The sequence below is a fragment of the Mus musculus genome, chromosome 5 (assembly GCF_000001635.26).
Source record: "Mus musculus strain C57BL/6J chromosome 5, GRCm38.p6 C57BL/6J".
Classification (NCBI taxonomy): Eukaryota; Metazoa; Chordata; class Mammalia; order Rodentia; family Muridae; genus Mus; species Mus musculus.
The window spans coordinates 113,588,979-113,832,771 of NC_000071.6; the positions used below are offsets into that span (position 1 = coordinate 113,588,979).

The window sequence follows — 243,793 nt, forward strand, 5'->3', positions numbered from 1 at the left end:
CGACAGGGCCAGCCCCAACTGGGGACTCCTCAGAGTCCCCACTAAGAATGGCTTTCCATTCCCATTATGCCGCTGCTCTTTCTCGAAGACGCTTAGACACCAAAGGATTTCTGACTCAAGTCACTGATCACGTTTTAGGAAGCATGCATCCAGGATCCCCGTCTCCCCCACCTTGGATCCCTCTGGCTTCCCCTCCAGCCCTTCACCGTTCCCATTACATAAACGCAAAAGCCATAGTCACAGCCCCTTGCTCTTTTGACCGGAGCAGCCCCTCCCCCACCTCCACCCCCGCAGCCTGGGGGGTGGGGGGGCGGGGCAAATGAACACTCCTTCCCACCTAGCCAAGGAACCCTGGAGAAGATTCGTGAAAAGAGAGATATATTTTTTTAAGAGGAATATGACCAAGACATTCTGCCCCTTGGACACTGGCCACACAAAAAAGGACTGGCTTCCCTTCCCAACGCCCTCATCTGGAGGGTTTGGACCACCCCAGGGCTCAGCCAAGGGGGCTCTGAATGTATTTTGTATGGTGTTTCCCCCGCCCCAGACTAATTTCTAGTTTTCTTTTCACTGGGCAGTAGAGGGCCTAGCCTCCCCTCCTGCTTGGAGGTCTAAGCTCTCTGAGAGACTCTGGGTCCAAAACATGGGCCAGTTCTTTGCAAGTGGCCTCCTCTGGTCACGAACTTTCTGTTCGAAGATTCCTCAGGTCAACACTATCATTAAAAGAGAGTTTTGTTGCTAACTGGCTGCCCAGTTGTGTATGGCATGTTCACACATGGAGTGTTTCCTCGGGGGGCGGGGGGGAGTGTGTGTGTATGTGTGAATGAGAGAGGAGAGGGAAGGCCTAAGGTGTGAACTTCTCTGGGTTTATCATGCACAGATGTGGAGCAGAGTGTCTGTGGGAGAGAGATGCCCAGGGACCCCGCAGTTCCCCATCTCCATCAACAAACCTCCTCCTGGCTTCTGTCACCAACTAGACTGGGCCTTCTGTGGAGAAGGCTGTGACCAGAGACTTCCCCAGTCAGTGGAAGGAGGAGCTTTTAATGTTGTCTTGTGGGCAGTGAGGGAGTGGGGCTGCTGAGATGGGTGGAGAGAAAGCAGAGAGGGGCTTCTCCCCACCCAGAGTCCTGGGCCACCAATGCTGGAAGAGCAGGAAGAAAGACTTCAGTGACAGTCCCTGGGGGGAGGGAAAGCTGTTCACTGAGGCCATGCTGGGTGACTGAGCTCATCTGGGCCGGGGCCAACTAAGGTGTCAGTGTTAAACCAAGTCTGACCTGTCAGAGCCACCCCCCCCCCTCCATCCTAGACCGTTGAACTTGGGCTGACCAATCTTAGATCCTTGCTTTGAACCTAAGACCCATCTATGTCTCTGAGGCTACCTTCACCCACCTGTTCCCACTGAAGGAAGCCATGTGACATCAAGCTGGCCTAGATTCTTGTCTCAGGACCATAAGGCATCTGCCTCCCACTCCTTTCTAATGTCACAAGTCCATAGCCAGGGGTGAGGCTGGGCTGTAAGCGCCTGTCACGACAACCGATGCCTGCCCTTCCTGTGGCCATCTGGAATCAAGTCTTTATATTTCAGACTTGGGAGGAATGAAAGTAGCTTTTTTTTTTTTTTAACTCACACATACTTCCTGAGCATGAATTACCACCAGTCCACCACAGGCCCTGTGTGCCCTGTTTCAGAGACTTAAAAAAAGGACTTAAGAACTCTCCATCTCAGGCTGGAGAGATGGCTTAACGGTTAAAAGCACTGACTGCTCTTCCGAAGGTCCTGAGTTCAAATTCCAGCAACCCACATGGTGGCTCACAACCATCTGTAATGGGATCTGATGCCCTCTTCTGGTGTGTCTGAAGACAGCTACAGTGTACTTACATATAATAATAAATAAATCTTTGGGCCGGAGCAAGCAGGGCTGGAGTGAGCAGAGGTTCTGAATTCAATTCCCAGCAAGCACATGATGGCTCACAACACAGCTACAGTGTACTCAACATACATGAAATAAATAAATAAACCTTTACAAAGAAAAAAAAGGAAAGGAAAGGAAGCAGCATGAGAGAATCCTGACTGCTAAAATTATTAAAAAGAAGAACTCTACATCTCTGCGGGGTTCACAGAAAGCATTTGGGGGAGGGGAGCGAGGCCCCTGGTGGCCCCTATGAATGGCAGAGACTGCTGAGCCCCAACATGGACATTGATTCCAGGGCTAAGACTCTCACTGGGGAAAGCAGTGTGGACAGGAGCAGGGAACTGGGGGTCATCCAGGCTGGATCCTGCTGTCTTCCCACAGTGACTCCCAGACTCAAGTAGAATACAGCTGATTATGGGAATCAATTCCAGGTTTGTTTCCCTAGGCGCCCTGGAGGCGGCTGCATCCAGTGTGGGAGGGGAGAGGAGAGGCAGGGGGGATGCAGGCAGCTCCTCCTAGGACTAGTCTCCTTGCCACTCTGTTTTCTTTCTCCTCATCCCTCCTCCTTTTTGCCTTAAAGCCCCGATTTCCCTCTTTGAGGTCTGACTTCCTCCAGCTGTCTTATTGTCCCTTTCCATTCTGCCTGCCCCTGACTGTCCCCTCTGTCTTTCTCCATCATCCTCACAGTCCTCCTCTCCATCCTCCTCACTGTCCTCCTCACTGTCCTCGACATCCTCCTCACCATCCTCCTCCTCCTCAGTTCTCCTCTCCATCCTCCTCAACATCCTCCTCGCCATCCTCACCGTCCTCCTCGCCATCCTCCTCATTGTCCTCCTCACTGCCCTCCCATTCTCAGTCTCCCCACTAATGCTGCACGTGTCTCCCCCACCTCTACCCCTTGATCTTAGAGCTCTCTACTTCTCTCCTCTTCCCTTCCTCCCTCTCTCCCACCCTCATCTCCTCATCCTGCAGAGTGGGGGGTGGCTCTGTGGGATCCAGGCCTAGTGAGACAAATGTACCCAGCCTGGTAACCAAGGAAGTGGTTTCCTTAGCAACAGAATCTGCAGAACCAGGGCTGCGCTGTCCTGTCCTCAGCTCTGCTGTTATGGTAATAGGCTTGAGGGAGGGAGGAAGTGAGAGAGGGAAAGAAAGGAAATGAATATCAGACAGCACCTGACTCAGTAGTCTGACGGCTGGAGGAGAGAATGCCTCTTACTCAGTATGACGCTGCTGGGGTCCCTCCTCATGGGGGGAGGGAACAACACGCCAGCATCAGCTCACTGTCGAAATATTCAAAATTTGCAGCACAGAAGCAGGAGAGATGGCCCAGTGGTTTAGAGCACCGGCTGCTCTTCCAGAGGTCCTGAGTTCAATTCCCAGCAACCACATGGTGGCTCACAACCATCTGTCATCGGATCTGATGCCCTCTTCTGGTGTGTCTGAAGACAGCTACAGTGTACTCATATACATAAAATAAATAGATATTCTTCTTCTTTAATTTTTTAGTCGAGGCACAGAGGGAGTGAGGACAGAGAGAGGCCAAGCAGAGGGTGCTGGGGTAAGCACGCAGAGGACCAGACCCCACGCTGAAGTAGAGACAAGACAAAAAAGGCCAGCAGGGCCTGGAGCTCCCGGCTTCAGCAGTTCCCACCCCAGGGAATCCTGTGACTAAGATCCCAGCGAGATTTCCCTACTGAGAACACAGTGTCAAGAGAGCCCTATCCCCTTGGAGTTCTGCTTGGCAGAGATGGAGGAAGAAGGGCATAGAGAAAGCTACAGACATCTCTAATTCCATTCTCTGTTCTGAACTGCCGAGGAGAGACGTGGAGGTGGGACCCACCCAGGACATGGTGGGAGGCCTGAGAGGCTTAAAGATGTTAACTAACTCACACTGGGACACAGACACTGGTGACAGTGCCCGGGGTTGAAACCAGAAACCATCAGAGCCCGTTTGGAAGGTAGAAGAAGCAGAGGGTGTACTGGGAGAGAAGGGGAGGAAAGGAGACAGACAGACAGACAGCCTTAAATCATTGCCCTGGCATTGTTTTATACCCTGACTGCATGAGAGTAAATGACTGTCTCCAAGGGGGAAAAAAAAATCTGTCCAGGTACATTCATTCCCTCCCAGAGACACAGATGGGATGTAAGAGGTATGGGGATTTAGGGGCAGAGAGCTGTTCATGGTGACACGGAAACATGTCCCACCTCTTTCCAGAAAGCACTGATTGACACAGGGCGGTGAGGTGCCCTCGGCGACATGTCTGTTCATTTGTCTACAGTTCACTATCCCCTTTAGATTTACAGCCTGCAGTCTGCCAATGTTCAGGAGAGAGACGTCTGGAAAGGAGGGCACACCTCAGAACACGAAGGAGAAGGGATGGGGTGTTTCTGCACCACCCCATCTTGCCTCTCTGCACAATAGTGGCTAAATTCCAGCAGCCCCCCCCCCCCCCCCCCGCAGGCAGCCCTGTTGCTGATTGGAAAGTGCAGGCCTTGAGGGAGGCAGCTCCTTGATGCAAATGAGTTTGTGGTGCTCCCTGCATTAGCTCCCAGACTACCAGAATGGCATAGCAGAGTGCTCACTGGTGACCTTCATGAGTACCAAAGGAAAGGGCTCAGGGAGGAGACTTGGTGAGACCTGGGGTGGGCACTCAGCCCCTTTGTATGGCTGCCACGCTTCCTGAACTCGACACGATTGCTGACCTAAGATATTCTGAAGCCAGTTTTCCAAAAGATTGGGCCCAAGGTCCCAAAGCCTCCTGGTGGAAGGACCACAGTGTGTGTGTGTGTGTGTGTGTGTGTGTGTGTGTGTGTGTGTGTGTGTGTGTGTGTATACATGTGTGCGTAGGCAGGTGATCCTGTGAGCTTGCCAGTATCATGCAGGAAATAACACATTGATGTTCAGACCACTGACACACTGTCCCGAGGGCACTGACAGCTATGGCCACCACCCAGGCCTTTAACCGTCTCTCTCAAACTCACATGGCATCCAGCACATAGTAGGTGCCATGATTCTCTGTAGTAGTCATGTCCCAATAAAAGTCCTAAGAGGCACCACAGTCAGTGGCCAGAGTAGGCCTGAGTTAGCCCTTGGCAGCATGAGATCTGTGACCCAGGAACAGAGATATCTTGCTCTCACCCCCATCTGAGCTCCTGTGGTAGTGTGAATAGGCTTGGCCCAGGGAGTGGCACTCTTAGGAGTTTGTGGCCCTGTTGGAGTGGGTGTGGCCCTGTTGGAGTGGGTGTGTCACTGTGGGCATGGGCTTTAAGACCCTCCTCCTAGTTGCCTGGAAGTGATTCTTCTCCTAGCAACCCTCAGATGAAGATGTAAAACTCTCAGCTCCTCCTGCACCATGCCTGCCTGGATGCTGCCATGCTCCCACCTTGATGATAATGGACTGAACCTCTGAACCTGTAAGCCAGCCCCAATTAAATGTTGTCCTTCTAAGAGTTGCCTTGGTCATGATGTTTGTTCACAGCAGTAAAACTCTAAGACAGTTATGATGTCTCTTCACAGCAATAGAGCAGTGACTAAGACATCTCGTTTAAGAACTTTCTTATGTAATCGCACACTGGATGGTAGGCGTGGGGCAGATGTGACATCGGGATGAATAAGGGAGGTGTGGGTCTGACAAGACTCTTGGGAGGATGCTGAACACAATCGTCCACCAAGGAGGAGAACAAGAGATGAGGAAGGACACACAGAGCTCACGCCTGGGCTTCCTCTAGGTTTAGATTGTGAAACAGCCACTCAAAGCAGTGCTTTCCAGATTCACACAATGGAACCCCAACTTCCCACATGGAGGTGTTTAGTAACATCTGGAGGCGTTGTTGGGTTTTTTCCACAGCTGGGGGGCTGTTGCTGGCTTTTTAATGGGTAGAGTCAAGGTTCCTAACCTCCCCTCCCCCCCCACACACAAAGCATACACAACACATGGCTGAAGTGACCAGGAGACAAGTCACTGAGTGTAGTGGGCTCAGGGGTGGCCACGCAGATGTCTTCTAGCTCTTAAGCTGCAAGGATAACTTACAGGTTCCCATGACAACTGCCAGGCAAAGAAAGACCTTATATTCTGTGTAGCTCACTCAAAGCTCACCACTGGCTTTCTGCAGGTTTTTCCTCTGCTGGAACTACCCGCACCCCCCCCCCCCCCACATACACACACAGCCCATGAAGAAGAATGTGCTGAAGAGGAAGGTGTGGGCTGAGACCTTTTCCTGATGATAAATGAGGGCAGTGGACTAACTCTGGGTGGGGCATTAAAAAAAAAAAAAAAAAAGGGACAAAGACCAAAAAACTGCAAACACCAAACTAGTATATGTGGGAGAGACTAGGAAGGGATGTGTTAAGCCAAAGACAGTTGGGAAACAGGCTGTCTATGTGTAGTTTTCCAATATACTGAGGCTCAGTGGTTAGGGCACCCCATTCCATCCCTGGTACCACATAATCTAGTGTGTGGTGGTGTATACCTGTAATCCCAGCCTTCAGGAGGTGGAGGCAGGAGGATTAGCAGTTAAGGCCATCCTGGACTGTTGTGACTTCAAGGCTAGCCTGAGCTACAGGAGACCCCGTCTCAACAAACCAAAAATGAATAAATCAACTTGACTCTCCCTGTGGAAAAAACAGTGGGATTCTGTCTTCAGTGTTGACGGTGACCTTTATTACAGAGCTCCCCACCCTGGGGTGCACCCAGGAACTGTTTAAGCAAGCAGAGGGAGGGGAGGTGCCTCTAATATCTAGTGGGTTGAGGCCAAGGCAGTATACCTAGGGGTGCCCCATGACAGACGATGGTCTCACCCAAAGGGCACCGGTGTCAAAATACTGACAGAGCCTGGGGTGACCTGGGAAGGGGAGCAGCTCAGAGCTCGGTCAGAAAAACGGTCAGAACACATCTAGCAGGAATTTTAGTCATTTTAATTGACCTGGGCTAGCAGCTGTACCTCTGAATCTCGGTGTCAACACAGAATTTAAGACTTGGATTTGATGCCTTAGCGAGTACTGCGTAGGACCAGGGTGGGGTGGAGGAGCAGGTGTTACCTGAGCTATCAAACGCCCATGTTTACCACCGGCTACCTGGAGGGTTAGAAGATGTGCTGGCGCCGAGCAAGCTCCCTTTGCCCAATGCACCCTTCCAACACTGGCTCCCCAGCCCCGACTTGGTTACTTTTTTCTGTTGCTACGATAGAACCCCAAGCCCAGGAGAGCACAGGTGAGTTTATTTGGGCTTAAGTTTCCAGAGGGGGGATAGTCCATTGCTGTAGGGAATCATGGCAGCCGGAGGCAGGAAGCTAAGAGCTCACATCCTCACCCACAGCCGTGCAACCGGGAGAGTGCACTGGAAACGACATAAGGCACAGTCTTAGTCTTAGTTATGTGTTCGAAACGCTGTGACCAAAAGCAACCAGGGAAGGAAAGGGTTAATTCAGCTTACACTTCTGTATCCCTGCTCTTCGCAGCTACAGGAACCCAAGCAGGACAGGAACCTGGAAGCAGGAACTGACGCAGAGGCGGCGGAGGGGTGCCGCTTACTGGCCTGCAACCCATGGCTTACCCAGCTTGCTTTCTCAGAGAACCTAGGACCACCTGGCCACGGATGGCTCCACCCACAATGGGCTGGCCCCACCCACAATGGGTGGGACTCTCCCCATCAATCTCTAATTGGGTAAAGGCCTGACGGCTGTTTCTTATGGAAACATTTTCTCAATTAAGATTCTGTGCTCCTATCTTGTCTATATTTGTGTCAAGTTGACAAAAAAAAAAAGCACACCCCTCCCGACCCCTGCCCGCGTGACCACCTCCTCCAGCAAGATTGCACCACTTAAGACTCCCCAAAGAGCACCACAAACTGGGGAACCTAGGCCGCAAAGGCCTGAGATTAAGGAGAACGTTTCTCATCTAGGCCACATCTGCTGCCCTGTGAGAACTCAGCCTGCATCTTTCCAGATGTCCACCCATCATCCTTAACTCTTTTGGCCTGTGCTCTCTCATCAGGAGCACCGTTTTAGAAACACCACAGCTAATTGGGGCCCCGCCGGCTCTTAGAGCTCAGTAGGTCTCTTGTAAATCCAGAATGTTGAACTACGTGAGCCCCTGAGGATTCGGTGTATTTACAAAGAAGGGGTCATTCGTAGGCCTGGAGTCACAGAAGCCAAACCAGCCATACAGGAAAGGACAAAGGCTCAGAGAGGTGCAGAGCCTGCCACACCTATTTCCCCTAAACCAACAGCTGCCATCCCCTTTCTCAGCTACAAGAACTGAGGCTGGAGAAACCTGACCCAGGGAAACCCACACCCACTTCCTGACCTCCCTAGACTGCCCTGGAGGGACGGCCTGCCCATCCTTTGCCTACCCCAGGGCTGTGGAAAATGTTTAATTAATAAACACGCCTTTAATGCAAGTTGATGTTGAAGAGCGACATTTAAATGCTAATTATTGTTATCAGGGGCTGTTTTCTGCCTAATTAAATGCATGGATTCTGTAATTATTAGCTAATTCCCAAAGAGAAGCCAGGCCCTCAGGTGTTACAACTTCTCCTCAGCCACTGACCTGATTCTAACATCCTGGGCAAGCCTAATAGTCTAAGCTTGAAAGGGGGTGAACTGGGGTCCTGGGGAAAGAAAATGGGCTCTGTTGTCACTTTGTGCCCATGTTTTTCAGTCACAGGGGGCTAGAAGGATGGCTCAGTGGTTAGGAGCACTTCCTGCTCTTGCAGAGGACCCAAACTGAGTTGCCAGCATCCACCTGGTGGCTCACAGCCATCTGCAATTCAGTCTCAGGGGATGCGATGCCCTCTTCTGACCTATGGTGCAGGCACACGGGGTGCACATAAATGAAATGGGCCTCCTACCTGTGCACTTGCATAGCCTGGTGTGGGTCATGGCTCTCCCTTCCTTTACAAAAAGAAATTGCACTGTTCAGTTGCTTTCATTTGGTTCCCCGCCATGTGAGGGTCTGTGTGTGTAGAGTGTATATATACATGTGTGTGTGGGGGGGGGGGTATGTGTGTGTGGTATGTGTGTCTGTGTGAGTCTGTGTGTATGTGTATGGTATGTGTGTCTGTGTGAGTCTGTGTGTATGTATATGGTGTGTGTATGGTATGATGTGGGGTGTGTGTGTATGTGTGGAATATGTGTATATATGTATGTGTGTGTGTGTGGTGTGGTGTGTGTGTGTGTATGTGTGGTATGTGTGTCTATATGTGAGTTTAAAGTGTGGATGCATGGTGTGTGCTGTGGTGTGTATGTTGTGTGTATATGCTATGGAGTGTGTGCTGTGGTGTGTGTGTGTGTGTGTGGTGTGTATGGTTTGTGTGTGCTGTGTGTTTGGTGTGTGGTATGTGTGTGCTGTGGGGTGTGTGTGCTTTGGTGTGTGTGGTGTGTGTGTGTGTGCTGTGGGGGTGTGCTTTAGTGGTGTGTGTGTGTGCACTATGATGTGTGTGGTATGACATGGTATGTGTGTAGACTCTGTTGTTCACAGGTAGTTGTAAAGCACCAGACATGAGTGCTGGGAACTGAACTCAGGTCCTCTGCAAGAGCAGTTAGTGTTCTAAGAGACAGGTCCTTGTTTCTCTCAGGGATGAGCTGGGTGTTCTTCATCTATACCCAGGGCAAGTGCTCTATTGGTGGTAACACACTTTGTCCTCAGGAGCCACCCTGTCCACTGCCTTTGACGTCACTGTAATGCAGTGACGTTCACTGTGATGGTTTTACTGTGTTAGGTTGTGTCTTGGTTTTGTCTGTCAGACATCTCTGTCCTTGTAAACCCAGACACAGAAGCCTCCTCCCCAGTATCACTGCTGTTCAAGTCCTCCTGCAAATGCTGGTATAAGATTAGTCCCTAAGCCGGACGTGGTGGCACATGCCTTTCAACCCAGCACTTGGGAGGCAGAGGCAGGCAGATTTCTGAGTTCGAGGCCAGCCTGGTCTACAAAGTGAGTTCCAGGACAGCCAGGGCTACACAGAGAAATCCTGTCTCAAAAAACAAACAAACAACAACAAAAAAAAAACCCCCCAAAAAAAAAGAAAGGAAGGAAGGAAGGAAGGAAGAAAGAAAAAAAGAAAGAAAGAAAGAAAGAAAGAAAGAAAGAAAGAAAGAAAGAAAGAAAGAAAGAAAGAAAGAGGCAACTCTTCTAAGGGCAACATTTAATTGGGGCTGCCTTACAGGTTCAGAGGTTTTCAGTCCATTACCATCAAGGCTGAAACATGGGAGCATCCAGGGAGGCACAGTGCAGAAATAGCTGAGAGTTCTACATCTTCATCTGAAGGCAGACAGGAGAAGATTGTCTTCCAAGCAGCTAGGACAAGGGCCTTAAAGTCTAAGCTCACAGTGATTTACTTCCTCCAACAAGGCCGCACCCCCTCCAACAAGGCCACACCTCCTCCAACAAGGCCACACCTCCAAATAGTGCCACTCCCTGGGCCAAGCATCTTCAAACCACCACAGCAAGCAATGGATCCTTTCTGTCGACCATTAAAAATGAGCCAGAGTTTGCAGGATGTGGCATAGTGGTTAAGAGCACTCCTGCTTACTGCTGAGGACCTGGGTTTGTTTCCCACCATCCACGAGTTGGCTCACAACCATCTCTAACTCCAATTCCAGTGGATCTGATGCTTTCTTCTGGCCACTGCAGACATTGCATGTGCATGGTATATGTTCTAGGCAAAGTATTCAAAGTATTCAAAGTATTCATATACTCATACATTTAAAGTGCTCTTCTCAGGGAAGAGCAGGCAAAGAAATTACTCATGCTTTGCAGACAAATCTGTCCCAGCTGCCCCGCTGAGCTGTGCAGAAGAGAAGCAGCTGATGGGGTTATCTGCACACCCATCAAACCTCATTTACCTAAGCAGCCAATGGCTCCATAGCAAGTGTTTGCAAACCTCTGGACCACTTCAACATCTCCAACCAGAGGCAGTTGACAGAAGTCACTTAAGGCTTGTTATTTGAGGGCTGGAGAGATGGCTCAGCGGTTAAGAGCACTGACTGCTCTTCCAGAGGTCCCGAGTTCAATTCCCAGCAACTACATGGTGGCTCACAACCATCTGTAATGGGATCTGATGCCCATCTTCTGGTACTCACATATATAAATAAATACATCTTTTTTTTTTTAAAGAAGGCTCATGATTTGAGGGGATGCCATCCATCATGATGAGCAAGGTGCAGTGACAGATGGCTCTGTGTATCAGGAGTGTGCATCTGGTCATCACCTCCTCACACAGGGCAGAAAGCTGGGCCAGGCTATAAACTTCAAGTCATATTCCATCAGCCTGCCCCTGGTGACCCATATTCTCCTGCTACGCTCCATCTGAAGGTTCTATGACATCACCAAACAGTGCCTCTGATCACCAAGAGTTCTGAGCCTGGTTTGGACCAGTTTGACCTCCATAGACCAACGGGTGTGACTGCTTGGCCATAGGGAGTAGCACTATCAGGAGGTGTGGCCTTCTTGGAGTAGGTGTGGCCTTGTTGGTGTGAGTGTGGCCCTGTTGGAGTAGGTGTGGCCTTATTGGTGTGGGCATGGCCCTATTGGAGTAGGTGTGGCCTTGATGGTGTGAGTGTGGCCTTGTTGGAGGAGGTGTGGCCTTGTTGGAGTAGGTGTGGTCTTGTTGGAGGAAGCATGTCACTATGGGGTTGGGGGGGGGGGCGGGCTTTGAGGTCTCCTATGCTCAAGCTGTGTCCAGAGTAGCACAATCTCCTTCTGCTGCCTTCGGATAAAATGTAGAACTCTCAGCTCCTCCAGCACCACGACTGCCTGCATGCCTTCGTGCTTCTTGCTGTGATGATAATGGACTGAGCCTCTGAAACCCTAAGCCAGCCCCAATTAAATGTTTGCCTTATAAGAGTTGCCTTGATCTCTTTGTCTCTTCATAGCAAGAGAAACGCTTACTAACACAGGAGCCATTACACATTCAAATAATAGCTCCATCCTCCCATGTCATGGTCTAGCAACCTGAGGCCTGGGGAGGAAGAGACTGACAGCTGCCATGCCAAGCAGCAGACATGTGTTAGATGGGATGGGGACAGAAATAATCCCCAGTGCTATCTGGTATAATTGTTTCATGAAAACCACAGGCAAAGCATTTAAATTCCCCCAACTATAACGCTTAAATTACAATAATCATAACCATGTGCTCGTGGGAATTTAAAATGGGAAGGCATTGTGCTCAGGGCTGTAAGCTGCTGTTTCTTTGGCCCCAGAACTAGGCTGGTTGTCTCCATCGGCCCGACCCTACATCACCACAGGCAGTAAGCATTGTAGGAGACATTAAGTATGAGTCTTTTCTATCAAATGCCATAAAACCTGTGTTTATGATGAGGAATATTCAAATCTTTTTTACCTTCCCCCACCTTGTAAGACTTTATGCGGATATTCCAATCCCCACCAGCAAAATCTTTGTTTACATACTGGCTCCATGCTCAGATCACAGCGTCTGACCTCTCCCCTCCGTTTTATGTGCACAGATTCTAAAACCAGTCAATTGGGAAGAACTGAGGTTGGGCCTCTGCCAATGGGTAAAGGCACACACAGCATTCACCTGCCTTAGAATAAGAACCAAGTGTGCATCCTGTCCGGTGTGCTCACTCCCACTTGGATGAGCCACAGCTTCCTCACATCCAGTATGGACCTCTCAAACCCTGCCTTCAGGGGAGGCAGCCACTGTGCATGAACGACAAAGCTTGCTTTAATTAATTTGGCCATGATGATTTGGGTCTGTGGGTCTTTCTCCTCTCATCAACTTTGAGAACCCATCTCCGTTCCTTCACGCTGGAGGATGGGCTGTTGACCCCATGTATGAGAGTGTAAGTCACATCTGTTGGGCTCAGCCCCTTCGCTCCAGCTAATGTTTGCCATCCACCCTCCCGCCACTGTCCTAAGGCCATGGCTACCTATCAAATGGAGAGCAATTTGCCAGTAGGTATTGGTGTGTTTATAAAAAGATTAAAAGAGGAGGGGATATGTTCTATGGAGATGTAGTCAGGCATGGGGTAAGGGGTTGTCTCAGCAGAACCACGCTGAGGCATCCCTTCCCTCTGAGAGACCAGCCACAGGCGGTATAGTACAGAATAGAGTTTATTTAGGGGCATGGGCAGGGTAGTTAAGAGGGTAGTAGAGACAGAGAACGGCACAGAGAGATAGATAGAGAGAGAGAGAGAGAGAAGAGAGTAGAAAGTAGAGGCTGGTCATAACCATGAACACATGGAGAGAGGGGGAAGGGAATAGGGAAGGGAAGAGCAAGAGAGAAGCAAGAGATCAAGTGAGCAAGAGAGAGAGGAGGGGGCAAGCAGCCCCTTTTATAGTGGGTCAGACCTACCTGGCTATTGCCAGGTAACTGTGGGATGGAGCTTAGAATGCTAACAGGTGTTCCCACACTATAGGATGGAAGTCGAGGTCACCTCCCACCTCCGACTACCAGGGAGGACACTGCAGCCCAGGGGTTAGATCAAGATTTTTGACAACAGGAAGGAGGCGGGGCCAGGACATAGACCTTTAGTCTGAGCCCAAAGCCATTGGTCGAGCCATTTATCAAGTGGCACAAAACGGAGCAACTGGGAAAAGGAGTTGTTGTAGGGAAAGTGCGAGCTCAGATACTTCCAAGACTCTGAGGGAACAGCCTGTAAATTGCTCCTTGGGAAGCTGGCGATTGGTGCGGAAGCCTGTGGGGTGCTCGCAGAAAGGCTGAAATTCCCATGAGCCCCTTTTTTCTGCTGCTCCTCGGTGGTTTAAAGTCCACAATCCGTGCCTCCCCTTAATTCAATTAAAATGGACTTGTTTGTGCTTGTTTGTGTTCTTTATTTTTGTCTGTTAAAAAAATGCAAATTACCCAGAGGTCTCTACAGCTCCGGAACCAAAAGGCAACAGCAATCCTGTTCTGATAAGTCTAATTAAAGGCAACTACTGGAAGCTGGCTCTGGTGGAGTGTAACAGATCCAGGCTAGAGAGGGCAGGCAGGGCTCCGAGGACAAGGGGAACATGAAGAGGACACCAAAGGGAACCAGCCTGCCATGGGCCCTCCAAGGGGCCTCTGGCAGAGTAAGATTTTGTTCTGCTTGGGTTTTGTTCTTGTGACATGGCTTCACGTAGCCCAGGCTGGCTCACTATGTAGCCAAGGATGACCCTAAACTCCTCATCCTCCTGCAGCCATTTCCGAAATTCTAGGATTGCAGGCGTGTCTGAATGGCTACACCCTATTTGTTTGGGCGAGGCGTGGAACCCAGGGCTTTGTGCATGCCAGGCAAGCACTCTGCCTTCCCAGTCAAATCCACAGCCCCACAGTGTTTCTTTATGATGTCAGTGGTTCCACCAGGCAGCCATGGCGACTGCCTGCTCTGTAATCAGGAACACCGAGGCTCAGTGAGGAGCATAAGCCTGGTCAGGTCAGGCCTGGCGGGGGATTCGATCCTCTGCCTGAAACCTTGGAGTGTCTGAATGGAAAGGAGAGCAATGAATCAGCTTTGGTCCCCATGCCTGTCAAATCCTGCCTCCCAGGGTCTGAGGAGCTGCAACAAGAGTATTCTGCACATAGTGTGTCTGTATACACCATGTGAGTGTATCTGGCTACACCCAGATAACCTCAGTGCTTTCAAAGCCATCATCCCACCCCAGAAGGCCGAGGCCAGAGTGAGGCCAGTGATCTCACCGTGGCCTTATCTATGTCGCTTGGGCATGAGACTAACTCTCTCCTCAAAGCTGGGCCCATTGCCTCCGTTCATCACTGAACCCTCAAGTGAGATGAGAGTTGTCAGGTGAGAGCCGGTGTATTCCAAGAAACAGCACGGAGAAATGTTGGCCAGTGGCCATGCCCACTGCCGGCTCCACCCCAACCCATCCAGGGTATCTTTCTCCTGAGTCCAAAGGCCCAGGGGATGGGTTCCTAATTCCGGACAAGCCACAACCAGAAGACAAGGAACTTGGGAGCAGTGGCTGGAGCCCAGATTCGAGGCAGCATTAATCCCATTACATGAACATTAGAAGAAAAAAAAACAAAACAAAACAAAAACAGGCGCTCACATAGCTCCACCCTTTCCATCGATCTCTGTCAACCACCCACCCATCCTCAGGTTCCTAGAAATCTGTGGAGTTCCCTGTAAATAGCAGAAAATCGATCGAGTGTGACTAACACAGAAGCTCCGGCCAGCGGCACAGGGACCCTCCAGGGAGAAGGTTTTCTCTGCCATCCACAGTTGGCAGTAAGGGAAAGTGAATCTCAGCCTGTCTCCTTTCTCTGGCTGGTTCGATCCTCTGTGAAATGATGATAGAAGAGTTGTCCTAGGGCTGTGGTTGATGTGTTTATGTCCCATGTGTAGATCACATTCAGTCTCATCCCCACGATGGGTGTTAAGTGAGACCTGCACCTGGTGTATTTGTTACAGTAGCATCTCTGTGAGTGTTAGGTGGGACCTGCACCTGGTGTATTTGTTACAGTAGCATCCCTGTGAGTGTTAGGTGGGACCTGCACCTGGTGTATTTGTTACAGTAGCATCTCTGTGAGTGTTAGGTGGGACCTGCACCTGGTGTATTTGTTACAGTAGCATCTCTGTGAGTGTTAGGTGGGACCTGCACCTGGTGTATTTGTTACAGTAGCATCTCTGTGTTAGGTGGGACCTGTACCTGGTATATTTGTTACAGTAGCATCTCTGTGAGTGTTAGGTGGGACCTGCACCTGGTGTATTTGTTACAGTAGCATCTCTGTGAGTGTTAGGTGGGACCTGCACCTGGTGTATTTGTTACAGTAACATCTCTGTGTTAGGTGGGACCTGCACCTGGTATATTTGTTACAGTAGCATCTCTGTGATCACAGTGCCTGATTGAAGCAAACTAAGACTGAAGAAGATTGATTCCGGCTCACAGTCTGAGGAACCAGTCCATCAAAGCAGGAAGGAGAGGTGAGACCATTACAAAGGCCTGTACGGTGGGGTTATTCTAATCATAATGGGCCAGGAAGTAGAGACTGTGTGACAGGCACCAGAAGCAGTAACACTCAAGAGTGAGTCCACCCTAGACAACTCCCTCTCCCCCCTCACCCTCTCCAAACATCTGGGAGTCAGAAGCTCACACTCACAAGGGGCACACTATGTTTGAAATCTAACACATGCTGCTGTTCTGAAGGAGGATTTCGCAATTTGTGTTTTTATTCATCTATTTTATGGTGCTGGGGATGAAAACCAGGGACTCAAGGCTGTGAGGCAAGTGTTCTTTCTACAACTGAGCTGCCTGGAAAAGCCCGTCCCTGGATTCTTCCAGATTGGGGTCACAAAGTCCGATAGTCTGGGTATATTAGAGAGATATCATTCGTCTCATTGCTATGATGAAATGCTCAACAAAAGCACCTTAAGAACGGTGTTCATTCTGGCTCACAGTTTGATGGTACCATCCATCATGGTGGGGAGTTACAGTGCCAAGAGCATGGGACAGCCTGTCACATTGCATCTACAGTCGTCAAGAGAAGAGAAGTAAGGCTGGAACTTACCTCAGTTTTCCCAAAGACAGATGCTAACTAGAGAGAGGTTATCAGGACATTTACTTATGTCATCTACCTTCCTTTTTAAGATCATCTGGGCAGTCGTGGCACATGCCTTTAGTCCCAGCACTCAGGAGGCAGGGACAGGTGAATCTCTGAGTTCGAGGCCAGCCTGGTCTACAGAGCGAGATCTAGGATAGCCAGGGACACACAGAGAACTGTGTCTTGAGAAACCAAAATATGGAAAAAAAATTACTAATATTCTCTGTGTCTGCTTCTCAAGCTTATGTGAGGGGTGTGCAATGGTTAATCTTTGGTTGTCAACTGGACAGAATTGAGAATCAGTTTGGAGACAGAGTGGTTCATCTCTGAGGTGCTGTCCGGGGAATATTAACTGAAGAAGGAGACCCACCCTATATGTACTCCATGGGCTTCATAGAAAGGAGGAGTGGAGCTGGGCTGAGCACCAGTGTGGTGGACTGAATATGCTTGGTCCAGGAGCCTCACTATTAGGTGTGGCCCTGTTGGAGTAGGTGTGGCTTTGTTGGAATATGTATGTCACTGTGCGGGTGGGCTTTAAGACCCTCCTCCTAGCTTCCTGGAAGTCAGTCTTTTCCTAGCAGCCTTCAGTTGAAGATGTAGAACTCTCAGCTCCTCCTACACCATGCCTGCCTGGATGCGGTCATGATGATAATGGACTGAACCTTAGAACCTGTAAGCCAGCCCCACTTAAATGTTGTCCTTAGAAGAGTTGTCTTGGTCATGGTGTCTGTTCACAGCAGTAAAATGCTAATGAATACAACTAGTATCCACTGCTCTGTGCTTCTTGGCTAGAAAGCAGGGTGACTCCACGCCATGGGTGGGTGACACTCTGGAACTGAATCAAAATAACCCCTCCCTTCTTAAAGTCCCTTGTCAGGGATTTGCTCACAGCTAATGCTCACACATCTGTGGCAGCCAAAAGTACAAGGAAAAGGCTGAGCCATCGAAAGAAGGTGCAGCTGGCATGGCTCATCTTGGGACTGATGGATTGTGGGACCAGTTGAGTACAGAGGATGTGGGGAAGGCTTGACCAGACTGACCATAAAATCCCCTGTATAGGTGACATTTGTTATAGAACAAACTGTTTGAAGAGATCTGTTTACACCTTGAAAGAATCGAGGGAAATGGCATGAGATTTATAACAGGGTCACTATTTGAAAAGAAACCAGTGACCTTTAAAAAAAAATGTTATGTGCATGAGTGTTTTGCTCACAGATGTCTGTGCACCACATGTGTGCCTGGTGCCCGTGAAGGTCAAAAGAGAGCAGCAGGTCATCCTATAGTCATGGGGCGGGTCCTGAATGGGGGTCAGGGAGTAGCCAGAAGATGAGAGGATAAAGTCAGGAAAGTCTCAGACCAAGAAGTCTCACACAAGCTGATGGCTCCTGCAAGCAAGTTTATTAACAAGTACAGCGCCTTATACAGTATTTCCAGGGGAGAAATGGGACAGAGTCATCAGAAACTATCAAACGCTAGGATGAAGTCAGCAGGAAGCTAATCCAGCAGCATCGCACAACGGGGACCAGGTATCTCAAGAACATTATAGACCCACATAGTGGACAAGCTGATCTCTCAGGATCAGGAGCCACAACTCCCTCCAGTCTCTGGCCCTAGGCCATAACCAACTCTGCCAAGTATATTCCTGGTTCTTTCTCGGTACACCAGGGCCTTGGGGAAAGCCTTGCATTCGCCCAACCCTCCACAGGATTCATCAAAACTAGAGTTAAGGACAGTTGTGACCCACCATGTGCATGTCTGGAATTGGCCCTGGGTCCTTGGCAAGAGTGAGGAGTACTCTTAGGCACTGAGCCATCCCTCTAGCTCACAGAAAATAGTGGTTTGAATTCCAGCTGGCTGGGAAGCTGGTGGTCCCTGTGGTGAGAGTGGGAAGGGACCAGAGAGCTCACTCCCCTTGTTCTCCATCACTACTTCAGTTCCTGCCTCCCCTCTAGTGGTCATTCACAAGGGTTGAGGAGAGAGGAGCCATTGGGTCAGACCTCTCCCTAGTCTGAGAATTTGGGGCTGGAAGGGAGTTGCTGGCGGGCAGGCATTGCATTCCAGATTCAGTCTGTACTCCACTCCCATCCCAGAATGGAGTCTTATCTCTCCACCAACAAGCCTTTCTCCCCACTCAGCCTTGGGACCTGGCTCACTTAACAGGAAACAGAATGTGTACTGAGAGAGGAAAGCCATAGCTTGGTTCCCCAAAGCTAGGATTCCCACACCGTTGCAGCCAGCACACAGTATGGGTAGGATTCCCACACCGCTGCAGCCAGCACACGGTTTGGTATGACTGACTCATCAAAACAGGATTGCTGCCTTCTGCTGAGTCCCCAGAGCCTAACAAGCACTCAACCCAAACCAACGGACAGTGTCTGTATGGCTGCCGGTGTCTTCTTCCTTATCCATAAAGAGAAGGCATCTAAGTGGGGTGACTTAGGTTGTATGCTGATGTGTTGCTGTTTCTGACCACGTCTCACCATACCTGGAAACCCATCCCTAGTAAATCCCCCCAGGAAGGCATTGGTACCTGACCAGAGCCTTGTGCTGTAAACATCTGCTACTGACCAAGAGCCATCGGATACTATGGGCCAAGCACTTAGGCCTCCAGTCCCTGTTTCCTGCCTCCCTGCTCCACAGCCCAACATTTGGAATCAAACCAGAAACTCGCTCTGCTCCGTTATTCAGATGCTTGCTGTAAGAAGCCAAGCATCTGTGCGGTGGAAACCAGGACACAGAGAAGCCTTGGGTCTGTCTCTCCCAGCACATCTGGGCTGCAGAGCTTCAGGGCGTCAGGGATCCTCCCGCCTGTGTGAGGACCATCCGCGGCCAGCACAGACCCGATGCCCACTTTGGAGCAGAAGGATGAGCACAGGAAGTCTGTGGTCGAGGCCGTGCCTGCCAAGCCTTTAACAGAATCCTGGTCTGGAAGAGATGAGAAACAATAGGGCTGGGGCGGGGCTGGGGAGAGGCTGGGGCGGGGCATCTGGCTCTTCTATTCCCTAGGTGCAGTAAATCAGCTAGCCAGGAAAGAAGGCCCAGGGAGGCAGAAGCCATTAATGAAAACCTCCTCTACTCTCCTTTGGGGCTTCTAACAGCTTCAGGAAAAACCATAGCTCCTCCATTACCTACATGATCTGGGCCTTGGTTTCCACACCTGTAGAAGCAGGAGGACCCTCGCCCTCTCCACGTGTCACGCAAAGGGGAAGTCTTTGGAACTGGGGTGTTTTGAGATTTCAACCATAGGTGACCGAGGCTTATTCAGTGATGGCAAAATGTGGGCAGCAGCGTTTCCAAGCTGAGCTCCTCTAGGGATTCTGGGGGTGCGGGGCAAGTTAGACACACACATCCCTGCCCTGATGGAGTTCTCCTCCCAACAGGGGACAGACAGGAGACTACTAAAGGCATGGCTAAGTAAAGGTGGCCATGCGTACAGAAAAATTGAGATCTCACCTGTGACCTGAATGGAATGGCAGCCTCAGAGGAAATGGTGGCGCCTCTAGGCTGAGGGGTGACTTGCTTGCTTGGTTTGGGCTGGAGTGTTTGAAGTGAGATGTCATTCTGTAGCCCTGGCTACCTTCCAATTCCCAACTCTCACTGCTTCAATATTTTGATCCCAGGATCCCAGGTGAGCAGCCATGCCCAGTGAGAGGGTGACTTTGGGGGGGGGGTGCATAGAACCTAGGTAAAGCAGCACCAGATGCAGAGATGGGGAGGGGTTTCCCTGCTGTCTGCAAAGCCCCACATCTGCTCTCTTCAGGGACACAGAGGAAAGGTCACTCCTGGAGACACCACGGATCGATTTGCTTCTAAAAGATCTTTTAATTTTTTTTCAAAAGGCATCTTCCTCTCAGACAGACAGATTGAGAGTTTGCCACAGCCCCTGTCATGACTTTGCAGGTCCAGAGACACCCCCTAGACCCACATCCAGGCCAATAGCGAAGACGTAGGAGTATCTTGCCTCTGCCCTAAAATGGGTTTTGCTAAGACCTGCCTCTTCTTCAGCCAGGATTCTGCTCGACCCTGGTGGGGCACATGGTCACCAAAGCTGGTACTCGAGGCTCAGGGGTGAAGAGGGCAGCTTGGTGAGCCCCAGGTATCTAAGCTGATATTTTAAACTGACTCTCAGGAGGGTGTGGACATCCCTCTTGTTGCAGGATATTCTGTGAGGTGGGTGGGGATGTCCCCAAAGCACTACTATCCTGCTCAGTTTTGTGATCTGTGAAATGGGTCAGTGGATACTGAGAAGGGGTGAGCTTGAAGTAGTGTCTGTTCCAAACCCCCAAACCCAAAGGCTGAGAGGAACAGATGGGCAAGCCCTGTAAATGCCATGTCCTCCCCTTCACGGACAGCACAGTCCCTGGACTCATGATCACGTGACTTGAAAGTTTACAGGAGTTGGCAGTGGGAAATGGGGGTGGAGCACAGAGATTGATTAACTTCTTGGGAAAGCAAGAACTTTCTAACAGACAGACAGACAGACAGACAGATGACAGGGTTTGGCTCTCAGCTCTCACTACCCTCACCTTTCTGGATCTCTCTACCTCTTTGTCCATCTACAGACATGGTGCTGGGTCTTACCACAGAGGCTTCTGTAAGGACTCAACGAGATCATGAGACAGAAGTGCTGCCTCTCAACCCAGCTAGGAACTCTCTAGACCTGCGTGTCTTCCTCTCCTGCCAGCTCTGTGTCCCCACCTGCCCAGTGACCAGGCATCTAGGTGGCATGCCTAGGGTTGCCCCCATCCTCTGGAGGAGACACTTCTGGGTGTCCAAGGCTAACCCCCTACAAACACTTGGAATAAATCTTACAGCCACGGCCACCACAGCAGCATTAGCACGGCCACCACAGCAGCATTAGCACGGGCTAATGTATGTATTATTTACAGAGTTTCCTGATGTACTCAGAGAACTCCCCTGAGAAGTATAATTGTGCACAGGGAGGTACGTTTGAATAATATTTACAATTAATTTCCATCAGCAGACTAACACGGCAGGACCTCTGTGCCGCACAGATGGGCCCGGGGTTGCCTTCCCACTAACCGCTCCCCTGAGAAAGCTCAGAGCTCTCTCCAGCTCTCTGGGGCTACCCGCTCAATGCTGGAGCCTCCTGGCTCCCTCTCCCCAGCAGAGATGCAGAGGGATCCAACATGCAGGCCTGAGCAGATTAGTCTGCACCCGTGCCTCCCCAGCCCTGGTCTTCTGCCCACCTCCTGCTCCCTGCAGCCCGGCCCTCGGAGCCCTCACATAGCTCTCTCCCTCTCTGGGAGTCCTGTCCTGTCCTGCCGCCCACGCAAGGCCACCCACTCAACAACAGCCCGCTCTCCTGGGACAGCAACAGTCTTCAAATCCCCAGCCTTGGCAAAGTCTGACCCTCCCCATGGGGGTAGACAGATCTACTTGAACCTCATAACCACAGACCCCAAGGTCCTTCTCTTGACAGGGGGGGTCCCTGGGGATGATGTTTCAAGAGAGCCTGGGATGTGGGAAAGAGATGGCTTGGCAGAGATGGAGGTTCTGAGGTGGGGTGGCATTACTCCCTCCTCCCTCCTGTTTTCCTTCCTCCCTCTTATTCTCCCTCCTCCCCCCTGTTCTCTCTCCTTCCTCCTGTCTTCCCTCCTCCCTCCTGTCCTCCCTCCTGCCCTCCCTCCTCTCTCCTGTCTTCCCTCCTCCCTCCTGTTCTCCCTCCTCCTTCCTGTCCTCCCTCCTCTCTCCTGCCCTCCCTCCTCCCTCCTGTCCTCCCTCCTCTCTCCTGCCCTCCCTCCTCCCTCCCATCCTGCTTCCATAGGCTGACAAAAGTGAAGTCTCAGGCAGCAGAGTTGGTTCCAAGCCCCTGAGCCCCACATCACTTCCTAGCTTTTGGCCTTTATTTGAGCTTCTGTGTGACCCACAGGGACACAGTGTCCTCCTCCCCCAGGCCCAAGCACAGATTGGGGTGCCCTCGGCATCTGGATGCTTAGAAGCACACTCCGCTCCCCCCCCACTCCAGTGGTCTCCCCTTCTTGTCCCTTCACATCATGTCCTGCTCCCATGTTCCCTCAGCTCATCGCCCACTCAGTGGGGCAGCCGTGAGGCAGGCTGCCGGGTTCCAGCTCCAGAGAAGGTGCTGCCCGTTAGTCTTTGGAGGGAGCCACCACACTTTGCCAGCTGCTGGGATTATACATAAGAGAAAGGGGGAAGGAGGAGGGGGTGAGGCTATGAGAAGTCATGAGGACAAGACTGAAGGTTTCACTCAGCACTTTGCACGAACGGAAGTCAGAACAGGGGTGTTGTGGTAGCCAGGAGGAAGAGGGTGGGCTCTAGGGAGTGGACATTGACTGGTGTAACACTCCTGTTGGTCAGCTTTTCCAATGGCAACAAGATTTCCTGGTCCCCTGCCTGACCTGGTCAGCCCCAATGTCCGGGAAGTGCACTGTCCAAGACACCATGTGGCCCCAGTCACGGACAGGCGCCTCCGTTGACATGATGAATCCCATACCGTGGCACGCCTCAGTTGCACATCTGTAGCCCTGGGGAGTCGCGGAGAGGGTGACAATGGGAACACAAGGCTATTTTTAAACCACCCTTACTGCTCCCAATCCTTGGTTGTTTGGGCTCTCTCAGAAGCCAGAGGTTCCAGCTTGGATCTGTTCAGAACTGCCTCATCTTAAGACCCGACCAGGGAGGAACAATCTGTCCCCCTGATGAAGTGTGACTCCCAGCAGTCTATAATACGGGAACTGGCTGGGGCCGGAGGACACACATCTGTGTGTTACACCCCGGTGGAAAAGTGGCTTGGAAGGGAACAGAGGACACTGCAGGCCAGAAGACCTTGGACTGGACAGGCTGACCTACCAGGCTCCCTCCCTCTGCTTGCCTAGCAGATTTCAGGGTGTGTGTGATGGGAGCCAGGGAGGCTGGGGCTGGAGAGTACGCCTTTTCTTTGCATATTGTATTACTCTGAAAACAACAAGCAAGACGTCAAAAAGACCATTAAGATGTTTACATGGAAAAAACAGAACAAAACAGCATTTATGGCTAAAACCCCAACCTATTAGTTTCCCCAGACTCTTCATCTTCCTTCGAGCCAAGCCCACTGCGATTCGAATCCAGTCTCTACCAACATCTAACTGGGTCCCCTCGGGCCAGTTGCTTAACCTCTCTGAGTCTCTGCTTGTCCTCATACATATGAGGTTTCTGTGAAGAATAAATGAGAAGGTGCATGTGAAATACTTAACATGCATGGGACATGCTAACGAAGTGCACACCACCCCTCCTCCATGAGGAATGATGTCAAGCCAGACGGAGCAGGGCTCGGGTCTTTTGCTACTGATGAACAGTGTGTGTGTGTGGGGGGGGGGTGAGTGAGCCATTTTCCTGCCAGGGGAGGAAAGCCTGATCCTGGGCTGCCCACGGGGCTGTTGATACATTCAAGGAGGACTCGGGAAAGCTGGTCAGCTGCCCAGATGACCAGCCAGACAGCCTTGGGAAGACACTCTGAAGATGGAGTCCCAAAACTCCGTTCTAGACCAGTCTCTGGGACATTCTAAGCCCTTTTTCCAGCCAGCATTGAGGGGATTAGGGGAGAAGAGACCCTGGGAGGGGAGGGGAGGGGAGGGGAGGGGAGGGGAGGGGAGGGGAGGGGAGGGGAGGGGAGGGGATGGGATGGGATCAGATGGAGTCTTCTGTGAAAAGGCCTCCACCCAGCCTCAGGGTTCAGTGCTAAGTGAGTATACACACTGAAGCAAAGAGCTGCCACCACCTGAACCCCCAAGCAACCACCACTATAGCTCTCTGTCTCCTCCGTGGCATGATGGTGTAAGATATCCTGTACCCACATCCTTTGGGATTCTCTGCTCTCCGTCTCCTCCTCTTTACCACACACACACACACACACACACACACACACACACACACACACACACAGAACCCTGTGTTGCCCTTGCAAAGTTCCATGAAGCCCCTCAGGTCCTCGTTCCCCCCACCCCCCGTTCTTCTGAAATCCAAAGTCAAGGTCTTGGAGGATGTTGGGGTGTAGTGGGCTTTGTTGGTTTGACTGTCATGTTGCCATAACAGGTCTGCAATGGGTTTGCGGTAACTTCCTCACCCACGAAGACTGCGCAGCATGTTCAGGGCATGCACGGCGACATCGTGTATGTTGGCCTGTATGTTGGTCACAGCTCAAGTCTTGGCTTCAGAGATGCTCCCTTTTCTGAGTCAGTCACAGTCGGTCCCCTGCTCCTGTTGTAGAGGCTCGGGTTGCTTGCCTGCCATTTTACTGGAAGAGTGTCCACACTTGGGAACCCCACTTAAAACATGAGCCGCCTTGTGCAAAATTCAGTGGGCATTGGAGCATTCCCAAAGGCTCCCGGCATGTCTCCCACTTCCGGAGACAAGTCCCTAGGCGTCCCTGGGCCGTGGCACCTTTGGGGGACATTCCCAGGTGAGGTTCAGAGGGTACTGGTCTCCTTCTCATTCACCGAAGCCTTCTCATTCAAAGACGACATCTTGGTGAAGCTCCTGTGACTGGGGTAGGAGGAGGGGCCTGTGTCCTCACTCAGGGCGTTGGCCAGGCGGGAGAAGAGGGCCACCTTGAATTTTCTGAAGTCGTGGCCCATGAAGACGTACAGAATGGGGTTCATGCAGCTGTTGGCGATGGCGACGGCCGTGGCCAGGGGTAGCCCCAGGCTGAAGACAGAGCTTGGCACAGCTGTGTGGTGGAGCTCCAGCAGGTAGAGGGTGTGGTAGGGGCACCAGCAGAGGAAGAAGGTGATGATGATGGTGATAATGATCTTGAAGGGCTTCTTGTTCTTGGCCAGGCGGTTGCGCTGCAGCTTGAAGACGATGGTAAGGTAGCAGGCCGTGATGATGAAGACGGGGATCAGGAAGCCGCAAAGGAAGCGGGTGACAGTGACCGCCACGTGTCTGCTGTACCCTGTGGAAACTACTTGCGAGTGGGCGGGATGTGGGGAGGACTCAGGCGCGGCCAAGCTGAAGTTGTTGAAGCAGGTTATCTTCCCATGAATGTTGGCGGTGTCCCGGAAGACAAGGGACGGGGAGCTCAAGAAGAAAGCCAGGACCCAGACGGCCGAGCAGGTCATGTAGGCCAGGCGGATGCTGCGGTGGTTCTGGGACCAGACGGGGAGCAGCACGGAGATGCAGCGGTCAAAGCTGATGACAGTCAGCAGGAAGACGCTGGTGTACATGTTGTGGCTGAGCAAGAAGTTGCTGATCTTGCACATGGCCTTCCCGAACACCCAGTGGTAGTCCATGGCCGCGTAGGTGATGTGCATCGGCAAAAAGATGTTGAACAGGAAGTCGGCCACAGCCAGGTTGACAAACCACACAGTGTTCACGGTCTTCTTCATCTTGAAGGTGGCGATGACAATCACCAGGCCGTTGCCTAGGAGACCGAGGAAGCACACCAAGCTGTAGATCACCACCAGGAAGACCGGGGCCACCTTGGCCTCCCACGGACTCGCCTCCTCCAAGTCCACAAAGTAGCCAAAGCCATCAGAGTACTCATCATCATAGATGCCGGAGTCGTTGTAAGCGTCGTACTCCATCTCTGTGAGGGAAGACAGGGTCACAGGCTGAGGACCTCTGTGGACAGGTGCTGAGACACCACCTGGCACCTCCTCATCTGAGCAAGGCCTGGGTTGTGAACGATCTCCCCTTTTGCCATTTCTTGTCTTTATTTTGCATTCGTATGCCTGTTTGTATATGTGCATGTACACCTGTGTGTGTATGTGCGTGTACATATGCTCATGTAGGCAAGTGTGGAGGGCAGAGGGGAATGTCAGAGAAGACTGGGTCTCTCACTGAACATGAAGGTTAATTAGTTCATCTATCCATCTTCTCAGTCCTATTCTGTTTCCTGCTCCTCCTCCTGTTCTTGCTCCTCCTCCTCCTTCTCCTGCCCCTCCTCCTCTTGCTCCTTCTCTTCTTCCTCCTCCTCCTCCTCCTGTTCCTCCTCCCTCTGTTCCTCCTTCTCCTGCTTCTGCTCCTTTTCCTTTTCCTGCTCCTCCTCCTGCTCTTCCTCTTGTTCCTCCTCCTCCTCCTTCTGAGAAAGGGTCCCACTAGTTGACCTGGAACTCACTATATAGACCAGGCTGGCCTCGAACTCCAAGATCCATCTTTCTCGGCCTCCTAGGTGCTAGAATCTGTCTTTATTTCTTTTACAAACACCTGTCACCATCTTGCAAGGCAGGGGCTATTAAGGGTCAGCAGGTAGAGACAGTAACAGCTGGATTCCACAGGTCCAGGTAGGAACACGAGGCCAGAGACCCAGCCCCAAACAAGTTGAAGCTGTAGAGGTGGAATGGGTTCGGACATGTGTGGTTTGAGTGAGAATGGCCCCCATGGACTCATATGCTTGAAGACTGCATCCCCATTTGGTGGAACCATTTGGGAAGGATTCAGAGGTGTGGCCTCATTGGAGGAGGTGTGTCCCTGGGGTCGGGTACCTCCTGCTAGTGAGATGTGGATACTCAGTCACTGTTCTGCTACCTGCTGACCCATGCCTTTGCTCCACCAGTATAGACCCTAACCTTCTTCTGAACGGTGAGCCCAGTTAAACACTTTCTTTTATGAGTTGCCTTGGTCATGGTTTTTCATTAAAGCAATAGAACAACTGACTGATAGGAAGCTAAACAAGAACAGTGATGTGGACTGGAGAGATGGCTCCATGGTTAAGAACACTGACTGCTCTTTCAGAGGTCCTGAGTTCAAATCTCAGCAACCACATGGTGGCTCACAACCATCCCTAATGAGATCGGATCCCCTCTTCTGGTGTGTATCAAGACAGCTACAGTATATGTACATATAATAAATAAATAAATTTTAAAAAAAGAAAGAACAGTGATGTTGTCCTCCTCCCCAACCGCAGGAAAAGACAGGGTTCCAACCCAAGTCTCCCCTGCCTCTGAAGGACCCTTCCTTCCCTCCCATATACTCTGTGTGGGAGGCAAATAGTCACTCAACATCCCTTAGGGTATAAACTATCACACCAGCTCCACATGCAAGGGAGAAGGGAGCCTGTTGCTGTGACTGTCCACTCACATGTCCAAAGCCTGGGGACCGCCATCCTAGCATCCTCCCCTGACCCCGCTCCGCTGGTGGCCACTAGCCCTCTTTTGGAGACATGAGTCCCTACCTTTGGAGACCTTTCACTGTTCACCGTTGTAGAACAGAACTCCAGTCCTGGTCCTTGGCTGGTCTGTTACTGCGCGTGACTGGAAATACCTGCAGGGAGGGAAGACAAGGCAAGCGGTGAACTCAGAGCCCAACAAGGAGGTAATAGAACTCAGAGAAGTAAAGAGTCACTCAGCCAAAGTTTTCCTGCTGGGAGAGGGGGAGGGGCTCGAACCTAGAACCAACTGGCTCTACCCAGATCAGTTGCCACAACTCCTCAGCACCTGCATAAGGGGTTGAAGACTGGGGATGCAGTACAGATGCTGTGCAGATTGGGGGCGGGACAGGGGCTGAGTGGACCGGTCGGTTGCTCCAGTACCTGCCAGGCACTTACAACACATCCCTCCATGCCATCTCATCTTTCCAGGACCTCTTCCCAGCAGGCATTGCTGCTTATACTTAAGAAGTGCGGAAACTGGGCTGGTGAGACAGCTCAGCGGGTGAAGACACTTGCTGCTGAGACTGGCAACCTGAGTTCGGTTCTGGGCACCCACATAGTGGAAGGGAAGCAAGTCTTCAGGATTGTCCTCTGACCTCCATACATGAATATGGGCACGTTCATGCCTGCACACATGTGCCAGAGTACGTACATACATACATACTTGGAAAAATAGAAATGTGGAGAATAAAATATCTCATGTTTATAATTCTGGCTCTTGGGGAGGCTGAGGCAGGGGGATGATGAGTGTTTGTGGCAAAAAGTATGAAAACTGAGGCTTAGAAAGCTTTCTTTGGGCCTGCTGGTCACCATGAGTTAGATATGGACCTCCCTGTCCCATACCCTGTGTGGGGACACTGACCCACATAGCACCCAAACATTTACAAGGCAGATAGCTGGTCCTGAATCGGCCCCATAGCACCCTGCTGGGTTTCCATGCCATGTCAGGAGAGTTTGTGAACTTGGAGATGCCCAAGGCAGTGGTTGGGTGCAGGGTTCAAATCTGTCACCTGCAAGCTGTGCACTTCTGGGGCATATGACTTCTCTCTGAGCTTCAGGCTCCCCACTGATAAAACAGGCGTGTTCAGATCCCAGAATGTGTTCGTGTGTTAGAGGGCAATGGGCACAGGACACTTAGCTTGGCACGAATGCACACAAAGAGCCATCAATACTTAGGAGTGAAACCCTTAGTATTAACTCCAGTGGGACTGCCAGCTAAAGCCTCCCTTGTGACCAGCCTTGCTGCTCCTGTGCGACCTGGGCTCACCTCGCATTACAGGAAAGCGCTTTTGTTAAGTGAATGCCACTTTTCACTGGGACTCTGAGATCAAGGGACACAGATGTGAGCTTGCACACACCCACACTTTGCATCCTGGAGCCTATTATAAGGGTATCCAAGGTATGGGCAGGGTGGAATGGACAGACACAGCAAGGATACAGTGCAGTGGGTGGGTGCTCAGGTGGCACCTGCAGATTCACATCCCTAGTGCTGGGGGGGGGGGGGCAGGAAGGGTGAGAGAGAAAGAAGGAAGGAAAGAGGGCGGGAAAGAGAGAGGTCCTGATGTTGGAGAAGACTTACTGTCCATGACAATATGAGGTACCATTTTCAACTCTTATGTGTTCAGGGGCTGGGCTGAGCCCTTGGAATAGGCTCCTAGTCTGCAAAGTGTGGGTAATGGAAACTCACAAAGGCCTCACTGCATGTGTGTGCATGGATGGGTGAACATGTGTGTAAGTATGTGTGTAAGCATGTGTGTAAGCAAGTGTATGTGTATGTGTATACACCTGTGTGAGCATGTGTATACATACATGTGTACACAGGTGTATAAACATGTCTGTGAGCAAGTGTGTATGCATGTGTATAAACATGTGTGTATGCAAGTGTGTATACCTGTATGAGCATGTGTGTACATACATGTGTACACATGTGTATGACCATGTCATCTGTGAGCAAGTGTGTATGAATGTGCATATGCATGTGTGTAAGCATGTATGTAGTATGTGTGCATGCAAACATGTTTGTAAGCAAGCGTGTATGCATATGTATACACATGGGTGTATGCATTGTGTAAGCATGTATGTAGTACATGTGCATGTAAGCATGTGTGTAAGCAAGTGGGTACGCATTGTACAAGCATGTGTGTAAGCATGTTTGTATGTACGTGTGTACATTGTGGGTGAGCATGTGTGTAAGCATGCTTGTGGAGGACACATATGTCTTCCTCTATCTCTTATCTGTTTGTTGCTGTTGTTCTGGGGACTGAACATAGTCCTCATGATGGAAGAGCAAGCTCTGCACTGAGCAAGCCATCTCCCCAGGTTCTCTGTTGCCCCCCCCTTTTATCCCTGGAAGGGCTACCATGTGGCTTGGGGAGCAGAAGGCTCTGACAGATGGGCGAGAAAGCCACCTGAAGCTGGCAGAACCCAGAGCTTAACTGCCATGCCATAGGACTTCAGGACAGCTGCCGTGTGTGTGTGTGTGTGTGTGTGTGTGTGTGTGTGTGTGTGTGTGTGTATCTCCACAGTCCCAGGCATGGAAGATGGAAAACAATTTCTTTAGGGTCTTTCCCCATGGTGGACACACATGCATAGACAGAGAGGTCGCGCTGGGCCAGGTGAGCCCCAGATATCCCAAGAAGTAAGAAGGGCTGGCATCTAGTTTTCTGGGAAAAGGGACCTCTGAGTTGGTAAAGGACAAGCAGGAACTAGGATGTGAAAGCTGAGAGAAGAGGGAGGAAGCTCAACCCATTGGCCCCAACTGTAGCACAGGGGACTGAGAGAAGCTCATTGCTGGCCATAGGAAGATGACCCAGATGATGTCATGTCTGGTTTGTAGGCTGGGCTGGGAGAAGCTGGGGTCAGGGTCTGAGCCAGGGCCAGCAGAATAGGTTCCTCTGATGGTGCAGCCTTTGCCTCCCCGCCCCCAGCCCTCCAGAGGTGAGGAAGCCTCTCTCTGTTCCTGGGGACCTAGAGGGAAGTCACCTTAGCTGCCCTGTCTATAAGGGGATGTGAAGGGAAAGGGGTGCCAGGTCCTGTGTTATAAGAGTCTGCAAGGACTAACATCCAATGTAAAGTAGGGACTGACTCCCACACGCCTCTTGAATCCCCAAATCCTAGCATCCATTTCTGAAACAGTGTAATATCTGCATATAAAACCACACGCGTCCTGCTGAATACTTTAGCCTTCCTGGGGATTCAGTTTAATGTCTAATGTCATGGGTACACTGTGAGCATAGTTCTCTCTCTCTCTCTCTCTCTCTTTTCCTTTTAAAAATTTTTGCTAGCCGGTCGTGGTAGCACACGCCTTTAATCCCAGCACTCGGGAGGCAGAGGCAGATGAATTTCTGAGTTCAAGGCCAGCCTGGTCTACAGAGTTCCAGGACAGCCAGGGCTACACAGAGAAACCCTGTCTCAAAAAGCAACAACAACAAAAATTTTTGCTTGTCTTTTCTACTTGGTGTTTGTTTGTTTGGAGAGAGAGAAAATTTTGTTTTGTAGATCAAGTGGTCTTCAAACTAGTGATCCCCTGCCTCTGAGTTCTGGGATTATGGGCGTCTGCCTTCATAACCAGCTTCCCAAAATTCTCTTCATCTATGGCTGGTCAGATCCAGGGGATAAAACAATCCATTCAAAAGGAGGGCTGGCTGTGCTCGGAACTGGCCTGGCGCACTGTGCTGTGATTGACCTTCCAACACCCCCACCCCGCGCCTCACCCCACCCCACCCCCACCCCCGTGGCCTTTGTCAAGGCAGATGGGGAAAGGCCAGCCAGGGTGGCGTGAGGAATGGCGTGTTCCAGTCCATCTGTCTCCTGCTTGGGTTCAGGGCCAGGACATGGGCACAGGGCTGGTGGCTCCTGACTCCCAGGTGCTGTCAATCATGACAAGCCCCTCCCTCCTGCTGCCCAGAACACTGTAAGATCACAATGGATGCCTGGCCTCTGTCAACTCCAAGGAGATATAATATTCCTGTCCCTCACATCCCTCACACCCCTACCACCACCACCACAATGTTCATGGAATAAAGACATGCATCCCATGTCTACATACGTAGCTAACCCAGGCCCAATGTGCTGGCTCCATGCCAGACACACCTCTGCAGTGTTCGGGTGGCCCCACAGAGAAAACTCCGCTTGGTAGATGAGAAAACGTGTTAAGAGAGGTGAAGCCGGCCGGGCGTGGTGGCGCACGCCTTTAATCCCAGCACTTGGGAGGCAGAGGCAGGTGGATTTCTGAGTTCGAGGCCAGCCTGGTCTACAGAGTGAGTTCCAGGACAGCCAGGGCTACACAGAGAAACCCTGTCTCAAAAAACCAAAAAGAAAGGAAAAAAAAAAAAAGAGAGAGAGAGAGAGAGGTGAAGCCTCTTTCCCGTAGCCACACAGCTGGGAAGTGTGAGTGGAGTTTGCTCCTCAGGACTCAAAGGAAAGGCTCACACACACCCCACTTCTCTGAAGGGTGGGCAGCCCCCAGTCTCACCTCTCCGAGCCTCTGAGCTTGCATCCTGAGAGCTCAGCTCTCCCCTGTTCTGACCCCACAAATGTGCCCACTCTGAGCCTCCTTCCCAGGGGGCCCCTTAAGGTCGCTCGCTGTAAGCAGCGATCTGTGAAAGCTATACCTTCAGAGCTGTATGCTTTCCAGTAGCACCAGAAGAAGGCACCCACAGAGAAACACCCTTGAGGAAATTGTGGTTAAGAGCAACTTGGCTCCCCCCCTTGAACTGTTACTTCCTCTATCTTGATAACCTGTGATCTGAATTAATCACCTCTCCCCCTTTCCATGTGGCCACAAGGAAGCTCGAGGTCACATTTGCAGATCCCAGCAGTGACTCCCTTACCTCCATGCAGCTGTCCATGCTTGCCTCCGCGGGTCCTCGTGTATCTAACCCTACCCTGTACTGCTTTCAGTTCCTTGTGATAAGATAACGGCTGAGTTACGCAGTCACCCAGATGCTCATCTAAACCCCATTATCCTCCATACCTGCTGGGCTCCACTGTCCTCAGGGACAATACCGCTGTCCACTATGGAGGTGAGGCAGCTCAGCTCACATGGTGCTCAGCCAGTGACTGCTTCATGTCCAGATCACTCCGACCTCTACCCTTGGTTGTAGGACAAAGTACCCACTATTTTGAGCCAGCCCACACCCTTCCTGATGCTCCTGGGGTGCCCTCCCCTCTAACAAAACATTCTTGTTGGGGTGACTGCAATAAGAACGGCCCCCATGGGCTCATATATTTGAAAGCTTAGTCACCAGGGTGTGGCACTATTTGAAAGGATTAAGAGGTGTGGCCTTGTTGGAGAGTGTGTGTCCCTGGTGCCGTGGGCTTAGGGGTTTCAGAAGCCTATGTCAAGCCCATAGTCTGTCTCTGTGCCCATGGATCTGGATGTGTCTCTCGGATACTGTTCCAGCACCTAACTGCGTGCCACCATGCTCCCTGTCATGACCATAATAGACTGACCCTCTGAAATGGTAAGCAAACATCCAATTAAATGTTTTCTTTTATAAGAGTTGCCAGGGGGCTAGCGAGATGGCTCAGTGGGTAAGAACACTGACTGTTCTTCTGAAGGTACTGAGTTCAAATCCCAGCAACCACATGGTGGCTCACAACCATCTGTAATGAGATCTGACGCCCTCTTCTGGTGTGTCTGAAGACAGCGACAATGTACTCAGATATAATAATAAATAAATCTTTAAAAAATAAATAAATAAAAGAGTTGCCATGGTCATGGTGTCTCTTCACAGTTAGAGAACCATGACTAAGACACTTCCTCTTGTCCCATTTTTATGAGCCCTGCCCCTTCCAGCCAAGGAGCTCACCCTCCCCAGTTTCCAGAACCATCTGGCTGAGGTCAGGGATACACATGGGGTTGCAGATGAAGCCGGCATGGCATGCCTCTCCTGTCCTCAGTTCCCCTCAAAGCCTAGGGACACAATTATCCTGCCTGCCGGAGGCAGCCAGAGTCCTCCAGCTCCCATCCATCTGACACAGGAGCCTACAGTGGCCGGCCTACTCAACAAAACCTTAGACTGTCCCTTCCCTGGACAGTCCTGTGGGTCTCTAGGGAAAGACATAGACACAAGGAAGAGGGTGCAGCCGAGGGTGTCCATGAGGGAGGCCTCTGGAACTAGCCCCCATTCCTGGACCTTAGTGGTACATTCAGGAAAATGGGAAAATGGCAACACCCACTCCTGCTGGGATTTATCAGGACCTGGACCTGCTAAGGCCAAATGGCTGCTATATCAGGGACAGAGCAGCAGTCCCTAGACCTTTCTGAGGCCCCAGATACCCTGCATGCATCTGACCAAGGCTCCCCCTAGTTTATCTCAGTCCCAGTGAACTTAATGGAGGAGACCTAGAAAAACCAAGCCCAGGCTCCAAAGTTGTGACAGGAGACCTGGTGAGAAGTTGGGTATGGGACATCTTTTCGGACCAAAGCCAGTACTGGCCGCAGGCACCATGATGCAAAACAACATCTCCTCTCCACGTTCAAAGGCAACCCTGGAGAGCAGGTCCCAGCAGTTTCCTTACAGATACTCTCTCAGAGAAGTGTGTCCCCTGGAGTCTGTGAATCAGAGCTAAGGCGGGGGGGGGGGGGGGGGGGGCTTCTTTGCAAAGTAATTACTGTAAGACTGTCTTGGATAGAATGGGTCCTAAATGAGGTGACAGAAAAAGAGAAGGTAGGCGGCCATGTCTGTGATCCTCACAGCCAGAGCTGGCCAGAGCTGCAGGGCAGAACTTGTCTGAGAGGGAGAGGGGGAGGGGCAGGAGGAGGGACAGAGGGACAGGGAGGGGGAGAGAAAGAAAACAAAGGGAGAGAGAGGAAAGGGAGACAGAAGGAGAGAGGGAGAGAAGGGGAAGGGAAAAGCAAGGACAGAGATAAGACAGACATGCACACAGAGAGGGGGAGGGAGAGAGAGAAGGAGGGAGAGAGGGAAAGGGGGAAGGGAAAAGCAGTCAAAGACAAAGAGACAGAAAAAAAGAAGCAACAGAGAAACTTGACATTAGAAGGTGAGGCCACGTGGACACCTGGAGCCGCCTGAGACAGGCCAGCAGGAGGAGACCCCCTGGGTGGATCACATCTGACCCCTTAGACCATGGCTTCTGCCCCCAGAGCTTGTAGGAAACAATCTCCTATTGTTTTCCCCTTAGGTGGGGCCATTTGTCCCAGTAGAATCAGAAGACTGTGGTTGCCTTATAGAAAAGTGCAGACAGCCGGTTCCCTGAGGACAGTGGGGTTTGGCTCTGCTTTGCCCCCTCAGGTCAGTCCGACAACACCGGACACCAACCCAACCCGTGTTCCTTCTGATCTATTCTGTCTTCCTAATGCGATCAAGTATCGATCTCATGAATGCATGGGAGAGTCCGTCTTCTCAGCGTGGTGACCTCGGAGGAGCAGTGGGTTCTACATCACAGCCCTATGTTCCCGGAGGGAACACATCTGGGCATCGCTTCTTGCTCACTTCCTGTGTCTATTTAAGACAGTCCTGGCCTCACAGCCCGAGGGCATCCATGAAGCTCTTCCATTTCTCCCATGGTGCATTGCACAGGGCTCTAAAGTAGAAGCTGCGTCGTCTAGTGAAAGGACGGCTGGGTGAACAATCAGGTGGATGAACAGGCGCCTTCCGGAATCTTTAGGTTGGCTTACTTGATGGAAAAGCAGTAATTGGCCTCTTATCCACAAGCTGTAGAACTCTCATACCCTATTGCTTAATCCCATTAGTGTCTGCTGCTGATCTGAGGTTCAACATTGGTGTCCCCACCCCCCACCCTCCGAGGGGGGGAGTGGAACTCTACCTAAGCTTTAACTGTAGGCTAGTCATCTGAGAAGGGAGTCTCAAATGAGGGATTGTCCTTAGACCCTTCCTGTTACTGACTGTGCCCTGTCACTGCTTACCCAAGGCTACCACACACATAGTAGGTCTACTACCTAATGCAGGCTCCTTCCCCATCAGCCCTGCTCTGGCCCCAGCACACAGTCGGTACTCAGTAAATGTACCACTTCCCCTTGCGGCATCAGAATCTGCCGCGCTTGTCACACACTTTGTATGAGCGAGCATGTCTGGCCATTCAGCAATGCTATCTGTTCCCACTTTAAAGATGAGGGCCAGAGGCTCCAGGGATGTCTGTGTGGTTGACCACCTGTACCTGGTGTGAGGCGTCTCGTTTTTAATTTGGACCCTTACCCGGGTTGCATGTGGAGAGCTGGGAGGCTCTGTGGGCCCAGGTTCTGCCTCGAGCCTCCACCGCCTCCAAGGAACCCCTGGATGCTATGCTTTCCCTGCCGACAAGGACTACATCCCCTCAAACCGTGAGCTGAAGTAGACACATTTCAAGTTGCTTCTAGCCTTGAGAAATTCCCGGCGCTAGGAAGTGAGTGACCCACGCAACCCCATGCATAATCAGAAGAACCGAAGAGGAACAGCCATCTAGAACGGCCAAGGAACCCCAAGATAATCCAAAGGGAGATGGCAAGCCCAGGAAAGAGCCACAGGATGGAAACAGGTGACATTCCTAAACCATACACATGCAAGCTGACGAGCAAGGAACAGCACACACAGGCTCACTGCAGTGAGTTCTCAGGAGCTGGAGAGGCCTTGGGAGTCTAGAGAGCTGAGGTGACCAGCAAAGGCTCCTGGGAGAACGGCCAGGCAGCCCTCCACAGCCTGGCACACACAGAGTCCACTTGCATTACGGGAAGCATGTCTTCCTCACAAGCAAATGTTTGAGTGAGTGAGGCGGGTTCATACAAGCAGGGATGGCTGCCAAGCAGTCTGGGAAAGTTGGATAGGTGCAGAAGAGCTGGGAGCCAGCCAGAGGAGGAGACCAGGGGTGGCGTCATCCAAACTGTGACCTGGGCTCAGTCATGCCCACAGAGTGTGACATACCACACTGTGGGAACAAGGCAGGCCACTCTCCATGCCCCAGGTTGCATATGTCCACCCCCTGCCCTTCCTGCTGCCAGCATCCTAGATGCTCCCCACCTGTTAGTTCTCCCACAGAGCCCCAGGTCTGAGGTGCTGAGAGTAAAAAAGAGCCCATGGGGAGACTAGTACTTAAAAATAGTCAAGGTTCTGAGGACATGGGTGGGGCACAGGTACCTCTGCCAAAGGCTGGGTGCTAGAGCTCCTGAATGCCCATCATGGGAGAGGGGGAGGGATGAAGAGGGGCCAGGTCCCACCCTGTGATATTGAGCCACTGTCAGGAGCTGTTGTGCACGGAGCCCCACAGTGCAGGGATGACATACATGGAAAACTCATGCAAAGAAGCAGTGCACAGCAGGGACTCTGTGACCTACAGACCCACACTGGACCAGCAGCATGGGAGGAACATGGGGAGGAACAGTCAGGGAGGGTACTCAAGGATGAATACTCAGGGGGAAACACTCAAGGAAGAGCACTCAAAGATGAACACTCAGGGGAGCGCTTGGAAGAGGAGGACTCTGGGAGAAACACTCAGAGGGAAGCATTTGAGTAGGAGCACTCAGGGAAGAACACTCAAGGAGGAGCACTCAGGGAGGAGTACTCATGGAGGAACACTCAGGGAGGAGCACCCAGGAAGGAGTACCCATGGAGGAGCACTCAAGGAGGAGCACTAGGGGAGGAGCACCCATGGAGGAGTACTAGGGGACGAGCACTCCAAGGAAGTCAGGCCCAGAATCCCGAAGAAGACCACTTAGAACAGAGCCTGAGGCTGCAGGCAATAGGCATGGGTATGAAGGCAGATGGGTATTGCCTTCCTCGTCTCCTTCTTGAGGGGAAAAAAACCCAAAAAACAAAAACCTCATAAGAAAAAAAAAACACCCTAAACCCTTGCTTAGGGTTCACGCCTGGGTGACATGACACCCTGGTCATCGGCTCCACAACCAAGCTATGCTAGCAAACTGAAAACCAAACAAGCCCCCCTTAGGGCCACACCCAACAGCCTTCTCTGCCAGGCTGGGTGACCCGAGGTAAGGAACAGAGGCAGTTCAACGGAAGGTCGCTGGTCAGTGTCCCCCACATCAGAAGGTCCTCAGCAAGCCAACACTTGCAGGACCAAGTATGCCCGGGGCAGATATTGCATCTGGTTTTTCCAGCCACAGAGAACAAAGCCCTAAGGCAGCTGTCATCACCTTCTTCCTCATTAAACTAACACGTGCGCGTTCTTGCTACATTCTGGCCATCTTGCTACATTCTGGCCACCATCCCCACACACTGTTACAAAGAGCTGAGGTTCTGAGAAACTAAGTCATGTGTCCAGGCTCACACAGCAAGCTCAGCCAAGAAAGGTGCATCAGACTGGCCACTTAGCCTTGGGAAGAAATGGGCAGGTGGTGGGGCAGGCGCTTTCACCCAGCGCCTCCCCAAGACACACCAAGACCCATTGTCTTTTGCCTTAGAGGAACCTCCTGGAACCCCACAAGATGGATGCTGTTCTCTGTCCTGTGGTTCCCTCTGGCCACTCTGCCTCCAGTGAGTGGCTGTGTGAAGAATACCTCTGATCACCCATTACAGACACACCTTCTGGAGAGGGCTCATCTGTCCCCATCTTTCAAAGATGCATGGGGGGCAGGGGGAAGCAGCTCCCTGAAACTGGTGTAGACCCTGGCATAGCCCTAGCCGCAGGCAGACGGGACATGCCTTTTCCATCCTCAACCCATGCAATGGTCCCCATCTCTCTGGAGAGGCACCTGAGGCTGGGGCCTGAAGCTTGCCCAAGGTCACCCACATCTTACCTGGTGAGAGGCAGTACAAGCCTGTGCTGCCTGTGAAGACACGGATCCGCCTCTGCCGCTGCCCCTTACTGGCCTGTGCCCCCCACCCCCATGGGCAGAGTGTGGTGCAGGAGACATCTAAGCAGCATATGTCTGTCTGTCTTCAGCTCTGCTTCTGTGCCTTCTGGGCCCCTGGGCCGCATGGGGCCCTATTCCCTGCCTGTTCCTCCCGCTGGCTTCTGGACCTCACTCCCTCTCTCTGCCTCTTTTTGTCTCTTTCTTTGCAATCCCCCTCCCTGTCCCAGCCATGGCCCTTCACCTATATCATCTCTCACCTTTGCGAGCACCTGGTCCTCCCAGCAGCTGCTTTTCTCTCTCTCTCTCTCTCTCCTCATCCCAGTAGATGCCTGTCCAGCAGCCTCAGAACAATAATCACAAGGGTCTTATCAGGGCAGTGGGCGTGGCCGTGAGGGTAGGAGCCCAGGAGGAAACTTAAAACCTTTCCCACCTCCAAATGGCCTGCTTGTTTGATCTGGCTCCTGTCCTCTTCTCAAAACCCTCCAGCTGACAGCCCAGCTGGGTGATGGCTCAGCCACTTCTGCAGTTCTCTCAGAGGGGCCTTGGGGAACTGAGAGGGTGTCCTGGGCTGGAAACTGAGGTCCAGGGAGGGTGAGCGGCCCTGTGTAAGGCAAACAACAAGGAGAGTTGGGCCATCCTGTGCTCTATGTTACCTAGAGCCTAGGACCCAGGAGCTCACACACATTATGCTTTAGTGGGATACCTTGTCCCTGTATCATAGATTTGCACACACAGGTTCAGAGAGGTCACGTGATCAGCACCGCCTCACCCAGCATTTCTTTTCCAGGCTCCCAGAGAACAACTCCAGACTGGGAGGTCTTTGAGAGTTAGTCCCATTCACTCAGAGCAGAGATGGGGCCTCCCAGCTCTGTGGATGGTTCTAGAATCACGTAGGGGGCTACAGTCCATGGGGCCCCAGGTGTCTGGAAACCACACAGCTGTTCCAGCTGCGTGCCTGGCTCCCAGCCCCAGACAGAATTAGCTCTCAGTCGGGGAGAGAGTTTCCTCCCTGGTCCCACGCCCCCGCGCCTAGCTCCCTCTGAGTCACCAGAAGACTGGCCCCATGTGCTCTCTGCTTGGAGGGTACTATATCTGAGCCCAGGACTCTGTGAGGATCGGCAGAAGTAAGGAGCTTACACACCCAGAGGGCGGCAGACCCCAGGACACCTCTTGTGTCTGATGGTGGGGACAGAATGAAGGGAGAAGTCTTCAAACACCCACACCACTGTCTGCATCTCCTCCTAGAGTATCCATGACTCACTTTATGAGCCCAGTAGCCTTTCTTAGAGCACAGGGTCTTTGACCCACTCCCATCAGGTCTGACAATTCCTTCAGGGTGTCTCAGATGTAATCCTCAAAAGGTTTCCCTGCTAGGCATGGGGGGTGCACAGCTGTAATCCCAGCTTAAGAAGCAGAGGCAGGAAGAACATCACATATTTAATATCAACCTAGGGCTATATAGTGAGCTCTAGACTAACTAAGGATAACCTAGTGAGACATCTCCCCACTGCCCCCATCTAAGTAAAAGCCTTCCCATGCTCCCACTGTGTTATTGGAAAGCATGGGGCACTCATGGGGGCTTCTCACGATGGCATCAGCCTCATCCACCCTAGGATCCAGCCTACGACCTACACTGGATGTACTGTTAAGAGCTGAGGGGACCTTGGTGCCCCAGGAGAGATGCTTCTGTAGCCCTGGGTTCCCACACCAGGGAAGGGCTGGAGAGGGCAGCTAACGGAAGCAGCTTCCACACCCACCCTCAGGAGACAGGAGGGTGAGCCTCCAGGCTGGGCTCCGCCTTAGCTCCCATCAGAGCCCACTCGGGTGTGTGTGAGACCCCTGTGCCACCCTCTGGAAAGATGCTGGCGCCCAGGACACCAAGATTCAATACGAATAACAGTGGCCCTGCTGGGTCCATTTTATTGTATGCCTACTATGTGCTGGGACACTGAGAGGCACTGTGAGCATCTGGCGCAGGCTGCAGGATGGTGGCCATGCCTGCGGCCACTTTCCAGCCCTAGCTGGTGCTTAGGATTTTCCATTCTTGGCCTCACTTAGTAAATGTGCTTAGAAATAACTTAGCTGGGTGTGGTAGAGTATAGGCTGCCTAGCGAGACACTGGCTCAAAAAAATAAAAAAATAGAAAATAAAATAAAAACCCACAAATATGCCTGACTCCTTGGAGTCTCAATGATTTCATAGGCTCTTGTCCAGCTCAATACTATATTTGGGCCAAGTGTCTCTTCCCAGCTTAGTGGTATGGCTCCTGGAAAGCCAGGATGCTTTCACTCCCTGCTGTGTGATCCTAGGCAAGTTACTTTGCCTCTCTGAACTCCTGAGTTAATCACTCGCAAAATAAATAATAATGATTAAAAAATTTACAAGAAATGAGGGTATGCAGAGAAAGGGATCCTTGGGGACTCTTCTGAAACTACAATATCTTCAGGCCAGTGACGGACATTCAAGATGAGTTTGCCAAATGCCACACTGGGCTCTGGCTGACTAGAACAGGCAATCCTAACTGCAGGAACGGATAGGAAGCTGTAACTGGGAGCCAGCCAGACCAGGTAGGGCCAAAGGCTCTCTGTAGCTCTCACATGGACTAGCCACCTCTGTTCTTTGAGCTGACTGTGTAAATGGGGTCCATGTCTTCATCCCTCTGAGGGTGCAAACGGGCAGGGGAGGAAACACTCGTGAGAGCACACAATAGGAACTCAGCACACAGACCACAGAACGGGCCACTGTGCTGCTAGTTTGCCTTCCATGGGGATAAGGGGAGGCTGGCCAGACAATCCATCCTGAACCTGGGACTCAGTTCCCCGTTTCAGACATACTGCTAGCTTAAGGACAACGGCCGGGCGGTGGCTCAGCGGAACAGCCAGCCTCTGTGGCTGTCTGGAGACACCACTAGCTCCTCAGCCCTACTCCACAGCTGAAAAACTGAGACTCACACAAGCTGACCTTTCTTGGATCTGCTGGCCACGGGTGAGTGGGCAGAATGGGTGCTCCCACCCCGTGGTTGCCTCCTCCCTTGAGTTTCACAGGAATCTGAAGCATCCCGGCCCCAGCCCTTTTGGGTGGGCTGACAGGGAACAATTGCCTCACATCTCTGGGCCCCAGGCCCTTCGTCTCCATCACCGGGCTGTGGACAGTGGGAAGGAACTTCCTGGTTCCAGCATTGTGCAGCTTTGACAGCAAAGAGGTGTCACCTACGGGTCAGCTGCTACACATTTCCAACCAGCTCCTTGGGGGCTCAGTGCTTTAGGGTCCAGGGTCCACTCCCCCCCACCCCCAGTCCTTGTCAGCTGTCTGAGTGGTCTGGTCAAAGCACACATTAGGGGTCCTTGTCCACTGCTCAATAGTGACCACCACCACCCACTGTGCATCAGAGACCCCTGGCTCCTTTGTGGCAGGAAGTGGACTTGGAAGGACCCCCAAATGATGGTGGTAAAGGGCAAAGCTCCATTTGGCATCTCTGCCAGGGATGGGGTCAGGAGACAGAGGTTCTCCTTCGGGGGGTGGGGGGGAGTGAGCCTCACCCAGATAGGCTCAAGCCTCCAAGAGATGGAGATACTTCCAGCCAGGTGACCTTGACCTTGGACTGGGCTCTGTGGAGCAACCATTCTCCTTCCCCAAATCCCTGCTCCCTCCTCCTTTCCAGAAAACACTAACCAAGCATGTGTGGGCCAGGCCAACCGCGGACGCTGGGATAATACAGAACAGAACATGGCTACCCGTGCGAAAGGGTGTGGGTGACAAACACCTGAAACAATGCAAGGCAGAGTAAACACTCCGGAGGCCCGGTTCTGCTGCATCACCGGGGCAAGCCCCACATCTCTCCGTGCCTCCGATCCTACACCTGAAGACTGAGAGAGATGGAAGCTCCCGGCCCTCGGGATGCCCACGAGGATGAGGTTGTGCTGAGTGTTTCAGAAGCAAGACTGACCTCAAGAAGCACCGCAGACAAAGCTGTGCTTTTAAGTAGGAGCAGCAGGCGCAGGAACGCAGCAGGGTCCGACCACGCTGCCTCTGGGAAGCCGCTCTGAGGAGCTAATGTTTGCGTGTAGATGTTCGCGCAGGGATGGGAAGCCATGTGGTAGCAGTGCATTCTGGGAAGTGGGAAAGGGAAGTGCAAAGGTCTGGAGGCAGGCGTGGGCCCGGCACCCTTGTGTGCATCCACCTTTTCTAGGAAAATACTCCAAGTGAGCACCTCCTGCCTGCCACCCTCCCTGCGAGGTGCCGCGGAGTAAGATGGCCCAGTCCCTACCCTCAGAGACAAACAGCATGGTCAGGGTCATAAGATATTGCCCTAAGTCCAGTCCTCCTGGCCTCCGCTATCAGGGTGGAGCTGGCCAAAGCCCAGACTCCTTCCTGCTGTTCCTCAATGTGGGGACACTAAGTCAGCTGCAATTTACCACGCCGCATGCTCTGAATCTCTGCCATAGTGCAAGGAAGAGCAAGGGAAGGTAAGAGAGAGGGACGGAGTCATCCCAGCCTTCCTCTGTCATGGGAAGGCATGGGGATCTGAAAAAAATGCCTGTCCCTGCTGGTCACCATGAGTCCTGGCTCTGCACATAGCAAGGGGCTGGAGGCTGGAGGCTGGGGACAAGATGAAACTTCTGGGGGAGATAACATTTGACCTGATCTCTGGAGGGAGGGCATAAATCCTTTGCCAGATAGATGAAGAGGGTATCCCGGTGGGGGAGTGGGGATTGCTGTGTACAGGTCACAGAGGCCTGATAACAGGTAGCTAAAGAGAGAGGAGATGGGAGGAGACACCGGCAACACCCCAAGGGGTCTGAGGCTGTGTCAAGCAGGCAGCAAGGAGTGGTGGAGGCTTGCAAGCAGAGTTGTCTGTCTTCCCAAAGAGATAGACCTGGGTGGATGACATGGGGTCTGCGCTGGAAGAGAGGAGGCTGCAGGGGAAACTGAGGCACTGAGTAGCAATGGCTCCAGCCAGAGACCACAGCTCCAGGAAGGACCAGCAGTGGACCTGGGATGCGGGCAGCCAGACTCTTAGGACCTACACTGTCCGTGACAACACCTGTCCACTTGCCCAGAGCCTGAAGATCCTAGAGGCCACAGGTCTCTAGAGAAACCAGTAGTGTGAAGCATCTTTCCGATGGGAAAGGTGAAAAACCTGTTCTTCCGTCCAGGAAGGTGGGGCTTGGAAGTGATTAAGAGCCTGTGATCTTCATTATCTGTTGGGCCAGACCATAATACTCTAAATGACCTCTATGCTGTCTGTATGACCCATGACTCTTAGGTCCTTAAGCTAGTACAGGAAGCTTATTTCTACAACCCAGTTTCTTGGAAGAAATGACACTACCCTGAGTTGAGTTTCGATGCAATTATGTTTCCGTGTGCACTGGGGACTGCGTTACTCCAGGAAACTTTTTCCCCCTAAATTACACTAGGGATAAACCTCCTGGTACCAGGCTCCCCGACAGGTTGACCAAGTCAGTCCGCACTGGGTTTTCATCCTTCTCTCGTCCCAGGGTTTGCCTCCCTGTCTGATACCTGCGGGGGTCCTCTCATCCATTAGCCTTTCCTGTGGGTCATCTGTTGGCTGCTGCCCTGCCCCCAGACTTCCCTCTGTCTGTCTGCCATTGCAACAGACCTCCGGCATCGCAAGAACTTCCAGTGACCCACCCCCCCCCAAATTCCCATCTCTTCACAAAACTGTCTCCAGACACAAAACTGGCTCCAAGGCAAGCAGGGGGCTGCAGGAACCTATACAACCCAGGGGAACTCGAGAGGACCAGGACCCTGACCTGCCCCAGGCACCCAGCTACGGTCTAGCCCATGAGAAGTCCACGGCCTTGGCTCAGGCAGTGATGAATGGGCCATAGATGCTGCCAGGATGGGGGAGTGTGAGGTCCCACCCTGTTCCCAGGCTCTGGGGAGGAGGGGTGGGGTCAGTCTGCCCCGCCACTGTCCACTCCATCGACACTGCTACCTCTTCCAAGGCAAAGCCCACACTTTGACCTGGGAGGGGTCTGGCCAAGGAAGTGGCCCCTTTGCCCTGCCTTGCCGCCAAACAGGGGACAAGATGCTGGCTGAGGACCAAAGAAAAGTCAGGTCATTGTCAGAGAGCTTTGGGGTGAAAGCCTGCCAACTCATGTTGGGGAAGAAGGGGGTCACCAGGCTCAGTGTCGAGAGCTTTAGCCTCATTTAATGGCAGTAAATCTGACCCAGGGCTGGTGGGTGCTGTTCGGCTGTCAGAGTGCTTGCCAGCTATGCACGAATCTCGGGATCCTATCTGCAACACCTCATAAACTAAACTTGGAAGTCTAAGCCTGTAATCTGTAATACCCTTGCCTTCTGGGGAAGGATCATGTTTCAAAAGAGAGTACATACACACAGAGAAAGAGAGAAAGAGAGAAAGAGAGAGAGACAGAGAGAGAAAGAGAGAGACAGAGAGAGAGAGCTCAAAACCTTATCTAGCTGTAACCTGACTTTCAGTTACTGTCATTCTGTGTCATAGGACCCCAGGCCCACATCTGCAGATTGGGTGTACTTAGGACCTCATGAACCTCACACACACAGAGCATTACATCGCCTGTCCCTTGCAAGAACTGAAGGTTATCTTAGGGCACAGGATTCAGTGTGTGAACGAGGAATGTCCCTGCAGGTCACCCCACCTTTGTAACAGGTCAGTGCAACACACACGTCCGTTGGCCTGTAGTTTGCAGAGAGGTACTTCAGGCTGGGTGAACAGTCCCCAGTCAGCAGAACTTCTAGTAAGACTCCTGTGTCACGGGGAGTTCTTCTCCATTTACTAACTGAACTTGAGTGGCCTGGTTCAGGCCCCTGGAGCCACCAGGAATGCACGGTCACCTCCCTGCCCCTGTAGTGCCCGCTTCCCCCTTTGACCTCAGCCGGTGCTTTCTCAGCATCCTTCCTAACTCCCAGCCAGCTGCCCCACCCTGAGCCTTCAGGATGCGGGGTGAGTTGCCCGGTGGGTGTGATGGGTTTATCCATTCATCTGTTTGCTTGAGCACTGCTTTGGTCCAGAAGCAGCTGGGAGGTCAAAGGAAAAGTTTGTATCGGAGGAACATAAATTACAAGTAAGAGTGAAAGGAGGAAGGGACCTGGAAGGAACAGACCTCGAGCCAAGGGCTGGCTGAGAAGGAAACAGACCAGACCAGACGATGCCGGAACTGCTCCCAGGCTCCTGGCAGGCGAGGAGGTGCCAGCTTCCAGGTCACATGATCCTGGCTCTGAACAGTCCAAACCACAGTGAGGCGGATTCCTGCTGGGCTACAGAGACAGGGTCCCTGGGGACCTAGCCACACCCAGCCTGGGGTATCTCAGGAGAGACTGGCCATGCGGAGTTGGTAACAGGGTTCCAAACAGCAGCTCAGCCAAGCATGTCCTCTGGGTGTACCAGGGAGGGTTAGCTGTTCAGTCCGGCGGGGGGAGGGGGATATATGTGGCTGAAAACCAAAAGAAATATCTAAACTATTCCCAAGGGACACTACTGAGTCCCTGCTCCGGTGTGGAACAGGCCTGGACCAACCCTGTGATCCCTACACTCCTTGTTTATTGATAAGGTTTACCATACAAACTCAACAAGGCTTGGGGCTCCATGTAGCATCCCTGCTTGCCACAGATAGTCCCGAGTTACACCTGTTATCCCTGTGCCCACACTGTATCCATCCTTCCTTCCCACAGTGCCCAGGTTGGGTCTCTAGCCTCAGTCTCCAGCCAAGTTCTCGTCCTGATGTTCCAGTGATAATCGAGGAACCTGGCCTTGCTGTGATCCACACTTGAAAGATAAGGAAACTAAGTCTCAGACAGCTGCTCACCGAGGCAGACACACACTGGTCAGGAGATGCCCGGGACCCTCATGGATGCTCTGTACAGAAATAACTCCCACTTGCCTGTATGTTCTAATTGTAATGACCTGACCATGGATCACAGGAGAGCAGATGACCTCTCTGACTCTTGTGACCAGGCTTGCAGGTGCCACCAAATCCCCACCCTTCCGAATCATAGCCACTTCTGGCTCTCATCTGTCTCAAGTGGGGTGAACTTCCTCTAGAAAGGTCACAAACTCTACACAGCCAGCTGAGATGTGGACAGGCCCAGTGCAACAGTAAAACACGGCCCCTCATCTCTAAAGCATCATGGTTCTCAGGACAGATGTTTGCAGAGCCAAAAGTGTACCCCCCCACACACACACACCTGGGCCAGGTGCCTGCACTGACCACTGTTCTCAAGGTTGGCCCACCCTTGGCTCCAGTCCTCTGTGTTTCAGACTGCCCTGTGGGGCCTGGTGGACCTGGAGACCATAGTCAGGAGGAGGCACCAGGGAGCTAAAACAGGTCTGGGGAAAGGGGTGGACAGGCAACACCATGGTAGGGACAGAAAGGTGGAGGGGCAGAAGAAGTAATGGAGAAAACTCAGAGGAAAGAAGAGAGATGGTAGAGGGAGAGGGACTAAGGGATAGGCTATAAGATCAGAGAAAAGAGTCAAGACTTAGAGACCTGGCAGGAGCAGCCTGAGCTCTGCTCTAGGGGGTTTGAGTCCCTGGCAATGGAGAAGCCCCTGTGCTGAGCAGAGGAGGAGCCCCTGGAAGCTTATCTAGGGCTCTGGGTGACCTCACAGAAAGGCTGAGGTTTGTTTTTTATTCACTGACTTACGAAATGCTGGAGACAGACCCCAGGGCCTTTTGCACGCCCCGGCAAGGAGCTCTGCCCTGACCTGCAGCCCTGTTCGGAAGAGGCATTACTCAACCAAAGCTGTTTGGTGACAACGTGGGGGGACAGTGGTTGGGAAAGTCCTGGCAGCATCCAGAAGGGTTAAGACATCTCAGGCCATTTTATGGACTGAGCATGGGGTCAGTGACTTCTCTAGAAACTTCTACCGCCGTTGGAAGGGAGCATTGAGGAGAGCCGTAGTTCTCCTGAAAGCTTCGGTCTCCCAATTGCCTTGGGAGAGAGACAGCAGACCTGTGCTGAAACACCAGCTTGGCCCACAGGAAGCTGCCAGATGCCCACCCCAGCTGGCCAGAAGATGCGGAACTCAGCAGATTCCTACATGAGCCCCACAGGACTCTTCCCCGGTGACAGGGAAAAGAAAGTGGAGGTGGTTCAAAGTCCCAGACTTGTCCAGGAAGATGACGGAGGCCCAGAAGTTTCCTGCACATGCTCAAAACAGAACGTTTGCTATTGATGTCTCCTGGGAGGCCCTCTACTCCTGACTCAAGTTTGATCTATTTTTAGTTATTACGTTTCTGACTAGGTGATACAACTCTATTTAGAGATGTTCACACTATGTCGAACTATAAAGAGAAGCCCTACTACCCCTCCCACACCACCGTCCATATCCCAGGGCATCCTGCTCCTTCTACTAGTTTTTTGGGTGTCTTTTTATAGCCTCTGGGTAGTTACAAAGGATTTTCCTGATTTCCCTCCCACTTTGCATTGAAGAAAATATACACATGCCCTCCTTACCCAGTAGTAGATTTGGGAGATGGTAAGACATAGCTCACCCTTCCAGATAGCTGCATAGTATTTCAGTGTTAGGCTTACCAGCTTTTCAATAACCAGTTCCCCAGGGCATGTGCTCTTGCTACCAATTCCTTACTGTTAGGATGTTATCAGGCGGGGCACTTGGTCTCTGCCTAGTTTCTTAATGTAACACTGTTGTAAGCAATCTTGTTATATGTGCTACAATGTTACAACTGAATCCTTAGCCTTCCACTCCGGCTTACCAGAGTTTGTTGTTTTAAGTTTCCCTTTGTGTTATCCTTTGTAACTTTTGGTTTGTTTTGTTGGAATGTGGTGGCTGAGATGAGCACTCAGGGCTTTCCTTGTGCCTGCTAGGTAAATGTTCTGCCCCTGAAGGGCTTCTATAATGGGGAAACACTGCCCGCCCATTTTCACAGAGCCAGGCTGTTTTAAGCGGTGAAGAACGTCCTCTGAACGTCCTCTGATGCCACACGGTCCTCACTCAGCCCAGCTACACACCTGCAGCACAGTCACGGAAATACCTGCTCTGGCTCTGGTTGTGAGAGCTAGTCCTTCGGTTTCCACCTCTACCTGCTGCATCTGGGGCTGCTGCAGGGAGCAGGGAAACAGGAGCTCTGCGGGGCACCGGTTGGCTGGCTCTCTAGGCAACCCTATGGGTGTATCCGGATGGTGGGGTTCAGAGAGTAGCCAGGGAGCTAGAGAGGCAGGCTCTTCGCAGAGCACATCCCCAGTGTCATCCCTGAGACTGAGGCTGGAGCCTGTGTGTGCAAGGAGTGGGGGTGGTCTGGAGGTGACCTGGCATGCTGAGGACCCCTGGCAGTCGCCATCTTGAAATTGCATTTCTATTTTTTATTGGGGTCTAAAATAAAATAACAAAAACCCCGGGTGTGGGGTAGTGGGAGGAAGAAGCCACCTCCCAAACCCTTCAAGAAGAGTCCGGAAGAATCTTCCAGCCTGGCCCAGGAGCAGTCCCTGGCAGGCCGGAGTGCCAGCCTGCCCCTGGGCAGGAGGCCTGTTCTTTGGAACACTCATGGCTCTTCCATCACTCCCTCCCTGAGTGGCTGACAGAGGAACCTTTGTCCCCCCTCTCTGGTTCTTTGCCCTTCTGCCAAGAGTCTTGGCTGTGGCTTCTCTGCTGGTTCAGGTTTCTAAGGCCTCTGGGGTCAGTAGCCAGGAATGAAAACCCTTGAAACCCTGGACCCTACTGCCAGACCCTGAAGCTCCTCCCCATCGCTCCCTAGCCCTCCTCAGGCTCCTCCCCACCCCTCCTCAGACTCCCCTCACTCCTTATTTGACCTCAGCGGCCCAACAAGCAGTTACTCCTTGGTAACCTCCTCAGGAGAGAAAACTGAAGTTCAGGACGGTTAGGCAAACTTGCTCAACAACACATAACTAAAAGATGGAGAAGTCAGGAACAGAGCCCCAAAGCGGTATTCGTGCCGTCGAGATAACAGCCGGTCTCGGCTCTGGAGCCCAGCCTCCGGGCTAAAGGCCAGTTCTGCTATGCAGCCCCTAGGAGAACTGGATGCTTGGATTCTGTGTCAGTGTCCCCAAGTGATGTAGTGATAGTTAGTGCATACATCACAGGGCGGGTATCAGAATGGGAGAAAAGGAAGACAAACCCTAGAGCAACTGTGCACATGGCAGAGAACCCAGTGCGCAGCCCGTGGTGGAACCCAGTCCATGGCCCAGGGTGGCGCCCTGCAAATCCATGAGCACCCGCGTTGTCGTACCGTGTGGTCTGCACACCTGAACGCGTGCTTAAGCAGGACACCAAGTTTCTTCTTCTGTCACCTTTCACCTCATCTCCTAGTGACAAAGGGCCCCCGCTGAATCAGAATCTCACTGGTTTGGACAGTCTGGCCAGCCAGCACACTCTCAGGACCCACCTGCCTCCGGACCCCAGTGATAGCGTCACCGGCGCGCACGTCCATGGCCAGCTTCTTAAATGGGTGTTGGGTATTCAGATTCCCCTGTTTCCAGAGGAACTGTCCCTACCCACTGAGCCATCTCCCAGCCCCGACACTGCTACTGTTGAATAGGGTTATCAACCACACCGCTCTAAGCCTTGGCTGAGAGTGACCCCCAAGAGTCTCCTCTCCTGTCCCTCAGCAGGCCTCCAAATGGAGTTATCAGCAACAGAAAATACCCTAGGATGCTCTCCTCTTTCACACACAGAGCTGGGAGAGCGAGATGCTGGCCTGGAACACAAGTTTAGGGGAGAAGGGTATCCCCAAACTCTCTAACCAAACATAACGATTTCCCAGACAGCTTTACATTTTGGAGGGAAAAAAATTCACAATGCAAAAAGTACCCACTTTTAAAGTATCCTGGCCACAAGCCTGAGTGAGAGACACACCCTCAACACATCAAGACCACCCAAACCGCCATCTCAGTCTTTACCTCTGGGGTCATCCAAGATGGGTATCTGAGCCACAGTCCTCAGTAGAACTTCCAAGAATGTCCTCCGACTCGCTTATATCCCCTATCAGGCTCCCCCTAGGCTCTACAAGGAAGGATTTGTCACACTGTCCAGGAAACTGATCTCAGCTGCCCTGCCACACGTGTGAGATGACAGATGGGAGTGGTAACACCTTTGTGACCCTGTGGTTAAGGCTTCAAACTCTAACACAGGGCAAAATTGACTGTGTGTCTTGGGCAAGTTATTTAACCTCTTTGCCCCTACTACCTGTGGGGAGGGGGGTAAAGGCACGAGGAAGACACCAATTATCTTCTGGGGACTCCCTATGACCACAAGGCAACTCTCCAAGTTTCTCATGAGCCACGTGATGGTGATGTGAGGCCATCTCAGCCTCCACCTCTCCCGGAGGCTTACGGAGGCTTGAAGTTATTTTCCATTCCTTTTTGTTTGTTTTTTGGAGGTAGAGTCTAACCTGAGTGACCTCAAGTGAACTCCTCACCCTCCTGTCTCAGCCTCCTGAGGACTGGGGTGACATGCATGTACCATCATGCCCAGCCCAAGAGCCGTGTCAATGTTTGAAACACAAAGACTTACGCCAAGGGACACAGGATTCGCAAAGTGTTCGATGCAGGCCTGCACACACACGTCCTCAAAAATAACGTTATGTGCTTTCAAAATAAAACACCACATGCCCTCACAATAATTATGGTTAAGTTTGCTCTTCCTGAGAGAGATGGGGGAAGGAGGGGCTTGAGTGACTCTCCAGATCTTGCCCCCAACTGTCCCTCTGTTGTTAGGTTTGCTCCTTCACTCAGCCCGAGGGTCTATTGAGCACTAGGATGTGGGGGTTGCCAGGTGGAGCTACTGAGTGTGTGAATTTAGGCAGCCCAGACACTCCCTCCCACAACCTGGTAGCAGGGTCTCACCACAGAGTAGTCAGCTCCAGAGAGGAGGAGCCACCCAGACCCCTTCCTCTGCGGTCCGACATGAGCCATGGTTTTCCCAGGAGCGGGGGTGGGGGTGGGGAGGGGTGGAAGAAGAGGAAGGGAGGCAGAGAAAGAGCAAGAGTGGGTAGGCGATGGGGGGAGGGGGGGCATTAAGACAAAGGCAAGCACTCCACACTCTGCATCCTTCTCCGAAGAAGCAACCCAGAACCCTAGCCTTAAGGAGCCCAAGATCTGCAGGGGGCTTCAGTGCTTTCACACAGCATCCCAAAGAGAACAAGCAGGGTGCTCCCTTCCCCAGGGTTGGCCAGCCATACTGGAGGCTCCAGAGCATCTAGGGGACCGGCCACCTTCTGCCTAACCGGCCCCTTCCTATCACCTAAGGCCACAGAGCACTGTCCCAGCCTGCAAGTGTCTCTCTCTTTTTTTTTTAAAGGTGGTTCAGTTTGCCCACCACATCCTGTCTAACTGAATCCATGCCTGTGGCTAAGGACCAGGCAGTTACCAGGATACAAACAGCAGGGCCAAGTCAACGCTGAAACTAAGCCCTTCTGAGGTAGGCCAGCACTCAGGGATGCACCCTGCATCCCTGCTGACACGATTAGTCGGATTCCCACTGGCCCAGATCCAACCTCTTTGAATGGGCTTAGGAAATAAAGATAAATAAATAACTAGTTGATTTTTAAATAAAGTCTATGTATTTATTTTATGCCTGTGTGTCTAAGAGAATGGCTGATCTCTGGAACTGGAGTTACAGACAGCTGTGAGCTGCTGTGTGGGTGCTAGAAATTGAGCCCAGGTCCTCCGCAAGAGCAGCCAGTGCTCTTTAACTGCCGAGCCATTTCTCCAGCCCAATTAATTTTTTAAAAGATCCCCCCCCCCAAAAAATCCTTCAAAACCATTGTTACAACTCATTTCTCAGATGGGGAAACTGAAGCTGTCTCACTAAGAGGCTGCCTGACTACACTCCCCAGTGAGGGCTAAGCGCCTCATCTGTCTTCTCCCACACCCCAGGATGGCTGGAGCTCTTTTCTCCTCATGCCAGCCCCACTGAGAACCTCCCCCGCCCCCGCCCCCAGTGCCCACTGTCACGCCTGCTAAGGCAGGCAGGATGCTGCTGAAGAACCACTGTGGTCCCCAGGCTCTGTCTGAGAGGCTGGCCGTGGGTGTCAGTGTAGACACCGAACAGACTCTGTGTCTGACTAATCAAGACCCTGTGAGTTAAGAGGGAGGGAGAGAGGGAGGGAGAGAGGAAAAGCACCCACCCCACCCAGGCCTCAGTTTCTCTGGCTGTAGAATAGGACCATGTCCTCCCTCCCAGGCTTCCCATCCACCAGTGTCAGAAAACAACACTGTCAGGATGGCCCCAAGGTGTGACCTTGTGGGGAGGCAGTGGGATTGGGGAAGGATCTGGACCGGGAGGCTGCTGTCCCTTCAGATAGGATGGAAAAGAGAGTCCCTTTTCTTCATGACCCAGATCCCAGACTGAAACCACCCACATCCCCTCAGGAACCTCCTGTGGTTTGGTTTCCTTCCCGTCGACAGGATCCTGTGGTGCCTGCTGGGTCTGTGTATATGTGGAGTGTATATGTGGTGTGTATACGTGGCATGTTTATTGCATGTATCATGTGTGATGGAGCCTGCCTCTGCAGGAAGGAATCAGCACACATGCCAGAGGAAGATCAGGGTTCAAATCCTGAAACCCCTCTCTAATGTGCTCCTGGGACCTCCTGACAACCCAGTTTAATGGCCAAACAACCCAGGACATAAAGCCCCAGACTTTGAATTACAAACTCAGTCAGTTGTGGTTGTCTGAAATCTTCTACTTTCGAAACTTCACACTTGAGTGCTGAGTCTGGAGAGGGCAGATATACCACACGCTGATAAAATGGAGCATGTCCGGCCACCCAGGAAACTGGGTGGGGCCTTTGGGGTCCTGCAGAGCCCTGCAGACTCTCCCTGTGCCACAGACCCCATAGTCATCTGCCTTTGACCCCTGATCCGTGCTTTCTTCCCTGCTTCGCGGCTCCTATCCCTGCCAACTTTCCTTTGGGCAACTAGAGGCCAGCTCATGCTTTGAACCCAGCTCAAAGGCAGGCTTCTTGTCTGAGGATTTATTTCCAGTCATTCCTATGAAAGCCATCTTCTCTTTGTGCCTATAGCCCTCGGCCACCCAGTGTCTCCAGAAGACAGTGTGTGTGTGTATGTGTGTGTGTGTGTGTGTGTGTGTGTGTGTGTGTGTTTGACAATTTGCCCTTGGTCAAAAAAATAAAAGCACCCACTGGCCTTGCCAACTGGGTGGATAGTGCTTCTACCCCAGGAGTGGTGTGCTTCAAGCATCCCAGGGGGGAAAGCCTGCCTTCTGACCTCTCAGGGCCTAATCTCTGTCTCCTCACTCAGCTGTCTTCCTGCGCAACCAAGAGCTCTCCAGGCAGGACTGACTCCTTCCGAATCCTCTGCCATGAGCATACAGCAAAGCAGGTGTTTAATAGATGCTCAGGCACAGAGGCTACCTCTCAGCTTGCCCACAGCCTCCCTGGCTTATTTTTCCCATCTGATAAATGGGAGTGTGGAGAATCTCGGGTGGTAAAGTGGTCACCCCATTTGGTGTTGTCTCCATTGGTTTTTAGAGTTAAGTCTGTTAGAAAGCCTTAAAGACACCATAATAGCCCCTGACAGTGTGGCAAGTCAATCCTCCAATTAAAAGGCCGACTCTATTTCCCCTCCTTCTGAATCTGGACTGGCCTGACCCAGCGTTAGCCCTCGGAAGGTAGCAGGCGTGATTCTGTGCTGGTGTGAAGAGCCCCTGTGGCCTCGGCCTGTAAGCCCTGCTACTTGGGAGGCTAAGGCAGGAGAATCTCAAGTTCAAGGCCAGCCTGAGCAATTTAATCAGACCTGGCCCTCCACCTCCACCCAATCCCCTGAAATAAAGGGAGAAAAAAAAAAAAACAAGGGCTGAGGCAGAGGTGTGTCTCAGAGTTAGTGATTGCCTTACATGTAAGATGTCCTAGGCTCCAGTCCTGGGGGTTGGGGAGGCAGGACGAGGAGACAGCCAACGTGGCAGGTAGCAGACCCTAGAGCTGCGTGCTTTTGCACTGAGGGACAGAATCTGAGAGTCAGAGAACAAGCCTGATTGGGCAGCTGGTTCCTACCCTAGCTGGCACACGTGGCCTCACTGGCAAACCTACCAGCAATTTTGGCTGCCAGCATGGAGCTGACACTGGGCGTCTCGTGCATGGAAGGTACCTACACCTGCCACAGAGGGACTCTCAGTCTAGAGAATGAGGCTGCCTGGGCCCTCTTGTGAGCGTGCTGAGCCTCTTCAGACCCCCCACCCAGGCTCTACACACTGTAATCCTCACGACAGCCCTGTAGGGCTTTATCACCATCCCCTTCCACAGCAGCGCAGTCACTTGCTGTCAGCAACTCCCTGACACGCTAAATCAAGTACCTGAACCCTCCTCCACGATGCCAGCGCCAGCGTGCAGAGCTGAGACCAGACCGGAAGACTTCTTATGCCTGGCACAGCCTGCAGCTGGTTGGCCACACCCACATCTGTGCTCATTGGTCTATACTGTGTTCCTCAGAGCCAATCACAAGGAAGAGAAATGGTCTGAACCTCTCAACACGTGCATTTGCCCTCACTGTCGCTTGCAATGATGGACAGACCCTCAAAGATGGCCGCATCCTGACTCCCAGAATTGACACAGCGAAAAGTCACTCAATATTTGTGATCAATGAGAAAATTACGGGAACTGCGTGGGGGTGGGGGTGGGGAGGTTGGGAGGATGTAATCCTGAAGCTGTAGTAACTGCTAATTTATCACGAGTGTGTGTGTGTGTGTGTGTGTGTGTGTGTGAGAGAGTGTGTGTGTGTGTGTGTGTGAGAGTGTGTGTGTGTGTGTGTGTGTGTGTGTGTGTGTGTGAGTGTGTGTGTGTGTGAGAAGACCCAGCCCGCTGCGGGAGCCTGCAGGCAGCCAGGACAGCTTTACTGTTTGCTCCCGACTGCGGCTGTGACGTGACTAGGTGCTTGAGTTTCTGCCTTGACTTCTCCTCAGTGATTGACTGTGACGGGAACTGTGAGCTGAACAAACCCTCTCCTCGGCTTTTAGTCAGGCTGTGGTCCACAGCGACAGAAAGGAAACTAGCCCAGTGTGAACTTGTCCCTCTCACACAAGACCCTCGGAGACTCTGCAGACTCTCAGACAAGGTCATACAACAGGGATAGAGCTTTGAACATCTGTCCTTAACCACAACCCTGACACTCACTGGGCAGGGACTACAGGCCAAAGACCACAACATCCTACGCAACTCTGAGAGAGGATAGGACTGAGGAGACTCAGGAGCCAAACCAGAGCTGCGGGACTTGTCCCACGTGGCTCAGCAGGGTCTCCTTGTCTGCTCACAGCCCCTGCCACCCAGGGAACACTGCGTGTGCCCTCCGCTCAGTCTCCCTGACCACACACCTCCTTGCACAAGAACTACTGCATCACCAGCCTGGGCTGAGATCTCAGAACCTGTATCCTGAGAAAGCAGAAGTGACCCTGGGCCCTGCTGAATCAGCAATGGGTACTTCCAACATTTACACAGCACATGGACAGGGGACGCCCAGGCACCCCCACCAGAGCTCAGACATAGGACCCAGGCTGCAGCCAAAGGCTGCTCAGATCTGCCCAAGCAGATAGAAGGAGGCTGGGATGAGGAGGCCAAGGGGCAAGGCTAGAAGCTGACTCCCCGGACAGAGCAGCTGGCTTTGGGATCACTGGCCACTGCCAACTGGCTTCTGTCAAGAACATTTCTTTCATCGGCAGCCCCATGGAAACCCACTGCCTCCACCCCGCAGCACCAAAATCTCCACTCTTTCCAATCTTACTTGAGGCCTTCCCTGCAAAATGCCGAGCTACCAAGAGAAACAAATTGTCTGGTTTCCCACTATTGCCTGGAACCAGAAACATCGAGGGGCCCCAGAGTCCGGAAGTATCACCAAGTGGCTGCCATGAACAGGTCCTTGCCCTGCATCCTGGGGCTGGCTTAGGGCTCCCTCTTAGAGGTAGCACAGAAAGATCCACCTGTGGGAAATGTTCTATCAAGCACCTCTGGAATGTCCCTCTGCAGATCAGCACTCTACTATCATGGAGGTTCCTAGTGGGAAGAATGTTGCTTTGCTCTTGCTGACACAGAGTATGTACTAGAAAGTGCTTGTTGAGCTAATGAACAAGAGTCTGTTTCTTTTCTCTCTTTCTTTCTCTCTCTGTTTTTTTGAAACACTGTTTCTCTGTGTAGCCCTGGCTGTCCTAGAACTTACACTGTAGACCAGCCTGGCCTAGAACTCAGAAATCTGCCTGCCTCTGCCTCCCAAGTGCTAGGATTAAAGGCGTGCGCCACCACTGCCTGGCAAGTCTATATTTCAAGTTGCCCCCTTCTTGAGGGTCTGATGGACAGGACCTGGGCCTGACTCGCTCTGGCTTCTCGATCTTCCAGGGTTTCTTCTCTTCACCCCATGAGTCCAGCCCAGTCACAGCCTCAGCCGAGACACCTCCATCTCTGCGTGACCAGTGCCTGGGACAGTCGTGCTGGACACTTGGAACAATGGTCACTTCCCTATGCTGAGTCCTGAGGTAGTCCAGCCAAAAACATCTCCACCCTAGCCACACTTCCACACACACTGGAACGTATGCACACACATCTGTGAGTGCTCCCACATGCAATGGGACCACTGGACACGAATAAGGTTCGTGAGTTCCAGTTTTTGTGAACTGTGTGACCTTGCACAAGAAAGACACCTTGTGCCTCCCTCTCTGAACTCCATCTTCCCCCACTACAAGGCGGTTGTCCTAACCTGGGGCTTTTTAACACAGGGTGTGGGAGGGGAGTGTGGATGTGAAATGGGTCCACTCTTACATAGTGCAGAGTGACATGGTTAACCCTGTCTCTTTTTTTCTGGAAGGGAACAAGAACAGCTACTGCCTGCATCCCAGAAGGATCTGCATTTAGAAGTTGAGAACCTGGGAGTCGCAGTGAGCATAGTGGTCAGTCAGTCATCACTGTGAGAATGACTAAAGACAAGAAGAGGGCCAAGGGGCTGCCATATTTGTGACAGGGACACTTAGCTATCCGTAAAGGTCCCGTCTTCTGACCCAGACACAGCTGTGGCTGGGCAAGAGCTGCCCATGCCAAAATGCCAAATTCCCGAATCCTTTGCAACACATCACACTACAAAGCCCAGAATTCTTTGGCCCACCGAGCTGTATCTCACACGCCAGATGTACAGGGCTTCCCCACCAAGGCCCTTCCCACTTTCCTATCTACCTCTGAGCCCAGGGGTACTCCACCAGAAGGGAGAATAAGACTTCAAGCTGGGTCGCTGGGTCACTGAGTCACTAAGGCATAAGGGACTGGCCACTTAGAAATACCTTCTGTAAGCCAGGAACAGTGCTGGGCACCCGCAACCCCAGGCACATGGGTAGCTGAGGCAGGAGAATTGCTTGAGCCCAGAAGCTTAGAGACAGCTGGGAAATATGGTATAAGACTCACGAAAAAAAAATAAAATAAAATAAAATAAAATAAAATAAAATAAAATAAAAGGCCTCCCTTTTTCATGTTTGGGAAAGTAAGTTCTCTCGGGCCTATTTGTTCCTGAAGCTCACACAGTCTTCAGCAGCTTATACCTCCTACTGCAGGGAACAGCAGGAGAATCAGAATGCCTCTCCTTTGATGGCTCAAGTCCAACAAACACCTTGAACATTCATCTCTTGAGACCTTGGAGTAGGTCTGCAGTTTGCAGCCCACTGTAAAGCTATGGGGACTCTTTGAAGGGAGTCTGGTAAACTGCCCTGCTGTTTCCCGGAGGAGCAGGGGTTTTTTGTTTTTTTGGTTTTAGGTTGCATCTTTCTGTCTGTTTTTTTTTGTTATTGTTTTGTTTTGTTTTTCGTTTTTGTTTTGTTTTGCTTTTTTGGTTTTTTGAGACAGTGTTTTTTTCTGTGTAGCCCTGGCTGTCCTGGAACTCACTCTGTAGACCAGGCTGGCCTCAAACTCAGAAATACGCCTGCCTCTGCCTCCCAAGTGCTAGGATTAAAGGCGTGAACCACCAGGGCCATTTTGTTTTTTTGACAAACAGACTCTGTAGCTTCAAGGAGCTGCAAAGCCCCCACCCAGGGGTAACCTGGTGAGATGGAACATGCTGTGTCCCATAAGGCAGAGTTTCACTTCTCCACGCAGCCTTCTGGCCTCAACTGCTGACACAGGGCATGTGGCTTCACAGAGATCCACCAATACTTGCTTAGGAAGGAAAAAGAAACTCAAGTGTACAGCAAAGCATCAGGAGCCTAGGCAGAGGAAAACAGGAAAACACTTGTGGGCCGTCAGCCGCTCTCGGGTAGGAAGGGCATCGAACCTTCTGAAGAGCCCGTTGGCACAGAGATGGCCTCGGCTCACCTTTTAGACAGCATGATTCATAAACACTGGAACTCTAAGAAATGCTCACGAGGGCTGGGGAGGGGGCTGGGGGTGAGAGAGCTTGCCCATTAAAGGCCGGGGATGAGTGTGTGTGTGCCTGTAACTCCAACATTGAGGGGAGAAGACTTGTATATTTGGGGAGCTTGATGGTCAGACTATGGCAGAAACAGTGAGCTGTTAATTCGGCAAGAGGCCTGGTGTCACAGCAGTGAGGTAGACAGTGACAGAGGAAGATATCCAGGACCCTGCTTCTCTCTGTCTCTCGAGATGGAGAGACAGAGACAGAGATCCCAGCTCAGAGCCTCCCCTGGAATTCTGTCGATGACAGTCACAATGTCACAGGTGTCTGTGGTTCAGGGAAGAAGTCACATTAATAATCTGAAAACCCCATGATAAGGTCTGGGAAGATGGCTCAGTGGGTGAAGCGTTTGCCAAGCCAGCACAAGGACTGGAGTCTGAGCCTCAGCAACCATGTAAAAGCCGGATGTGGCAGTGAACACTTGACCCCAGTGCTGGGGAGGCAGAGGTCTGTTCTCCTATGAACATGCATGCACACACACATACACCTGCACATACATATACTGCACATACACACACTGGACCACTGTCTGCCAAGCATTATTGCCAGGGAGATCCTATCTCACTTCTCCTTTGTAAAAATTCTACTGGGTAGCTCCTGTTCAGAACCCCGTCTCACAGATGTGGAAACTGAGGCACAAACCCAGATCTAGAGCTGCGGGGCCCTATAGAGTCTGTGGTGGTCTGTCTCTAGAACCCTAAAAGGCCTCGGGTTTCTAATCTGCAAACTGGGGGTGTTACTAGAACCCTCATCGTGAGGCATGGTCGAGTCCAGAAAACCACCTCAAGATGTCATTCGTAATCAGGCATCTAAGAGGCAGGACTATAGTCCAGTCTCCCAGCCCATTCTGCAGATGCTAAAACTGGGGCCCAGCTTCTCCATGGACAGCTCTTAGGGAGGGGATGGAGGTCCCCAGGGACATAACACTGAGCTGTGCCTCAGTGAGCCCCAGGTTGCTAGGAGACAGACTAGATGAGTGACAGATTATAAGACCATGTGGAAGCAGCTATATGGGGGTGCGGAGACCTCTCTACTGGGTTGAGGTAGATAGAAGCCTGTATGGGGTTCATCTACTCCTCAAAGAGTTGGGCGAGTCCAGAGCCACTTGTCCTTGGCTCTCAGATGATATCTCGCACATGCCAGACACCCCACAAGTTTAAGCTAAGCCTTTCAGAAGAGAGTCCCGAGCCAGCCCCTTCTGCAGCTTGAGTGAACTGTGAACAGGCACACACACTGGCAGCAGCAAGGTCCTGAGACAAGCCAGCCTTGCCCTTGACAGAAGCCAGAACCACAGATCCCCTTGGAAAGGGGAAGGAGAGAGAGTTAAAGGGAAATCAAGGCTTTCTTAAGACACAGCAAACACAAGACCTCCTCCTCCTCCACTTCCTCACTGTGTGACCTCAGACCTGTGGCCTGTCCTCTCTGAGCCACATCACATAAAGAGTTGCAAGCAGAAGTCAGGAAGATCCATAGGGCTCACTGCCCAGCCAGCTAAGCCTAGTCAGTGAGCTCAGGGTCCCAGCGAGAGACCCTGCCCCATCACATAAAGAGTTGCAAGCAGAAGCATCTCAAGCAGAGGCAGGCAGCCCTAGTGTTAAGAAGGCTTCAAGGCTATTGCACCCCTATGCCATGCCATGTACAGCGTCAGCAGGAAGAAATTGCCATGACCAGACAGCTCACATATCTTTAAAAAAGGGTAGTGAAGAACTGGAGCGATGGCTCGGTGGTTAAGAGTACCAGCTGTTCTTCCAGAAGACCCAGGTTCAATTCCCAGCATTGACATGGTTTCATCAGCATCTGTATGTAACACCAGCTGTAGGGGAAGTTGATCCTCTTTTGTCCGGGACTCACGTGCACTCACATGCACAGACCCACATAGATATTGGCATGCATATATATAATTAAAAATAAAATAATTTTAAAACATGGTTTCTCCATGTAGCCCTGGCTGTCCTGGAACTCACTCTGTAGACCAGGCTGGCCTTGAACTCACAGAGATCCTCCTGCCTCTGCCTCTCTCTGGGTCTATGAGAGACCTTGACAAGGCTTATGATAATCAGAGAGTGACAGAAGAAGACACCCCACGTTCTCCCTCTGCCTGCACATCTGGACATCACACAGAGCATCACACACACACAGTGATATGGGGTCACCTATGGGAATATATCCACGGGACTAATACACAAAGCAAAACTATCCCACAAAGTGTTCATGGCAGCGCTGGTCACTCAGAATACTAAAAAACAAAAAGAGAAGTGGACCTCACAGTAGTTACATGCCCCCAAGGCCAGCCTTTGTCAGCAGCCACTGAACTGTCCTCTCGGGAGCCGGAGAGCCTGACGGGGGTGGTCTGTGGCACGGCACAAGTGGGCTTTGCTCTGAGTCGAGGAAGGATTCATCCTCACGGATGGCCTGCGGTGGCCACGCTGGTTTTCACAAACACCAGCGTCGCTCTTCAGCTCTGATTCTATGCTAGAAACTTTTCCTTTGACACACACCCAAAGAGGAGCTCCAGTCCCTGCCTGCGCGTCCCTTCCCGCCCTCTGCAGGACTCAGAACCAAGTGCTGTACCTTCTCTCCAATATCCCCCTCCGGCTCCTGCGACTTCAGGGTTTGAGAACTCGCGCTCTGGCCTCTTTCTCAGTTGTTCTGGTAGTGGCTGTTTGCTTGGAAGCATTTCTTCCATTCACAGAAGATTTCGTCTGAGCCCCGCGGAGCACAACATCCTAAGAGCCTCCCTCTGTCCTGTGTTCTGTGTGGGGACAGGGACAGAACTCAGCCTGAGAAACAGCTGGAGCGGGGAGGGGCGGGAGGAGCAGGAAACAGCCTGGGGAGGGCGGGGGCGCCAGCTGTGTGGAGTGGGCCCCCCGCCACTCCCCCAGAGGAGGCTTCGCCTGCCAGCCAGGCTGGGCTCCTGGGTGGTAACGGCCCACTAGGAATGACCCGCCCCTTGTCTGGGCGCACAACTGGAGCCGCAAATGGAGCCTTGAAACCAGGCTGCTGGGGAAGTTACTCCTGACCGACCTGAAGACCCACCCGCAGCTGGTTATCTTTGCCCGCAGTAGGGACGGTAGCAAGCCCTATGGCCTCTTGCCTGCTGTTCCCTACTTCTGAGTGCTATTCTTGCCCCTAGTGTGGCCAGATGGCTTCCAGCTCCTTCTCCGTGATGAAGAAACCTCCCCTGACAGACTACTCTGGGTTTCCACATCACAGCAAGCACTGACAGAGGTATCACGCTGTCCTGCCTGCTGCCTGTCTTCCCCAGTCTGTCCCCACCACCTGATATAGTGCCTAGTTTATTGGCACCGACAGCAACAGAATTGTTGAAGTAGCCAAGAACAAGGCAGGGTACTGGGCACTCAGTACACAACCTTCACAGTGCTAGGAACTTGATACTACATCCTCCCTACGGCAGTGGTGGTTGTGGACAGGTATTTTTATTACCCTTGTTTATTGGTAAGGAAATTGGGGCACAGAAAGGTTAAGTTTCTTACCCTATGCTACCCAGCTAGGAGATGGCAGAGCTGGAGCCCAACCAGGCTAGATCCCAGTCCTCAACCTCCAGAAGGAAGACATAACAGTCCTTGGCCTGTGTGATCCATAGCAAGTGCTTTGGTTGAGAGTGTCATGCATCACCATGCCTGCTGCAACGGGGCTGGAAGAGTAGATCACGCATGGCGGATGGAGATGCTGAGGCCGTGGACCAGAATCTGTGCCCAGGCAGCCGGCTCGGGCTCACAGCTAAGACCAAGCTGAGGTCTGTCATGGTTGGAAGCCCTGCTGCCTAAAGCTACTTACAGGTGAGGAGAGGGGAGAGAAAGAAGAAGGAAAGGAAGCAGGGGAAAGGTAATGGAGAAGGGTGAGGAGAGAGAAGAAGGGGGGAAGTAAGGGGGAGGAGAGAGAAGAGGGAGAGGAGGGGAAGGAAAAGGAGGAGAGAGAAGAGGAGGGAGGGGAGGGGAAGAAAGGGGGAGAAGGAGAGGAGAGGAGAGGAGAGGAGAGGAGAGGAGAGGAGAGGAGAGGAGAGGAGAGGAGAGGAGAGGAGAGGAGAGGAGAGGAGAGGAGAGGAGGGGAGAGGAGAGGAGGGAATACAGAGGAGGAGGAGAGAAGAGGGAGGGGAACAAAGGGAGGGGAGGAGAAGAGGGAGGGGAAGAAAGGGGGAGGAGAGAAGAATGGAGGGAGGGGAAGGAAGAGGAGGAGAGAGAAGAGGAGGGAGGGGAGGGGGAGAAGAAAGGAGAGAGAAGAGGGAGGGGAGGGGAAGAAAGGGGGAGGAGAGAGAAGAGGGAAGGGGAGGGGAAGAAAGAGGGAGGAGAGAGAAGAAGAGGGAGGGGAGGAGAAATAAGAGTGAGGGGAGGGAGGGGAAGAAAGATAGAGAGATGAGGATAAAGACAAGAGAAGAATGGAGAAAGGATAAAGAGGAGGAGGAGCGGGGGGAAGGGGAGGTCAAAGACAAAGGCAGGGAGGGGGTACCTTCTCAGCTCAGCCTCAAAGTCCTAGACAATTGGGTTGTATCTGTCACCACCTGTCTTTGTCTTTGCAGCTATAGCGGGACACCCAAGACTACATTAGTTCACAAGCGGGAGTTTCTGTAGATCTGGGTTCTGGAGGTGGGAAGCCGCCCGGAAGCTGGTGTCTAGTGGGCTTCCTGCTGCCTGTGGTGGGAAACAGGAGGTGAAGCCACACAGGAGCAGGGAGGAGAGGGCTGAGCTCTGCCTGTCAGCCTGTCAGCAGCAATGGCCTTAGTCTGCCAGAACACTTAAAACAGATTCATCCCTTAAAGGCCCCACCTCTCCTTGGGGGGGGGGGGGATAAAGTTCCCAGCAGCTACACAATGGGGACAGGTTCAAAGCACCACAATGCCTGACCCCTCAGAGTGCTACGTGCCATTCCCAATTGGCCAGTCAGTGACATTAGCACACAGAAGGCAGAACTACCCTGACCTTTCCGTTCCCCAGATAACTGCTTGAACCAGAGCCATTAAGTCAGTTCCCCAGGGTCACACAGTACCCTAGAGGACCAGCCTGTCTGAGTCCACATCTCTCCCTTCCCCTCCGATAGTTCAAAAAGCAGATCACATACTTCCGATGCACACAATGTATACATTGTAATTGTATATAGTGTATACAACACAGTACCCTAGAGGACCAGCTTGTCTAAATCCACATCTCTCTCTTCCCCTCTGCTAGTTCAAAAAGCAGATCACATACTTCCAATGCATACAATGTACACATTATAGTTATATACATTACATACAATGACACAGGATATACAGTGCCATTATGGAAGGGAGAAAAGGTAGTGAGGGAAAAACTGGACCAGAGCAAGACCAAACCCCAAACTCCAAATCCTGTAGCTCCATGTCCAATGTCAAAGAGCTTAGATGGCTCCACCCTTCAAGCCTTACTGACTGACACTGCGACACACCTCACTCTCTTGTGCTGCTTCCGCACCTTGTCTGCAGCATCTCCAACATCTCGGGGTCTCCAACGTAACCTAGTATTCACCCTCAGGAAATGGCCTCCTCCATGCAGGACATCCCGGACACACACCCTTTATCCAACGCCTTTACTCCCGTATCCTCCATGGCTCTAAAGTCAGAACTACATGCTCGATGCCACCAAATTCTGCCAGCTTAGCTGTGTGGGATCTTGCTCTGAAGGCACCAATCCCTTTATTCCACTTAGCACGGGCCAGTCTTTAGAAGGCTCAACTCCTGAAGTGCAGGACTTGCCTCCAATATTACACTCTGCTGTTCTCCTCATCAAACTACCCTTTAGATTTTTTTCATCCTGCTTGCTCTGTTTCATTGTAGCACATTGTGATTGCTGATGACCCCATGACACAGTCACTAGTAGGCTGTCTCCAAATCTCTGCCAATGAAATTACTCCAAAATTCTTCAGATTCTTAGGATAAGAACAACAACAAAATCAATAACAACAAAAAAAAAAACAAAAACAAACAAAAAAGGGGCTGGTGAGATGGCTCAGTGGTAAGAGCACCCGACTGCTCTTCCGAAGGTCCAGAGTTCAAATCCCAGCAACCACATGGTGGCTCACAACCATCTGTAACGAGATCTGACGCCCTCTTGTGGTGTGTCTGAAGACAACTACAGTGTACTTATATGTAATAATAAAAAAAAAACCAACAAACAAAAATCAGCCACATATTCTTTGCCAAAATATCACAAGGTTAATCTCTAACCCAGCTGCTAATATAATTCCCCTCGGAAACTTCGGGAGTTGGGACTCTACAGTGCTCTCAGCGCTGAGATCTTCCACGTTCCTAATACGATGGCCCATTAAGTTCTGCTTACAGCTTTCAACCACTTTCTTAGTCCAAAGTTCCAAACTTTTCCGCATCCCCCATAATCCCCCATGGTCAGGCCTGTCACCAACGGTTCCCTCCTTGGTATCACCTTCGGTCTCAGTTACTGTTCTACTGCTGTGAAGAGACACCATGACCAAGGCGAGTTAGAAGAGAAAGCATTTAGTTTGGGAGCCACAGTTCGGGGGGGGGGGGGGGGGGGGCTTCCTGAGGGAGAGGAGACCAGGCTAGAGCAGGTTGAAGCTGGAGAGGACCTGCGAAAACTGAGACAGGCATCGTTGTCCCACTGTTGGACTTTGGCATCGCAGATGCCATGGGGCAGAAACCATTTTTATCCCCGAGTGAGAAGCAGCACAGAGACTGAAGTCAGTTCCCCAATGGCACACAGCCACGTGTGGTAGAGCTACCTTGTTTCCCCTGTGTGAAGGATTCTGCAGAAGTCCAGATCGTCCCAGGCTCCGCCCCCCAGTAGCCCAAGCTCCGCCCCCAGTAGCCCAGGCTTCGCCTCCCAGGAGCCCAGAGCAGAGTCCACAGGTCAGACCTGACCCTAAAAGCTACTTAAAAATGGAAATCAGAAATCGTAGCTGGGCAGTGGTGGCCTTTAATCCCAACACTTGGGAGGCAGAGGCAGGCGGATTTCTGAGTTCGAGGCCAGCCTGGACTACAGAGTGAGTTCCAGGACAGCCAGAGCTACAGAGAAGGGGAGGGGGGAGGGGAAGGGGGAGAGGGAGAATAAATCATGAACAAACTGAGGCCAGGACACTGGAGGAAGTGGCAAGATCAAGTTAATCGATGTCCAATTCAGTGCCTACTGTGAGTCAGCTTTGATTCATGTCCTCAGAAGCAGAAAGATGCAAAAGCACAGGGACAGGGGGAATAATTTAACCCTCATTAGAGCACAGGCGTACCTACGTTTTTAAAGCCTTTCCTGTCCGTTCGAGTGTAAGAACACACCTTTGCTGCTGACGTAAGGGGCATCTTGGAAGCTCTCCTGTGACGTGCGTGCGGTGTGGTTCCCAAATGCCAGCCACTCCAGAGCCTTCAAAGGCTACGGACAAGCCGTCCTGGCCCCTGGCCTTTTGGTCCCCATTCAAAACGGGCATGAGCCAGAGGCTCTTCTGTGTATTTTACAAAGAGGCTGTGTGTAGCTTTTATGTGAGTCATTTAAAAAAAAATTTTTTTTAAACTTTGAAAGCATGAAGTATCTTCATGGCAACGGGCTGCCTTTTCCTATTTTTTGAAAACTGAGCAGATCGATTCTCGCCCTTGGTACAGTGGGTGAATTCTCTTGCCTTGGCCAAAGGCAGAACTCAGGAGATGGGGACTTTAGGACGCCGGCCGGAGGCCAGGAGAGCAGACCCCAGGGCCCTAGCCAGCCAATGTTGACTCTAACCTACCCCACCCAGATGGCCTGCTGGAAGAACTGATTTTTAAATGGCCTAGCCATTGAGAAAGACTGCTCCAATAGCACCTTCTTCCCCTTTGGTAGAAACCTGGGAGCTGACAGGACAAAGCTGGCAGCAGGAAGCCCAGAATCCCAATTTAGAGCATGGGTTCAAATCTTGCCCCACCACATTGTTAGCTGTGTGACTTAGGCAAATGACTTCACCTCTCTGGGCCTGAGTTCCTTTGTGGAGGTAATGATAAAAGCAAGCAAGTTGTGGGCTGTATTGACAGCTAGGATGATGAGCGGTAGGCTTAGGTGCTTACACACTGCACCCATTTCTTAGCATAGCCCTGCGAGCTGAGAGGCCCCCAGATCAAGCGATGGCAGATGCTGGGTCCTCTGAAGGCCATTTTCCCAAAGATGCCTAGCTTCTATCTGTGGCTTCATGGGAGATAGTGTTAAAAAGACTCTCTGGGGCCTCCTTTATTACAAACAGCACTAATTCCAGTTTTCAGGATTCTAGCCTTATGACCTATTCCCCCCCCAAACCCCCCTCATGAGCAATACAAATTTATGCTTGCCTCTCATAAAAACCTCCGCCAGCCATGACTGAGCTGTGTGGTCTTACAATTGCTTACAGACAGGCATAGGGAGCTTTTTTGGCTTCCTCGGAACCTGTGGGAGAGTCAGAACCCCAAGTATTTAGATAGGTGAGGAGCCAGCCCCTGTGTAGACCAACACACTCACTGGGGAACCGGTGGCACGTTCCTGTAACCCCTGGCGCTCTGGAGACTGAACCAGAAAGATCAAGAGTTCATGGGCTAGCCTGGGCTGCCTGGTGAGGCTCTGTGTTGAACTGTACACTCAGTTTTCCCAGGCATACTTGTTCCCAGGTAGACTCACTCAATCCAGGTTCCTAGCTAAGACTACCCCACCTTTGCCTCTACCTATCAACACTGGGGACTCATGTGTCTGATGTCAGGTCCAGCCTTTTACACGGGTTCCTGGTTTTTTGATTGATTGGTTTGATGGTTGGATATTTGGGTGGTCATGTGAGTGGATCGATGAATGGATAGATGGGTAGGTGGGTAGATAGATGGATAAACAAATAGGTGGGTGAATGGGTGGGTGAGTATATGGCTCATTATACATCAGCTTGATACAAGCTGAAGTCATCTGAGAGGAGGGAACCTCAACTGAGGAAATGCCTCCACAAGATTGGGCTGTAGGCAAGCCTGTAGGGCATTTTCTTAATTAATGATTGATGTGAGAGAGCCAAGGCCATTGTGGACAGTGCCATTTCTTTGCTGGTGGCCCTGGGTTCTAAAATAAATCAGGTTGAGCAAGCCATAGGAAACAAGCCAGTAAGAAGCACCCCTCCATGGCCTCTGCAACAGTTCCTGCCTCCAGGTTTCTGACCTGCCTTTGATGAGCTATAATAAGTGAAATAAATTCTTTGCTCTCTAAGTTGATTTGGTTATGATCTTTATTATAGCAAAAGAAATCCTACCTAAGACAGTGGATGTGTATGGATAGATGGGTGGATGGGTAAATGGGTGGATGGATGGATGGATGGGTGGATGGATGGATGAATGGGTGAGTGGGTGGATAGGTGGATGGATGGATGGATGGATGGATGGATGGATGGATGGTTGGATTGGTGGGTGGGTGGATGAATGGGTGGGTGGGTGGATAGGTAGATGGATGGGTGGGTGGGTGGATGTATGGATGGATGGATGGATGGATGGATGGATCAGCGGATAGATCAGTGGATGGATGGGTGGATGGGTGGGTGGATAGGTGGGTGGGTGGATGGATGGATGGATGGATAGATAGGTGGGTGGGTAGATGAATGGGTGGGTGGGTAGATGGATGGATGGGTGGGTGGGTGGGTGGGTGGATGGATGGATGAGTGGATGGATGGATGGATGGATGGATGGATGGATAGGTGGGTGGGTGGATGAATGGGTGGGTGGGTGGATGGATGGATGGATGGATGGATAGGTGGGTGGGTGGATGGATGGGTAGGTGGGTGGATAGGTGGATGGATGGGTGGGTGGGTGGATGGATGGATAGATGGATGGATGGATGGATGGATGGATGGATGGATGGATGGATGGATGGGTGGGTGGATAAATGGGTGGGTGGGTGGATGGATGGATGGATGGATGGATGGATGGATGAGTGGATGGATGGATGAGTGGATGGATGGATGGATGGATGGATGGATGGATGGATAGGTGGGTGGGTGGATGAATGGGTAGGTGGGTGGATAGGTGGATGGATGGGTGGGTGGGTGGATGGATGGATGGATAGATGGATGGATGGATGGATGGATGGATGGATGGATGGATGGATGGATAGGTGGGTGGGTGGATGGATGGATGGGTGGGTGGATGGATGGCTAGGTGGGTAGACAGATGAATAGATGAGTGGATGGATGGATGGATGGATGGATGGATGGATGGATGGATGGTGGTCAGGTGGGTGGATGGATAGGTAGGTGGATGGGTGGATGAGTTGGCTGATAGGTAGATGAAGGGTAGGTAGATGGGTGTGTGTATGTATAGGTAATAAGTGGATGGATAAATGGATGGGTAGATTGTGGATGAGTGGGTGGGTTGGAGGGTAGATGGATGGGTAAATAAATAAGTGGATGGTTAGATGGTTGGCTGGGTAAAAGGATGAGTAGATGGATAGATGGGTAGATGGATTGATGGATGAATAGATAACTGAGTGGTGGATGCATCAATAATAGCATGGGACTTCTGCCTGTGCAGTGATCAGGACAGTCCCTGTATGGTCAGCCACCACCATGCCAGCATTTAGGAGTAAACTTTTCTCAAAATACCTCTTATCGCTAGAATGCAAGAGGCAAATTAATGTTGCAGACAAGAATGGGCAGCACCCAGAGCTGAAGGCACCCTTTGGCAGCAGGAGAGAGTGTACACCTGGCATCCATGACCTGTGAATAAGCAGGCTCCCTGCAGAATGTGGCTCTCCTGGGGCTTCCTCACTCCCAGGGATTGCTTCTTAGCAGAAAAAAAAAAAAAAAAAAGAAAAAAAAGAAAAAGAAAGAGAAAAAGAAAAAGAAAAAGAAAAAGAAAAAGAAAAAGAAAAAGAAAAAGAAAAAGAAAAAAAAGTATCTCTCAAAGGGAATCCTGGGACCTCACTCGGCCAGCGCCTCTGCCTAGAGGAGCCTGTAATTAACCTGCGTTGTCTCCTCCATGCCATAATGACAGCCGGGCCTAGCCCAGCCAGAAAACATAAAACCCAAGCTCTGAAGGAAGGGTTATTAAAGAATATTCTTTTGTAAACAGAAGCTCCGAAAGGGGCAGCCATCGATCCCTGTCACAGTCCAGGCGGGTGGACAGAGGAGGCTCTGGGGCCACGAATCTTCCAGCACTAGCTCAGGCTATACAGCTACACTTCCAGAAGTTATTCCGAGGAAGCCACCAGATTGGTGCGTTGAGATTCATTTGTGAAGGACTGGGGTATCCCTAGTAGTGGAGTGCTTGCCCAGTGTGACTCCTACCACGACCTCCAACCCACCTCAAAAGACTGATTCACAGAGATGTATTCACAATAGAACCCTATTATCATATTAGAAACTATTACTAATCTATTACCTGATATGCAAATAATAGCAAAGACTCCAGAAATGATGTGGTAAATGACAAACGTTAGTAAAATCGCGGCTGCATCTTTGTGTCCCAGCTCCATTCCTCTGGGAAATATGAATTCAGAGCTCAAAACCATGCCTGAAATTATCCTGGAGAACTAATAAATAAATAAATTAATTAATTAACATAAATTTAAAAAAAAGAAAAGACAACCCATAGACTTGAAGAACATATTTGCAATTTGTATATCTGTTAAGGGGCTTCTACGGAGACTTTATAAAGGTCTTTCAAAACTCAATGGGAATGGGGGGGGGGACAATAGAATAAGTAAGCCAATAATAGCTCAAAATTCAACAAGGGTGGGGGGAGGGATAGAACATGCTAATAGCTCAGTTTTCAAGTGTGCAAACACTGGAAACAGAGACTGCTGGGAAGATGGAACAAGGGCTCATAGCTCATTAGCATTCGGGCATTCCATGTGACGGGTCACCAGGGAATCGCCAATCGGCTTCTTCAGAGCGAGGCACCACCTCAACCTCACCAAGATGCTGTGGCAACAATAACGAAGTCACTTAACTCCCGCTCCCTGTCAAAGTAACCGGAAAATGGTGTGACCCCTTCAGGCAGATAAAGATAAATAATAAACAAAACAAAATAACAATGGCCAGCAATTGCACTCTTTTTTTAAAAAGTATATGATCAGGCAAACAATCCAACACACAATGTTTCCAGCTGAATTACTTAAGATAGCCAAAAGGAAGAAAGAACGCAAATGTCTATCAATAGATGAATAGACAAAATATCCATATGGTAGAGTATTACTTGAGCATAAAGGGTGACAAAGTAGTGATGCATGTTACAAAATAAATAAACTAGACAGCCATGAAATGTATAGTTCTATTTAGGGGAAGAGATTGGGTGGGTTCATAAAGAAAGCAGGTTTGCAGCTGCCTGGGGCTGGGGAGAACTCGGAATGGACTGCTAATATATACAAGGTTTCTTTCTAAAATAATACAATGTTGTAAAATTGATTGCGGTGTTGGTTGTACAATTTTGAGAACTCGATAAAAAAAAAAAAACAATTGAATTGTGTACTTTCCTTGGGCAAATTGTGCAATGCATCAATCACATGACAGTAAAGCTATTATACGATGTGTGAAGTGTATTGCCTATTACAAAGCATAAAGGCAGGGGCTGGAGAGATGGCTCAGCAATTAATAGCACCTACTGGCTGCTCTTCCAAACGACCCAAGCTCTGTTCCCAGCACCGCATGGCATCCCACAACCATCTGTAACTCCAGGGAATCTGACACCCTCTTCTGGCCTCCACAGGCATGACACCTCTGTGCGTGCATTCACAATTCAAAATAAAATAAATCTTTAATCAAAACATGCAGGTGGGCTTTTCTCCAGTGCCCGTTGCCTGGTGAGTGTTATAGAAAGAGACATTCTAAAGTGGGAGATTTCTCCCCCCAGATCTGGTGTCTGAGATATAGCCCACACCACTGGTACATTTTTCTTTGAAGCTTTATAGCTCATTTACATAATCCAGGCACATTTGTAGCCCATTTACATAATCCAGGTACATTTACCTTCTACTTCAAAGTGTGGCCTTGTTCATTTTAATCTAAAAAATAACGGATCAGGCTAAGGGTGTGGCTCGGTGTTTAGCCTGCTTGCCCGACATACCCAGATCATGAGTTTAGTCCTTAGTACCGTATGGTTTTCTTTTTTTCTTTTTCTCCGAACCCATGAATAAAATTGATGCTCGGGGGGAGGGGAGAAAATATTTAATGAAATGAGAAGCAGTCCCCTCCGTTTGATGACAAATGAGAAAGCCAAGCAAAAAACGCCTGTGAACAGAACGGGAGTCGACCAGGGGGTGAGAGAGGAACGGATGGGATTTTTAATGTAGACGCCAGGAGAATAGATGCTCAGAGAGAGGAAACTGGAGGGACTGTGGGAAGAAGGGGCTGCTGCTGTCTCACATTTTCTTCAGCTGAGAGGTGTCCGGCTGCCAAAACCCTCACTAATGTTGCACAACATTAAAAATAAACATGGCTTTCTGCAGCTGGAGACCCTGGAGGGAGAACGGGGCCCTCCCAATCTTTGGGGAGATGGCTTGGCAAAGTCCCCTGGCTGACGCACACACCCTGATCTCATGCTGCCCCCACCCGATTCCCGAGAGCTTTCCAGCGGCCCTGCTTCCTGCAGGTGCTCAAGGAGGAGACAAAGCCAGACAGACCCTTCGCAAAGCTCATGGAAGAAAACCATACAGATGCTCGGAGCACAGCTGGAGGAGCGAACACTGCCAGGCGTGAGGGGACAGGACAGAGCCCGAAAACATGGCTAAAGAGCTTCTGCTCTGCTTCAAGCTAGACAGACTATATCAGTTGGGTCGGCTATCTCTCCAGGGCCTCAGTTTCCCCTACACAAAGATTCCTCACAGCTCTCTTACTGTAATGTCTATGATCCTCTGTACTGGACCCGCTGCTTCAGCTCCGCCCTCCACAGACTTGTCTGAAGCCCTTCACAGACTGCTAGGAACCCCTATCCTACCTTCAATGGCCATGAGCTCCCGAAAGCCAATCTCTTTGTTGACAAGATGATGCTCATTCCCCTCAACTGACAGCAGACAATTTCTCCAGAAGGCAGCACAAGCCAGGCTTGGCCATGCACACCTGTGATCTCTGCCTGCAAGAGGCTGAGACAGGAGGCCACAGAGTTTAAAGCCAACCTGGATTGGGCGCGAGGATGTCTACAAACAGAACTGCAAGGCAGTATGGGTAGCGCAAGGCAGTATGGGAAGCCAATTCCCGTCCACTCCCACTCCTTAGCACCACCATAAGAGCCTCCTTGAGCCTCGGCCAGGTTCCTGGGGCTGTGGGAGAGCAGCAGCTTCCTTTCTGCTCTCGGAATGACCAGCCATGAGGGAGGGAGGCCCTACCTGTTCTGCGAGAAGCAGAAGCCAACCACGCGCGGGGCGCTTTCCTCGTGCCCACCCTGTGAGGTGGACACTCGTACACAGTCTGTGTCTGAGACATCCTAGATGTTGGCTCAGGGGTGAGAACACACCATGCACAGGGTCAAAATAAAACAAAGAGAAGAGTCGAAACCAGACCCATCGAGCTCTGGCCAGACTCCCCACAAAGATGGCTGGACTTGTCTCTGGTTCCTTTTGTGGTTTTGTTTCTGAGTTTTCCTTCTGATGTGTTTGCCTTTACAGAGACATTGAATCCAAAGCCACAGACAGGCTAGCTCTGCAACTGAGCCACATCCCTAGTCCATTTATGTATATTTCATTCATTCATTCATTCATTCATTCATTCATTCATTGTCTCACTTATTTCCAGGCAGGCTCTCATTGGGTTTCCTAGGCTATATACTGGGACAAGACCGAAGCCCGCCAGGCTCTGCCTCAGCCTGGTCAGTACCTCTTACCTTCACGTTTTGGGCTGTGGTAAAGCAGCCACCCATCTCTGCCCTTTGCATTTGGCTACTAGAAATAAACCCTGGAGAGAAACAGCAGAAAGCCCAATGCCCAAGCAGCTCACTTGCCACCCAAGCCCAAGCCTCAAACTTGCCGCAGCTCACACGTGGGTTTGTGAGACCAAACATCACGCTCCCACAAGGACAAGATTTTGAATAAATATGATGTCACCGCAGGCAAAAGCTGTTCTTTCCTACTCTCAACTGGTCTTCTGACTCCAGATTTGCTAGCAGGTTTTAAACACTTTCTTGGACGCATATCCACGGGGTAGAGCAGGCCTTCAAACCTTGCTATGTCCAGACAGAAAGCAACACACTTTGTGCGGTCGGTGGATGTGCGCATGCGCAGGTGCACACATGGTAGAGGCCAGAGGACATGGAGTGTCCTGTTCTGCCATTCTCCACCTGACTCCTTTGAAGTGATCTGGAGCTAGGTTGGTGGCCAGCAAACCCCGGTGACACCCATCTCCACTCCTCAGCGCTGGGGTTTCAGGGGCCTATGCAGCCATGACTGGCTTTTTATGAGGGTGCTGGGGCCCACATTCGCACTTGCTGTGCCCTAACCCACTAAGCATACTCTAGACATTTGGTAAATTGTTCTAAGACCATTGTTTATGCTGATGTAGGTGTTTCGTGTCTACTTTTTGTTCAAGGAATGTCTAGGGTTGTTTTTTTTTTCTTCTCGTTTTATTTTTTAAGATTCGTTTTACTTTTAGTTGTTTTGTTGAGGTTGAGGTTTTGTCCTTTACTGGCTATTGTAAAGCCCTCAAGACCTGGACCCTGCCCCAAGTTAATGTTGATTGGTAAGTAACAATGCCAACAGTCAATAGCTGGGCAGAAGAGACACACTGGTGGGGTTTAGGTTTCATGGGCTTTGGGGAGAGAGGACCACAAAGAAGAACGGATAGGAGGAGAGAGAGGAGCAGCCATGGGTTAAGAGGAGAGAGAGTGTGGCCCTGAGGGCTGCCCAATTATAGTTAAGAGAAGCCCAGATAAACCATAGTAAGTGATAACTCAGGGATATCGATAGGAAAGTAGATTCTAACAGCATGGAGGGTAGGCAGCTCTTGTGCTGCTTAAAAGTTACTGTAAATGTAAGTACTGCAAGTGTGTTTTTTATCCGAGAATTCAATAACCAAAGGCAGGGTAGAAACCCCGGGCCCCGATTGATGTAATTTCTACTACAATGTTTATATGGGCAAGTGTACACACACAGTTGCCAACACCCTTGGAGACCAGAGGTGTTGGATCTCCTGAGGCTGGAGTTTCTCGTAATTGGGAGCCAGGAACTGAATGCAGGTCCTGTGGAAGAGCCCAGTCTCCTTTCCAGCCCCAGCTTGCTTGCTTGCTTGCTTGATTAATTGATTGATTTTTTTTCTTTTGCAGTGACAAGTGGTTCTCTGTTTTACATTGACCGTGAGGGCTGCCTACCCTTCTGGCTTTTTTAAAAACTTATTTTTACTACCATTTTACGTGAGTGGGTTTCGAGGGGAGCGTTACGTTTATGATGTCACAGAGGAGGTGGCTTTGCAGGATGAGAGAGTCCCAAAGGTGGTTCTGGGAGGGAAGAAGCCCGAACCACACGGCCCCAGGAAGTTAAAAATAACCCAGCCAAGGGATTGCATGTTCTCGGTGTCGTTTGTGAGTTGGCTAAAGAGAGGCCATTTACAGCAGCCCAGGTGGACTGAGGAAGATTTCTGAGGGCTTTCGTGGATTAGGTAGGCTGTTGCTTTAGCAGCAGGGGTAACAGTGAACCACAAGGCAGCCACAAGATACATGTGGAAGAATGTCTAATTACTGGAAAATCATAGACCTGCACTTCGCTGTGCGCTGAGGGTTGCCCAAAGCCCTTGTGATGATTCAGCAAACCACATCTATGTGAAAGACTCAGGAAAGCACCGGTGCTGAGACCTACCGGTATCTCCAAGACCCTCCGGGACTCAGCCACACAGCCATCCACTTACTCACCAACTTATTAAAAAAAAAAAAAAATAGACTGCCAAAGCCACAGAGTGAGACTTTCTCTTGAGAAAACCAATAGGGTTTAGCTACAGCTGGTGGGAGAGGACAGGAAGCAAGGAACAGTACACACTTCTGGGATAATGTAGATGCTTAGCTCAGAAACCCCACCCGAAAGCAGCATCTTCCCCGGAGAGTATCGTCCTCGGGCTTCAAAGTACGTACTTCATATGCACGTCCACCAAGCCCAAGCCAGTCATAGCCTGCTCATCCACAAGGCAGGACGTCCCCAGTGTCAACAGTGAGTCTGCAGCTGACCTCCAGCCAGCCAGGGGCACTCATGATCTGACCTAGTTAGTGACTTTCAACTGAGGTCAACACAGAACTCCCAAATGTTCAACCCGGGCCACACCCATGCTGTGACTTAGCCACGCCCAGCTTCAAGTAAACTCCGCCCTATTCACAACCAGGCCACGCCCACCTTCTGCCCTAGCCACACCCAACTCCAAGTTAGTCAGAGGCCAGGCCAGGCCCCAGACACACACAGAGGCCACTTAAAGTCTGCTTGCTGTTGGTGACCATGTGGGTGCAACCTGTGAAGTGCAGCAAGCCAGGCACAGAAAGACAACACAGATTCACTTAACTTCGGGAATCAAAGTGACCTGTCACACTGAGGTAGAGAAAACCCCTGGCAGTTACTGAGCCGCCTGGGAAGGACCAGGAATGGGGAAAGGCCAGTGAAGCGGCTCCATTCAGCTGCAGTCAGACAAGAAGAAGAAGCTGGCCGTGTTGGCAGTTGCTTTAGGATAATGGGTACTTGGGAGGCAGAGGCAGAAGGAACATGAGTTCAGGGTCAGCCAAGGCTACATGGAGAGTTTGAAGTCCAACAGGACTACACAGCAAGAAGTTGCCTTAAACAAGCAGCAAGCAAAACAGAGGACTAAGTCACCCATTGGCTACATAACCAAGACTGTAATTAGCCATTTTATATTGTTTATTTCAAAGTAGCTAAAAAGGAAGATTTGGGGGCCCTCGCCTCTCCACAAAGAGTGAAGTATTCACTAATTACCTACATGTGACCACCTCACTGTGTTCACATGTGGAGACAGCACAACACACACGTAAATATGTGCAATGAAAATTATCACCACGCGTCTTGATCACATCACAAAATACCCTGAAAACACCCTGACAAACAGCGAGGGGAGAACGGGGCTTAGATTTTCTATTTTTTTACATTTTGCTGATGCATTTGGAGTGTGGGGACCTTTCACACATGCTACATAAAGATGTGGAGGTCAGAGGACAGACAGCTTGCAGGAGTCAGTTCTGTCCCTCCACTGTGTGGGTTCCAGGCATTGAACTTGGGTCACCAGTTGCCATCTCACAGGCCCTAGAAAGGGGTTATGTCAACCAGCACTTCCAGATCTCAGCCCACCGTTGTAAGATTGTAAGCAGTCAAAGTGGTGGGACTAGGAAACAGCAGGCACGTCCACAACCAAGCACAGAGAGAATGGATATATGTATGACAACACTCAGTATACATACACACACACACACACACACACACACACACACATATATAATGTATGTGTGGTGTGTGTGTGTATGTATGTATGTATGTATGTGTATGTATGTGTAAGTAAATGTGTGTATTTACTTGTATATATATATATATATACACACACACACACACATTTACTTATATTTCTAAGTGTATTGATGTTTTGCCTGCATGTATGTCTGTGCACCACATGAGTGCCTGGTGCCCACCGAGGCCATAAGAGGTCATTGGAGCCCCCTCAAAATGGAGTTACAGGTGTTTTTGAGCCACCATGTGAATGCTGGAAATCAAGCCTAGTTCCTCTGGGTGAACGACCAGTTCTCTTAACAGCTGAGCCTCTCTCCAACCTGCTTCCTTCACTCTTATACTGAAATTCCCCCCTTCCTAGGGGATGGTCTACCCACAGTGGACATGTCTTCCCACCTCAATTAGGGTAATCAAGACAACCCTCACAGACATGTCTAGAGGCCAACTTGACCTAGACAGTCCCTCACTGAGACTCCCTGCCCAAGTGATAAAGCTAAAAGCATCACAAGGGCTCAAGAGTTTACATCTCCAACAAGCTCCAAGGTGGTATCCATAAAGTCACCGGACCCAAACTGTACTGGAGCAGCCAGATCCCAAAGGAAATCTCTCAGAGCCTAGCTCCCTCTTCCCAGCACACATACACTCATACACACATGAAGACACACACACAAACACATACACAGCCACATACAATCACACACATGCATACAAGCACACATACGCACTCACACACACACACAGGAGTAAATGAATGAATAAATTTTAATTTATGTCATTTAATTATGACATGTCGATGTGTATGGTGTCTATGGTACATGCTGTGTGTGTGGCACATTCACTTGTGTGTGTGTGTGTGTGTGTGTGTGTGTGTGTGTGTGTGTGCGCACGCGCGAGCACATGCAGACGCCACCAGAGGACACCAGGAGAGTCCCTCTTCCACCCCACATCACCTGATCCTGTTTTCTCAATGAACCGAAGCTTGGTTTTTTTCAGGTTGGCCAGGAAGCTCCTGGGATCTGATCTGCCTGCTTATTTCCCAATGCTGGGGTTGCAGGCAAGCACGGCACTCCTGGTTATTTTTATTCAAGTGCTGGAAATTGAAACTCCAGCCCTCCTGCATGCTCAGCAAGGGCTGTACCCACAGAACCACATCCCCATCCTTCAGAATATAATCTTTAAAACATGTTAGCACTCACTATGCATGGCAGCATGCACCTTTAATCCCAGATCTTGGGAGGCAGAGGCAGGCAGATCTCTGCAAGTTTGAGACCAGCCTGGTCTCAGAGTGAAGTTCAAGGCCAGTCAGGGCTATGCAGTTGAGATCCTGCCTCAAGAAGGAAAAATTGAACTTAGACTTATAGGAGGTGGCTCAAATTGTTTTTGAGAAATACGTCTGAGAGCCACGTGTGGGGTCCACAGCACCAGTGTGGCAGTGTGGAGCCTCCAGATGGGAGACTAGAGGAACTGCCTGGAGAATCAAGTTATTCGTTGTTAAGTCCCGGCCTCTCTGGCACAGCTTGTATTGAACTGAAAGAAGAAGTCAGTGTGTTGAACACTGGACCTCAGTGCAGTGACATTTAAGAAGTGGAACTTAGGGGCTGGAGAGATGGCTCAGTGGTTAAGAGCACTGACTGCTCTTCCAGAGGTCCTGAGTTCAATTCCCAGCAACCACATGATGACTCATAACCATCTGTAATGGGATCGGATGCCCTCTTCTGGGGTGTCTGAAGACAGCAACAGTGTACTCGCATACATTAAATAAGTAAGTAAATAAATAAATAAATAAATAAATAATAAGAGAGGAGGAAGAGGAGGAGGAGGAGGAAGAGGAGGAAGAGGAGGAGGAGGACCTTAGTGCAGGTACCAGTCACTGGTATTCTGCTCCCACGTAGGGCTGGTTTTTGATAGAGTATGTCTTGGGGCTAGAGATGCAATTGGGAGCAACAGAAGACCTGATTTCAGTCCCAGGTAGACCTGGGACTGCTCAGAGCTGCCTGCGACTGTGGCTCCAGGAGATCCAGTGCCTCTGGTCTTTGAGTGTACATGCACCCACATGAGTGCACACGCGCATGCACACACACACTATTAAAACCAAAATATTTGAAAAAAAGAGAAATGTGCATCTTTATACAGGAGCAGAGTTCGGCTGGGCGACATAACACTTTCATGTAATCCTGTTCACCTTATGGTACATGCTGTGTGTGTGGCACATTCACTCGTGTGTGTGTGTGTGTGTGTGTGTGTGTGTGTGTGTGTGTGTGTGTGTGCACATGCAGACACCACCACAGAACAGATCTAGAGTTTAAAACAAGAAGGAAGAAAGGGAGCCTAGATCCTGAATCTCTCAGGATGCTGTCAGCACATGTAATGTAGCCAATGAGGCCTCACCAGAGGCTAAACTGATCAGGATGCTCAATCTTGGCCTTTCAGGCCACAAAACTATGAGTTGAATAACCTTCTTTTCTTTATAAAGTGCTCTGCCTGGGGTATGTTGTTATAGCTACAATAAACAGACTTATTCTCATCAGACTCCTCAGAAACACACCAAATCCATTCACTCAGATAGCATGAATTGAGCCACTAGCCCCCAGGTCCCATACTGAATGCTGTCCCTTGGGCTTGTCATATGGGCACAAGCATGTCCATGTCATTCACTAGAGTGGCAAGCCCCAGATATAAAGCTTCTAAGATCACATCACAAGTGCCAGGTACTAACCAACATGCAGTGCAAGGCATTTACAGTACGAGAATGGTCCTAATCTCCTCCTGTGCTGTGGGCTTTGATCAGACCAGAGAGTGATTGGTTACCTCCACGCCCCATAATGGACGTGCCACTACCACACCAGTGTGCGAATCTTGCATGTCGTGAATTATAGGTTCTGACAGTGGGTATGACTGTGGAGGATTTTTCTCCCCTATAACCTGCATAACACCTTCCAGAACTATGAAACCCAGCCAGTTAGGCAGCAATGAGAAGTTTCATCTGACTTAATCTATATCGCAAATCAAGAAGTGTGGTGTCTTTAAGAGTAAGACCTTGCCATGTAGTTCTGACAGGCAACCTAGAGGAATGACAGGACCCTATATTATTTGGGGGCCTCTGGGGCCTCATTGGCCAATGAGTCATAAGGATGTATCCCACCCTTGGCACTGAGAATTTTGATTAATGATCCATAGCTACTGGGAGAAGCTTTTCAGGGAATCTCCTGTCATAGTCTCTTCTTAATAGACAGATTAGATAGATAGATAGATAGATAGATAGATAGATAGATAGATAGATAGATAGACAGACAGATAGATGATAGATGATAGGATAGATAGATTGATAGATGATAGACATGATAGGATAGATAGATAGATAGATAGATAGATAGATAGATAGATAGATAGATAGATAGATAGATAGATAGATAGATAGAATAGGTAGATGGATGGATGGATGGATGGATGGATGGATGGATGGATGGATGGATGGATAGGTGGGTGAGTGGATGGGTGGGTGGGTGGGTGGATAGATGAATGGATGGATATAGATGGATAGATAGATGATATATAGACAAATGATAGATAAATAGATGATAGATATTGATATATTGATTGATTGATTGATAGATAAATACATTAATAGATACATAGATAGATGATAGATTGATAGATGAAAGATAGGTAAGTAGGTAGATAGATGATAGACAGACCGATGATAGATAAATAGATGATAGCTGATAGATTGATAGATACATTAATAGATACATAGATGATAGATTGATAGATGAAAGGTAGGTCGGTAGGTAGATAACTGGATATATATATATGTATATATCAATTATTACACACACACATATACATATATACATATATACATATATATTACATGTAGTAAATTTTCATATTTCTTTCTGTCTAACTCTCGCTTCCCACCTCCACCCCTCCCTCCTTAATCCTGTCACCCTCTTGATTGTCATATCCCCTGTGTTCTGTTGTCCTCCCTCCCAGCAAACCCCACCACCACGGCCTCTCTCTAGTTTTCTGGCTTCTACTGATTCTCTAGATTGAACCCACACGGAGAGACAAAACCAGACCCCACACGAGAGGGAGAACATGCAGCCATGTTTTGTTTTCTACTTATCTACAAATTTCATAATTTTATTTTTCTTTACAGCTGAGCGAAAAGTTCAGTGTGTAAATGCATTCTTCTCCCATTGCTACTGTGAATGGAACAGCAGTCACCATGAATGGGCAGTTTTTCTGTAAGAGAGCAGGACGTCCTTTGGATGCATGCCAGGAGTAGAATAGCTAGGTCACATGCCATTACTACTTACAGATTTTTGAGAATTCTCCACATTGACTCCATAGTGGCTTCATCAGTTTGCAATCCCACCAACGGTGAGTGTGGGCTTCATTTCCCTGAATCCTCTCCTGAACTTGTTATCTGATTTTTTTTAAGATTTATTTATTTTATATATGTGAATACACTGCAGCTGTCTTCAGACACCCAGGAGAGGGCATACGATCTCATTACTGATGGTTGTGAGTCACCATGTAGTTGCTGGGATTTGAACTCAGGACCTCTGGAAGAGCAGTCAGTGCTCTTAACCGCTGAGCCATCTCTCCAGCCCCTGTTATCAACTGATCCCTCTGTTGTACATGAGTTTCTTAGTTTCAGGATGTCCCTTTGTCAGTTGTTGGCCTTATTTCTTCGACAGCTGGAGTCCCATTGAGGGAGACCGTGACGATCCTGTGTGCACACAGCTCCCCACATCCTTCAGGGCTTTCAGAGTTTCCCGTTTTATGGTGAGGTCTTTGATGCTTTGGGGGTTGGTTTTTGTGGTTTGCAAGATAAAGATCTGGGTTTGTTCTTGCATGTAGACATCTAGTTCCTCAGTGTCCTTTGTTGAAGTGACTTTTTTTTTTCCTCCAAAGTATAGTTTGTAAAAAGCCCAGGTGCCCGTAATTGCATGGAGTTACATTTGGGACTTCGGTTCTATTCTACTGTCTCCTTTGGTGTCAAAACCGTGCTGTTTCTATTACGATGGCTCTGAAGTATGACTCCAGATCAAATATGGTGATACCCTGGTGGTTATTCTGCAAGGAGAGCTGCACAGAGGTATATTGATCACCCCCACCATTAGGTTGTGTGTGTTTCTGTATGTGTGTATGTGTGTGTGTGTGTGTGTGTGTGTGTGTGTGCATGAGTGTGTGCATGTGTATGTGTGTTTCTGTATGTTTGTATGTGTTTGTGTATGTTTGTGTGTGTATATTTGTGTGTGTGTGTGTATATTTGTGTGTGTGTGTGTGTGTGTGTGTGTGTGTGTGTATTCTAACCCAGTCAGTTTCTTAATGGGTAAGTCATGGCTGCCTGATTCCAAAGACGTCATCTTCTAGCAGTCGCCAATCCAACACTCCAATTAAACAATTGTTTCCTAATGTTTCAATATTTATCATGTGTGTGTGTGCATAACTGTGTATGCATGCATATGTGTGTGCATGTGTGCGTGTCTCTGTGTGTGTGTGTATCTGTGTATGTGTCTGTGTGCATGTGTGTGTGGATGTATGTGTCTGTGTGTATATATCTGGGTGTATGTCTGCATCTGTGTGTGTGTGTGTGTGTGTGTGTGTGTGTGTGTGTGTGTGTGTGCGCGCGCACATACAGAAGCATACCATGCATGCCTGTGGAGGGCAGAAAACAACTTGTGACAATCAGTTCTCTCTACTATATGGGACAGGGCACCACTGAGTCATCTCAGCAACCCCAATCAGTAGGTCTTTCTAGTATGGGGATACCCCTGGCATTCCCCCTCCTGGGAGCAGGGCTCCTCCCCAGATAACTACGGAACACTCACACAGTAACCTTCACAAAACCCCAACCTGGGGACCGGGTTCTTGCCAGGTGAGTATGAATGTGCTCCGATCCTGTCCCCAGAAATCCTCTCCCAGGGTCCACTGAAGCTCTGGATTCTCTTAACCTCTGAAAACGTAATGGCACAACCATCAGCCACCTAGAGAACACAGATGACCCATCGCCAATAAATCACAAACTCCCAGAGACACTTCTGCATAAATGATGGCTGCTCACCTCAGTGGGCAGGCTGGCTGCAGGATGTTTAATGTTCCCTGGGAAAAAGTGAAACCCTTTCCTGCTAGGGGTGGGAACAGGGAACTGAGAGGCAGAAAGCTGCCAGGAATTTGGACAGAATCAGACCCACACTCCTTCAGGGTGGGGTTGTGGGGAGAACAACAAGACCCCAGTGCTAAAATAAATAGATATTGACTCAAATACCTCAATTATAATCCCAACATTTTTAAACAGTTACATTTTCGTCCCCTTTCTTCACTTGTAAAGTAGAAGTTCAGAGGTTTTCTACGTGGAGCCTCCTCCCATGTGCCATTAGAGACCACCAGTCATCTCCATCTATCTCCACAAGAGATAGAGGCTTGCAGAGGAAACACTAAGGCCAGCAAGGCAGGACTCCAATGCTGCTCTCTCTCCCACACGCTGAACCCCTGTGTCCTGTTGGCTATGTAACCACCACGCGTAGGAACTGGAGAGGAAGTCCTAGGCATGTACCCCACCCAGGCCTTCTGTGGGCTGAACTGCAAAATGGTGTGTGACTCATGTCGTCTTCCTGTGTGTGCGCCCAGGTTCTGCTTCTGTTCTGTGAGATTCCCGGAAACAGTTAAGCAAGCCCAGATGGACATTCCCTCTAGGGTGCCTGGTGGGTGCTGGGTCCACGCACATCCAATGGTCTGCCAAGGACCAGTTGGGGGTTCCAGCTGGACCTGTCTCCAAGGAACAAGCTCTAAGCCTCTGCCTGGAAGCCAGTGGTGAAATCCAACTGGGCAGGCCTGTCTTGAGATATGCCAGACAGACACAGCAGTCCCCCGGGAGCCTCTCAGAGCAAGTTTTCCCTCACCCCACCTCAGGACACCATGTGCCTGCATCCCAGCGAGACACAAACATCGACGCTTGAGCCCTCATTACTTTAGGCTCTCCAGACACTCCAGTTCCTTCATGCCTCCCCATTCCCACAGGTGTAGCCATGGCCACCACAGCTGAGAGGGAGGCGCCTCTGTGATCTTTGACAGAATGTTTGAGGAAGCTCCTGAAGAAAGGGAGAGTTGGCTTTCAGCTCATGGTCTCTGAAGATTTCAGCCAGTCACGGTGGCATGGCTGTGGGAGGGATTCAGCCTGAAGTGGCCTGAACACCAGGCGGTTGGTCCATCTGATAAAGAGAAAGAAGGACTTGGATGGAGACTAGAGAAGGAGGAATCGCCTTCAGTGACTCCCCAGTGACCAACCTCCATCAGCCAGGCCATAGCTCCTGGGAGTTCCACGGCCTCCCAAACAGTGTCACCAACTGGAGACACAGCAGCCAGACATATGAACCTGTAGACACTTCACATTCTAACCATCACAAAAGCTTACCTAAGTGGGGACTTTGCTGTGTGTTTTTGTTTGGTTTTGTGTTTTCATGTAACCCAAGATGGCCTTTGAACTTGAACTCAGTATAAAGCAGAGGGTAGCCTTGAACTCCAAATGCTACCATCACACCTGGTTATGCAAATCCAGAGCCTTACCCATGCTGGGCAAGCACTCTACCCACTGAGGTACACTTCCAATCTAATTGGTTAAGTTAGATACTAAGGAATCAAAATCATTCCCCAACCAGATCTCTCTCAAAGTCCCAATGTAACAATAAAGAAGAGAAACAGTGTGACAATCCCAGTCTGAGATGTCTCTCTGTTCTTATCTCCCAAAGCAGCCACAGAACCTCAGAGAATCCACATTATAAACCACTGTCCCAGACACCTGGAGAAACAGGCCCAGAAAAGAACTCACCTGGTCCTAGAGTCTGGAGAGAGGGAGGGAGGGAGGGAGGGAGGGAGGGAGGGAGGGAGAGAGAGAGAGAGAGAGAGAGAGAGAGAGAGAGAGAGAGGAAGAGAGAGAGGGAGGGAGGGAGGGAGGGAGGGAAGGAGGGAGAGAGAGAAAGAGAGAGAGAAAGAGAGAGAGAGGAAGAGAGAGAGGGAGGGAGAGAGAGGGAGAGAGAGGGAGGGAGAGAGGGAGGGAGGGAAGGAAGGAGGGAGAGAGAGAAAGAGAGAGATAAAGAGGGAGAGGGAGAGAGGGAGGGAGGGAGGGAGGGAGGGAGGGAGGGAGGGAGGGAGGGAGGAGAGAGAAAGAGAGAGGAAGACAGAGAGAAAGAGAGAGAGGGAGAGAGAGGGGGAGGGAGGAAGGGAGGAAGGGAGGAAGGGAGGGAAAGAGAGAAAAGGAGGGAGGGAGGGAGGGAGGGAGGGGGAAAGGATGCCATACTGAGACCCCTGCTTAGCAGATGAACTGGTCTCCAGCCAAGGCCCAGTCTAGTTGTAGGCTCTCTCCCTGCCCGCCCCCCCCCACTGGTTTTTGGAGACAGGATTTCTCTGTGTAGCCCTGGCTGTCCTGGAACTTACTTTGTAGACCAGGCTGGCCTCAGACTTAGAAATCCGCCTGCCTCTGCCTCCCGAGTGCTGGGATTAAAGGCGTGTGCCACCACTGCCCGGCTGTAGGTCACTTTTTAGCAACAGTGGGGGAATGATGGGTCTGCTTATTAGGAGACTAGTTGACTCGACTGAGTATTGAGGTAGATTGGCTGGTCTATTGCTCCATTGGATCTTCAGGTAGATGGCTGGGCAATTGACTAAGGTTGGACAATCAGCCCATTGATGACCGTTAAATCATCAACTGGTTTCTCTGCCTGGGTCCTCAGTTGTCTTGTTGAGTGAATGAGTTTATGGGTGGTTGAGCAGGTAGGTGCTCAGACTACTCTAAGGCCTCCCTAGCCTGCCTTCTCCAGCTCCATGGCTTCAGTTTCCTCCCCGTTGGTGTTCCAGACACCAGTGATGGGGAGACAAACAGCAGCTGCCTCGAGAACCCAGACAGAACCTCGGATCACAGCCCAGTCCCTGGAGCTGAACCAGTTCTCAGCGTTTGTTTGCAAGATTACTGGCTGGTACAAAATTGCCTCTTCACCTTGGGTCCAGAAAATCTGGAGAATACCATGTAAACAGCCCCATAAATACTCCGGAAGGACATTCCAGCCATCTGCCACGCCCTCTGTCCTCTGACAACTGACTGTAGGAGTCTCGTGTTTGCCCATATCTTTGCAAGGCCAGGGAGACACAGTGGGAGACAGGCCTGGTTTTGAGCTATAGAGGAAATTGAGTCCTCTCCTCCCTGAGGGCTTCACTAGTCACCCTTCTGGGTACGTGGAAAAAGATGGCGGTTCAGGACAGCACCAGCTGCTTCCCTCATGTTAACTCCTTCAACAAGCGGGGGTTAGGGGCTACAGAAATGGCTCCATAGGTAAAGTGCGTGCTGTAGAAGCTTGAGACTCTGAGTCTGGATTCCCAGACCCCACATAAAAATCCAGGTAGTGACAGTAAATGCATGTAACCCCGTGCTGGCTAAGACAGAGACAGGCAGGTCCTGGGTCTTCACTGAAGCACCAGCAGAGGCAAAAAACCGAGCTCCAGGTTCAGTGAGAGATTTTTATCTTAAAATACTAAGGCAGGGTCCTGAAGAGATGGCTCAGTGATTAAGAGAGCTTGCTTCTCTTGCAGAGGACCTGGATTCTGTCCCTAGCATCCATGTGGTGGTTCACAACTGTCTTTAGGTACCAGGCACATGCATGGTTCACACACACTCAGGCAAACGCTCACACACATAAAAATAAATAAATCCTTCCGAAATGTGTAATAGGATGAAGGGGCTTGAGAGAGACTCAGTGTTGAAAGAACTGGCTGCTCTTCAGAGGAATCAGCACCCACACGGCAGCTCACAACCACCTGCAACTCCAGTTCTCGGTGGCAAATGCCTTCGCTCACTGAGTCTGAGCCATCTCTCTCACCAGCTTCACTTCACCAATGTCTAATGAATAAAGATTGTAATAGTGGCATGAAGCTGGTCACCCAAGTCAGAAACAAACAGGAGACAACAATCTATCAAGCAATGCCTGTGCACTGTGTGGCTGGTCCGGTTCTAGATTTTTCCCAGCTCCCAGTTCCAAGTTCCCATAAGAAGCCCAGGGCGTGGGACCCAAGCTGCACTGTTCTTCCGCTGTGGACAATGGAGGGTACCGAGGGCAAAGCCTGGCAAGGTCTCTCCATCAGGAGGAATTCTGGTTCAAGTTCTGGTTGTCTGAGTCCGGAGCCTGAGTCCTTAGCCACAGTAACCCTCAGGTCACAGTGACCCTGGAAGCAGTCCAATAAGAATGTGTTATGACCCCACCTCTGTGCCAGCGTGGGAGCGGCACTCCACCCATCTAATCAGCTGTCTCCTTCCTGCTCCCAGCTTAAGCTTTTGGGTCCCACCATTGAGTCTGCCCTCTCTCTGTCACCCCCCAGTCCTGCCATTCAGCCAAATCCCTCCACATACATACACATACACACACACACACACACACACACACACACACACACATACACATACACATACATATACACACATGCACACACCTGCTGTAGTTTGGATATAGGGAGCGCCCAGCAGAGGCCCTCAGAGAAGCATGTGGCCATGCCACACTCCAGAGGGACCGTGAAAGGCATCAGAAGGGACAAGCAGAACAAATTCACAACCTTCAAGCACCAATCATGAGCATAAATCTGACTGGTGTGTAAGTACCTGTGCTTTCAGTAAATGCTTATTGAGCACTTCGATGGTTTGTATATGCTTGGCCCAGGGAATGGCAATATTAGGAGGTGTGGTCTTGTTAGAGTGGGCATGGCCTTATTGGAGGAGGTGTGGCCCTATTGGAGAAGGTATGTCACTGTGGGTGCCGGCTTTAAGACCCTCATCCTAGCTGTCTGGAAGTCAGTATTCTGCTAGCAGCCTTCAGATGAAGATGTAGAACTCTCAGCTCCTCCAGCACCATGCCTGCCTGGACGCTGCCATGCTCCCACCTTGATGATAATGGACTGAACCTCTGAACCTATAAGCCAGCCCCAATTAAATGTTGTCCTTGTAAGAGTTGCCTTGGTCATGGTGCCTGCTCACAGCAGTAAAACGTTGGTTTCCTGGCTCTGTGCTAGGCACTCAGATTACAATAGTGAATAAAAATGAGGCCCAGGCCTAGGTTCATTCTATTACATCAGGCGGGTGCTCTGAGGGTATTTGCAGGGGCAGGGGATGCCTTCCTTCAAAGGATGTAGATGACCAAAGGGTCCCTAAGGATGGTGTCCCAGTTGGCTTTCTATTCCTTTGATACACACCATGACCAAAAGCAACAGAGTTGATTTGACTCTGTCATGGAGGGTTGGTGTGTAAAGGATGCTAGATGAGGGACTGTGGGAGCAAGCTGGCTGTGACATCTGTCATCTCTGCTCACCAGGCTTGATTCTGCAATCTGGCTAGCTAGGCAGTCTCTAACCCGACTTTACTTTAGATCAAAGAGTGTGACAGAGCCGCAGGCCATCTTCAGCCAAGGGTGTTTGAATAGCTGTGTTCCTCTGATAGGTCGACCAGGAAACAGCCCTGAGGAGTGATTGGGATGGAGTGCGGGGGGGGGGGGGGGGGGGGGGGGATGTGCAGGGGTGGGGGGAGGGGGGCGGGTAGAGGGGGTCAGGGAGCCATCCCAGAAACAGAATAGGTAAAGCCTGAGAGGCAGTGAGAAAAGTCTCACAGAGGACCCGGCAGAGCTCCCCCTGGCAGAGAGTGGGATGCAGTGAGTGAGGTTCAAAATAGAAGCCAAGGCTAAACCTTGGAGACCTGCAAGGGATTAGGAGTTTGTGCCAAGGGCCATCAGAAGCTGTTAAGAGTTCTAAAACAAAACAAAAACAAACAAAAGGCCGGGCGTAGTGGCACATGCCTTTAATCCCAGCACTTGGGAGGCAGAGGCAGGCGGATCTCTGAGTTCGAGGCCAGCCTGGTCTACAGAGTGAGTTCCAGGACAGCCAAGGCTACACAGAGAAACCCTGTCTCGAAAAACAAAACAAAACAAAACAAAAAAGAGTTCTAAAAATGTAGGTGAGAGTTCCTGGAAAGAACCATACCACGCCCTTCGGTGATTGTGGGAGGTTGGAATGGTGCTGGTCCAGCGCTGAATTACAATCGATCTTAGGTTATCTTCAAGCCCTGTAAATAGACTTCCTGCCCACCTTGCCCACCTCTATCTGAATCTGACCTAATGTCCTTGTGACTCGCAGGTGAAATGTGCTTCTGGAATGTACTGATTTAACAGACAGACCGATACCTTCCAACAACCAAAAGGTTGGGTGTGGCGAGATGTGATCTGAGACCCGTAATCCACTTACCTGCTTTGCTCTAACTGCCCACCGAGTGCTTCTAATATTTCTACCAATGGATTTGAAAAGTAGCCTAATTTTATTAATGTCTTTGCTCTCTTACTATAATCTTCACCAATGGCTACTACATGGAACATGGAATTTGGGGGCACCTGAATCTGTGTCCCCATTGGTCAGGCCTACTTACCTCAGCTCCTTTTTTTGTGTAGCAGTATAATCTAAGCAACAGCCCTGTGACTTGTTCAGAAGCCTTTCTGTGGGACACATGGGATGTGAATGCCAGCCGCTGGGGGGTGGGGGTGGGGGTCACTGTTCCCACAATAGTTTTCTTGCCTCCAGGTGGCAAACTGGACTTTCTGATGTCTCCTTCTCAGTTCTGTTTTTGAGTAAGACCAGGGCATGGGTGGGGTTCCTCTCCTCTGAGACACCATAACTGCCTCCTAATGCAGAAATCCACTCGGTACCCCAGAAGAGCACCGCCACCCTCGTTCCACACAAAATGAGCAGGTTTGCGGAGGCTACCCGACCTGCTAGGATCGGCCCCGGGTGAGCATGTGGGTGCCCATCTGGACTTCTTTCTCCTAACTGTTCCCCTCGGAGCACTGAGGTCCTTGAACACCATCTGCCATAGTGAGCCTTGCCAACCCAGGCAGGCAGGTGTCCTGGTACTGGCTCTGCCAAGGAAGAACATCCCTTGGCTTCCTGCTTTGGTTGCCATTGTCCACTTGGGTGGCTTCAGTCTGGCATAAACTATGCCTTAGTGCCTGTACTGGTGGTTTTGTGTATCAACTTGACACAAGATGGAATGATCACACAGAAAGGAGCCTCCCTTAAGGAAATGCCTCGATGAAATCCAGCTGTAAGGCATTTTCTGGATTAGTGATCAAGGGTGGGAGGACCCATAGTGGGTGGAGCCAGCCCATTGTGGGCGGGGCCATCCCTGGGCTGGTAGTCTTGGGTTCTATAAGAAAGCAAGCTGAGCAAGCCAGGGGAAGCAAGCCAGTAAGTAACATCCCCCCATGTCCTCTCCATCTGCTCCTGCTTCCTGACCTGCTTGAGTTCCAGTCCTGACTTCCTTTGGTGATGAACAGCAGTGTGGAAGTGTAAACTGAATAAACCCTTTCCTCCCCAACTTGCTTCTTGGTCATGATGTTTGTGCAAGAATAGAAAGAAACCTTAATGAAGATAGTGCCCCTCCAGCCTGGGAAAGCAAGAATCCTATGTAGCCCAGAACAGAAATAAGGTGTGTGGGGTCCTGCATCTAGTCAGTCAGTTGTCACGGTTAGGGGACCAGGTGACTGGAGCAGGGTGTCCAGCAGCAAGCCATAGAAAGAAAAAAAAAATACAGTGTGGATCTTGGGCAAAGAAGGAGACGGCTCTCTGGGGAGGGCTCCTGCCCAAGCTGCACTCCAGATCTAGGCCTATTGGCTGTCACGTCTATGTCTCTCCATGCCCCGGTTCATTCCTATACCTCTGAGCACCCCACCCCCAGCACCTGGGTCAGCAGAGGGACCATCTACTTTCAATGGAAAGGATGTTTGGGCAAGGGACTGCAAGGTCTAGAGAAGGCAGGAGCCAGGCAGCTGTTCCCTTCCCTTTTCTGATCTGGGCCAGATCCTAGAGCAGAGGGCACTGGGATGACACCAGCCACAGGTCTATGATGAACAAAAACTCCTTTTCCACAGTTCTAAGGGCTGAGAAGTACAGAGTCCAGATGCTAACATCTGACAGAGGCTTCACTGCCTTAAGGGCAGAGGAGGAGAAAGAAGAGGGGGAGGAAAGGAGGGATGGAAGGATGGACGGCAGCCAGGTCCTTCCCCGAAGAGCAAGATTGTCATGAAAGATGGTGTTCTAATTACCATTCTATTACTATGAACAGATACCAGGGCAAGGACAACTCTTATAGAAGAAAACATTTAGTTGGGAGCTTACAGTTTTAGAGGTTATTCCATTATCACTGTGGTGGGAAGCACGGGTGGCAGGCAGGCACTGACAAAGTAACTGAGAACCACATTATGATGTATAAACAGAGAGAGAGAGAGAGAGAGAGAGAGAGAGAGAGAGAGAGAGAGAAGACGAGACTGGGGCTTCTGTGAGTTTTTTGAAACTTCAAAGCCTACCCCCAGTGACACACTCCCTCCAACATGATCAACCCCCTCCCAATCCTTCTAATCCTTTCAAACAGCTCTACTCCATGGTGACTCAAATAATGAGCCTATGGGTGTTGTATGATATTTGATCACACTGTGACCTCAAGATTGTCTTCTTTACTTAAAAAACGAAAAAACAAACAAACAAACAAAAAAAAAACAACAAACTTGTCTATAGTTGCAGTATAGCTCAGCCTTAACACACACCCTTAATCCCTCTAGCTGCAATACAGATACACCCTTAGAACACACCTTTAATCCCAAATAATGAAGGCAAAGTTAGTTTGTGGAAAGAAGCACCCATGTCTGAAAGTGATGTCTAATTGAGTGGCAGACAAAGTGATGAATCAGAGAAAGATCTGACAGAACAGGATAAGCCCAACTCTCACGAGAAAAGAAAGGAAAGGAAAGGGAAGTTATATAAGGGACAGTGAAGAGAGAGGTGGGGTTTGATGGGGGACAGTTGGTGAAAGAAAGAGAGAGAGAGAGAGAGAGAGAGAGAGAGAGAGCAAGCCAGACACAGAACGAGCCAGAGAATGAGAATGAGCCAGAAGATTAGAACACAAAACACTCTGATCTGCAGCAGTTAAGAGTATTGCCTCTGTGTTAGGCAGCTCACAACTACCCGTATACCTCCAGCTCCAGGGGATCCAACCTCTCTGGCCTCTGTGGGGCCCTGAGTGCACATACCCACCCAGAGACATACATGCACCTAACTTAAGATAATAAAAAAATCATTTTAGTAAAAATAAATCTTTTTAGAAAGCAGCTAGTTGCACATTTATGATGCTGTGCCTTTTATGTCGGGAACACCTTAACCTTTAGGGATCCTAGTTTAACAGTGAGTGGAGCCCTCCTCACCACACCCCCTAACCCACCCCCACCCACGGGCAGATGGTGAGGGAGCATGGCCATGGGGCGTGGGCGGGGCCGGACTTCGCACTGAAGCTGAAGGTCCTGTGAGAATTTTCTTGAGTCCTGCTGTCAAGAATCCTGCTTGCTCGCTCACTCATCCCTCAGTCTGTCAGGACAGCTGTCAAGGCAAAAGACTAACGGCCACATCCGAACAGCCTAACCAGACTTTAGTGCCCGCCGCCGTCCCCGCCTATGGGGCCAGAAACACAGAGCTGATGTTTCATGTATCCCTCCGGCTCTGCAATTTAATTCCACAGCTTCTGAGGCTCAGAAGGTCCACAAGGCGCAACCATGGACCATGATGGCAGGGACAGAGAATAGAAACCCAAGGCAGAGGGGGAAGGGCAGGTGTTAATGTGACAAGAGACAAACGTAAGACCGCAGGACCAGCTGCTGCTTGGCTGTGTGGTCCTGGGTAAGTTATTCACTCCTCTGAGCCTGCTTCTCTGACTATAATAATATCTACATGGTGTCCACTCCAATCTGCACTCACACTAACCCAGGTCAGGACTCCAGCAACCCTCGCCGTCACCCTCACAGGCAGCCACAGCATCGCCCCTTTGCACAGACAGAGCACCTGCAGCCCAGCTAACCCAGCTGAACCAAAGCTTCCAGGTACCTGACCTGGAAGCAATGCTCAATAAACAAAACCAATACTACCACTATTGCTACAGTATCTTTCAGGGCCCCTGTTTGAGCCCAGCAATAAGTGTGTGAGGTTGCTGGGTACTGTGTACTGTACCTGGGGAAACTGAGGCTGAGCAATTAAATGGAGTGCCCACAGCCATGTGCACCTACTAAAAACTTCACTCTGACCTCACGCCCACTCCCTTTGCAAAGCTGTTGATACCCAGACCCACATTCAGGGGTTATGATTTAGGGGTGGTTTTATTTTGTTTGAGACAGAGTTTTGTGCTACATAGTCCTGGCTGGCCTCTAACTTACAGTGGTCCTGTGCCTCCAGAGTTCCAGGATTCAAGCATGTACCATCACACCCAGGCCCAAGTCTAAAGTCGGGTAGACGGACCAAATCCCAGACAGAGAGGCACGGATTCCAAAGGAAAGACTTGGGTTCAAATCCTGCATCTGTCCCTGCCCAGGTGTATGAGGTGGCGAGGCTGTTCACCACAGAATGATGAATGGGATAAAACACAGTGAGACAGTCAGTCATGTGGCACTGAGAGCAAGGAGAGAAAGAGACAGAGACAGACAGAGACAGAGGAGGGGGGCTTTCTGCCCAGTCATGCCACGCAGCAGCTTCTGGGAAAAACGCTTACCTAAGCTTTTTTCCTCTCCTGTACAAGACTCATAGTCCCAGACTGGTGGAGTGGGCCAGAGTTCTGAAAGTCACTTTAGCAACATTCCCCACAGACAGACCACAGCAGGCAGCTGTCACCAGGTCCCCATTTGCCTTGGGAGGTAAGCTGACCCAAGAAGCAAGAAAATGCGCCCAGCCACTTTCTCCCTGACCCAGGAAAGGTTTCTGACCTTCAAGAAAGGCTGAGCTGCCACTGAGCCTCAGGTCACTCTAGAAAGGTTTCTTAAAAAACATTCGAGTGTCTGATTTCTGATCTGGCTGAATCGAGGGCTGAATGGAGATGAACATAGAGCATGCCCAGTGTTTCTAAGCTACAGGCCACTCTACACCTGCCCTGACAGAAAAGGGCCCTGGCTTCAGCCCCCTGCGCTCTCGGAGAGGGGCCTCCCTCCCACACTCACAGCTGCACCAGGATAGGAACAAACCAAGTAAAGATATTTACATCCAGCAGGAAGTTCAGTCAGGAATCCTTTTCTCCTCAAAAGCTTGGGGAAACTGAGGCAGCTCTGTAGCTAAATGTTTCGCCACGTGGGATAAGCAGAAGCAGGTCTCTGATAACGTTCAAGCCGAAAGCATCCTGCCAGACTCTGATGCTGTGATGAAATACCAGAAGCTGGGTCCTTTTTCACATAAGAGGATTATTTTCTGAGTCCTGGAGGCTTGGCAGTGTTGTGGCTACCATCTGCTTGGCTCTCGTGGTGAGGGCCCTAGTGGTAAATGGCTTTATGCCACCAGGAAAGGAAGCAAGAAACAGGAGGGACCGAACTCACCAGTGTGACCATCTGTTCTAGTGGGAACAGAACCAGTCCCGCTAGACTTGACCTGGTCCTCTGAGAGGGCACTGATTCAAAGCTGGAGGCCTCACTACCCAGGCACCTTCCACTAGACCCTGCCTCTCCCGTCAGCATCTGCAGATGAGTTAGTTACTTGTTACGCTACAGTAGCAAGATGGCTGACAGAAGAAATTAAAGGAAGCAAGGGCTTGCAGTTCCCATGGATACAGCCCACCAGGGCCAGGGAGCCATGGCAGCAGGATCCTGAGGAAGTAGGTCACATTGTGTCCACAGTCAGGAAATAGAGAGAGAAGGATGGTGTGAGCCCTAGCTCTCTCCATTCTATGCAGTGTGGCCCTGGCCTAGGAAATGGTGCCACCCACTTTTAAGGGGGCTCTTTGGACCTCTATTTACCTGATCTAGAAAATCCTCTCAACAACTGTGCCCACAGGTGCCTCTTGTATGACTCTACATTTGGTCAAGATGACTATCAAAATAGCATCACAATTAGGGACCAAGTATCTAGCCCTGGAGCCATTTACAGGCCTCCACACCCTTGGGAGCAGATCATGGTAACCCGGCGGCTTTGAGAGGGAATTACAGTGCCCCTGTGGCCTGCTGGGAAGATTTTCAGTGAACAGAAAATGCCAGACAACTCCTCACTTCTGGCTCTTCTGCCTCCCTAACCGGAAGTTTTAGTGAACCCCGCCAGGCTCTCTAATTGCAGCCACCATAGCCACCTTCATGCAGCTTAAGGAAAAGATCTCACACGTCTAACCCAAGGTCAGGGCAGAGGACACGCAGCACATTTTCCCAGCATCTGTGGAACAAGCTTTGCCCTTTATCAGTGTGTCCTGCCCTCCATCACTCCCTCCCCAATGCTATTAAGCGGTTGAGCCTTGCATCTCCATAAGCAGCAAGGTAGGGAGGAGAGAAAACAGCAATTTCCGAAGGATTTGAGACCATGTAATTTCCTTTCCCCGCTGGCACTGTCCTCTCTTCTCTCGCGGAGCACAAGCGAGCGTGAGTGTCCTTCAGTAGTCAATGACTCCAACGTCTGAGAAGCCTGCCCTGACTCTCCCGAGGGGAGTTGTGGGAGTGCCTCCATCATTCTTGTTTAGCTCTCCTGGCACTGGAGGGGCGAGGGCTCCTGGCACTGGAGAGGCGAGGGCTCCGCTGAAGAGCCCTCAATGTCAAAACAATCCCAGCCACTGCAGGAAGCCTGTCTTTATTTATGCCTGCCTACCGGGGCTGGAGAGATGGCTCAGTGGTTAGCAGCGCTGGCTGCTCATTCAAACGACCCCGGTTCAGTTCTCAGCACCCTCAGAGTAGCTCACAACCATCTGCAACACCAGGTCCGGAAGATCAGCTCCATGGGCACCAGACGCAAAACACACAGATGAAATACTGGGTAAGCCGACAGCTTATTTAGCAACGAACATCAAGAAACAGACAGCTCCATATCTTGTCTAGTGCAGTGGAAATTATATTCCATGTATGGAACTTGCCGTCCTGGAATGAAACAGACCCAGGTTCAAATCCCTCTGATCCATATCACCTGTCTGATCTTCATTTTTTTTAAATGGAAATTATATAGTAATTCCTGAGGTTTGGGGGGGGGGGGCAGTAGAGGCCGGGGTGGGGAGTTGTACATAAGTGTGAGATTCTTACAGAAACATCAGTTCATAACTTTGTGAGTGTGTGTGTGTGTGTGTGTGTGTGTGTGTGTGTGTGAATAAGCTGCAGGAAAGAGGAGGCAAGCAGTAACCAACCTGGAGGCCATGGAGGGGTGCTGCCTACCAGCTTGATCCCCATGGCCTGCTCAGCCTGCTTTCTTACAGAACCCAGGACCACCAGCCCAGGGATGGCTCCACCCACAATGGGCTGGCTCCACCCACAATAGGCTGGCTCCACCCACAATGGGCAGGACCTTCCCCCATCAATTACTAATTATGAAAATGCCCTACAGGCTTGCCCACAGCCTAATCTTATAGAATCACTTTCTCAACTGAAGCTCTCTCCCCTCCAGTAGCTACAGCTTGTGTCAAGTTGACAGCCAGCGCATGGATGACTTAGGCAGTAGCATTTAGGAGGCAGAAGACGTGTTGGAAGACTGGATGGAACAAGAAGAGACAAGGGCTTGCTGGCTTTGTAAAGTGTGTGCCTCCGTGACACATAACGAGAGTCAGACGCTGCCTCTGGAAAAGGATCAGTCCCTGGGCATCCTCAGGAAAGCCAGTTTAAAGATGAAGTTGGGGGAGTGTGTAAAATTCTTTACTGACAGCTCATAAAGACTCATGGTGCCTCCAGCCACCAAGTGGTCAAACCACATAGCTTTTTATTGACTATAGCAGAGTTGTTGGCTTCTGCTGCTTGGGGTTACCTACAAAAGTCCCAAATCAGGAAGAGCTCCTGTCAACAGATCTGTGTGGCTTTCACCCGGTGCCATGAGCCCCACCAAGACTCACAGAAGACCCACACACTTAAGGCAAGGCAGAAATGCAGAGTGCCAGGGCTGAGAGAGACAGGGGTTTTAAATGGGTTGGAAAGAGGACGCCCTGAGTCCTTATGATGCAGCTCTTGTCTGGAATTCCAGTCATTGGAAAGCTGAGGCAGGAAGATTGAAAATTTTAGGTCGACCTGAGTCCTGTAGTAAGATCTTGACAGGAAGGAAAGGAAAAGTTGAAAGGGAAGAAAGAGAAGAGGAGAGTGGAGAGGGAGGGAATGGAGGAGGGAGAGGAATAGGGGAGGGAGAGGAATGGGGAGGGGGAGGAGTGGGGGAGGAATTGGGGAGGGAGAGGAATGGGGAAGGGAGAGGAATGGGGAAGGAGGAGGAACGGGGGAGGAGGAGGAATGAGAGAGGAAGAAGAATGGGAAGGGGGAGAGGGAAGGGGAAGGAGGAGGTATTGGGGGAAGGAAATATAGAAGAAGATTTTAGATCCTCACTTCTCAGTGGGAAGAAAGCATCTGGTTAGCAGATGCAAGCCATCTTCTCAGAGAAGGAAGAACAACAAAGCCAGAGCTCATACACTGGAACTGAGAGCCAGGGGTTATGTATCTTCAGGCCTTGAGAACCAGCTTTTAAAGACACAACTGTCACCTTGTGCCCTGATGTGTTTCAAGGTTGCCATGGACCAGGAACTTTCAGGGTTCTGTCTTCCACTCATCCCAGATGTAAAGAACTGGGGGCAGAGGTCACCATCCCTGGGACGACATCCTAATGTGGGTAACTGTCCAGGCATCCATAAATGCTCTGTTGCCTTCATCACTGGGGCCTGTCTTAGTCATCACTCTATTGCTGGGGAGAGACACCAAGACCATGGTAATTCATACAGAAAAAAAAATTGTGGGCTTGGTTACAGTTTCAGAGATTTAATCCATTATCATCAATGGCAGGAGAGTAGCTGTCATCATGGTCCTGAAGCTGTAGCTGAGAGCTACATCCTGGTCCACAAACAGAGAAAGAGAGGGGAGGGAGGGAGGGAGGGAGGGAGAGAGAGAGAGAGAGAGAGAGAGAGAGAGAGAGAGAGAGAGAAAACAGACAGACAGAGATTCTGAAATGGGCTTTTTAAACCTCCAAGCCCACCCCCAGTGACAAGGCCACACCCCTGAATCCTTCTAATCCTTTCAAACAGTTCCACTCCCTGATGTCAAAGCATTCAAATATAGGAGCATATGGGGGCCACTCTTATTCAAACCACCACAATGCTAAAAGCCTTCACAGCCTGAGAGTCCTCTGAATCCCTGGGAGAATCACATGAAACCCTGGCCTTCAGTCACAGCCATCAGTGCATACATGTTGACTAGCAGATGGTCAGATGTCTGCATGCAAGTGAAGCCTCTCTAGGTATAAACATCTGGCTCCAGTTCCTTGCTGACTTATTTTAAGACAAAGTTCCTTGTAGTTCAGGCTATCCTGGAACTCGCTATGATGCCAAGGATCACCCAGTCTCCACCTCCCTAGAGTTGACATGGTAAGTACAAACCACAGTACCCATTCAATGCAGTGCTGAGACAAATCCAGGGCTTCGTGTATGCTAGGCAAGTGGTCTAACCACTTAGCAACATCCCCAGCTGGGGAGACAGCTCTGTGGCTCTATGCTCTCCAGAACACCTGAGCTCCCCAGCATCCACATAAAAGCCAAGTCCAACCACTCATGATTGTAACCCTGTGATGGTTTGTATATGCTCGGCTCAGGGAGTGACGCTATTAGAAGGTGTGGCCTCATCGGAGTGGGTGTGACCTCTTCAGAGTGGGTGTGGCCTTGTCGGAGTGGGTGTGACCTCTTCAAAGTGGGTGTGGCCTCGTTGGAGTGGGTGTGTTGCTGTGAGTGTGGGCTATAAGATTCTCATCCTAGCCACTTGGAAGTCAGTCTTCTCCTAGCAGCCTTCAGATGAAGATGTAAAACTCTCAGCTCCTCCTGCCCCATGCCTGCCTGGATGATGCCATGTTTCTACCTTGATGATAATGGACTGAACCTCTGAACCTGTAAGCCAGCCCCAATTAAATGTTGTCCATATAAGAGTTGCCTTGGTCATGGTGTCTGCTCACAGCAATAAAACCCTAACTAAGACACCCCCAAAGCTGGGGAGCAGAGAGGCAGGCAGGTCTTGGGGACTCGTTGGCCATCCAGTAAAGCCAAAACAATGAGTTATGGGTTCAAGGAAGAGCCTATCTCAAACAATAAAATACAAAGCAATAGAGGAAGACATTCCATGTTGACCTCCAGCCCCGAGCCAGGGACACACGCATACACACCAGGCACATAAGCGTGGGAGAGCACGCACACATATACACACATACACACAGTGCATATATACACACAGACACACACACATACACGCATTGCATTCACACACACAGTGCATACACATAGAGACACACACATGCATGCATTGCATACACATGCATGCACACAGACACACACTCTGCATACACATGCAAGCACACACATGCACATGAGTGTGGGTGAGCACTTGCACATACACACACAGTGTGTACACACACAGACACACACATGCATGCACTGCATACACATACACTCATACACAGTGCATATACACACACAGAGACACACATGTGCACACATTGCATACATGCACACACAGTGCATACACACACACATGCACTCATTGCATACACATACACACACAGTACATATACACACAGAGACACACACACTGCATGCACAAGCACACACTGGGTTTTTATCTAAAGAAATGGAGACAGTGGGAGAGGATAACAGGAGAGGAACCAATCTGCACCTCCAGAAGATTGCCCTGGGTGGGGGTGCAAAAGGAATAAGGAACACAGTTTTGAGGGCTACATCCATTCTTCTTGTGTACCCCCAGACACATACCTAGGACTCTGTCAGGGATAAACAAAGGAACAAGCTGGCTCAGGTCACTTGGATCTCTCCATCTGTGTGGCAGAATATAATTACATTTCTTCTACAACTCTCCCAGGCAGGATCCCAGACCAGGGGGAGCCAGAGGCAACTGGAGGTGCCCTTGAGTTAATTGGGAACACCTGGGAAGAGATATGGTTTTGCCTTCGACTTCGTAAGCCTAATTAAGGAAGCTACGGTCTTGCTAAATGGACTGGCTCCAGAGGATGCACACGGCAGAAACTTTTAATCATCTTTCTGAAATATTCTGGGAGAAGTACAGTGGGATTTGGTAGACACACATAAGCTGGTGAAATTAGATTTCCAGAACTCGGTGGCGGTGTTATATCAGAAGTAAGCTCTGTCCTTCATTCTATAGTGTGCTGCATCGGTGCGGCGCGAGGGACACAGCTGTGAAGGAGACAGATTGGCCCCTACATCCAGGATCACAGTCTGATGAGGGACAGAGATTGATGAGCAGTTACTAAATGCTGATGGTGAACATTCCCTCACCCTAGCCACGCCCTCTTTAGAAGTCTATCTTGCAGAAACATTCGCCTGGGTATGCGATCACGTAATCCGTGCTGCTGTCCCCAAAACATCAGTAGTAAAAGATAAATCAGCGACACCCTATGACATCACTTCAGATGCAAGACGAAGGCCTGGGGTCCTTGTAGCTGGACTTTTAAAAAGTTCCACAGGGAGATAGCCCTGTGACCTCGTCTGCATCGTAAAGGTTCATCCCCCAAGATGGACGGAAATGGGTCCCATCCATCTGGTATCTGGAGATTATCCCAGCTCCATCTCTCGGATGGGAACCAGGCAAGGAAGTATCCTGACTCCCAGTTAAAGCGCAAACTTCCAGCTGGTGAGAGGGCTCAGCGGTTAAGAACACTGACTGCTCTTCCAAAGGCCCTGAGTTCAAATCCCAGCAACCATATGGTGGCTCACAACCACCCATAATGAGATCTGACGCCCTCTTCTGGTGTGTCTGAAGACAGCTACAGTGTATCCTTTGGGCTGGAGAGAACTGGGACTGAGCAAGCGGACTTGACCGGAGTGAGCAGAGGTCCTAAAATTCAATTCCCAACAACCACATGAAGGCTCACAACCATCTGTACAGTGTACTCATATACATTGAATAAATAAATAAATAGATAAATAAATAAATAGATAAATAAATAAATAAATAAAACGCAAACTTTAACTCTCTTGACTAGGGAGCCCCGGATGCCAGGTCCGTTTGGCATCCCTCGCCTAGAGGATCATCAAGTCGTGAGGATCCTGGGCAGATGGCAGTCACCCTGCTTCACCACGCTCTGTGCAGGATTTACTGATGTCACTGCAGCTACACAATGCCCACGGTTGGAGAATTACTAAACAAGATAGCACAGCGGCAGCTGATTTATGAATCCAAGGAACCATGCTGCGCAAGCCAATCAATGGGCAGAAATTTGCATATTAATGAAAACTCATAAATAATGCAGCGATGGCGTACAGCGTTTATGCCAGCTCCTGGGAAGGGGATGCTTGGTGCTGGAACCCAGCGGGGCTTGTTACAACCTGATGTGACAATCCGGTCCCCCGGATGTCCCTTCAGGAGGTCTGGAGTATGTAGCCTGTGAGTCACACATAATCAGTAACCAAGAGCTGCTACTGCAACTGCCACCCCAGGAGATACATGCACACGTGTGTAAACACGTGAGTGGACTCACGCACACTCCCATGTGGAAGTCAGAAGTCACACTCCAGTGGTGAATTTTCAAGGCAGGGTCTCTTTCTGGGACGTGAGGCTTGCCAATTAGGCTAGACTGGCTGGCCAGTGAGCCCTAGGAACCCACCTGTCTGCGCATCCCTGATACTGGAAATATACATAATCTTAGCTTTTTTATATGGATTCTGAGGGCCAAACTTCTGGAGGCCAGCACATAGCAAGCACTTTACCAACTGAGCCATCTCCCCAGTTCCCTCCCCTCCAGGAAGGGCACTGGCCACTGGGAAGACTGGGGGAGGCTGTTTCTGCTGTGCGCTGGCCTTGTAGCCCCCACAAGATCCTTGTGGCCATGAATACACCTTCCTCAAAGAGTGCTGGGTATGGTTTTGGTGGTGGTGGTGTTATAGGGATGCCTCTCTGTGTGTAGTCTATGTGTGCATGTACATGCCATATGTGAGTACACACTGTGTGCACGCCATGTATGTATACACTGTGTGTGTGTACATGCCATGTGTGTGTACACACTGTGTGAGCATGTCTGAGTGTGTGTGTATATGCCATGTGTGAGTACACACTGTGTGTGTATGCCATGTGTGTGTACACATTGTCTGTTGTATGCTGCGTGTGTACACACTGTGTGAGTATGTGAGTGTGTGTACATGTCATGTGTGTACACACTGTGTGTATGTGTGTGTGAGTGTATGTGAGTGTGTGTGTGTGCAAACCATGTGTGTGTGCACACTGTGTGTGAATGTGTGTGAGTGTGGGTGTACATGCCATGTGTGAGTACACACTGTGTGTGAGTATGTGTATACTGTGTGTGTACACATTGTCTGTGTGTATGCTGAGTGTGAACACACTGTGTGAGTATGTATGTGTGTACATGTCATGTGTGTACACACTATGAGTATGTGTGTACATGCCATGTGTGTGTACACACTGTGTGCGTGTATATGTGCATACCATGTGTATGGTGGTACCTGTGGAGGCCTGGGGAGGCTGTCAGATCCCCTGTAGCTGGACTTACAGGCAGCATGCAGTCTTAAGCAATGACCCTCAGCCTCAAGTGGTTCTCAAGAAGATCAGATGAGGGAGACACCATGATGGGCGGGTCCCTGCAGGGCAAGAAAACTCCAGGTCCCAGCAATTGTAGTATTGTTGTTTCCCTTTTTCCCCTGAGATAACTTCAGATCTTTATTGTAAATGTAGCACATAGGCGTCCTAAGGCATCTGTGCAGATTCCTCAAACCTGAATAGTTCTTCAGTTTGATCAGACAGAGCGCTCATGAACCAACGTTGCAGCTTAAAACCACATGTTTTCTTCCTGCTTTGAAGTTAAAGACTGTGAAGTCGCTGAGGTCAGTGTGTCCTGGGCTGATGCCTGGGATGGGTGACCTGCCTCTGAAGCCATCCACAGCCTCAGCTCGGGTGTCTTCTTCCATCTTCAAGGTTGAGGCTTGAGCAAACGTCCCTCTCTATCTGCATCATCCCTTGACCTCCATGCTATTTATGGCTTGATCCACTTGGCCCTCTTTCTGCTGAGGAAGTATGGGATTCCTCAGGCCCCTGGACAACCCCACACACTCTCCCAGCCTCAGCCGCTTCAGCTCAGCCACACCAGCAAAGTCATTTTAGCCTTGGAGAGGGACGCCTATTCAAGCTCATGATTGACAGTTGGGCTGGAAGGAAACATTCAGAGGTGTGTAAATTTTTTGTTTGTTTGTTTGGTTTGGTTTTTTCGAGACAGGGTTTCTCTGTGTAGCCCTGGCTATCCTGGAACTCACTCTGTAGACCCGGCTGGCCTAGAACTCAGAAATCCACCTGCCTCTGCCTCCCTAGTGCTGGGACTAAAGGTGTGCACCACCACGCCTGGCTGAGGTGTGTAATTTTAATGTATAAAACATAAATGTAATTATTCTCAGTGGCTCCAAGGACATAACTACAGAGATACACTAGATAGATGTGTATACCCATAGATACAGAGGCACGGCTGTGAGAGGCATTCTTCAGCACTGATGATAACCTCTCGCCATTAATATATCAACACACGAATGTTCCTGGGAAACACAATCTCACAGCAAACTCCCCGATCCCTGACTCTCACGTCCTCTTCTGCAACGATCCATGAGCCTTATGTGTGGGGATGTTTGGTAGATGTATCCGCCGTGGATGGGCTCACAGCTCTGCATTTTGATTGGTGGTGCTTTCTCCAATGGTCTCTGTCTGTTGCAAAGAGAAATTCCTTCGATGAGGGGGCGAAGACTGCATTTATCTGTGGGGTGAAAGAATAAGTGTTTGTAAATTGTTGTTAGGGATTATCTGGTTTAGTAAAGGGGTGGCTGTGGAGTCTCCTCCAGAAACCAGGACTTCACTAGCACCGGGTTGTTAGCTAGGTTTCCAGCGCCAGGCATAGTCTCCTTGTTGAATAGATCTTTTTTTTTTAAGATTTATTTATTTATTATATTTAAGTACACTGTAGCTGTCTTCAGACACTCCAGATGCAGGAATCAGATCTTGTTATGGAGGGTTGTGAGCCACCATGTGGTTCCTGGGATTTGAACTCAGGACCTTCGGAAGAACAGTCGACGCTCTTAACCACTGAGTCATCTCTCCAGCCCACTGAGTGGCTCTTAAGCCCAATTAGAGAGCTGTTGGTTGCTGTCGTGATGTGTGTACCACTACTGCAGCCCTAGGGTCATCCTGCTGCCATGCTGTCATTGATGCGGGTCACAGCTGGGCGGTACTATTGATTGTCCCCCTCCTCTGAAAGTTTGCATGGAGCTGCCCAGAAGCGACCCGTTTTACAGAGAGTACCTGATCAACTCCCTGGTTCACCAGGCCAGCGTCCACCCAGCCAGCCGCCTAGGACAGCAGTAGTGACAGTGAGAAGGCAGGTGGTCCATGCCTAATGGGGAGGGGGAGGAGCTAAGCAGAGGAAAGGGAGGAGCTAAGCAGGGCAAGTGGCTTAGCAGGGGAAGGGGAGGAGCTCAGCAGTGAGGGGCTTAGCAAGGGAAGGGGAGGAGCTAAGTGGGGAGGGGCTTAGCAGGGTAAGGGGAGGAGCTAAGCGGGGGAGGAGGAAGAGCCTTGAGGGAGGAGTTAAGCAGGGTGGGAAAGGGGGAGGGGCTAAGCACTGGGGCAGGGCTTAGGGGGGAGGGGGAGGAGCTAAGCAGGGGTGGGTGTGGGGAGCTAAGCAGTGTGGGGCCTCCCACCTGTGTTGCTGAACCAGATGCTGCTCTTTAGTCAGAGAAATTAATACAGGTAACACGATTTTTTGGGCTGTATTGCACCTTGCTAATGACGTCTTTAAGGGTCCTTTAGAGGCTGAATCCCAAGACCAATTAGAATTCACCTGGGATGGATGACAAGTCACCGTCCTTCAGCGTGCTACCTCAAGGTCACCCTCACAGTTCCACTGTTCTTCATGAGATGGTGACCTGGGACCTTACGGTACTACCTGTCCATTCTGTGAAAAGGGTGTATTTCCTCGATGGTACAATGTGCACTTCTGGCTGCTTGGTGGATTTAGAAAAGGGGATGGGGGAGATGGTTTGGTTGGTAAAGTGCCTGCCTGTCATGCATGCACATGAGGATCTGGATTTCTACCGTCCACTAAAATTCAGGCACAGTGATGCATGTCTGTATTCCTAGGATGGGAGTGGGGGAGGGGAGGGCAGAGACTGATGGGTCCCTGGATCTTGTCTTGTCAACCAGCTCTGATTTCGTTGAGATACCCTGTCTCAAAAAATAAGAGATGGAGGGAGATGCTTAATGTTGATTTCTGGCTTCCACATGCAAGTGAACATATGTGCACCCATGCCCCCCCCCCCCCGTGTGTGTGTGTAGAGGGGGGGTAGAGAATGAGAAGCACCTGGAGGAGACACGGCTGCCTCGAAGGATTGAGAGAACACAGTCCACACAGGCAGAAAAGCCAGGCTTGCTGCAGAACTCTGGGGACCATCGCAGTCTGGCAATAACCTAACAAGGTCATTAAGCAAATGTTACAACAGCCTAGCCTGTGAGTGCAAACAGCTGCAGGTGTTTGGGATCCCCTGGGAGAGCAGGAGTAGTTTCATTCCCTGACTCCTGCAAGTTGCCCTCATTTCTATAACTCCATGTTTTAAAGTTGGGGGAGGGGGGTCTGTTGTAGGAGAGGGACTCTTAAGAGGCTTTTGAGCCAGCTAAGGTCGGATAGGCATGTTCCATTACGCCAGTGTCCTTTTGTGCTGGAAGTTGCTGGAAACTCAGAGGGTTAAAGCTGGAGTGGGGGTAGGAGGGGGCGCTAAAGTAGAAACATTGTAAAAAGACAACCTTGGCCAGCAGCAGAATTCCTTATACAGCAGTGGGTGGAGCTCAACCCCAGCTCCCTGGCAGTAAAAACCAGTTAAGAATTTGCACTGAAGGGCTTCTGGTCTTTCTGAGACAGTGCCGAATCAAACTGCCAAAAAACGGCATAGTTACTGTGGCCTGTGGTTCTCCAGGCCTGCCACCAACGAACGCCACACAGTGTGCTAGAACTTGAAGGACACACAGTGTCCTTTCAAGACACTGAGCCTCCCCCGAGTATTCAAACCAGAGAAAGCCTGGGAAGGGATGCTGTGTGTCCTGTGCAACATGACAACAGGAGCAAGGGACCAGACAGGAGTGGCTGTAGCAGTGCAGAGCGTGGAGGCCATGTGGCTGGAGACAGAAGGAAAGAGAACCCTGTGAGCTGAGCTGAGAGCAGCATAGAGACAGCCTGTGATGCTCTAGAGTAGCGTCCAACCTGTATTCTGAGCCATTAATGGATGGTCCCATAAGAAAGGAGGACTGGCAGGTGCAGGGTCGGCCGTGGTGAGGACCACAGGAGTGCACAAATAAGCCCAGTGGGAATCGGAGGCCCTACAGCCCACTAAGACCCGGAGGGTACCAAGAAGCAGGCACACTTCCTAAAATACAAGCTGTCTGTCCTAGGGTGTGCTCCAAGGCTATTCACTGGGTTCATATAAAAGTCTGGCCATGGGTGAACCAAGCAAACTGGAAAGCAGCTAGGGCTTCTGAGATTGCTATGGAATGTCTGAGGCTCTGTGTGCAGTACAAACCCATGAGGCCGGCTCCCGATTATAGCCACATTGGACAGAAGCTACAATGCAGCCAGTGGGAATTTCTGTGGCCAGCACAGTGTTGGTACAGGACCCACGTCTGTGAGTGGGGTGTAAATATGTGCCCTGTGTGGGCACTGCCTAGCCCTCTAGAAGCTTTTTCATGCAAGCTAACAACAGGTGCGGTTACAACCACCAGAGGTCATGGAAGCTGTAGCCCAGAGGGTCGAAGACTGATGGAGGCAGTCTTAGTTAGGGCTTTATTGCTGTGAACAGACATTATAACCAAAGCAACTCGTAGACAACATTTAATGGTGGCTGGCTTACAGGTTCAGAGACTCAGTCCATTATCATCAAGGTGGGAACATGGCAGCATCCAAGGCAGGCATGGTGTAGGAGGAGCTGAGAATTCTACCTTCATCTGAAGGCTGCCAGGAGAAGAGTGGCTTTTAGACAGCAAGGATGAGGGTCTTAAAGCCCACACCCACAGTGACACACCTCCTCCAACAAGGCCACACCCACTCCAGCAAGGCCACATCTACTCCAACAAGGCTATACCCACTCCAACAAGGCCACTCCTCCTAATAGTGCCACTCCCTGGGCCAAGCATACACAAACCATCACAGTTATTAAGTGAAAATCCCAATATCAGGGTGGGATACTTTTTCAAGTCATTGGCCAGCAAGGCACCCAAGGTCCACAAAACACAACAGGCCATTGCCAATGATATTTGCTGAGTACCAGAATTCGATAGTAAGAGTCTGTTGGTGAAGGCGGCACACACTGGGTCACATGACCCACTGACAAGAATCCCTTGAAGCTCCCGAATCTGTTGTTCATCACTTCTGTATCCTCAGGTATCTACAGAACTCTGAGAAATCAGCCTGGCACTGAGATAGAAACGTCTCCCTTCATGATCAGTTCTCCCAGAACTGGAAGGCACCACGCAGCCTGCTGGGGGAGAATGCCAGCCCAAGTCCTGCTTAGTCATGGGTCCTACATGCTACGCTGCAAAGAGGCACACATTACAGCAACTGACACTGCAGTGGTGTGGCTGTTATCCAGACAACCAACTACTTTCCTACTGGACTTACAGTTCACTACACAAGAAAGGACCCACATTTGTACTGTGAGCCAGAGGGACAGGTGCGGGTAGGAATGGAGGTTGAGAAGGCAGTAGTCCTCAGTGTAGAAACACTACTACCTTTTGTTAGATGGCTGTGATGTCACTGGACGTGGTAGCATATATTTGTCATTTAAGTCAGAAGATTGCCACGATTCCAGGCCAGCCTGGGCTACACAGAGAGCCATGATACCAGGCCAGCATGGAATACATAGTACCTGTCTTTAAAAAAAAAAAATGTAATGTGATAAAAAGTAAATAAATTGCCGGGCAGTGGTGGCACAAGCCTTTAATCCCAGCACTTGGGAGGCAGAGGCAAGCGGATTTCTGAGTTCGAGGCCAGCCTGGTCTACAGAGTGAGTTCCAGGACAGCCAGGGCTACACAGAGAAACCCTGTCTCAAAAATAATAATAAATAAATAAATAAATAAACAAAAATTGTGGGAAGAAAAAATTCAATAAAAGGAGTGCTGTGATGTGCCCGTCAGAAGGCTTTCTAACATCTGTGCCTCTACCCAAAGCTTCTTTCACGGTGGGAAGGTATTACTGCTGAGACTCACAGCCCGTCAGATGCTCAGGATAAGGACCTCTGCTTGTGACATGATTCAGCCTTAAATGGGGGGAAATAACCAGGTATCTCATGACTTCCTCCGAGCCCTAGGAAACGTGGCAAGAGATGAAGTGGAAAGACTGTCGGCGCCGCATACAGTGTGGGATGTTGTGGAACTGTGTTTCAGGCTGGACATGGCCTTAGCCTGGGACTTTGGTGCTAGGGAATTTCTGAGTCCAGTTTCCTGGACTCCCTAAGTTCACGCTCAGACTTACGTTGCCAGTAAGTTGCACATATTGAAGACTTACTGGGCTTGAGCACGCATGCCCAGAAAGCGAGCATGCACAGAAAGCAAGCATGCCCATAGATCATCTGCCCTTTGCAGTGCAACAGAGGAGCCGAAGCCCTCGTCCTGGTTACTAGGTATCTCTTCTTCCTGACAGATGGCTCCACCCACTCCCAGTCTTACTCCCCCACCCACCCACCCAGCTCCACGAGGCAGAGGGTGCACACCTGAACCTGCCACATCACTGCCACCTCCCAGGGCCCAGCTTGGCTCCAGGAAAACATAGTTAGTAAAAAGTTAAAACTATAAAATGTAGAAACGTGTGGTACCATTTGTCCAAGAGGCTCACATTCTTCACATACTTCAAGTCCCTCTGTGGGGTTGGATGCTTTGGGCAAGGAACTGGCTGCCTGTAGAGCAGAGGCAGGACTCAAACCCACGTCAGCCCACGCCCAAAGCTGCAGCTCAACCACGATGCATACAGCCTCTCTGCCCACCTCCCTATGACCAGAGGGACCCAGATGTGCAAAGGACACAGCTGCTGTCAGCCTGTAAGGATTCACAGAAGTCCCCAGAGGCAAAGGATTCCCATGGTGGGGATTCCCCGTGGTCAGTAAGCAGCAGTTGCTCCTACCCACCTTCCCCTTGCCAAGACTGTCCACCCCCAAAGCTAAAGGCACTCAGTCCCCAGGTGTGAAGAGGAAGACAGCTAAGGATGCTCCCTGGAAACTCAGGTCTTACCCAGGGAGAGAAAAAGAAACAATTTCAAACAAAGAAACAGGGAAACAGAAACACCATTGTCCTTGACAGCAGAGTCAGAGATTGTATTGTTGCCAGGACAATGGCAGAGGAACCTGGGAGAGGGGAGGGGAGAAGGGGGGGGAGAAATCACTGGCCCTACCTAGAGGTAGGTAAGGCTGTGGGTTGCTGTTCTGTAGTGTAATGGGTGAATCACTCCCTGTGTAATGGACCAAAACACGGACTGCTCTCAAATAGGACTCAAGAAGCGGCTATTGATGACCCTCCCAGGACCAGCGCCCTTCTCCCTTACCTGTTCAGCACTGATTAAGAGCTCTGTGGAGGGCTGGAGAGATGGCTCGGCAGGTAAGAACACTGACTGCTCTTCCAGAGGTCCTGAGTTCAATTCCCAGCAACCACATGGTGGCTCACAACCATCTGTAATGGAATTCGGTGCCCTTTTCTGGTGTGTCTGAAGACAGCTACAGTGTACCTTATAAATAAATAAATAAATAAATAAATAAATAAATCTTTAAAGAAAAAAAGAGCTCTGTGGAATGATCACATCTCTAGAGGACAGAATTAGACTTGTCTAAAACAGGCTGGGAGGGCAGCAAGATGGCTCAGTGGGTAAAGGTGATTGCCGCCAAGTCTGATGACCTAAGTTTGAACCCCAGAACCCACACCATAGAAGGAGAGGAGTCACAAAAGCTGTCCTCTGACCGCCACACATGCTTGCACGCACACACACACACACACACACACACACACACACACACACACGCTGAAAGAAGGAAAGGGAGAGAAGCTAGAGAGATGGTTCTGTCCATAAAGTGTTTCCAAGCAAGCATGAGGACCTGAGTTAATTCCCTAGGGCCCATTTGAGATCAAAATAAGCAAAAGCAGGGGTGTGTGGGCTGGAGAGAGGACTCAGTGGCTAAATGCGGCTGCTCTTCTAGAGGACCTATGTTCGATTCCCAGCACCCAGGTGGCAGCTCACAACCATCTGGAATTCCTCGTCTGGCTTCTATGGTGCACAGAAACACAGACAGACCAAAACACATAAAATTGCATATGTGTGTGTGTGTACATATACATATGTATGTATGTATGTATGTGGCAGGTGTAACCACACACCAACCACACACACCTACACACCTATAATCCCAACTGGTGAGAAGACAGAAGATCCCTGGAATCCATTGTCCACGCCCGTTAGCTCCAGGAAATCCGGGTGCAGCAGATGTCTCTTACCCCAGACATGGTGGGACCAGATTGAGACAGAATGCTGTATCACTCTGTGTTCTCTGAAGAGATAGAGTCTAGGAGATTAGTGTGTAGATATATAGATATTGTGTATGTGACTGAGACCATCTTATATACCAACCATCTTAAATACCAACAACAACTCAATCACCCCTGAAAGGCTAAGAAATGGAAGTTGCTCGATCCTTGAGGCCTCTACAGTTGAAGTCGCAGGGTGGTTGTCTCCTGCTGGAAAAACCAACAACCTGGTAGCTGCTCAGTCCACAAGGCAATGTGCCTCAGCAGACAAGATGGCAGTCAAACCCTGGCAGTCCCTGGAGAGCCACTGGTCTTGTTGACTCAAAAACCACAGCTCTTATCTTAAATAAGTTTACTCTGGGCACATTTTGAGTGACCGTGGCCTGGAAACACAGATTTAGGTTGCCCCAAATTCTAACATGCATTTGATTTCATAAAGTTTTTGTAGAACAAAGAAAGTCATAAACCAAAGCAAGTTTAAATACATTGGTGGGTACATCAGAGAAGTAGGTACAGAGAGACAGCAAAGCTTTTCTATACACCAAGATGCTGTCTGATGACGTCCTTAGCTTTGGCATTGTTGAAAGCTCGCTGTCTGTTAATGGATTCCAAATAAGTTTCTATCTACTCGTCAGGGGACATTAGTTCCAACACAGAGGTGGCAAGGAATAGCTAGCTGTCCAGGGGCTAGAACTAGCCCAAGGTAAGGTAATTAGCCCCTGGATCTGCAAGATCCCAACCTCTCCACGGAAGTTGGTTCCAACCAGTCAGTCTCTGGGGACACAGCTTTTCCCTGACTCCTCATCCACAGTCTTTAGTCCATGCAGGGAGCCTGCGCGCACTCGGGGTTCTGATGTCTGCAAAGGAACCTGCAACAGCAGCAACAGCAGCAGGCTGAGTCAACCCAGGGGGCAAGAGAGCAAAAGGGAGTGGCCCTCTTTCTGCCACAACCTTCTATCACTGCTAGCAGAAAGCTTGTCAAAGCAATCTGGGCGGGTCCTCCCATGTCAATCCAAACAATCTGGGCGGGTCCTCGGGCGGGGATCCTTACTGCAGGTAAGGCTAATTTGTAGCAAGTTAACTTGAAAACAGCCAGTGTAACACTTGACCTCTGGCCTCCACGTGACCAAACACACTAAGAAAAAGAGAGAGACACATAGAGAGCTGTCTAGCCCCATCATACTGCCCTGTGTCTTGTTCTGATCTGAACCAGCAAGAAAGGCACGCGCATGCGCAGAGAAAGGGCTGCCCGGCTCTCATCTGCCCTTCCTGATATTGAGCACTGACTAGAGTCTTGGAGCAGTTACCGTGAGGATAGTCATGGCCTACACGATAGAATCGGCAAGACAAAAAGATAGGAAACGCCCGTGACGCAACTATCTTCTAGAACAATCTTTTAAAATAAAGGCCTCGATAGCTTAAGTTCCTCTTTGTTGGGGGTCGTTAATTTTTTTGTCTGCCACATAGTAAAGTCTTGGTAATGTGTAACAAACCATTTCCAAGCTTGCAGACAGGAATGGTTCACTTGCACGTCTTAACTCTGGGGATGAAAATGAAACACGCCTACAAGTCTGCTAGAAACTAAACTTGCATTTTGATCCCCCCCCCCACCACCACCACCACCACCACCCCTGGACTTGTGACACACAGTGCCTTCCTTTTTGTCAGGGCTAGACAGTAATGGTGAGCCTTGTCAACCACGCAGTCACCATAGCAGAGAGGAAGATGTCCGGTTAGGTTTTTGTCAACTTAACCCAAGCTAGAGTCATCCAAGAAGAGGAACATCAATGGAGAGAACACCTCCATCAGATAAGCCTGTAGGCCAGTCTATGGGACATTTTCTTGACTGAAGCATTAGGGGAGGAGCCAAACCACTCTGGGTGGTGACACTCCTAGGCAGGTGGTCCTAACGGTGTAAGAAAGCAGGCTGAGCAAGCTGCTCAGTAGTGTTCAACTATTGCCCGTGATCCAGATGTGTAAGCCAAATAAACCCTTTTACCCCAACTTGCTTTTGATTTGGTGATTATCCCCAAATTGCTCTGATTCGGCAACAGATACCAAAGCACCTGGGTGGTGGCGGCGGAGGCACACACAGCTGTATTAACCCCCAGCATTCTGGAGGCAGAGGCAGATGGATATCTGAGTAACAGACCAGCCTGGTCTACATAGTGAGTTCCAGGACAACCAGGGCTGCATGGAGACGCTGGGCAGGAGACAGGGAAGGGGATGACTGGGTTGCAGGTGCCACCTGTGAAGCTACATTCTCCCAGCTTCCTGCTAATTGGCTACTAAGTGACTGGCTGCTGATTCTGCCCATTCCACACCCTGGGACAGGGTAGGTGATGCAGATATTGCTTGCTCAGTATCAGGCTCCCATCAGAGGCTGGGAATCCCTTGGCCTCTCTTCCAAGCCCCCAGAACAAGGGCTAATGGGTTTGGTGTAGGCCAGGGTCCTGACTTAAGCCACTCTGGGCAGGTTTGGAGGGTTGTGCCCAAGTACACTGTGCAGAAGCAGACGAGGAGACATCAAAGGGAAGGTAGAATGCTCCACTGAAAACTCTGGGATTCAGTAGTGTTTCCCAGGGTGTGGTTGGAATGTAGGGTCCTGCGTTGTACATCTGTTTCCTACCTCCCTTATGATAAAGAATTGGCAAGACCTAGCTGTGGCCCTTTGCAGCTGTAAGGAGCCACCTGCCTGACCCTGTGTCTCCTCATCTCTAAAAAAAAATTAGTGGCATCCTTCCTGCTCCATTGGACAGCAGGAAGGACTCTGGGGCAAAGCTGCCCCTATGTAACAGGCTTGTGTCTCCTTAATCTCTTCTTTCTGTTTCCTGTGGGGAAGGTGGCAACAGATGCGTCCCCCACAGCCCCTGTACTATGAACAGAGTCACCCGGAGATTCGGGTCCTTTCAGAACCTGTGAAACTGACCTTGTTGGAAAACAGGGTCTTTGGAGATGTGACCCTTTTGAGGGAATGTCACAAGTGATCTGGAGAGGGAACTCTCTTCAGTGGCAGGAGTCTGTCTGTCTGTCTATGGAAAGGTTTAGAGACATCAGCACATGGGAAGGTGGCATGTGAAGACAGGCAGCAGGAAAGGTGGGCATGTACCCACAGGCCAAAGAGAGCGGGGGGGGGGGGGGCTAGAGGGATGGCTCAGCGGTTAAGAGCACTGACTGCTCTTCCAGAGGTCCTGAGTTCAATTCCCCAGCAGCCACATGACGGCTCACAATTATCTGTAATGGGATCTGATGCCCTCTTCTCAAAAAGAGAAGAAGAAAGAAGAGCCAGGGACCAGCAGAAGCTGATCCTTAAAAAGGCAGGACAGGTCCTATAGATACTTCCATCCTAGATATCAGACTTCCAGAGCTACACAAGGTTAAATCCGGTCCCCTTTAACCCACCCACTTGGACAGTCCTAAGACACAGTTTAATCCAGTACCCAGCATGTGGGCCACTCCCAGGAAGCAATTGTGAAGGCAGGTACAAATCTCTAAGCTGGGAGCTGACCTGGCTGGGCTTAGAAATAGTGCTGCCAGCTCTCTCTCTCTCTCTCTCTCTCTCTCCCTCTCTCTCTCTCTCTCCCTCTCTCTCTCTCTCTCTCTCTCTCTCCCTCTCTCTCTCTCTCCCTCTGTGTGTGTGTGTGTGTGTGTGTGTGTGTGTGTGTGTGTGTGTGTGTGTGTGTGTGTGTTTTCTTTTCTGGAGACAGGGTTTCTCTGTGTAGCCCTGGCTGTCCTGGAACTCACTCTGTGAGTTTACCAGGCTGGCCTCAAACTCAGAAATCCATTGCCTCTACCTCCCAAGTGCTGGGATTAAAGGCATGCGCCACCACTGCCTGGCTTCTGCCAGCTCCCTTACAGTCATGGTTAGTACTTGGTAGTCTCTCCGGGTCATTGACTGGCTGGCCACTTCTCTTTTATACTGAGGCCCTGCTTTGAATCAGAGGTTCAGTACTGGCTGCTGACACCATCCTCACTTGAGGATGAATTGGGGAACTGGCCTTTTTTTTCTAGTCCTTATCTCCCCCGAGTTTTGACGGACATTTCCCAAGAAGCCACCCAAGCACACCACCCCAATAAAGGGAGAGAGGAAATCTCATAAGAGTCCAAATGGCCTTCATATATTAAGCTACCAGTAAGTGCAGCAGCTCAGGGTTCGCCCCCCTCGTATTCTCCAGACAAGTTCCCGTGTTAATGAATTCTAGATTCTCATTTAATAAATGTTGCGTGGGAAGCCTCGTTATTCGAGGCTTCATCAATCTCCGGCTGGCACACGGACGCCCCTGTGGAAGTACCTGAGATCGATCGAGCATGGGGCTCACGTCCTCGGTCCTCCGCTCTGCCACCTACAAGAATTCAGTAATTGAAAAGACCTTATAAATCAATACAGCCAAATTGAAAACTCCCAGAGAACAGCACATCATTCAGTGGGGGGCGTTTGTCAGGATTTCTCTCTGCCTTCCCAGGAGGGGGAGATGCAGAAGAAGGGCGAGCAGGCAGGAAGACAGCTGTTGTCCCGACCAGGGAAAGGGGTGCTTAGCGCTCGGAGTCCATTTAGCTTTGATTGCTTGTCCGGCCTGGTTTTTTTTTTTTTTTTTTTTTGACTTGGCCTGCAGTCAAACACTAGATTTTACCACTCCAGACAAAGGTTTGAATTTCTTGTAGAAAGATGGAAGTGCAGAGCTGCCTTGGTGCTAATTACACCCTAGGGAGGACCCCTCTCCAGCTAGAACAGAATGCTTGTAGCTCACCAATCGCCAAGCAGAAAGGAAATGGTGTGGAGGCCGGGAGGAACAGGAGGAAGAGGGGGTATGCTTGCCCAAGGAAAAGGAAGGTGTTTGAGAGCTGAAAAAAAAAAACATGAAGGAAATTTGAAACAATAAAAGGAAATCTTATTGTCGATCGGATTAGCCAAAACTAATTGCCCACCCTTGACAAGGCAGAGGGAGGGGGGAGACCTTTCAGCAAACAGGCAAGGGCTGCTCCAAGCCTGCAAGTCCATCCGCCTCGCCTCCTCTCCTACAGAAACATGCACAGACAAAAGGAAAAGCTGGAAGCCTGTGTCGGTCCACAGGGGGGAATAGATAATATTCCCTTAGGTTATTAAAGAGCTCTTTCAAAAAGAAACCAGGTCTCCTCGTGCCCAAGACCTATTTCTAAGTAACTAAGAAAAACTTGCAACAGTCTGTGTGAGTATGTGCACATAGCAAGTGTTCAAATATGGAAGAAAACCCTGTAAGGATGTGCGCAAGCTGTTCAGAAGTAGACCAGGAGGACAGCCTAGACTGATACTTTGTATTCTAGGCAAAGAAGAGGAAAAAAAAATCTAAGGGGGAGGACAGACCGCATTGATACTTTGTATTCTAAGCAAAGAAAAAAAATTTAAGAGAAAAACAATAGAAATAAACAAGAAATGAGGTCTGTAGATAGCAAACACAACCGCCTGCCCCTGCTCTTCTTGATTTTATTTTATTTTTACTAATTATTATTGTATTAGTGCGTGCCCCGAGATACGTGCATGCTGTGGAGGTCAGAGGACAGCTTTCAAGAGACACTTCCACCGCGGGCTACAGAGATCAAACTTGGGCCACACAGCTTATACAGCAAGTGTTTACTGAGCCATCCTTCCTGCCTTGGCCAGGTGGGTCCTCATCTTAACTGTTTAGAAGGCTTTCAGGCATATGACTTGCTTGTTCTCCTTGGTCCCTTTAGGGCTAGCCATGGGGTGTGCAGCCACCAGAAGTCACCCTAAACGAACAGGTCTAGACAATTTCAGGGACTTAGTATAAGACTTTGAGCTCACCCATTCTTGGTGTTTCTGTAAACCTTTCTTTCTGATTTGTTCCCCTTGACGCACACGAGTCCCCTGGCAATGGGTATTGTGCTCCTTCAGCCTTCTGGTTACTGAAGAAACCAAATTAAGAGAAGGTAGAGCCTTTTACACACATTCAACAAAACATCTGCTGTTCCAGCTGCCTCTGTTAAAGGCAGGACTTGGCTGGGTTTCAGGAGCAGCTAGATCCAGGAACTTGCATTTTCTCAGAAAGCACTTCACCTGCTTGTGTGTTCTTTTCTTATCTCCACACTGGAGCCTACCACTTGTCAAAGCAGTGGTAGCACAGAAAAGTCGGGGAAGGGGTCGGTTACCAATGTACATAGCTCCTTCTTACGAGTACAAAACCACAAGAATGACACACTCACCCAGGAAGCTCTGGAGTGAAATAAGATTTTATCCAAACTTTGTGAACTCAACAGGGGTGTCCCCCCAAAAGAAAACAAAAAGAAAACCCTTCACATCAGCACCCTTTCTTCCTCCTCCTTCCTTCTTCCCTCCTCCCTCCATCCTCCTCCTTCCTTCTTTCCCTCCTCCCTCCATCCTCCTTCCTTCCCTCCTCCCTCCATTCTTCTTCCCTCTTTCTTCCCTCCTCCCTCCCTCTTCCTTTCTCCTTCCCTCCTCCCTCCCTCCTCCTCCCTCCCTCCTCCTTCCTTCCTTCTTCCCTCCTTCCTTCCAGCCCCCACAGAGCCACCAGGAAGGCCTTCTGCAGAGTTGCTCTGACAGCAGACAGACCTATAGAGCATGGTGTTCAGTATCACCAAAGTCTGATCAGGGTCTCAAGGCTGCCAGCACATAGGTCACATCTCATAGAATTTTCAAGTAGGAACTTAAGGGGCTGGGTGGCCCAGTGGTAGCTTGCTTGCCCAGCATGCACAAGGCCATGCTTTTCATCCCAGCACTGCAAAGAAACACAAAAGGAAGCTGACATGGAGTCCTGGGCTTCACTCCTCCTGTCTGATGTGCTTGAGCCATGATATTCACTAGGGTTTTCTGACTGAGGCCTCTTGCCCACCCTGAACCAACCACTGTATTCAGACAAACGGACTGTTTTGATTGCCTCAATCAAACCAATGAAAGCCTATCCCTGGGGGCTGGAGAGATGGCTCAGTGGTTAAGAGCACTGACTGCTCTTCCAGAGGTCCTGAGTTCAATTCCCAGCAACCACATGGTGGCTCACAACCATCTGTAATGGGATCGGATGCCCTCTTCTGGTGTGTTTGAAGTCAGTTATAATGTACATAAAATAAAGGAAGGGAGGGGGAGAGAGAGAGAGAGAGAGAGAGAGAGAACCCATCCCTGAAGCAGGAGGCAGGAGGTGAGTCGGTGGTCCTGGGAACTTGGGAACCTATGGCTGGGTGGAACTAAAATCCAGTTCTCTAAGGAAGGAGGGTAAGGAGTGTGATCTGACCAGCTGAAGTCAGCTACTCTACCCAATCCAGCCAGCCGTCTGGGGTGTGTCCGTGTCCTTCACTGTCCACCTTGGCTGTTTTAGTCTTTTTATGTATGTGTCTGCCTGTATCTATATATGTGCACCACACGTGTTCCTGGTGTCCTATGAAATCACAACTGGAATTACATGTGGTTGTGAGCCACTGTGTGGGAGCTGAGAACCAAACCAAATGCTCTAAACTGCTTAGCCATCTCTCTTAACACATCCCTTGTGTTTTTTGAGACAGGAGCTCTCATTGGCCTGGAACTCACGGATTGGACCAGGTTGGCCAATGCACTCCCAGGATCCATCTGCCACTCTCTCCCCCATTCTGGGATCACCAGTATACTCCACCATGCCGTTTCCTATAAGGGTTCTGGAGTTTGAACTCGGATCCTTACGACAGCAAAACCCAACCAATTGAGCTGTCTCCCTGGAGACACTCATGTGGCTTGCACAGCTGAAGATATTTATTATGGGGTCTTTACAGAAGAAGTTTCCAGACCCTTCTGTGCAGGCAAATGTACCATTTTTGTTGCAATTTGTTCATGATCGCAATTTCTGTCCCTGTTCCCTCTCTGTTGAGCGACATCATGACAAGACAGCAGAGCAGACCTCTGCGAGCAGAAGAATCCTCCAGGTTCCATCGCTCCTACCCAGCTTCCTGTAAAGCCCATGAGTTCATATCAGGGCCAGAATCAAATGGAAGGAGCTTTCACAGCCTCTGGATCACAGACCGACTCCATTACCCACCGCAGAACCTCCCCGCTCAAAGATCAATGTCTTGCAGCCTGCCCAAGGCTGGCAGGCCAGGGACTGTCGCCCAGTCTTCTTAGGAGACAAACAGGAAATCATCTGTAGCGATTCCAGCCAGAAAACAGTCTTAGTTAAATGACTTTATCTCCCAGTGAGCGATGTCTGGCTGCAAAGAGAAATACAGGCTGTGCATGCTAAGCCAGCCCAGCCTGGGTGCATCCTTCCTCCACGTCAACTCAGAGCAGAGGCCTAGAAGCCACACTTTTGCAACTCCACAGTAAAGATGGTGTCTCTGTCCTTTACTGGTCCCCAAAGCACGTGTCTGCTTTTACTTCTGACTTAATTTTTCATTTTGTTTTATTTTTGCTTGCGGGCATTGTTTATTTGGTTGGTTTTGGTTTTTCAAGACAGGGTTTCTCTGTTGTAGCCCTGGCTGTCCTGGAACTTCCTCCATAAACCAGGCTGGCCTCGAACTCAGGGATCTGCCTGCCTCTGCCTCCCTAGTGCTGGGTTTAAAGGCGTGCACCACCACTGTACAGTTGTTTGTTGAGACAGGTTTGCATGTGACCCAGGCTAGCCTAGAAGTCACTACATAGCCAAGGATAACCTTGCTCTTCTGTTCCTCCCTTCCCTTTCTTCTGACTGCTGGGGTGACAGTCATTCGGCACACTTGGTATATGCAGTGTGAGACTCAAGCCCAGGGCCTCAGGCTTGCTGGGCCAACACTTTGCCAGCTGAACCGCATACCCAGCACGCAACAGGTGTCTTCCTCTATCTCTCTCCGCCTTGATTTTTTTCCTTCTTTTCATATGTGCGTGCAGTATACAAGCATGTACATGCATGTTCACATGTATGTGCATGCATAGGCATGTACAGGCCAGGCTCCAAATCCACCTTATTCTTTGAGGTAGGGTCTCCCCTTCCAACGCAGATGTTGCTAATATGGCTCGTCTTGGTCAGCTTGCTCCGGGGAGCCCATTCCCACCTTTCAGGGCTTGGATTACAGAGCCACTGCCTTTCCTGCTTGGTATTTACACGGGTTTTGGGATCCAAGATGAAATCCTTGTTTCCACTGGCTTTAACCACTAAGCCACCTCCCTGGCTCACCTTGGGTTTGACTTTGTTTGTTTTTAAAGCATCTGTGTGTCTCACTTGTGTGTGTGTGTGTGTGTGTGTGTGTGTGTGTGTGTGTGTGTGAAGATGTGCCTGAATTCATGCATGTGCACTGAATGTGTGCTTGGTACCTGTAGAGGCCAGAAAAGGACAGCAGATGGTCTGAAACTTGAGTTTCAATGGTTGTGAGACATTATGTGGGTGCTGGAAACTGAACCTGGGCCCCCTGAAAGAGCAGCCAGTCCTCTTAACCATCTCTCCACTCCCGGGGTATTTATAAATACTTATTTTAGTGTGTGTGTGGTGTGTGTGTGTGTGTGTGTGTGTGTGTGTGTGTGTGTGTGTGTGTGAGTGTGTGTGTGTGAGTGTGTGTGTGTGTGGTGTGTGTGAGTGTGTGAGTGTGTGTGTGTGTGAGTGTGTGTGTGTGGTGTGTGTGAGTGTGTGAGTGTGTGTGTGTGTGTGAGTGTGTGTGTGTGTGTGGTGTGTGTGAGTGTGTGAGTGTGTGTGTGTGTGTGTGTGTGTGTGTGTGTGTGTCTGGTGCTACAGTCCAGATAAGGTGTCAGATCTCCTGGAACTGGAATTACCAATGGTTGTGAGCCACCATGTGGATTCTGGGAACTGAACTCAGGTCCTCTGCAAAAGCAGCAAATGCTCTTAAGGACTAAGCCACCTTAGTTTTCAAGACAGGGTCTCTCACTAAATCTGGAGCTCATCGAATGGCTAAACCCAGTAGCCCTCCTGTCTCTGCCTCCACAGCACCGGGATGACAGGTGTAGACTGCAATACCCAGTATGTCCATGGGTGCAGGAGCTCAAAGTGAGTTCTTCCTGCTTAGACAGCAAACATTCTGTTCGCTGATTCACATCCCCAGCGCCTGGTGGCAGGGCAGTGTCTGATGGACTCTGGCAAGACACTTGTGCCACAGACGGCCGGCCACTCCTCTCCACTGAGAGAAAGAGAGGCAGGCAGTGACTGAGCACCTGTTGAGGCAGACCCGGCCTTCCCTTTCCCCCTCCCCTTCTTTTTCCTTCTTCCAAGCTGCACCCAGCAGAGAGGAGAGTTCTCCAATATCCCATCTGTCCTCATCCTTTCTTGTAGCGAAACAGAACACAAATTAATACCTCGATAAATTATCCTGCCACATAAAATTTCATGCTAAATCAACTATCTTCTCATACCAAACTCTAACACAAGCCAGAAGCAGGTGCCGATGATCTGGTTGGGGCAGAAGGAAGAAAAAGCCAACCCTATAAACTCTATGTGTTCGGGGCTGGCTTAGGGACCTTCTCCGTGAATTGGAAACATGTTAATTTTAGTAGTGGGGAACCATCTGGTAGACAGTAGGTGCTCAATAAATGTTTAGCCCAACAGAATTTGGAGGGGTGGGAAGGGACAGCTGAGAGGGCCCTTCCAATGCAACACTACCACTCACCCCTCTACTTCATCCCCCACACCCTGCACGTGGTGACCCCTTGACACCTGTGGTCCTCAGAACCCTCCTCTGACCCTACTCCCTGGTTCAGAGAGGATCTGGGCCCAGATCGAGGGCATGAGATATAGCCTGCATCCTTAACAAGTGACCAGGCAACAACCCAGCTTCCTGACATCACTTCCTCCTGAGTCAAGGGGATGGGGGGTCTCTGTCACAGTTCATGCTGCCTGCTCTCCCAGATGAGCGAGACTATCAGTCATCATCAGAAGGCTAATATTAAAACGGAGTAGGAGCTACATCAAGACAGACAAGGCCAAGCTACCACTCTTACCCCCAATCTAATCGAATCTCTAATGAGCCCAGCTGACTTCCAGCCATTTCCTACTTTGGGGGCAGGGAGGGGGCAGGGCTCCTCTCTGCTGTTTGACCCGCACCCTTGCTCTCACAGGCCCTCTGGCCCAAAACACACCCAGAGTCCTTCCTTTTGAAATATAAATTGGATCTCACATCTTTCCCAACTCCAAAGCTCCAGCAAATGATGTTCCGTGGTACTTAACGCCTTCATTTCTTTCCCTGACAGGATTTGATACATCCATGCTCCCAGACTCATCTCCTGCCCGGACTCCCTCACCCACCGGACTCCTCTTTCTGCCCAGGGAAACCGGGAACTCCCAGCTCTGCCCCAGGCTGGGCACTGTCTGTGATGTGCCCTCTCTGAAACTTCCAGCCTTCAGGTGTCTGCACCTGGGATCTTCCTCTCACTTCAGGCCTCTGCTCATGGGTCAGCTCCTTGGAGAGGCCTCTGCAGACCCACCCAAAGTCCCCTCTCTCCCTTGCAGCTCAGCAGCCTGCCTCCCTTTTAGGGAACTATGAAGGTTTGCAAATCATCTAGTCCACCGCTGTTTATTTGTTGATCTTCTATTCCAGGCTGATACAAACATGACCAGGGCAGGGATCTGTCTGTCTGTTCACACACCCAGAACGCAGGAAGTAAGGAACAGGGAGGGGAGTCAATGGAGCCTCCGATGGGTCATTCTAATAACGGCTATGCCCACAGCCTTGGCCACCCAGAAGAGAACCAGCTAGCCAAGCAGTCCAGCTGTCCCCACCCCCGTCATTCAGCTTGCAGTGAGGTTGATCAGGCAGCTAGGACCTCAGAGGAGAGGGCTGGAGCCCTGCAGACCTTCTCTCTCTGGTGCCTCCACATCTCCACAAATGCTTCTGTTTGTGTGGGGCTGATACATCTATCCTCACTCCGTGATATCATAATAGGAAGAGCGGATGGGGCTTGGGTTTTTTGGTTGTTTGGTTGTTTGGTTTTGGCAGGTGTTAGAATTCTCAAGTAGAGGGCTAGAGAGATGGTTCAGTGGTTAAGAGCACTGACTGCTCTTCCAGAGGTCCTGAGTTCAATTCCCAGCAACCGCATGGTGGCTCGCAACCATCTATAATGGGATCTGATGCCCTCTTCTGGTGTTTAAAATTTTTTCTCAGGTAGAGACAAGGACCCAAAGCTGGGAACACCACAGACTCTAACAGATTGGGGTTTTATGTGAGTTTTGGGTGTCCCATTAGACAATTCCTCTCCTCCCTTTTTCTCTTGGTCTGAAGGTGTCCAGTCCCCTGCCTCTGGTAGGGATCGGGATCTCTGACCATAAGCAGAGACATAACCGAATTATTGATTGGCTGGGGTAAGACTAGGTGTCCAACCTCCTCTGTGGTGTAAGGATCCAGAAAGACCCTCTGCATACCCAAAACAAACTACGCAGCAGAAACAAGGAGACATATTCCTGGGGACAAAAAGCCATAAAGAAATAGAAAGTTTCTGCCCATTGCTGGAGGCAAAAGTCATAAACTCAGACTGGGGTTGCTATATCCCCTCCTCCCATCTTAGAAGCCTCATGAGAACCTCACAAGGTGGGAGCCATTCTTGGCTTATTTTACGGTTGGAACAGGGCTCAGAGAGGACCCGAGAGACTCAGGCTTAGGTGGGCAGAACTGAAAGCTGAATGGATGCTGTAGGGAGGGGGAGACACATCACCAGGATGCCCCAGCAGTTCACACTGAAGCAGGAATGAACCTGTCCTGGCCTTGGATGAATCCTTTCCTCACTGGGTGAGGCCCAGGAGCCCAGTTATATCCAACCATAGCTGCATCCTTGCTATCAATCTCATGGCCTCTGTAACAAGAACACGGTATTGATTCTGCAACATCCCTGGCTGGCACTCTTACACCTGTTGTAAGCCGGCCCACGGCTTACAAGGACCAGGTACAGCTGGGAGGCAGGCTGGGGCTGAAAGAGACTTAGACAGTGAGAAATTAATGGAGCCAAGACATGATTCTGTTCAAGGCCCTCTGGTTTACTAAGAGAGTCTACTTATAAAAGGGGAAGGCCCATCCCCCGCCAGTCCATTCCTGGTGTCTGGAGCCAGCCTGTAGGTGATGTGCAGATTAGGATGTTCCTCCAGAATGTCTCAGGGGCTTCTCAGCAGGTAGCAGTATCTTGGAGAGAGCAGTGGCAGGTGGCCTCCATGCATCTAACTGTCTTTGTGGCTGTGTTGTTTGTGTTTCTATCCTGACCACACCTCTCACTCATCTCTTAAACCTTTTGGGAGATGTCTCAGTTAGGTGCTGCGAACAGACACCATGACCAACGCAACTCTTATAAGGACAGCATTTAATTGAGGCTAGCTTACAGGTTCATAGGTTCAATCCATTATCAAGGCAGGAAGCATGGCAGCATCCAGGCAGGCCGAGTGAAGGCTGCTAGGGGAAGACTGACTTCCAGGCAGCTAGGATAAGGGTCTTAAAGCCCATTCCCACAGTGGCACACCTACTTCAACAAGGCCACACCCACTCTAACAGAGCCATGCCTACTTCAACAGGGCCACACCTACTCTAACAGGGCACACCTCCTCCAACAAGGCCACACCTACCCCAACAGGGCCACACCTACTCCAACAGGGCCACACCCCCTCCAACAAGGCCATATCTCCAAATAGCGCCACTCCCTAGGCCAAGCATATTCAAACCATGACAAGAAACAAAACAAGATCAACCTTGCTCCCTCAGGTGCACATGAGATAACTTTCCTACCTGAGGCATCTTCTCCTTGCTGCTCATAAAGCAAATCTTGGAACCAGTGTTGGCTTAAGCAGTGTGTGGTGCCAACGCTTTGCTTCCTTCTTCGACGTTATTCTTTTTCTATATGGTTTTCTTGTGTGTGTGTGTGTGTGTGTGTGTGTGTGTGTGTGTGCGTGTGTGTGCGCGTGCGCGCGTGTGCGTGCGTATGTGTGTGCATGTGCACACATGTGTGTGTGCGCGTACATGTGTGCACGCGCGCGTGTGTGCACGTTTGTATGTGTGCCTGTGCGCGTATGTGTGCGCGTGTGTTCATGTGTGCATGTGTCAGTGTTTCTATGCACATTTATTTCTCAGTGTGTACATGTGTATGTGCAAATTTATCTGTGTGTGTGTGTGTGTGCACATTTACCTGTGTGTGTACGCATGCATACATTTGGACATCAGAAGACAACTTGAATTAGTCAGCTCTCTTTCTCCACCATGTTGGACTGGGAATGGAACCTTCAGCCTGGCTGTGATCACCCTCGTGCCAGCCCTGTTCTAAGTCATTCTTTAAAAAAAAAATTATTTATTTAATGTATATGAGTACACTGTTGCTGTCTTCAGACACCCCAGAAGAGGGCATCGGATCCCATTACAGATGGTTGTGAGCCACCATGTGGTTGCCGAGATTTGAACTCAGGACCTTCGGAAGAGCAGTCTGTTCTTAACCGCTGAGCCATCTCTCCAGCCCATAAGTCATTCTTATTTAGAGCCAAGATTGCCGTTATTGTTGGAGAACACTTTATTCCAAGTTACTTATTTTTATGCAGTGGTTATTCCCCTCCACAGACTTGTGATGGCTGCATCCTTTAAATCCCTCCTGGTGTAACATCTTAACCTTTGACACCCTGTGAATAGTTACGATTTACAATCTAAGCACAGGAGGTGAACAGGACTGATAGAGGTGATTTTTAGGTCCTGCACGATTGCAGACACTCAGCATCCCCAGCCACCCATCTTGCTGTCCCCTGCCTCCATGGCCTCAGAGCTACACACTGAGGGGACCACCTGGAGGCTTTGGGTGTCTTTCTACATCACTCTCCACTTGATGTTTTGAGACAGTCCCTCACTGAGCCTGAAGCTCCCTGCTGGCTGGGCTGACTGAGCAGTGAGCACCGCCCCCCAGACCCTCCCCACCCTGCTCCACCCCACTCCAGGCCACCATGCCTGGCTTCTTCATATGGATCCTGGGTTGTTAGACTCAGGTCCCCAGATGAGCCCATTGACCAGATGAGCCCATTGACCACCTGGGCCATCTCCAGGCCAGACTTAGTTGCTTCCTGTTCTGCTCTGAGAGTTGACAAACCTGACCTGACCTCTCTGATTGGATGACCCTTCTGTTTGTTTGTTTGTTTGTTTGTTCATTGTTTTACTTTAAAAATGTTTAAATCTGGGCTGGGAGATGTCTCCGTGATTAAAAGCATTGTCTGCTCTTCCAGAGGCCCTGAGTTCAATTCCCAGCCACCATAAGGTGGCTCACAACCATCTGTAATGGGATCCGATGCCCACTTCTGGTGTGCAGGCAAACATGCAGATAGAGCACCCATATAAATAAATACATCTTTTTAAAAAAAGTTTAAATCTTATTTTGAAGGTTCACTTGTTATTTTTCAGTCTACATTTATGGATTTCTTTTCAAATTTATTTCAATTAAGACATTGTATTATTTCCCCCTTCCATTTCTCTCCTCTCTCCAACCCCTCCTGTGTCCCTTCCTTCCATCTGCCACCCATGTCCCACTTCACTCCCCCTCAAACACAAGATCTCTTTTTCTTTGAATGCTATTGTTTAACACACACACAAATATATAAATACAACCCGCTGATCTGTCTAATGCTAATTATATGTGTGTATTTGTGTGTGTGTGTGTATTTGTGTGTGTGTGTGTGTGTGTGTGTGTGTTTGGTTTCAGGGATGAACACTTGGTATCAGAGAACCAACTGGAGGACTCATCCCCTAATTAGTTAGGTATCTGTAGACCTTTGTCCAAAGATGAGCTGGTGAGAATTTTTTCCCTTCCACAACAATAGCACAACTATTGGTCATCAGTGACTCGTATTCTTGTCTCTCACAGCATCTGGGGGATGGGCTATAAAAATAACTCTCAAGCCAACATTACCACCCAGCCCTGTGGCACATGAGTGGGTGAGAAATCCCACCCATCCTTTCCAGATAACAGGCATGAAGCCCAGCTTCCCCTGTGACCCTGAGGCCCACAGCCATTCAGTGCAGGAGGAGCCAGATGCAAACCTTTCTCTCTGTGGGTCTCTATGATCCAAAGATGCCCTTGATTGGCAAAGTCCCAAGAGTGCCTGCTCTTTGGCCTCAAGCAAGCTGGGTTCCCTGGAATGGTAGGTGACCTAGGGTTCAAGTCCCAACTCTGGCACTTCCTAGCTGTGTGAACTCTGAGAGCTACTTCACCTCTCTGGGCCTTGTATACTTCGTCTGTAAAATGTAGATAACTCAGGCAGTCACTCTCTTGGGCTGGTCTGTGGTCTACAGGACAGGAAATTAATCATTGTGATTGAGTGAATAGCCACAGCCCTTTCTTCTGGTAGAAAAGAGAAATTGCTGTACTTGAATGCAATCCTTCTCTAGTCAGACATAATGACAGACAACTCTCTGGCCACCATAAGGTCTTGAATGCTGCCCCCAGCAGTAACCTTGACCCAAGAAGACAGCCCTGCAGTTAGCAATGATCCTCACCCAGGCTTGGCTTTGGAGACTGTCACTGTGACTAAGGGTGGGGTCCAGAGCTTGCTCGGGAGGAGGAGGAGGAGGCTGCAGAGGAGAAGGAGGGGAAGGAAGAGGAGGAAGAAGAGGAGGAGAAGGCAGAGAAAGAGGAAAGTGATGGGGGAGGAGCAAGTGCCATGGTCTAGGCATTCCCCTAACCTAGAAGTCCCAGGCAATAAGGAAGCTTCCTACAGACAACATTCAAGTCACTTCATAGTACTCTCTGGTCACACACACACACACACACACACACACACACACACACACAAAGCCCATGGTTATATACTCCACTGGCATTCTGAAATATCTGTCACCGTTTTTTTTTTTTAAGAGTAGTGGCCCTGTGAGTTATCATCGTTCCTGTTGGTATCACTGTCTTGCATTTTCCCACCCTAAGAAGCCCTTATGGACCCCACCCCCACCTCTTCTCCTTCCCAGAACCTCATCCCACCCTACCGAATGAGTAAAAAATAAAAACAATAATAGACTAATGCTCTTCAGTTCTCAGGGTCCTCCTGGAGCCATTTGTTCCCCCAAGAGGGTGGCTTTTAATTCCACTTAGGTGAGAGCCTAGCTTTCATCTGCTCTCTCTGCTGCTATGGCAACCAATGCACTGGCAACACGAGGAGAAGAGAATTTATTCTCCTTCCACCACGCTGAGGAGAGTGGGGAGACCGCCCAGGGAGAGGAGACTGTTCACACTGCCTTTGTAAACAGTTGATAGGAAGATGCTCAACTGATTTCAGGACCATGGAAAGCTCCAAAGGATGCAATGGGGCCGGGGCTGAGAACGGAGGGAGGGAGGAGACTGTTGTAATGAGGGAAGGCTGCTGGAGGTGGGGGCGGATCTGAGAAGGGAGGGCGGGAGCGAGGGAGAAGGGAAAGGGGATGGGAGAGGAAGGAGGGGCAACTACCACTAATGCTTGCATCCTTAGCTTCCCCAGAAAGTGGAGTCGGGGAGGTGGGGTTGGGTTTGTTCTCTGCACCAACAGAGGACTGTCATCAATGTGAATTCAGTTTCCTAAAGCCTGCTGGGAAGGAGGGAACAGCCTTCCAGCCCCTGGGATTTTATTGTTGATCACTTTGTGTAAGCTTGAGTCCTGGGTTGTACTTTTGAAGCATCTCACCAAACAGTTCCAACGCACATTTGGTCTCAAGGCCGCCTGATGTACCCACACTGTTAGCATTCTGTCTAAGCTCAACTCCACAGTTACCTGGCAACAGCCAGGGAGGCCTGACCCACTATAAAAGGGGCTGCTTGCCCCCTCCTCGCTCTCTTGTCTTCTTGCTCCCTCTCTGTCCCCTCTCCCCTTCCCCATTCCCTTCCCCCTCTCTCCACCTGCTCATGGCCAGCCTCTACTCCTCTACTTATCTCTCTCTCTCTAGCTAGCTAGCTAGCTAGCTCTCTCATTCTCTCTCTCTCTTTCTCTGCCTCCACTACCCTCTTAACTCCCTTCCCCATGCCCTGAATGAACTCTATTCTATACTATACCACCATGTGGCTGGTCCCTCAAGGGGAAGGGAAGCCTTGGCATGGGCCCGCTGAAACATCCCCTTCCCTTATACCTCCATAGAACATATCCCCTTGCCAGGCAGTGGTAGCACACGCCTTTAATCCTAGACTTGGGAGGCAGAAGCAGGTAAATCTCTGAGTTTGAGGCCAGCCTGGTCTACAGAGTGAGTTCCAGGACAGCCAGGGCTACACAGAGAAACCTTATCTTGAAAAACCAAATAAATAAATCATATATACACATACATACATATATGTGTGTGTAATGTGTATTTGTGTGTGCCCTCTCTTTATCTTTCTATAGACACATCATACTCTCATTATTTGGGGATCAGGGGAAATGGGCTCATCAGGGTGAAGCAGAATTCCCAGATCCAGGCACCGAGTCACAGCTCCAGAATCTCACTGAGTTGCCCAGAATTTCTCTCATTACATCTCAACACACTGTCCTAGTCAAACATGGCAGCATGTCCCTGTCACCCCAAGGAAGCCTGGTCAACTGAGGCGGGGCAACTGTGAGTCTGAATCCAATCTGAATGATATATTACGTTCAAGGCCAATCTGAACTACACAGGGAGATCTTAGCTGGGTTGGGGGTTGGGGGTGGGGGTGGGGAGATTTCAGAGATTCAGCAGATAAAAACACTTGCCAAGCAAACCTGACAACCTGCGTTTGGATCCCCAGAAACCATCAATGACCAGACAGGAGGCTGCATGTCTGAAATCCCAACATTCTTTCACTGAGGTGGGAGACAGAAACAAGAGAACCACCCAGAAGACCATGGGCCATGATGTGTTCCTTACTTTTCTATCATGGTGATAAGACACCATGACCAAGGAGAGTTATCAAAGAGAGTGTTTATTTGGGCTGAGGGTCCAGAGGGTTCAAATCCACCATGGTGGTAGTAGGAAGCCATGGCTGCAGGAGCAGCTGAGACTTTACAGAGAGAACGCTGGGAGTGGTGCTTCTGAAACCCCCAAGCCCGACTCAGGTGACACACATTCTCAGGGACAAGCCTTGTAACCCTTCCCAAACCTGTTCCATCAGCTGGGGACCTGGTACTCAGAGCTGAGCCTGTGGGGGCCATTCTCATTCAAACCAGCACAGAACTGAAGCAACGAGAAACCTTGCCTCAAACAGAGGTGTGTCCTTTGGCTGTGGTGTTAGCTGCAGCTCCCTGGGTAACAGAAATGGCTCTAGACTAATATTACTGAGAATAAGAGTGGAGGATGGAAAGAAGGCGTGCTGAGGATCAGAGACCTCGCCCTTCCTGCAGAGGGCCATGCTCCTGTTCCCCATTACCAGCACCCACATCAGACAGCTCTTGGCCAAGTGAAACTCCACCATCTCTCGGCATCTGATGCCCTCTTCTAAGCTCTACAAACATTTGCACTCTTGAAGGGGGCTACACACACACAATTTTTAAACAATACACTGAGAAATTTTTAAAAGAAACAAATAAGGACTTTGTTACAAAGTTGCGGAGGCATCTGGAGAGGCCTGAGATGCAGGAGAGCCCTGACCAGCTGCCAGTGCTGCTTCCTCCCCTGGCCTGAAATGCTTTTCTCTGCACATGAACGCCACGCCAAGTGACAGAAGCTACCAGTGGGACCAAACCCAGCATCACTCAGCTCAGGGTCTTCTTACAATGCGCTGCTTTCAGGGGCAGTGCCCTAACCTGGGAGACACATCCTTGTTAACTCATTCACCGTAGCCAGGGAACAGCTAGGCACTGGGCACACCACCCAGGGACACTGTGGCTCACAGACAGACAGGAACCGCTTACAGGACAGTACGCTGGACAATCCCTGTAAGCTCTTGGTGCCAACGACACATCCTGGCTCCAAACCAGGAAGAGGGCTCAGTTGTCACGCGTGAGAGAGTTTGTCCAATGTGCACAAGAGCCAGTGATGAGTGAGGGAGCTAAGCCAAGCCTGTGGCACCCCCATACTGAGTGTCACTGAAATGGCCCCCATGAACTGCTAAAGAAAAAGTGCGAAGGCAGAATTATAGTCATCAGTTTAATTGAGTGAAATTGGCTGCACATTAATATTCATGATTATTAGAGCAGCTAATTTTCCTCTTTATAGAAAGCAAATGGGGGTTCGTTTCAGCTGCAACATTTTTCCTCCCGTGGATTTGTGCGGGGGAGGAGGCAGATAAACGACAAGGCCCTTGGAATCAGCCATCCAGTTCTGAATGCTCTTGCATGATTGTCAAGAACCTTTTAATGGCTTTGACCTCTGAGAGGGGGCTGGGGAGAAGCGGTTTATGAATATTAAATAAATGTACCCAAAGGCCTCTAAGACAGGCCCCCTGACAGGTCAGCGTAGGTAACCGGAAGGAAAGACTCATCCTGTCTACTCTATTGTCCCAAGAGCACTCAGGACCAGAGCAGCAGTCACAACAGCAAATCCAAACCCTGGTGGGATGCGCATGAGGTAGGTGCACACCTGAGCATCCTTGTGAGATGGAAAGCCAGGATGACCAGTGGGGAAGTTGCAACAAGGAAATATTTACAACAGCCCAGGGCTGAAATCTAAGAATAGTGATGGAGCTCCAGCCATCCCTGGAAGAGAGAAGTAGAGGCGAACTGGCAGAGCTGGATAGTGAGAGAGGGAGTCCTTCACTCATGAGACGTTCATCTAGAGAAAGGACATCTAGAAAACACACACACAAACATATATACACACATACATATATATACAAATACACACACATACATACATACACACATATAAATATATACATATACATACACATACACAACAAACACACATACATGTATACAAACACACATGCATATACATACACACATACACACACACACACACACAAATATACAAACACACCTACACAAATACACAAACACATACACACACACATTCAAACACACATATACACACGTGCACACAAACACACACATACATACACATACACAAACACACAATACATACATACACACACAAATACAAACACACATGCACACAGAAAACATACAGACAGACAGACAGACCTGTGCACAAACACACACATACACCAAGACCTTTGTTCTAGATGTTTTCTGTTCAGTTGAAACAGTGTTCCCTTGAGAGGCCTGATGCCAATAAACCTTCCAACAAAGGACCATGTTGTTCCAGAAAGCAAGGAGTACTCAAAGAATCAAAGAAGTCGAGAGACAGGAAGCCTCACTACCCAGCAAGGCAATGTAAGCATCAAAATCAATGTCGGTGGTAACAGATTACAACCCACTTAATGAAACAGCAAAGAACAACTCGGTTCTCACATGTGTAAATGAATGGGTGATGGGAATGTTTGATGATTCATGAAAGATGGAGCCCCAGCCAGGTGTGGTGACACACACCTTTAGTCCCAGTACTTGGAAGGTAACCATGAGGCCAGAAGTTGGTGAGTTCAAGACCAGCCTGGTCTAGGTAGTGAGTTCCAGGACAACCAGGGCTACACAGTGAGACCCTGTCTCAAAAAGGAAGGAAGGAAGGAAGGAAGGAAGGAAGGAAGGAAGGAAGGAAGGAAGGAAGGCCTCAAAGATCTTCCCCACAATACTATTTCTTAGGGTTTTTGGGGGGGTGCATTTTTAATGTGTATGAGTATTTTGCCTGCATGTATGTCTATATGGCACATTAATGCCTACTGCCTGCAGAGACCAGAAGGTATCAGATCACCTAGAACTGGAGTGACAGAGGTTGTGAGCCCACATGAGAGTGCTGGGAACCAAACCTCTGCAAGAGTAGCCAGTGCCCTTACCTGCTGGGGATGGCTTCAACCACACAGACCAAGTTCTAATAAAAGCCCTTGTGTGCTGCTGGTGCAAATGTGCCTGAAGTGGCCACTATGGGAATCAGCCTGGAGGTTCCTCAAAAACCTACAGGCAGAGCTACCCTGGGGACCAGCTATGCCACCACACAAAGGGTCCAAGCCAGCATTCCATGATCAATGCTGATGCTCTATCCATAGCTGAGATAGGGAAGAGACCAGGGCCACAACCAGATGGAGAAAAGGAATGTGCCACGCACATGATGGAATAGTCTTTTTAAAGAACGAAAGTGGGACATTTGCAGTGAAGTCGGTGGATCTGGAGGTCTCCACAGCAGGGGAATATGCCAGTCTTTAAAAAGGCAATACTGTAGATTTCCTATCATACATGCAAACAAAATTTGTGTATGTGTGCATGTGTTTGTACATGTATATATGTATGTATTTGTATGTGCATGTATGTGTGTACATATGTGTTCATTGAGCATGTGTGCATGTGTACATACACACATACATGTATATGTGTGTGCATGAGAATGTATGTATGCATGTATACATATGCATGTGTATATGTGTATGTACATGTATATATGTATGTGTGTGCATGTATGCACATGTATATGTGAGCATGTGTGTACATATGTATATGTCCTTATGTGTGTGTACATGAGAATATATGTGTGTATGTGTTTGTGTGTATATGTGTGTACATGTTTGTGCGTGACTATATGTGTATATGCATATGTGCATTGAGCATGTATGTGCATGTGTACATACACACATACATGTGTTTATGTTTGTATGTATGGGAATGTATGTGTGCATGTGTATACGTGTAAATGTTTGTACATGTGCATATGTGTATATGTATGCATGTGGACATGTGTATGTTTGTGTATGTGCATGAGAATGTATGTATATATATATATATGAGTACATGTGTGTGCTTTGTGTGTATGTGTGTATGCATATGTTTGTGTATATATGCATATGTTTGTGTGCAAGTGCAAAGAACATAAAAATAGAAAGTCAGCTGTGAGAGGGGAAGAAACAAAAGGAGAGGAAGAGCAGGGAAGGGAGAGTATGGAATAGATCCGGCCTCTGCTGGCCACTGTGGGTACTGCATGCATACAGTACACCACACACACACACACACACACACACACACACACACACGTGCGTGCAGGCATGCACACATACTCATAAATCTTTAAAAGCACTTCCCTTTCATAGAGAATAAAAGTTTCAAGAGGACAAGACCTCTCTCTCCTGCCATTCCCATAAAAAATGCACAGCCTGGACCTAATCACACAGAAACAACAACAACAACAACACACACACACACACACACACACGCACACACACACACGGGGTGGCCCATGAAGTGACTGCCTGTTCTCTTCAGAACCGTCCAGGTCAAATGGTACAGTGGCACATGCCTGTAACCCCAGGACTCAGATGGAGGCGGGAGGGTCAGGGCATCCTCAGCTACACTGGGCTCAAGGCCAAGGCCAGCCTGGAACACACAGGACGCTGACTCAAAAGCCAAAACAGTGTCTAGTCCAGGTCATGAGGGTGGGGGGTGGGGCGTGGGGAGGGGAGGGTCAAAGAGAGTCTGAGGAATGTTCCAGATTGAGAGAGACTCAAAAGGCAGCGCAGCTACAGTATAATGGTGATCCTGAACTTCCTTGCTGGGACAAGGGGACATGCACCAGGCCCCTAAAGGTCAGGCTGGGAAAGACCCTCCTCCCACCCCCGCAACTTTACTTGAAAGCATCCCTGCCTCAGATTTTGGAACAAAACCTACAATGATGGTGGTGACACTCTGTGTGCTGTCCCCCATACCCCGCCAGGTGACCATCGGCCACACAGAGCCACTGAACTTTGAAAATGTGGTTCATGCAACTGAGGGACTGATTTTTTTTCCATTGTATTTAAATTTTCATTATAATTAATTTCAGTGAACTGAAATGTAAATGGCCAGCGCTCAGGAGGCAGAGGCAGGTGGATTTCTGAGTTCTCCAGGCCAGCCTGGTCTACAGAGTGAGTTCCAGGACAGCCAGGGCTACACAGAGAAACCCTGTCTCAAAAAAACAGAAAGAGAGAGAGAGAGAAATGACGCTGTGAGAGAGAAATTGACGCTTTTGCCAGGCTCCTATGTTCTGCAAAGAAAGCTAAGTTTGCCTCTATCGCCCGTCCTTGGCGCTCCTGTTCTGGGTTCTACCTGCAAGGCTCTGAGAACCGTGTGTTAGCCTGCATGGCTGCCCCCTTCCTGAGGTTCCCCCAAGGAGAGAGACTTCCCCTGGCTGACCCATCTAACAGGCTTCCAAAGAACCCTTTCTACTGAGCCTGGACCACTCTGCAAATCTAGGAGGAAGGATCCAGTTTTACCTCTTGCCAGTCTGGGGACAGCTGATGCAATCTGTCTCCTGCTGAGATGCTGGGCCCTGGAGCAGGAGAAGGGAAGTTCCACCTGCTGTGGGGCCAGCTGAGCGCCATGTGGCCAGGTCTGTTATAGCCAGCATTGCCAGCAGAAAGCCTTGGCTTCCCTTGTACCCTGGAAAGAGACCCGTTGTGTGAGAGTTGAATAGATAGAATTCATTCTCCAACATCAAACTGTGATAGTCTTTAAAGGGCAACCTCCAGCAACCCTTAGCCTGGGGTTGTTCTCCAGTCGCCTTTAGAGGGATCACCTTGACCTTGCACTCCCCCACACAGCTGAATCCGACGTTTGCCCCTCCCCCACCCTAGCCCGATCCCATCCTCTCTCACAGTGATGAACCAGCCTTGTCTGAGATATCCCGGATTCTTTTCTTTCATCAACACCTGCTCTCACACACCCTGTCTTGAACAGGCAGGTCAGGTTAGGGTGCTCTAACAAACGGTCCCCCAAGTCCCTCACTGATGGACCACCAAGGCTCATACTGCATACATTCAACTCGGACTGCATCTGCTCCGACTCCCCACTGGCACGATTCAGTCACCACCTCCATGGGCAGCGGCTGTAGCCTGTGAGAGAGGGAACGTGTTCTACAGTATCCTTCAGCAAGGGTCTGAGTCCTAACCCAGAACCAGCTGTATGACCTGCCCGGCCTTTGGATGCAGAAAGAAAGTTACTGCAGGGATGGACCTGACAGAGCTCTTACTAGTAGGGAACCGGGGGGGTGGGGGTGGGGGAATCAGGAGCAGAATCGACTTATCCGTGGATTATGGACAAGATATATCCTTTAAGGCACACAATTGCCTACTTCTGGACAGGTCAACAGCTCACCAGCCAGTTAGCGACAAATCCAACCAGGGAGGGTTCCAACTCGGTACTCACAGGAGCCAATTTGCCTGTCAACAGCGCCACCTGCTGGTCGATAAAAGTCATCCGCGGAGGCGCCCACCTGGGAGCTAGCCGAAGAGCAGGGCCCAGCCACTGCTCACCCAAACAACTCCCAGCCTAACCAGGAGGCAGCCTCGGCAATCGACAGTTAGGCCTGAGGACAAACATTCTAAATCGGGCGCCAGAGCACTGCACAGTTTTCTCAGTGGCTCTCCAGAAAACCCTATCTCAAGATGTCGTCATCGATGTGTCGAACAGGTGCCACTCATTAACAGTCATTGAGACTCTTTTAAGGGCTTTTTAAGTTGACTGTGTTGTGTACGGGTAACATTGTACAGACAGAGCAGGCTGTGTTTGTGTATTTAGGAGTATATAATAATTAAAAAGACCATGAACGGGGACTGGTGAGATGGCTCAACGGTTAAGAGCACCGACTGTTCTTCCGAAGGTCCTGAGTTCAAATCCCAGCAACCACATGGTGGCTCACAACCACCCCTAATGAGATCTGATGACCTCTTCTGGTGTGTCTGAAGACAGCTACAGTGAATGTACTTATGTATAATAATAAATAAATCTTTGGGCCTGAGCAAGCAGAGTTGACTGGAACAAGCAGAGGTCCTAAAATTCAATTCCCAACAACCACATGAAGGTTCACAACCATCTGTACAGCTACAGTGTACTCACATACATAAAGTAAATAAATAAATGTTTTTTAAAAAAAGACCATGAACTCAAAAGGAAGAGGTGGGGACATGGGAGCAAATGGAAGGGGAAATGGTATAACTACGTTATGATCTCAAACATATGTTTTAATTCTTTAGAGCTTGTTGCTTTTTTTTTTTTTTTTTTAAGGTAAGGACTTAGGTGGTAGGTGAGGCAGCTCCGTAGACAGAAGCACTTTGCCAGAGGACAAGCTGACGGGGAGCCTCGGGAGAGCTGCCCACCACCTTTGACGCAGGGTTGCTCACTTCCCTTTCATGGCTCGTCACAGCAGTGTGCCACAAACAAGTGTCCTCAGAATGGACACTGAAGGGGAAGAGGGCGTGGGAGTGCACCGGGTTGAATGCTGAGGTCGCAGGTCACCTCAGTCAGGTAGGCAGCCGGGAGCAGAAAGACAGGCCTGGAGGACACAGACAGATTCCTCCAAGACCCGGGAGAACCCAGAAAATGCCATTCGCTTCTTCTCCCCTCCCCACCCCTGCTGTGAGAAAGGAGAGGAAATAGGTATTTTTAAGATATAAGAAGATATAGATGCCGACACGACTTTATATTACGAGAGGAACTGCTGGCCAAGAAGCACCAAATTATTTACAGCATGTTTCCCAGAACTCAAAGAAACACTGAACTTTTTTTTTTAAACAGGCCTGAAACCAAAGCATAATTTATAACAATACATCAAACTTAGCAATACATAAATCCTCTCGCCTTACAAAAAAAACACACCGAGAATTGTTCACTCTCCGTAAGTGACTCAAGGCCAGCCTGAGGACACACGTCACCATGGACGGATCCCCATCACGGGGAAGGAAGCTGCTTCTACCGGAGGTGACTCCCACAGTGGCAGAGGGACCAGTTAACAAGGGAAGCAGAGAAATCCTCATGAAGCGGTCTGTGGAGACCTTCTCAGATCTGCCCGTAGTGCGTGGGACCCCGAAACTAGTCTCCTCTTACTGAACTTCTGTCTCTCTAGATGCCTGATGGTACCAAGGGCAGTGCTAGAAAAAATTAAGGGTAGAAACTATGTCTAGGTTTACACACTGCTGTAACCCAGGTACATAGTAACTGCTCAATAAACATTGGTTGGAAGGAGGAAGGCAGTCTCTGCAGGATACAAATGTAGCAGGTACCGGTTGCCACAATACTGCTGTGTAACAAGTGCTGGGAAAATTCAGTGGCTGAAAACTCTTCTTTCTGTGGCTGCCTCCCTGAGTCTGAAGGCTGGCTGGAATTCTTCTGGCCCCAGCTGGATTCACCCACACAGTTTCCAGTCTTTCTGGTTGGTATCTGGCGACCTCAGTTGGGACAGCCAGTCTTTCTTCCTCCTCTCTCCCTGTGGGTGTCTCTTGCGTCTCCCCTGGAGGGCTGCTCTGGGATGCTCTCCAGATGCCCTAGGCATGTTTCTGTGAGGATAGCATGGGTACCAAAAGAGCAAGGGGAAATACCCGTGTCTCTGTTGACAGGGTGCTGGCAAGCGTCATTGGACAAAACATGCCACGTGTCATGCCAGATCCAGGCAGGGGGTGGTAAAGTACAGGGCATGAATGCGGCCAGCCCACCTCAGAGCAATACCCAACTCCCACACTCACATTCCTAGCCTGTGCTACATCCCTAGCCACCTAACCCAGGGAGGAAAAACAGAAAACAAGAAACCCCAGCCTCTCTTATGGTAAACTAATGGCCAAACACTATTCAGTTAGAGACGAGTTTGTTTAGAGAGCAGACACAAGTCTTTGATGATTTCACAAATGTATACAATGTATGTTGATCAGACCAACCCATCTCCCTGCCTCCTCCAACTCCTCCAGGCTTGCCCTTAACTGGAGGCAAACCTCCCACCACTCCGGTTATAGGTATCTGCTTTCACACCGGACTGATGACTGGAATCTTTAGAGTCCATACGGACATCTCAGAACCATCATCTGGGGGAAAGGCACTGACCCGCCCTCTCCTGTCTTCCAAGGCTCTTCTGAGCTTCAGGACCGCACTCGCAAGCCTTCTGAGAAGGAGGAGTCTCAGGCAGCTTCATCAGAGAAGCGGGATGCAGGGGGTGCCCTCTCTGTGTTGGCTGGTCCTTTTGGCGGAAGCTAGAACGGTGGCTGGCTCCAGCGTGAGCCTGGGCGACTGGATGCTCGCCGCTGATTGGTTTTGAAGCTCAGACTGGCTGTGCAGCTAATGCCTGGCCTTATCTGTCTGCTAGCTTGTCAGTTAAGGAAAGAAACCACCTCCCAGGAACAAGGCCTCATCTGGAAAGAACTGTGAGTCCATCCACGCAGCTAGAAAGTACAACGCCTGCCAGCTTCTCTTTCCTCAGCTGTGTCCGAGTGCCCACTGCCTGGGTGGCTAGGGTTCAGTCTACCATGATGTCCTTTTCTTGGTTCGTCTGATACCATCGTGCTTCCATAGAATTCTCCCATCTTCTAAGATGACAGAGTAGACATGTTTTTCTTCTGTGCCCATAAAATAAGAACCAATGGCTTCCAAGGACTCATGAGCCTTCCGAGTTTGCCAATAATCCAGGGGGTGGGCCATAAAACGAGGACCAATGGCTTCCGAGGACTCACGAGCCTTCCGAGTTTGCCAATAATCCGGGGTTGGAGGGGTGCTATGGTGGGCATTCTGTGGGCACCTACTGGAGCTGTCTACCACAGCTCCCATAGCAGTAGGCCCTCCTGAGCCAGGCTTGGTCTGGAGTAGTCATGTGACTTGACCAAGGCCAATCAAGAACTCTTCCTTGGTAATCTGCAATTGTCTTGGGGAAGGCCGAGCTTTGCTCTTGGCATGGCAAGGCTGAAATCTGGGTCTGCCATATGCTCATGATACTCGGAAACAACCTGGTTCTTTCTGCCAGGCATCTCTGGGACCAGGGTTCCGATGACATCACCTCCTGGGGTCCATCTGGCCATGGTTACCAAGGTAACCTGCTATGGGTCCTTTGCAGATCCCCTTATTGACCCATTTGGCTTCTCGGCTGTTGCCGCACTTGCATTGGCAGCTCTCTCATCGACCTACCCACCCCTCCATTCCCAGACATCCTCTCTCGCTCAAGGATAGCAGCCTTCTCAGATGCACATGGAACCAATTTACCTTTAACCCCAGTGGCTTCCCGTCGGCCTTAGAATAAGACCTAATTCTTCACTGCGGCTTGCAGGACTGCTGAAGCCCTGCCTGGCTCATTCTTCCCCATCCACGCCCTTCTCCACGTGGAGAATTCAAATCCCACCCTGAGTCAGTCCCTTGGTGCGGCAGGCTCTTTCCTCTTGTAAGCCTTTGCGTGTGCCTCGAGAGGCCTTCTCCTTCCTCTCAACCCTGCTTCCTCAACCCCTTTCCCCACTGTAAACACCAGTATAAAATGGCCCTTCGTCCAAGGCCTTCTACCCTGCCACCACCTTATCACTTTTGATTGTCTTGGTCCCTCCTTCGGCATCATCTCGTTCACTTATGGAATGTCAGCCTTCCTAACTCACCAGTACATAGCGTGGATCTGTGCCACCCTCGTATGGTACAACCAGAAATGGAACAGAGAGACAGAGACTGAGTCAGTCTAGAGGGGACGCTGTGGGTTGGGATGGAGGAGTACAGTGCCATGGTACAGTTCTTGCACAGTGTGCATGGCATCCCATGGACAATCCCCTGCACTGCATAAACTGGGCATGGTGGTATCCATCTCCAACCCAGCGCTCCAGAGGTGGGAGTAGAAGGATCAGAAGCTCAAAGTCATGCTCAGTTACACAGAATGAGTTTATAAAAGCAGAAATCCCTTTGTTTTGTTTTGTTTTTTCCTTCCCAGCCCCTGCTCCTGGAATGGCGATTCTGAGACTAATTTGTTACTATTAAATGCCTCAGCCAGGCTGGTGAGGTGGCTCAGTAAGTAAGAGCACTGACTGCTCTTCTGAAAGTCCTGAGTTCAAATCCCAGCAACCACTTGGTGGCTCACAAACATCCTTAATGAGATCTGATGCCCTCTTCTGGTGCGTCTGAAGACAGCTACAGTGTACTCATTTATAATCTTTGGGCTGGAGCGAGCGGGGCTGACCAGAGTGATCAGGGCTGACTGGAGGGAGCAGAGGTCCTAAATTCAATTCCCACCATGAAGGCTCACAACCATTTGTAGAGCTACACTGTACTCATATACATAAAATAAATAAATCTTTAAAAGAAGAAGAGGAAGAGGAAGAAGAGGAAGAGGAGGAAGATGAGGAAGATGAGGATGAGGAAGAGGAAGAAGAAGAAGAAAAAGAAAGAAAGAAAGAAAGAAAGAAAGAAAGAAAGAAAGGAAGGAAGGAAGGAAGGAAGGAAGGAAGAAAGAAAGAAAGAAAGAAAGAAAGAAAGAAAGAAAGAAAGAAAGAAAGAAAGAAAGAACTCAAGCAGGGCAGGAACCTGGAGGCAGGAGCTGATGCAGAGGCCATGGAGGGGTGCTGCTTACTGGCTTGCTCCCCATGACTTGCTCAGCCTGCTTTCTAATAGAACTTAGTGCCACCAGCCCAGGATGCTCCACCCACAATGGGCAGGAGCATTCCCTACAAAATTATTAATTAAGAAAATGCCAAGCCAGGCGTGGTAGCACACGCCTTTAATCCCAGCACTTGGGAGGCAGAGGCAGGCGGATTTCTGAGTTCGAGGCCAGCCTGGTCTACAAAGTGAGTTCCAGGACAGCCAAGGCTATACAGAGAAACCCTATCTCGAAAAACCAAACCAAAAAAAAAAAAAAAAAAAAAAGAAAGAAAGAAAAAAAGAAAGAAAGAAAGAAAGAAAAAAAAAAAAAAGAAAATGCCTTACAGACTTGTCTACAGCCTGATCCAATGGAGGCATTTTCTTAACCATGGCTCCCTCCTCTGAGATGACTGTACCTGCCTGTGTCAAGTTGACAGACACCAGCCAGGACAGGGAGGAAGGACATGCACCATGAGGGTGTCAGAGAACCTGCTTGGGTGTCAGTCCTTGTCTCCCATCTTGTTTGACGCAGGGTCTCCTGTTCTCTGCTCTGCATTTCAGTCTTGCTGGTCCGTGAGCCTCCTGCCCCCACGCTGGTGTGCTGAGCTTGCAGACACCGGGGTGACATGTGCTTGTGCAGCAGGCGCTTTAGCCACGGATCCCAGCCCAGAGGTGTTAGCTTGAGAAGAACAGGTTGCCTAGGCACTCAACTTACATCTGGTTCCCTCTAAGAACCCCCAGATGCCGCCAACCTCTCTGATTAGGGTTGAGCTCATGTATTCAGTAATTAAAGAGCATTTCCTCAGCTCCTGACATAAAGCCTTTGGATGTCTGACCAAAGCCACCCCCACCCTGCCCCACGAAAATGCTCTCTCAAAGAGAAGCATAGAGTATTAAGAGCTTGGCTTCCCTGGCCAGCAGGAGCCTGTGCTCATTTCCATGGCTCCTGTTACTATGACAACACAACACTTCCACCTACAGAGCTTTTGGGTATCTGGATGAATCAAGGGGTCAGGGAGGTATGTATCCCCTCTGACCTGCCCTGGTCACCTTGAGCAGATGAAGCAGAGGGTCTGGAGATTATGGGGGTGGCTCCTCTGGGGCCCCACTGCATCCTGATTTATGGTTCCAAAGCCGGAGGAGGAGAGAGTACTAGTCACGCCTTGGTGAGGCTGAGAGTACACTGAGCGCCTGAGGCAGTCTCTGAATCCACACTGCATCTTTAGGCTTTTCTGACCATTTAAGAGTCCTTCAGCTGGGGAGGGCTCATGCACAGCTCGGGGAGACGGTGACTAGAGGAGTTGGCTGCGCATTCAGAAGCTCCTGGTCTGGATCAAGGAGACCGGACCACTCAGCAGAATTACTGCTGGGCCTGATGAGGGAAAGGCCAAGTGACCGGTCAGAGGCTTCAAGATAGAAGATGGTCTTCATACCCTTCCCTCATGACAAGTCTCACAGGGAACTCTCCCACATACCAAGCGCAAAGGCGACAGAGGGCATGTGGCTTCCAAAGACAAATCATAAAAGGCACTGCCCAAAATATACTCTGGAGGCAGAGATTTGGCTGTGTCTGCCTCCCCGATGGTGGGATTAAAGACATGCGCCACCACGCCACTCCTGGCTGATGTCCACTCTGGAGCCGTTCAGCCTGGGAGTGTCCCAGCTTCCTGCTTGAAAATACTCAAGCACCCTGCACAGTGGACCTGCAAGTCTGAGTACAGGAGGCCTTGCAAAGAGGTCTCCAAGCCTCAGAGAAGCCTTCAGACACTGAAGGGCACAACACAGCTTCACTAATCTTAAGAGATACCACCATTGCCAACGGTCCATTTTTTTTTTTTTTAAGATTTATTCAAGCCAGGCGTGGTGGCGCACACCTTTAATCCCAGCACTTGGGAGGCAGAGGCAGGTGAATTTCTGAGTTCAAGGCCAGCCTGGTCTACAAAATGAGTTCCAGGACAGCCAGAGCAATACAGAGAAACCCTGTCTTGAAAAACCAAAAGAAAAAAGAAAAAAAAAAAAAAAAGATTTATTCAAAGCTATAGAGATGGCTCAGAGGTTAAGAGTGCTGACTGCTCTTCCAGGTTCTGGGTTCAATTCCCAGCAACCACATGGTGCCTCACAACCATCTGTGGTTGCTGGGAATTGAACTCAGGACCTCTGGAAGAGTAGTCGGTGCTCCTAACCATTGAGCCATCTCTCCAACCATTCCCCCTCTTTAAAATGATGTATACTGGCTGTCTCAGCCTGGTCTGTCCTTTGGAACCAAGACATCTATCTCAACTAGAAAAATATGGCAGACATTCAGAAACACAGAGGCTCGTGTTTGGTTTGGGTTTTCATAATGGATATATTTTTCACACAGCCATTTTTCTAAATTCTTTGTCATGAGTTAAGATGAGCGATTTAAAAAGAAAAAAACCCTCCTACTCCTGTGTGCCTCATGGAGGCAGTTCTACCTAATACAGAATGCTTCGGATAGAGAAAGCCAACTTTTCAGGATTACTTCAGGGGCCATATTTTGTACACCCAACACACAGCTTCTCCTGACAAGGCCATTCCAAAGGAGCTACCGCCTCCTGGTGGCCACACAGCCCTAACACCCAGCGCTCAGTCTCTCTCCCCTGCAGGTTTTGTTGTTTGGGTTTTGTAGTTGTAACATTGTTACATTTTTCATTTCCCACACAATATATGTTGATTCTATTCCCCCTCACCCTCCTCCCGACACTCCTGAGGACTCCAAGATCAGCTTCTTGCAGATTACAACCTGGCTCACAGACATGCCGACTGTTAAAAATGTTGAAAACGTCACCAAACAATCCAGGACAGATGATGCTTTTGAGAACTGGGGCTGGGGGTTAGGGGGCGTGGTCACAGTCACCGGTCAGACTTAACCCAGCATAAGAGCTGTGGGCTAGACCTCAGCTGCAAAGGAAGCCCTGTGCTCTCTGGTAGCCCGCAGTCCCCTCCCCTCCCCAGTGTCTCCCATTCATCGGCAGGGCCCTTAGACCTTCTGGATTTGCCCAAGTCTGTTAGAGACTGTTTATGTTAGCCTCCCAGGAAGCCTTGGAGAGAGGAGGGCCCTACACATGGCAATTTTATGTCTGAGTGCCAAAAACTTCAGAGGGTAAGTGACTTGCCCGGGGTAGTGGCCCTGTGTGTGAATGGCCATCAGTCTAGCCTGAGATCCCCTTGTCTTCTGTGACAGCAACTCCACCTTCACACACTGGTTGCCTCCTCTGTGAAAGGCTTTTACAATGAAATGACCACTTAGGGTGTCTGAATGACATCTTAGAGATTGCTCAGAGAACATTGAAGACCCTTGATCAAGGGTTAAACATAAGATCCTCTGTGCGGGCCTGTGCTGTGCCGTCCTGACACAGGCTAGAGCAGTGGTTCTCAACCTCCCTAATGCAATCACTACAAGTAATGACTATTCCTGGTTGTCAACTTGATTATATCTGGAATGAACTACAATCCAGAATTGGAGGGCTCACCTGTTATCCGAATCTTGAGACTGGGAGACACAAGTTTCTAGATCTTGGGGTGGCAATCTTGAGGCATAGTGGCCATGAAAAGCTTAGGCTCTGGGGCTGGAGAGATGGCTCAGCGGTTAAGAGCACTGACCGATCTTCCAGAGGTCCTGACTTCAATTCCAGCGACCACATGATGGCTCACAACCATCTGTAATGAGATCTGATGCCTTCTTCTGGGTGTGTCTGAAGACAGCAACAGTGTACTCATATACATAAGATAAATAAATGAATCTTAAAAAAGAGGGCCAGGCATGGTGGCGCACGCCTTTAATCCCAGCACTCGGGAGGCAGAGGCAAGCAGATTTCTGAATTCGAGGCCAACCTGGTCTACAAAGTGAGTTCCAGGACAGCCAGGGCTGTACAGAGAAACCCTGTCTCCAAAAGCCAAAAAAAGAAAAAAGAAAAGGAAAGAAAGAAAGGAAGGAAGGAAGGAAGGAAGGAAGGAAGAAAGAAAGAAAGAAAGAAAGAAAGAAAGAAAGAAAGAAAGAAAGAAAGAAAGAAAAAAAAAAAAAAAAAAAAAAAAGCTTGGGCCCAGGCAAGGCCTTTAATCCCAGGAGACTGAGGCAAGGAGATCTCTGAGTTCAAAGTCAGCCTGGGCCAAAGCAAGTCCCAGATCCAGGCGTGGCGGTACACACCTTTAATCTGGGCCACACCTTTGCTGGAGACCTACATAAGGACATTGGAAGAAGGAAGATTCGCTCTTCTTCCCCTGCGTGCACTTACTTGCTGGCACATCTGTTGGAACCTACTTCTACAGAAGACCAGCTGAAAACACCCAGCCTCGTGCAACTGAGCAACTACCGGATCCTTGGACTTCCCACTCACAGCTGACTATTGTTGGAGAGTTGGGCTACAGACTGTAAGTCATCATAACAAATTCCCTTACTATATAGAGACTACCGAAAAGTTCTGTGACTCTAGAGAACCCTGACTAACATACTACATTATAAAATTATATTTAAACATAGTTTCCTCATGCTGTGGTGACCCCCAACTATAAAATTATTTCATTACTACTTCATAGCCATACGCTTGCTACTGTGATGAATCGTAATGTAATGTAAATAGCTAATATGAGAGCCCTGTGGGGTCATGGCCCACAGGTTGAGAATCACCGCACTAGCGTTATCTGGAGGGAAAGGAACTTCAATTGAGAACAATGTTTCCATAAGATCCAACTGTAGGGCATTTTCTTAATTAATGATTGATGGGGGAAGGCCCCGCCCATTGTGGGTGGAGCCATCCCTGGGCTGGTCAGGGGGTTCTATAAGAAAGCAGGCTGAAACCGGATTTGGTGGTATATGCCTCTAATCCCAGCACTCAGAAGGCAGAGGCAGAGGCGGGAGGTTGGGGCTAGCCTGGCCTATACAGTGAGTCCCAGACCAATTTAAGCTACCTGCAGGTGACAGATCAGTAAAGTAGATTGACACCACCAAGTCAGTCTGCTAGTGGCAGAGCTGGGATGCGAACCCAGGGCTGTGTGGCTCCATGAAAAGAGTCCCAAATCCAGAACCTGAGGGCTAAGGCAGGTAGGAGCCAAACTTGGTGACCTGCGTTCAATCCACAAACCCATATGGTAGAAGGAGAAAGCCCAGGTTTGCAAACTGATCTCTGTGCACGTGCGCGCACACGAACTTTTTTTTTTTTTTTTAATTAAGAGATGTGAGCTGTTGTCCCATTCTGCCGTTGAGAAAACTGATCCAAGATCACAAGAGACTGAGGGCAAAAATCTGAATCTGTGGGCCGTCTGACTCCAGAGTGTGCCCAGTAACCTCTCAAAGCAGGCCCTGGGAGCTTCCGGTTCAATATTTGTGGGTTGAGATGGGAGCCCTGCCCTCTGCACCAAAGAAAACTTAATTTGGTAAACAAAAAGCCATAGCCAGCCGCTCCAGAGAATGCAAACTAAAAAAGGTCAGGAGGGCATGTTGGCTCAAAATGACCCGGGTTGAATACTAAGCCAGCTCGGGCTACACAGTAAGTCCCGACCAACCTGGGCTACACCGTGAATTAATTCCTAGCCAGGCCTGGTCTACACGGTGCGAAGCCATCTCAAAAACAAAAGTAGATTAGAGAGGACAAGAAAGGGGGTAAAGAAAAGGGACAAACGGTGAAACCGGGACTAAGAAGTGGGAAACGTTTGGTGATGTGGCTACTGCCATTGCACACCAGAGAAACTGAAGCACACAGAGCCTAGGTGGAGGCCCAGGAAGGTAGCAGATGCTGGGACGGGAAAACAGGACGCAAATGCTCGCCCTAGCCGGTGGCCTCGACCCCGCCCCATGCACACAAGCGACAGCCAATGGAAGCGGCACACGGCGCGCCTTTCCCGGGGGGATGCTCTAGCTAGCTCTAGAACCCGGAAGCGCGGCGGATGGACAAGTCGAGACAGCCAATCCGCCGCGGCAAGGGCGGCCGTCCGTCCAATGGCGAGGCGACGGGAGCGGGGCGAGGTGGTGGGGGCGGGGCCTGCGACCGCGGCTGCGGGGAACGGCCGCGCGGGTTTGGATGCTGGAGGCGGGCACGAGCCCTGGGCCGGTTCGTAGCGGGAGCTCGCGGCAGCCTCATTCCACCCCCCACCCCACCCCCCGCTTCGGGAGTAAGCCGAAGTCTGCTGGGCTCGAGCCGCTGCACAGGCCGCGCGAAGTGATGACGTGGCGGGTCAGGCCCCGGAGCTCCGGCGCCGCCTGTCAGAACGGCGTCATCCCTCATCTGTAAACCGGGAGCTACAGGTAGCTTGCTCGCTCTTCGCAAGGGGGCTGACAGCGTGCAAGGCTGGCCGGCAGCGCAGTGTCCGGCACACCATAGTTGCCCAATAAATGCTTATTGTTGGCAAGATGGCATTTGCATACCTGATCCCTCGCTCCCCCCCCCCATCCCCCGCCAGCCCCCAAGCTTGTGTTCGCCCTCGCTGAGGTAGGGCATCATCACCCACTGTTGTTGGCCAGGCCTTGGGTTTCCCTGTCTATGATGGACAAGCCAGGGAAGGAAGGGCAGAAGGGACACAACATTGGTCACCGAGGCTGTCGGTATTCATATGGTAACATCAGGACACCAGACATTTGTCCTTATCGAAGATTGTGGTGTGTGTCCAGGGGCGTATGCAGGAGTTACAGCCCAAACACTAGGTGTCCTGTGGCAATAGTCGCTTGTGGTGGACTAGTGGACTAAGAGGGGGGCTGAAAAGTCCCCGACTTCACTTTTCTGAGTTCTGATTGCATCTCCTCTGGGGAGGGCGGTGTGGAAACATCACCTCCTGGGGTTGTAGGCTGAGATTATGAAAGTTAATATATATAAATGCATTAGAGTCCTATCACTCTACCCCGGAGGAGCTATGGGTTAGGATGAATCTTCCCAGGCTGGCCCTGCACCATGAGACCCCTCCCCCATTTCCGTGGTCCCTAATGAATTAGAAAGTGTGACGATTCTGTGTCTGGTCTCTCCATCTGGGAACGGGTCCACTCCCACTGCCTCATTCTTTTACAATGCTTGGTTCCTTGCAGGGTCCAGCTTTTCCTCTGTGTCGAGTGCTCTGGGCCCAGCCCTCAGTCCAGATGATACTCATGCCAATGGCGTCGGTGGTGGCAGTGGCCGAACCCAAATGGGTCTCCGTCTGGGGCCGTTTCCTGTGGATGGCGCTGCTGAGCATGGCTCTGGGGTCGCTGCTGGCTCTGCTGCTGCCGCTGGGAGTTGTGGAAGAGCATTGCCTGGCTGTGCTCAGAGGTTTCCACCTGCTCAGGAGCAAACTGGACAGGGCACAGCCTGTGGTCCCCAAGTGCACCAGCCTATGCACAGAGCTCAGTGTCTCCTCCAGGGATGCAGGGCTGCTGACAGTCAAGACTACGGCGTCTCCAGGTGAGTGTGCTGGCCAACTTGGTTGGCCTTGTCAGTTTGTGTGTGTGTAAGCATGAGGGCGTCCCAGTGAATGAGACAGTCCGGAACTCCAGTCTGATGAGTGACTGAGAACGGGTGTCCCAGCATTTGGAGGGAGACACACAAAGGGTGGGCCCTGAGCTGCACCTCAGATCTACATGGGGGTGGTTCAAGGAAGAGCACCTGAGAACAGTGCTCCCTCTGGCCAGAAACCACTGGGGATGGGACTGGAGAGCGGTCCAGGAACTCAGGGAAGCTGAGTGTGGGTGGGTGCTCACCCTCGAAGCACAGAGCTCAGTGCAAAGCATGCCCCGTGTGCACAGTGAGTGTTACAGCAGCCTACCTGGATGCCAGCGGCACACTGTCCCCAGGGGTGACAACCACACATCACCACAATGGAATCACATCATTAGAAGCAGGGGCATAGCTCTGATAGCACCTGTCTGGTATGCATGCACAAGGGCCCAGGGTTCCAGTCCCCAGCACTGCCAGAAAACAGAAATTGTCCAGGCATGGGAAGGGCCAGGGATAGCTGAGGGCGAGGTGTTGGCACCCCCAGGCCTGAAGGAGAGGGTCTCAAGAGATAAGAGCCACCTGTCCACAGGGAAGGTGGGCCACCCAGTGCAGCCATACTGTAGGGCAAGCACAGGGATAGCAAATGCCCAGACTGTCTACGCCCGGGCAGAAGATAGTTGGCAGGGGACCTCCCAATGTAGAGTGGCCTAGGACACAGGACAGCAACCAGCATTCCAGCTGTGGAGAGCAGCAGTAGTCGGGGCCTGAGTCACAGAAGCCACATGGCTATGGTAGTGTCCCTGGGAGGCCTGTACAGGGACAGCCCACCCTGCTCATCAGGCCTCTCTGGCTCTCTTCCAGCAGGGAAGCTGGAAGCCAAGGCCGCCCTAAACCAAGCCCTGGAGATGAAGCGTCAAGGCAAGAGAGGGAAAGCCCACAAGCTCTTCCTGCACGCCCTCAAGATGGACCCCGGCTTTGTAGACGCACTGAATGAGTTCGGCATCTTCTCCGAAGAAGACAAGGACATCATCCAGGCTGACTACTTATACACCAGGGCCCTGACCATCTCGCCCTTCCACGAGAAAGCCCTGGTCAACCGGGATCGGACACTGCCCCTCGTGGAGGAAATCGACCAGAGGTACTTCAGCGTCATCGACAGCAAAGTGAAGAAGGTCATGTCCATCCCAAAGGGGAGCTCAGCGCTGCGCAGGGTCATGGAGGAGACCTACTACCACCACATCTACCACACGGTGGCCATCGAGGGCAACACCCTCACCCTCTCGGAGATCAGGCACATCCTGGAGACCCGCTACGCCGTGCCAGGGAAGAGCCTGGAAGAGCAGAACGAGGTGATCGGCATGCACGCGGCCATGAAGTACATCAACACCACCCTGGTCTCCCGCATCGGGTCTGTCACCATGGACGACATGCTGGAGATCCACAGGAGGGTACTGGGGTATGTGGATCCAGTGGAGGCGGGCAGGTTCCGGAGGACCCAGGTCCTGGTGGGCCACCACATCCCACCCCACCCCCGGGATGTGGAGAAGCAGATGCAGGAGTTCACACAGTGGCTCAATTCAGAGGACGCCATGAACCTGCACCCAGTCGAGTTCGCGGCCCTGGCCCATTACAAACTGGTGTACATCCACCCTTTCATCGACGGCAACGGGAGGACCTCCCGTCTGCTGATGAACCTGATTTTGATGCAGGCGGGATACCCGCCCATCACCATCCGCAAGGAGCAGAGGTCCGAGTACTACCATGTACTGGAAGTCGCCAACGAGGGTGACGTGCGGCCTTTCATCCGCTTCATAGCCAAGTGTACGGAGGTCACACTGGACACGTTGCTCCTTGCCACCACCGAGTACTCGGTGGCACTGCCAGAAGCCCAGCCCAACCATTCTGGGTTCAAGGAGACGCTCCCTGTGAGGCCCTAACCGCCAGCCCTCCCTTGGCATCCAGAGAAGGCCTTTCTAGAAACAGTTCTCCCCTGGTAGCAAAAGGAAACCCTTAAACATTCTTTACCTCCAGATGTTTTTCAGTTGAGAAAGAAAACTAAATTATTAAGCCTGTCTTCAGGATAATTTATAGTTCAGCCAAGTTATTTATTTAATTTTTTTTTCTTACTTTTTTGGTGAGCTAGCAGCGACCGAGTGGTGCTGCGACCACAACACCTGTGGTGATCCCGGAACCCAGTAGGGCAGCAGTGCTTTTCTAATGTCCTGAGCCTGGGTGTCTAGACAGACTTTGCACGAAGGGCAGAGGCAGAGAGATCTGTGAGACGGAACTCAGGGCCACGGTGATCACTCGGGTGCCTTGGAGGTCCTGAGACCTCAGAAGGCTGCAACCTTGGGCAGAACCTGCCCTGTGCTAAGGTGGGGTTTTATTCCTGAGAGGCTGTGGCAGCAGCTTCTACTGGCAGCCCAGCCCTTTGCCAGTAGGAGGTTGCAGATTTCCGAAGACCCTCTGAGCTATTAACTTGCTAACCTGAGTGGCAGGGGATAGCGCTTCCCTGCCCAGACTGTTCTAAGGGTGGAGGGCAGGCAGAAGGGCTTTCCCTTATCTTTGCCCTATACTTCACTTGCATCAACTGAGGCTAGCCAAGCCAACCTACCCCCTCACTCCACAGAGCAGGTCTGCCTTCACCTCCCACTCAGTCTTCTGAGGACACGGGAGGTGACGCTTGGCGGGAGAATACTACCCAGCATGCACCACACACAAGGCACCTGCCCTAACATTACAAAAGGGTGTATCTGAGAAACCGCATCAACCCCAAATAAGCAGTTCTGATAAAAGACTGAAAACGGGCAAACACCTGTGACCACGACCCAGCCTTTCCCCCTTTGTCTTATGCTTTGAAACCCTCTTCCCATCTGATGCCATCACAGGGTCCAGTGTCCCCACTGCCTTGGAGTGGCCTTCTTCTAGTAACTTGTAAAGTGATGGATGGTGTCACATCTGATAGATACATTTCCAAGTTGTCATCTTAGGAAAAATAAACTTTTTTTCAATCATATTTATGGCTAATGCCGATTTGACTGCTGCTATTTAGAGTCATAATGGCTACGTCACTGGATTTTGTTCTGAGACAGCCTACAGTGTCCCAGCGCACTGCACTTTTTGTTTGAATTGGAAACTCATACCAGCCACCAAACGATGGTATCCAGCGTTTAGAAAGATACTCTGACAGTTTTCTGACAGACTGAGAAAAAAAACAGATGTGTGCGTGCAGCACCGTCAACAGCTCTGCAGGACGCGGCCCCCAGCTCCTGGCTCTTCTCTGCACACCAAGTCTCATGGGAGGCTCACTTTGTCCTGTAGTGAGAACCTGCACTTTAGCTACATGTGGAAAATATTATTTTAACAAATTCCTGGTTCTAATAAAGTATTTTATTACAAACATTGCGTTGTCTCATCCAGGACTTCCACCACCATGCATCCTGTTCTGAAACCATATTCCAGAGCAGCTCAGAAACTGCCTTCCTGGCTTCACCCACTGAGTTTTCATGTGCCTGTTGTGTGTAGCATAAACAAGACATCAAGCCAGCTCAGAGTGGTTGGTTCTCCATCCACCACGAGGATCAGAGCTTTTCCTGGCTGGTAGGGTTTCAAGAGACACCCGCCCCTGCTTTGTCATTGTGTGTGCCCCAAGTTAAATTTACAAAGTTTTCCCCCACATTTAAAATGATTCGGTGGCCCTTGCTGGCGTGTGGAAAGGCTCAGCTGTGTCATGATGCTGTGGAGAGCAGGAAGTCACACTTGGGCACTGGCCACCAGTAAGAGAACCAGGTAGGTTCTCTAACACGAGCAGGGAAGTCACTGGAACCCAGGGAGATTAGCTCAGGGCCATTCTTCCTAGTAAACGCCCAGGCGCACCCTTGGAGCGGTCTCTTAGGCTCCCTCACAGACTCAGGAGGAGGCCATGCCATAGGGAGGTGCCTGGGATTCACAGCTGTCATCTAATATAAGGTCTTTGTGTGTTATGTAATAAAGATGGGGAGAATCTGCACTTTGAAAATGATAACATTTATAGGAAGGGTAAACTAACGTTTACCGTGTGAGACACTGCTGTGGGCTGACTGAGGTGTACGCCGTGTCTGGAAAGGAGCAGTGGGTAGACGGCAAGGAGCGGGAAGGAAGGAGGAGCGGGAAGGGAGGAGCGGGAGCTGAATGTTGAGAGCTCCAGGACACACAGTCACAACCACACTTGAAAATGCTCAGGGGCTGGAGAGATGGCTCAGCAGCTCGAAGCACTGGGTGCTCTTGCAAGGGACCTAGGATCCAAGTAGCATCCAAATGGCAGCTCACAACCGCCTGTAACTCCAGACCCACGGGATCCCTCCTTTAAACTCCACGGGCACCAGGCACACACATGCTGCTCATACGCACGTGCAGGGAAAACCCATAAATCATTTTTTTTTAATGTTAAGTTTAAAAAAATGTTAAAAAATAAAAATAAAAAACAAACTTAGGGCTGGGCAGATGGCTTACCAGGTGACAGCCTTACACAGGGCAGCCTGAGCCATCCTGGGGCCCCATGGTGGAGGCGAGAGCCAACTCCTGAAAGTTGTCTTCTTATGTCCACAAACACACCCCAGCAGTCGTGCACACATGCATTCTTTAGTTAGGAGAGAGGCTCAGTGGTTACGAGAACTCGCTGCTCATGCAGAGGACCGGGGTTCAGTCCCCACAGCTGCAGGGATCCAGCAATGCACTCTCTGGATTCCACACATGGCACACACTCACACAGACATACAAATCTTTCTTCCGAGTCTTTAAATGCAGACCGAGGGCTACGATGCAGAGAACGGGTCTAGCTTGCACAAGGCCTCGGTTCCATTGCTAACACCTAGACAAACATCATGGGCACAACAGCACACACAGTCGGCATCCAGCACGCATACACGGCCCCCTCACATTTCCCTCCAAGGTGCTTTTAGACAGTGAGTCCTTGCCCCACCGCTCTCTCTTCCCCTTGACGAAGGGCTTTCAGGGCAGCAACCGCATGTCTCAAGGTGAGAGGTAAACTCTTCCCAGCAGTGCCAGGCTGCCAGAAACTCCAGCCTGTCACTGCGGAGTCATATGAGCAGTGACACAGGACTGATCTGCACAAGCTGTTAACACACAGTTGAGGAAAAGCAGGTGCACTCTGTCTCACACACACACTATGTCACACACACACACACACACACACACACACACACACACACACACACACCCAGCTGCAATGCACAAGGCTTCTGTAAGAACTTCAGTTTAATAAACAAAACTCAATGGGGAGACTCAACTTTGTACTAGACATGGCATTTCGAAGTGAGCATCTGAACAGAGGGCTTAGGGCTCCAGTCATCAGGCAAAGAAAGTGGTCCAGAGTGGCTGGCACACAATTCCTAAGAACAAAGGTCGCAGACATTCCACTTTTAGGGAACATTAAACAGTGTCAATTAGAAATACATAATAGAAAAACTCATAGCCTCTTTGGACAAAAGCCCATCACACGTGTCTTCTGTGACGTCCCGCACTTCTCGACAGGCCATTCTGATGAGTGACAAGCTCTCCCATTCCATCTTCCACACTTACAGAGTGATGGGCACACGTGCTGTGCAGGGCTGGGGGAGGGGGTTCGTAGAAAAGGGGCCAGAGGCGGTGAAAGCATCAGGACAAGTGGGCCTCGAAAGCTGGGTCCCTCCTTGTTAGGACACTAACGTACCTTGGGACAGCCTGTAGAGCGGTTGGCCTCCGCCCTCAATGTGAGGGAACACTCCTCACCGCCATGTTCACCATAGGCTCTCCCTTCCCATCCACACCAGAGGAGAATCTGTGGGAGCGCAGGCAAGTGCCCAGCCCTTCCGTCTCCAGGGCCCGTGGTGGCCAGCCCGGCCAGCTTGAGGACAGGTAAGGCATCTCCATCTCAGAGTCCTGCTCACTTTCTCAGAAGCAACTTCGCAAAATCAGCATTGGACATCTTAGGAGCCTCTGTGGCCACAGACGGGGCGACCGCGGGCCCCGGAGCTGGGCCGTTCTCAGCCTGAGGAGCAGCACCCTGGCGCTGCAGAGCTCGAGGAAGAAGAGAGAGCTGGGTCCGTCCCTTCCCGCGCCTAGAAGAGCAAACACAATGACCCTTTGGCAGCATGGTCTCATGGCCCCAGCCGGACTGAGATGTTGGGATTATGAGACCGTGTCAGAAGACAAAACTGTGACAACTGTTGCTGGCCCAGCATACACAGCTGAGTTCTAACTTTGCACCAAAAAAAGCGAGCACAGGAACCACGGGGCACTTGATCCCAGCTAGAAGGTGAGGGGCAGTGAACAAGCCTCCTCCTTTACAGTTCTGACAATGAGCATCCCTATGCCACATCACGGAGGTGACAAAAACAGCTACCATGCTCCAACCTCAACCTCCAAGCCCAGCACCGTCAGTTCTGTCATCAGTGAGCAGCAGCACAGCTTATGGGATGACAGCTGCCCACAGACTTGGGACCAAGCGGGTCCTGACTAGTGATCCAGTGTGGGAGGGAGGGGCCGGTCCCTGGGAGTGGGGGCATCCCTGGCAGGGGTCCTGGGCTACTTTTAATTACAGTTTTGGCCTCCACAGGCACTGCACACACATCCTCCCTGTGTGTGGATATGCAGTCGTGCAGGAAAACACCCATATGCATAAAAATAAAGACAACAATATTTTAAAAAGGAAAAGACAGCAAGCAGGCAGGCAGGCTGAGGGGCTGGAGAGATGGCTCAGGGATTAAGGGCAATGGCTGCTCTTGCAGATGACCCAGGTTAGATTCCCAGCATCCATAGGTGCTGACAACCATTTGTAACTACAGTTCTAGGGGATCTGATGCCCTCTTTTGGACTCTGTGGGCACTGCACTCATGTGATACACAGACACCCGTGCAGGCAAGATAACACATAATAAAAATGTAAATAACAAAATATTTTAAGAAAGCACGCTGGGCAAAGCAAGGTGAGAAAGCAGTGAGTGGCATTCCTCCATGACCTCTGCCTCGGTTCCCACCTCTGGGTTCCTGCCTCACCTTCCTTAGATGACAGACAGACGATGTAAGAGGTACACTAATAAACCCTTTCTTCCCCCTGGTCTCTATCACCAGAACCAGACACCTGACCCTTGCCTCTCGCTCACCAGGCCCTGGGGGACTGACGGACACCACAGCATGCTGCCAGGGCCGCTTCCCTTGGAGGCCTGCTGTATACATCTATGGCCACATGCAGAGCAGCAGGTCCTGGCTTTTCTGCGCTAACTCACCTGCCCCTCCAGAGCTGACTCTGAGTCTCAGCAATGGCCAGGGCAGATCTGCACAAACAGCAGCAGACACTTACGCGCCATACATCTGCCGGGGGAGCATGGGGGCCCCTGGTGCTGTCCTCACTTCTGGCTTCTCTGGGACTTTTCGCTGAGGGGGATTGCTGATTGCCACCTTGATGACATTCTCTCTGATGGTCATGCCGTCCATCTTCATCACTGCCTGGGACGCCTGGGACTCGTTTTCATACTCCACATACGCCAGGCCCTAACACACACAGTGCACAGCCGGGTCAGGTGAGAGGCACGCATCAGCACTGACCCCCAAATGCTGCCGTTCTGGCTACAGACTTACCCCTCGACTAACCGTCTGACTGGCTGTCACTGACTAAAATCTGAAAAGCCTCACAACTGTGCTTGCCCCAGGGAAAGAAACTGTAAGGCCAGCAAACACAGCAGGGGAGGAGGCACGAGCAGACACACAGGTCCCTGTCCACTGCTCGCCCACTCGCCAATGTGGAGTCAGAGCTTGAAAGGTGTATCCAGCTCAGACAGACCCAAGCCCACCATCCCCACTCACCTTCGGCTTGCCAGCCCTGTTAGTGACCAGCCTGAGGTCCTTGACGGTGCCGTGGGCCTTACAAATGTCCTCGAGCTCCTCTTTGGTGCAGGAAAAGGGCAGGCCAGAGATGAAGAGTTTGTGTTTCTCCAGGGTGGTACTGTATCTGAACACCTGCAAACACAGCACAGCCCGTGGTTCAGGCAGACACGCCCCAGCATGTGCGTGTCCTGCGCAGGCACAGCTGAGCCATTCTGGTCTCAGAGACTCACGTGACAAAATCGCCTGGGCATCCCACCTCTGTAAACGGCCATCCACTGAACACAGGTGAGGGCCACTCTTGCCACCCTCTTAAGCACCCCAAGGAAAGCAGCCATCCTCCCAAATGCTACTGTGGCCACCACCAACCAAGAGGCAGCGGCTCAGAGCGACCAAGCCACGAGGCAGCCTGAGCGCCTCGCAAGGTTTGCCGCTGTCAGCCCTCATGGGCTCCAGCGCTGAGCACTGCCTATCGGGCAGCCCACCCTGAAGACCCCCTTCTTCAAAAAGCATACCTTAAAATCAGGGTTTTTGCTCTTATCCACACAGGGGGACACAAACATCGGCCTGCCCTCCACAATCTTCCTGTCCAGCTCCAGGGCCTGCTGGGCTGACTTCTCCTCTCCAAACTCCACATAGCAGTAGCCCCGGAAGTCCCCGCGGTTGCTGAAAATTGGCCTGATCTGGACCACCTCCCCACAGACCTCAAAGAGCGGCCTGAGCTTCACCTCGGGCTCTTCTATGCTGTAGGGCAGGTTGCTGACAAACACGGTGACACTGTCCTTACTGCTGTCGTGAGCCACCTTGGGCATGTCCCGCTTAAGGGAGGCTGCCTTCTCTTTCTGCTTGGAAGGAGGACCAACATCTATCGTTAAGCATTTCCCGGAGAGCTCTGTTTCTTCCTTCATAGCCGAAGCCTCTCCAGAGGCCAGACTGTTCTCCGTCCTTCTGCGTTTGGAAGGCTGCTCTGCAGGCATTCAAAAGACAAGCAGAGGCAGTTAGCCAGGTCTGCACTCCTTCAGCATCGGGCCTGCCCCACCTCATACAAACTGCACCGTCTCCACGCTCAATTCAGTGGGGCTCACTTTACACTCCAGCAAAGGTGCTGCGTCAATGAAACCAAGAACATAAACATCCACTGTCGGTCATCCCTGCACAGTCAGGTTCCCACACCCGGCAGCAGAATGCAGAGCCCCTCCCCCGCCCCCATCCCCAAGTCAGCCCTGAAGAACGGAGCTGGGAGCGGTTCTGAAGCCCGCAGGTGACTGCTCCATACATGCACTTCTCCTGCATCCTGCCAGAGGACATGGGCTGGGCTTGGATGGCCTCCACCACTGCCTCAGGGAGAAGCTACACAGGGCTCGGAAACAGAACATTCATTTTCAAGTGGGTCTTTAGCAGAGTCACTACTGAGAGAAATGGCAGCCGATGTCAGTGCTATGAAACCTGACTGAGCCAGGGCAGTGCAAGTATGCCCACTGAGAAACACAGCCACTCTCGCAGAGTTAAGAGGCTCTATGTATGGGTTGTGCCTGCACCCCACCCGAGTGCAACGGTACCTTCCTCCTCTTCGCCCCACTCGTTCTCCTCGTCCTCGTCCTCCCTGCGCTTGTCGGCACCTCGCGTTTTCTTCTTCTTTTTCAGGGCTTTCTTCTCCGCCCGCACCTTCTTCCGCTGCTCGGCCTTTTCTTCTTCCTGCTGCACAAGAGCTGCTTCCTTCTCTGCGGCCTAGGAATGAGAGGACAGGGCGTTCGTTCTGGAGGCTGTGTCCTGCTGGCTGGCTTGCTTGTAAGATAGGGTGGGAACCCTCATACAATACACAGCAAGGAGGAGACTCAATTCATATTCCTCTCAATACACGCTGCAATACTACACACCAGGAAAGAGAGGCAGGCAGTCCCAAAGCAGGGGTCTGCTGCTGTGACACAATGCTGACAAAAGCCCCAGGGAGAATGGGCTAGCCTGAGCTCACACTGCAGTCATTTACAAGTCTATAGAGGGGCTGAGGACGCAACCCTGAAAAAGCTAGTGCCATCCACTGACAAGAGAAGGAAGGAATGTCTGCGGGCTGTGCTCTGCCCATTCTTTTTATTTCATTTCAGACCCTAGCTGAGAAACAGTGCCAAGCACATTTAGGGTGGGTCTTCCCACCTCAGTTAATCAGAAGACCCCGGCCAGCTGACTAGTGTAAGCAAGCAAGAGATGTTCACGAACCACTCAGGACCTATCATGGCTCCTTTACAAACTTAACTCTTGATCAAATTCCCCAGTCTCCCCTCCAGTCCCCTTGGATGACAGCCCCACATCTCCCTCAACTGCACTGACTCTTGTCTGTCTGTCTGTCTATCTTTCTTCCCACAGAGTCCTACTGGCACCATGAGTGTATCCAGCATCCACCCAGTGGGAAGGGCAGCCTACCCTAGGCTACACCCTGGACGGAGGCTGAAGGCCCCTCCCAGGAACTGTCAATTGTCAACAGCTTCCAGGAGAGAGGCTCTGTGAGCCCTCTGAGGCTTCTGTGTGATCTAGTATGCTCAATTTCTAGGGAGTCCAAAGCTTAAGTGAAGCTACAAATGGCAAGGGGTAAGTTTAACTACTGACCAACATGCTTTTTAACTAGCATCTTAGGAAGGGGCTGGGGGGATGCTCAGTGGTTACCAGCACCAGCTTCAGAGGACCCAAGTTCAATTCCCAGCACCCATATGGCAGCTCACAACTATCCCAGGATCTGATGCCCTCTTCTGGTCACTGTGGGCATTGCCCACACATGGTGCAGACATCCACGCAGACAAAAGACTCAAAGCAGACCAAGGGGCACAGCAGTGCAGTTCCCAACCCTGGGGAAGCATCAGTGTCACCTTCATTCTCTGCTCATTCACACGAGCCAAGCGCGTCTCCGTTTTCTGAATGGCTAGATCCCAATCTTCTAAGGTCCCTGGAGAGAGAAAAGCAGAGCTCTGACACACCCACTCCTAGGCTGCAGCAGTGTTCCCTGACCCACTGCTCCAGAGCACAGAGCTCCCTTCACAACAACTGCAGTGGCTCTTGCTTTAAGACAATGCACGCCATCTTCCAAGTCTGCAATTCAAACATCCTTCTGGGTTCCTGATATGTGTCCTTCTCCTTCCAAAGACAGATTTAAAAACAAAACTCTGACTTTATAGGCTCTTGATGGTAAAGACTATAAAAACATGCCAATGCAAAGAGCACGTGAACCCGAGAGCCAGGGGAGCTACTCAAGTGTGCTGGGACTCTGTTCTCTGTCTGATCTACAGGTCTCAGCCTCACCCTAATCCAGACAGGTCCCAGGAGAGAGAAGCCCATGCTGTCTCCCAAAGCTCTATTGCTATGGCTTAGGACCAACAAGGGCTGGCTGGCCATGCAGCCCGTCTCTCCATACTGTCCAAGTGTGTTTGTGGTACAGACCCTACCCGAGTGGCAGTGCTCACACAGGCTCCCGCTGCCCAAGGGGGATCTGTTCCGAGTCCCATTTGGCTGTGGTGGAGTGTGAGTGTGGCCCGAGGATATGAAACAAGCCTGTCACTAAGGGTCACCTTCCAGTGCTGCAGACTGAGCACTGCTGCAAGAGGGCTCCCTCCCTCCCACAGACAAGCCATCTGCCCTCACAGACGTTTCCACCAGAGACCACTGGCCAAAGGACCACACTCCAAGCCAAAAGCAAAGGCCAGGCTCCCACCTTCTGTCCTCTCCATGGTGAGCAACACTTCACAGACGTGCTCAGGGTAGTCACTCGTGCACTGGACAGCTCGGTGCAGAGCCTTCCGACAGTGTTGTGTGTCACCGTGTGCCCTAGAGCAGAAAACAAACAGTTGCCATCACAGACCACAGACAGGCTGCCTGCTGAGGCACAGGGGGAGACCCTTCCATACATGCTTTCTCTTGACCACACAGGGGCCTGGAGTCAGGCCTTCTGGGCACGTGGAGAGAACAAGGCAGCTCCTGACTGCACCTGGACAAAGCCCTCTGCAGTCCACCTGAGGGCTCTGTGATTCCATGACTCCAAAATGCTTTAATTTCATGCTGAGTCAGCTTTTACTCTAACGAGTCACAGAATGCTGATCACACTGGCCTGTGTGTGTGTACACCAGCACACTCAGACCTTCAGTGTAGGTGTGCTTTGGCTACAATCTACACACCCAAGGCCTCAGGAGTCTTTGTGGAGCCCCCAGATGTCCTGAGGTTTTGCCGCAGAGCTGGCGCTTGCATGGATGGTGGGAAGGAGCGGAACCTCCCCGTGAGAAGCTGTGCACACCATGGAAGTGCACTGGCGCTCCTATGTGCACACAAGGATGGCACTTCACGGAGAAGGTGGACTTGGCAGGATATCAGGCCAAAGGACTATGGAGTCAAGGGGCAGACAGACACTACTACTGCAAACCATAAAAGCGTGCAGATAGGGTTCCTGACACTCCACCCGGCCCTGCGGAGTTCTTCTGTCATGGAGGGAAAAGATGGAGCTCATCGGAACTCAGTGAGGCTCCCTCCCTACCCACCTGTGTACAGGCCAGCTGCTTTCCGGCTGCAATGAGAACTGCAGCACAGCAGAGTGAAGCAGACACAGACTCGAGATGCCAGGGAGTGAGCTGTCTGTTACTACATGAATACATTTGCCAAAACCTAAGACTCGGATTGGAGAGATGGCTCAGCAGTTAACAGCAGCAGCTGCTCTTGCAGGGGACACAGGTAAGAACACAGCACCCACATGGTGGCTCACAACCACCTGAGACTCCAGTTCAAGGGCCTCCCTCTGTGGATACCAGGCACCCATGTGACACACAAACACCCACCCACAGAAAAAAAATCATAAAAAAGGTATTAAGCCAGCTGTGATGGTACGTGCCTTTGATCCCAGTAACTGGGAGAAAAGAGGCAGGCAGATCTCTATGGGTTTGAGGATAGCTTGGCCTACATAGTGAGACCCTGTCTCAAAAAAATAAAGAAAAAATAAATGAATGTTTTGTGGTTTTTGTTTGGTTTTTAAATTCCAGATTGTGTCACAAAATTATCTGGAGTTTGGAAAGTATGAGATTTTTTTTTTTTAAGACAGGGTTTCTCTGTGTAGCCCTGGCTGTCTTGGAACTCACTCTTTAGACCAGGCTGGCCTTTTTTTCTTTTTTCTTAAAAAAGTGTATTTATGGGCTGAAGAGACGGCTCAGCAGTTAACAGCAGTCACTGCTCTTCCAGAGGTCCCGAGTTCAATTCATGTCAGTCATGGTGGCTCACAACCATCTGTAATGGGATCTGATGCCCTCCTCTAGTGTGTCTGAGGACAGCGACAGTGTACTCACATACACGAAATAAATAAATCTTTTTTAAAAAAGAAAGTGTATTTATGTTAAATGCATACCTTGTCATCTTTAAAATCACTTTTATTTGCAGGTTCTGTAAACCTGGCCTCCCACATACACAGTGATGACGTGTCAGAGTCACTGGAGGAGCCTGACTTGCTTGCCTGGTGGCAGGACCATGAGAAACTCCCTCTACACCACACCTTCAGATGCACTTTAACTATTCTAATTTGGGCACACATTCTTTAAAAAATGGGAAAACAATCTTTTTTAAAAAGGAAAAAGCATTAGAAACATGGTGGATTTTCAATATGTGCTGAATCAAACAGCTGCTGAGTAAGCTCATGCTGTCATCTTGGAATGCACTTGGAAGGCTAAGCAGGCGAATCCCCATGAGCTAGCCTGGGCTACACAGAGCCTCAAGCTTGGGAGGAGGGAGAACATCAATAGTCTACAGGGTCATAGCTCAGACAGAGTTTGGCAGAGCCCACCTTAAACCCTGAGTGACAAGTCTAGCCAGAGGCTCCTAGCTGATCTGATGCCTGCCTTTCTTTCTCTTTTAGTGCTTTAGGCTTCCTGTACGTAATAAACAGTGACCCATAACCCATCCAGTCAGGCATGTTCAAAACTCAAGAACAGAAACAATTTAGAATCATGGCTATAGGAGCCCCCCCTCCCCACCCCACCCCCACTGAGAACATTTGTCTAGAGACTTGGCAGCCACAGGACCTGCTAAGGAAAGAGGGAGGAAGGTGCCCACCCCAAGGAGCAGGCTCAAGTCAGCTCAGCCAAGGGTGGATACGGACGCCGCCCATCCCGGTTCACTCACCGTTCCAGGTTGTAATACTCCAGCCACATGTTGGCGTACTTGGCATTCCCTCTGGTCATGATGCTGTCCCAGAGCTCTCGGGCTTTCTGCATGTTATTGCACAGGCGAGCCTAAAGCACATCAGCAAGGCCAGCTTGGACACGTGAACCTCCTCACAGCAGTACCCACACAGGCATGGCTACAAACTCCTTCTTGCCATGAAGGTCACACTAATGCCCGAAGGCCCCAGGCCTCCCTCCAGCAATGCCAGGCCCAAGGCTCAGCCGCCTCTCTGCAGCAGCCTCCAAGGGTCTGCACGCGGAGGTGCAGCTCAGGCAGAGCTTGCAGCACAGTGAGGCCTGGTTCCTGAGTAAGAGGCTTGCCTACAGCTCCTGCAGACACGGGACAGGGGGCTTCAGCACCCAGCAGTTCTGAGTACCCATTTACTCTCCCTTCATGTCCAGCAAACCTGAGCACAACTCTTCCCCTGGGGAGCATGCCAGATGCACCGGCAGCAGAAGCCAGGAAGTCATGTGATCTAAGTGCACACACAACCTGTTTCCTTATCCTTCCCAATTAACAGGAATCTCATCCAGACTAACAACAAAGCTTAACAGACCCAACTCCCTTCACGGAACAGGACTGGAACTCCGTAACTCTATCAGCTGGGGCTCCATGGCTCATTTGCTCCGTGTCCCTGGCTTAGGAACCGCATCAACTGTCCTGCTATTGCTCAAACAGTCCATCTGCTGGACAAGGTTACAGCCTGAGCACAGAGACGGGCTCCCTCACAGCACACCCTCAGCAGCCCTCAGGCAGCAGTGAGGGAGCGCTGAGGAGGTGAATAATCAACAGCCAGCTTCCAGGTACCGCAGCTATGCTGCTCTGGCTGGGAAAATCTTCAGGTATGCACAAATCCTCTGGGCCCTAGAGCCCAGCTCAGATCCTGCCCCAGTCTTCATGGATGCTGCACAGGCCTTCGAGGGAGGGAGGCAGGGAGAGAGGGTGGGACAAGTCTGTGAAAACGCTCACCTCAACCCGAGCCCAGCTCTGCATGATCAGGCAGCTTGGATCCCCACTCTCGCTGAAACCTTCCAAAAGGGAATGTGACAATTAGGATGACTGCGAAGCAAGCACCTGGCAGGGAAGAGTGGCCCAAAAGCAACCACAGGCAAGGTGGCCGGGCAGACAGCAGGCAGGGCCACTTACGCTCCTCAACCTCCTGCTGCAGGTACTCCAGAGCTCGCGTGAACATGGACCGCAGCTCTTCCAGCTCCTTGCTAGAGTCTGTTGGAAAAGGTGAGTACAACTTTGTAAAGCCCCCAAAGCCAACTTCATAAACTTCATACCAGAACCATGGAGGCCTACAACAGACACGTGACCCTGTCACACATCCTCTCACAATAATAAACCTCGGGAAGGTACGGTGGCCCTGAAAAGCACAGGCACTGGCCGGCAAGCAGGGACAGGCAGGTGGCACAGGGACTGTATGGAGCAGCGTGTGACCCAGGATTTTCCTAGCTGACCTTTGGTATGGAGAGGGATCCTGTGGACAAAGATCTAAAAGAACAGGCCAGTCCTACTAGAAAAAAGATTTGGGGCTTCTGACAGTCATTGTCAACCCCACAGAATCTAGAGTCAGCAGGAGACAGGCGCCTGAGCACGCCTGTGAGGGACGATCTGTTAAGTTGATGGCCGTAGAAAGGCCTGTCCACTGTGGGTAGCACCGGCCTCAGGCTCCTGCTGTTCTCCCGTTCTCACCACAAATGAGAGACTCTAACCCTTCTCCCCTGGCCGCCTTTGTCTGAGTATTTACCATAGCAACAGAGAAGACACTAAGACAGGGCTTATGGAAGGTCAGACACAGAAAATGAAGGGTGAGGCCCAGCAGCGGCCAGGAACAGCCAAAGCACAAGAACCACCGTTCCTTTCACTCCACGGTCTGACTTCACTTGGAAGTTGCTAAAGTTTCTGAAGAAAAATGTTACTTATGGCCAGTCATTCACCAATGCTTTCCCAGGGACATATCTCCAAAAGACACGCTAAGAAAAAGCACAGCAGTCATAAAGTGCTTGCATGCCATCACAGGGCCCAGATCCCAGCACCCAAGTAAAGAGCCAGTGAGGTGACACACGCTTGTGTCCCACTGCGGGGAGCTGGGGACGAGGGCCTCTCTGGTGCTCACTGCCAGGCCAGCCAAGCTGAAGCTCAGGATCAGACAATCAAAGGCCCTGTCTCAGAACTCAGTGAACACCACCCAAGAGGATAAGCCAATCAAAGGCCTTGTCTCAAAAATTAGTGAATGGCTCTTGAGGAACACCACCCGAGGCTCATCTCTGGCTGACACGTACGCACACACGCACAGATAGACCCACACACACACACTCTGCAGTCTGAGGAGGCCACACAACTGTACCCTGTCTGAAGTCAACCCTTCTCCTCAGGTAGTCGAGGTACACCTGCCAGATCTCCACATAGTCAGTGGCCTGGATGAAGCCGGCACTCAGAGCGTTCTCGAAGGTCGCTGCAATGCAGAAAGATACAACATTCACTACCAACAGTTCAAAAACAAAGAAAGCTGTCAAAACTCAATAAACACGTAACTTATGCACTTACAAATTATGCATTTATACATACACAAGGCCACAGATTCCCATCCCCAGCACCACATACCGAGGAAGGAAAAAACCCCAAGTGTTGGAAGGGGCACTGTGGTCTACAAAGGACTCTTCTACAGTGACTAACAGGCCCAGTTGGGCAAGGAAGACAGATCATGATTTCCACAAAAGTCATGAGTATCAGAGGCTACGAGCACTAGGAAACCAAACAGACACAGTCTGCAGGCCACAGAGCCTCTGCTGCTGCAAGGCAGACCCGGGGTGCTGGCTCGACACTGCCACAGCTCTGCTCCTCAGAGGAGACAGAAGGCTGAGAGCTGTGGCACGGTGGCTCGTGCCTGTCACCCCAGCAAGCCTGGGCTCCACAGTGAGCTACACAGGAAGAACACTCAGAAAGCATAACTCAGACACGCTCCCACACAAACGTTCACACCAGAAATCGTTTGATGGTCCAGTCCATGTCGCTCCATGGCCAGAAGGTACCGACTCCACAGGGCAACTGTCCATGGGCAGTTCCGCACAGCACGGCTGTGTACAGATAAAACCAAGTCCTTAACTTTCAGCTGTCGATCCTATGACAAAGAATTCCAGAGTGAGAGGACAGCCTGGAAGACTTCCTCAGTGTCAGAGCTTGAACGGAAACTCCCCCCACGAGCTCACGGGTTCCATCACTTAGTAGCAGCTACTGGCACTGTTTTAGGAAGTTCTGAAACTTTGGGAGGCAGCCCCTGCTGAGAAGGCAGGCCTGGGAGAGAGGAGAGCCTTCAGAGCTACAGCTCAACCCTAGCCCAACCCTGCACCCCGACTGGTCCCTGACTCAGGCCATGCGGTAAGCAGATACCCTGCCATAAGCACACCATCACACCGACCCAGCCCGGCACCAGGGGCTGTCCCTCAGCCTCTTCCTTAGGTTGCTTCTTTTCAGGGTTTAGCCAGGAGAAAAGTAACTCGAGAGCATCAGAGACACGCCCAGCACAGCACACTGGAAATGTCTCTCGTCACGTCCGGGTGACATGAGCACGTGTGCACCTGTCACCTCAGCACCCAGGAAGCTGAGGCATGACAGTCACACATTTGAAGCCAGCTTGGGCTACGCATTAACACCTGTCTCAAAAGAAATGAAGACTAAAACATAAATAAAAGAATGCTGTGGCCTAGCTTCCTCAAGGAAGAAATCGCCAGGGTAGCGCAAGATGGTCAGGGCAGGGGACCTAGGCACCGGACTCAGCCCAGAGACGCATCCCTGATGCGTGGACTTCACCAGGGCCCTTTCACACAGAAGGACCTTCATTGCATGCTGGGTCAGAACTGAAGGACAACAGAGATGGAGACCCAGGGAAGGGTACAGTGAAGCACAGGGAGTTCAGCCACACGGACTGAGCGCTGCTGGGGCAAGCGCTGTGGTGTGCGGAAGGCTTCACTTGCTCCATCTCCCTCAGGTTTAGAATGTTTCCGTCATGGAAAGGTAGCACGGAACTGTTAGACAAGTTCTCTCTGGCGCCTGCCGCTCCTGGCCATCCCTGTCTAAGGGTCTACCTTGAAAGAAACAGAACTGGAGCAGTTATCTTACTAGGTACTGACTGTAGCGGATCCATAAGTCTGGAACCAGGCAGTTCTCCACCAGGGCACGCTCAAAGATCAACTGAATACGGGCAGGATCCCCGATTTTCATCTCGAAGTCGATGTAAGCTTGGTATTCCGCCAGCCGAGGGGCCTCTGCCTGCAGCTGCAGCACAGGAAGTCACACTTGTTAAATTTAAGTGTTTGACAGTTTCAGACAGCACAAAACATCTTCAAACAAGTGAGCCTGGGCAAGAGCAGCTAACCCATGAGAGCCACCAGGGCTTCTTGCTCAGAACTGCCCACCACAGGATAGATCTGTGACCTGGGAGCACTGGGAGACTCAGTCACCAGCATCCAGTCCTTGTTCTACAACCTCCCGAGCACACAGGGATGACTGAACTGTGGCCTGCCCACACCCACTGCTCCCCATCTAGACAGGGCTGTGGGGAAGGCCTCGCTCAGGCATCAGTGCTAGAACACAGCTGCAGGCTAAGGAGGGCCGGCCGGGCTGACACACCATATAGCCCATTAACCTCTTCAGCCCCACTCTGCTGACAGCCAGAGTGGCACAGACGACTTTGTGCACATAAGTGCACACACACCATTTACAGAGAGAGAAGAGCGCATGGCTCCTGCACACAGCAGCAGGCTACTTTAGTGCCGTGTTTCCCATATGACAATGAGTTGGTCATCTAGACGCTGTGCCACTGAAGGACAAGAGCTGTTCCAGTAACACCAGGGTGGTGGAGTGGGTTCAAAACAGGCCCATCCTGACTCTCCTCGCTGTGCTCAGAAAGATACTGAAAGCAGAGTCAAGATGCCCAGGAAGGACCACAGGGCTGCCCGCACACCTACAGGATGAGATTGCAGGATATTACATCAAACCAATGGGAGATTCAAAGCAGACACTACTGATTCCTTCCAAGAAGCAAGTCCATGACAGACAGCTGAGCTATCTATGACAATACACAAGAGACACGTGTACTGTGGTCAAAAACATCACCCCAGTGCAACCTACAGCCTGAAAACAGCTGTCAACAGGAAAAGCAGAGACAGGGCCTGCCGGATACAAAACAAGGAAGATTTGCTGCCAGAGAATCCCGGGTGCTGAGACAGTACACATTAACTTCAAGCCAGATTCCAGATAGAGAGCTGAGATTCAACAGGAAGAGGCAGAACAAAGAAAGCAGCGCTCACAGAAAGGCTGCCAACGTGGACCAACCACGACTGTCTGAGGTGGTGCTGACAGCCATGCTGGAGGGGCAAACCAAAATGCAAGATAATTCAAGAAAATAAGAGCACAATGAGGTGTGCGGTAAATCCTGCCCACAAACATCACTGTTCCACAAAACACTGAAGACTAACACTCCTGATGTGAGCAAGCCTGTGGATGAAAAACTCATGATGTGAAATGCCACCTACACTCTGTACCTCAGCAAGCACAATAGAAAATAAGTCTTTACAGAAACAGCTTACATGTTCACCAAAAGCCACTGTCTACTTAAAGCTTCCACGACAGTGTGCGCTCCCGCGGTTAGCACAGCCTCCCAGGTGAGACAGATCTCCCTTACACTGAGCACAGATCTATGCAACAGCAATTGAACGTTTAACAGAACTGCGTGTAGGCCTGACAGAAACAAACTGAAGGCAGCAAGGTCCCTCAGAAAGACTCAGGGAGGAGCGGTCAACTGACTACCACAGCACAAGCAGGGAAGCGGGCAAAGAGCCACGACACACACTCATCACCATGTGGTTCCACAGAGAGCCACGGCACACACTCATCACTGTGTGGTTCCACAGAGGGCCACGGCACACACTCAGTCACTGTGTGGCTGGCCCTACACTGCAACGAGGGACACACTTGTTATAATCAGGACCACACTGGCTCTCCACACAGGTTCGTATTGTTACTGCCTGCCTGTTCCCGCTAGATGGAGACCCAGACAAGGAATCTAAACTAAGATTTCAAGTCAATGAACCATCGCCAACATAGACAGTAGTTCAAAAGCAAAAAGAAACCATCAGAAGCCAGGACTCCCAAAAAGTACCCAGAAAAGGAAAAGGGGGGCAGGGGGCTTTACAACTTCTAACGCTGAAAAAGCTTCACAGACAAAAAGCCCCAAGGGCCAACGCACATGAGCAGAGGCTGTCATTAGTAATCAAGGAAAACACAAAACTCCAACTCAACTTGGAGCACAAGCTGAACTCACTGACGTCAACACGGGACTGGCAGCTGAGGGCCCAGCACTGCTGGCAGGGTGCAGGCAGCATGGCCCTGTGACCAGCGAGTTCCTTCTTCTAACACAGGCTAGAGAAACCCCTCTGTGTGTACAGACGACACTGTGCCCCTGTGCACACACTGCTGCACATACAGCCACACAGGGTGACACACGGGCTGAACACTTATGACACATAAGCTAAATACGCACACATACAAGCACACGAAAAGAACGCAGCCTGGATCACCATGCCGAGGTCTACAAGCAGGACCAAGCACGATGCTAAGGGTCCGTCCACAGGAGCACAGCCATCCAAGGGGCAAGAGGGACTGTCATGAAGCCATCAAGTGGCCACCTCGAGACCAGAGAGGAGCAGAAGAGACTCCCAGGGCACTGCGTGCTCTCTCCTAACCTGAGGGCTGGGGACACGGATGTTCACGTTGCTCTATGTACTACATGTTACACGGCAGAGCAAACCTTAGAGACTGTTCTCTGCGGCTACGGCTGCGAGTTGTGGGAGAGCTTTTGGTTAAGTCCCCAGTGAGCAAGGCACTCACCAGCGCTTCCTCGTAAGGCTTGTACTTCTCTAGCTGCCCCAGCGCTTTCTGATAGCTCTGAAGTACAGACTCCGGCATGGGCTCCTCTGACCATTCTTCATACTCTGCAAAGGTGGCCTCCATCTCTACAGAAAGACGGACTCAGGCTGTGGGCTGTGCCGTTGACTTATACCAACATAAAAAGCCAGAAGATCGCAGTGCCGCCCACCCCTCCCACACCTGTGGTTACCGCAGCTCTCACTGCTCAGTCCCCAGGTCTGTGCAGTGGCTCCCAGCACTGATCGAGCCGCACTGCAGTCCTACACCTCCACCCTCTACCTCCTGGGGCCCCACCTCTGCACGTCTGTTCTTCTGTAATCCTCAGGGTGCCATGAGGAAAGAAGCTGACATTAACAGCAGAGTAGCCTGGCTGCCTCGAGCTACCATGTCAGATGGAATCTACAAACACGTCAGTTCTGGTCTGTAATGGACAACACCCAACAATTCCAGCAGACAGCACTTGCTAACATCGAGATCTGAAGCCCAGGGAGCCGTGACGTAAGAGACCTCAGGACTCAGCAGCTGCCCTGAGGTTCTGAGCAGGGCCTGAGATAGGCAGTAGGGGCAGTGCTGACCCCACACACACAAAAGGCCCTCCTGGCACTGCCCATGCCCAGTGCCGAAGTCATGCCAAAATGGGCTCACCCACAAGGGACCCTAGGCAAAGCCCCTAAAATTGAGACATGAATGGCTACAATCTACTTCTGAAGCAAGTCACTGTAGGATCAGCAGAATGCCCGTGACATGCAGAGACAGACCAGCATGGGACTCTGGGTCAAGTGTCCCAGGAAATGAGGCACTGTGATCATGTCCCCCTTTGCAAGTGTGTCTCAAAGTAGTGAGAACTGTCAAGTGGGCTCCAGGAAACATGGTCTCTCGCCCGCCTCTGAGCCTAATAACTCTTAGTGTTAACAATTCGAAACAGTCTTTTCTGACAGTATTGAGAACACCAATCCTGCCTGCCCCATAGGATGCTGGGAAGGATGTGAATGAGGGCACTAGCAACACAGATGGCTGGCTGCTGACAAGTCTGCTGCTCTTACCGTACAGTGGGATCGCCAGCTGTCGCCGGAAGAGACTGTGCACTTTCTCCAGCTGTGAATCAAAGGTTTGTTCCCGGTCAGAAGGGGAAAGGAAGGCAGCTATGGGCTAAAGAGGCAAATCAGCAGTAAAGAAAAGTATTGGTTCCTTCCACTTCAGAAAAACTCTCAACAAACTGTCAATTCAACCTGAAAATGAGTCTATGCCACGTCACACAGGAGGTGTCATCCATACTGTGGCCTCTAGGGCTACGGCAAGAAGAGAAAGAGGAACACAAGGGACCCAGGGGCCAGTGAGATGGCTGTGCGGGCAAAGAGGGCTTGCTTGGTCCTAGGTCCACAAGGTAGGAGAAAAGCAACCCCCACAAGTTATCTCTGACCTCTACATGCAGCTATGGCATACATAAAACACACACACATACACACACACACACACACACACACAAAACAAAACAAACAAAAACAAATCTTTTTAAAAAGAAAGAAATCTGGGTTGGAGAGATGGCTCAGAGGTTAAGAATACTGGTTGTTCTTCCAGAGGACCTGAGTTCGATTCCCAGCACCCACATAGTGGCTCACAACTCTAATGGGATCTGATGCTTGCTTCTTCCAGACAGCTGTTCAGGAAGACAGAGCACTCATATAAATAAATTTTTTTGAGAGGGAGGGGGAGGGGAAGGCAGGCAGGCAGGCAGGCAACTACACGGTGCCAAGCCTAAGTATCACAAAGGAGAGCACTTAGGGTCCCAGCCTCAGGGAGACTGGGAAGGAATCTGGACAGCACAGTGGCAGGAGTCAGACACAGGGCAGAGCTGCAGGCTTGGGGACTGCACGTGAAGTACGCTATGGTAAAGCCACAGCAGACAAATGCAACAGTGTCTGGAGAGCCAGCCACGGCGGGCATGTGAGCCCAGCTCTGGGTAGCAGAGGCAGCAGGCGCTGTTGTCTGAGGTCAGCCCGGGCTCATGTCCAGACAAAGTTTGGGAACAGATGCTGAAGAGCACAGGCCCCGGCCTCACCCAGTGCTCTGCAGACTGAGTACAGAAAGTCGCCAAGGCTGCGCTCGTCACACGGCTGTCTTCACTCAGCACCCTTTTCCAAATGTTAGACTATAAGCAAACAAAATGGGATCCAAAGCTGGGCATGGTGGCGCACGCCTTTAATCCCAGCACTCGGGAGGCAGAGGCAGGCGGATTTCTGAGTTCAAGGACAGCCTGTTCTACAAAGTGAGTTACAGGACAGCTAGGGCTATACAGAGAAACTCAAAAAAAAAAAAAAAAAAAAAAAAAAAAACAATAAAAACAAAAAAACAAAAAGGGACCCAGGTACCCAGTGCAGGCATGAACACCTCGTACACCTGCCTGAAAGCCATTTTATACAATGTCACAGGGGTCACAGGGCCAGTCTCCCAGTCCCACTATCAGTCAGCACTCAAAAGGTTTGTAAAACAAAGCATTCTGGATTTCTGAGTTCCAGATTAGAGATGCTTGACTTGTGATGGCCACCTGTGAGGGGGCCCAGAGAGGGCTCAGCTGTCCATCCACCCCTGTGAAGTGAAACCTCCCCTCAGTCACACTGAACGTGACACAAAGGTATACATACATAATATACACACATGAAGACACACACAGACACATATGCACTCATTACACACACACACACACACACACACACACAGAGAGAGAGAGAGAGAGAGCTGTAGAACTACAACTGCAGTGTTTTAATGTATCAGAAAACAGTCATCTATTTCCAAGTCAGCTACTGACTTTGCTATCGACTGCCCGTCTCTTAACAGGCCAGCAAAAGCTGGTCAGGCTCTTAGAGTCTGTCTGAAAACAGCCCTTCCTGCAAGCAGGGACCTCAGAGTCTGGACTCACCCGAGCAGCCTCCACGATGGCGCTTTCAAACTCTCGGTAGGCCTCCCAGATGGCCAGGCCTTTCGTCATGTGCAGGCCAACAGAGGACAGGGCTCTTTCAAAGACAGAGCGAACCTTCTCAAGGCCACCTTTCTGACCAATGCCACCAACTGAGTACTGGCCATACTCTAGCCAAATGTTTGGACCTAAAAGACAAGAAGCGATCTGTAAGTTCGGCTCACTGATATGTCACCCTCATGAAGACAAAACACATGTCCACCAAACACATGTTCTTTCTGCAAAGGACACTGCCATCAAGCACTCCAGCTTCCCACAACACTGAACTCTCAGAGAGCTGTCCACATGTTCCTAAGCACAGCAGAGATCTGACCACACAGAAAGCACGCCAGGGGTGCGACACATACACACAGTGCACACCAAGTGCATGCATACACACAGTTCATTAAAACCAAAGGGGTAGAGCATGCAGCCCCGTGTGTTTATCCCAACAAAGCAACAGACATACACATGAGGGTGGGGAGCTTGAAGGAAACCACTAACATATTTCAGTGACCATAAGTATAAATCTGAGACACTTGTCCAAAACACTTCAGTTCCTAGAGTTTCATTTCTTGCTAGGCCTTAATCTTGCAAGTCTTCTGGTAAAAAGGGGAAGAGAAAGCCAGAGCACCCAGCCCATGATTAGGAATCCACTTGTTCTGATTCGAGACTCTGAGGCAAGGTCTTCCCTTCAGCCCTGCCTGTCCTGAAACTCTGAGGCAGCATGCACACATGTGGAGTTTCTGATATCCCATTGAGTAGTATACCTCTGACAACCAATAAGCGCACCCTGATGGGTGTGGTGGTGACACCTGTACCCAGTACAAGAGAAGCAGAGGCAGGAGGATCATCACAATGGCCACAGCCCCCTTTGACACACCTATTTTTTTGGTCATCTTCGAACCAGGACCCAAATGCTGCTCTCAGAAGTTGGGTTATTTTCTTAGAGACAGGGTCTCATGTGTCCCAGGAGAGCCTTCATCTCACTAGATACTCTAGGCTACCCTTGAACTCCTGCTCTACTTCCTGAGTGCTGGGACTATAAGAGAGCACCTGCACTCAATTTCTTAAACTGTTTCAATGCTCTTCTCGAAAACATGGTGTCCAGGCTGTAGAAGATGCTGTGCAAAGCCAATATTTCAAACTTTTTGTTTGCTTCTGAGACAGGGTCTCACATGAACTCACTGTGTAGCCCAGACTGGCCTGGAACTCATGATGCCAGGGGTAAGTGTGTGAGGACACACCCATGTACAGGTTAGGAAGAGGCTGAAGCTCAGCAGCCTGAGCTACAAGGTGAGACCCTGTCTGAAGCATTAGCATCAAAAAGGACAGGTCAGACAGAAGGTCCAATCTTAATACCAGCACTCAGGCCGCTCACAGACTGTAGCTTGGTGCGGTGGGGAGGGGGGAGGCCGTTTCAATCAAAGATACAAGCTGAGCTTTAAGTGCCTAGAAATCCCATTTAAGCCCTCTCTGTCAGACAACTGCTGAGTGCAGGAAGCACTTAGTCTCTTCCCAGGAAAGTGGTAGTTTCTTCTACTTTAATCTTAGGCCCAATCTCTACTGAACAAAGAACTGAAAACCCTAAGTCCGGGACTAAAGCATCCTTCCCTGGCCATCCCTCCCTCCCTCCCTCCACACACAGCTCACAGCTCACAGCACGGGGCGGGAGGGACCCAGGGCCCAGGCACTCACAGATGTAGTCCTTCACGGCTCTCTCAAAGAGCTCGTACACGTGCTCGCGGTCCAGGCCGTCCATGGCCATGCTGATCTCATCGTGGAGCCACTCCAGCCAGAGCTCTAGAGACAACAGCACAGATCAGCACATGCCCTCTCCTGCTCCCACAGGCTCTTACAGCAGAACACACACTGCACTCTCAACAGAGGCAGCGAAGCTATCACGGCAGAAATTCACTTCTCTGCAAAGCACTTGGCATGTTCCCATGAAAGGGAGGTGAGGAGAGCTGTGTCTGACCAACCGACACCAGGGTTGCCAAGCTGAACAGTCAGCTCTAAACATGCACAGGCCCAGCCACAGAGCTGCTCACCGCCAGTGTGCTTCTCAGGGGCAAATGTGTGGACATAAGCAAGATGGACAACTACTGCCCCAAACACACTTCCATTACACTTCCAGGCTGGAGGGATAACTCAAAGGGAAGGAGCTAGCTGCTCTTCCAGAGGACCCTGGTTTGATTCCCAGCACCTAAACGGTGGCTCACCAGCTTCTGTAACCCATTTCAGGGGATCCGACTCCCTCTTCTGGCCTCTCTATATACCAGGTACACACACATACTTGCATAAAGAAAAAAACCACCCATATACTGAAAAACTTAAAAGAGATTTAGAAGTATAAATGTTGGTCTGGAGAGATGGCTCAGCAATTAAGAGCATTGATTGCTATTCCAGAGGTCCTGAGTTCAATTCCCAGTAACCACATGGTGGCTCACAACCATCTGTAACAGGATCCAATGCCCTTTTCTAGTGTGTCTGAAGAGAGCAACAGTTAACTCATGTACATGAAATAAATTTTTTTTTTGGTTTTTCGAGACAGGGTTTCTCTGTATAGCCCTGGCTGTCCTGGAACTCACTCTGTAGACCAGGCTGTCCTGGAACTCAAGAAATTCTCCTGCCTCTGCCTCCCAAGTGCTAGGATTAAAGGCGTGCACCACCATGACCGGTGAAATAAATAAATCTTAAGAACTATAAATGTTTACCTAAATTTTCAATTCTGTGGTACAACAGGCTAACTACACACTTGTTGAAATGGAAGAGACCACAGTGAAGTTAAATTACATTAAGGAAAATGTTTCTCATATTATTGGGGTAAGCAACCAGTATTCCACAGGTGAATCTGTATGACAGACCACAGTCTGCAAAACAGCCTGAGACGATGAAGCAGCACGGGGCAGGCAGCGCTCCTCTCTCTCCCCGCAGCTTACCTTCGGTCAGGGGGAAGAGCTCACTCATCTTCTGGCGGGCCGCCCTCACTCTGCTGAGCTCGCCTTCCAGCCGCAGCAGCCTGATGAGCTCCACGTGGCAGTTGTAATCATAGCCATTGATGGACAGCTAAGAGCAAAGGGACACTCCTAAGAGCGGGTCTCAGCATGGCTTAGCAGTTGTCACCACAGCCCCGCCACACAGAGAACTCCAGAGGTTCCCCCAGGCTCTCTAAGGAACATGGAGCTCCATCCTTAGCCAAGTGACCTGTGACTTCCTGGGCCTCAGCTCCCCAACTATGTGGGGGCCCTGCTAGTCTCAGCCCACGGAGCTCGTGGGATTTAAATGGCAGATGTATCATGAGTTCCTTCATCTTACTGAACAGAAGTAGGGACAGCGAGAAGCTGGTGTGGGATCCATGACTATGCCACCAACTCTGGCACAGGTCCCAAACCTACAAAACTCCCGTGGGACAAGACAGCCACTAACTGGCACCTGGGCTGACTCTAGAGGGACACTGCCACAGTCACAGCTCCTCGGTTTTCTTGTTTTTAGTGTTTCTTTAATTATGCACATCTGAGGTAAGTGATGTCAGCTGTTCTCAGCCCCGGCTGAGGTCACAGGTGGTTCCCAACCTGTGTGCTGAGAGCCAAGCTCTTCAGTGAGCTCTCGCCAGGCTCAGTGACAGGTTCTGGAGAAGGGCTGGTGCATTCTTGTTAGCCCTGGCCACCCTCCTACTCCGGAACGCAGATCTTGCTGTCACTGGAGACCTGCATTAAGCTGCATTTTTTGTAGTCCTGGCTCCTCTGCCTTTGCCAGCCAGAGCTCACACTACGGTGGGATTTTTCCAAATTCCGCAACAGCAACATAAAGGCTCATTTTTACATTTGGAACTTTTCAAGGTAAAAACTGAAAATATTTTACTCTTACACATCAACACAAATAGACTATAAGAATAGGATTAGCAAGCCGGGCAGTGGTGGTGCACGCCTTTAATCCCAGCACTTGGGAGGCAGGGGCAGGCAGATTTCTGAGTCTGAGGCCAGCCTGGTCTACAGAGTGAGTTCCAGGACAGCCAGGGCTACACAGAGAAACCCTGTCTCAAAAAAACAAAAATAAAAAAGAATAGGCTTAGCAGTAGCCCCACCATGAGAGAACCAAAAACAGCCTTCCAACAGGACAGGGGTGAGTCTGAGAAGGGACCGTGGAGCCCACAAAACAGAGTGGGAACAGAAAACAATGGGGGGGGGGGAGAAGCCCTGTCTCCTGGGGACTTTTCTAAGTCATATAAGGAAGAAACATACAATTTAGGACCATCTGACCCCAAGCCAGCATTTATGAGTGGGAGTGGAAGGGAAAGGCTCCACACCACTCAAGCCTGATGCTAAGCGCCTTCAGTGGAAGATGCCAACACACAGAGAGAGCAGCACAGAGAGTTAGGCCTGGGGCAATCCCAGTACTGCCTTCGCAGAGATAGGAAGGCTGAAGTCTTCCCTTGGCTACTCTGAGAAATCCTGGCTCAGGGGGAAAAACTGGATGGTGTGATAGATAGCCCATGCCTTTAATCCCAGACATGTGGACAGCAAACAGGCAGACTGTGTGAGGTCAGCACTGTGAGCCAGTGAGGACAGACACATGGAAACAGTGCCATTCAGTCCACAGGGGCCACAGACACCACGCCCACCTACTACAGCCATAAAGGGCAACACCTCAGCTGCTCCCAGCACCCAGCCTCCACCCCCATGCCAGCCAGCAGATGCGAGCTCATGGCCTTCACCCCCACACCAGCCGGCACATGCGAGCTCACAAAGCTTTCTTCCTAGCGCCCAAACTGCAAACAGCCTTATGGTGCAAGGCCAAGCCAGGGTGGAGCACCCACATTCCACTACTACACTGCAAAGGGAAGGGACATTCTTGAAACGGAAAGGTGATTTTGAGTCAGAAAACAATTTTCCACTCAGCAGATAAAGGGAAGACAAGTGGCCTCAGTGCAGAAGGGCAGCTCACAAAACCACCCAACCAGGACTTAGAATTTGTATTTGGCAAAAGAACAGAAAGACACAGCGTAGCCTGTGAGCCTCCCGTGGTGCTCCCCAGTGGACATGCACTCAGAACCTTCTAAAACCACACAGAGATGTCCACAAGTTCTCTTGTCAAACACATAGTTGAGTCTGAGGCTCAAATAGCTAAGGGAAGGAAATGAACGACATGAGGGGAGGGGAAGATGGCACCTGCGCGCATGTCCTTAGAACAAGCAGCCTGACGCACACAAGCCAACTTTACAGGAAGTTTCTCAAGTAGCTAAACTCACAGAAAGGAAGATGACCTGGACTGGGAGAGAGAGAAGGGGCTACCGCATGGGCACTGGGCTCCAGGTCTGCAAGGTGAACTTCTCCAGACCTCCACACATATGAACTGATGTCATACCAAGACCTGCACATTTGGAAATGTTTCAGATGGCGAATTCTAGAGCAGAAAAGTCTGGAAAGCATTTCAATAGGCTGGCACAACACAACCCTAACTGCAAAGTGTGGCAAACCTGTCTCCTCAGTGACAGCATGCCCTACAGCAACAAAGCGCATATACCAGTGTGCTCATATTTCTGGATTCCAGTACTGTGGTGGCCCGAGCCTCTAGTCCCACCACTCAGGCGACAGGTAAGAGGATCTCTGTGAGTTCTCAGACAGCCAGGGCCATTTTAGAGAGAACTCACATGAAAAAGAGGGGGAAAGGTTTTAATAATAATCAAGCAAGAAAGTTTTATTAGGAAATAAAAGCAGTGCTAAGAAGGCAGGTGGCTAAGCTGGCATAGAACTGAGCAGAAGAGCCCAGAGCACGCAGATGAGTCGGCTCTTGTTCCATCCACTGACATCAGCCCAGGTCCACAACTGAGACCCAGAGTTTGTAAAACGAGACTCAGACACTAACTCTTAAGCCAGACTTAGAGACTAGCTCTCCAAATGCTTGCTATCAACACACAGAAAGACGTTGATAAAGAACATAAACAGTGACTTAAAAGTGAGCTGGGGCTCTCCGCCAGATCGCCGCCATCATGGACACGAGTCGCGTGCAGCCCATCAAGCTGGCTAGGGTAACCAAAGTGCTGGGCAGGACCGGTTCACAGGGACAGTGCACGCAGGTGCGAGTGGAATTCATGGATGACACCAGCCGCTCTATCATCCGAAATGTCAAAGGCCCCGTTCAAGAGGGTGACGTGCTCACCCTATTGGAGTCAGAAAGAGAAGCTCGAAGGTTGTGTTAATCTTGCAGCTGGTGGGGTTCTGGATATCCACTACTTAGCCCACAGAATGATCTGCAACTGTTAAATAAAGCATTTATATTAAAAAAAAAAAAAAAGTGAGCTGGGCTTGGGCTCCCTTCCCAACAGGTGCGTGGCAGCTTGCAATCACCTGACTCCAGTCCCAGGGGATCCATGCCTCTTCTGGCCTCCAACTACATGTGCAGTGAGCATGGGGTTTAAGAACACAGAAATAGCATAAAAATATGTTCTCGTTTTAATCCCAGGTGTGGGATCCAGGGCTGCTTCAGACTGTCCACAGCAGCTGACTATGATTGGTCTCATGCTCTAGGAGGGGCGTGACTTTTGCCAGCCGTGACTGTGACTATGTGACATTTGAAAGTCTGTGGACTTTTCAGAGTATAAATGCTAAGGCCCAATAGCCAGAGGCTGGTTGGTGTTTGGATGCGGCTGATTGCAGTTTGTCAAATAGTCACCGTGTGCAGAGAAGATTAGACATCCTGATGGCGAAGATCAAACTTGCCCCAAGGAACTCGATGCCCCTAGTCAGCAGAGAACACCCCTTTCCTCTCTATCTATCCTTTTGCCTTTCCACCTAGTACTGACAGGTTGAATAGATGTAAGAAAAAGGAACCCACAAAGTAGTAAAGACAAGCTATGTCCGTGCTTGTGAGCCCAGCATCTGGAGGCTAGGGATGGTTAGTGCTAGGGACGACAACATGTACTTCCCATGAACACTGCATGTGATCGTTCCCGCTGTCAATATGACACAACCTAGAATCACGTGGGTAGAGTCTCAGTGTGGGGTTTCTAGACCAGACTGGCCTGTGGTGTGTCTGAAAGGACTGTCTTGATCATGCTAGGTGAGGTGGCACTATGGGTGGCACATTCCCTAGGCAGGGCAGTGCTGATCTGAGTTGAGTGCACACTCACAGGCATGCACACACTCATTCTCTCTGCACTTGACTGTGACTGACAGCTGCTCCAAGCTCCGGCTGCCATGACTTCCTCATAATGATGAACTAGACCCTCAAGTTGTGAGCAACCTTCCCCTAAATTGCTTCTGTCGGGTTCACCACAGTGAACAAAGCTAAAGCAAAAGCCAAAAAGGAGCCTGAGGTGGACAGCGTGGCTTCTGGGGTCAGCCTCTGACTTTCTGAAACAAGGCCGATGCTTGGGTGGAGTATGAAGCCGTGGCATGGTATCAAATGCACCTGACCTACACCACAGGACGGCCCAGGCGGCTCCATGGGCAAGCACATATGGAACGAGCATGAGGACCTAAGTCTGATCTGTGGAAGGAGAGACGGGCTTCAGGAAAGGATTACTTCGGCCCAAGCACACACACGCACACGCGCGCACACACACAGGCACTTCCAAGCAATTGAACTGAGGAGTGAGTACATTGCGCTCTATTCCAGGCTCAGGCCATCATTAATGACACATAAGGCTTTAAGGAGAAGGCTCGGCCACAGCTACGCGGTCAGGACAGAGCAGAAAGGACACCACACACCATGCACCCAGCACAAGAAAGGCACTGCAGAGAGGATACAGCTGCCAAGACTGCAGAAGCCAGGAAGGGAAAGGCCTTCACTTAGCATCTATTATGCACCAAAATGGGCCAGACTTATGTGTGGGCCAATGTGAGAGCGCACATGACACACACTGCCAATGCAAGGAGTGTGCGCCGTTCCACAGCCTGAAGACATTTCTCCTTTAAGAGCAAGGAGAGCCAGTCTGCTCCCTGCATCCCAGAGTTTCTGCTGAGTCAACGCATGGCAGCTAAAGCCTGTAACTGTACATGTGAGAGGCTAGGGCTGGGGCTGGGGCAGACGTCTGAGCCCCTAGGCTAGAGTGAATTCCAGGTCATCCCGAGCTACCAAGTCAGTCCTCTTGGAACTGAAGAGATGGCTCTGCTCCTGCAAACAAGCCCACCAACGTAACCTGGACCCCTGAGACCGCAGTGAGGAAGGAGAGAAGCGACTTCTACAAACTGTCCTCTGCCATGGCACAGGTGCACCTGCCATGGACACCAAATAAGATTCAAAGCATTTATCACTAAAAAGTAGGAGAGATAACCACCTGCTCCAAAAGACCTCTAATAATTAATTAGACATGGTGGCAAGTGGGGCAAGCTAGGTTATCGTTTTGTAACTAGAAAGTTCTCAGCACCACAAATCCAGACAAGGCTAGCTGACTGGACTGTGTTCCTCACACTGCTGAGGAACTGCACCTCCGGGGGAATATCTAGACCACAGGTGACTGGAAGAGATCGAGTCCCACTTATGGGAGTTCGGATCAGCCATCCTACCATTTCTGAGCCTTGTTTCCCCACGAGAACAGGTTTCATCTCTCTGGGGCCCCACTCCTCCACATCTTTACCTTGTGCTATGAACAACTGGGCGCACCAGATCTTGGTCTTCCTGGCGCAATGGTTTACAGCTGGGTTTGCCCAACAGGAGGTACTGGCAGAAGCATGGGGGGGGGGGAACATATCAGGTCTCCAGTCCCGCTGTGACTAGCACCCCTGGTTCTGCTCCCACACTTTATAGACAGTGACTGACTATTCATGCACCTTTGCTCAAACCATTCTAATCTGAATTCATCACCTACCCCTGCTAGCATACTGGATTATAAAGGAGTTATCACCAATAACAGATCAGGGACCGCTTTACTACCTGGGACCAGGCACTGGGGCCATAGTTACCATGGCAACTTCATTAGGCAGGAGTCATGGGCTATAATGATTATTTCACAGAAATTATTGCTCCTAATCTACAGTGGAAGCTGTTTAAAAAAAAAATCACTGAGGACACATGAGTATTAGTTGTTACCGAATTCCAAAAGGATGCAGCCTTGGCGATTAGGAACATTGGCTGCTCTTCTAAAGAAACCAGTTTTTAATTCCCAGCAACCACAGAACCCCTGACAACAGTCCCTAATTGCAATTGCAGTTCGAGGAGACCTGATGCTCTCTTCTGGTCTCTGCTCACACACCCATTCGGGGAAAACACTCATACACGTAAATTAAAAGGGAGTTGGGGGCGCTGGATATGGCAGCTCTGGCCTGGTAGGGGCGACAGAGGCAGGCATATCTCTGTGAGCTCCAGGCCAGCCTGGTATACATAATGAGTTCCAAGGCAGTCAAAGCTACATACTGAGATCCTGCCTGAAACCCCGCCCCCACAAAAAAGAAAGAAAGAGGGAGAGAGAGACAGAGAGACAGAGAGAGAGAGAGTGAGTGAGTTGGGCCCTGGCCTTCAGACCAAAAGCCTCAACCTCTGCACTTCTATTACAGTCGCGTTCGTTTTTTTCGTTCTACACCACTTTTGACCACTATTACTATCCTTAAAGGAAAATAAGTTCCCCTCCGACTGTCAGACAGTTAAACCACTTGGTTAAGAGTGACAGTCCGGCCGGGCGTGGTGGCGCACGCCTTTAATCCCAGCACTTGGGCGGCAGAGGCAGGCGGATTTCTGAGTTCGAGGCCAGCCTGGTCTACAAAGTGAGTTCCAGGGCTACACAGAGAAACCCTGTCTCGGAAAAAAAAAAAAAAAAGAGTGACAGTCCGGGGCTGGAGAGATGGCTCCGCCGCCACACCTGATGACCAAGAGTTCAATCCCCGGAACACACATGGTTAAAAGACAACCGTGTCCACGCAGGCATACAAGCACAAGTTTAAAATAAGAAGAAAAAAAAGAGAGAGTAAAAGCTTAAAAAGATAAACACTCTCAGGTGCGGTGGCACCTTGTGCAGGAGCCCCCTCAACGAGCCTCAGTTTCCCGGGGAAACCGGATTAAACACTATTCAATGGAATACTTTAGGGACGCCCTGGGCGCGCACTGAGCCGGGGACGCGGGGACTCACGGTGGCTCACGGCGTCCCGGCGACCTCAGCGGTCTCCATAACCACGGAGGACCGAGGGGGCGGGCCGGGCCTGGGGACCCGAAGGGAGGAAGGGAGCCCGCCGCCGCCACCCAGGCCGGCCAACCTGCTCCTCCAGCCGCTCGATCTCCAGCTGGTTCTTCTCCTCCTCCTCGTCGTACTCCCACTCGTCCTCCCCGGCGGAGCTCTCGGCGGAGGAAGCCATGGCGTCCTCCTCATCCCCATCGCTCCCGCTCGCGCCTTCCCGCTGCAGGTCCCATCCGGGGCCCTTGGCCTCCGCCGCCTCCGCGGCCACAGCGCCGGACAGCACCTTCCGCTGCACACCGGCCGGCTTCGCCTCATCCTCTTCTCCCTCGGCCTCAGGCCCGGCCTGGGGCTCAACCTCCGGCTCGGACGCCGAAGATGCGGCCGTCGTCGCCATCTTGCGCAGCCCGCGACTCTCGGGTCTTCCCTCGCCCGCCGAAGCCCGGCGAGCATCGGGCTGTCCGCGGCGTCTGCCTGATCAAAACTCCGCTCGGCCACCAGCGGGAGCGTCGCGGACGGCCTCAGGGAGCAGGAAGCTGTGGAGAATCCACCGCTGATGCTATCCTTTAGCGCCTCCAGACGCCACCGTCAGAAGAAAAGGCTCACGAGCATAACCTGCGTCCGGCTACAACCGTGGACAGCTGTCGGGTCTTTGGGCCGGAAGTGGCAGCCACAGCTGAAGTGGTGCGTGCGTGATGTCCGTAGTTAAGGTCGAGGCGCCATCTTAGGAAGGTCAAAGTCGTCGCTTTGGACTAAAGACCTTCTGTAAGGCTCGGCCGGCTCCGGTGCGTGGTTGTTTCCCGGCAACCGACCCTCAAGTGCGGACAAGATTGCAGTTCCTCCGCGATCGGATGCACCATCTCATGGGAAAAGTCTCATCTCTCGAATAAAGCTCCCTCCCCTTTGTAACACCTAGTACCTCGTAGTTGTGTTAAACGAGTCGCTTTTGTGGATTTTTATAGTCAATGATAATACATTACAATAAGTATTGATTCGGAATGATGTGCATGGCGGTAAAACAAACGTAGGTGTCGAGGGATGGGGTTCGTTTCTCTTATACCCCTCGTTCTCGAGGTCGGAAAAGCGTTGCTGTTTCCCTCTGCACTGCCTTTCCCCTTCATCAACAAGGTTAACGAGCCAGAAATCGCGTCCGTTTTGCTCCCAGGATTTTTTTTTTTTTTTTTTTTTTAGTGACACCTAGAGTACACTTAATATGCATTTGCTCCATGGGTGAAACGGCTACCTCGGAATTAGTAAAAAAAAAAAAAAAAAAAAAAAAGGAAGAAAGAGAGAGAGAAAGAAAGAAAAGGAACTCCACAGCCTGAACAAAAGTCTACCAGGGACGTATGCATGATCGAATCATAAACACGCCTGAAACCGAGCATCCCCACGCCCATCGCAGCACCAGACAACCTTGCACGCCGCTTCGGACCTTCCCGCTCTGCGCCTGGCCACGCCCCTTCCGAGGGCGCGGTCAGAGGGGGCGTAGCCGGGCCGAGACGCCAGCGCAAGCGCCGAGCTGCGGTGACGTCGAACGGGCGCGCCATCCCTCCGGCGTCGCCGAGGTCGACGCAGCTCAAGCCGGCAGGATGGCGGCGGCCACGGGAGCTGGCCGTCTGAGGCGGGCGGCGTCGGCGCTGCTGCTGCGGAGCCCGCGCCTGCCCGCCCGGGAGCTGTCGGCTCCGGCCAGGCTCTACCACAAGAAGGTATGGGCGGGCGAGGGGGTGCGCGAACCATCGAGGGGACCTGCCGCCGTTGCGCAGATCACCAGCACCGAGGAGCCCCGCGGCCGCCTCTGCCCCGCCGCGGCCGTCACTCCGAGTGTCCCAAGGCTGACAGCCCAGAAGGGAGGGTCCGGGTATGTCGTGCCGGGGGTCAAGGGGCAGCACGCACACACACACACACACACACACACACACACACGCATGCTTGAGCACACTCGACAGCACCAGCGTCCTCCCCAGCTAAGCCATTGCCCTGGCCAGATGGCCTTGATCAAGTCACTGGTCCCCTCCCATCCTTTCTCTCAGACCTGACAGGAGTCTTCTGAAGTCCCCGTACGTGGAGCGCTCGGTCCAACCAAGGGAAACCACTGATGGCGATTTATTTACTCTTTTAGGAGCCGATGGCCTCGAGCTCAGCCAAGCACCTAGCCCAACATTAAAACTTCGGTTCTCAGTTGTGTGTTTATTGGTAGGGAGCAGAAAGTATAGAAGAAGAGTAGTTTGCGGGCCCCCACGCTTTTAGGGACGTTAAAATCCTCTTGACAGGAGACTCACTCCGAAAAACAAGGCTACCGCAGATGTACAAGACACTCCCTCCCCCCCCCCCCAAAGTCCTTGATTAGATGATGCGTTATGGGGGCTCAGGGCTTAGACTCAATCTGCAGATGAGGGTGCCTCCTGGTAACTAGCGGGAGAAAGCTCGGTTATTAAATCTTAGTGTGTCCCTGACTTTAACAGCTGCTTGTTCTGTTCTGGCTTGGGTGCTCTTGCCCAAGGCCTTCTACCCCAAAGGGAAGGTTGTTTTGTTGACATTATAGCTGCAGGACCTTGACGGGCTGGCAGCCTTAAGGCACCAGGGGGCGCTCCTGCCACAGGGTAGCGCTGTGTTTATGTTTACAGCCACCAATGACTCGTTCGTTCCCCAACCTCCAGCTCATCTCTGACCTTGAAACTTCTGGGGAACTCTTCCATTTGGGGCTGTTTTTATTCTCGGGATTTTTTGTAAGTGCATACTTCTCTTTGTGTATTGTGTTTGGTAAAAAAGAGAAGTTGTGCTTTGAGCCCAGATCTGGTACAGTGTGTGAGTCAGGGGATTACTTCTGGTTGACAGCCCCCTGAAAGGAAGATGTGTCTGAGTTTTCACCGGTTTCTTGGACAGTATCTTCGATACAAAGGTCGTTGGGGAGGAGATAGAAAGAGTTTGGGTCACACATGGGTCTCCCACCTCTGTCCCATACAGATTGCTGATCTGAGAGAGAGAGTAAAGACCGTAGCGATTTCTGTTGATCTGCCATTTCAGGTTGTGGATCATTATGAAAACCCTCGGAACGTGGGATCCCTTGACAAGACATCTAAAAATGTTGGAACCGGATTGGTGGGGGCTCCGGCATGTGGTGACGTCATGAAACTGCAGGTACTGACTGGGTGAAAGGATTACTACCTGCACCCCAACAAGACCTCACAAAGCATTTTTGTCCTGTCTGTGTATTCCTGTGAGGAGGGATCAGTGGCTGACATGGATGATGAGGGTAGAGACTCGGGTCTCGTTCTGAAACAGATGACCTTATCTTCCACCTCACTGATCAGTGTAGATCCTGCTCTCACCGAGCAATCGAAAGACTCTGTGACTGTTCTGACCAAGTGAAGGCCACCAGGAGCTAGCGCTTTCAGTGAGAAAAGGAATATTGTGTTAACCAAACCTCTCCAGGAAAAGGAAGCGGGGCAGAGGGAGGTGGCAGGCTGTGCTTCAGTCAGCCATAGCTTTAGCTCAGCCTCCTTCATGGCAAGCAGGAAAGAGCCGCTAATTATAGTTGGTGCCCCAGAGAAAGGTACTGATGGAGCCATGGTTGCAGGTAATCTCTCTCTGTCTCTTTCTGTCTCTCTGTCTCTGTCTCTCTGTCTCTCTCTCTCTCTCTCTCTCTCTCTCTCTCTGCGCCTGAGGTGCTAACAGGGGCAGCAGCTGTAAACAGATCTCTGCAAAACAGGAGTTCACATACAGCGGGCTAGGGCTGAAAACAACCAAGTGGGGTGAGGGGCACCATTTCCCTACCTTTGTGCCAGCTGGACCTGTGTGGACCCCAAGTTTCACTCTCTGTCACCAAGCTCTGTGAAACAAATCACGGTGACCAATGTCACAGCATCTGGAGTGGACACTAGCCAGGGCTCATGTGGAACACACACTGTGGACCTCCAGAAGGTCCCAGCTCTCAAGGACAGGTCCAGCTGTGGCCGCTTAGCTTCTGTTTCCTTTCTAGATCCAGGTGGATGAAAAGGGGAAGATTGTGGACGCCAGATTCAAAACATTTGGCTGCGGCTCCGCCATTGCCTCCAGCTCCTTAGCCACAGAGTGGGTAAAGGGGAAAACGGTAAGACCACTCACAAGTGTCATAAAGCTATTTAATCCCGGAGCAGTAAAGCCCAACAGAGGCAGAAGGAGCTCTGTGAGTTCTAGGCCAGCACGGGATACGTAAGGAGACCTGTCTCAACAAAAAACATGGAATTAAATCAGAACTCCCTGTGACCCTGGCTCTGGGAGAGTCTACTCATGAGTCGCAGCAAAGCAAGAAGCAGGAAGATAAAGATGGTGACTTCAAAGCCTGCCTGGGACACCCAGCAGGAACTCAAAAAAAAAAAAAAAAAAAGAAAAGAAAAGAAAAGAAAAGAAAAAAGCCAGTTTTTTAAGCCCTGGTTACATTCCTCACGCTGGGAGTTCAAGGCCATCTTGTTGCTTAAGGCAACGTGTCAGTCGCTGCTGTCACTGGTTGTCAGTTCCGTAGATGAGGATCAGCACCAGGCCGCCCAGCCACAGAACTGAAAGGCAGTCTTGGGCTCTCCCTGATGTCCCTGAGGTCACCAAGGTCCCCTGAGAGCTGCTGTGCGGCATTCACAGTTTTGTCCCATCTCCTGCTTCAAGTAGGAGTCCAGACGGGCATGCACAGGAAGGCAGAGACAGCCGCGTCCGAGGGAGGCTTAGAAATCAAAATCTTTAAGAGCTGAAACTGCTGAGATCCAGCAGCTATGAAACCACCCACGCTAACATGGCATGGTGGCACAGGGCACACAAGCCTGTAATCCCAGCTCAGACAAGGAAGGGACAGGAGGCTTGGGGTGTGATGGTCTCCCTCAGCTACTTAGCAATTGAAAGACCACCCCAGACTGCATGAGACCCTGTCTTAGAACAGTGTGGACCTTCACGGGGCCCAGTCCTGGATGCTCACAACGCCAGCCAGCTCTAACAGAGCCACCTGCTCCACAGGATCCAGGCGTTCTGGCCGTTGAGCTCCTGGGGGCCAGGGAGACCCACACCTGCTTGCTCTGGGGGAAAATGGCTCGAAGGAAGTTGGTTAAGAACTAGCCTTGGAGAAAGGGGAAGTGAGACTGGGCACATGCTCCTGGTATTTCAGGGCTCTGAACTACGGTCAGACAGTAGGAAGACCCTTTCTCTGACCTTGAGGCCTCTTGTCTGAGGGAGACCGGCTTTCCTTAATGCATAAGCATGCCTCTGCCTCTTCATCCATCAGAGGTCTCAGACCCCCAGGCATCCTCAGGCAGATGCTGCCCAGCAGCCTAGGCGATGCCTGCCTTCAGTGGGCAGTGAGCATTCTTGTTCCTGCTTACACAGCCAGGAAGCCCGGGTTGTGTCCCCGACTAGAGATCCCTTGGTACACAGTGGCAGCCCTGCCCAGGAATTGTGTTGAATTAATTATGTAGCAGGAGTTCCCTCAGACAGCCTATCCTGAGGTGTGTTCTGCCCACGCTCAGCAAGGTCAAGTTCACTGAAACTGTACTTTACCCCGCCACACTTCAGGTGGAGGAAGCCCTGACCATCAAAAACACCGACATCGCCAAGGAGCTCTGCCTGCCGCCTGTGAAACTGCACTGCTCCAGTGAGTCTGCCCCACCTGCCAGGCAGCTTGGATCTGTTCAGAGTCTGCTGTTCCCACCCCACGGTGGCCGGGCAGCTGAGACAGGCAGCTCTTCCCCCACCCTGCGCTTCCCCAGTCTGCCTTTGCTGTCTCTGAGTGTGTCTGCAGTGCCTGAGGCCACAGTGCACTACCTACCACACTGCCCCACGAGAGCCTTCCCACACTGCTAAGCCTCTTCCAGAAAGCAGAAGTAAGACGTCACCCTGACATGCTCAGCTTTCTGCCCCCTTCCAGCTCTCGGCTTCTGCTTCGCCCATAGCCTCACCCTCGGTATCCTCTCAGTACTAGCCTTCCAGTGTGGGGCTGCAGCAGGAGGCATGCAGACTGCTGCCAGGTGACAAGCACTCTCTGCAATACCCTCACTGTTCCAGCCAGAAAGGTGTGCAAGTAGCACACTCTTGAATCTTCCTGACTCTAGTACCCACCAACTTAAAAAGGTTCTCTTCCTTAAGCCCGCCTCTCAGGCCAGGGAGATGGCCCAAGTAACAACTTGCCACCAAGCCTGAGTTAGAACTTCTAAACCCGGGGTCTGGTGAGATGGCTCAGTGGGTAAGAGCACCCAACTGCTCTTCCAAAGGTCCGGAGTTCAAATCCCAGCAACCACATGGTGGCTCACAACCATCCATAATGAGATCTGACTCTCTCTACTGGAGTGTCTGAAGACAGCTACAGTGTACTTACATATAATAAAAATAAATAAATCTTATTAAAAAAAAAAAAAGAACTTCTAAACCCATTCCCCAAAGTTGTCCTGTGACCACCACGCATGCCCAAGCACATTCAGCCACTCACATACAAGCACAAGCATACGTATTCTAAATAGATAGGTATTTATACCGACATACAAATATACAATGCTGTATGTGTGTAAGTGTATAAGATGTAATAAAGACCATGCCTCTGGTGTCAGACATTGAAGCTGTCTACCTTCCCATGCCTTCCAGTGCTGGCAGAAGACGCCATCAAGGCCGCCCTGGCTGACTACAAACTGAAGCAAGAGTCCAAGAAGGAGGAGCCAGAGAAGCAGTGAGCCCTGGAGACACTCCAGCCAGTCACAGCAGCTGCTTCCTGCCACCCTGCACATCAAAGAAGCTACGCAAAACGCACACTATTCACCACTTGCACAAAATGTGCCGTTGATTACACCTGATCCCGTGTTCCTTTCAGCTCACGTGTGTCCTTAGTGCAGTTAGTGTCTTGATTTAGTTTGTGGCCTGGGACTGAAATCAGCACCGAAGTCTTAAGCTCTGGAGAGTGACAAGGACTTGTACCTGACCTGAGGTAGATTGCCAGCAGAGCGCCTTATGCTGGCTATCTGATAGGATCTATTACTGAGTATTTAGCAGATCTGCATATATATATTATAATAAAAATGTGAGACAATGGTTTTCTGTACTGAACCTGATTCTCGACTCCCTCACACACCCCTAGTGCAGCCAGAGCGCCTCGGGGTTCTCAAAGGCCAGACTGTGGTGGGTGACAGCGATGGCCACTTAGCTGCTTTCAAAAGGCTGGAAGAGATGCAGGATCTCTCCCCTCTGGGAAGTGTGGTCAATTCACAAGGACGTTGAGGGTCCCTGCAGTAATCCACTGGTCAGTGAAAGGCAGAAAGTAACCCCAGAAACTGCCCGAGTCAACCCCGTGGGCCAAGCAGGAACAGCTTCGGGATTACACCGTTGGACTCTAGACCCCAGGCTCCAGCCTCACTCTTGACAGACAGTTCTAGCCTCCAGAGGCCACCCAGGCTCTGTGTGGTGGACAGTGAACTGAAACCAACTGAAGAGGCTAATCTGTTCCCTGCCTGATAGAAGTGTGTGTCTCTCATGTTCAGCCGAACCGAGTACACGCACTGCAGTAGCCTTCAGTTTGTTCCAGATACACAACGCAGACTCAGACACAGGGAGCAGCCGCTCCTGACCTGCCCAGTTGTGTAGCTCAGGGAAGGGCCCTGTCTTCCAGTCTTGGCATTGGGAGATACAGCGAACTTCAAAAGCAAACTCTTTTCTGATGGTGGCTTTGTGTCCCAGCATACACAGGCTGACTCTTCAATCATCCTTTATTTCAAAATATTCTGGGTTCTGGAGAAGGGCTCAGAACTTCAAAGGCCACTTCCCCCGCAGTTGGGAGGAGACCACAGGCCAGAACCCATCAGAATCTCAAATTAGGCCCTGGGTGGAGCCATGTCAAATTGTACTGAAGGGCGTGTTGTGGCTGTGCAATTTGGTCCCTTCCTCGTGGCAATGCCACAGTTCCCACCCCTATTTGTGATTTTAAAATGAGACACTTCTGAATTCCACACATCAAGTTGCTGGCACGGCCCAACCCTGAGAATACGGTGTGCAGCCCAGAAACAGGTCCGATTTCTGTAACTTCCTATAAATTTGCTCTGCAAGCAGGTCAATTTGGGCCCCAAGTACTCACTGAACTAAGTAAGGGGGTTTGTCACAGTCTCCATGTGTGTCTCAGAACACTAAAGGAACTCTTACATGTAGTGACTTCTATGGGGGGGTTGGGAGAATCTTTTGGTTTTTTGCCTCAAACTCGAAGTCTTGTTGCCTTGGCCTCCTGAGTGTGTCGTTAACAAGCATGCACCACCATGGGTGGATCACATGATTGATTGGTTTTAAAAGGCAAAAGATGAATCTCAGGTCCCTCGAATTTTCTCCTTTGCTGGCAGCCCCTGGGAGAGCTGCACCTTTAAACACATCAGCTGGCCCAGGCTGAACGGCCCTGAGCCTCCCCTTGTACCCTGTCCTTCCTGGCAATCACTGTGGCTCCGAGGACATCAGAGGCTTCACCTTGAACCCCACATGAAGACATATTAGGCCTCACATGTCGTGACTCTGTCACCCAGGGAATCACTACTGAATGGCTGGCTCCTCAGTCTGCCACACACCAGGCACTGGTGCTGGATGCTCAGTAGAGAGAAAGCTAAGTGCTAGGAATGTAACAAAGGTGAAGGGTGGGCTCCAAAGTCACGAACCCTCCAGTCAGGAATCAGCATGGGCAGGACCTTGGCTGTGACCGTAGCTGCCCTGAACACTGGCATCATTCACTCTGCCCTGCTCATAGAGACTGACATTCCCATGACAACCATTGGTTGTCTTTTGTGAGCGCATGATCTCAAGGTTTCCAACCTCTGGTCTTGTTAGCCTGGAACTACATAGTACTGCACAGTACTCCAGTACTACACAGTGCTGCACAGTACTACACAGCACCCCAGTAGTATACAGTGTTGCACAGTACTACACAATACTGCATAGTACTACACAGTACTACAGCACTCCACAGTACTCCTGTACTACACAGTACTACACAGTACTCCAGTACTAAACAGTGCCACATAGCACTACATAGCACTCCAGTACTACACAGTGCTGCACAGTACTCAAGTCCTACACAGTGCTGCATAGCACTACACAGTGCTATGCAGTACTACAGGCTACTACAGTAATCCACAGTACTACTACACAGTGCTTCACAGTACAACACACTACTTCAGTATTATAGAGTGCTGCACAGTACTACACAATACTGCACAATACTACAGCACTCCACAGTACTCCAGTACTACACAGCACTACGCAGTCCTACACGGTATTACACAGTACTCCACAATGTTATACAGCACTGCACAGTACTCCATAGTACTACACAGTACTACACAGCACTGCACAGTACTACACAGCAGTATGCAGTACTACACAGTACTATATAGTATTACACAGCACTATTCAGTACTGCACAGTACTACACAGTGCTGCACAGCACTACACAGTACTACCAGGTATTATATAGTACTCCTGTACTACACACAGTATTACACAGCCGTATGTAGTACTGCACAGTACTGCACAGTATGATACAGTACTCCACAGTGCTGCAAAGCACTACACAGTACTACCAGGTACTATATAGTTCTCCTGTACTGCACAGTAGTACACAGCAGTACTTAGTACTGCACAGTACTCCACAGAACTACATAGATTCTCCCCCCATCAACACCCACGCAGCAACACCCAGTAATGTCTGTCACACTCCGCCACAGTCTGCCTGCCTAATACCGGGCTGAACACCACCCCCACCGCTCCCACTGCTGCCCAGCTGTCTTTGGAACCTCTACCCACCTCCACCCCTGGCCTCACTTCATGGAAACCTAATTCCCAGGAGTCTCCGAAGGGAGGAACACCCTCACTACCCTGGATCTGCTAGTGCAGAGTGGTTTCTGGACCCTCCCATGCTGCCCCACAGCCTCTGACCAGTGGGGTCACAGGAAGCCCGAGAGGGGAAATGAGCTGGACCTTACTCTGCCCAAGCACAAGCACACTCCACAGCCCTCTGTCCTAGGCCTGATTTCTGACCCTAACAATACCACGTTCTGTCTACAACAGATACTTAGGGATGCTTAACCTCATTGAGCCTCTTACTGGCTCCTAAGATACAACTGTGAGGATTAATTCCACATAAGGTGGAAATTTCCACAGCACCGGGAATCTAGCAAGCACTGGTATTAGGCACCAGCATCGCCAACACCGCCAACACACACCGTGGCTGGCATCCTCCCTACTACACAGCAAACTGCAAGTCCTCAAATCCACTGCTTCCCTCCAAAGCAACAGTCTCTGGAGACAGTCTTGACGGGCAATTAAAGTTAAACAGATGTGCAAACGTGAGCCTATTCCAACAGGAGTGGTGGACTTATAAGAAGGGGCCTCTCTCCACACTCAGAGGAAAGGCAAAGTGACTATCTACACTCCAGGAAAGATTCTGCATCAGAAACTGACCCTGCACGGGAGCCTGGACCGTGGACTGTCCCACCTCTATAAAGTTCTATTGTAGAAGCCACAGGAGTCCACAGTACCCTGTTGGACAGGCCAAACCCTGATACAAGTACCACCATCATCACCATCACCGTCTTCAGGTTTCTATTGCTGTGACAAATACCATGGCTAAAAGCCACTTGAGGAGGAAAGGGTTTGTCCACTTACACTTCCAGGTCAGGACAGGAACCTGGAGGCAGGAGCTGATGCAGAGGTCGTGGAAGGGTGCTGCTTACCGGCTTGCTCCCTACGGCTTGTTCAGCCTGCTTTCTTATAGAACCCAAGACCACCAGCCTAGGGATGGCCCCGCCTACAATGGGCTGGTCCCACCCACAATGGGCGGGGCCTTTCTCCATCAATCACTAATGAGGAAATGCCCCACAGCCTTGAGCTTTTTTTTTTTTTTTTTTTTTTTTTTTGAGACAAGGTACCACCATGTAGCCCTGGATATTCTGGAACATGCTATGTAAATCAAGCTAGCCTCAAACACAGAGATTCCCTCTGCCTCTGCTTCTGCCTCGTGAGTGCTGGGGTTAATGGTGCGACCCACCACACCCTACAGGCCCATCCTTCAGAGGCATTTTCTCAATTGTGGTTCTCCCTTCTCAGATAACTCTAGCTTGTGTCAAGTTGGAAAAAAAAAAAAATCTAACCAAGACAGTCACCATCACTGTCCCCACCAACGGCATCATCAACACCCATATCATCACCATAATCCACACCACCATCACCATACCCATCATCATCACCATCACCATCATCATCCCCATCGCCACCATTAATACAGACCCATTTTCCCCAGAAAGAGACTCTCCAGTGGATGCCACAAGCCGGCGTTCACTTGAGGCTACTCCTGGGCTCTGCCCACACCTGGAGCAGTGGAGTAAGAATGCAGAACCAGGCAGAGAGGAGAGACAGGCATGGGGTAGCCCACCCAAGGCCTCAGTCCCCCTGGCCGGGTGCTCTAGGCCTGACTTTCCTCATGCTGTCCTGCATCAGGACCTATGTCCCCAACAGTCCCTCCACCCCCTCACACTGGTGCCCTCTCCTTCCCCGGAGAATTCTAGTTCACACGCGGAGGCGATAAGATGCCTGATGACTAAGCCACTGGAATCCAGAGCATCCTCCAAACTTGCTGTCCAGGGGTAAAAGGTCTTGCTGAGAACATCTTGCCCTGCCCCACGGTCCTTCAGCTCTGGGCTCCTGCTCCCTTTCCCACAACAGCAGGGTCCCCCAAGAGCACTCCCCGTCAGGGGGGTGACTTGGGCATCCTCCAAAGCTCCTTCTCCCCACCCCCTCACCCCCATCTTCAGGGGAGCCAAGTGGAGGGCATTATGTGGCTCTCTGGTTTTGGTCTAGCCTAAGCTAGGTCCCTAGGGGATAGCCTGTGCCTGTGCCTGAGAACCGCCATGAGACCCCATTTGCTCAGCTCATTTGGGTAACGCTACAGAGCACACGGAGAGTGTCCAGCACCACCCCAGTGCCAGGAACCATCTCCCCTAGCGTTCCCCAAGACTACTGGCCCCCTCAAATGGGTCTCACCTAAAGGCCACCTGAACGCCGCCTTGGCACCAGAACAGCTCCCAGCAGCCACCACTCACGTGACACAGGCCTGGCCACTGCACCATCAAAATCCCTCTAGATCTCTCTCTTTCTCAGAGAGAGCAAGACATCCCTGACACCAACACAGGCCCTCTCTGTCACCGTCCTTCACACCCCGTCCACAGTCAGGGCCCGGGAGAGCCAGGAGTCAGAGCTTGCCCCTAACTCATGAGCATCTTTCTCTGCTTGCTTGCGGTTGCTCTGTCTACAGAATGAGGTAGTTAGATCCCATGAACCATATTCCCTTCCAGCTCAAACAAAAGATTCCACAGATTCGGAAAACTCCTCTTTTTAGCCAATATCCAGTGTGGGCCAGGGCGTGATTCATCCGCGACTCTGCCTAGAACAACTTCTCCCCTCCCCCGAATCTCGCAAACATTTCTCCCCTACCCCAGCCGCAAGTGGGGGCGGGTAAGAAGTCACTGCATCAAGCTCCCCTCCTGCCTGTCTGCCACTGGCATTTTTACACTGCCTCAGAATGTCCCGAGCTGTGTCTGGAACAACTCAGGGGGAAGTCCCATCCCCCTGGGGATCCCACCAGCAAGAGGAAACAGCCCCAGAAGTGTGCAGAGAAAGTGCTGAGCAAGCAGGCGAGCAGGGGATGCTGTCCCTGGGATGGATCTGCCTGTCGGGCCCAGCTCTCAGCTCTGCAGGGTCAGCACTTCAGGGAGACTTCAGCCAAGGCGGCAGAAGAAGGCTCTGTGCTCCTCGCAAAGCCCGATCTTTCCCTTACTGAAGATCTGTTGACCCAGCCTCCCGCGGTGAGGGAGAGCTGTGTTCCAGTAGAGACTGGAAAGCATTTGCTAAACTTCGGTGGCTGTCCTGGCTGGTTTTCTGTCAACTTGATACAAACTAGAGTCATCAGAGAGGAGGGAGCCTCAACTGAGAAAATGCCTCCATGAGATCCAGCTGTAGGGCATTTTCTCAATTAGTGATTGATGAGGGAGAGTCCTGCCCACAGTGGGCAGGGCCATCCCAAGTTCTAGTGATTGATGGGGAAGGCCCCGCCCACTGCGGGTGTGGTCCTGGTTTCTATAAGAAAGCAGGCTGAGCAAGTCATGGGGAGCAAGCCAGTAAGCAGCACCCCTCCATGGCCTCTGTATCAGCTCCTGCCTCCAGGTTCCTGCCCTGTGTGAGTTCCTGCCCTCACTGCTTTTGGTGATAAGCAGCACTGTGGACCTGTGAATGAAACAAACCCCTTTCCTCCTGGTGGACATGGTGACTGGTCACAGCAACAGTGACCCTAAGACAGTGGCCACCGGTGACATGAAATCCTAGCAATCTACCAATGGGAAGAGGTATCCTTACCTCTGAAAAGGTCATTTGCTATGAACAACAGCTGGTTGCCCTTTGCCCTGGACAGCTCTCTGCCCTACCCTACCTGCTATTGGGGGTTGGAGATGAGGTGGTATGAAGTCAACATCAGACTCGGGAGCAGGTGAGAAAAGCTACAGCAAGCTCATCGGAAGATGAACGCTGCTGCAAGCTCCTTTAATACCCTCCACCCGTGCCCTCATTGGTCCCAAGAAAGCATCTCTTTTAAACAGCAGCTCCTGCTTGGCTGACATTGTCTGCAAGGCAGTCCTCAATTAGGTCCTCCTGCAGGAGATGCTTTTGTAGCTGCCCGGGTCCCTAGCGTTTACATAGAGGCTGCTCCGCTGTTCCTGCTACAATAGCTCCTCACTAGCAAAACACTGAAACACGGGCAACAGGCGCAGAAAGTACTCAGCCATCGCTACTGCGAAGGCCGTCATGGCCCCTCACCTCTACCTGTCACCAGCCGGCCACACAAACATTACAATCGCCAGCATCACCTTCTCTGCCATCCTCCAGGGTACCACACATCCCCCCTGAACCCAGGACTACCGTCGCTTCTCCCCTCCCCCACGGTCTCCTCCACCTTCTCCATTACACACACACCACAGGGGCCTGTAGCTTGACTATCACAGACACTCCCACTCCAACACACATGCCCATCTATGGTCACCTACAGCCCAGGACAGGAGAAGTCTGAATCTGCCCCATAGGCGGGTAGCCCCTCTGATCCTAGAGCCACAGTGTCTTCCCTGAGTGCCAGCTGGACGCCCTGTGGTACTGCCTCAGAGGGGAAAAAAAGAGAATCTCGAATTTTCTTGTAATAAAATGACCTCAACCTCAGAGGCAGGCGGATCACTGAGTTCAAGGCCAGCCTGGTCTACAGAGTGAATTCCTCAACAGCCAGGGCTGCCCAGAGAAACCCTGTCTTGAAAAACAAGACAGGGCTGGAGAGATGTCTCAGTGGTTAAGAGTCCCAACTGCTCTTCCAGAGGTCCTGAGTTCAATTCCCAGCAACCACATGGTGGCTCATAACCATCTGTAATGGGATCCGACATCCTCTTCTGGTGTGTCTGAAGACAGCGACAGTGTACTCATATACTTAAAATAAATAAATCTTTAAAAAAAAAACAAAAACAAAAACAAAAAATGAACTCAACCAAACCCACAGCAGCTTCTTACATATAACCATTTGTGTGAAATAAAGACTGTGTTTCTGTTCCAACCAGAGCCAGACGCAAAGCTCTCTGAATATCTTTACTAGAGAATCAGTTTCTAGGGCTGGGGCTGTAGCTTACCCCGTAGGGTTCTTGCTTGGCATGTGTGAAGCCTTGGGTTCCATCCCCAGCATCGCACAGAACTCAGTGTTTGTGGCTCATGCCTGTAACCCCAGGACTCATGGAATGAAGGCATTTGGGTCAGAAGAGCACCCTTGGGTCCACTGAGGGCTTGAAGCAGGCGGGCTGCAAGGGGCAGGTTGAACGACAAGGCAAGGAGGGGATCAGAGTCTGGTCTTCAACCGGCCCTGGCTGAAGCTACCATTTCTCTGTCACCCCATTTCTCTGTTCTCAGTCATTCTAAACAATGCAAACACAGCCAGCCTTGAGTGTGCACCCCGGTGTAGACACGTGGGCATTTCTGAACACATTTCTAGAAAAGATTTTCTGATCTTCACTCACCGATGCCAACCACCTCCCAGGAGGATTGACTGCCCCCCACCAATCAGATGTGCAGAGAACAAGGCCAAGGCAACATGCGCTGAGAGTCATGGGAGAGGCAAAACCCCGGCAGGGCTGTCCCTGATGCTGAACTAGGTAGGTCTCCAACACAGTTCCACATAGACTGGGCTGTGAGGAAATCGGCCCTTGGGTTTGAGATGCTCACCTTTGAGCTAGACAGAATAAGGACATCCCCAGCGTTCAGAGTTGTTGGATAGTGGAGAAAGTTGCTTAGGCAACTGGGGGGAGGTGGGAGCCTGAAAAGGGGGACAGAAGTGGTTTGGTCCCTCACCCGTGGATTCCAGAAGATGGAGACAATTTCTCATGGAAGGGCTGCGTGATTTTGCTTAGCAAAGAGTGCCTATAGCAGCCCCCGGCCCCAACTTAACAACATCTCATGTGGAAATGGGCCTGGGGGGACACTTGGGATTATCCCTGGCTAAATCCAGGACAATCTTCATTCTCCCCTAAATCAGAGATGCAGCTGAGGCCCAGAAAGGGTAACTGACTTGATCCAGAGAACCCAGCCACACAAGGGGCAGAGGCCAGCCCTTCCTCCCAGGGTTCCCTGTCCATGACCAGGGCCTACCCAAGGACCCACCTCCATCATAGATCTCTGGAAAACCTCAGGGTGGAGAGCTGGGCTCCAGAGCCCTGGACTCTCACCCACATGCTGCATCTAGGGTCCAATCCAGGCTTCGTCCCTCACTGGCCCCCTAGAGTAGGCCACTCAGCAGTTTCCCTACCATAAGAGGAAGATGGGTACCCGTGCAAGGTGCTAGGCTGCCACACACTCTGCCACATGGGTGCACCCCTGGAGGTTAGAGGCCTGAGGGCAACTGCACCATGTGAGCAGACAGACAGGAAGAGCCTGGTGAGAAGCCAGCTCCGGTCAGAGCCTTTGAAGACGCTCTGGCAAACCACAAGAGACAAACAGCGAAGTTACCACAGGCTGCCCAGGATCCTGAGGAAGTCTGAGCTCACTGGCTTTGGGTTCCTTCCCTCAAAGCACTCACCCATTCAGCCATTCACCCATTCAGCCATTCACCCATTCATTCATTCATTCAGCCATTCAGCCATCTGTTTATTCATTCATTCATTCATTCATCCATCTGTTTATTCATTCATTCATCCATCCATTCATTCATTCACCCATTCAGTCATTCATTCACCCATCCATCATTCATTCACTCATCCAGCCATTCAGCCATTCATTCATTCACCCATTCAGTCATTCAGCCATTCAGCCATCTATCTGTTTATTCATTCATTTATCCATCCATTCATTCATTCACCCATTCAGTCATTCACCCACCCATCCATCCATTCATTCACTCATCCAGCCATTCAGCCATTCATTCATTCACCCATTCAGTTATTTACCCATTCATCCATCTATTCATTCACTCATCCATCCATTCATCCACTGACCCACTCATCCCATTCACTCATCTGCCCGTTCATTCACTAACTCATTATACTCAAACCACTGGAGTAAAAGCAGGAAACCGACTGTAGAGTTCAACCATCCACGAGTTAAAGCTTGGCTCAGACACTGTCTGGCTGTGTGACTTCACCTCCCTGAACTTCTGGGTCTTTCCTTGGCAGAAGGTCAGTGACCTCCGCGCTTCTCTCAGCTTTGTGAGGAGCCGAGTGCACAAGGAAGAGCATTATCCCAGCACTGGGGAGGCTGAGGCAGGAGGATCCAGAGCTTGAGACTGCCTTGAGCTACACCCTGTCTCTAAACAAACAAAAGCAAGCAGCCGATTGCCATTCCTAGTCTGCGGTGGTGCCCAAGAAGGGGTGGAGACTCTAAAGTGAGACCTAAATGTTGAGGAAAGACAGAGCTGTGGGGCTGGGGGCCTGGAGCTTCAAGCACAGCTTGCCCAGGAGGAGGCACAGGGAATATCCAACTCACTGTCACCAATCTGCCCCCAACTCCTCATCTATGGGCCCGGCTTTCAAAGGAGTGCCACACTTCTGATTAGCAGGATTGGAAAGAAAAGTCACAAAGCTCGGGGGGGGGGGGGGGTGGGCACAGCACCCCCATGAGAGCCCCCACTACTGCAAGCAGTAACGGCACAAAAATATCCCCCTGAAGGTTCCAGGTGAGCCTCCCAGCACGCACTCACAGGCATGCCATCCGGAGGCTCCAAGCTAGGGGCACAAACTGCTTAGGTCAGGGCATGGATTAAACTTTGAGATTTAACCCAGGTCCTTGGGGACCTGTGGCAGACACCTCACACTCTCCCCCCAATTGTGCCTGGAGGTTTTCCCCTCCCGGACTTCTAGGAACACAACCCAGGTTCCCTGAAAACTAACCCCAGGGTCCCTCTACTCCCCTACAAACAGCTTGGCACCTGGCCCAGTGGGGCAAGGTCTCCCCATCCCTAGCTAGGGCCAGACATGTCTCCAGCTGCTGACCCAGACAACATTCAAGCACTGGCCACGGTCACCTCATCCCCAAGGGCAGACAAGAAACAGCTGAGCTGTGACCCTTGACCTTATTGAACACTCCACAGGCGCCCAGGGATGTGCGGACTAGAGGGCCAGTCTTTGCTCGGCTAGTCTCTAAACCCACCCCATGCATAGGGTCTCTGACCTGCCATGAGGCAGCCTCAGCGCTGACACCCCAGCCCTCAGGACCCTTTGGCTGCCCCAAGGAAGAGCTGCTTTAAGAGTCTTGCGTGACTCAGGCCCAGAGCCTCATAGAAGAGGGGCAGCCTTCTCCTCATCACAACCAAACACCCTCAGGAGGCCTGATCCCTGAAGAGACTCAGTTCTCACCTGGGCCATCACTCTCATTTTAGACAAGCCCATTGCAGCCCAGAGGGGTCAAGTGACTTGGCCAAAAAAGACACACAGCTGGGAGACAGCATTGAGATCCCAACCCTGTGTTCCTGTCACTGTGCCATCCCCCTCCCCCACCCACACTCACTCACAAGCCCCACCTCATTCTGGGAAGGAGGAGCCCTGGCAATAGCAGAGGCCCAGGTCCTACTATAGCCCCTGCCTTCTACTACCTATCTTAAGCCCCTGTCCCCCTCCATTTCCCTTGACTGATGGAGGATCTTGAAGCCCTGAGGAAGAAGCCCCCCTCCCCCCACCTGCACCCCCCTCCACACCCCACATCCTTCCAGGGAGCAACAGACAGACGTCACAGGCACCTCTGGCACCAGTGTTCCTGGGAAGGCCGGTTTACGAGCTTGGCTATTTTTCACTGTGCAGCTGCTACCATAAACCCTGCCCCCCATCCCACCCCCAAGAGGGGGGGACAGCTGTAAAGGATCTCCAGGGCCCAGAGCTGGCGCCAAGTCCCCCACCCCCATCCCCACCCCGCATGCTATTTCTGAGCAACCGGAGAAATCTTGAAATTAAAACCTCCTGAAAGAGGGGCAAATCCCTGTTCCACGCCAACAGAGGCTCATCCTTTCTCCAAAGCAGAACCAACATGAGGTCTGCCCAGCTCCCACCTGGGCCTCCTGTGGCCAAGCATACTTACTTTAAAGAATGGAATGGAGAGATGGCTCAGCAGTTTAGAGCACTGGCTGGTCTTCCAGGGGACCCTGGTTCAAATCCCAGCTCCCACATTGCAGCTCACAACCATCTGTAATGCCAGTTCCACAGGATCCAATGCCCTCTTCTGGGTCCATCCTCACCAGTAACATGCATGGTTCACACATATGCAGGCAGCCAAAATACCCACACATGTAAAAGAGACTAAGGGGCTGCTTTAGATCAACCTGATCAACATCCAGAACAGCCAGAGGGACCCTAGGTGATTCTTTTTAAAAAAAAAATTTTTTTTTCAAGACAGGGTTTCTCTGTGTAGCCCTGGCTGTCCTGGAACTCACTCTGTAGACCAGGCTAGCCTCGAACTCAGAAATCCGCCTGCCTCTGCCTCCCAAGTGCTGGGATTAAAGGCATGTGCCACCACCCCTCAGTGGTGATTCTTTTAAAAATGTTTTTATTAGCCAGGTATGATGGCACACAACCTTTAATCCCAGCATTTGAGAGACAGAGGATAACCTGGTCTAGCCAATGCTACATAATGCAACCCTATCTTAAAAGAATCAAAGGAAGAAGAAAATAAAATAAAATATCTATTTATTTACTTATTTTATGTGTGGCTGGGAAATGTGTGTATATGTGCACAGGAGCCCTTGGAAGTCAGAAGAGAATGTTGAATCTCCTGGAACTGGAGTTATGGACGGATGAGCCACCACGTGGGTGCTGGGAGTTGAACCCTGTCCTGCCAGCCCTTGACAGATAGAGAGGCAGTGATGAGGCCAGGGGCCAGAGGCTGGCCTGCCCTTTAGCCGGCACAGAGGAAGGAAAGCAGAAGAAAGGGAGGAAATGGCGCTCACTCACACGCATGCCCTACCCCACCAGCGCTGAAGCAAGAGAGGAGGGCAGGACTGGGCCACATAACACAACCCTGCCAAAATAACATAAATCACATTTAAAAAATAAAAATAAAAACCCAACATGTTCTAAAATAAGGCAGCCAGTCCTCACAGTGCTGAGGACTCTGCCCAAGCTGCAGATAGGCCATGTTCAAAGGCAGTTCTTCAGGGCTGTGTGACCTCAAGCAAGTTGCTGCCCTCTCTGGGCTGCTGGTCTCTGTGGTGAGGGTTAGATGTGGCAATGTTTGTCTTCTCTCCTCCTCACACAGGAGCATGCGCGCACAGAGAGCACCAACTGTTAACTCATCAGCAATTCCGCTAGGCTCCTCCACGGACCTAGCAACCTTTATCAGCTGCTCACCTGCTGCCCTGTGCCAAATCAGGATGGCCTGGGGTATAAAACGACAGCTATCCCAGCTCTCTCTGTCTCTGTCTCTGTCTCTGTCTCTGTCTCTGTCTCTGTCTGTCTCTGTCTCTTTCTCTCTCTCTCTCTCTCTCTCTCTCTCTCTCTCTCTCTCTCTCTCTCTCTGTCCCTTTTGCTCTTATCTGTCCACCCCTTCTCCAGATCCTCACGCCCCTCCTTCTCCCAAACCCCTCCTCTCTTGGACTTTGTATCTCTCAGCTTTGTGCCAGAGAATGGCGCTGGTGCCGCTTCCTCCTCCTCCGCAGGGTTGGAACTAGGGAACTTGCTCACACTGGACAAGTGCTCTACACTGGGCTACACCTCCGCCCTAACCCTGAGATAAAACGCCCCCTTCTTCACACAAGAACAGATACCCAGAGAGGTGGGGTGTGCCCAAGGTCACGTGGTTAAGGATAGGGCCAGAACTTCTGACCCCCACCATGAGAATAAAAACATCTTCGGAGGCTACACTCTGCCTACCTCTGTTCTCACCTGAATGGACCAGCCTGTCCCTGGGGCTAACCAGAGCAAGGTGAGGAAAGGGGAGTGCCTGCTTTCCTTTGTGGCTTTTCAGTTCCTCCACCACAGGTCACCAGCAACACACACACATGCACACACATGTGCAAGAATACACACACAGATGCATGTACACACATGCACGAATGCACACATTCTCAAACACACATACACACACATACAGAGGCATGCACACACAAGTGCACACATGCACGCACATACACGAATGCACATGCACACATGCACGTGCACACACACATGCACGCACACAGATGCATACACACATGCACACATGCATGCACACAGATGCACACATGCCCACACGCAAGCACTCACACATGCGCACAGTGGCAGCAGGCCTGGCCAGAGACAGATGAACAGGTTACTAACAGAACGGGGACAGACTGTGCAGACCTTGATCTCCACACCCACGACCCCCTATGGTCTGGGGGACACTGAGGATGTTTCCTTTGGCCTTCAAACCCAGTTCTGTCCCTGTGATCCTAGCCTACAACTCATGCTCCCCTTCTCTGGTTTCCTGGGTGTGCCCACAAAACAGGCCTTCTGGGTCAATTCCTGTAGATGTGGAAAAATTAGAGGGCTCTAAGCAGGCCCCGCTGTCTCTTCCCTGAGAGCCACTCTCTCCTCCCTGCCTTCCTCCACCCATTCACCCACCCACGCATCCATCCATTCATCACGCCTCCTCCGTCAATCTTCATTTTCCTCCGTCCGTCCTCCCATCCCCCCTCCCCTGCCTCCTCCATCCCTCACTGGACACTCAGAACAGTCTCCACGGAGCAGCTGTGTGACATGGGTAACTAGCTGTGCTGTTCTGGGCCTGTTTTTTCTTTGGGTTGTAACAATGGTGCTTCAGAGCCCGAGGGTCTTGGTGAGTAAGTCAGGTAGGTAGAGTGGTCCTGGCTGAGGGCAGGGGTCCAGTCACTGGCTGCCGTGCTCACCACGGGCCACGGCCATCACTGAGCTCTGGAAGTGTGGATGGAGGACTAGGGAGAGAGGGAGCAAGATTCCGGGAGGGTCTAGACCAGGAACTGAAGGTTGATGCTGAGTTAGCTCTGGTGCTATATAGAAGTATAGGAGGTAATGGGACATAGGGACCAACACTGCAAAAGCTCAGAGGCAACAGGAAGTTGAGCTCCTGTCACTCAGGCAACCTCCTCAATCCCGCCCCCTCCAGGATCAGAGATACACACTACCTTTAAGGCTTCGTACCCCCACATTCTCCAGGAGCCCTCCTGGAATTAGTGGGAGGCTGCTGGCCAGAGAATTACTCTCCAGTGTCTTCAGGGTCTCAATGTGACCTGAGGGAGTTTACGCGCTTCCCGGCCACAGTCAGAGCCAGTCAATAAGGACACCAGAGACACTGAGCCACTTGGCCAGAGCCACACAGCATACTGGAATGGTATTTGGGTGTTCATATCAACTCTCCTGTTTCCTAGAGAAACCTCACCTGGGCTGAGAGAGGTGGATCCTCACTGGGCTGCACTACACAAAGGCCATTGTGTTCCACAAGCCTAAGCCGGGGACCCTCAGACTGGATGGGGATCCTTGAAGGGTCAGGGTTGTAGGAGACAGCGCCCATGGTACTACCATCCTGGGTACCCAGCACATGTTCCCAACCCCCTACCCACAGCTGGATTCCAGAGCACCCAGACAGGGGATCATCAAGGGGAAAGAGGAAGCTAGAAGGGTGGGGGGAGGTCAAAAGACCTGCCAAGAACGAGTGTCAGCAAACATTGTCCCTGAGGCTCAGTCAGTTCTCACCCATCTGTAGGGAATTGGCAGCCATGACTTTGCCCCAGCTTTGTCCCACAGCACAAAGAAGTGACTGTGGCATGGCTGCACCAGCTGCAGAGCCAGGCAGCAAAGTGTCTGTACGTTTGACACACCACCTCCAGGACTCCTCAGGTACGTGGGTCCAACACCTGTGAGCACCCACACACAGTCTCAGCTCTGTGACCTGGCTGATGCCCTCCCCCCAATGCTGCCCCCAGCCCATGAACACCCCATTCCTGCAGACCTGTGCAGATAATCCAGAGAGACTCAAGCCAGATCAAGATTTATTATGCTAGTGTGTCATATATCCACATCCGAAGAGCTGAGGACTCGGGGAGCCCTGAATGGAGGTGTGGGGAGTCCCTCAGAACAGAGCCTAAGCATTGTCAAGGACTGAGGAGTTGTGTGGGCTCAGGCTGCCAGACCACTGTGTGAGCATAGGATGGGCCAGGCCCCTGCTCCAGGCTGGGCGTCAGAATCCAGACCGTCAGTTGCCCCCAGGCACCCGTTGGCTTCTAGTCTACTTCGTGGACTGACAGAGAAGAGTTCTGCTCACTCCCCTCGCCCCACATGCGGAAGCCAGGGTTGCTTGACACTTGAGAGAGCCAGACGCCCTGCATCCCATATTCCAACTCTGAGCCAATCATAAAGCAGGGTGCCTTGGAAAAAAATGGAGAACAGTATTTTCCAGTGCGGGTGCTGTGAGATTGGACTTTGTAGCTGTGAGGCATCCTGGTAATAAGAAAGCAGCTTGAGGAAAGCGTAGCAAAGCCAGCCCAGCAGGAACCCTTAGAGTAGCCATGTCAGCTTGTGGAGGGGCACAGCGGCTCCTAAAGCCACTTGATTTTGAGTTTGTGTTTCCACGGGGTGTCTAGGGCAAACTCTGTGATATAAAGTAGGGGGCCCCTTCCAGAAGTTTCCTAACTAATCAAGTCCACTGAACAGGGGCAGAGTGACAGCGACATTGCAGGTGATGGGAAGATGCAAACGCCTCTGCCGTCCCTGGTATTACCAGACACGGGCTGCGCCGCAGGCCCAGTCATTGATGTCTTCCAAATCTAACAGCCCCTCTGGTCTCCACAGCCGAGATGCAGTTTGCCCCGTCACAGGTGGCCTCTGGCCTGGTCCCCTTCTGCTCTGAGGACTGCCTCATGCAGCCCCAACTGGCATGTGTCTGGCCTTCCCCTTCCAGAGAAGTGGTGCGTTAGGGTGAAGCCCCCAGGGTGGCAAGAGTCATTAAGGGCGCTGGAACTTGGGGAGATGTTTCCTGGGGTGCACCAGAGGGCATCGGCTCTGCCAGTTCGGGGTCAGCCTTGGCACCAGCAATGGCCAAGCCACGTGGTATCAAGGAGCAGTTAGAGCTGAATGCCTTTCTTGACCAAAGAGGTGACCCTCAAGGACCCAACATTCGGGTCCCAGCAGTTCTGGGGCCTGTTAGACACTGGGGGAGACTCTGTTGCAGGCACAGGGACTTTCAGGAGGACCAGTTGCTCCCTGGGATTCCTGGGCTAAGGAGAAAGACCCTTCTGCTTCCCCTTGGCCCTCACTGGTGGCAGGAACCCCTTCAGCCTCTGCTGAGACCGACTCCTCTGGGACCCCCAGCTTCTCTTCAGTGACCCCACATACTGGGGCTTCCTGGGCCTCCTCCTGACCGCTGAGCACCTCTTCCTCCTCCTCCTCCGACCCACCCTTCACAGGCTTTGCTCCCTCCCCATTGCCTGGCAGGGCTCTAGCTGGAGACCGGAGGTTCTGGGTAGCAGCCAGAATGTCAGCCTGGAGCTGATGGGAGGTGTCCAGGCCTTCTTCATGCCGGCTGTCAGGTGCCCTGTCAGGGACCTCGCTGAAGGTACGGGGTCCCCCAGCCCGGTCTCTCTGGTCCACATACTTCTTTTCAGGGAACGAGGATGGGTAGTAGGCTGTGGCCTTGTGCTTCTGGCGCGTGATGAGGGCGGCGCAGACTATGAACATGATGAGGAAGGTCAGCGAGCCCACCACCGCGATGAGCATCACGTACTGCCGGAAGAAATCCATGATCCCTTCCAGGAGGTTGGTGGGTGGCACGGGGCCGTCCAGAGCTGTGGGCTGGGGTCTCTCCGGTGTGGGACTGAAGGCTGGAGTCCCAGGCGGCGGCAGGCTCGGGGAAGAGGCTGAAGAACCCTCAGCTTCCCCGCTGCCGGCTACATCCTCCAGGAAGGAGGCCGGGAGTGACACAGAGTAGGCCACCCCAGGCACAGGCCTCGCAAGTAGCAGCAGAGACAGGAGGAACCAGGGGACCATGTTGAGCTATGGAACCTGCGCGGAGGGAGAGTTAAGAGAGAAGTCAGGCTGAGTCTCCTGTCGCTCCAGGACTCCGGCAGCACGAGTGGTCTGCTAGTTCGGGAGGACGGCCGGGGAGCCAGAACACACTCCAGAAAATCACTTAGCTAAGCAACACGCACACACTCCGGGGTCTGTCTACACAGGATGCCACCCGTCCTGGTTTCCTTCTGGTGGTCCTGAGGACAGAAACTGCATCTTATTCATTTCTGTCCTCGGTGTTTCGAACCCAGAGTATACACTAAGCACTCAATAGTTGCTGTACCAGGGTGGCTGAATTCACAATCCTAGCTTACGCTCATGGCTAACCAGGCATCAGATACAAGTGAAAGTGTCTTTGTGTGTTTGTGTGGGAGGAGGGATGCATTTGGAGACCAGAGGATAACCCCAAATGCCCTTCCTCCTCAGGGACCCTCCACTTCTTCTTCGAGGCAGGGCCTCTTACTGGGTGGGACCTGGTGCTTATGTGTTAGGGGATAGGTTATCCGGCCAGGCTCCCAGAATCCTCCTATGTCCCCATCATTACTCCTGGCCTTGCAAGCATGCACCGCTATATTGGCTTTCCACACCTGAGCCATCTCCCTGTCCAATTAGAAGTTTGTCACGGAAGCCTGAGAGCTACCTACCCGGTGAAGAGCTGTCATTGTCCCCATTTCCAACTTAAGTGACAGAGGCTCTGGTGAAACTGGGATGGAGTGACTTATCCAGAGAGACATGGAAGAAAAGAAGCAATGGCTTATACTCTGGGAGGCAGGGGGGATGGGAGAGCAGGAAGCTGAGGGGCACCAATGAACAGGAAGTGGCCCCAGGGCACCGTTACCCTGAAGTCTTGGAAGCTCCAGCCGAGGCTTTTCCAATCCACCCACTTCCTTCTCCAGAGGAATCTAGGTTTTGAAGCTGCCAGGTCTGCAGTCTTTATAGGAGACTTGAATGCCAGGGTGGGGCTGAGGGTATTTGTGACCCCTCCCCCAACCCATGGAGGCCTGGACCTCACTGTTGAGCCTCCAAACCCCCCACCCCAACCCCCTACCTCACACCCCTGCCCCGAGAGGTTCTACGGGGAACCATAGTTCCTGGGGAAAGACAAAGCTAGCTAACACTGTAGCCCCTCCCCCGATGTTGCAGCCCCTCCCACCGCCACCACTAAATGGGAACCAGATGCGCCCCTCCCCCCTGGAAGGCTGCTCCCGGCATGAACCCCCCAGACCCCATCTGGCCCAGACAGCCGGGTTGATTAATAAATTCCTCATTGCCCAAGTTTACACTAAAGTCTCCCAGCCAGTGCGAATGGGATCTGGACTTCAAACTTTTGCTAGCCCCGCAGAGGGCTCGGGTCCCTGAGGCTGACTGGGGCTACAGGTCTAAGAGAGAAGGATTTAAGGCACTGTCTGGGGGAGGGGAAGAGTAGGGGGAATCTCCCTTCATGGACTGAGATGGGGAGACAGAGGCAGAGGCCCAGCAGGAGACAAGCCACACACACCAAGTTTCTGAACTGCAGCAGGAAGCTGAGGTCCCCAGCACCACGGCTGCAGGTCCTGTTGGATGAGACAGATGTGTGGCAGGGAGTGAAGTAAGAGTGACGCTGGTCATGTAGTAACTGTCTAGGCGGCCTCAAGCTTTCCAGGTATGTGTGGTGAGCCCTTGGCATCCAGGAAGCTGGTACCGGAGTGCCCCACCCCGACCCAAAGGAGCCAAAATGAAGCCATTGGTACAGTGTGCAGGGAGAATCTCTCAACCTCCTGGCCCTTGCAATCAGCTTCGGGTGATTCACAACACCACAAACGTGGGGAGGGGGGAGTCGTTGTGCCGTTCGTTTTTATCTTTAAATTATTACGGCTTAATTTTTTTCCTAATTCTCTCTTGCTTGAATCTGCAGCTGAGGCAGTCAGCTGGCGCCGACCCGATCAAACTGGCTCACACAGCAAAAAAGGCAGTCATTCACTTCAGAACATCAAAGGAGGCTAAATGGGCCAGCGAGGTGGCTCAGTAGGAAAAGGCGCTTGCTGCCAAGCCTGATGCCCTAAGTCCGATCTCCAGGACTCACAGGGTAGAGGAGAATCATCTCCCACGGGTGATGACCTCTGACCTCCAGGCATCCACCCGTGGCCTGTGCAGCCTCCTTATAGAGATGTAAATGTAATAATAATAATAAAAAAAACTTTTCTAAAGTGGTTAAATTACCGAAGGGACCTCTGCTTATGTTTCTCTTTCTCTGCTGAGCGAGCGAGCGAGAGCGAGAGCGAGGGGAGCCTCGTGTGCACTAAGCAAGCGCTCTGTTGCTGAGTCCCGGGCCCCTGCACAGTGATGGGTCCTGATCCCACGGGATTCAGTCCCACAGTGGACACACCCTCATGTTCAAAATGGACAGTGACGTGTTCAAGGACGGACAGGTGATCAGTGACTGGGCTGGGATTTGAATCCTCTCTCAGGTGTGGGCACCCACGTGCTATGACGGTGTGCATGTATGTGCGTGCACATGGAAGCCAGAGGCTAATTTGGGGTACTATCCCCCACCCCCGCCCAGGAGATCTCTCCCTAGGAGTGGAGAATCACAAGTATCTAGGCTGTTCCCTATCCCTGACCTTTCAAGGCTGAGATCTGGGGCACACATGACTAACTATGCCCGGACGATGGGCCTGAACTGGAGTTCGAATTTTTTTTCTTGGCAAGAATTTAACTGACCTAGCATGCTCCCCTTTTTGGGGTGGTGCTGGGAACTGGACTGAGAGCTTTGTGCGTGCTGAACTACACCACAGCCCTGGGTCATCACCCGGGAGACAGAGGCAGGGTTGCACATTCGAAAATCATCCTGAGCTACATATTATGATGTCGTCTAAAAATATGGTTGTGGCTAGTGAGGGCTGTTGCTCCAGAGGGACAGGCCACCGTGACCACAATGCCACAGCACCGGAGAAGTCCTCAGATGCATCAGTTGAAAAGCCACTGGTCTGGCTAGATCTCCCTGGTTCCATCCTGTCTAAATCTGCCAGCTGTCTCCTCTCAATCTCACTTTGCCCATCTGCAAATGGGCAGTGGCAGGATGACTCCACGCTGATACTCAAAGAGCTGTCGGGACTGTGCGAGAGAACATTCTAGAAGTGCCAGCACAGGGTCGGTCCCACAGGAAAGCTAGAACTCAGGAATGGAATGCTGCAGGAGAAGCCAGATTTTTCCCCTCTGCGGATCCACGGCTGTCCTCACTTGTCGTCGTCCCCCCCACCCCCACCCCGCTCCGCATCCCCAGCAAAAGAGCAGAATACACGTGCACACACGTGTGCATGAACACGCACGTGTAGACCGCAATGGGGATCCAAGAAAGCATTGACCTCTCTGTGGCACTTGCAATCAGCCAAAGGGGTGCAGAAGAAGAAGCAGAAACCATTCCTGTCTCTGAAGAACAAGACCCCCTACTCTCAGAACTTCACCCCCCCCCCCAGTCTCTCCTTGCTCCCAGAGAAAGGTAGCAGGTGACTAAACAAGAGGACTCAGGTCTGCATGGAGATGGTCATGGGACCCTTAAATTCTCCAAGCCTCAGTTTCCCCTCTGGGGAACAGAAGAACTGACCTGAACAGGTCTGAAATGATTGCTGATGTGCCAGACGTCCTTTGCCTGCCTGCTCCTATACAAGCACTCAGGATTCGCACCAGAGGGAACTCAGTCAGACTGTAAACAGCCTGCCCAACAGAGAGAGCCCCTGATGGAGAGGTGGCTCAGAACAGCTCGACTATACCCTCCCAAAGGGTTGGGCATGTCAACCCTTTGAGCTCCAGTTTCCACATCTGCGCAATGGGGACAGGTCACAGCAGTGCCTAGCATGTAATAAATGTTAGCAAGTGGATGCACTTGTCCAGTATGCTCTCCCTGCTAGACCCTCTGTCTTAAGAGCTTCTGTTTTAAATTGAGATGTCCATGAATATGCAGATGAGGCGAATCCACCCCGAAGGAAGGACTGGGTACCCAAGGACCTGAGACAGCTAACCCAGAGCCTCTGTTCTACCAGCCCTCACTCAGAAACGGATGGCCAGTGATGGAGAGGCAGGCCACAGAAACCTGGCTTCAATTAGGAGACTGGGGGGGGGGGGGCTGTGGCTGAAACATTGTATGCCTAGCCTATTCCCTCAGGGCCTGCCTGCAAGGACAGGGTCCTGGTCCCTCAAGAAGAGGCTTGGAAGGAGCCTGAGGTCTCAGAGTCTACACATAAGCTCACACACACACACACACACACACACACACACACACAAGTATTCCAAGTGGTGCATCAGACATCCCAAACACAGCCTACCGCAACACACGGGACAATACAAGTTTACACCAGCAGCACACTGGCCCTGGAAACGTCGCCCTGGCACCCTCTCTACATCCCAACTACACGCGTGCCGCCTTCATCCATGCTCACACATCTAATCACATATCTAATCACATGGGTGCTCACGGCCTCAAACACACACACAGATTGCACGCACACTTAGGGATTCTGCGGAGTTCTCCAAGAGTCCCCAGCAGCAGGAGGCAGAGACTTACCAGCTCTGGGTGAAGGACCGGGTGCAGCTGCCAGGTAGGCAAGCCAGGCCCGCTAGACGGTCTGACTGTCTGCCTGCCGTCTGCCGCCAGCTGCTCTGGCTGGTGCCTGCCCGCCTCGGCCTCCAGGCCCTCCCCTTTCCTCCTCCCTGCTGGGCTGGAGGGCCAGCTTGATTTCATTAAGAGGGCTTGGGGTGGGGACAGTGTGGGGCGGGACTATGCCGGGCCACCCACAGTCCCACCCTCTTCACACTCCAAGCTTGCTTCTTCTTGACCTCAGGTCCCCTGGGCAGGCTCAGACAGACTGACAGACAGAGGGGCTTCCAGGAGAACGTTCCCAGAACTCTGAGCTGAGGTCCGTCCCATCCCCCACACTCCCTGAAGGATGAGGTCAGGAAGATCTGGGGCCCCTGGAAGTGGGAAGGAAAAAATCTCCGTGGCGTGGCCCAATCCAGCTGTGACTCAGGATTTCCAAGCTTAGGGTGCAGAGTGGGAGTGGGGGTGTCTCAGGGAAACCTGGGGATGCTGAGATCAGGCACTGCCCGGGCCCTTCCTCCCCTGGCCTCAGTTTCTCCATTCTTAGGGGGTCAGGGTACTCCCTGAGGTACTGACATCCTGAACTCTGAGACCTCACTAAGCCCTAGTAGGGCAGTTTGAGCAGAAGCTATGAGCCCATTCCACAGAAGTGGAGAGGGGGTGGGGAGTTCAAATACCCTGAAGCACCATAGGTAACTGATCCATGGGACCTGGCACTCACTCATTCATTCATCCACTCACTCATTCATCCAGTCATTCACTCACTCATTCATTCATTCACTCACTCATCCACTCATTCATTCATTCACTCATCCACTCACTCATCTACTCACTCATTCATCCACTCACTCATTCACTCACTCATTCATTCATTCACTCACTCATCCTCTCATTCATTCACTCACTCATTCATTCATTCACTCACTCGTCCTCTTATTTATTCACTCACTCACTCATCCACTCATTCATTCATTCACTCACTCATCCACTCACTCATTCATTCACTCACTCATCCACTCACTCACTCATCCACTCATTCATTCATTTACTCATCCACTCACTCATCTACTCACTCACTCATCCACTCATTCATTCACTCACTCATTCACTCATTCATTCATTCACTCACTCATCCTCTCATTCATTCACTCACTCATTCATTCATTCACTCACTCATCCTCTCATTCATTCACTCACTCACTCATCCACTCACTCGTCCTCTCATTCATTCACTCACTCATTCACTCACTCACTCATTCATTCATTCACTCACTCATCCACTCACTCATTAATTCACTCACTCATCCACTCACTCACTCATCCACTCATTCATTCATTCACTCACTCATTCACTTGTTTGTTTCAGTAAATGGCTGACACACCCTGACACTGAAGATCAGACAGAGCTGAGCAGGACCCAGCCAGTCAAGACACAGACACAGACCTGCCTCTAGGAACTCACAGGCTTCTAGAGCTGTGTGCGCCAAGACTCATCACGGGGTGTGAGGTGCCCTTCCACAAACCAGAGAGGGTTCCATGTCAGGAGAGGACCACAGGGGAGCCAGGCAGGGAGGCTAATACACCCTGGAATCTTCTGGGAGTTTCCTACTCGCCTCGGTGACACCCTCGCCTCACCCTCCCTCCTTGTCCAGCAGCAGTGCAAAAGGCTAGGGCAGTCAGCTCAGTGTCCTCTGGCCTCTTCCCTTCCCTGGGTGAAGGCTCGCCAGGGTGACCAAGGACAATCATGTCCTCAGCTAAGGTCTCTGTCCCCACTAGCAATACACAGAAGCCTTCATAACACAATCGCAGAGTAGAACAAAGGTTGGGGTACTGAGAGCCTAGGCCCCAGATCAGGGATCTACACACCTCTGTCTTCTGCCCCAAGGAGGGGAAGGTCCTACCTTGTTGCTAGTTGGGGCTGCTTCCAGCGCTTACGAATGTTCAAGTCCCTCCTGCAACTCTACATAGGGTCTGTGCAGACCCTTGCCTGTTCCCACCCCACCCTACATCCTTTACCTTGCCCCAATGTGATGTCTTTTTCTTCCTTTTCATTTTTCCTTTCTTCCTTTCTTTCCTTCTTTCTTTATTAAAGATTTATTTATTTGTTATTTATATGAGTGCACTGTTGCTGTCTTCAGACACACCAGAAGAGGGCATCAGATCCCATTACAGATGGTCGTGAGCCACCATGTGGTTGGTGGGACTTGAACTCAGGACTTCTGGAAGAGCAGTCAGTGCTCTTAACCACTGAACCACCTCTCCAGCCCCTTTGTTTTCTTTCTTTTTCTTCTCTTTCTAGACAAGAGTGCCCTGCACTCAAGGCTGGCTCAGACTTGACACACAACCAAGTACGTTGTTCTTGAGCTTCTGATGCTCCTGCCTCTACCTCCTGAGTGCTGGGGTTTCAGTGCCTCTGAATGTACTTCATGGGACCCAAGACTGCATGCATGCTGCTGGGCCACTGAGCTGCCTCCAGGTGACAGACTCCTGCTGTGTGACAGGTGGGTACAGGCAGTCTCTCCACTTCACTATGGAAGGCACAATGTTAAGGAAAAGTCTGACCACGCTCAGTGCAGATGTGGTCATTTCTGCTGAGCCCGAGGACGCTAAGCAGCCACACCCTGCCACTTGGGTGACTCCTGCCCTGCAGAGCCTGGTGCTGTGGTGCCTGAACACAGCTCTGCTGGTATTTAAGATATGAGAGAATGATGCTCCAGACCAGAATGGGAAACTGAGGCTCACAGTCAAGTGAGCCCTGGGGTAATGAAAGGCTGGCCAGAGGGCCCCGTCTGATGCACCAAATTCTATTTCCAAACCTCTGAAAGTGACACCGCCAGGCCAGTGGCCCTCCACCTCTGACTGGGCCGTTCCCACAGCATAGCTCCTCTCCTACCTCCGTATGCCTCGGGAAAGGGACTATGGGACCACACCACACACACACACACACACACACACACACACACACACACACACACACACGCATACGCGCGCATAGGTACATCGTTCCTCACCTTGCACTACATCCATAACTTGTAGATGCTCTGCAGGTGCCACTCACGAGGAGAGACAAGGAACACAGCCACAGTACACCACAGCTCTTCTCCTGGGCCACAGCTAAATGTGGCTTCCGGTCAGATGCCAGTGGTCATTCCCTGCCAACCCTCAGATTCCCACCTGAAGACATCCCAAATTCCACTCGTTCTGTGGAAACAGCTGGAGGCTGTGAGCTGGATACCACAAGAGGTAGGAGAACCACAGTAAGGAAGCGAGCCTTAAAGGGATCCCTGGGGACCTCTGACTGCACACGGGTGAGAGCTGGGAGGGGTCGCTCAGGGCTCCATGCAGGGGTTGCACAAGGTTCCATGTGCCATGGGAGTCTAGTCCGGTCCCAGGCTTCCACTGCAGGAAGTAACTACAGAGTTGCCCTCAAAGATAGCGAGAAGGTATTTACGAAGACACAAATGCAAGATGGTTCCCAGCAGCTGGGCAGGATGTGGAAAGGTCCTGAGGTGGTCGAGAGCACACACAGTGCCACGGAGGGAGGCAGCTCTGGAATAGTCTCAGGCCAGCATGGGTGAACCAGGTCAGCAGGGACAAAGAACTTTGCTTGTTTGGGGCCCCGATCTTAACTCTATGTCTGTGTCAGTGGTTCTCCGTCTTCCTAATGCTGTGACCCTTTAATAAGGTTCCTCAGGTTGTGGCGATCCCCCCACCCATAAAACTATTTCCTTGCTACCTCATAACTGTAACTTTGCTATTGTTATAACTCACAATATAAATAGCTGAGATGTAGGATATCTGATATGTGACCCTTTGGGGCTTGCGACCCACAGGTTGAGAACCACTGATCTAGGCCATTGCCTGGAACAAAACGGGGCTCAAAAAATATGGTGCTGGCTGTTTGAATGGGGCCTCTGCCCTCTGATCCTGCGTCTTCAGGCATTGGGCAATTACGGGAGAAGCTCCATCCTTCTTCAGTGTCTCATACCACGTCCCGCGGTTTCTGGGACATGTGTGGGGCCCTGCTGTGGTATCTGTGGGGCGTGGCCAGGCCTGTGGTGTGGAGCACAGGCTGGGCAGTACGCTTGCAACCCATAATTTCAGGGGCCCAGAAAGAGCCAGGGTTTCTGCTCAAACTGAAAACACTTCAGAGACCCTGCCCTGAACCCCTTGCAATTAGCAGCAACACGACCCTGTTCAGCAGCCCTGACCAGTGGAGCTTGGGAGGGCCGGGTAACGCCCTTAGCTTAGGTCTCTACTGAGACTGTTCCTCCTGGCTCCTGCAATGCCAGCCCACCACAGTCCCCAGTCCCAGCCCCTTATGGGTCCAAGGCCACATCTCATTACATAACCCTGAGCACCAGGGCCTGCCATCCAAGCAAAAATAGCTGGGCCTTTCATGTGGCTAGGGAGTCGTGAGCTGCAGCACCACCACAGCCCAAGTCTGGCCTCTGGAGGGTTATCCTGGAGTAGCATCCTGCCTGGGGCTCCCAAGAGGCACGGTAGCTATGTCTGACTGGACCAGAGCTCTGAGGTTGCTATGAAACCAGCCTGGATCTCGGTTTTCTCATCAGAAAACAACCTACATTCACTCATTGCTCATCTGTTTATTGAGCATCTACATGTACCTGGAACTCAGAAAGCAGGGCACAATACAACCAAGCTGTGCCTCAGTTTCTCCTTTTGGACCAGGGTGGCTTACTACCTCTGGGCATCCTGTGGTCTTCTGTGTATTTTCCACCATGTGCTGGTGGGAGAGAGAAATGGCTGGGTAACATGGACAAGGGTCTTAGTTTCTAAAAAGGACTGCAAACCTGGCCTAGGAGCCAGCGCTCGCACTCCAGTACGTATGTGCCCAAGAGGATGAAGACACACCCACACAAGTGTCCGTGGCGGCTTTCTGCACAGCAGATCCTGAACTGGAAACATCCCAATACTCAGCAGGAAGTTTTGCACACACGTGTGATTTCTATTAGTAAATTTTCTTCTCGCCGAGACCACGGGACAGAACAACTTAAGACGGGAAGGTTTTGTTCTGGCTCATGATCTCAGAAGCTTCAGCGGAGAACGTCAGGGTGGATGGAGTTTGTGACAATGACAAACTGTTTATCTCACCAGTGGACAGGAAACCAAGAGAACCGGAACACAGAATGGGGCAAGATGGAGCTCTGAAGACACCCAAGTGACTCACCACCCCAAAAGCTTGACCTCCTACCAGTCACCCACCCCCAGCTCACCCACGAGCTCAGCCTTCAGGATCTAATGGCCTCTGGAGATGACCTTGGAGCCAACAAGAGGTGGAGTTTCATCAGCCTCCTAGACATTTGTCAATCTAGTCAAAATGACATCAAGACCGGCTATGACAAGCTGGAGATGCAGGCATTGCTTGGCTTTTTGTTGCCAACATAAAGGGAAGCCAGATCAAGAACTCAGGCAGGAACATGGCTTGCTGGCTTGTTTTCAGGCCGGTGCTTAACTGGCTTTTTCATACAGCCCAGGGAATGGTGCTGCCCACACTGGGCAGGGCTCTTCTACATCAATCAACAAGACAATCCCGGACTCTTCTCAGGGGATAGGCAGTGTCCAGTTCACAGAGCTAAATAGAACAATAGAGCTCAAGGGGCTGAGCGCTTACACACGAGGCCCAGAGTTCATCCACAGCAGCGCAGAAAGCAGGCATGGTGGCACATGTCTGTAATCATATAAAAATATGGAAGCAAAAGGATCAGGAGTTCAAAGACATCCTGGGGTACATAGTGAGTTCAAGACCAGCCTGGGCTACATGAGAGCCTGTTGCATGAACAAACAAACAAACAAGTGTACACACACACAGTTTGTACATTTAAAGTTTGCCTCTCATGCATATGGTAGCCCACAACTGGACAACGGAGAAGGACAGACTAAACTCTCCACACACAGAGCAAAGGAGCACAGTCCGTGTGGTTCTAGGACAAAGGGCAGACTCGGCTGTGGGTTGGGACGTCAGTAGAGTAACTCTTACAGAGTTCTGGCTGGCAAGGGGCTCAAGGAATGGGGTGGTTCTGATACTGTGGCCTTTAGACCTGGGTCTCGCACTGCATGGAAAGGTCCAGCTGGACACTGGACATCTGCATGGTCTAACCAGATGATGACTCAATTCAAAGCTCTTCAGAACCCACATCCCTCCGCGGGGGGATGCACGTACAGCCGGAGGACAGGGGTCCCAGGATTTCCTGTGGCCGGGTGGCCAGCCAGCTGTGGCTGCCTTGTAAACATTTACATTCTCGCTGTGGAAGGAGCCACTTTATGAGACTCAACAGGGGCCACTGGCCGCCTCAGTGTGGTGCGGCTGGTGGCTGCACTTCTCATTAACCAGCTGCCTGCCGGCTCTGTCAGGATAGTCACCAACCACACCCCTACACTCTGGGCAGTCTGTGGGGAATGCAGACCCCGTGGGTCTAATAGCAGGGAGCAGCCTGAAGTTCCCAGTTGCAGGATATCTCTCTCCATTATTTCTCCTTGCTATACCCCTCTCATCTCTCCACATCACCCTTTCCTTCCTTACCCTTCCCTTCCCTTCCCTCCCCTTCCCTCCCCTTCCCTCCCCTTCTCTTCCTTACCCTTCCCTTCCTTACTCTTCCCTCCCCTCCTCTTTCCTTCCCTTCCCTCCCCTTCCCTATCCTTCCCTCCCCTCCCCTTCCCCCCTCCCCTTCCCCTGCCCTTCTCTTCTTTACCCTCCCTCCCCTCCTCTCCTCTCCCCTTCCCTCCCCTCTCCTTCCCCTGCCCTTCTTTACCCTCCCTCCCCTCCCCTCCCCTCCCCTTCCCTACTCTTCCCTATCCTCCCCTGCCCACCTCATGGTATGTTCTGAATATTTTCCAAGTGTCATACAGGTCTGTCCTTGTGGAACCTACATTCTGGTCAGAAGTTATGAACCATTGCAAAGATGCTTCAACGGTGTCTCCGTGGTTCAGGGCTGGCTGCAGTGTAGGAGGAAAGCGGCATTCCAGCAAAGACAACCAGGAGGTGACCAGAGGGTCCGGGAGATGTTCTGAGAAGTGGTCCGGGCAGGAGAGCGATGCAGAGGTCCTGGGGTGTGGTCCCTGGTGGCATCCAGGAGTGGAAAAGAGTGAACAAGGCCAGAGCAGAGCCAGGGAAGTGGGCATGGGAGGTCATGAAGTCAGAAGGCAGTGAGCCAGGTCTGGAGCTCTGGGGACATTTAAAGGGATTTGGTCTCCTCCATTTTGACCATGAGTGGTACAAATATGTAAAACGTAGCCACATCTTTCTTCCATTAAGCCTCTGTGTACCCACAATCCCTTTCTCTCAAGGACCTAGAGAAAGAGATATTTAGAGTCCCATCTTCAGGCAGAGCAAGAACTCTACACCAACCCGATGGCTATGCAGACCTCTGGTTCCATCCACCTGATCACATAGTTCCCACTCAGCTGGGTCCCCTGCCTCATCTTCCAGCTGGGCAGGCAGGGACTCCAGTCGGCCTTCTGCCTCTGGGTCAAGGGTTACCCAGGGGCAGCTGCACAGAGAGGGTCTTCCAGGACGTCCAGACCACCTACTAAGTGGAGCCAGGCTCTGAGGGTGGGATCCAGGAAGCAGCTGGTGTCACCAAGACCACACTACCTGCCCTGAGGGCCTGTGGCTTGGCAGGGACACTGCGCATTGAGTGGTCGACCAGCCCGGGCCTTCCCCTCTGCTGTCCGACAAGAAGGGCTCATGTGAGAGGCTGTGAGCCCTTGCCGCTCCGATAAGTAACTGTCACGGTGACAGAGGCTGCTCAGGGAACCAAAGTGATGGTCCCAGAAGCACCCAGCAGGAAGCCCCAGCCTCCCTCCTTAAATGCTCAGTGAGCCCCCTCCCTGAACCCCTGTATCCTTAGAGAAATGCCCTATTCTTGGACAGCTGTGCACACAGAACCTCCACTGCCCACCCAGCCCCAGGGCCTGGGGGCAGGTGAAGCTACAGACAGACCCTCCAGCCTGGGTCTAACCTATTGAACCTGAGCATAGGGTAGCAGTGTGGGTCAACTGGGGTTGGGGGGGATGGGGCCCAACAGCTGCAAACATCTGGTTTGAATTGTCACTTAGAAGCTAAGGCCAGGCAGCCAAGGAATTTGTGAGCTAATTTTAGGCCCAAAGACAGAGCGCAGGGCAGGGCGGGGTCTGGCTCCCTAAAACCACAGAGGCAGACAGGCTGAGAGGGATGTGAGATGAGGCCCCTATGGTACCCCTGGGAGATGGGCACAGCAGATCGGTACCAAGGGCTCCTCTCTCTACCTCAAGGAGAGCAAGTGAGGACCAGAGGTGGAGTTACCCTATAGCATACACACCCCAAGCAAGCATCAGAGATGGGGTTTGAACCAGTTACTCTGACTTGGAGACCTTTTGAGGCTTCCATCTCCCATCTTAGTCTTTTTCAAAGCTTCCCTTCCCGTTAATCCATAGATGTTTTCCGTATCCCTACTGTGATATATATATATATACACACACACATATACACATATTCACATATTCACATATACACACATATACACATACACACACACACACACACACGCGTGTGTGTGTGTGTGTGTGTGTGTGTGTGTGTAGTGATAGGGAGTATGAACTAAGCCATCACATAGCACAAACCCACAGTGCTCGGATGAGGGAAAGAGGCTGCCGGGGTGAACCCTGATGTCTAGAATGGTCTTATCTGAGCAGGTGGAGTTCAGGTTGAGCCCTAAAAAATTCAAAGATGCCAGCCACGCAGAGGTCTGTGTATACCAGGCATCAGAAACAGCACATGCAAAGGTCCTGAGGTAGAAAACTGTGCACTGAGGAGCAGAAGGCTTGAGGAATGGGGACTCAGAGGGAGAAAGACAGGGCCTTCCTTTAACCACCTGGACCAGATATGTGTCTTAAAGTGAACAGGGGCAGAGTTGAGGCCCAGAAACTTCTATTGAAAAGTTGAGTAGCCCCCTGCATGTGGTAGCAGATGAGTAGCTTTGTCTTCATACGGGGCCCCCAACAACTGGAGCAAGGGCTGTCCCTGAGCTTGTGACCTGCCCACCTGTGGATCCCCTCAAAAGAGAAGGGGAAGGTGAAATATGGGAGGACTTCTGTGAGGGGGTACTAAGAGAAGAGGGGGCACTGATATTGGGACATAAAATGAATAAATGATAAATAAATAATTTTAGACCGGGCTTGGTGGTGCACGCCTTTAATCCCAGCACTCGGGAGGCAGAGGCAGGCAGATTTCTGAGTTTGAGGCCAGCCTGGTCTACAGAGTGAGTTCCAGGACAGCCAGGACTATACAGAGAGACCCTGTCTCGACAAAAAGAAAAGAAAAGAAGAGAAGAGAAGAGAAGAGAAGAGAAGAGAAGAGAAGAGAAGAGAAGAGAAGAAGAAGAAGAAAAGAAAAGGAAAAAAGAAAGAAAGAAAAGTTGAGTGGTTCTCACTCGTGAACCTCTGTATTCAGGGTCTCCATAGGGACTGCTGAACTCTTTTAGGGGATATTACCTGAGTTGTGCCTCTATAGGACACAGCAACCAGAGCCAAGGCCAGACGACCATGTGTCCAGCCACCCTAGGGAAATGAGAGGGCTCCTGTCCAGCACCCCCATGGCAGCTCTCACCTGTATAAACGCAGTGCTATTAAACTTGGAGCCTGATTAGAAACTTTTGCCCTGGCTTCAGCCTTCTCTCACACCCCATCCTTTTTCATGTCCAGCCTCCCTTGCAGGTACCAGTTCATCCATGACTGCTGGACAGCTACATGTAGGCACCATGACACTGGGAACCACCCCATAGGGGGCACAGTGTTGTGCTGCATCCCTATACAGCTGTTGAGACTTCCCTAGCTGTGACAACCAAAAATACCTCTTTAGAGGAAGACCTGCTCCATTGCTCCAGCACGGCGGATCCCCATGAGAAGGGGCAGCCCATGGTTTTAAGGCATTTATTGTAGAAAGAGGAAGAAGAGTTGGGAAATAGAGGCCGGCCATGGCCATGTGGAGAGGGGCGGGGAAGGGAATGCAGAGAGGGGGGAGCAAGAGGCAAGAGAGAAGCAAGGGGGAAGCAGGAGTAAGAGAGTAAGAGAGGGAAGAGGGGGCAAAGAGCCCCTTTTATAGTGATCAGGGCCTACCTGGCTGTTGTCAGGTAACTGTGGGGGTGGAGTCCAGACAGAATACCAGGAGCTTGGGGCATTGCCCTACGTAGCAGACGGCCACAGGATTATGGAGCTGGGGCCTCATGTCAGGAGCCTAGTGTCTGGGAGTGTATGGCAAACTTCCTGCCGTCCCTTGCAGAGTTATCTGCTGGGTCTCCAGGGTTTAAACCTAGTTCAACCAGAAAACAGGCTGCCTTTCACAGTCCCACAAATTCTTGCTTTCCTCTTTCCTGGGGTCTCTGGGGGATCAAACTCACTTCTCAGGCTTGTGTGGCAAGATGACTTGTGGCCTTTACCCCAGGAGTCCTCTCATAATCCCCTTGCTAGTTTTGTTGTTGTTGTTTTGGTTTTTTATTTGTTTGTTTTTTGTTTTTTGTTTGTTTAGTTGATTGTTTTTTGGTTTTGTTTTGTTTTGTTTTTTGAGACAGTGTTTCTCTGTGTATCGCTGGCTGTCCTGGAGCTCACTCTGTAGATCAGGCTGGCCTCGAACTCAGAAATCTGCCTGCCTCTGCCTCCCAAGTGCTGGGATTAAAGGCGTGCGCCACCATGCGAGGCATAGTATTGTTTTCTTGAGACCAGGTTTTACTCTGTAACTCAGGCTGGCATAATGTTTGCTATACAGCCCAGGTTACCCTTGAACTTGAAGCAATCCTCCAGACTCAGCTTCCTGAGTGCTAAAATGACAGGCATGAACCAACATGATTTGGTTCCATATTGTTTTCTTCAAAACATCATTTCCAGTTGCTTGAAGAATATTCTATCAAGATAGGCTGGACCATGGGCTGGTGAGATGGCTCAGTGGGTAAGAGCACCCGACTGCTCTTCCGAAGGTCAGGAGTTCAAATCCCAGCAACCACATGGTGGCTCACAACCATCCGTAACGAGATCTGGCGCCCTCTTCTGGAGTGTCTGAAGACAGCTTCAGTGTACTTACATATAATAAATAAATCTTTTAAAAAAAAAAAAAAAAAGATAGGCTGGACCAGCCTCACTTAAATTTCCAACTGTCACAACATTCTCCAGATCTTCCCTGGTCACCTGCAGTCTGCTCAATCATCAGAGGCTGCAACAGAAAAAAAGAAAGAAAGAAAGAAAGAAGAAAGAAAAAACGAAAGAAAAGTCTCTCCTCTTGCTCACAAGCATGCCTTATCTGTGCCTGGGGACTGAATGTGATATGAGAAAATTGTGGCCTTAAAAGCTCAACAGGGCTGGGCACGTATTTAATCTCAGCACTTAAATGCTTAATCTGGCTGGGCTGTGGTGGTACACACCTTTAATCCCAGCACTTGGGAGGCAGGCAGATTTCTGAGTTTGAGGCCAGCCTGGTCTACAAAGTGAGTTCCAGGATAGCCAGGGCTATACAGAGAAACCCTGTCTCGAAAAACAAAACAAAAAACAAACAAAAAAAAGTGCTTCATCCTGAGATAATTAAATGCTGAACGAGCTTTTAAACTTCATAAAATTTTAAGCTTTTACTTTTTATATTTTTTAAATTTTATTTGTGTACTTTTTTTTTTTTTGAAACAAGATCTTTCTATTATGTAGAGCTTGTCTTGGAACTACTTGGAGACTAGCTCCCTGTAGGCCAAGCTGGCCTTGAACTCACATTGAAAGACCCCCGAAGGGAGACCCTCACTCAGACACTCAAGTCCCGGGACAGCCGCGTACCCAAGAAGACACTGAGACCATACATAAAATGTAGAAGGCAAGATTTAATAAAGCAGCGACATGAAAGCACACAGACCAGAGCTCTGGGGTCGAAACTCGTACACCTAGTGACACCTAGTGGTGTAGAGGAGAATCGACGACCAGCCAAAATTTTTCACAGGCTTATATAGTAAAACTCAAAGGGGGAGAACTGGGCAGGGAAAGTACAAGTTTACATCACTAGGGAGTTCTGCCAAGGGACAAGGGGTTCTGCCAAAGGATTCTACGTAACTAAGGAGTCATGTCCTATCAAGGAACCTACGTAACTAAGGAGTACCTGGTTCATTTTGAGGTTGTTCCAGGAGGCCTTTATCTCAAAAATGTTCTTGGAACAGTTTTTAGTTGGGAGGGTTCGAACTTTAGGGTGAGGAGTTTTGGGGTGAAAAGTTTAGGAGTGTTCTGGGAACAATCTCTAGATGGGAGGGGGTGGGCTCCGAGGTAAAAAATTCATGTTTTCACAAGAGGCCAGTAATTTTCTATTCTTCAACATGTCTCTACCTCTTGATGTCTGGGACTAATGGTGTGTGCCACTGCACCTGACTCCCCCCCCCAAAAAAAGTACCATTATACTGGGGGAGGGAGTAGTCCAGATCTCTGATTTTCAGGCTCTGTGGCTTTTGATTATCAGCCTGGGAAGGGAGTCTCAAAGAGGAAGTAACTAGATTAGGTTGGTTGCCCTGTGGGCGTGTCTACAGGAGATTTCCTCCAGCAGGGAGAACCCTCCACTGTGGGTAGCACCATTCCTTAGGAGAGGATTTCAAATGGCACAAGTCTTTAGAAAGGGATCTGAGCTGAGTGTGAGTTCATTTCCTCTCTCTGCTCTTACCTGGTGTGTGTGTCCGCCACTTGAGTTCCCCACGGTGATGGATGTGCAAGGACCCACCTGGGTGAGAGATCAGTGGGAGAGCGTGACAACTGGTTTAGCTAGCAGCAAGGCATCATGCTTAGCTAGCAGCAAGGGATCACACTTAGCTAGCAGTAAGGGATCCTTGTTGCCGGGACTGTCTGCAGGAGGGGCACAGGTAGGTGGGGGTGGCAGTGTCCTTTGCCCTCTGCCTAGGGACCACCCAGGAGGCACAAAGAGGCCCTCAGAAAACAGCCAGCTGGGTCTCAGCCTGTCCATATCCTTCCTAACCCAGGGAATAGAGAACTTGTGAACAGGTAAACAATGGCCTCTGGGTGACATGGATAGACACAGAGGCACCCATCCTGTAGGACAAGAGATCAGGCTCATCTCCACATCCAGTACCAGGGTAAGGATGGAGTGAAATGTCATTCCCCAGAAGAAGCGTGAGGACACACAGGAGGCCAGAGTGGTGGCTAAATCCATCCAGAGCCCAGAAGCAGCTCTGATAAGTGAGCTGAGCCCTTGTGTTTGGGACATTGTTCCTTCTCTGCCTCCGGTTCACCACAGAGCACTGAGATCCCAGGAACCATCACGTGACTCTGAGCATTCAAACTCGGATTCTCTGCTTGACAAACACTTTTACTCACGGAGCCCTCTCCCAAGCTCTTCTGATCGTTTATAGTTTTTAAATTCTTCAACTATACATGTAGATGTGTTTCTGTACAGGCATATGTAGGTGAATGAAGTCCCCACAGCAGCCAGAAGAGGGCGCTGGATACCCTGGAGCCTGAGTGACAGTTGCGTGTGAGCGACCAGAGGATGCTGGGAACTAAACTCATGTCCTCTGTAATGACGGTGAGTACTCTTAAGCGCAGATTCACCTCTCCAGTCCTTTCCTGAACTTTTTTTTTTTAGATTTTTTTGTACATGTATGACTGTTTTTCTTGCATACATTCATGTGAATCACATATAGTCTGTGCCCATGGGAGTGAGGAGAGGACACCCAATACCCTGGAGCTGAATTACAGGTGTTTGTGAGCTCCCACGTGCTGGGAACCCAATCCAGGTCCTCTGCAAGAGCAGCCAATGCTCTCTCGATCGCTGAGCCATCTCTCCAGCCCCTTCCTGGATAGTGTGTCATTGGGATTCACTTCTACAAACAGCCTGGCTCTGTCCGTGAGCTCACCGGGTCTGCGGGTGTGCTGGGAACCGCTTTGTTTATTCTGAGTACTAGCCCACTGTATGGACATATCACAATGTAGTTACCCCTTCGCAGGCTGTTAGGACTGAGGCTGCTCCCAACCTGTGGACCCGTTCAGATCAGCACGTGTTTGCATCCTCTCGGGTAAAGGTCTCGAGTGGGATGCCCAAGCTTTACAGCGACTGGTGAGCTCTATAGGAACTTGCCCAACTGGGTTTCAGAGCAGGTGTAACATATGGGACCCCATCAACCATGCGGAGCACCCCAGCCCCTCCCCATCCAGCCGGGTGCTGCTCTTTTTCAGTTTCAGTCTCGGTGTGCCCTGACCCTCAGTGGGGTTTCCCTGTGCATTCCTCTGACGGATGATGGTGTCAAACAGCGCCTGCCTCGGGGAAGCACCTGGAAGGCCTTTAGGGACCCCTCCCTTCCTCATCCCAGCCCTCTACAACCCTCTGCTGCCTTTCCCAAGGGCCCACGTTGGAACCCTGAGGTCTTAGCTAGCTCTTCCTCTCACTCTAACTCCAGTTTCTCGCAGGTGTGTCTCCACCCTCCATTAATCCGTTCATCCATTGGGTTCAGCTGCGAGCTACCAGCATCCTCAGTCTCCCCCACCCCGCCCCCGCAGCAACTAACTCATCCTTTTTTGGATACTACCCCCACCCCCACTCCTGCCTTGTTCATTTCTCTCACTCGCACCACTGGGTCCATGCTAGTACACGCTCTAACACCCTGTGGCTTGTGTGAGTGGCAGAGAGAAAAACTGCCGGGATCAGCTGTCAACATCCATGTGGGGGGGAGGGGGTGGTGGGAGGGGGCAGCCCCTGACACGATGGGCGGAGTCACGGACTGAACATAAACTTAGTCCCCCTTCTCTTGCCTGACCCCTTATGCCTGACCCCACCTCCTGTCCGACCCCCTCCCCGCCTCTTCCGGCTTTTTGGCAATGCAATCTGTGTGCTCCCAATTTTTGAGTTCCAGTTTCCCCCAGGCAGCAGCTCAGGTGATCGTCGCACCCCTATTTACAGCCCCCACCCCCGGTGTGAGTGCGATAATATAGGTGTCAGGCGTGTAGTAAGTGCAGAATAAAATGCCAACCCTCTGTGCTAGGCCCCAGCTCTGCTTTGTCTTGCTCTGTACAGAGAGGGGCTGGATTCTACCCTTTCAGTCACCCTTCCAAGTATCCTTGCTCTTTCTCTGTTTCAAGGAACAATTAAAGGACAATAAGAGAGACTTCCGAGTGTCAGGGAAGGTCAGCAGGATGAGTCTTTGGGGGCACAGAATTCCCCCAGAACCCCAGTGTGATCTGGAGCATGGGATGATGTCACAGTAAGAGCAGAAGGGCCCGGGCTCCCACATTCTCTGTGTGATGGGGGTCGGGCTGGGCTTCACTTCACTGCACCTCCGTTTCCTCCTCTGTGGAATGGAGATTTGAAGGTCTCTTTAGAAACCGTTTAAGGGATTCAAGACGTTCTGAGGACTTGTGTGGGTTTGCTGAGAGGGTGCCTTGACCGACTCAGGCTCTGCGTGGTCAGGGGCATACAGAGATGGGGCAGAGGGGGGCATCTGTGAGCCAGAGACACCTGGAATCTTCCCAAGGCCAGGTGTCACGTTTTGAGAATCAGTTGTTTAGCGAATACATTGCCAGAAAAGCCAAAAGCTTCCACACTCAAAACCCCGAGCTGGGCCTCCGGACACCTCCTCCCAGAAGCAGGTGGCTGGCGCCCCCTGGTGGCTGTTCACCTCACCCAGCGGGTGACCCATCCGAGAAAGAAAACGTTCTTATACAGCATCCCCAGGAAGGGGACGAGGACCCTGGGGAATTGTTATGGTGCCCTCAAATCCTGTAGCTTCCAGGTCTGTGAATCCTCCCCGCTACTTTTTTTGATCCAAAGGGAGGATAAACCCAGGATCTGCTCAGTCCGCCAGCTGGCGGCCTCTGCAGGTCCAGAGGAAAGCAGCAGACATTGCCACCTCCAGATACTGGGACATCTCCCTACACTCCCTGCTCTGTCCCTGAGGGCCCCATCGCCTGCCACGTTCCTTCCTGTCTTTCTCTGTGGCTCTCTTCCTTCTCCATCCCTCTCTCCCATAATGAAGCCTTTTCTTCGAGCCCTGGAATTGTGGGTCACACCCTCTGCAGATAGGGCAAAGCCTCTTCTTCCCAAAGAGGCTCCAGAGAGTGTTTTTTGGAAGAGAAAAACCATCATTCTTCCAGGAGACAGGATGCTGTATGGTTCAAGCAGCTGTCCCCTTCTGTCTGTGGAAAGGATGGAAGGAAGGACTTGGGGCAGGACAAGCAGCGTGAGAGTTATGGGTGCCATGATGCCTTGGTGTCTGAGTGAGGTGGGCATGTCCATCATCTGTGTGGCCCACAGATGGGCAGCCCTCGTGGCTGGCTTGGGTGGAGGGGCTCTTGGAACATAGGCTCTAAAGCCAAGGTCAGAAAGCTGACAAAACTGTGACCCTGTGTCTCGCTGCTCTGCAAATAGGGGTTAATAAGCTCACAGAGCCTGATCCAGCTTGTTGCCTGTTTATAGGTGTGTGTGTGTGTGTGTGTGTGTGTGCGCGCGCACATAGAGGCCAGAGGACATCTCAGCTGTTGTTGTTCAGTAACTTTCTTTTGAGATGCTCTCTTATTGGCCTGGCCTGGCCTTTTGGAGGTAGGATAGACTTTAGGTGACCAGTGAACCACTATGCCTGTCTTTGCTGCCCCCAGGGTGGGGTTAAGAGTGTGAACTCTAGTCGGGCGCGGTGGCACACACCTTTAATCCCAGCACTTGGGAGGCAGAGACAGGTGGATTTCTGAGTTCGAGGCCAGCCTGGTCTACAAAGTGAGTTCCAGGACAGCCAGGGCTACACAGAGTAACCCTGTCTCGAAAAACAAAAACAAACAAACAAAAACAATAAAAGAGTGTGAACTCACCATCTTAGCCTTTAAAAAAAAATCTGTGGTTGGCATCCCACACGTGGTGTGCAGTCCTGTCTCTCAGGTGAAGCATGGCTAAAAGCCTGTGGAGTAAGTAGAAGAGGAAGATGCGTGCTGACAAGAGAAGACTGCGCCAAGAGAGCTCAACAGATGGAAGAGTATCCTCAGAGTGGACGGAAATGCTCTAATGAAAGACGTTGAGGAGATAACAAACCTCTCCAGGAGAAAATGCAGTGCGAGGAAGGGCGGTGTGGCGCGGATGAGGAAAAGGATGACATGAAAATGGAAATTGAAATTAAGAGAAACAGAAAGACTCTTCTAGACCAGCATGGCCAGTACCCAGTGTGGATAAACCAGAGGCAAAGAAAAAGACAAAGCCAACAGAGAAAAGAAACGAGGGAAAAACAGAGCAAAGGCTGCAAAGGGCCTGGCCTGGTAGACCTTAAAGACTGGCAAGGGAGCCAGGCGTGGTGGTGCACCCCTTTCATCCCAGCACTCAAGAGGTGAAGGCAGGTGGATTTCTGTGAGTTCAAGGCCAGCCTGGTCTACAGAGCAATTCCAAAGCACCCAGGCCTCCTTTACACAGAGAAACCTTGTCTTGAAAAAACAAGCAAACAAACATAAAAGAGAAACTATTTGTTTTCAGTTTGGACTTAGTTCTGTAATTCAAAACCAAAATAACTCATTTGTGTTAGAAACTTGAATAAAATCTCTTTGGTGATTAAAAAAAAAAATCTGACAGGGCTGCTGAAGGGATGGCTCAGCTGTTAAGAGCACTGACTGCTCTTCCAGAGTTCCTGAGTTCAATTCCCAGTACCCACGGGGTGGCTCAAGTCTGTAATGGGATCCGATGCCCTCTTCTGCTGTGTCTGAAGACAGTGACAGCATACTCATAAACATAAATAAATCTTTAAAAAGAAATTGGCCAACACCAAAGGGACCTTCCTCCTTTGACCCACCTTGGAAAGGGTAGATTCAATAAAGTTCTCTAGCTTGTGTAGTTGTGTTCATATTTACCTGTGAGTATGGATGCCAGAGAACAGTTTTGGAGAGTCAGCCTTCTCCTTCCACCATGAGGGCCCCCCTGGAGCTTAGGCCATGAGGCGTAGCAGCAAGCACCTTCACCGGCTGAGCCAGCCAGCCAGACCCAGCTTTAGTTTTCTCGGAGACAGGGTCTCATGTAGCCCAGGCAGTTAACGAGCCAAGGATGACCTTGAACTCCTGTACTGCTTGGGTGATGGGCATATGCTACCTACCACGTGTCGCTTAAACCCTCCAGTGCCCCTTGCAGTTGCCCAAGCATGTATTAGATGTCTAAGAGCGGTGTGGACAATGGTCTAAGCGCCCTCCGGGAGGGCTGGAGATGGCAGCCTAGGCACATGAAGGACTCAGCTATCGTTTATTATAATATGTTTATTGGATGCCTGTGCTGGGCCAGGCCGCAGCGCGAGGTCATTCTGTCACTGTACGGAAACTCGTTGGTTCACACGGGCCCAAAGGAAGGACCATCCCTCCAAGCCAGGGACCTGGGAAAGCCAGGCTACCTGCCACTGGAATCAGAGAAGCAGACATGGCGGCCTCCCACAAAGCTCCTCTCTTACCGGGTTACCATGGCAACCAACAGAGTAGCTTTTGGGAGTGGAATAAGGGAGCTGAGTCTTTCTGGAGAACGCAAGGACAGGTATCCAGTGACCTGCAGGGAGACACACAGCGGTGGGCGCTCTAAAGACTCCCGTGAATACATTTCACCCAGGAAGCCCAGATCTATGACCTCTGTGACCAGCGGGTGAGAGTGGAGCTAGCAAAGGTCTCGCTTAGGTGGGCAGGCAGGGGAGTCTAAGGGAGGAAGCTGTGCAGGGTGAGGTCGTCCCCATCCCGGTCCCCACTGGGCTCTGTCTTCAGGTCCTGGACCTTGGGCAGGCCCCCATTGGCTGTGACAGGGGCCCCGTCTCCCCCCTCAGGTAGCAGGGACGAGATGCAGATCATCTCCGTGGGGGAGTAGTTCCGCACTGGGTACATGTGGGTCTTACGGGACAGACGGACCGCCAGCACCACTGTGCACACGAGGAAGATGGTGGCCAGAGAAGCCAAGATGAGGATAATCAGCAGACATTGCTTCACCGGGATGAGATCTGAACTCCCTGGCAGGGTTGGGGCAGGTGAATTCCCAGGGGTCACAATCAGCCCTTTCTTCAGGCCGCTGTCAGGTAAGTGAGTCACGGATGGCCCAAGGAAGATGGTAGACTCGTTAGACTCTGTGGACGCCGTCTCCATGGTGGTAGGTTCTGTGGAAGGGACTTCGGTGGCTGCAGACGTTGTAAACAGAGTTTTTACAGCCTGAATCCTGGGAAGCTGGGTGGTCTCTGCCTCCGTGGGTGCTGGTTTTGAGGTCTCTGCCTCCGTGGGTGCTGGTTTTGAGGTCTCTGCCTCGTTGGGTGCTGGCTGAGAGGTCTCTGCCTCCGTGGGTGCTGGCTTTGAGGTCTCTGCCTCCGTGGGTGCTGGCTTTGAGGTGTCTGCCTCCATGGGTGCTGGCTGCGAGGTGTCTGCCTCCATGGGTGCTGGCTGCGAGGTCTCTGCCTCCATGGGTGCTGGCTGCGAGGTCTCTGCCTCCATGGGTGCTGGCTGCGAGGTCTCTGCCTCCATGGGTGCTGGCTGCGAGGTCTCTACCTCTGTGGATGCTGGTTGGACGGTCTCTACTGAGGTTAGACTCCACTGTGTGGCAGAGTCTGTGCTCAGCATCCCAACAGCTGTCCCTCCTGTACCTGGGGCAGTAGGGTCAGTGGTGGCAATCTTCTCAGTGGCTCTCTCGGAGGTTCCAGCGCTCGTGGAATCTCTCTCTAGCATGACCACGGTGGTTGGCAGCTCAGGGTGAGCAGCCACGGTGTTGGTGACATTTTTCAGCAATTCTGGGGGGTCTGTGTTATACGTATAGTCAGGGTCCTCAAAATCGTCATCCCCAACCACCTGCCTCCGTTCCCGGAGATGCACAGGACCCGGGGCTTCCTTGGTTTCATGCCCCCAGGGGTCCTGCAGCTGAAGGCTGTTGCCAGGGCCCAAGATGGTCAGCAGCACAAGGAAGCTTGGGGACATGGTACCTGAGGAGACAGGAGCAGAGATATGGTTTAGCCTGCCCCCACCGAGGACCTCAAGACAGTGCTGGCCTGGTCTGGGGCAGGCACGGTGGCGGCAGACATCTCCTGAGTTGAGACCCTTGGCTGGAAGCTTTGTGCATATCCACACAAATAATGCCAACCGACCATCAGAGAAGGTTCCTTACCCTCCCGTAAGGTTTGAGTTAAATTTTGTTTTCTTTCTTTTTTCCCCCTCTTTATTTAATTTTTAATTTTAATTATTATATCTTTGAGACAAGAGTCTCTCCCTAAGCTGTCCTTAAACTAGTGATCCTCCTGCCTCAACCTCCTGAGCGCTGAGATTATAAGTAGGACCTACCATGATCAGCGATTAAATATACATTTTTTTAAAAAATCTATTTATTTTTGTGTTTGGCCTGCTTGGATGTCTGTGCATCCTGTGTATGCAGTGTCTGAGGAAGGTGTGGGATCCTCTGGAACTGGAGACACAGTTGTCGGAGCTGGGAATCCCTGGTCCTCTGGACAAACAGCAAGTGCTTGTTTTGTTTTGCTTTTGTTTTCTCGAGACAAGGTTTCTCTGTGTAGCTCTGGCTGTCCTGGAACTCAGGACGAGTGTCAGGATTAAAGGCGTGGGCCACTACGCCCAGCTACAGCAAGTGCTCTTAACCACTGAGCCTTCTCTCAACCCCTAAAATAATATATTTCTACTAAGCTCAGGACTGCAGGAGGCCAAGCTATAGACTGAGGTCAAGGCCAGGCTGTGTAACTCAATGAGATTCTGTTTCAAAAGAACAAAAAAATATATATATATAAGGGAAGAGAGAGAGGAGGGAGGGGAAAACGTGGTCAGGATGTAGAAAGAAAGAGAGGGAGAGAGAGAGAAGAGAAAGGGAAAGAAAGAAAGAAAGAAAGAAAGAGAGAGAGAGAGAGAGAGAGAGAGAGAGAGAGAAGGAAGGAAGGAAGGAAGGAAGGAAGGAAAGAAAGAAAGAAAGAAAGAAAGAAAGAAAGAAAGAAAGAAAGAAAGAAAGAAAGAGAGAGAGAGAAAGAGCAATAAATGTATGTATATATTTTTAAAAAGATTTAAAGAAGCCGGAAGGGTCTGGGCATGGTTACACATGTTTGTAATCACACTTGGGAGGCAGAAACAGGAGGCTCAGGAGTTCAAACTCATCCAACTGCATAGTGAGTTTGAGGCCAGCCTGGGCTACATGAAACCCCATTTCGAACCCTCCCCACCCCACCCCCACACACAAAGAAACAACCCCCTCAAAGCAGAAGCAAGTAGGGGCTGTGACTGTTAGAGAGCCGGCTGAGAGTGTGCGAGGCCCTGGCTCCACTCCCAAAGCCTGAAAATATGAAATTAAAAAAAAAAAAGAAAAAGAAAAATTGTGCAGGGTATGAGAGGATACACCAGCTCTCTGGAGGCAGAGGCAGGTGGATCACAGAGATCATGTAGTGAAACCCTGTCTCTAAAAAATAAAAAGTAAACAAAAAGAATAGAAAAAAAATTTGGTGGGCCAAAACAACCCGTTGGGGTTTTGTTTGTTTGTTTTATTGTTTTTTGTTTGTTTTGTTGTTGGGTTAAAATGTTTTGTTTGTTTGTTTTATTTTGTTTTGTTTTGTTTTTTCGAGACAGGGTTTCTCTGTGTATCCCTGGCTGTCCCGGAACTCACTCTGTAGACCAGGCTGGCCTCAAACTCAGAAACCCACCTGCCTCTGCCTCCCAAGTGCTGGGATTGAAGGCGTGCGCCACCACCACCAGGAGGAAATGGGGTTTGACGCACTGAGCAATCCCCCCACCTCACATACAAAGTTCTTTTTTTTTTTTTTTTAAAGAATTATTTATTTAAGTATATGAGTACACTGTTGCTGTCTTCAGACACACCAGAAGGGGGCATCAGATCCCATTACAGATGGTTGTGAGCCACCATGTGGTTGCTGGGAATTGAACTCAGGACCTCTAGAAGAGCAGCCAGCTCTCTTAACCACTGAACCATCTCTCCAGCCCGCAAAGAAAGTTTTATTTACTATATTCACTTTTCTTTTAAAAGAAAGCTTTATTTTGTTGGGCAGTGGTGGCACACGCCTTTAATGCCAGCACTTGGGAGGCAGAGGCAGGCAGATTTCTGAGTTCAAGGGAAGGCTGGTCTACAGTGTGAGTTCCAGGACAGCCAAGGCTACACAGAGAAACCCTGTCTTGAAAAAAAAAAACAAGAAGAAGGAGGAGGAGGAGGAGGAGGAGGAGGAGGAGGAGGAGGAGGAGGAGGAGGAGGAAAGCTTTATTTTTCTTTTATGTATACAAGTGTTTTGCCTGTCTGTGCACCATGTGTATGAAGTGACCTCAGCAGTTAGAAGAGAGCATCAGACCCCTGGCACTGGACTTACAAGTGGCTGTGAACTGCCATGTGGGTGCTGGGAGCTGAACCCAGGTCCTCTGCAAGAGCAGGCAGCGTTCTCAAGGGTGGAGCTGCTCCTCTCCAGCCCCCGCATTCACATTTTTGCCTTAATTCTCCTTAATGTCTGGGTTTTCTTTGTCTTATTTATTTCATATCTGTATGTGTATGTGCACACCTGTGCGCATGCCCAAGCCATGGTGTGTAGATGGAGGTCAGAAGACGACCCGCAGGAGTTGGTTCTCTCCTGAGGGTCCAGGGATTCGAACTCTCATCATCAGGCTTGGCAGCAGAAACCTTTACCAGCTGAGCCATCTCACCAGCCCTTAGTGTCTGTTTTAGGTATTCACAGTGTCATGGGGACAAGTTATAAGCAGACCAGCAGGTGTCCCTTCCCTGCCCCTACACAATCTTTGCCACTCCTCAGGTCTTTGCCTTAAAAAAAAAAAAAAAAAAAAGATATATTTGAGCTAAATAAGAAGGACACCAATAAACGTGCCAAAGTGGATGGGAAAAGGTCTCAGCCCTACACAAGAACTGCAGGCACAGGCCGGAGAGATGGCTCAGTGGTTAAGAGCACTGACTGCTGTTCCAGAGGTCCTGAGTTCAATTCCCAGCAACCCCATGGTGGCTCACAACCATCTGTAATGGGATCCAATGCACTCTTCTGGTTTGCCCAAGGAATGCTGAAATCCAGAGAACCAAGTAAGTCTCCCCAAGAAAGAGCACACTGACTGGTCTCCCACTACCGAATAGTCATCCTGGAAAACATGCATGCAAGTAACATCATACAGACCGAGCGGGTTGTATTCAGGAATAAATGTGTATACACATGCATATATGCATGTGACAATGAAAAAGAGAGGCTGTGAACTTGAAAGGGAAGGTGGTAAGTGGCGGGCTCTGCGTATTGGTTGGTGCTCTATAGCAGGATACAACCGCTCCAATAGTGTCTCTGCAACAGACACCATCCAGACCTGTCCCTTCCTGTGTCCTTTACTTATGTGACTGCCAGGCAGGAGGGAGGGACAGGTGACTCTTACCTGAGGGCCCTTCTTTGCTTTGCTCAATCTGATCTCCTACACAGGTTACTTACAATTGTACTGACTTTTTTTTTTTAAGATTTATTTATTTATTATATGTAAGTACACTGTAGCTGTCTTCACACCAGAAGAGGGCATCGGATCCCATTCCAGATGGTTGTGAGACATCAAGTGGTTGCTGGGATATGAACTCAGGACTTTCAAAAGAGTTGTTAGTGCTCTTAACCACTGAGCCATCTTCTCCAGCCCTTGCACTGACTTTTTATCTTGCATCTTTATGAGATTTTTTTCTTATTTTTTTCTTAGGCATTTTCTTCATTTACATTTGAGATTTCTTTTTTGTTATTGTTTGGTTTTTGTTGTTGTTGTTGTTGTTTTGAGACAGGGTTTCTCTACACAGTCCTGGCTATCCTGGAATTCACTCTGTAGACCAAGATGGCCTTGAATTCACAGAGATCTGCCTGCCTCTGCCTCCCCAGTGCTAGGATTAAGGTGTGGACCATCATACCCGGCTTGATCACATCTAACAAAGAAACGGTGAAAACAAAGAGTAAGATACTTGCAGGGACAGTTACCCCAGGACATGGCCCTCAGGGAGATCCAGACTGCATGATAGAAGCTGTGTGACCTGGAGACAGATGCTTGCCTCTCTGAGCAGGGTTTCTCCTGAGGAGGAATACATGGCCCCTGTGTCTGCCCCACTTTCCTGGTGGGGAGGGCAATGCAGGAAGAAGCCACCACCAGTGCCTGAAGTCCATGTCATCATTACGACACCAACTCTTCGCGCACAAACACACACAACTCCCCTTGGTTCCTGGAAGGTAGAGACTCAACCACTTCCTGAAAGAAGGGGGTTGGGGCAGTACAGAGGCGAGTTTTTGGGGGCAAGGTAGTTTGGAGGGTCTGAGAGTCAGGAGCCCAAAGGGGTTCTCTCCATAGGTGGCTATCTGTTCTACCCACAATCCCCTGCACGCACAGGTGCCCTAAGGTGAAGACAGCACTGGCCGGAGTCCCACAGTCATCCCCACACAGCAACTGTGTGACTCTGAGCGCCCTTTCTGACCCTCAGCTGCCTCACATGTAAAATGAGTGCTTCAAAGATGTCCCAGATGTCACCTTCTGAAGGGAAGGAATCAGGGAGTACCCTCTGTGAGGACACGCACACAGGGAGGCCTCAGGCTCAGAGGGCCATGGAGATGAAGCTTGCTGCTACCGTAGGACACAGAGCCTTTCCCTGATGAGGGAAGGAAGGTGCAGGGTAGAGGCTCCAGGCGTGCTATCCACTCAGGAGGACCGCTGCAGCCCGGGAGCTTGAGACCAGCCTGGACAACACAGCAAGACCCTGTCTCACATAAATAAGTAAATGCATTCATTAATATAATTTCTTAAAAAAAAATATCGCCAGGAGTGCTGATGGATCGCTGTAATCCCAGCACTTGGAAGGCAGAGGCAGGAAGAGGTTCAGGTGTAAAAATAAATAAACAAACCAAGAGCTGGGGACAGCTATGCCTCCCGGCTGGGGGGTGTGCCTCTGCGGTAGAGCATTTGCTCGGTGCAGGAAAAGGAAGAGATGAGATTCCCTCAGAACGCCCTAATCTCTGTGCCTGGGCTTGGCCAGAGCGACCAGCTTGACCCAGAAGTCATACATCACAGAAATCCCTCATTCTCCAACAAACCAGGGCCACTGGCCACACCAGACCAGTTGCTGCCATCTGTGTACCTCAACCGGACAGACCCTGGGACACTGCAGCATCCGTCCTCTGCAAGGAGGGACTCTTGGGGCTCCAGTGCGAGCCACGCCCACAGCCAGCAGATCGGAGTCCACCCTCCAGGAGCTCGGCTGCTGGAAATGTCCTTCGGTCCCTGTGTGCTCTCCAGTGTAAAGGACTCTCGTCAAACCCACATCATGCCTCCACCATGGGTGGGTTCTTCTGTAGACGAGCTCCCCCATCTTCTCCCAGGGAAGCAGTGGATCTCAGAACCCTCAGGATACAGATGAGGAAACCAAGCCTTGGAGGGATGGCTTGCCCCTCCCCACCTCAGAGGACAGGAAAACAAATTGGGGCTGGGTTGAGCTGAGGTTGAAGACAGCCACATCCGACTTGTCTTGTCTTGATGCTTGCCTGTTTCCTGCCCTTCACCCCTAACCCGTAGCTACCTCCCTAACCCCGAACGGTTATGAAGAACAGGCTTCTAGGGGTCTAATTCCTCCATGAATCTTGGACCTTGGACATCATCTCAAAGTCTCGGACTCCAAGAGAAGCAAACCCTAAACCAACAACCAGGGAAGACTGAGGCACAGCACCCCAGGTCCCGTGAGGGGAGTATATCCTGGTGGATGGAACACTGAGTGGAGAATCAGATCAAACAGTCTAAAAGCTGTGTGACCTTGGGCAACTCGATTTTCCCCCTCAGAGCCATGGATGTCTTTTCCAGTATAGCTGTGCCTCAGTTTACCATAGAGTTTAGTCCCTATAAGTCCATGGTAGCATGAGCGTGTAAGAAATACATCAGCACACTTGGCCTGACACATAGAGTAGCCAGGCCCACCTAGAGCATGCTGGGAATGCTCACCTTAGCCTGCAGCCAGGCAACCTTGTCTAACACCAGCCTACAGGGTATAAGAATCGATAGCCTAGGGTAGATCGAACTCAAAACCCAGGGTGTGGGTTCTCCGGAATGGCTGTCGCTTTCACAGTGCCGTAAATCATAACATTGATTGGGGGGTCAGTGTGTGCAGAGCTCCCCGTGGGGCTGCAGAGGGTGAGTGGGGGATGGCCCCTGTGAGATGCTCAGCAAGCACAAATGCTCCATAAAAGTCAGTTATCATCATCACCACCACCACCATCATCATCGTCATGATCACCATCATCACCATCACCATCATGAAACAGGGTTTCTCTATGTGGCTCTGGCTTGTCTGGAAACTCACTATGTGGACCAGGCTGGTCTTGAACTAATGGAGATCCACCTGCCTCTGCCTCCTAAGTGCTGGTACTAAAACCAGGCATGGCTCATTGTCATGATTTTGAATTTTGCATTTAGGGCAAGGGGCTCTCTGCTAACTAACCACTGCCGTGTCCTGGGAAATCCCCAACCTTGGAGCAGGCTGTGACTGGCCTTTGGCTTCCTTAGAGAACTGAGATCCCCAGACAATGGTCTCTAGGGCAGGACCTGGACACCGCCCTCAGTCTCAGACTCCTCAGGTTTGTGAGTCACAGGTTCCAAGGGAGGCTTGCGGGCTGGGCATGGCTCCAAAAGCTGTGAATCCTTGGTGCATCCCCCATTGTAGGATAGGAGCTGTCACCCTGGGGTCCACTGGGCACCCAGAGCCGGTGGCCAGTAGCAGGAGCTTGAAGCCAGGCACACACGTACACACACACACACACACATACCCACAGAGCCCGTCTCAGCCCCACACCATCTGTTCTTGGAGCCGATCAAGGCTTGGTCCAGCATCTTCCACTCTGCAGACCTTCCTGACACGTTTGTTTCCTAAGACTCCAAGTGAACCCATGAGTCCCCTAAGCTCAGCACCATGGCCACCTGCGCTCTGGACCCTCAGCCCTGCACTCGCATGCTGTCTCCAGGTTCTTTGTGTTTGACAACCGACGTGTCTGCCTTTTGTGCCAACCTATTGAGGACAATTCCCACTTCATTTTAGGGTTGCTCCGAGGCAGGCTCATGTAGCCCAGGCTAGCCTACAACTGGCTGTAACCCCAAATGACCTTGAATTATTGAGTCTCCTCCCTCTGACTCCCAAGTACTGAGATTAGAGCTGTGTGTCTTGACACTTGGCTTATTATCTATCTATCTATCTATCTATCTATCTATCTATCTATCCATCCATCCATCCATCCATCCATCCATCTATCTACCCATCCATCTATCTATAGACACAGTGTCACTATATGTCCCTGGCTGGCCTGGAACTTACTATGTAGACCAGACTGGCCTCAAACTCATAGAGAGCTCCTGTCTCTGCCTCTAGAAAGTTTTGAGATTTAAAGTGTGTGTCTCCATTCCTGGGCCCTGCAACTTTTTACTAGTAGACAGCCCATGTGTCTACTTAATAGCCCGTGGCCCCTTGCAAGGCCACACGCACAGGGTTAGATAACTGGGGGCTCCTTAACTCCAGGTACCAAGCTTGGAGCTTGGCTTGTTGGAACCCCCGGGCATTGGCCAGCTAACAGATGAGACCTGCAGTTTAGCGCAAATTAGCTGAAGGTTTCCCCTGGTTTTCTAAAGAGGCATGGATAGCACACGGCCCAGCCAGCCTGTCTCCTGCTAGTGTCCTCCGCTACCGGCTTTCTGCTCTATACAGCAAAGGGGACTGAGAGGCCTGGTCCCCGTGGGTTCAGGGTCCTGCAACCAGAAGGCCTGCACCACATCCTAGCTCCCCGTGCCTTCTTGGTCATGACGTCATCACATGTAGCTGCCTCTCCCTTCAGAGCCTGTTTTTTTTTTTTTTTTTTTTACCTATAAACAATAGCACCATCCACCAGGACCATCTTTCTGGGTAACCCCCAAACCCCTCTGGTGACCCACCCAGCACCTAACCCAGGTTTTCTGGAAATCTTAGCAGGAGGGCCCAGTCCCTTCCAGTTTCCAGTTTCAGCTCTCTAGCTACTGGCCAAGCTAGTGAGGAAGGAACCTCCCCACAGGGTGTGGTACCAACGGAGGCACCCAGAAGAGCCACCTCTCTAGCCCTTGGACACCAAGAGGCCAGGCCCCTCGCAGATGGAAATGAGTTATGGGAAAAGGAGACCAGCAGAAGCCCTGAGAAGTCCGGACAATAGGAGCTGATCTCCAGCTAGAGGGGCAAAGGGCTTAGAGTGGGGGTGGGGGGGGGGTATGCTCAGAGGCAGAGCACTTGCAGAGCTTGCGAGCTGAGCTTGCGACAGAGCCTGGGCTCAAACCCCAACCTCACTCAGCAAAGACAACACAAATCTGCAGGCGTGGGGGGATGGGACCTGCTTGGGTCTCCATTAGCTCCCAAGTTCAAGCTCTCCAGGATGGACTAGGGGTGTGGCCAGTGGGCTGTGTGCTCTCCTGGCGTGCATGAAGCTCTGGCCTAGATTTCCTGCATCAGTGAACCAGGTGTGGCAGAGGCACAGGCCTACATGGAGGCACAGAATTAAGGTCATCCTTGGCTACACGGTATGTTTGGGGCCAACCTTGGCTACGTGCGATTTTCTCAAAAACACTGAGCCCGGAAGAGATGGCTCAGCAGTTCAGAGCATTCAGAGGACCAGGATCTCCAGCACTCATGGAGGCTCACATCCATCTGTACCTCATAAGGCACTGCGCACATGTGATGCTCAGACATGAATGCTCTCTTTCTCTTTCTTTCTCTCTCTCTTTTTTTTTCTTCGAGACATGCTCTCAAAACACACACATAAAACTTTTAAAAATAATAAGACTAAGCCAGGCAGTGGTGGCACAGGCCTTTAATCCTAGCACTTGGGAGGCAGAGGTAGGTGGATTTCTGAGTTTGAGGCTAGCCTGGTCTACATAGTGAGTTCCAGGACAGCCAGGGCTACACAGAAATCCCGTCTCGAAAAAAATTAATAATAATAATAAAATAATAGCAATGATAATGATAATACCAACTTAAAAAAACAATTTCCTATGAACAAGTACTGTTTTCTCAATCTGATTTAATTAAGAAAAAAAAAAAGGCAGGGCTGGTGAGATGACTCAGCGGTTAAGATTGCCGACTGCTCTTCCAAAGGTCCTGAGTTCAAATCCCAGCAACCACATGGTGGCTCACAACCATCTGTAACAAAATCTGATGTGCTCTTCTGGAGTGTCTGAAGACAGCTACAGTGTACTTACATATAATAAATAAATAAATAAATAAATAAATAAATAAATAAGAAAAAAGGGATTAAAGTGGAGGCTGGATGGCTCTGAGGGTCAAAGTGCTTGCTGGGGAAGCCTGCTGACCTGAGTTCAGTTCCCAGAACCCACTGTGGGAGAGAACTGACTCCCCCAAGTTATTCTCTGACCTCCACACATACTGCATAACACTCATGTGCCTGCTCATGCGCACAAGTGCCCATGCCATATGCTCATATGCAAATAATAGTTAATAAATAATAATAAATGAAAATAAAAATTTAGATCCAAGAAGGCTGGTATGGTGGTGCATATAACCTATATAACCCTATATAACCCTAGCATGAGGCCAAGGCAAGAGGCTAGCCTGGGCTACATAGAGTTCCAGGCTAGCCTATGAACAAATGGAGACCATATCTGATTTGAGAGAGAGGGAGGGAGGGAGGGAGGGAGGGAAGAGGAGGAGAGAGAGAGAGTATCCCAAAGAATGTTTCATGCCTTAACAACCTTGAGACAAACTCCACGACTCGTCCAGACTCAGTCTCAGCTCTGGCCTTGAGCTTCCCACAGTTGAGAGGAAGGGTGGGATAGTTTCAGGGCAGAGGACCCGGGCTTCTCTGAGCCTCCACACAGAGACTGCAAGGCCAGCCTGGTAAACAGGCAGTAGCTGAGCATTTTCAGCTAAGGATGGAGAAGCCCAAGTCTCCTGGGAGACCTCGGCCCAGAACGTCAGCACCACTCACAAGGGCCCAGGCACCTTGCAAAGGCGGGCTCCTTGTCCCTTGGGCCCCCAGCCACTCCCCATGGTTTTTCGAATCAGACTTACCGTGCCCAACAGAGCATGGGGCAGCTGCCTCAGGGCCCAGAAGCAAACGACTCTGCCTCAGTGACAGGGCCCCAGTCCACACTGCCAGACACTTGTGGTCCCAATCTGCCCGCCAACCCCCAACGGCAGGGTGTGGAAGAAGGAAGCGAGAATGAGGTTACTCAGGCTGGTCACGTGACGCGCCCACACCCCCTTGTTTGTGACAGCTTTGGTGACAAGTCTGATTAAAGCTGGGTGGGCAGTGTGATGGCGGTTTGTTGGGACTGATAACAATCTTGAAAGTTCAAGGAAGGTATGGGGGGTGCTTACTGTGAGGGGACCTCTACATGAGACCTCAGAGAAGAGTCACAGCCTTGTTCTATGGGCAACTGGAGAGAGGCAACCAGAGAGAACCCCTGCCATGGAGGCAAAGGCCAGACAGAAGGGAGGGAGGGTCTCAATGGAGATGGAGAATGGGAGGCAGAGGGGCAGGAACTGCAAATCACCCACCTTTTTGGAGCTTATGCATAGAGTGTTTTTTGTGTGTGTGCATGCTGGTGTGTGCACACGTGTGTGCTTGTGTGCACATGTGTGTATGTATGTGTGTATGTGCATGCATTTGTACATGTGTATGCTCATGTGTGTATGTGCATGCATTTGTACATGTGCATGCTCATGTGTGCATGTGTGTATACATGTGTATATGCACATTTGTGTACGTGTGTGCATGCATGTACACGTGTGTTTGTACATGTGCTTGTGTGTGAGTCACATGCATTCTTGTGCATACTCCCCAACCTCTCCACGTCTCCACAGCTCAGCTTGGCCTCAGGATCCTCCTTTCTCTGGGGCTACGAGGCTTTTCCTCTCACAGGGTTCTACATAACTGGGTGTAGTGGCTCTCACTTTTAATCTTAGTGGTGGGGATGCCAAAGCAGGAAGAGTACTGTGGGTCTGAGGCTAGCCTGGGCTAAAGTTACTCGCCAGGCAGTGGTGGCTCGAACCTTTAATCCCAGCACTTGGGAGGCAGAGGCAGGCAGATTTCTAAGTTTGAGGCCAGCCTGATCTCAGAGTGAGTTCCAGGACAGCCAAGGCTACACAGAGAAACCCTGTCTCAAAAAACCAAAAAACCAAACCAAACCAAACCAACAAAAAAGTAAGACCCTGTCTTAACTGCTCCATGAAAAATCCAACAGTCAAGGACTCGCCAGACAGGGAGGGTCATTCCCCAATGGATTTCTCCCTTATCTGTTCCTTTGCCCAACAGATTTCCTTTGCCTGTATCTCAGGTTGATCAGCAGCCTTGGTCTCATACAATCCCCCTTGTCCATGGGATGGTGAGGCCAGCCAGTAAACAGGCTGGTAGACCATGACCACATACCCTCCAGTAAAAGCGACACTCCAGGGTGAGCTACGGGGTCAGGCAGGAGATGAGGTGAGATAGATGAGGTAAAGACTGGAGGTCAAGCATGCACAGTGTGGATCTGGAAGTGGACAAAGGGATTAGCCTCCAGGGTCTGCCCTGCAGTTTTGCAAAGCCAGGCTCAGGACTCTTGTAGAGAGAAGGCCATACCCTGCCTTGCATGAAAGTTGTTTAAAAACAAAAGCCAGAGGGTGAGGTAGTGTGTGCCTGTCGTCCCAGAACTTGAAAGGCTGAGGCCAGTCTGGGTTATACAGTGCCAGGCCAACCAGGGTCACATAGCTGCCTCAAAATACAAACCAAGGCTGATGAGAGGGCTCAGCCTATAAAGGTGCTTGCGGCCAAAGCCTGATAACCTGAGTTCAAGTCCTGGAATCTGGAGCTGAGTCTTTAAGACGTTTTCTGTCTTTTGTTTTCTGTCTCTCTCTGCCTCTCTGTTTCTCTCTCTCTCTCTCTTTCTCTCTCTCTCACACATGCATATATGTGTGCACAGATAAACACAAAACATAAATACACAAAATAAAACTGTTTAAAATCAAGCAAGCAAGCAAACAAACAAAACAAACCCAACCAACCAGATAAACAGACAGACAGACAGACAGACACAAGGCTCCACTCAGCCACATCAGGACCTTTCAGCCGCCTTAAGAAGCCAACACCGGGGCCCATGGCTGAGCCCACCTGAACAGACAGATCCGCTGCAGCATCAGGGCTCAGATCCGGGCTGTAGTGTGAGCATCCTGGGAGGGAATTGCAAGTGTTCTTTGTCTGGCATGCTGGCAGGCGCTCTTCCACCCAGCTCCACCCCAGCCTGCTTATGTGGTAGAGGGCAGCGGCCCTTCAGCCCTGTCAGGGTCCATCAGGCAGGGAGACTTGCTTCCTAGAGGTTGCTACATTGTGGCCTGGATTCCAGTTCATGTTTTCTCTGGGGCCTTAAAGCCACATCCGCCTGCACCTGACACCTGCTCACAGTGAGCAGTTCTAGGAATGGAGCCCAGGAGACTCCCCCACCACACTCAGGGAC

General features: G+C 51.0%; 7 protein-coding genes, 6 long non-coding RNA genes and 2 pseudogenes across 34 annotated transcripts in view; 9 read left to right on the forward strand and 6 right to left on the reverse strand.

Moving 5' to 3' along the window:
- Positions 1–747, forward strand: part of Wscd2 (WSC domain containing 2) — a 100,616-nt gene extending 99,869 nt beyond the window's left edge. For 2 of the 3 annotated variants that reach the window (XM_017320928.2, XM_030254582.1), the window contains exon 10: positions 1–742. This exon is cut by the window's left edge and continues 1,186 nt beyond it. The gene's annotated coding sequence lies outside the window, so the exon portion shown is untranslated. The other variant, NM_177292.3, reaches the window with a different exon arrangement.
- A 13,502-nt stretch (positions 748–14,249) lies between these two features.
- Positions 14,250–22,014, forward strand: Gm42002. The gene is made up of 3 exons (XR_878689.2): positions 14,250–14,658; positions 15,714–15,798; positions 20,978–22,014. It is a non-coding gene; the product is annotated as a predicted gene, 42002 (long non-coding RNA).
- A 1,362-nt stretch (positions 22,015–23,376) lies between these two features.
- Positions 23,377–61,497, reverse strand: Cmklr1 (chemokine-like receptor 1). 5 transcript variants are annotated; one of them, NM_001359060.1, is made up of 5 exons: positions 54,590–54,625; positions 54,134–54,233; positions 50,176–50,327; positions 27,550–27,638; positions 23,377–25,962 (listed from the first exon to the last, which is right to left on the reverse strand). In NM_001359060.1, the coding sequence occupies exon 5, from the start codon at positions 25,958–25,960 to the stop codon at positions 24,845–24,847; it is 1,116 nt and encodes a 371-aa protein (NP_001345989.1). In that variant the 5' UTR covers positions 25,961–25,962; positions 27,550–27,638; positions 50,176–50,327; positions 54,134–54,233; positions 54,590–54,625; the 3' UTR covers positions 23,377–24,844. The 5 variants fall into 5 exon arrangements, with proteins under 5 accessions (NP_001345989.1, NP_032179.1, XP_006530227.1 ...); XM_006530164.4 differs by lacking the exons at positions 50,176–50,327; positions 54,134–54,233; positions 54,590–54,625 and adding exons at positions 38,724–38,894; positions 61,243–61,497 and having other exon boundaries at positions 24,603–25,962; NM_008153.3 differs by lacking the exons at positions 50,176–50,327; positions 54,134–54,233; positions 54,590–54,625 and adding an exon at positions 61,243–61,412.
- On the forward strand, positions 55,193–57,636 carry Gm15736. Of its 2 annotated transcripts, none has more exons than XR_387582.4 (3): positions 55,193–56,318; positions 56,619–56,755; positions 57,085–57,636. It is a non-coding gene; the product is annotated as a predicted gene 15736 (long non-coding RNA). The 2 variants fall into 2 exon arrangements; XR_003955976.1 differs by having other exon boundaries at positions 55,193–55,347.
- Positions 61,498–61,765: 268 nt separating the features above from the next.
- Positions 61,766–64,593, forward strand: Gm52823. Its single transcript, XR_003955975.1, has 3 exons — positions 61,766–61,899; positions 62,180–62,471; positions 63,209–64,593. It is a non-coding gene; the product is annotated as a predicted gene, 52823 (long non-coding RNA).
- A 38,852-nt stretch (positions 64,594–103,445) lies between these two features.
- On the reverse strand, positions 103,446–135,794 carry 1700069L16Rik (RIKEN cDNA 1700069L16 gene). The gene is made up of 3 exons (NR_033216.1): positions 135,653–135,794; positions 134,722–134,887; positions 103,446–103,841 (listed from the first exon to the last, which is right to left on the reverse strand). It is a non-coding gene; the product is annotated as an RIKEN cDNA 1700069L16 gene (long non-coding RNA).
- Positions 107,042–109,733, reverse strand: Gm46919. The gene is made up of 3 exons (XR_001784941.1): positions 109,657–109,733; positions 108,935–109,015; positions 107,042–107,075 (listed from the first exon to the last, which is right to left on the reverse strand). It is a non-coding gene; the product is annotated as a predicted gene, 46919 (long non-coding RNA).
- A 10,985-nt stretch (positions 135,795–146,779) lies between the features above and the next one.
- On the forward strand, positions 146,780–151,629 carry Ficd (FIC domain containing). Of its 3 annotated transcripts, none has more exons than XM_006530285.4 (3): positions 146,780–147,255; positions 147,843–148,194; positions 149,089–151,629. In XM_006530285.4, exons 2-3 carry the CDS (start codon positions 147,894–147,896, stop codon positions 150,162–150,164), a joined length of 1,377 nt encoding a protein of 458 aa, XP_006530348.1. In that variant the 5' UTR covers positions 146,780–147,255; positions 147,843–147,893; the 3' UTR covers positions 150,165–151,629. The 3 variants fall into 3 exon arrangements, with proteins under 3 accessions (XP_006530348.1, XP_006530349.1, NP_001010825.2); XM_006530286.3 differs by having other exon boundaries at positions 146,780–147,071; positions 149,092–151,629; NM_001010825.3 differs by having other exon boundaries at positions 146,804–147,071.
- A 1,836-nt stretch (positions 151,630–153,465) lies between these two features.
- Positions 153,466–183,422, reverse strand: Sart3 (squamous cell carcinoma antigen recognized by T cells 3). 6 transcript variants are annotated; one of them, NM_001356623.1, is made up of 19 exons: positions 182,343–183,422; positions 175,095–175,221; positions 173,851–173,955; positions 172,117–172,301; positions 170,243–170,294; positions 169,161–169,285; positions 166,403–166,547; positions 165,255–165,393; positions 164,620–164,727; positions 163,413–163,490; positions 163,236–163,294; positions 162,225–162,334; positions 159,784–159,896; positions 158,945–159,021; positions 157,646–157,814; positions 156,602–157,053; positions 156,069–156,221; positions 155,566–155,756; positions 153,466–154,325 (listed from the first exon to the last, which is right to left on the reverse strand). In NM_001356623.1, the coding sequence occupies exons 8-19, from the start codon at positions 165,289–165,291 to the stop codon at positions 154,151–154,153; spliced, it is 1,722 nt and encodes a 573-aa protein (NP_001343552.1). In that variant the 5' UTR covers positions 165,292–165,393; positions 166,403–166,547; positions 169,161–169,285; positions 170,243–170,294; positions 172,117–172,301; positions 173,851–173,955; positions 175,095–175,221; positions 182,343–183,422; the 3' UTR covers positions 153,466–154,150. The 6 variants fall into 6 exon arrangements, 5 of the variants coding, with proteins under 5 accessions (NP_001343552.1, NP_058622.1, NP_001343550.1 ...); NM_016926.2 differs by having other exon boundaries at positions 166,392–166,547; NM_001356621.1 differs by having other exon boundaries at positions 166,392–166,547; positions 170,243–170,348.
- Gm3511 (predicted gene 3511) lies at positions 178,122–178,436 on the forward strand (annotated as a pseudogene).
- Positions 183,423–183,439: 17 nt separating the features above from the next.
- Positions 183,440–189,310, forward strand: Iscu (iron-sulfur cluster assembly enzyme). Of its 4 annotated transcripts, none has more exons than XM_030254754.1 (5): positions 183,440–183,966; positions 185,285–185,398; positions 186,240–186,350; positions 187,793–188,100; positions 188,855–189,296. In XM_030254754.1, the coding sequence occupies exons 1-4, from the start codon at positions 183,607–183,609 to the stop codon at positions 188,078–188,080; spliced, it is 873 nt and encodes a 290-aa protein (XP_030110614.1). In that variant the 5' UTR covers positions 183,440–183,606; the 3' UTR covers positions 188,081–188,100; positions 188,855–189,296. The 4 variants fall into 4 exon arrangements, with proteins under 4 accessions (XP_030110614.1, XP_030110615.1, NP_001350246.1 ...); XM_030254755.1 differs by having other exon boundaries at positions 183,793–184,118; positions 188,855–189,297; NM_001363317.1 differs by having other exon boundaries at positions 183,823–184,118; positions 187,793–187,871; positions 188,855–189,310.
- Positions 189,311–204,750: 15,440 nt separating this feature from the next.
- On the reverse strand, positions 204,751–211,418 carry Tmem119 (transmembrane protein 119). Of its 2 annotated transcripts, none has more exons than NM_146162.3 (2): positions 211,322–211,418; positions 204,751–206,775 (listed from the first exon to the last, which is right to left on the reverse strand). In NM_146162.3, exon 2 carries the CDS (start codon positions 206,758–206,760, stop codon positions 205,918–205,920), a length of 843 nt encoding a protein of 280 aa, NP_666274.1. In that variant the 5' UTR covers positions 206,761–206,775; positions 211,322–211,418; the 3' UTR covers positions 204,751–205,917. The 2 variants fall into 2 exon arrangements, with proteins under 2 accessions (NP_666274.1, XP_006530350.1); XM_006530287.4 differs by lacking the exon at positions 211,322–211,418 and adding an exon at positions 207,426–207,773.
- A 169-nt stretch (positions 211,419–211,587) lies between these two features.
- Positions 211,588–226,006, forward strand: Gm42004. 3 transcript variants are annotated; one of them, XR_878692.2, is made up of 5 exons: positions 211,588–211,673; positions 213,654–213,855; positions 214,402–214,597; positions 224,775–224,903; positions 225,325–226,006. It is a non-coding gene; the product is annotated as a predicted gene, 42004 (long non-coding RNA). The 3 variants fall into 3 exon arrangements; XR_001784942.1 differs by lacking the exons at positions 211,588–211,673; positions 213,654–213,855; positions 214,402–214,597 and adding an exon at positions 223,462–223,493; XR_878691.1 differs by lacking the exons at positions 211,588–211,673; positions 213,654–213,855; positions 214,402–214,597 and adding an exon at positions 223,681–224,223.
- A 2,136-nt stretch (positions 226,007–228,142) lies between these two features.
- On the forward strand, positions 228,143–228,787 carry Gm19931 (annotated as a pseudogene).
- Positions 228,788–228,819: 32 nt separating this feature from the next.
- Positions 228,820–243,550, reverse strand: Selplg (selectin, platelet (p-selectin) ligand). 2 transcript variants are annotated; one of them, NM_009151.3, is made up of 2 exons: positions 241,371–241,523; positions 228,820–231,270 (listed from the first exon to the last, which is right to left on the reverse strand). In NM_009151.3, the coding sequence occupies exon 2, from the start codon at positions 231,263–231,265 to the stop codon at positions 230,012–230,014; it is 1,254 nt and encodes a 417-aa protein (NP_033177.3). In that variant the 5' UTR covers positions 231,266–231,270; positions 241,371–241,523; the 3' UTR covers positions 228,820–230,011. The 2 variants fall into 2 exon arrangements, with proteins under 2 accessions (NP_033177.3, XP_006530292.1); XM_006530229.4 differs by lacking the exon at positions 241,371–241,523 and adding an exon at positions 243,451–243,550 and having other exon boundaries at positions 229,571–231,270.
- Between the last annotated feature and the right edge of the window lie 243 nt (positions 243,551–243,793).

What these genes read in the sequence shown, in the direction of transcription:
- Cmklr1 (NM_008153.3), bottom strand. Translation starts at nt 25,960, where the DNA reads ATGGAGTACGACGCTTACAACGACTCCGGCATCTATGATGATGAGTAC.
- Ficd (XM_006530285.4), top strand. Translation starts at nt 147,894, where the DNA reads ATGATACTCATGCCAATGGCGTCGGTGGTGGCAGTGGCCGAACCCAAA. An exon ending in CAAGACTACGGCGTCTCCAG is followed by an intron (nt 148,195 to 149,088) that starts GTGAGTGTGCTG and finishes GCTCTCTTCCAG; the next exon opens with CAGGGAAGCTGGAAGCCAAG.
- Sart3 (NM_001356621.1), bottom strand. Translation starts at nt 182,657, where the DNA reads ATGGCGACGACGGCCGCATCTTCGGCGTCCGAGCCGGAGGTTGAGCCC. An exon ending in GCTGGCGATCCCACTGTACG is followed by an intron (nt 169,286 to 170,242) that starts GTAAGAGCAGCA and finishes GTCTTTCTGTAG; the next exon opens with AGATGGAGGCCACCTTTGCA. An exon ending in GGACCATCAAACGATTTCTG is followed by an intron (nt 164,728 to 165,254) that starts GTGTGAACGTTT and finishes TCTGCATTGCAG; the next exon opens with CGACCTTCGAGAACGCTCTG.
- Iscu (XM_030254754.1), top strand. Translation starts at nt 183,607, where the DNA reads ATGCATGATCGAATCATAAACACGCCTGAAACCGAGCATCCCCACGCC. An exon ending in CCAGGCTCTACCACAAGAAG is followed by an intron (nt 183,967 to 185,284) that starts GTATGGGCGGGC and finishes CTGCCATTTCAG; the next exon opens with GTTGTGGATCATTATGAAAA. An exon ending in GTGACGTCATGAAACTGCAG is followed by an intron (nt 185,399 to 186,239) that starts GTACTGACTGGG and finishes TTTCCTTTCTAG; the next exon opens with ATCCAGGTGGATGAAAAGGG.
- Tmem119 (NM_146162.3), bottom strand. Translation starts at nt 206,760, where the DNA reads ATGGTCCCCTGGTTCCTCCTGTCTCTGCTGCTACTTGCGAGGCCTGTG.
- Selplg (NM_009151.3), bottom strand. Translation starts at nt 231,265, where the DNA reads ATGTCCCCAAGCTTCCTTGTGCTGCTGACCATCTTGGGCCCTGGCAAC.